Source organism: Acomys russatus, chromosome 19, assembly GCF_903995435.1.
Source record: "Acomys russatus chromosome 19, mAcoRus1.1, whole genome shotgun sequence".
Taxonomy (NCBI): domain Eukaryota; kingdom Metazoa; phylum Chordata; class Mammalia; order Rodentia; family Muridae; genus Acomys; species Acomys russatus.
In genome coordinates, this window is record NC_067155.1 from 55,384,598 (window position 1) to 55,612,494 (window position 227,897).

The 227,897-nt window shown below is 49.7% G+C and overlaps 6 protein-coding genes across 6 annotated transcripts; 4 read left to right on the forward strand and 2 right to left on the reverse strand.

Moving 5' to 3' along the window:
- The first annotated feature begins 32,702 nt into the window (after positions 1 to 32,702).
- Rph3a (rabphilin 3A) lies at positions 32,703 to 104,018 on the forward strand. Its single transcript, XM_051161588.1, has 22 exons — positions 32,703 to 33,251; positions 33,387 to 33,496; positions 57,835 to 57,911; positions 63,911 to 63,922; positions 71,228 to 71,374; positions 81,365 to 81,494; positions 82,260 to 82,346; positions 84,463 to 84,628; positions 86,217 to 86,255; positions 86,339 to 86,491; positions 88,178 to 88,267; positions 88,683 to 88,742; positions 89,507 to 89,698; positions 92,721 to 92,800; positions 94,843 to 94,917; positions 96,376 to 96,485; positions 97,507 to 97,633; positions 98,285 to 98,341; positions 98,972 to 99,126; positions 100,050 to 100,131; positions 103,040 to 103,136; positions 103,882 to 104,018. Exons 3-22 carry the CDS (start codon positions 57,853 to 57,855, stop codon positions 104,010 to 104,012), a joined length of 2,049 nt encoding a protein of 682 aa, XP_051017545.1. The 5' UTR covers positions 32,703 to 33,251; positions 33,387 to 33,496; positions 57,835 to 57,852; the 3' UTR covers positions 104,013 to 104,018.
- Positions 104,019 to 111,092: 7,074 nt separating this feature from the next.
- Positions 111,093 to 121,105, forward strand: LOC127203385 (2'-5'-oligoadenylate synthase 1A-like). Its single transcript, XM_051162152.1, has 7 exons — positions 111,093 to 111,286; positions 112,816 to 113,104; positions 115,518 to 115,702; positions 118,623 to 118,855; positions 119,540 to 119,748; positions 120,552 to 120,565; positions 120,938 to 121,105. Exons 1-7 carry the CDS (start codon positions 111,101 to 111,103, stop codon positions 121,103 to 121,105), a joined length of 1,284 nt encoding a protein of 427 aa, XP_051018109.1. The 5' UTR covers positions 111,093 to 111,100.
- An 11,152-nt stretch (positions 121,106 to 132,257) lies between these two features.
- Positions 132,258 to 139,311, reverse strand: LOC127202799 (2'-5'-oligoadenylate synthase 1A-like). The gene is made up of 5 exons (XM_051161584.1): positions 139,073 to 139,311; positions 137,033 to 137,321; positions 133,996 to 134,180; positions 133,264 to 133,496; positions 132,258 to 132,621 (listed from the first exon to the last, which is right to left on the reverse strand). Exons 1-5 carry the CDS (start codon positions 139,253 to 139,255, stop codon positions 132,273 to 132,275), a joined length of 1,239 nt encoding a protein of 412 aa, XP_051017541.1. The 5' UTR covers positions 139,256 to 139,311; the 3' UTR covers positions 132,258 to 132,272.
- Positions 139,312 to 143,411: 4,100 nt separating this feature from the next.
- LOC127202806 (2'-5'-oligoadenylate synthase 1A-like) lies at positions 143,412 to 154,986 on the reverse strand. The gene is made up of 5 exons (XM_051161591.1): positions 154,782 to 154,986; positions 153,176 to 153,464; positions 148,949 to 149,133; positions 145,825 to 146,057; positions 143,412 to 143,990 (listed from the first exon to the last, which is right to left on the reverse strand). The coding sequence occupies exons 1-5, from the start codon at positions 154,962 to 154,964 to the stop codon at positions 143,825 to 143,827; spliced, it is 1,056 nt and encodes a 351-aa protein (XP_051017548.1). The 5' UTR covers positions 154,965 to 154,986; the 3' UTR covers positions 143,412 to 143,824.
- Positions 154,987 to 163,039: 8,053 nt separating this feature from the next.
- Positions 163,040 to 184,928, forward strand: Oas3 (2'-5'-oligoadenylate synthetase 3). Its single transcript, XM_051162153.1, has 18 exons — positions 163,040 to 163,299; positions 165,542 to 165,824; positions 166,595 to 166,770; positions 168,527 to 168,535; positions 168,660 to 168,889; positions 170,323 to 170,476; positions 170,833 to 171,216; positions 172,960 to 173,242; positions 174,343 to 174,518; positions 175,808 to 176,058; positions 176,373 to 176,517; positions 178,163 to 178,336; positions 179,085 to 179,370; positions 180,534 to 180,709; positions 181,330 to 181,568; positions 183,526 to 183,673; positions 184,572 to 184,643; positions 184,776 to 184,928. Exons 1-18 carry the CDS (start codon positions 163,126 to 163,128, stop codon positions 184,926 to 184,928), a joined length of 3,513 nt encoding a protein of 1,170 aa, XP_051018110.1. The 5' UTR covers positions 163,040 to 163,125.
- Positions 184,929 to 187,857: 2,929 nt separating this feature from the next.
- Oas2 (2'-5'-oligoadenylate synthetase 2) lies at positions 187,858 to 210,997 on the forward strand. The gene is made up of 12 exons (XM_051161590.1): positions 187,858 to 188,076; positions 188,188 to 188,354; positions 189,159 to 189,408; positions 192,292 to 192,470; positions 195,115 to 195,353; positions 200,864 to 201,008; positions 202,558 to 202,734; positions 202,827 to 203,109; positions 206,367 to 206,554; positions 207,016 to 207,254; positions 208,639 to 208,813; positions 210,745 to 210,997. Exons 1-12 carry the CDS (start codon positions 187,941 to 187,943, stop codon positions 210,811 to 210,813), a joined length of 2,247 nt encoding a protein of 748 aa, XP_051017547.1. The 5' UTR covers positions 187,858 to 187,940; the 3' UTR covers positions 210,814 to 210,997.
- The last annotated feature ends 16,900 nt before the right edge of the window (positions 210,998 to 227,897 follow it).

Here is a 227,897-nt window from a genome sequence, read left to right on the forward strand (position 1 = left end):
GGTGAAAAAAACCGAGGCTCAGAAAATCAAGTGACTTGTCCAAGGCCACACAACCAGCTGGTTGCAGAGGTGGGATCTGAACACAGGTCCTAAATCACAGGGACCAAATCTCACCCTCTGCTGTTGGAATCTTCTTTCCAGTTGGTCAGGCTTTTCTTACACTGTGCAAGTGTGAAGACCCGAGTTCGAACCCCAGCACCCATTTAAAAAGAGATGGGCATAGGTGAGCACACGTAATGTAATCCTGGTGCCTGGGAGGTGGAGACAGGGGGTTAGCTGAATTGGTAGCCCCAGAGTGAGTGGGAGACTGTACCTCCCCCAACCAAAAAGAAGGGCGGAGGAGGTCAAGGAAGATACCTGACGCTGACCTCTGTCTCCCTACTCCCACCACAACCAAACTTGGTATTTGTGTCCCTAAGTTGGTGGGGGGCATCTTCTGTTTTAGCCACAGTTCAGTTTTCAAAGGGAATCTGACATCTCTATTGCATTAACCACATAATCCTCAGCTCACTTTGACATTTTGTCTCCTGTCCGGGTAATCTCCTGCTAATCCTCACCCAGAATCCACTCTGGGACAATACGACACATTTCACTGAGGTGTCATCTCCCTTTCTTCTTTGTGTCTTTAACCCATCTTGCAGAATGTCTCCTCAACTCAGGCTTTCCAGAACTTACCCAACATGGTACATTTAGGGCAGGAGTAACCCAGCTGTGACTCTGCTCTCTCTCCTGCCTCATGTCCCCAGGTACCTACTGGTGGCCTGCCATAGTCCTGGTGTGGCTGACACTCTACCATCCTCCACTGTGAAGTTAGCATGCTTTCCCACTTTGTAAAGAAGAGGGGATATGTGCGAGATGCTTTGAGACTAGTTAATGCTGCGTTATCCAGTACACTCCCGCCCATTGGTTTTAGCATCCAAGAAGATTCTATGCCACTCCCTCTACCCCGTGACAGTTTCTCACATAATATATCGTGATGACATTCACCCTTACCATGTGCTGGTACCCTCTCCCTCCTCTTCTCCTCACCTATCCCTCAGTCGCTACACCACGAGAGAAAAAGACAGCATACCCCACATCTCCAGTACCATTTACAGCCATTAGCTCATCAGGAAGGGAGGCATCCCAGGGGTGCCTCCTCCATCTGTGGTAGGAACTTGAATGCCCACCCGGTCTTGTGTAGCTGTCTGTGGCTGCTGTGTGTTTGTCCTTGCAAGCCATGCCACAGCGTTTTATGTGACTGTTGCTGTCTTCCAGCTCTTAAACTTTTATGTTCCTTCTGCAATGGTCCCTGGACCTTTGGGGTGTCTCTTTGTGTGCCTCCCCTCCCTCTCTTCCTCCTTCCCTCCCACTTTAAAAAAATGAAATAAAATAAATGCCCTGAACTCTTAGTCACGTCTAAACAGACATAGCTGGCCCTCAGGATCCTCAGTCACAAACACGCATTTAAACATCATCACACTTAAGCACAGGGTCACTTTTGGATCAGCTCTAGGACACAGTGTCTGAGGGGGAAGGCAGGTGATCATATTACAATTGAAGACACGCAGACCTCTGGTCACCAGCAGAGCAGAGCCAGGGAGGGTCTGGCGCCTCCAGTGCCTAGCCTGAGCCCCAGGGGTTGATGGGGGAAAAAAATCTGGATACCAGCTCTGTGAGTCAAGCACCAGGCTGGGTGCTTGGGACCTGGAGGCAAGAAAATATTTACCCTTGGTGCCCACTACCACACGGGGTGGAGTGGAGGCTTTGTCTCTGTATAGTCTCTGTCACACTGTCTCCAGGGACCTTTCCATTCTGCTCCCTGGCTCTCTGTCTGTCTCTACTGCACGAGGAGTTTTGAGTCTTCACAGCTTGCCACGGTCTGAAGTATTTGGGTCCCCTCCCTAGGCAGAAATCGTGATCCCCAAGAGGCAGTACTGAGAAGTGGGGTTTGTGGGGCAGGGTGGGGTGGGGAGGGAGAAATGGATCTCAGAGACAGAATGCTGGCCGGTGGGATCATTACCATTAGAAGGATGCCTGTGTCAGTTAGCTTGGCCCTGAGGTGACAAACGCCATCCGAGAGTAATAGGAACTTAAAACGGGGTGAGGTTTTTTTCTGGCCCAGGCCACAGAAAGCTCGGTCCCTGGTCAGGAGGATTTCCAATGCTTGAGGCCTGTGATGAGAAGAGCATTGGATCTGGGAGAGGGCATGGTGGAGCAGGGCTACTCAGCTCATGTGCCCAGGGGGCAGAGGGAAGGAGGGAGGAACGGAGGGATGGAGGGAGGAACAGAGGGACGGAGGGAGGGAGGGAGGGAAGGAGGGAAGGAGGGTGATTTCTCCTTAAGACTTCTGAGCATCCTGAACGGCCTTGTGTTGTTCATAGGAAGCTGTCCAGCTTATAGAATTTTGTTACAGCAGCAGGAATCGACTTGAGATACTTACCGTTGTATCCCCTAAGCCTTTGTTTGTTTGTTTGTGTTTGTTCCTTTTGAGACAGGCTCTCATGTAGCCCAGGCTGACCTCAAACTTGCTATGTAGCCAAGGATGACTTTGAATTCCTCCCTATCCTCTGTCGCTTGAGTGCTGGGATTAGAGGTATATACCATGGTGCCTGGATTATGTGGGGGCTTCCTGCAAGCAGATAATAAACTATCCTTACTGAATTAATTACTTTTTAGAAAAGCATCCAGTACCGAGTGAGTGCTCAGCAAGCATCTGTTGACTAAAAGACTTAGTTTCACAGGAGCCTGGTTTTGATTCCCACTACTCTATGTCTATGCACCGATAGCTGGTCCTGCTGTACTGCTGTTGTCCTAACCTGCATCAACCTACCCAGTGTGCTAGTCATACTAGCTGCAAGGGAGGCTGGGAAATGTAGTTCTGAGTATGCCTTGGCAGATACAGAGAACAGATATTGTGGGCAGTTGGTAGCCTGGTACCTCTGGTTCCCTGCTTGGATCCCAGTGAGAGCCAGGAGCCGGGACACATCTGCCCAGCCATCTGCACGCAGTGTGGCTCACTGCAGCAGTGGCTCCCAAACTTGGCTGCACCCCGTGATTAGTTAGGGATGTCTCGAGAATCCTGATGCCCAGCATACTTGGGCATTCTGTGTCATTGCTGCAGTGTGGGGCCTGGACGCTGGGATTTTTAAGGCTCATTACCATATTCTAATGGGATAGTTGACCCTAAGTATATGAATGCACGCATTCTTGAATGGACATGATCTGCCTGCCGCCAGAAGCCTATACTCTGCTGCACAAATTATAGAGTGATATTTTGGGAAAAGAATTTGTGTGTGTGTGTGTGTGTGTGTGTGTGTGTGTATACGTATATATCTTAATATATTATATATAATGCCCAAGGGATATGGATACATATACATACATACACACACATATGTGTATATATAGTTTGGGTTGGAGGAGAGCTAGATGTTTGTGGTATATGTGTGTGTATATGTGTATGCGTATCTCTGTGTGCATGGATGTGTGTCTCTCTGTGTGTATGTGTGTGTGCTTTTTAACTGCATTGGTTTCATGGGCAGAGAAGGCAGCTCAGTGGGTAAGAGCACTTACTACACAACTGTGAGGTCCTGAGTCCATGTTCTATGTAATAAAATCCATGTAATAAAAAGCCAGGCATGACCATGCATGCCTGTAAACCCAGCATTGGTGGGGTGGGAGGGAGACAGACAGATCCCAGGAGTTCACTGGCCAGATAACCTAGCTAAACATGTGAGCTTTGGGCTAGTGAGAGATCTTGTCTCGAAAGAATAAGGAAGCAGCAGTGCAGAGGCATGGTGCCCTCTAGACAGGTATGGGCACGCATACCTGACTTCCACACATGTATACCTCTCCATCTGTGCACACATGCACACACACAACCTGTCCTGATAGTCAGGATTTAAGCACAGGAAGATCAACCATACTGGCGTTCTGGTTCGGGCTTCTTGCACTTGATCCTGTGTATCGCAATCCCCAACCCTCCCTTAGGCTCACAAGTGTTTGTCTTTGGTTCTCTCAATCTAAGTGATCTGCTGTACAGGATCTCAAGAGCTGCCCTTTCCCCAGGTACCAGGAAGGAAAGGAGGAAGGGAGGGAAGAAGTGAGGGAGGGAGGGAAGGAGGGAGCTATTGATCCCAGGGTCACTTTAACCTGGCATTGTCCTCGCCTCTGCCTTCAGTCTATCAGGCCTTACAACCCAGCCCTTTTAAAACAAAACAAAAAAACCCAGAGTTCTTCTCCACTGGAAAAGCCATTTCAAGGTAGCTGGATGCTTAGCGGATGGCTGGGCCCTGAAATGAAAACTGCTCACATGTCTCTCCCTAATAGAAACCAGCTCTCACCGATGTTGCATCCCACTGGGCTTGAGCTGTGTGACGGTTAATTACACCAGCAAATAGAGATTGCTGTACAAACCCCATTAGCGGGCACAGGAGAGATCGTATCTGTAGAGGGGAGCTCAAGAATGTGCGTTGTCATCTTCTGAGCAAGGGTTTGGCTCGGGCCCTCAGCCTGATGAATGTTTCCTGCTGGCTCCTCCAGAAGGACACATATCTGAGAATCCTGATTCGCAGCGCCCAGCTGACCTTTCGCGTTCCCATTGGCTCATTTTTCCTGAGTGAATGTCGCCAAGCAGTCCTGATGTCGGAATGCGCAGGATGGCCTTGTGGTGGTGGGGGGAGGGGGTCTGAATAATGCGCTCAGGTCTGGGCCCTGGAGGGATAGCTGGACCTGCAAAATGGCTTTCTGAGGAGGTGGGATAGAGGGGAAAGAGATTTTGGGGAGGCATGTGTTACCTTGTGTCTTAGGATTTCTACTGCTGCAATGAAACACCGTAACCAAAAAAGCAATTTTTGGGGGGGGGGGTGGAAATGGTTTATTCAGCTCACACTTCCACATCATAGTCCATCACTGAAAGAAGTCAGGACAGGAACTCAAGCAGGGCAGGAACCTGGAGGCAGGAGCTGATGCAGAGGCCATGGAGGGGTGCTGCTTACTGGCTTGCTCAGCCTATTTTTTTTTTTAATAGAACCCAGGACCACTAGCCTAGGAATGGGTACCCTCCCCCATTGGACACTAGCTGAGAGATCGCAGCTGGATCTCATGGAGGCATTTCCTCAACTGAGGCTCCTTCCTCTCTGACAACTCTGGTTTGTGTCAAGTTGACACACAAATCCAGCCTGTACAGGAGCAAGCATTGTCACATCGCATGAGCATCATCGGGGCTGGAGGTGTAGCTCAACCAATACCCTGCATAAAACAGATGTGGTGGCACATGCCCGTAACCCCAGCATTTGAGAGGTGGAGGTAGGAAAGTCTGAAGTTCAAGGTCATTCTTAGCAACATAAACAAATTTAAGGCTAGCCTGGGCAACATGAGGCCCTGCTTCAAAACCAAACCAACCAACCAAATATATATATATACACACACACATACACACCTCTCCACCTGAACATCTGCCCCCCCCCCTGCCTCACATATACAATCTGTCACCAGCCCTTTAACATTGTCAATTTATGTGTAGGGTGTGTCCATGTCAGATCAAAGCCAACGTCAGTGAGAGAGTGGCTTTGCAGTTGGTCAGTGTCTTAATGTGCGTTCCTTAAAAGGGGTACCCCATGTTAGAAACTCAGCTGTAAGAACTTCCTGTGTGATGTGGTCCCTGGGAACTCTGGAAGGGAAGGAAGCGAGGACATGGGAAGGAAACAAAAATCTGGTGGTGCCCATGTCTGTAATCCCAGCACTCAGGGGACTGAAAATGGGCATTGAGAGTTGAAGGCTAGCCTGGGCTACATAGGTCAAAACAAATAAAACATAAAATATGAACATAAATACATAAAGAAGGATGAAACATGATCTGAGAACAGAGAGTCAGCAGGCTCAGCAGGCAAGGATTAGGGATGGCAATGATGATTAGAGAGGCAGTGCCGAGGGCGGCTGTGGGGGCCTCAGCTGTTCTGTGGAAGGACTGAGGGAATCAGAGTGTAAATCATATTTATCTGTGTAGGCTCTGCAATGGTCATCTGCTGAGTGTTCCATGGCAGTAAGTCCCTCCAAGAATTGGAATATGGTGTCCCCCTCAGTGGCCAGGCCCTGTCTCCCCTGGTGTGCTGCTGGCTTTCTGTCTACCCTGTTGAGGTCAAGCCTGTCCCTGTTAGGCATGTAGGAGTGAGTGGAAGCACTCTGGCTCACAGTGAGTATCAGGTCGGACCAATCACACAGGCTTAATGAGAACCGGGTGAGGTGGGGCCAGTGGGAGGCTGGGGTGCTGAGGATGACCTTATTCTCCTGGGGACTTGCAAGGCCACTCATTCCTTCCTCTGTCTAGACTTGGGAGGATCTGAAGCCCATCCTTAGCTCATGAAGGGGAGTTGGGGGGAATGGTGAAACCAGACCCACAGCAGTCAGAAGAGCAGCCAAGCTGGGGACAGCCATGTCCATGGCCCCTCTTAGCTGGGAGGCATCCGTGTCCATGGCCTTTTTAATTGGGGGCAGCCTTGCCCATGGCCCTTCCTTGGGGCTTCTGGTTAGTTGAGGCAACACAGCACTGAGTCATTCATTTCAACTTCAGTTCTCTGTGCTGACCGGCAAGGGCAGACCCTATACCCCATTGCAACAGGGACAATCAGTTTGGGCAAGGTTGGGGACACTGGCTCCTCTGTGATAGGTGGCCAGACACGATGACTGTTCTGGAAACTTCACAAAGGGCACACAGCACGGTACTGACCATGAAGCAGAAAGGCTGGGTGCTTCTGCCAGGGGTCAGCTGTGTGCCACTGATTGGTCATAGGCCTCTCTGAACCCCGGTTTGCCCAGCTACAAAATAATAAAATTAGCTGCCCTGTAGGATTGCTCCAAAGATAAAAGAAGGCACACAAAGCCCGCCTCAGATTCCTCACTGGATGCTGATGCCGAGGACGATCCTGCTGGAGAGAGAGAAGATCCTCGGAGGGCACAGACTCTCGGACTCTGAGCAGGGAGCTTCTGGGAATTTATCCTATTGAAAGTTAGATTTTAAAAATGCTTACAGATGCATGTCTGGGGAGAAAGGAGAAAGAAAAGGCATAATTCCTTGACCAACCATGGCCCAGGTATAGATGTGAGTTAGTGAGTGTGATGCTGTGTATTTTAACGTTAGTGGCATACAAAGCCATCATTTATATGTATTAAATAGACACAGTTAGGACTTAAAGCCACATATGAAGATGAGCATTGCTTTTCTGTTTGTTTTGAGATAAGGTCTTATGATGCAGCCCTGACTAGCCTGGAGCTTGCTATGTATACCAGGCTGGCCTTGAACTTAGCTGCCTCTGTTTCCTAACACCAAGATTGAAAGAATAAGTCACCTTACCCAGCCTGGGTGATGTTTTTGTATAAAGGGCCCTGTACCTCAACCTTCTTGTTGGCTATGGAAGACAGGTGTGTGTGTGTGTGTGTGTGTGTGTGTGTGTGTGTATTAGGCTTACCTGTGTAGGTGTGTGTAGAGGTCAGATCTTCACATTAGGTGTCATCTTCCGTCATTTCTCCATGCTATATTTTGAGACAGGGTCTCACCAAATCCAGAACTTGCTCTTGGCTTAGAATGATTGACCCTAATGAGCCTCCTGCCTCCACCTCCCCAATGTTAGGGTCACAGGCACACACCATCATGCTTGGCTTGTTAACCTGGGTTCTGGAGTTCCAAATCCAGGCCCTCACACTTGCGCAGGAAGGAATTTACCAACTGAATTGTTTCCCTGGCCCACAATGTACTCTTAAGGAGAAATTTCAAGTCTACTTCCCACATTATTTGAGTATTTGATTATTATACAATGACCATACTAGACTTTGACAACTAGAACACAATACATTCTTTCTATTTTAAAAGCACAAATGCAACCTGGTTCTCCCAAGGGCTTGTATTGTCAAGAGCCTCTCATTTTTATGACTATAAAATTTTTTATGAATATAAAAATGAGTTTTCACTCTCCCACAAAAGCTCTGACTCATATAAATGAGTTTTGGAACCTTTTTATTTGTGTCCTGCTATGAGAGTAAAAAAAAATTCAATTACAAAAATCTACACCTGCTCCACTCCCTGGTTATTTCACTCCTAAAACCCAAAATGCATTTATTTCTAGCTCTTCGATGCATGAACTTATTTCTGCGCTTACTTTCCATGTGTTTGATAAGTAGGGTCTTCTATTCAAAGTCCCCCCTTGGAATTATGGACAATCAGCAGAGCAGCACAGCCTTCTGTGAGAGGGGAGTCTTTACCTCAAATGGGGACACAAAAATGAAACTCGCTGTTAAGACCAAAGAATCCAAATGGATGTTAATATTGTACATTGGGTGCATGTGTGTGTGTGTGTGCGTGTGTGTGTGCATGTGTGTGTATGTGTGTGTGTGCGTGTGCGTGTGCGTGTGTGTGTATGTGTGTGTGCGTGTGCGTGTGCGTGTGTGTGTATGTGTGTGTGTGCGTGTGTGCGTGTGCGTGCGTGTGCGTGCGTGTGTGCGTGTGTGTATGTGTGTGTGTGCGCGTGTGTGTGTGTATGTGTGTGTGCGTGTGCGTGTGCGTGTGCGTGTGTGTGTGTTGCCCATGGAGACCAGAAACAGGCACCAGATTCCCTGGAGCTGTAGTTACAGATGGTTGTGAGTTGCCTGGTAGGTGCTGGGAATTGAACTTGGGTCTTCTGTAAAAGTAGTAAGAATTCTTAACCACTGAGCCATCTCTCAGCCTCTATTTTCCTTTGTAAAAGACATAGACCCTATGGAGAATCATTTGACAAGTTTATGTATTTATTTACTTAGACAGGAGAGTATATTTTATATATATTAGTTATATATATTAAGCTCCCTGCCCTCTCACTTCCTTTCATCTAGTAATGTGTCTTGGGCACCCTTCTCCATGTAAATGTTCTTTTAACAGTCGGGTAGCAGTTCACTATGGTGCTTATCTCTCTAGCCCCCACCCTTCTTTTCTAAAATAGTCACTTCTTCCAACATTCTATAAGTTTTTACTTCACTATCTTATTTTGAAACAGATTCTCAAAATTGAACTTGTGCCTCCTACCTCAGCACCCTGACCCCTGCAACCCCTAGTACTGGGCTGGATCTCTGTTGCCATTCCCTAATGGAAGTCTTGCTTTGAGTCCTAGAGAATAAAATGTACTCTCTGGTCCTTTAACTTTGGGCCAACGGGAGGTTGGAATGTGAAGGCTTATCTAGCAGCCAGGAGCTCTGTGACCTACTGCGGGAGGAACATGTGTGACTCAGAGCCCTGGCCCAAGCTTGCCTTTTGAATGAGCCCTTCTCCCTGCTGAGTGCCGCCTCACTACCCTGTTCATGAGGGCGAAAGGCTCCATTTCAGAGAGATGTGTTGGGCAACGCTGTTTTGGAAACAGTGTGTCCTCTGTGCCTTGCTATTAACTAGTATACAGGGAGTTTTTCCTATCAGTGATGTATGTTGCCTGAGACAGAGTGTTGACCTGAAGATACCTGTCTCCCCTTCAGAGACATCTCGGGGAGATGGGGAGATGGCTCAGCAGGTAAACACTTGCTGTGAAAGTTTGAGGACCAGAGATCAGATCCCTAGAACCCCAGTAAATGGCAGGCTGGTGTGGAGGCTGCCTGCAATCCCAGCACTGGGGAGGTGCAGACTGGGGATCCCTGGGGTGGGCTGGCTAGCTAGACTGGTTGAATCAGTAAGCCCTGGGTTCGAGAGAGACCCTGCCTCAGTGTGTAAGGTGTTGTCTCAGAGTTTCTATTGCTGCGATAAAACACCATGACCAAAACCCACTTGGGCAGGAAAGGGTTTATTTCAGCTTGCACTTCTGCATTATAGTCAGTTCATCACTGAGAGAAGTCAGGACAGAAACCAGGAAGCAGGAACTGAGGCAGAGACCTCGGAGCAACCCTGCTTACTGGCTTGCGCCTCAGGGCTTTCTCACCTTGCTTTCTTCTAACATCCAGGACCATTTTCCCAGGGGTGTAATGTCCACGGTAAGCTGGACCTCTTACATCAATCATCAATCAAGAAAGTATGTAACAGGCTTACCCACATGCCAATCTGGTGGAGGGGCATTTTCTCAATTGGGGTTCATTCTTCCAAAATGACTCTAGCTTGTGTCAAGGTAACATAGAACCAGCCAGCAGGTGGAAAGAGATTGAGGAAGACATTGGATGTCGACTTCAGGTTTCTACTGCATATGTGCCCACACAGAATGCACCCACATTCACACACACATATATGTACATGTGGGCACCACACATAGCGGCATGGCTATTTCTCAATTTCACATTCTAGTTCTGCAGTAACCAACCCTGTGTGCATGTCATCTTAATCATTTGGCACAGGCTTGAGCATTCCGTGGGATGTGTCCCCAGGGAAGTCATCTTGACACATGTGGCCTGGCTTGAGACAGAGCCACGGAACCACAGAACCACGGGACCACAGAGCCACAGAGCCACTGTTTTATAAAAATATACCAGGAATAGCACTCACCTTTCAGATAAGTGACAGGGCTGTGCTTCAGTAGTCAGCTTCCTACCGATGGGTGAACCTCACAGGTGAACCTCACTGGTGAAGTAACTGTGGGAAGTGGGGGGCTTCCAGACACCCATTGTGGCCACCAGAAATAGATTTGATGGTCCCTGCCTGGCTCCAGTGATCTTCCTGTGACCTCACCTTGTTCTGCATGGAACTGGAATGTGCTCCTGTGATTTTCAGCATGGCCTTGGACATCACTTTGGAAACATGCAACATAGAAGATGCAAACCAGCCTAGATGGCCCTGTGGTGACCAACAAGAGGGTACAGTCTCTGTCTATAGAGGAGTCATTTTTTAATACTGATGATCCAGGATGACCCAGCATGTATATTTCAGAGTCACTGAGAAAGGAGCATTCAAATGTTTTTACCACAAGAAACACTAATTATTGACTCTAGAGACTGATGCAGGAAGACCACAAATCCTGGGCTAGCCTGGGCTAGCATCCTGTCTGGATCTGGGTGCAGCTTACTGTGAAGTTCTTGGTCACCAACAACTACATCAAATCAGTCAGTCATCCAATTAATGTCAAAAACAAGTGAGGCGGTACATGCCTGTCATCCCCCAAATGACTCAGGAAGCGGAGGCAGAAGGTCTACAAATCTGAGACCAGCCTGGGTATCCCAACATGAACCTGCCTTAAAACATTTTGAAAAGGATGTGAGTGGGAGGAAACTCAGTCAGGAAATGGCTCGACACCTAAGAATGGGCACTGGAGTTTTACTCCTAGCACTGGCACCTCCATAAAAAGGCAGTGTGGTGGCACATGGCTGAGATCCCAGCACTGCAGGTAGGGTGAGGTGTGGAATGTGGAGACAAGAGGGTCCCTGGGGCTGCTGGCTAGTTGGTCTAGCTGCCTCAGCAAGCTCCAGGTTTATTGAGGAAACCCTGTCTCAAAAAATGAGGAGGGGGGAGCTGGAGAGATGGCTCAGAGGTTAAGAACACTGCCTGCTCTTCTAGAGGTCATGAGTTCAATTCCCAGCAACCACATGGTGGCTCAAGACCATCTATAATGTGATCTGATGCTCTCTTCTGGCCTGCAGGTGTACATGCAGACAACACTATACATAATAATAAATAAATAAATATTTTTTTAAAATGAGGAGGGGAAGGATGGAGGAAGATGCTCCATGGTGGCTTTTGACCTTTGACTCGTGTAGAGGGCTGTGGTCAAAGCTTAAGTTCAGCAGTGGAACAAGACCGAGCCCCATCCATGGTGCCACCAAACAAATGGACTGATCTCACAACTCAAATTCTCCATCAGTGTGTCTATGTGTGTCTGTGTCTCCGTGTCTGTCCCTTTGTAGTTGTCCTTTGCCTATACATGGCTATTCAGGATGCCACTTCAATTCTGAAGGTGGCAGCCACATTCCTGGCTACCTCCTGCTCTGGGTTCCATCCAGCCCATTGTCCAGTGGCCCCCCCTTTGTCTTCAGTCCTTGATGTAGATGGACTGCCCAACACCTGTGGACGCAGCGCCATCCCGTTGAACGTTTGCCACTAGAGTGGATTGTTGGATGAGAGGAGAGGAACATGAAGGACCTGTCCTTAGGTGGGTGGGGCGATACTGTCTCAAGCTGGAGGGGCCTTGAGCCCTAAGTGCATGGTCCTAAGTCCCAGGAGGGCAGCTTAGAAGGGTTGGGGGTGGGGGCGGGGCAAATGGGAAGCGTGTCAGAGGCTGGGAGGGCAGTGGTTACGCAACACCCGTCCTAATGCTCCCTACTGTCTTTCCGGAGCAGCCCTCAGCAAACCCCAAGATACCAAGCTCAGCTCCCCTTCTCCACCACAGGTAAGTTGTTGCTCAATCAGCTGAGAGCACAAGCTGTTTAAAGAGCCACGTGATTCCAGAGCTGAGTCCCACTTAGCTGGACCCAAGGCTGGGCAGTACAGAAGCTCACACGAGCACTGTACTGTGGGCAGTCACTGCCGCCTGCCTCGGACCTCAGCGAACCAGCCCGGAGATGCTCTACAGTGTTTAATTAGATGAGATGGGACCCTGATGTTATCACTGCCACCTTATTACAGTGGTCATCAATCAGCCAGCCATCACGGGACTTACATGAAATCGCAGCCCTGCTGCCCTGTGACCTTGCAGGGAGCTGAATGGCCTGTGCGAGCTTTAGTGCCCTCGTTTGTAAAATGGGGTTAAATAGCTTACATTGTCCAGGATGGGAGGAGGTAAATATGGCCATGTGTGGGGAGTTTATGTCACAGTCCCGGGCATGTAGCCAGCCAGCCAACAACACATAGAAACTTGAATTAAAGTGAGTGAGTGAGTGAGTGAGTGAGTGAGTGAGTGAGTAAAGGGTGTGGAGCCCTGTGGAATACATTTTCCAGCTTCCTAGCCCCTACCTGGGACAGCCAATGGGAATGCTTGAGGGCAGGATGGATAGCCTGGGTATGATTCTGGGTCGCCTGACTCTCTCCCTTCCAACCTTCCTCTGCTGTGACCTCCTCTTGCTAGCTCTTGTTTTGCCTTGTGACCTGATGCTGAGTATTTTCTTCTCTCTTTCTAAATCCTTAGGAACAGTTGTGTGTGTGTGTGTGTGTGTGTGTGTGTGTGTGTGTGTGTAAGTCAAAGACCATCCTCCAGTTTCATGCTTCAGGCGCTACTCACCTTATGTTTGGAGACAGGCTTTCTTTCTTTCTTTGTTTCTTTCTTTTTGAGACAAGGTTTCTCTGTGTAGCGCTGGCTGTCCTGGAGTCACTTTGTAGACCAGGCTGGCCTCCAACTCACAGCGATCTGCCTGCCTCTGCCTCCCAAGTGCTGGGATTAAAGGAGTGTGCAAACACGCCTGGCTGAGATAGGCTTTCTTGCTGAGATCCAGGGCTCACCCCTTGGGCTCACCCCTTGCTTGCTGGCAAGCAAGCCCAGAGATGTTCCTGTCTCCTCAGGGCAGTGCTGGCATCACAAGCGTGCAACACCAGGTAGCCTTTTGGTGTTCAAATTAATGTCCCCACAATTGGGCAGCAAACACTTTACCTCATGGAGTACCCAGTCCCCATGTGTGGCTTCATGTTGTGGTTGGCTGCACCCTCCTCTCTTGGTCTTTTCTGTCCCCAATTTCCAGTATTAAATCTCATGTGTTTGGAAGCCTAGAGTGGAGTCTGTCTCCATGTTTGGTGTTCCACCGAATGCCTTCCTGAGAGTATTGCCTGGGTATCTTTAGACTCTGAGCTACAAGCTGTCTTTGCCAAGTTGTCTGAGCCTGGAAGGGTTCTTTTCAGTCTTTGGCTTGAGGGAAAGAAGTCACCTTCTTCTGGACTCTGTATTCATTAAGTATTTTCCATCCATCAAATACCCTGCTGCTTGTCTGCCTGGTCCCAGCTGCTCTGAGAAGAATGAGTCTGTGGGGAGTCCAAAGACACTCACTGTGCAAGTGGCAGGAGGCGATGCTTCTGTGCGGTGTGTGTGATCTCAGTGAGGTTCCTCTCTCATGTCCACATTTTGAGTTTTATATCAGAAGGTCAGGCGAATTTTGGCCCTAAGATATTTGGAAAACTTTCAGCTGGTTTTTACTTTTGCCCAAGAAGGGTGGGATCCAGTAAGCAAAGACTCCACAGGCAGGACCAACTCTTACTCCCTTCAGGAGTTTGTTCAAAGGCTGTCTGTCTCTTCCACTTATTTAAAATGAAAGTGTTTGACCTGGCACTCACTACCCACCCACCCAGGTGACTGTTCCCTGCCATGGTCAGTACTTAATTGTGTGTGAGTATGTGTGTGTATGTGTGTGTGTGCAAGTGTGTGCATATGTTTCTGTATATGTGTGTCTGGAAGTATGTGTGTGTGCATGTGTGTCTGGATGTGTTTGCATGTATACATGTTCATGTGTGTGTGTGTGTGTGTGTGTGTGTGTGTGTGCGTATGCGTATGAATCTGTGCACATGTACATCCAGGGTTGCATGCATGTGGAGACCACAGGTAGCACCTGGTCTTCCTTGATTACTTTCTGCCTTCTTTTCTGAGACAAATCTCTCAGCGAACCTGCAGCACATCCATTTGGGGAATCTGGCCAACAAGCTCCAGGGACCTGCCCATCTCTGCCCCCCCGGCATAGGGCTTATGAACGTGTGCTGGCAAAGTGCCATGTCAGTTCTTCACTGGGCTTCAGGGAGCTGACTCACGTGCTCGTGTATGGCGGGCTCTTTACTGACTGAGCTGTCTCCCCAGCCCAGGGTCTAGCCTGTTCTGACTGAACAAACACCTGCTTTTGTGATAACACACCTATTTAACATTGCTGTTTTCCATGGGCATCTCTGGCAGGCTTTAACCTGCCGCCTCTCTGAGGATTCTCCCTTCCTCCTGGATCAACCCCCCAGGGGCAGGGTGAGCATTGTCCTTGCAGTCTAACTAGGAAGCCGAAATAGAAAGCACTACCATCTCGCTTTGAAGCAAACTTTGCTTTCTCTAAAGGACATCAGAACCCCTACTGAATTCTGCACTGCGACAAAATTAGTTTTCCAAAGCAGATGTGGAAGCTAATTTGTGTATTGCTGTCAGTGGGAAGCTTTGAAATTAATTGTCTTTGCCAACCTCTCGGAGATCTAACACGGTGTGTTTAATGCACAAACCCACACTCCTTCCCCACTAGAGTCCGGGGACAGAGGGACCTGTTCTTCTCCCTCAAGAAGGACGGGAGGGGGGTCCGCAGGCAGGGGGGGGGTTTGGTGTTGACTTCAAAATTAAGATGGAGAAGAAACTGGCAGCGGAAAGAACTGTCAGAGTGAGGGGGGTGGGTTGTAGAACTTGGATTCTGATGATGTCTGCAGGTAGGGAGCTTTCTGTGTATTTAGGCAGTGGTGTGCATGCTCACACGGGTGTAGGTGTATGGAAGGCAGAGGCAGACATCAAATGTCTCAGTCACTTTCCACCCCAGGTACTAAAGCAGGGTCCTTCACTGAACCCAGAGCTGACTATGCAGCTGGTCTAGCCTGCCCTAGAAACACCTTGCCTTCACCTCCCAAACCCTGGGGTCATGGGTGATCTCCTATAGCCTCTGACTTTTATGGGGGTGCTGGGGACCTGAACCTGTGTTCTCATGCTTGCATGGCCAGCCCTGTACCCACCGAGGCACCTTCTTAGCCCTGGGAGCAATATATTCTGGAAAAAAATTTTTAGTCACATAACACTTAAAAATAATTTTATGCTGGGCGTGGTGGCACATGCCTTTAATCCCAGCACTCTGGAGGCAGAGGCAGGTGGATTGCTGTGAGCTCGAGGCCAGCCTGGTCTATAAAGTGAGTCCAGGACAGCCAAGGCTACACAGAGAAACCCTGTCTTGAAAACAAAACAAAACAAAGCAAAACAAACCCCAAAAACAAACAAAAAATTTATAAAGAAAAATTTAAATGTATAAACAAGGTTGGCATACCATTTGACCAGATTCCTCCAAGTGTCTGATGTCACTTTGGTAGACTCCATAGTTTCAGGTGACAGTTCTTAGGCATGTGTACATTAATACAATCACTTGTCACTTAACGTCAGAGTTACATTCTGAGAAATGTGCCTTTCAGGTAATTTCATGCAATGTGCTGACATTAAAATGGTTGCAGTGTTGCCAGGCAATGAGATGGCTGCGTCGTCATCAGGCATAGGCTCTTAAGGAGCCATGTGGCCCATTGTGGACTGTGTTTTCTACAAAGGTGCAGTGCTCCTGTTTGAATGTGAAATGTCTCCAACAGACCCGTGAGTTTAAATCTTTGCTTCCTCCAGTGGCTTGTGCTGTTTGGGGGGAGACTGTGGGGTCTCTGGGGGCAAGAGGCAGGGCTGACAGAGGTCCATTGGGAATGTGTCACAGTGGCTAGTGTATTGTGTGAGCTAGCATCTCCTGTGGCTCTGGTGGCCCTAGCCATCATCCCTTCCCTACGGTAAAGCTTACTCCTCAGCTGGGCTGTGGTGGCGCATGTCTTTAATCCCAGCACTCGGGAGGCAGAAGCAGGTGGATCACTGTGAGTTGGAGGCCAGGCTGCTCTACAGAGAGCCAGAGCTATTACACAGAGAAATCCTGTCTGGGGGGGGGGGGGTGGGGAATTGGGGCTGGGGGAGCAAGAAAACAATTTCCTCCTCCTTTACTTAGCTTCTGGCAGGCTCTTACCTCAGCAATGGAAAAGTAGCTAATTCAGACAGTGATACAATGTGGCTGCCATGTTGGTCCTCCCCAACTCCGGGTCCCATTGCTTGGTAGCTGTACAAAAGCACTTCCTGTATTTCTGAATTCCTTCGTGGTCCTTTGAGTCACCATCACACCAGGACCCCTTAGCCATCTCCCCCTACTGTTGAACATTGGTGCTTTTTTCAGTTTTCCCTTGTTCTACACCCTGCTATGCACCCTTGCTCCTCTGGCTTCCTCTCTCATGGTCATTCGTCCCATCTTAATGCCGTCTTATATCTGATCCTGGCTCAAATGAGGTCCTAGGTGGCCTCAGCATTACCATTCAAAGACACAACCAGTAGATAGAAACAATGTAATTGAGCTATGTTCCGTTTTTTCACTCAGTTCCTTGGGCAGTCCGTGAAGGCAATATGGGGTTAGCAGGAGTACATTATTTATTTATTTATTTATTGGTTTATCGAGACAGGATTTCTCTGTGTAGCCTTGGCTGTCCTGGACTTGCTTTGTAGACCAGGCTGGCCTCGAACTCACAGAGGTCCACCTGCCTCTGCCTCCCGAGTGCTGGGATTAAAGGCGTGCGCCACCACCGCTCAGCAGGAGTACGCTATTTTCAGCAAATTGGCTTCTTATTGTTCAGGGGAGCATCACAATTCTGTTTACTTCACATGGATTTATGTGTCTACTTGTTGAGCAAAACAAGGTGAGATAGGAATTGGTGGCTCCTCTAGCAGGAGGCAGATTCTGTTATAGTGTCTGGGAGAGAGAGAGAGAGAGAGAGAGAGAGAGAGAGAGAGAGAGAGAGAGAGAGAGAGAGAGAGAGAGAGAGAGAGAGAGAGAGAGCATGCTCTGAGGCTCAGTGGCCATGTGTGGCCTGCATGGGCAGTGTGTGACGTCATGCCATTCCACACTGACGGCTGGAGTCACATTGCACTACCTAGCTGCACACAGGTAACAGTAGCAGAGAAAAGGTTCCCTGTCCCTCCCTGCTGCACTGTTCCCAAGCTGCCTTTTGGTTTTCTTACGAAGGCTCCTTCATATCTTCTTGCTCCTGTCTTTGGAAGCCAACCTGTTGACATTGGCCAAGGAGGCTTATATGCATAAGCTTAGCACTTGGACAGGTAAGGTAGGAAGGTTATATACACTATGGCCAACCTGAGCTACGAAGTGAGACCCTGCCAGAAATAAATTAAAGAAAAAAGAAAGGGGGCCGTGGGGGAGAGGGAAGGGGCATGGAGAAAGGAAAGGAATAAATCTGCTAAACATAATTGGTGGCTTTAATTATTTTATTTTGCCTTTATGATTTTTAATTATAGAAAAAAACCCCTCAAATCTATAAGGAATGAATGGAGAAAACAGAGCATCCACGCTCTCTGGGTTTTCATCCATCTCCAATACTTATCCACTGATTTTTTTTTTCTGTTGCTATAACCAATATCTGAATGGCAACATAGGCTGTGGAGAGCTGTGCCACCTCCAGACATCAGACTTCTTGTCATCAACAACAGCACCCACTACACAGGGCTGTGTGAGCACCAGGTGGGTCAACCCAGGGTTGTCAGGGTTTAGTCAGCAGATCTCCCACAGGCTCCTGTGCTTGGGGCTTGGTCTCTGCTCAGGGGGCTCTTTCTCCTAGGTTTGCGTAGAATCTAAAACAGGAGAAAATGGCTAAGAAATACCACCAAGGATGGCATTTGGGGACAGAAAAGGAAGCAAAATTTAATAACCCTGAGCTCAGTTCCCTGATGCAAAAACAGCTCTCTCTTTTCTTGCCCACCATGAGGTCTTAGCCAGCTTTGAACTTGAGATTTCTGGTCTAAATTGAGTTTGTGTATTTTCTCTCACTTTCAGTGCTGTCATCTTTTTTTCCCCCTTAAAAAAGAATCATCCTCATTTACAGGCTGGTGGAAGGGAAAAGGAAATGTGTGGGGTTTTTCCCCCCTCCCTACTTTTCAATGTCCTAGTGCTTTGAAGAGAAAGATTAAAGCTCTTTAGAGAAAGCAGGGTGCATTTTCTCAAACGATGTTTGTGTTTGCTGTTTCACAGTCTCTTCCTGATAATCCCACCAGATGAGAGTAAAGACCACTCATTACCCGAATTCTTGGGTAAAATTCAGCAGGCTTTATTTTCTTTCAGATAAGGCTATCTATCTCCCTAAATCGGGGGTTTGAGAAAATAGCATCTAACACAGGAGGAGGTGGGGCTTATATTAGTCCCTAAACTGCAAGGCTGGAGGGTTTTCAAGGGTTGGGGGATTTTCAGAGGAATTTTGGTTACGTAGGAGCTTGGCTGAACATTTAAAAATTATTTGGCAGAATATCTTATCAGGGTGGAGGTCAGGGTATAGGGTGTAGAACATGTCAAATTCCATAAAATGTGTCAAGACCTGGTCAGGCCCAAGTTCTACAGAAAACAGGAATGAACTCATTTTGACCTTGTAACAAGACGGCTTTTAATCTTAAGATGGAGTCAACCGGGTCAATCACTTCCTTCATGTCCTTGTGAGAGGATAGGGTCACACAGTCTCCCTCCACCACCACACCACACACACACACACACACACACACACACACACACACACACACACACACACACACACACACCCCACTGGGAGAGGGGTGGGGCAGGCAGTGGCTGCTGGGAAAGGAAAAAGCCAGTAAGGATTCCATGGGCATGCTCAGACAAAGAAACGAGTAACGTCATGAAAGAAAAAAAAAAAAAATGGATGGATGGGGGGCTGGAGAGATGGCTCAGCGGTTAACTGCTCTTCCAGAGGTCATGAGTTCAATTCCCAGCAACCACATGGTGGCTCACAACCATCTATAATGTGATCTGATATCCTCCTCTGGCCTGCAGGGGTACATGCAGGCAGAGCTCTGTATACATAATAAATAAATAAATAAATAAAATCTTTTTAAAAATGGATGGATGGATAACTCCTGCTTCGGATTAGTCCCCACACCCCTGCCGTTTTCATGCATGTGTTGTACATGTATGTCTGTGCATTCGGAGGCCTGAGGTCCATGTCAAAAATCACCCTTGATCACTTTTCTACCTTGTTCATGGAGGCAGGCTCCCTCGACCAAACCCAGAGTTTGCCAATATGGCTGTTCTCACTGGCCAACTTGCTCTGAGGATCCCCTATGTCCGTCTTCTGAGGCTGGGCTTACGGGCAGGCTGCCACACACGCCTGGCATTTACGGGGCTCTAGGGATCTGAATCACAGCTGCCTTTCTACCATTGAGCTAGCTTTCAATGTTAGCAAAGGAGTTGGGATAAGCACATTTTTTTTTTCATCAGTGGGAAATTCTCAGACTGTCACTGGCCTATGGAAGGGTAGGCCACCTGGGTGTGGATCGTAACATTTACTGAATGAGACCATCAATCTATGCCCAGCTGCCAGTGTCCTGTGAATGACCCAGAGCACTGAGCAGTGAATGCAGACAAGTGGGATGAGCCCTGGGAGTTTCCCTCTGGGTGGTGGTGCTCCAAAGAGACTAAGCTTCTCAGCCTCGTGTCCTTGCTGTAGCATCTCAACTGCTTAGCTTGAAAGGTTTGGTTTGATAAGGCTGAAAACAGTTGACAAAAAAAAAATCCATTGTTCATTAAGAACAAAGAATGATGGTGCACACTTTCAACGTCAGCGCTTGGGGGGCTGAGGCAAGAAGTTTTCAAGTCTTAGGTCAGCCTGGACTGTGTATATAGATCTTTCCTCTAAAAGGAGAATGTGTTTGAAGTATAACAATAAGCTAAGAGTTTTATTTTATTTTTTGTTTTTTGTTTTTTCTTTTTTTCTTTTTCTTTCTTTCTTTTCTTTTTTCTTTTTTCTTTTTTCTTTTTTTTTGACATTTTTGACTTAGTTTGTAGACTAGGCTGACCTCGAATTCACAGAGGTCCACTTGCCTCTGCCTCCTGAGTCCTGGGAATACAGGCATGTGCCATCTGGTTTATGCTAATAGTTTTAAATCCAGTAAGTACCAAGCCCTCTGTTAGGCCATGAGGACACAGGATTAGCTGCTCTGTAGGGAGTCAAGAGAAGCAGGAATAGAAGAGACATTTAATTTGCCTCAGATGGGGGTAGGGAAATTGATTGATTTTTAGATTATGACACATGAGCTAAAAAATAAAAAATAACCACAAAATAAAAATTTTAAGTTCAATTTCTAAGTTCATGGTGAAATATGTAAAAGGCAGAAAAAGGCTGAGGAGAGACAACCCAAAATATAATAGCAGAAAGAAATTCAAATGGAGTCACAGTGACAATAAATATAAATGGCTTAAACTTATCAGTTAAAAGATAGGGACCAAAGCTGGGACGTGGTGGTGTGGAATTTAGCTGTATCATTTTCTTAGTTTTTATTTTAATTACTTTTTACCTATGTATAATGGTTGTTTGTCACATTAATCATTCATTAGTATTAGAGAAAGAACAAGAGAGAAGTTTTCAGGAATGGATTATATTTGTCTCAAACATCTTTTCTCACTGCTTAACACCTTTCCCTTTGCTGAGGGACTTTATAATATAGCAGGAACTGAGCTAAATTAACAGACTAAGAATGAAGGGTGGGAGAGAAAAGAAAGGGAAGGTGTTTATTAAATTAGATGCTGGGTGCTCTTTTTAAAAGTCTATTACATTTATTGTATTTATTGTGTGTACACATATGTGATATAACACCAGTGGAGGTCAGAGGACAACATGTGGGATCTTCCACCATGTGGATGCCAATGATCAAATTCAGACTGTCATGCTTGGTGGAAACCCCTTTTATCTGCTGAGCCATCTTGCCAGCCCCTGGTGGGTTTCAACAATAGAAAGTGGCTTAAGGCACAAAAGGTATATTCTGGTATAGCTTATTGAATCAAACACACTGTGGTGACAGACAGATAGGGTGTAGTTAACTCTTATTGCATACCTTCTGTGGAATAGGCTATTATATCAGCAAATCACTTCCTCATTGTATCAGTTACCAACTGTTACCACAGTTCTGTGTAAAAAACAACAACACAACCCCAGGGTCTCTGCAGATACACATGTGGTATTTCTCCATAGTCTATAGGTGTCTGTGTTGATTTGTGTAGGGCAGTAATTGCCAACACACCCTTTGGGGGTGTGGAACACCTTTTTCACAGGTGTCCTATGTCAGATATTTACATTACAATACAAAATTACAGCTATGAAGCAGCAGTGAAATAATTTTATGGTTGGGGGGTCATCATACCATGGGGAAATGTATTAAAGGATTACATCATCGGGAAGGTTGAGAGGCACTGGTGGAGGGCTTGGCTAATCTTGCTGGATCGGCTGTGACTCTGGGCACTGGATGGTCTGAGATGGCCTTGGCTTGCCTTCTCTGGACCATGGGAGAGACAGGGATTAAAGACAGAAAGGGGAGGTGTTAAGATGCTGAGAGGCCTTGAACAGTCCGGGGCGTTTTCTAGCTAGAGAAAGGTACAGGCCAAACTGGATTCAAGGGCTGGGGAAACTGACTCCACCTCCACAGGCACATCTGCAAAGTCACACAGCAAGGGGCACACACAGGAAAAGAAAGCTTTGGGGGCCGACCGACCTATCACGCTCCTGTAGTTCTGCGAGGCTGCTAGAAGCTCCTTCAATGGGGTGACACAGTGCACACAGCAGTAACTTGGAGCCAGATCTGCAGGAGTCTCTCAAAAAACGCAAGCACTGTCAGGGCTGTGTCCCTGTTACAAGGGTCACTGGCCTGCACTGTCCTGTCCCTGGGATCTGGGGTTGAGGGTTCAGGTCCCCACGCTGGCTTCACTGCAGTCTGTTGCTCTTCTTTTACACAGAGGAGAAAGGCAGTCTGCAAAGCTTTCTTGCTGTCGCTGTATGTTAGTGTTCTTTAGCCATTAGCTGTCCAGATAGCTAGGGCAGCAATCTATTTAAAGAACATTTAGGTGCCTTGTCCCTCAGCTACCAAAGCTGTGCCAGGGACAGAGACATATCTGAAACAGGGACACAAAGGCCCTGGCTTACGACAGACCCACCTCACCTAGATAGGGAGAGGAGTTCCTGGGATACGTGCTTCCCTCCTGTTCATATGGACCATGAATGAGTTATTTATTTCCAAAGGAGAGAGATTGAGTCCGGAGCAGGCTACAGTTGGACAAAATGTCCCTGTCCTGCGTAGGACACGTTGTTGTATTTTCTCTTCATGAACTCTCTTTTCGCTGAAGCAGGAAAAAGGCCTAGTCCAGGCTTGGCTGTGTCAGCCTTTGTTTATTCCCAGGCCCACGTCACCAGGCTCCCCCTCCGCCACACAGGATGAACCTAAAATGCAACTGATTTTATAGGCCTGACGTCAGTTTCCCTTCCATATGGAGGCACTTGCATTTCCCTGGAGAGCCCAAAGTCAGGGAGACGTGCCGAACAAATGTATCAATAGAGCCCCCACCTGCTTACCCCCCAAACCCCACTGCATGCAGCTCTCAGCATTTTAAGGAGGAAACCCCCTTTCTTCAGAAATGCCAGAGAGCAAATGTGTTACTGAGTCATCAGAAAACAGACAGATTCCCGTCTGTCTTATTTTTAGAAGCTGCTGTCTAGGTACTGGGTGCAGTCGAGAGGGGGAGATTATATTTGGAAGTCCTAATTTGGTAGAGGCTGGCTTTAAAAAGCCAGTGGGCTCCCGTGGAAGCTGCTTGACGTCTTCCCTCCTCCCTGTCATAGTGAAGCCCCGTAAGGAGATCGCGTGCACAATCAAACGGAGGAGCTATCTTGCCCGCCCCTTGATGTTTGTTTGCCTCTGTAGTTTCTCTCCCGAAGCCACAGTCTCAACTTCTGGCTGTCATCAGAAAGATGTTTTTAAAACATTTAGAATGTCTGACTTAAAGAAACTAAAGCATTGGATGAGGAGGAGGAGGAGGAGGAGGAGGAAGAAGAAGAAAAGAAAAGGAAGAGCAAGAAGATTAAGAAGAATTGATTCGTATTATGGGAAAATATAGGAGCTTCAGGCATGGCTGGATCCAGGTGCTCAGACATTAACATCAGGACTCAGGATATAGTCTCAGGCCACAAGATACAAAGCCTCCAGCCACCCCAGGCTTACATTCTAGCCACTTAGTGACTGCAATAAAAAGACGGTTCTTGAGATCCACATGGCAATGCCCTCCTTTAGTTCCAGAGCTCAGAAGGCAGAGGCAGCCAGATCTCTGTGAATTCAAGGCCAGCCTGGCCTATGTAGTGAGATCGTCTCAAAAACCAAAAACCAAAACAAGATGAGCCTCTCCCCTCTCCCCACTTCCCCTTCCCCGCTTTGCTTCAAGACAGGATGACGTGGCATGCTATGTTCTATGTAGCCCAGGAGTGCCTTGAACTTTTGTCCTGTCTCAGCCTCCCTACTCTTTGGCTTACAGGCATGTAGCACCATGTCTGGCTGACCCCCATCCCACCCTACTACTGAGGATGGAAGTCAGGGTGCTGAGCCCCACCCCAACCAACAACATAACCTCTTTCCCTGAGAAATCACCAGAGATTTTAGATCAGAATCCCATTAGTTTGCTGAGGCTCTCTTGACCCCTTTCCTTACCAATTGTTGGGCCCATGGGGTAAAGTACATGAATGGGTCAGGCTTGGCCTGGATCTGGTCCTTGAATGAGAGGGGGGGGGCAGGGGAGGGACTGGCTGTAAGGGAGGTGCCAACTACTGGAAGGACAGGGCCACTGGGACCTGGGAGGGCTCTTAGCAGGCAAAAGTGTGGCCTCAGGGACAAGGTGCTGGTCTGGGTCCTCGTGGAGGTGTCACAGAGAAGAGCCAGGGTGCCAGCATCCTACTAGAGGAAGGCCTGTGGGGACAACCTGCGGGGAGGGAGGGAAGGCTTCAGAGCCTGGGCAGAGGGGAGAGGGAAGGAAGGCTGGCTGGCCTGGGGTATCTTGAATTTCCTCTGGGCTAAAGATGGTTCAGAAGATGGCGCAGAAGAAGCCCTCCAGCCCCATCCTTGTCAGAGTCTTCCCCACACGCTCCAGGAAGAGGCCTGCTTTAGTGTCCCTGCTGCAGGCAGCCATCAGCCGGAAGCTGCCCACAGAGGCATGGCCTCATTCGCACCGATGGGTTTGAGAGCTGGGCAGCTGGAGCCCGGTGTTCACCAGGCTCCCTGTGTTGGGTATCTGGAAGGTGTTTTTGTATGGCTGCCATAGATAATAATCTGTAAAATGTCTCTTGGATCCAGAGCAGTATATAGCTGTTAGCTCAGCTTTTGTGGGATGAGGAAACTGAGGCAAGAGAGACTGCAATTTCCTCACACTCTTTACACCCCCCCGCCAGTGATGGCTGTCTACCCTCTTTGTGATGGAACAAATAGTGTGTCTCACAGCCCCCCCAAACCCAAGTCGACATGGAACCTTTGGGTATGACTTTGATTTGGGAATAGGGTCTCTGTGGATGTAATTCCATGGGCTAAGATGAACTCATCTTGGATCGGGGTGGACTCTTACCTCAGAATGATTAGTGCCTTTTCATGAAGAAGAGAGATATTCCTAGGCATAGACAGAGGGCATGGGACAATGGAGACAGGAGAGAGTGGGACCAGTGACTCCAAGAAGGCACCACCTGAAGCCAGGACACAGGCATGGAGTGGTGTCTTTCAATCCAATCAAGTTGGCAGTCACAACTGACTGTCGTGGCCTGGTGAGATGGCTCAGTGGGCACAAGCATTGGGTCCCGGGTTTGACCCCCAATACCTACATAAAAGTCAGGTGTGGGCACATGGACTCACAATTGCATTGCTGGGGAGGTGGGGACAGGAGGATCCCTGGGGCTCAGTGGCCAGTGGCCTGGCTTACATGGGGGAGTTTATTAAGCAGAGTCAAAACAGAACACTGTTGTGGAACTGTCTTTGTAACACGGGGATTAAATCATCTTTGGGGTTAGAGAAAGGGCAAGATGTCATGGTCCTGCATGACCTCCCCATGGATGAGTAGGATGATTTTTTTACTGTCAGATATCCAGGCTATTTCCACTTTGCTGTTTTTACAGGTAATGTTGTGATGACTTTTTCTTGGATGGACAGCTGGTTATTTCCTTAGGTTAAATCCTTGGGAAGGCTCTAAGGGTCACAGGCAGGTGTGCACGGCTGTCAAGGTTCTGACCACAGCCCTCCACTGCCTTCCAAGAAGCTGCACCAATGCGCCTTGCTACCCCCAGGTTAGTGCATTCTGCCTGCAGGACCGTCTCACTTTCTCTGTGATGCTCTGGCCAGACCCCGCCCCTCCCCTGCTTGGCCAAGTCTTGTCTCTGCCTTTCCCAGACTTACTGCTCATCTGTCATGCCCTGCTGAGATTATATAATCGTGGTGCTGCTCAGAGAGCTCCTGGGAGGGGAGCCGCTCCCCAGATGTGCAGAGAAAGCTGGGGTAGGGAGGGGAAAACACTCCTGGTGGTGAGGAGCTGGTCATGTGCCTTCCCTACTCCCTGCCCTGCTTCCTTAGTCTCTGAGGATGCAACCTTATTCAGTATCTTCCTCCCTAACCTGATAGAAATAAGCCTCCCACAGCTCTCTGTGGGCTCCCTCACGCTGCGCTGTGCTGTGATCTGGGGACTCTTGAAATCTCTTCTGAGGCCTGTCGCTCAAAGAAGCGGAGCCTCCCTCATCTGTTATCTGTGGTTTCTACACTAAGATAACAGTTTTAAGATAAAGGCTAGGGAGCTGGCTGCATGAGCCTGAGGACCTGAGTTCAAATCCCCAGGATCCATGTAAAACCTGGGCATGGCAGTGGAACGTGTCTCCACTCCAGTGCCCATGGAGGTAGAGGCAGTGGTTCCTGGGGACCTGCTGGTCAGCTGGCCTTGATAAAATGGCTCCATTTGCAGTGAGAGGTACTGTCTCAAAAATAGGGGGGGAGGGAGCTGAGGAAGATAGAAAGTTGATCTCTGATCTCTACACAGTATGTACAGGTACACACACACACACACACACACACACACACACACACACACACACACACTAACTATAATAAAAAACATGTAAACACAAGAAGAAGGGCCAGAGAGATGGCTGAGCAGTTAAGAGCACTGGCTGTTCTTTTAGAGGACCCAGGTTCCTTCCTGTACATGGTGGTTCATTAACCCCACCCCCCATAACTCCAGTTCCAGGGGATCCAACACGCTCTTCTGACCCCTGTAGGCATGAGGCATGTACATGGTGCAAAGGCATTCATGCAGGCAGAACACCCATCCACATAAAATAAAATAAAAAAATCCTTTTTTTTTTTCTTTTTAAGTTTGAGGGAGAAATTGGAATTTTCCAGCAAATGTCAGCCCATCCATCCTCCATGCTTTGGTGGGCGTGGGGACAGCTGAGCTCATCTCTCCAGTTGCTGGCCCTGTGCGTTCTTTTTCCGCTTTCTGTCCAACCCATCTCTGGCCTCACTCCTCTCAAGGGACCTAGCCCCTCTCCGGCCTCTCTGCCTGCCTTGGTGTTTCAACTCTGAGCAGCATTGACTCAAGGTAGCAGCACCTTAAAGACTTGGGTTTCCAGGCAATGACCTCCCCTGCCCCCCTGGTGGGTCCCAATCTTGGGGCCTAGGCTGTATCCCTCAGAGCAGTTTGGTGTAATCGGGTCTTTGCGGGTCCCGAGTGGGTGTTTGAGTCCCCGCTTCCAGGAAACACGGAAGACCCCAGCAGCAGACAGACAGGGGCCTTGCCTTGGGTCCTGGGCCGAGCTGAGTTAGTGGAAGGCTCAGGGAAGAAGCATGCAGAGGCCATGCTCTGTGGAGGGGCCCAGTGAGGCTCAGCCTTCAGCCGCCATAACTGGTTATTTATAAGCCAGAAAGAGGCAGGTGAGGATTGTGGTGGCTCCTTCATCCTCTTGTCCTAGATCTTCCTTCAGGCTTGACAGGCTTAGGTGTGTGTGTGTGTGTGTGTGTGTGTGTGTGTGTCTGTGTGTGTTCCATCGATAAGTGGGGGCAAATATTAAGATAAGCCTAGCACATCTTGAGTTCCAAGGCAAGCAACAGTGCTGGAGATAAAAAGGACGTGTGACCTGGTGCATGACTATACCACAAGGAGCTGTTATTCAGTCTACAAACCGGGAGTATAGCAGAGAGAGGTTTAGTGATTTTACCAAGGTCACACAGCTCTTATGAGGGATTTGAAACTCAGCAACTTTTACTCTGAAATTTGGCCCCCTATTTCGTTATTCTTATGGTCCCTGCTACAAAAGCGTGCCTTTTCTTGCCCGCCACTGATTTGTTGCTGGCTGCTTAGCTACGGCCGTTGGGGATAAAGGAAGCACACAGTAGGGTGCTTCATAATGACATGAAGGTTGCTTTTTGCTGAGCAAGGCCCCACACTCACAGCGATTAGCTCAGTGATACACCCCAGCACGATGGAGGCAGACAGGGTAAGTGGCCCACCCCCATTTCCTGAGAAACCGAGGCTTGGAGTATGTCAGCTCAATCATGAGACCAAGGAGATGAGCTAAGAATTCAACTGTCAAGTCCAAGTCCCCAGCATTGCACAGCACCTTGCCTGATAACGCCAAACTGTTTTTTATTTGAAGATGTATTTATTTATTATATATACAGTGCTCTGTCTGCATATACACTCACAGGCCAAAAGAGGGCACGAGACCACATTATAAATGGTTGTGAGGCACCATGTGGTTGCCGGGAATTGAACTCAGGACCTCTGGAAGAGCAGTCAGTGTCCACTGAGTCATCTCTCCAGCCAGTAATACTGGCTCATCTGCCTCTGTGGGGCTGGATGCAGAGCCTCTGTAACTACCTGGCTGTTTCCTGAGATGGGGTTGGGGGAGAGCAGTGAGCGCCCAGGAGGAGCCCTTTTTTTTTTTCTGTGAGCAGAATCTGTTTGGCCATGCAGGCTGACTCCAGGAGTCCCTGCGGCCCATCTGCCCTTCTTTCTCTTGTCCCTTCTCCTCCTGTACTTGTGTCTTTGTTTCTCTTTCTTGTTCTCTGTTTCTTGTGTCTCTGATCCTTCACGGGAAACTGGTGGCTGCCGCTTCCTTCTCTCTCTGTGCTGTGTTCAGTCTTTGGCCTGCTGAAAGTGGTCTCTCTGGAGTGGGGAGGTGGAGGGAGAGTGAACACAGCCCTGCAGGAGGGAGGCCTTTCTGGTGTAGGGCCTGTAGCCTGCGTCTCCTCATGCGTCTAGGCTGTATGCTTCAGAGCAGTTTGGTGTCATCTGGTCCTTGCGTCCTTTGACAGAGAGGGCACCCAATCTTAATTCTCCAGGCCAGTTCAGGTCTCCAGCACTCTCACTGCACAGCTTGTGGCTGCTGTGAAAAATGATCACGTGCTTGGTGATGTAAGATGCCCCAGATGTGAGAGCTTGCAGTTCCGGGTCAGGGGTCATCCAGTGAAGATACCCACTTGGCTTCATTCCCTCGCACCCTTGCCAATCCAGCTTCCTAGGGGTGAGGGGGGCTGGGGAGACGGCTCAATGGGTAAAAATCACTTCCTACACAAGCATAAGCTCCTGAGTTTAGGTCCCCAGCACTCACGTAAAGAGCTTGTAACCACAGCGCATCGAGGGAGGAGACAAGAGGCTCATGGGAGCTTGCTGGCTACAATCCCAACTCCAGGTTCAGTGAGAGACCAGTGCCAAAAGAATATGGTGGAGAGTGACAGAGCAGGACACCGACCGTTGTCCTTGGGCCTCTAGTGTGGAGGAGCGTAAACATACACACCGTGCATACACTGACCTGTGCGAACCTGGAATCACCTGAGAGAGTAATTGTCTTTATCGGACTGGCTTGTGGGCACATCTGTGAGGCATTTTCTTGATTGTTAATTGACGCAGTAGGGGCCAACCCACCACGGGTGGCGCCATTCTCTAGGCAGGTGGGCCGGGTTGTCTAAGGAAAGCAGTTGAGAGGAGCCTGTCAGTGAGCTGGCAAACAGCACTCTCCAGGGTCTCCGCTTCAAGTTCTGGCTTGAGTTCCTGCTCTGACTTCCTCAATGATGGACTGACTGTAAGATGACTGTTGCTTTCTTTAAAAAAAAAAAAAAAAAAAGGATTTAATTTTATGCATGTGTGTGAAGCGCCTGCAACATATGTCTGTGTACTTCTTGAGTGCCTGGTACCAAAGAGGCATTGGATCCCACAGAGCAAGGGTTACGTAGAGTTGTGAGCTTCTGGGTGAATGCTAGGAGTCAAACCCTGGTCCTCTGCCTGAGCCGGTGAGCACTCTTAACTGCTGAGCTGTCTCTCCAGCCTCTCCACCCTTAAATTGATTTGGGTCCGAGTGTTTAATCAAGGCAGCAGAGCTGAAACTAGAAAACATATGCACAAGCGTGTGGATTGCTAGAGAGCTCACTTGTGTAGCCATCATGGTCTATCTTGGTGGGGCTGAGCATCCTAAACTGGTTGTTCAGCAGAACAAAGGACAGGACAAGGCAGCTGGTTGCTGCACCCAGCCCCTTGGGATGCTCTTTGCAAGCTCTGGCCTGAATGAAGCCTCAGGGAGCGGCCTCAAGGAATCTGGTTTCAAAGGCGGTTCCCCCACTGCAGTGGCTGGCAGAACTCATAGCAGCTGCTGGCTCCCAATGGCTTCTCTGCGCACTTGGGGCAGAGGAGGGAGCTGGGAAGGTGGGTGAGTCCCCCTGAGAAGGAGATGCCCGTTCCTAGAGGGCAGACACCCGGGAGGGGGCTGAGCTGAGGTTTAACCGGAAGACTTTATAAGTTCTGTGACAGAACCGTGTTTCAATGAAGACTCTGGGCAGGAGCCCAGCATGCAAAAGCAGCTAGAAGCATCCAGTTAAAAGCAGGCTCTTCAAGGGTATGCGTGTGGAGGGTTATCAGTCTAGGGGTCCTTTACTCTTGCCTGGCAGGTTTAGAGGACCTGATTGGAGAGAAGGGTGATAAAGACACAGATGTTGCAAGCAGACAGATTTCCTCTCTGGTCAGCTGCTCCCTGGCTATGTGACTTTGGGAGCTGTCCCTCACTGGGCTCCTCATCTGAAGCTGGACAGCTTAACCTACCCCATGCCATTACGAAGACACAAGACAGCAGCTGTGGCTGGGCTGGGTACACAGTAGGTGTCGTGGCATTTGGTGGTTCTGTTTCTTCCAGGACTTGGCATGATCCTTATGGCCAAGGAAGCCATAGTGGGGTAGGAACTCCCCAGGATCCAGGGACCAAGATTCCTGGGAGATGCATCATTAGCACTCAGTGTGACTTTTGTCACTCTGTGAGTTTCTTGAGTGTTTGTTCAAATGCCTGTTGAGGGCTCACTGTGTGTGGGCTTGGGTAGGTTTGTGGACCCAGGCTCTGGCATCCAAATGCCCTCAGTTCTGTCCTCCGTTCTGTTCCCCAGGTCTTTGACTAGAAAGACCCGCCCCCGTACCCTCTGGGTACCAAGCATCTCCATCTGTCAAGTGACAGGAATGAATTCGTGCCATAGTCTCATCTAAGAAAATACTCAGTGAGGTCTTGCCCCCTAGATTGAAAGATGCTATTGAGTGGTCCTGCAGGACAGACATCCTAGTGGGCATGCTCTGGAATCACAACCCTGGGTGTGATTCCTGTGACTTGTCACTCACTGTGTAGCCTTGAACAAGGAATTGAATTCCTTGGGTCTTTCCTTCCTTGTTTATGTAACGAGAATGATAGCAGGTAGAGAGAGGGCACAGCGAACCCCAGAGGACATAGGAAGAGCTCCTGGAAGGATGTCTGAAACATAACAGGTTCTGTTTTTTAATTAATTTATTCATATTACTCTCAATTGTTATCCCATCCCTTGTATCTCCCATTCCTCCCTCCTTCCCGCTTTCCCCCCTATTCCCCTCCCCTATGACTGTGACTGAGGCGAACCCCCCTCCCCCTGTATATGCTCATAGGATATCAAGTCTCTTCTTGGTAGCCTGCTATCCTTCCTCTGAGTGCCACCGGGCCTCCCCATCCAGGGGACGTGGTCAAATATGGGGCACCAGAGTTCATGTGAAAGTCAGTCTCCACTGTCCCCACTCTCCACTCAACTGTGGAGAATGTCCTGACCATTGGCTAGATCTGGGTAGGGGTTGGAAGTTTACTGCACCTATTGTCCTACATATCAGGTTCTTAATCGCTGACGTCACCATGACCATCACATTCAACATTGTAGTCGTTATCAACACCACAACGCTATCACCACAGTTACCACCACCACCACTACAATCATCCCCAACGTCACCATCATCTTCATGCCATCACTTTCACCCAGATCACCATCATCACCAACACCACCATAAAGATCATCTATAGAGCCAAGCTCCAAAAATTCCTCTCAGATCCTGACAGTCTGAATCCTAGGACTCAAAGGGAGAATTTAGTCACAAATGTAGTGACTCACTCTGGGCCATTGATGGGGAACTTTGCACTTGTGTCTCCAATGGAAAGAAGGACCTCCCTTCACTTTGCTGGGGGAGGTTCCAAGTGGCTCTCAGCTTTCCAGTTCTTTCTCTAGCATGAGCACTTTCTCATAGTTGGCAGGACCATAACCCTTGGGATCTGGGCTGCTGGTGCCATGGGAACACATGCCCATTGTGTTGCCCCCCCCACCCTCACCCCCTGCCGCTCCATGATTTATTTCCCATGGGTAGTGACTTTACCTCAGCAAGCTGGTCTGTTTTGGGGAGATGGGTCTTTGGCAGAGGATCATGTCTGCTCTGAAATCCCTAAAATTCTCAGCTTCATCCCACTCAAACCACATGCTGCAGGCTGGCACGTGCCACCCTGGTTGGCTGTCAACTCCCTTGTCTCCGTCAAAACATTTGAATCATAAGGTGGGTTATAGATCATGGAATCGTAGCAGCCCCTAGTGTGGGCATTCTTATTGCTGCCTTAGCCTCGCTCTTCTTGTCTTCAGGCAAATGAGGTGGTCATCTGTCGTTCCGGTTTGCAGACGGGACATGGAAACATTAAGTGTCGTTCCCAAGGTTGCGTGGGGCTGGCCCAGGCTCCCTGAAACCTGTCAGATGTGGTTGTTTAACCAAAACCACCCTCCCTTCAGGCACTTCTGCTTTCCAGCTTTATTTTTCCTGCTTCCTGAGGTGCAGACTTCACCAGCAATGTGGATGATCTTGGAAGCTACAGGAAGACGCACTGAGACCAGCAAAGCCCAGGGGCGGTTGAGGGGAGAGGGGCTGTGAAGTTATAGCTCATTTGACAATATTAGCATAAGTGTGCAGTGAGGTGGCCCCGTATGCAGTCTGATAGAACCCTTCCCATTCCTCCACTCTGGCCTCCCTTTCCTCAGCTCCAGCCATCCAATAAGTTCCCCTCTTCTGACTGGGGCTGGTGGCCGCCCTTCCCCTCAGCGTGCGTCCTGGTGCTGTCCGTGGTGCTGACTGCCAATCCGGATCGTTCTGGGGCGCCCAGCCTCCCCTCCTGGCCTCCCACCTCTCCTCCCCGCAGGCAACGCGGCACAATGCATCGCGGTGGGAGGCAGGCTAGGCTCCCCAGCGCCAGGAAGCGGCTGCCCCTCCCTCTGGATCACACAGGGTTTTTTGCAGTAGTGGTGACAGCCGGATTGGGGCACCCGGGAAGCAATTGATTCGTCTACTGCCCGCAGCCCAGAGTTGCCTACGCTGCCCAGAGAGGGGGAGAGAGACTTACAAAACCTTTCATCCATGTGGAGTAGCCTGAGCGAATCACTGCCCACCATCTGCAGACTCCAACTGTACTTAGTTTTTTGCCTCTGACAGGGGTATTTCTTTTCGTCTTGGTTTTGCATGGCTTAGGGGCATGTGAGTGTGCTCGTGTCTTGGTTTATTTTGGGAAGACTGGGAGAGTCAAATGCACAATTTTCTTTCAGGCATATCCGCTGGTCTTTCAAGCCAAGTCCCTAGGACTTAACATCTCCCCACGGCAGGGAGTTGGCAAGAATTTGGCTCGCCCATTCTGCTGCAACCCTCCACTGTCCTGGTGAGTGACATTCTTCCTGGTCATGTGAATGGACTAGGAGATCTCAGGACCCTAACTGATATGTGGGTACATGGGCTGGAGGAAGGGGTAGCGGGGGGGTGGGGGGGGGAAGGTAAGGCTATTGAGAAATGGCCATAGTTCTTTGCCTGCGTTCTGCAGGCTTTGTATCAGTAGCGCGGCACTCTAGAGGCAAATGAGATTTTAGTTCAGTGCCCAGGGAGGGGGCGAGTGTGTGCCTGCTCAGGCAACGTGAGCAAGAGTGGCTTCTGCCCAGCTTGCCCTCTTTGCTGCAGAAGCCTCAGAAAGTGATTGGCAGCTCCCGAAGGAGTTAACCCTTCACGGCCAGTCAGGCACAGGGCAGGTAGGGTGGGGTGGGGGTGGGGGCTTTGGGTGTTCTGATTTGGTGGGTGGGCACCTTAGTCTTGGTTGGGAGCCAGTCACCTGAGCCTGGAAAGTTAACCCTTGCCAGGGCACCCTGGGCCAGCATTTGTTTAGGATGGGGCTCAGGCTGGGCTTTCTGCCAAGGCTGGCCTAGTAATTGAATTGTGGTGGGTTCTGCAAACTCAGCTGTCCTGAGATGGAAGAGTGCAGATCCATAGAAGCGCCACCTTTTCTCTTGGCATGAATGGTCCAGTAGCCAGCTGCCTGCAGAAATGTGGGTGCTCTATTTTTACAGGTGGTGTCACCTGTAAGAGACTGGATAGGGGTATGTGTGTGGCTTTGGCAGAGGGACTCTTGTCACCAAGCCCATCTCATTGTTGAGAAGTGGGACATGACATTCCAATCCCAGGCCCTCAGTTCCAGGACAAGCTGTACCCCATATCAGTTTCTTTCTCTGACATCCCAATGGAAGTAGCCCCACCCCAACCTGTTAGCCACTGGGAAGCAGACGCCCCTCACCACTCAATCCCAAAGCTCATGTTTAATTTTAAAACGCCTTTGCCAGTAATCTGTGATTTATGGGAGGAGGGATCTGCACTGCTTTCTTCTTTAATTACTTCCTACCTTTCTTGGGGAGAAATGAAAGTTCTTATTTTTAGCACCATGATCCACTCAGAGGCCACTTGAGCTGTCTCTATCTATCTACTGGAATTTCTTCCAGGAAGTTGAACTTGGAAGTTAGGAAGAAGACAAGGTTAGCCCCAGGGACTGGCAAGCTGGAAATGTCAAGAGGGTCACCCAGCTCCAGAGTCAAGAGGGGCTGAGGAGCTCAGGGCATGAGCCTATGTGGACAGGACACAGGAAGAGAGGGTAGGTAGCCTGGTGGTTAGTGCTAAGGAGAGGGTCCTCTGAATCCTGGCTTCCAATCTGGGTGACCTTGAGGACTCTATCTGCCTCCCTAGGAAGCTGTACATATAAGCAGAAAGTGAAGAAATCTTGCTAGAATGAAATCGTAGGGTTGCCCATGGGCGATACTTCAAATACTGGACTTTCACATTTTTTTGGTCGGAATGGACTGTGGGTGGACATTGGATTAGGGGGGGCATTGAGGTTCATGGCTACACTTGAGTGTGAACCCTTCAGCTACTGGGCTCTGGGGCTTAGGAGATTGTCAAGGGAGCCCCAAGGGCCTTAGGGGATGTCACAGCTACTGTGGGACATTGTCTTAGTCAACTTGTAGTTTTCAGCCCCACAGCACAGGACAGCCCCTTGGACCAGACCAGGCCTGGGGTGTCCAGACACAAGGGCTTCCTGGCCATGTTTCTCTGCCTCATCACCTCCCTCGGGGTGGCTGACAGCCAGGAGCCTGCCTCCTTCCTGTCACATCTGAAGTGGTGCATTGGGGTGCACCAGTGAGAGAAACAGAGAGAACCTTCTGGAAAGATTCTTGGACTTGGATCAGGGTGCTTAAGTCTTGGCGCTCTCTTCCCCTTTCTGGGCCTCAGTTTCCCCATCTATGCAATGAGTCAGCTGCTCTGGGTGACTAAGCCTCCTTTCAGGTCCTCAGGTCTTCAGATCCTGGCCGCTGCTGCTGCAGCGGGGGGTGACCATACTTTTAGGGAGCGTTAGTATTGTTCTCTCTAACACCAACTTTCAGGAGGCCCAGAGAGGGAAAGCACCTTGTCTAAAACCACACAGCAAGTCATGGCATAGCCCTCTTGGAATCCACCTTCACAGAGCTCAAGATCCTTCACTCTCCACATCCCACCCCTAGTCTGGGTGTGGAAGGGTTGAAGGGTTCCCGTGGCTCTCCAAGCCTGTTACTGGGTTGGGAAGCTGAGCCTCAGAGACAGAGATGAATAAGGGGGCTTCTACTATCCCGCCACGTTAAAGGAGAGTGGGTCCCAGCAGCTCCTGATGCTCTGTTAACTCAGACACTCTGTCTGATGTTTTGAGGGTGGGTGGCTGTCGGGGGTGGTGGTGGCGGTGGGGGGGGAGTGGTTTGTAGGACATAGCTTATATAGGACACCAGAGTCTTTATTAACCCTTTCACTTCTCTGTATCCCACACAGACAGTGGCTTTCTGTCAATCCTTCCACCCACCTGCCCACCCAGCCAACATATGGTCCTATCTTTTTCCTCCAAGGGCCTGGGTGGGGGGCAGGGTGGTCCTATAGGCAGACATGCTGGAGTTGAGGTAGTGGGGTTTATTTCTGTTAAGAGCTATGGCTGAACTTGGATAAAAATAAACCCTGGGACCCAGCAGTGGTGGGCTGGAGCCGAAGCATCTGAATTATTCAGCTGCCACCCAGGATGGAGAGGCTTATGTGCTCAGAGGAGGAGGGGACAGCGCTGCAGATACAGTCCTTCCTGTCACCCGGCTTGCCTGTGAGGAGTCTAGGAACTGCAGTGTGCAGGCACTGGCGCTGTGTGACTTCAGGCAGGTCCTTAACCTCTCTGAGCCTCAGCATTCTCTATCAGGTGTGAAATGGTATTGTAGTTAAGACCCCAGGCTAGACCACAGGCCCTGGAGATGGGATTTCCTGAGGCTAACACTTTCTAGACATATAGTTGCAGGTCCCAGGACTTCACTTACCTCATCTGTCAGACCCCCTCATGGGGGTGGTGATGGTATCAGGGACAGTTAAGAGTTAACGCATGCTAGATGCTTATTTCTAAGGCTGGGGAGGAATAATGACCCCCTGTCTGGGATGGGGTGGGGAGGAGGTGTGTGGTATTGGCAGCACCACTCACACTGAGGCAAGGCTGGGTGAGGGGGAGCCTAGAAGAACCCCTGCATCCACGACACAGCTGTGAGAGCCAGGAGGGAGTAGACAGGCTTACTGCGGGGAATCGGAGGCCTCAGTTTCCCCATCTGTAAAGTGGACACAGTAACCTTCTTTCTCCAGGCTCGGGACATAACAAGCAAGTCCCAGGTCATCGTTCAGGCTGGGCCCGGGGAGGGTTAGAGAAAATCTGCTGCCACAAGGTCTAAATCTCCGGTGGCTCCAGGTCCCTCGGAGATTTTGCTGAGTCATCCGGTCTTACAAGCTCAGGGTGTGGGCATTCAGTTTTCTTCCCCCTAGGAGTCCTTTTACCTGGCCTGGCGTTCCTTCCTCGGGGACCTAACATGCTACATGATGAGGTCCTTAAGGGCTAAGGTGTTTCAGGGGTCACGGTGAACACAGCAGGTGCTCATCACCCACTGAGCGAATGAATGAGTGAGTGAATGAAAGAATGAATCAGTGAAATGTTAGTCTAATGGATGGGTCAGTCTGAGAGTTGCCTTTAGTCTGTGCTCTAGTCAGAGGCATGTATGCAGTAGGTGCTCCATTAGTGTTTGTTGATTGCGATGAGTCGTTGATGGGGTTGGGGGATTTTGCTCTCACCTCAGGGCAGTTGCAGGCAAATCCCTCTTCTCTTGCAGGGGAAACTCACTGCTGCTGATTCATGTGTTGAGTACGGATGGTGTACCCTGGCACCAGGTTTAGCACTGGGACAGAGTTCCATTTCCTTTGGGGTCTTGAGTAAGGTACACTTTTGGGGGGGTGAGGCTGCAGAAGGGGTCTCTGCCCCTGACACTTTGAAGCACAAGTGCATGGAGACTTGAAATTTTCTGCTGAAGTTTAGCCCTTTGTCCTCAAGCATTGACTAAGGGGCAGATGTTTCTGGGGCGGGTGGATGTATGTAGTCATTTACATTATAGTACAAAGCCTTTCTGCCTGTGAGGCTGGCTTGGGTTTTGCAGCAGAAAAGGAGTTTGTGTCAATCAGGGCATTTGGGGGGGGAGGGGCTGAGAAAAGTCAAAGGTGCTGGCTCTGTCCAGTTGGGTAGGGGTGGGAGGGTGGAAAGGCTGGTGGGTGCTAAACTTCCCTCTCCTACACCTGAGGGGCTGCGGATCCTCGATTGATGGTTGGTTCGCTCTGTGAATTATAAAGTCCCCTAGTAACTTGTTATCAAGTGTTTCTTGATCCCCAAACTCTCGAGTGTGGGCACTTGTGTGTTCACACCAGGCTCACCCCCACACCATTTGTTTCCTGCTCACCTTGGGGGGACCCTGGGTTCTAACATGGCACCGAGCCGCTGTCTGCAGTGTCACTGTGGTTTCCTTGAAGACTCTGTCCTGCTGTCATTCGCTTTAATGCTATAATACAGGCTGAAATCTCATTGCGTTGGAGCCATGGCTGACTCTGAACCTCGGTGAACCAGCCAGAGAGCAGGAGACCAGGCCCCAGGAAGCTGGGGTGTGCCCATCCCCCTCTCCCATGGTTAACTACCAACAGGGCTCCTCTCGTGGCACCAAGCCATGTCTGGTTTGTGAAGAGAGACAGAAGGAGGGACTCTCTTCCGCCTCAGCTCCCGCCTGGAGCTTCCAGCTGCCCCGTTCTTTCCTTTTTCCCCTTCACTGGGTCTCCACAGTGACAGGCAGGGACTTGTGAATGAAGCCAGCTTTCGGCAGCACGCACCTTACATAAGTGGCTTTTCTGTGCCAGCCATTGATGGCAGGTGGCGGGGGCTTGGGGGCTGTTTGGAGTGGAGATGGGCTGAAGCTAGCTAGAAGACAATTCAGGCCGCAGGAAGTACCTGGGTGGTGGCTGGTCCTGGTCATGTCCAGCATCTCCCACCCCCCACTTCCACCTGTCTGTCCTCCTTGTACCACGGCAGTATGGTTTGGGTGTCTGCCTCTGTCTGTCTGTCTGCTTGTCTGCCCTTCACCCCCATCTCCTCTCTCTTTCTTTAAAACTCTCTCCTCCCTTTTCTTCATAGGCTCATTCCCCCCCCCCCCCACTTTCTAAGTCTTTTCATCTTTCTCCTGTCCCCTCCCTTATCTCTTTTCCCTAGCTCCCTTCCCTGACCCATGGCCTGTTTCCAATGTCTTCTGTTGTAGCCACACAACAAGGGGCACGAAGGGACCACGCGTGAGGTCCTGGCGCTCAACTAACCTGGCTTGCCTGGGGCTTTCTATGCTCAAGTCAGCACCCAGACCAGCCTGCACCCTCCTACTGGGGGGGGGGGCACACTAGCTTCTGAAGTCCTCACTGGCCCTGGCATTCTGCTACCTAGGTGGGTAGAGCACAGTGGCCCATCCAGGGGTGAGTGTGAGCCGACTCTCTCCACCATCCTGCCATTCATCCACTTTTCCAGTTTTCAAGTCACCTGTCATCAGGTGGAAACAAGGGCACTACTGCAGATGCCACACCAGGCGCTCTGTGTGGGATTCCCCTACAGGACTCTCAAACAGTTTGGGGATCTGTGAGGCTAGCATGGGGTTCAGAGTCCTGTCTGGCATGCTCACACGTGGCGCCGAGGTCACTGACCCAGGGCCCACACTTAGAGGTCAGTGTCGTTTACAGAGTTGTCTCTCTTCCCACACCCTCAAGTAGGGGTATCCCCTGGGTTAAGACCTAGTGCCATTAAGGCACTAGGGACCCCAGCAGTGGGTGAAGCACAGTAACCTCCCCCAATGCCCTAGCAGCACATCTATGAAACAGTGACAAGGGACAGATGCCTATGAAGGATCCAGATAGATCCAGATCAGTGTTGGGGAGGAGGCAGGTGGGAGGGTTCAGAGTTGGCTGCAAGGGCCTTCATAGAGGGCTGCTTAGGTATAGGGATTTCCCCATCCCGTCCTCCTCCTGCCCCTGTACACAGCCCCATTGAAGAATGACAGGTAGGTGACTGCTTTGCTGAGGGAGGGTGGCAATGATGACAGGACTTTAAGCAGTAGGATCTTGACCCCCCCACACCCCCCGACTTGTGATATTAGCAGTGATTGCTGTTCTGGTCACTCTGTGGCGATGGACAGTGAGACATAAAGTGGAAGCCAGGGGGCATGAGCAAAGCCACAATGGGGCTGGGCTAGGTGGAGGCAGGGGAGTCAGATGTGGGTAGATCTTTCAGATGTGTGGACAGTAGGTGATCAGGGCCTATTCCAGGGATAAAGACTGTCTCTGGTGGATGTCCAGTGGCTGTGGTCTTGGAGACTTTGGCTCTGGTGGAGAGTGGCCTCGTTGTGTGCAGGGGCCAGTGAGGGTGTAGCAAGACCATCAGAAAGGGCCCACTATATGTGGTAAAGGCATGGTCCCCTCATTACAGAAGATGCAGTGGCTGGGAGTGGCCCATCAGTCACCTGACGCAGGGCAGGACAGCTCAGCAGATGTACTGAGGCTCCTGCAGGTGGCCGCTGCCCTCGTGAGGCCTGGCGTGTCTTGTCAAGTCCTCTCAAAAGTCTGGAGGTGAGCACTCATGGCGCAGACATGGGGACACCCCCCCAGTTCACTCTGGGCCTGCCTATGGCTCCCAGAACCAGCTAGAGCAGTTCTCAAGGGAACTGGAAATGAAGCCAAAAGCAAGACCAGGAAATATCCAGGAGACAAACCAGCAGGTCCTGCATCAAACTTGCCTGTCTGAGAGAACAATTGCTGTTTGCTTTTATCCAACTGTATGGTGTGTGTGTGTGTGTGTGTGTAAGAATGGCTTACAGGCTGTAGTCCAGCTAGTCCAACAATGGCTACCTACCAACTAAAGGTCCAAGAATCCAGTATTGATTCAGTCCACGAGGCTGGATGTCTCAGCTGGTGTTCAGTAGACACCAGAATCCTAAAGAAGATGGCTCTAAAGACAACATGAAGGAATGGACTTGCCAATGAAAGCAACCTGGTAAAGAGAACAAGTTTCTTTCTTTCATGTCCTTAGATAGGCTGGCATCAGAAGGTGTGGCCCAGATTAAAGGTGGATCTTCCTGCCTCAAAGATTCGGATTAGAAGTGGGTCTTTCTGCTTCTAATGATTTACTTAAGGAAAACAAAAACAAACAAACAAAAAACCAAAACCCACAGGTGTGCCCAACCATTTGGGTTTTAGTTAACTCCAGATGTAGTCAAGTTGACAACCAGGAATAGCCATCTCAGTGTCCACCCGTTGAGGATGCCTGGACTTTGTCTTCATGTTGGGCTAATAGCTGTTCAGGGGTCTGGGAAAAATAAATAGTAGGGGAGGGTGGAAATGGGAGTGGAGATTCATTTTTGGTGACCATGATGGGGGAGCGGGCCTTGTCCACACCTCTCAATTATGTGTGGAACATGCTGGTGCTTTGTAAATTTGCAGGATTTTGTTGCTTTGTTTTAATTTTTTTTTTTTTATTATTTTTTGAGTCAGGATTCTGTGTAGCCCAGGCTAGCCTCAAACTCACTATATAGCTGAGGATGACCTTGAACTTCTGAACCTCCAGCCTCTACTTCTCACGTGCCAGGCTTACAGCTGCCACGTCTGCCAGCTGAGGCCCGAAGGCTTTTCATTTGGTGGGAGGCACGCAGTGTCCAGTCACTACTCTTCCTGAGACCCGACCCACCTTCAACCCGAGTGAATATCCTTCCCCAGTGAACCTCCTTCCTGGAGGTGTTTCATCAATTATTCTGTTTTATCCATGGACGCCACTCTCCTCCCTCTCCCCTCCCCTCCCTCTGTAGGCAACGCTGTTCTGTGCTGTTACGGTTAATGATCTCCCTGTCTATGGCAGATGGACGTTTCGAACACGCCCTCAAACTTATAACCAGTGTTGTGCTGGATAGCCTGTGGCTTTTCACTTCCCCTATCATCCTCTGCTTCTATTCTATTGTGGGGGTCCAGGGTGAGCCTCCCAGTTACTAGTGTGCTTAATTATGTGTTTGCACATGCGTGGATTGTACCCTACCTCTCTGTGTATAGCTATGCCCCAGCTCCCATTCTCCTCAAGCCCATAATATTCCTGAGATTTTTTTTCACACTTGCTGACTGTAATTTCTTCAGGATACAGAGGTCACAACTTGATTTTTGTTATTTTGCTCGGCAAACTCTGGGTGCCAACTTATGGTGCCAGGCCCAGGGTGTGTAGAAGAGGCAGAGGATTGCCTGGGGCCTGGAGCTGGCTTTGAATCCCAGCCCTGCTACCCAAGGGCTGTGTGACGTTCAGTGGAGTGAGTTTCTCTGAGCCTCAATTTCTTCTGCAACACAGGACAAAGATGATAAGATTCATTTTATAAAACTGTGTGACACTCGTTGGGTTAGACAGGCAGATGTTGATAGTCTGTGTTAGCCTCTTTCCCGTTACTGTAATAAAATACCCAAGACAATCAACTTAAAAGAAGAAAGGTTGGTTGTAGCTCACAGTTCTGGAGGTTTCAGCCCTTGGCTGGTTGGCCTCCTTGCTTTTTGGGCACAGCACAATCGGAAGCACACGGGATGGTGTGCTTCTGAAGATAAAGGAACTGTCCAATTCTTAGTCTGTAGCTCCTTCAGGCCCAGGTGGAGGCAAAGCATAAATGACATTGCAGTTAGACCATTGACCAGTAGAGGGCAGCATGACTAGTGGCTGTGCTGTGCTCACTGTTGGATAGGGACTAGCGGGGGCTCAGTCTTCAAGGGACTACCAACATCCAAACTCAAAAGTCCCAAAGCATGGCAGGGACACCAAGTCACTGGCACACACAGCAGGCTGCAAAAGAGTGGGCAGGCACTTGGTGGCCTCAAGATCATTCCTAGTAGGCTCCAGGTGGGCTCTGAGGACTTCCAGGAGAGGTATTACAGGTAGATGTCACAGTTACTCCATGCCACTGAGCACAAGGCCCCCCAGCAGCTTGCTCTCTTCAGAGAATCCAGAGACTGTCCCCATGTCTAAGCCTTGTCTCCTGCACACACCACCAGCAGGCTCTGGGATGGTGCTGCACAAAAGCACCACATGGCCCAGGGTCCCATCTGCTTTGGTCAAAACCAGCTTTTTCCAGCCGTGGTGGCGCACACCTTTAATTCCATCACCAGGTAAGCAGAGGCAGGTGGCTCTCTTGAGTTGAGGCCAGCCTGATCTACAGAGCAAGTTCCAGGACAAGCCAGGGCTGCACGGAGAAACCCTGGCTTGAAAAAACCATCCCCCTCCAAAAACAAAAACAAAAACAAAAACAAAAACCAGCTTTTGCTGTTCTCACCTGGACAGTGCCCCAGTGCCTCAGTTTTTCCCACTGTAGAATACGGATTCTGTCCATAAAGGGTGGGCCTCAGAAGTTCCTATAGAAAACAAATAGGTTCCTATGAGAAGAACCCTCGAGACACTTAAGTCATCACTATCAGTATCATCACCACAGCTATCACCACCACCATCATCTCATCAACCCCACACACCACCACTATTATCACCAGCACCGTATCATCACCATTATCAGAGCATCACCATCATCACCATCAACATCAGCAGCAGCAGCAGCAGCAGCAGCAGCAGCAGCAGCAGCAGCAGCACCAGCATGGCTATATTTCCTAGCAACCATCACAGACTTGCAGGTCCTTGGATTCCCCCTAATCCAAGAACCCACTGGAAGTTATCATGTGTTGATGGTTTTCAAGCTTGGATCAGCCTGTGATTTTTCTGCTGGTCCTGGTGAGGTGGTGAAGCAAATGAGGGATTTATAGATGCGGCCGACTCCATTTCCCTCAAAGGAGTTTCCTCTAACCCGCCGCTGTCATTTCTTTTTTCCCTCAGTACTGAAATGTAGCTTTAAAAACGAAGCTGTGGCCGTGGCTGATTGCAACTTCTTGTACAAAAGCTGTTTTTAAAAGCGTTCTCTGAAAGTAAGTCCAGCTACAGGGGCAGACAAGGGAGGGAGCTGTACTTGTCTCAGGAAGCCAGTGTCCAGGAGCTAAGCTTACCCCAGCCGCTGACATCATGGCTTTAAGATTAGTGTGTGAAAGAGCCTCTCCCGCTTCCTGGCAGGTCCTCAAGGCCCTTCCCTAGAAATTCCGACCTCAGCTTTCCAGAGGTGCTGGGAAGCTGCACATTAGTTTCCTGAGTGATCTGGTTGCAGTTGGTCTGTGGGGCATTCTGGGAGTGGAGCTGTACTTCCTGTCCACATGCCTCCTGTCTCAGATGGAGAGCCAGTGCCCACAGAGCTGCCTTGTGCCTGGTTGTCCAGTCCTGATGAGCTGGGTTGGCGTTTTCTCCTCCTGAGTGTGTGTGTGTGTGTGTGTGTGTGTGTGTGTGTGTGAGAGAGAGAGAGAGAGAGTGTGTTCATCATACATCTGTGGTCACACCTGTGTGCATATGCTCATATAGGTGGAGGTCAGAGGTCAACCTTGGGTGTCACCCTCAGAAACACCATCTACCTCCTTTGAGACTGGGTCTCTCATTGGCTTGGAGCTCACTGATTGGGCTTTACTGGCAGTTAATGAGCCCCAGGTATGCATCTGCTGCCCTTCCCCGGCACTGGGCTACAAGAGTCATCAGCTGGGCCGTGGTGGCACAGGCCTTTAATCTCAGCACTTGGGAGGCAGAGGTAGGTGGATTACTGTGAGTTCGATGCCAGCCTGGTCTGCAGAGTGAGTTCAGGACAGCCAAGGCTACACGGAGAAACCCTGTCTTGAAAAAAACCAAAACCAAAACCAAAAAAAAAAAAAAAAGAGTGAGTCATCAGGGCCCCTGATGTTTTGATGTGGGTTTCAGGGCATCAACCTCAGGTGCTTGTGCTTGCCTTGTCAGTTACTAAACCTCCCTGCTCACCTCCGTTTCCTTCTCCAGGAAATGGGGTGACAGTATGGACCTCATTGACCTGTCTGGGAACTTAGCCACCACATGTTTTTGGCTTGGTGTGGGTCTTAGGCAAACCTTAATTATATTTTTGTGCTAATGAGGATGATGTAAGCTCTGGGCAAGGGGTGGGGGGGGAGGGGGGGTGTCTCGAAGGGAAGCTGTTACCCTTCCCACCTCTGATCCCTCCCACCACCTCCCCAGCAAGTCCTTTTCTGACTGCTTTATTAAAACCAGCATCCTCCTCTTGAGGACTCTTTCCTCTCCACCTCTACTTCTCCCCATAGAACCTGGCACCACGATATGTTTTGTCATTGCTGTTTCTAACCACCACCCGACTAGGATGGGATGATTTGACTGAGGTTTTCCCTTCCACGTCCCTCATGGGCTGTGCCCCGCAGTGCTCAGCATGCAGTAGGCGCCCAATATTTGTTGGCTAAATGGACACTGACACTGTCAGTGTAAAGCTTCTGGCTCTAATTGGAAACCTTTCTCCATTTCCCGGCTGCTCAAACTCACTTGACAGGTCATTACACAGAACAGAAGCAAAGAATAGAAATAAAAATCCCAGCTGAGCCTCCGCTGGACTGGAGGCTGGGCAGGGGAAAGTGAGGACACGGGGCAGGGAGTGACGGGGGAGAAATCAAAGTGTTTCATGAAACTGGCTCCTCAGCTAGATTGCAAGAGGCTAATAAACCACACTGAGCCTTTGTCAATATCCACACTCGCTCCACCGTCCACTGCAGCTGAAGGGGCGGCAGATCTAGCCCGCATTTAAAGAGACCTGCATTGCAGGCTGAGGACTGGGGCCTCTCCTGTGAGAGTATGTAGCCAGCCTCCGATGCTCACATAATCCTGGAAGTGGTAGATTACTGTTTAAAAGGAGAGGCACAAAAGAAGGAAAATAAAAAAAGCTATGAGCAAGCCCTGGATTTCCACAGAGTCTGCTTCTCAGCCTGGGCTGCACAAGCTAAGCACCTCTAGAGTCGTTCTTTAATTAGGGATTGTTTGTGGTGGGGGTGCCAGTAGCTCAGGCTGGCCTCGAACTTGATGTATAACCGAGAATGACCTTGAGGCCTGCTTTTACCTCCCAGTGCTGGGATTTCGGGCATGTGCCACTGTGCCCCATCTACGCAGTCCTGGGGGTGGAGCCCAGACATGATTGCACGCTCGGCGAGCCCTCTGTTAACTGAGCTATGCTCCCAGTGATAGGCAGGCTTGTATGTTATGGGGGCTTGGCCTTGACAGTTTAAAGTTCACCAGGCGATTTTAGGGTGACACTCTCTTTGCCACCTGTGTGGCTTTAGGGGAGTCCACAAAATGGACCCCAAAACTTTTATGTTTGTGTGGTAATTAGGACAAGTATGACAAACATCATTGTGAGCTGTCTGCGGTGCCCAGATGGCAATGGGGAAGTGGAAGACGCTTTCTCGAGGCACAGTAGCTTTTGGGTTATTTCTTGACACCTGCCTAAGGTGCCTGTTCATACCCCTTTGGGGAGCTAGGACCACAAGGATGCTCTCAGAAGAGCCTTCTGAGTACCTGAATGTGCTGATGACCATCCCGGGAGGGGAAAGGCTACCGTGACATAGTGACAGCCAAAGAAGGAGATGGGTACCAATCGCATCCTTCCAGGCTGGGCCTGGCACTGAGACTCCATTGCTAGAGCGACTGCTCTTCTCAGGAGAGAGAAGGCAGAGAGTGAGTGGTTCTGATGGGCTGGCACAGCGGTTGCTAGGTCCTCTGCTCCTCTCCTTCCATCCCATTCCAACTTCAGCTCGGGGAAGCTGTTCAGTTACCGCCCCCCCCCCCCCCCCCGTGCTTTCAGACAAGGAAAGTGAGGCATAGGGGCTCGAGGGGGCTGCCCAAGGTCCCAGGCTAGGAAGAGACCTGAACTGAGACTGGTTCCATGCAGCATCTAGTGGTGGATACTTCCTGCCAAACCAGTACCTGGTCTGCACTCTCTGGGCTTCCTGGGAAATGCAGTAACTGAGGAGAGCTGCTATGGATGTCCCAAGAGGGCCAGGAAGGGTGACCTGGGAGGCACGTCCATCCTCAGCCCCTTCTCTTCCTTCCATGTTCTGTATTGCAAGTGTTCCTTTTGGTGTGTTCCTCCAGATGAGCAAGCACCGTGTGAGGAAGGAAGACTTGCTGGGGCCACTTGCATTTTCCTGTCTTGTTTTTTGTGGCAGTGCACCCACATGAGTGCAGAGCAGAGCTCAGAATTAGCCTTGGGAGCTTAAGTGACTCCCAAGGTCCACTTTATTAAGGAAGAGATAAAGTTAGCACCGAAGGGATTGGATCTTCACTGTCCTCAGCCCTGAAATATGGGGGCTTCCACATGTTCCCACCCGTTTTGTCCTAGAAACTGAGCCAGCCGCTTGGCTTGGCGGGGCTGGGGGACCTCTTGCAGCTCCCCCGACACACCCTCAGCTCCCAGCAAGCTGTTTGCTCCTGAGTATATCTGCGGATACTGGAAACTGGAAATGCACATATGGGCCCATCTACAGGCAAGCTCAGGCATTATCTTGGCCAGGCCCCAGGCTGGCTGTGTGCTAGGTGACTTTTGTAAGTCCTGAGTCCCTGGTGGATCTCCAAGCTGACAGAGTGACTTCAGTGAACTTCCCTTCTCCTGCCTCCACTGGGATGAGGCAAGAACCTTCACCTTCAGGTTTCTGTAGGACAGTTGTTTTCAACCTGTGGGCTGCCATCCCTATGGGGGTCACATATAAGATAGCCTGCATATCAGATATTTACATTATAATTTATAACAGGAGCAAAAACTATGGTGGTGAAGTAGCAATGAAGTCATTTTATGGTTGGGGGACACCACAACATGAGGAACTGTATTAGAGTGTCACAACATTAGGAAGGTTGAGGTACGCTGTAGGAAGATGGCGGCCAGGAAATAGCCCCCAGGGACAGGAATCCTCCCTTGCCCCCTGGCTTGACAATCATCTCATCAACCCATCGCCTCTGTCATACCCAGAAAATAAGACATAAAACAGACCTGCCCTACTTGTGTCCCTCCCTGAGAGTGAAGAGCACTCGCTGAGCATTCTTGTTATATTTAATATGTTACAAATCAGCCTGTGAGATGAACCTGCACCTAAAAGCCCAAGTTTGATCACAGGGACCCATGTGGGGGAAGGAGAGAACTGATTACCACAAGTCGTCCACGGATTTCCACACCCATGCATGCATCTCCCCAACAATTTTATGAATTAACTAAAAATTAACTATATCAAATAACAATAATATTCACATTATATCACAATATAGTTGTATTTCATTAACATTTAAATAGTATGTCATTAAATATCACTTATAAATACATCATTGTTTATAAGTATATCATAGACATTTTATTACGTATATAATGTGTTATATATTTTAAAAGATGTATTGATTTTTATTTTATGTATATGTTTTCCTGCATGTATGCAGGTGCACTACATGCACACAGTGCCTGAAGAGGCCAGAGGAGGGAATTCAGATCCTCTGGAACTGGAGGTATAAATGGTAGTGGGTCACCATGTAGGTTCTGTGATCTGAACCCAGGTCCTCTGCAAGAGCCGCCAGTACTGTTAACTGCTGAGCCATCTTTCCAGGCCCTCGTAATTTTGCGTTTCACTTAATATACTTTACCAACTTGTTGAATTTGTAGCACTGCACCCTGTGCCTGAACATGGTTTATCTAACACCTTATTTTTTGTAAGGCACTTCACAGTCTCAGTTCACACAGGAGCCAATTTGCAAACAGCAGAACCGCCAGTAAAAAGCACAGAAATGCAAGAACTGTGCTATTAATTGGATCTTCGACAGGGGACTTTCCGGCAGAGTTGGGGGAGGAACAACAAGAAGGCAGGGTACAGACTCATGTGAGGTCAGGTGAGAATGTGTGGATTGCGCTCTCTCTCTCTCTCTCTCTCTCTCTCTCTCTCTCTCTGTGTGCGCGCGCGCATGCGGGCGCACATGCGCGAGTGTGTGTGTGTGTGTGTGTGTGTGTGTGTGAACCAGGATCTCACAAATGGCTAGCTGAATGCAGATTTGTTTAGGTAGCATAAAAGGATTGCTGGCTGAGATGATTCACAGTCCCATAGTGCAGAGATGTGTGGGTCCTTGAGGCTCAGCTGCAGCATTGGAATGGACTTACCTGCATTTCTCAGTTTTTCCTTCCTCCTAGGAATCTAGAAAAGGCTTCAGTTGTAGAATTCATTGAGTTTTGACTCAATGACACATAGTTGGAAGAAAGGACTATGGTGATTGGCCCTCCCAGGGTCATGTGACCACCCTTGTGGCTCGGAGTGAAGTCAGACCCAGCAGTGCTTCCCCCGCGTGCCCCTGGCCCCCCCGCCCCCCCGCCGGCATTTTCCTTAGAAGCTGAAGTTAGTAGCAGGAGAAAGACAGCAGATGTCCACTGTCTACATCTGCCTGAGATGCAGTTTGTGGAGGATGGAGGCTGCGTCCTGAGGTTCTGACACAAAGCTAGGAGAAAACCAGAAGGGCAGAGAAGGACATTGTGTGACAGGTTTGAGCCAAACTGGGAGCTGAGGGGTTAAGCAGAGGTCTAAGAGAGTTGCAGGAGGAAAAAAAAAAAAAAACTCTAAAGACTTTTGCACCACCCTGCTGATGCCACCCTGGTGGCTACAGGGGGAGAAGCCAAGCCATCACATTAGGGGGTGGTTGGAATCAATTTCCCCCTCCCCCTCCCTCTCTCCCTTCATGCCCCCCTCCTCGCCCTCATTCCCTTTTCATTGCCCCTCTTCCTTAAACCCAGGCACTAGATGCTGCCTCGGTGTGTTGTGTTTGTTCTGTCTTGTTGTGTTTTTGACACAAGGTGTCTCTATGTAGTCCTGGTTGGCCAGAACTCGATATGTAGACCAGGCTGGCCTTGAACTAACAAGAGTGCTAGGACCCAAAGGCGTGCAGTGCCACACCCAATTTATGTTTGTTTTCTATTTTCATGGAAAGCACATGCTACTGATACTGGTCACATGAGTCAGGGTCCCAGCAGAATACAGATAACTCCAATTGGGTGATTTGAGAGTGAGTTTTGCAAAGAAACCAAAGTATAAATGACGTTAGGGGAAAACATCCAGAAGTGTGACGCACCCGGGGATGATAATTAGTCCCTCACCAGAAGTTTCATGGCCAGAACCAGGCAGCAAGAGAGGACACAGGACTCAAGCTATGACCATTAAGATGGCTCCTGGCAACTCACCCATTCTTGCCCCTATGGTTCTCATTGACTGAACCCAATAAAAGCCAGAGGGCACAGAATCATGTGAGGCCACGCGTACAGGTCAACTCCTAGGGATGAGAGTAGAGAAGTAGGCCTAAGAGGTGTACATGGGCAGACAGAAGACATGGTGCACTGCTTGTAGCAGTCAGCGACGCTGCATAACAACTACCATGAAAGTTAGTAGCCATTGTTTTTTATTGTAAAATGTTCCCCATAGCTTTGTGCACTTGAGCACTTGGTCTGCTGCTCGTTATGCTATTTAAGAAGCTTACAGAGCCTTTCAGGAGGTTGGAGCCTTGTTGGAATTAGGTCATAGGAAACTAGCATTGAGGTGGTATATCCCAACCCCACCGCCTGTCCACTCTCCCCTTCCTGACTGCAGACACGACATGACCTCTCCACCACAGTAGACTGTATCCCATCAGACTGCAAGCCAAAATAAAGGCCTTCCTCCTCAAGTAACAAATACTCAGTCACAGCAACAAGCAACCGACACAATGGCTGTGCCTGAGAACCTTTCATATTGACTCGTTCTTCTGAAGCCAGTTGGTTGGTGTGTCTGGTCCTGGACGGTCACTTTAAGGGACCATAGTGTCCGGCATCGAAGATCCATAGCTGTGTAGCACAAGATGGTCTCCTGTGCCTGAGGTTAGCTAGAATTCTTGGCTGGGCCTTAGTTCTCCATGTGGCCTCTTGGGAGGGCGTAGGGCAGACTGGATTTCTGACATGCTGGGGGGGGGGGGGCGACAAGTTCCAGAGGGTGAGCACGTGTGCGCTTCTGTTGGTCACATTTACCAACTCCTCATTGCCTAGAGAGGTATCTGTAAAGGCCACAGTCACTGTGAGGAGAGCAACAGATGCAGCAGACATGTTGACTAAATGACTGGGGTCCCTCAGCTGGACAGTCAACCTGCTGCCCTGCTAAGAGACTCTTGACCCATATACTCAAGATGGGTCAATATGGGTCTCAAGATGGCTCTGAACCAGATATGTAGCTCAGAGTGACCTTGACCTTGACTTTCTAATCCTCCTGCTTCCACATCCCCAGGGCTAGGATGACAGCTGTGCATCCCCGTACTTGGTTTATGTGATTCTGGGGATGGAGCCTGGAGCTTCATGTCTGCAAACCCCAGCCACTTTTCCACACGCATGCACGGAGGCATAGCCATACACATACATGAAGGGATATCTCAGAAAAGCACTCCACCCTGGTCACCACCCGACAACAAGCTTTGCATCTTGTGCTTGGTTGCCTCCCATGACTGGGGAACTCATTACTTCTCTGAGCCACTACTGTCTCTATTGCTCCCTTACTGCCTGCCATCATCGTGCCAAGGCTTGGTGAAGGGCATGCTGTAAGAGATGGTGTCACAGGGGAGGGCCATGTGGGTTTAGAACCTCTCGTCTCTAAGATCCTTTCTATTGCCAATCCAGTGCCCAGCAGGGAGACCCCAGGGGACACCCTAGCCTCTTCCTCCTCCTACTCTCCCTCCTCTCAGCCTCTTGTTGGAACCCAGCCAGAAACCAAAGTCAAGGGTGCAGTGGATGCAGCCACCAGGGTGGCCTCTGAGCCCCCAGCAGGGTGGATGGTGACATTCCAGTGGGCAGAACAGAGCATGCCCAGCAAGCTGCACTTCTAAAGGTCCACTCACCATGCTGCTGCTAGGCAGCTATTTCTGCTTCCTAAGAACAGCAAGTTAATAGGTGAATCCATTATTTTATTATTTCCCTAAACAGAAAATAGAGCTTTAGGGTGGGGGGGGGTCGTTGATAGAGAGAGCTGATGTTGACCAAGTGCTCTTTCTGGGAAGGACAAGGACTGCTGGTGGGTGTAAGGCAACAGATGCTCCTCTCCGCTACACTTGGTCTATACCAAGAAAGAGAAGGTAAGGGCAGGGAATTTGTGGTCTCCCATAATGCACTGCTGTTAGGGCTTCAGGCGAGCCAGCGCCTACCTGCCCAGTTCTTTCAGAGCAGGACAGAAGTTGTTAAGCTTAAATGATTTGTTCTGACACACAGACCCATCTAATCATGTTTGTGAGCACATGCGTAAGCGCAGCACTCAACCCTGAGTTTTGCCTGGGGGCGGGGGAGGGTGAATCCTGCCTGTCTGAGTAACCTGGAAGTGGTTGCACTGTCAGGGCAGCTGAAGTGTGTGAAATGGTGTTTCTTGTACCTGCTGTGTTCAGGTGTGTAGCCTCCAGGCTTGGAGGGACTCTGGGATCCAGGAAGGGTTGGACAGAGCAGAGGTTCTCTTAGCTTCTTCCTGGGACCTTCTGCCCTGCCATCAGTGAGCCATGCACATGGGAGTGTGGTCTCATTTGTGAGAGGTGCTGGCTGTGCGTCTTGGGACAAGTGACTATACCTGCCTGGGTTTCGGTTTCCCAGTCCATTAAAAAGCAGGGCATGGTGGCACATGCTGGTACTTAGCACTAGGGAGGAGGAACCAAGCAGATCCTTGGCATGCCGGGCATCTTAATCTCCTTGCGGAGCTCAAGGCCAGTGAGAGATACTTTTTTTTTTTTTTTTTTTTTTTTTTTGAGACAGGGCTTCTCTGTGTAGCCTTGGCTGTCCTGGACTCCCTTTGTAGACCAAGTTGGCCTTGAACTCAGAGAGATCTGCCTGCCTCTGCCTCCTGAGTGCTGGGATTAAAGGCATGCGCCACCATGCCCGTCCTGAGAGATACTTCCTTAAAAAGATAAGGGCCAGGGAGGGGACTCAGTGAGTAAAGAGCCATGCAAGTATGAGAACCTGATATCATATCCCAGAACCCACATCAGAGTGGGCAGATATGGTGGCTGCCTGCATCCCCAGGGCAAGCTGGCTAATGAAGCTATCCAGAATCAGCAAGCTCTGGGTTCAATACCAGACCCTGCTTCAATAATTAGAGTGTCGGGTGATCAGGGCAAGACACCTGCTGTCAATCTTGGGATTCCTTAGTTAGGCATAAGTGCACACCCACTCACACAGATGTGCCCACACACATTCAAACACACATACCTGCAAATGCATACCACATACACACACAGGGGAAAAAAAATTAAGACGGGTGGCATTCATGAACTACAACAGCCAGCATCATCTACTGGCCTCTGTTGGGCGTCCAGCCTTGATCTCGTGTATATTATCTCATTTGACTCTCATGGGTCCATGTTGAGAAGAGCCCTACTTTTGTTCCTAGCCTTCCTGTGAGGAAATAGAGGCACAGGAGGCGAGGAATGTGCCCAAGGTGCTCTCACTCAGAGATGGTAGAACAGCCTTTGACCCTGCCTTCTTCCCACCCCAGGATCCATATTACCAAACCTCCCATTGCACAACATCCCCACCCCTGTGATGCTGAGCTTTTGTGGCCTCATTCTTCCTTTCCTTCCTCCTTTACAACTTGCAAACTCCGGCTCCCCAAGTCCAAGCTTTCCCCTTTTGGGGAGATCCTCCCCAACTCTTACCCCTCACTCATGGGTGAGACTCCTAGCATGTCCGCCCCTATGTCATTTAGTATGTCAACACAATTTGAACCTTTTCTAGAAACACACACACACACACACGTTTTAAAAGGGAAAGACATTTGTCTTTGGTTTTAATTAATGCCAGCTCGCTTATCCTGACTTTTAAAACTGCCACCTCATTTGTCTTATTAAGTACTTAGTTTTGCTTTTAATTAGTGTTGTTTATTGTCACTGAATTTTAATTGCCAGTGCAGGGCCCCAGAAGGCTCTAGGGAGGATGCATCTGACAGCAGAGCCTAGGGACCAGGGAGAGGACTTTCTGTGGTCCAGGTGGGGACTAGTGTGTAATTTCCCAGGTCCCACCAGCTCTGGTTGCTTTTGGGATCACTGTTTGCTCCCCAGGACCCTGAGGACATAAATACAGGAGTGTTGCTGTGGCAGAAATTCAATTCAGTTTTGGCTTCATTGGCTTATGATAACCAAACGACAAATTAGTTTAGGCATGGCTGGACCTAGCACCCCTCACCTCACCTGTCCACCACGAGGCATTTCTCCATTAACCCCGCCGCACGTTTTCCCTGTAAGGTGGATTCTGTCCTACCAGCTCAGCACCTGAGACAGAAGGAAAATCACCATCTGCAGAATTCCAGGAGAGCTTCCATTGGCTCAGATCAGGTCATGTGTTTATTCTGAGCCAATCACAGAAGACCGAGGGCACTGATTGACCAGAAGTGGGCTACAGGCCCGCCTCTAAGGATAGAACTTTGTGAATGAACCCACCCGAGCCTCAGTAGTGGATACAGAGAAAGGAGCTATCAGGAAGGAAAGCTAGGGTGCTTTTACCCCTCAAAATGCTAAATGAGAAATGGACTGTATGGACCGTACTGGAAAGATGAGTCAGTGAAGTGCTTGCCACATAAGCATAAAGAACTGTGTTCGGGGCTGGAGAGATGGCTCAGATGTTAAGAGCACTGATTGCTCTTCCTGAGGTCCCGAGTTCAATTCCCAGCAACTACATGGGAGCTCATAACCATCTATAGTGTGACCTGATGCCCTCTTCTGGCCTGCAAGTGTATAGTGTATATGCCGGCAGAGCACTGCATACAAACTAAATAAATACATCTTAAACAAAACAAAACAAAACAAAACAAAACAAAACAAAAAAACTGTGTTCAATCTCCAGAACCCTAGGCTCGATGGCACCTGCAGTAACACCGGCAGTAGAGAGAGGGCAGCAGGCAGATCTCTGGGGCTCTCTAGCCAGCCAGCCTAGCTGAATTGGCAAGCTTCCTGCCAATGAAAGACAGGTGGATAGCTCCGAGAAATAACACTTAAAGTTGACCTCTTACCAGTGACTTCCGTCAGTCAGTCTGTGCTGCGTAACAAACCATCCTGCTAGCAAGTGGCTCAGAACAACCACTGTTTTGTATTTCTAGTCTCCAGGTCAGCCATCTTGCTGGATTCAGCTGGTCTAGGCCAGACTTGGCTTACTTAGCTGGGTGACTCTTCCAGTGGGCTAGCCTGGGCTCCTCATATACAGCAAGAAGGCAGGTCTAGAACATTTGCATCTTCAAGCTCCTGATTGGACAGGCATACTACATCTCATTGGCCTTAGGACCCAGTTTCATAGTCAATCAGATTTCAGAGGGTGAAGATGCCAGATTCGTCTGTGGATGGGCACTGTTTCTCTGATACCCACCGGTTCCTCTTTATCTTCCCTGCTGTTTCTCTGACTTACTAGGTATTTGCCCACCCCAAGATCTTTGTCCTCTGTCAGAGACATTCTGCTCCAGTTGTTCACCCAGAGCAGTCCCCTGCTTCAGGTCAAATATCATGGCTCAGTGAGACCCTCCTGACACCCATGTAAAACCATGTATCCAACCCTGTTTCCTCACAACACCCCCTCACTCCCCCCAACCCCCTCACCCCCCACACACCCGCCTCCACTTCTTCCTTTTGTCAGCAGCTGGCACGCTTGATACTTAGCCTGCATGTTTTCTGTCTTCCCCACCTGGGGCCAGGCTCTGTGAAGACCCTCATTTCTGCTTCTAGTTTGTGTTTTAATACTGTATCTCAAGATCTGGACCAGTGTTAGGACACTTAGTGGTTATGGGTGCTCTGGGGGGCAGAGGAGAAGTGTATAGGTCAGGGGACAACATTGTGAGCTATCCACTTTGTTTTTGGAGACAGGGTTTCTCTCTGGAATCTGGAACCCTCCAAATAGGCCAGAGCAGTGGTTCTCAACCTTTATAAAACCTTGTGACTCTTTGAGACAGTAGTGGACCCCCAACCACAAAATCATGTTCGTTGCTAGTTCATAACTATAATTTTTGCTACTGTTATGAACTGTAATGTAAATATATTTTGGGGATAGAAGTTTGCCAAAGGAGTTGCAACCCACAGGTTGAAAACCACTGGTCTAGAACATCTGGTCAGTAAGCCCAAGGAATTCCCCTGTCTCTGCCTCATCAGAGGTGGGGCTCAGACTCCCTACCACCACACCTACTTTTGTCACACGGGTCCTGTGGATCAAACACAGACCCTTGTGCTTTCAGGCAAGCATGCTACTGACTGAGCTGCCCCCAGCCCCCTTTCTCTCTCTCTCTCTCTCTCTCTCTCTCTCTCTCTCTCTCTCTCTCTCTCTCTGTGTGTGTGTGTGTGTGTGTGTGTTTAATTCCAGTTTTTGAAAGAAACTCCTGTTATAAATGCCTCCTCACTTCTGGCTTAATTACAAATTAAAAGAAAAATGCCATGTGGGCCGAACATAGTATACTTCCAGTTTGGATGTCTTTTGTTCATGTGCTTTCCCCTCCTTGGTCTCACCTCCCACCCTCCAGTAGCCTGAGCAGGTGTGTATAGAAGCCTGAATGGGCAGTGATGAGCTGGAGGGAGTCAGGGAAGGGAGCTGGGTGAGGACAGAGATGGAGTCAGAAGTGTCCGGATGCAGGATCCCCATGAGCTACCTGATTTAATGCAGGGCTGTGGGGCACAGAGCCTGGGGATAGTTTTGGATACCCCCTCCACATCCACAGGTAACACAGATCCCTGCAGCTCTCTAACGTACTGTGTGATGCCTCTGCCAGCACAGCACAGTACCACTGGGTCACATCAGTTACTGCCTGTGGCTCTTAACTTATATGAGCTTTGAACTTTTGTTCCCATTTACCATCAAGTAGCAGAAGACCAAGAATATCATGGAGTGTGGGGCTCACTAGTTTTTAGCAACAGATGCTGATGGGGAGAGTATGGGGCTCACTGGTCCTTAGCAACAGATGCTGATGGGGAGAAGTAAGGATAAGATGTAAAAGGGAGGGGTTTCCATGGTGGGTCTCTCTGGGGTTTGGACAGTGGCTTTTGTGGCAGTCCAAGATGCAGAGTGGTCTAGGGATCCACAAGGCTATGGCAGCAGACTGGCTCAGATGTTTCACACATCTGTGTGCTCACCAGCCTCTTAAATCTATATGAGCACTTAGTGAGCGCCAACAATATACTGCACATAGAGCTGATTGCAAAGTAAAAAGTTCTGGATCCCTCACTCAAAACTTATTTAAAGAATCCCAGGAAATGAGCGCAGAGACTTGAGCTTAGGGGCCTGTGTCACCTACAGATGTCCATGTGAAGTCACAGGATCCTTCCCTGAACAGGCTAGCCAGCTACTCAGCTCATAGGTCCACGAAGCTGGCCCCTTGTGCACTGAAGAGCTGCAGTTGGATAAATCCAGTCCAGAGCTGGGAACTCCTGGCTTTTGCTGACTAGGTGGAGAGATAGATGCAGGTAGCAAAAAGACAAGTCACATGTCACGCTGAACTGTACAACAAGGATGAACAGGACTAGGAGAGGGACAGTGTAGCCAGTGGAAGTTTCTTGGAAGAGGTGGCATTTGAGCAGAGACTGGCAGAAGTGAAGGGTTGGAGGGTGTCTTTTTTTTTTTTTTTTTTTTTCTTTCTTCCTACAGTTGCACAGTTACACAGTGCACTTAAGGGCCACAGGATGAGCAAGCATATCTGGACATTTCTCAGGCCAAACCCCTGCCAGTGGGGTGGTGAGCTTAGGGGTCACTTCCTCTCTGTGCTGTTACAAACATTAGATTCCTGAGGAGAAGGGAGTTTTCACCGTTCCTGTGAGATGCCAATGGTGGCCCTGTGTCTGACTGGGGAGGCGTTTAACAAACCATGATATGTGTTTTTCAAGTTCTTCTTGACTGATGTGTGGAGGGCAAACTGATCCTGGCCAGGGCAGATACAAAGAGGCTGAGTCACTGTAGCAAAAATCCTATCGTGGGCCATGCGTGAAGTAAAGAAAAGGCTAATTTGTGTTCATGAGTCTGGATGGTGACCCCATCGCTGTGCTCTTTGGCATGGCTGGCACACCCTAACATTGGAGCAAACCACTGACACCACAGCCAAGAAACAGATCGGTCGCAGAACCAAGGTTCCTCGTGCTTCTTCAAGGACAAGTTCTCACTGACCCCAACACCTCCAACAGCACCACTGTGGGGACATGTATCAGCATGCTGCCCTATCTCTCGCCACTAGGTGGCTGTGATTCCCAGGTGACACTGCTCCTCAGGTGTGTATAAGGCTCTCTGCCTAGACAGTGAAGATGCTGGGTCAAGCTCTTTCTTTTACTGTGTCCCCACAAGTGTGACTTAGGGTGGGTGCTCATGACATAAGAGTGGCCAGACAATTGGGTAACCATCTTGGGTGGGTGTTTTCCAGGTGTGCCAGCCTTCCACCATGACTGACACTGTGGTGAACCGATGGATGTATCCTGGTGACGGCCCACTGCAGTCAAAGTAAGTCAGGGAGTACCTCTTTTGCATTGGGTATTCCTACGTATCCACACCTGAAAGCAGGAGATGAGCATTGGGTTGGTTTCCTTCCGTGTGTGTGTATGTGTGTGTGTGTGTTCACACATGTATGTATATATGGGTATATATACATATGTGGGTACACATGTATATGCATGCATGTGAGTCTCAAAGTTGACATTGGCTATCTTCCTTGATTACTCCCAACTCCGACTGAGGCAAGACCTCTCACTGAACTCAGTGCTCACTGGTTCTTGCTAGTCTGCCTAGGCAGCTTGCCTGGGAAGCCCATCTCTGGCTCCCAAGGGCTGAGACTGCAGGTGCCTCCCTATGCCTGGCTAGCTTTTGGAGAATCTGAGCTGCAGTCCTCACACTTGTGTGGCATGTACTTAACGTGCAGGGCCAGCTCCCTGGCTTCCCAGGGCCATGGTGGGTTCTGTTGTGGTATAAGCTTCTCAATTCCCCATACTCCCTACCTTTCCCTATTGCATCTCTAATAGAGAACCTAACATGGGTGCCTGTATTACCCACCCAGTCCTGTGGGCACAGGCTCTCTGTCCTCTTTGCCCCTGTGTGCTAGGTCTGTGGGGCAGAATTTTAAAGACGCCATGAGGTTGACATTCCTAGTTGGGAATGTGCTTATTTTAATGACACAGAACATTTGTTAATGGGGTGGGGGGTAGGGAGCTGTCTGCTGGTGGCTACTGCTCCCCCCACCCACCAAATGCAGAAGGGTTTTCTGTAGTGGTTTCCACCTGTTGTAGAGAGAAGTTGCCTTGAAGAGGGGTGAGAACTACTCTTAACTGTGGGTACAGGACAAATGTTTCTAGAATGTTCCTCAGGACTAGGCTGGCTTATTAAATCAGTGGCTATAGATTCTCTTTCAATCACCGGGACTCTACCAGCACTGACTAGTTGGCTAGGTTTCCAGTTCCAGGCATATTTGCCCCACACTGAGCAGGTCTTTGAGGCCTCGTGGGCTTTCCTCACATCCAGTTTGGCATGTTCGTTGGTGTCAACCTTGTTCAGCTCATGTTTAGGCAGTCACATTGGTGAGACTTAATGGGTGTGGCTTGTGACGTCACTGGGAGACACAGTCTCACAGAAAACTCCCTGATCCTCTGGCTCTTACAGTCCTTCTGCCCCCTCTCCTGCAATGTTTCCTGAGCCTGAGGTGTGGGAGTGTTTTATAGACATATCCATGGGAACTGGGCTTCCCAATGCTGTACTTTGATTGTTGTGTTTTGAACATGCCAAACTAGACAGGGAAAAGCCCACGAGGCCTCAACCCTACACAAAGAACTGTAGGCAACCGGGGAAAGCCAGGGATGGGAGAGGTGGTCCTCCCCAGGGAAGAGGACAGCAATTGGTTTTCCAGTGCTAATGATCATCCCTGAAAACTTATACACAAATAATGTTATATGGGCTGATCTCTCTCTCTCTCTCTCTCCCTCCCTCCCCCCTCTCTTTCTTTCCATGTACACACATGTGTACATGTATGTGCACACGCATGAAATAACATTTTAAAGAGGGGTCAGAAATTTAAAGCAAAGTGTGAGAGGGTATATGGGAGGGTTTTGAGGGATGAAAGGTAAGGGAGAGATGTAATTAAAATATAATCTCAGAAATAACTACAAAAAGAACTCCCCCAAAAAGGATTTTTTAAAACACAGAAGAGATTTTCAATTAAGGTCCCTTTTTATTGGGCAGAAGAGACCTAAGATCATCTTTGGTTATATGGCCGTATCTTCACAATTTCCTCCTTATCTATGCAATGCTCCCATTGCTTTTTTTTTTTTTTTTAACTTCATTCACTTATAATCTACCCATTTCTATTAGAGAAGAAATTGTCTTTCACAAGAAGATGCAAGCCGCTATTACACACTTTCCAGGAAAACAAGAAGTATAAAATAAATAATATTTAAGAATCCTTTTTGAAACAGTGTCATTGTCATCTCCCTTATACTGTAGCAAAAATGGGGGGGGGGGTTGAAAGAGACTGTTTTCAAAAGAAACTGTTACATCTGGCTATAGGCTCCAGTAAAAATAGAAAACTAAAAGAAACACTGTTGGGAGACCTACTCTAGATTGTAGCAAAAACAGATAATTAAAAGAAACAGTGTTGAATGTAGAAGGAGACTCTAGCAAAAATAGAGGAGTCAACGAAACAATGTGTGTCTCCTCCATGTCCCAGCCTCCATAAGATTCCCAGCTTGAGATAGTTTAAGGCACACAGCTTTTTTCACTAAACAACTCTATTATATTTTTAGAATTTTAAGTTATTTTATTTCTGGTGATTTCTTTTCATGATTTTTAGTATTTTCCTGGCCCTTTAAGTCTCCTGCTCTTAGATCAGTCAGTTTGTTTGTTTTGTGTTTTTGTTTGAGACAGGATCTCACTACACAGCCCAGGGTGGCCTTCACAATCTTCCTGCCTCAGTTCCCTAAGTGCTGTTGATATAGATGTGTTACGAATGTGGCCCGGGTCTTTGATGAGCTTTGAGTCTACATTTCATGTCTTTGACCACACGGTAACTTTGCCCACGAATGATCACTTCTGACTCGTGATGTGCTGATCTCCCACAGGACATCTTCACAATCGATGTGCAAATTTCAGGACGTTTGCTAGCCAGTTACTGCCCATGGCCATAACTGAAAATTAATTGATAGAAATTTACAACCGCACTTTATTACACACAAGATGATGAGTACTTGAAATTAATCACATTTAAATGACCATATGACAGTTTGATACTCTCTGCTATTGACTTATTATCCCTGAGTTCTGTGAACACTTTACAGAGGGATGGCTTAGCATATCCCCAGCTCTGAATGTGGCTCGTGTTGGCACTCTAGTCAGTTAGGATTACTAAGAGTATTGCTAAACATTGGCCACACACCACTGCCTGAAGTCCTTAACCATCCAAATCTGCCGTTTACTGTCCCACAGATTGTTCCCTAAAATGATGACATCATCATATCATCATCATTATCATCATCAAAATTTGTGATTGTTTTTATTCTTAGACAAGGCCCTGGTTGAACTGTGTGTGTCTGTGTAGGTGCAGTACCCATGAAGATCAAAAGAGGGCACCAGAGCTCCTGGAGCTGGACTTAGAGGTGGTTATGAGTCACCATGTGGGTGCTGGGAACTGAATCCAGGGCACTTGCTCTTGAGCACCGCAGTGCTCCCAACCATGGCTCCCTCTCTGCAGCCGCATCTTGGTGTTTTTAAGAGCAGGTCACTTATCTTCTTTTCATTAAACTTGTTATTCAGGTTAAATTCCTTTGTTACAGATCTTTATAACTTCCCCCATTCTGTGGCTTAGGTTTCTTTTTTTTTTTTCCAGGACAAACTCTTCAGGAGGGAAAACATTTTATGTTTTGTTGAAATGTTTTGTCTGTTTGTTTTTGAAAGGAAACAGTTGAAGAAGAATTCCTTTCTTTCTAACAATCCCTGAGGAGCAGGAAGCCCTGTGTGCAGGGCTATAATTCCTATTAGTCCAACACTTGGGAGGTGGAGGCAGGAGACTCACAAACTCAGTTCATCAGTTCATTCAGCTGCCTGTGGAGTCTGGAGCCAGCTAGGCTACCTGAGGCCTTATCTTTTAAAAATGGCTTTAGTTAATTTGCTTAGGACAGAGCTAAATACTGGGAAAGACTTTTGGGTTTTGTTTTTGTTTTTTGTGTTTTTTTTTTTTTCCCCATCCATATGCTCCAAAACAAAATTCCTCCATCTGAGACCTGTCCTGGGTTCAATTCACAGCACTCAAATGGTGGCTCACAACCATCTGTAATTCTAGTTCCAAGGGCTCCAGTACCCTCTTCTGGCTGCCTCGTACACGAGGCATTTGTGTGATACACAGACAGACAGACAGATAGACAGACACACAGACACACACACACACAAAAAAAAAAAAAAATGAAAGAAATAATAAAGAAATTCAAAGCCCTGTATCTGTTCCCCAGGTCTGCATACAGGCCTCTTTTGCTGAGTTGAATCCTCTCGTTGGCACCACAGAACTCTAGGTGGTCCTCTCGGCAGGGCGCTTTCTCAAACATTCCCCTCAACATCATCTTGGATAAACTTACTTTATAGATAATATTCCACTCACCAAAACGTGCGTCTCTGTGAAAGAAATAGTTGCCCAGAGGGTGGACAGGGTAAAATATTTTATTTTATTTAAGAAGCACCAGTTAATTAAAATCCCATCCATCAGAATTTACTCTCGTGGATAGGAAGCCAAACAATTTGCCTGGCAATTAAATCAGAATTATTCTAGCAGTCTAGACGCGGCTTCATTAACCACCCGTGCTCCCATGGTGCACCTCGGCACTCGGAGCATACCTGCTGCTTTGCTCGCTGCTCAGTTTCCTCCAGATACTAAATAATGGCTGAATTGCAGCCATCACACACACCGTCGAGCCTGGCACTACAGCTCAGCACAGGAGGAACACCATGTTCGCATCTTCCTCCGGGTGAGGAAGAATTGAACTTCATCAACTGCTGCCTCACGAAAGAGACTGCCTGCTTTTGCAATTTTCAGAAACCCTTCTAGTTCAGCATCCTGGGACCTACTAATAGGTCTGTAGGCACCAATGGATGGTGGAAATGAGTACATGCATCTGTTCCTGCCCAAGATGGCACAGAGTGAGGATGCTCAGAGAGATGCTGGTGTCTCCAGAAAGCAGGCCTGCTAGCAGACAGTGCCAGGGGTGTGAGGTGGGACACCGAGGTACAAAGACAGGGTGCCACCTGCCCGTGGTTGCAAGATGCTGGTCCCCTTACTAAAATAGACAGGCTTGCACCTCCACACAGGGAAGTACATATCCTGATGTTCAGGAGCCGTGAACAGGATCCCCACTGCTAGAAATAATACAGCCCAAGATGAGGAAAGCCAGACTCTCATTGAATTTCTTCCCTTCGTGTTACATAAAAACATTATTTAAATATGTAAAAGGGGCCAGAGGTGTGGCTCAGTTGGTAGAGTGCTTGCCTACCAGGCACAGGGCCCTGGGCTCAATCCTCTGAGCTGTATAAACATGGTGTATGCACACCTGTGATGCCAGAATTGAGTAGGTAGAGGCAGAAATATCAAGGGTTGAAAGCATCCTTGACTTTATTCTATATAGTAAAGGCGAACCTGAGCCACATAGACCTGTCTCAACCTAGGAAACAAGGAATGTTGGGAAGAAAAAGAGGACTGCTCAGTATAGTTTATTAGGGAATTTACTTGATTGGTCTCTACTTACAGATGTGATTTTGTAGCCCTACCCAGAGGCAGCTATGATTTAAGTGTGGCATTAAGTAAATCCAGTGTACAGAGGAACATGTGTGCTGTAATCCCAACACCTGGGAAGCTGAGGACATCTGAGCTACATTTGAGACCTTGCCTCAAGGCAAACAAATGAAAGATAACACACACACACACACACACACACACACACACACACACACGGGAGAAAAAACTGTAAATGGGCCATCAGAATTCAAACTATGACACTGTATCTGAATGATGTGCATGTGACTGAAAATTTTTGAAAGATTTATTTAAAAGGTGTGGTAGCATACACCTTTAATCCCAGTACTCGGGAGGCAGAGGTAGGTGAATCTCTGTGAGTTCGAGACCAGCCTGGTCTACAAAGTAAGTCCAGGACAGTCAAGGCTACACAGAGAAACCCTGTCTTGAAAAACCAAAAAAAAAAAAAAAAGTTTCATTTTATTTTTAATTATGTGTATATGTTTATGTCTCTGTATGTGTACACATGTGTGAATGTAGTACCCATGGAGGCCAGAAGAGGGCAGCAGTTTTCCTGGAGCTGGAGCTATAGGCTGCTGTGAGCTGACTGACAGGGATGCTGGGAACTGAACTTAGGTTCCCTTTAAGAACAAGTACACACTTTTAACTGCCACCTTGGGGCCCTGAGAATTCTTAGCTAACCTCTCTCATTTCCTTTTTCTCTCCTTGCTTGGCATGCCTGTAGTGACAAGGAACAGTAAGTATTTCACACCATTTTCATTTTCCTACAAACTGAGTTTTGATGCTTTTCCTGATTCATGTGATGAGCTGGTAACGAAGGGTATGAACCAATTTTACATATGTATGTATGTATGTATGTATGTATGTATGTATGTATGTATGTATGTAAAACAATGTGTGCATTTCCAGGAAGGAAGGCCCATCTTGGTAGAAGATGGGATATGTTCCTGAGGTGGGCCCATAGTCAATTCTGGGTAGTGTTTGGGACCTTGGGTGACAAATGTGTGTGTGTCCATCCCTGCAGAATTTTGCTAGAACCATCACTCTGGTCAGTGCTATTCTGACCGAAGCTGTAAAGATTAGAGCAGTGCTGATGAGCAGTCCAGGCCACACCTCCCGGCTGTCTGATTTTGGAGGTCACCCTGAGTCCAGTGTCTGGCTTTGCGTTTATGTTTTGATTTAGATTCATGTACTAACTATGCATGACAAATTGGATGTCGGGCCCAACAAAGGGGCTGGCAGGAAGCTCCATCCTCAGTGACAAACATAGCATGTAGCATGTCATTGTCACCCTCAAATGGTGGGATGTTCAGACTTGCCATCACAGCCGGGTATGGTAGCGCACGCCTGTAATCCCAGCAGTTGGGAGGCAGAGGCAGATGGATCGCTGTGAGTTCGAGGCCAGCGTGGTCTACAAAGTAAGTCTAGGATAGTCAAGGCTACACAGAGAAACCCTGTCTCAGAAAAACAACAACAACAACAAAAAGACTCACCATCACTGTGGCCTCACGTATCACACCCACTTCCTGTCTGTAATGTGGGTTTGACAAGCTGCCCCTCCCTATCGGTGAGTGGTGGAGCCTTCAGACGTAAACTGTAAAGCAACAGCACTTAGAGGTTTGAATCACCACCTAGTCTTCTCATTGGTGTTTGTGGTTCAATGTTGGGTTCAGCTTTCTGGATCCACATAATTTTACCCTCTGGGTCCTCTGAAAAATTTCTGGGCCCAGATAACATCTACTCAGGTGACCCCAGCCTTCTCTCTCTGCTCTGGGCCCCACTTTCCCCATATGCCCAATGGGAGCATGTGGACACTCAGTGGCCTCTGTAGTTGGCTGGTGGGACCCTGGTCAGGTGAGCTTTGCTTTTTATAAAACCATAAAATTGTTACTCAGGCGTGTCGGCGATGGGTGCTTAGGAGCGGTCAGATTAATGGCGTGTGAGATTTCTGGGCTCGAGGGGACCAATGCTGCGTGCCGCCTCTCACATGTGGCATCTGGACTGAAGTGTGTATGCCTGTGTGCCATGAAGTGGAAAGGGAACCACGGAAGGGAGGAAGAGTGCTCGGGGATGGGCAGGGGAGGAAGGGAGCCTGGTAGGGGACGCAGACCGTGCTGGTGAAGGGAGGACTCTTTGGCAAGAAAGGGTCAATAGGAGGGAGGAGTAGGTGGTCACATGAAAACGCCACAGGGAAGCCCACTACTTTGTATGCTAATTTAAACAATTTAATATTTATTTATTGTCTGTCTGGACACCCTGTGCATGTAGGAGCACATGGAGGTCAGGGGAGAGGGCGCTGGATGCCCTGAAACGTTGCTGGGAACCGAACCTCGGTCCTCTGCAAGAGCAGCCAGTGCTCTCCACTGCTGAGCCATCTCTGCAGCCCCTTAAACAGTTAAAGAAAACAACATGAATAGGACATCACAGGGCCATGACTTCACAACATCTCAGGGCTCATAGAGGCTTCCTGGTGCTGAAGGCTAGACTGGAGTTTGTTCTCTGTCCTCACCCTGCCATTCCTCGCCTCCCTCCCTCCCTCCCTCCCTCCCTCTGTCCCTCTCTCCTTCCCTCCTCCCTCTCTCCCTCCCTCCCCTCTTTCTTTTTTCCTTCCCCTTTTATTCCTTCCTTCTTCCCTTCTTGTATTAAAGAATTTTGTCAGGCGATGGTGACGCACGCCTTTAATCCCAGCACTCAGGAGGCAGAGGCAAGCAGATCTCTGAGTTTGAAGCCAGCCTGGTCTACAGAGTGAGTTCTGGGATGGTCAGGGCTATGTAGTAAGACCTGTCTCAAGAAAAAATTTTTACCAAGTACCTACTATATACTGCCTGCCATGTTAAGCACCAGAGACACATGAATAGCCCAAGTATGAGTGATGTCTACAAGCAAACAACCCATAATCAGCAAATGTGCTCTCCCATATAGGATCATACAGCTGTTGGGACCCTGAAGAATATTATGTAGCCCAGACTTAGGGACCATGATAGGAGAGTTTTCCAGAGGAAGAGGGATGTAAGGGCGGCCAGGTAAGGACTGGGCACCCTATAAGAGAGACCGGTCCAGGTGGGAAGTGTCTGTAGACAAACTCTGCATGTGAGAGAGCACGGGATTTCAGAGGTGCTGAGGGGGCAGGTGGCTTGCATTTGACGGCAGTGGCAACCACAGCATCCCTCTGCATCCCCTTTGACGTCACCAGGGTGAAGTCCATACAGAGGGTCCTTGCAGATCATCGGTGAAAATGTCTCTCAGCACAGCCTTCCTGGGTCCTTCATTAAAATTTCCCCTCTGAGCTGCAAAGATGGCTCCTGACATCTGTAGTGTAGCTATCCCAGAGAAGAGAGGGAGGGATGGAAGGACACAGAAGGGCTCATCTTGGCTGCTGTGGAGAAAGCTTTAGAGCCTCCGGTACCCCCATCATCCCATGCCCTCCGGTACCCAGACAGTACTTTGGTCATCCCATGCCTCCAGGGAGTCGTTGCGTATTAATAGAGACATCTGGCAGCCATGTGATGATGGTGTGTGTGGGAAGTGAGTGCAGGTGGGTGGTGGGAAGGTTTCCTCTGCATGTTTCAAGGACAGACATGAGGGTGGCGCTTCCTGGAGGGTCACCCATCTCCTCTTATCTAGAGTCCCCTGACTCGGGGCTTTGGTGACATCAACCTTCCACTTTCCTTAGGTGCAAGGACAGATGTGGTGGGGGATGTTTCTGTGGGTTCCTGGCCATGCTGTGTCTAGCCTACATCATCGGTCCCTTCTCCCCAGTGTCCAACATCCAGGAAATGAATGTTCAATAGTAGTGATCTTTGAGGGGTATTTTATTCAAATATTCAAGAGATGGGTAAAGACCTTCCATGGCCAAGAGTGCTCACAGAGAGCTTTAAGCAACTGGGATGTAAAAATAACACTAGTCTGTAAAGTGAGCGGAGGGAGGCTAGCAGCTCCCTGGCTGTTTTGTCTCTTTGCTGTGGTGTGTATCAGCTAGCTTCTGCTGTGTCACACAGCATCCTACAGCATTTTACTCAGTGACCCCTATGTACAGATACCCCTGTTATCTCTAAGCTGTAAGTAACACAAATGATCTCTAAGGTGTCTTGCCACCTAATCCCAGGCTGGGTTACATGGAAACCTTATTTTCTCAGAGGATTGAGCTGGCAGGTGCGGGGTGGGTGGACCCATCCTGGGCCCCTCCTGGATGGGACACGATCCTCTGTGTAACTTGTCTCACAGATGACAGTGCTTCTGTCTCCAGCGTTGGCTTTTTAGCAAGATCATTGGTAAAGTACTTGCCTGACATGCATGAGGCCCTGGGTTGGAACCCCCTAGCCCCCGCCAGCGTCTCATACGCTGTGCATGAGATGGTCCACGCGGTGATCCTGGCACTCAGGAGGTAGAGGCAGGAGGACCAGGAATTCAAGGACATCCTCGGCTACATAGGAAGTTCCAGACCAGCCTGGGATGTCTGAGACGCTGTCCAAAAAGTAAGCAACCAAAACTGTAACCCTCAGACTGAGATCTTAACATTGGGCTCTGGTCTTAAGGACACATAACTGACATCCTGTATGCAGAAGCCCCACCTGTCTGGTCCTAAGCCCCCCATGCCCACAAAGCTTCCCAACCTACCGGGTCCCCTTCTGCTCCCCAGAGAGTAAAGGGTTTTGATTGAAAAACCTGTCTCATTCCCCACTGTTTGCTTTGGGAATGAAAACATGTAATCCATGGGGTGCCTGTGGGCTCCCACTGAGACCCATGGGGGGGGGGATGTTTCCAAACAGCAGCTGAGCTGTGCGCCAACTGCACACTGTAGAGCGGGGGGATAGGATTCAGAGGGAGCAGCGATTTCCGGCACCTTCTTCTCTCTGCAGTTTACAGAGGACCCGGGGACACATCCACCCTGCTCATTTGTGTCTCTGAAGCCACACTTGAGCAGCAGTTCAAGTGCCTGGTTTGTGCAGAGCCCAGCAAGTTGTGGTGGTGGGTGGGAGGGAGGCACTGGCTGAACTGTAGAACATGTCCTTGGGGGTCTGCACTGGGCCCCAAGTCAGGAATGTTCCTTGAGGTCAGAGTGGAATTGCTATGTAAAAGCAGGAAGGGGGGTGGGGACCATGGTGACACATATCCATAGTTAACTTGGCAACAAGATCTAAGATCATCCAGAAGACCTTCTGAGCATTCCTGTGGAGAAATCTGAGATTAGGTCAATTGACCTGGGAAGACCTATCCCAAATGTGGGCAGGATCAACCCATGGGCTGGACTCCTGGACTGCATAAAAAAAGGAGACCATGAGCTGAGCACCAGCATTCATCTCTCTCCGTCTCCCCCCCCAACCCCCCCCTCTCTGCTTCCTAGCTATGGGTACCATGTGACCCCCCGCCTCATGCCTTCCTTGGCGTGAGGGATCACACCCTCACATTGTGAGTTGAAACGAACCCTTTCTTAAGATGTTCCTTGTCAACTATCCCAGCAGTAAGAAAAGCAACTAAAACCAGGACCCAAGGAGCAATAAAAAAAAAAAGGGAGATAGTTGAAAAAAAAAGGAAGAATTGGGCAGGTGGAGATGGTCAAAACCACAGAAAACCACAGGCCTGGGAGATGGCCGGGCACTGTGGGGAGGGTCAGGAGCCACTGTGTTCTTCTCAAGAAGGAGGAAGAAATCTCTGGCTGGCCTCTTTTCCAGCATTCCTTTACTCCTTCTCCCCCATCCCCACCCCACCCCTTACTTCCCTCCCCTCCCCCCCATCTCTCCCCGCTCCCCTCTCTCAGCTCACATCTGTGGACTTGGCGTAGCCTGGAGGGACCCAAAGTGTTCTGAATTGAAGAATCCTTCCTCCAGAGGTTAGAGACCAGCCTCTGATGTTTGCAGAAATTCCTGAGGAATTTGGCCACTATCAGGACACCCCCAGAGTCTGAAATGGGGCTAGGTTGAACATAGATTCTGAAGTCCCAGTGTCCGCAGGATCCTAGGAGCCTTTCACCTTCTGGGCCAGCTCTCTGTGGTGCCTAGACTCGGGGTGGGGCGCACCGTGCTTCCATCCCGCGGTGGACCACCAATAGAAGACTTTAACATTCCTGTTGTTCTCAAGAGACAGGGTTTTAGTCAAAGCCTTTGTGTGCCTGTAGTCTCAGATACTGATCTGAGTGCCAGGCCACACTAGTGATTAGGTCTCCTGCACCTGGGTGGGGCATGGGAATGAACAGATACAGAGAGCATTATTTAAGGGCAAATGTCCTGAGGCAGAAACAAGTTGAGCAAAGAGACCAGTGTGGCTGTAACCCAGTGGTCGGGGAGCAGGTGGTGTCAGTGGTAGGGACATAACAAAGTGGGGAAACATATTGGGCTTTTTATTATCATGGTAAAATTCACGGATGTTGACATTAAGCATTCTTAAAGAGCCGAATTTGGCAACGTCCGGTACATTCACAAAGTGTGTGACTGTCACTTCTGTCTAGGCCTGGGCTTCACTGTTAGTTTGGTACCTCTGTTGGGTCCCAGCCATGATGGTACTGGATCACCCAAGGCACCTACTCCAAGCCACACCCGTGTTTTCGCTGGATAGTTCCAGACCATGTTTCCTTCTCTTCCTCACAAGATCGCCCAAGGCATCTGCTTCCCTTCCCTCCAACTCCTCCTCAGCTCTACAGAACTAACCTGCTAAGATGGGGGAACTGGAGGAGAGCGAGAAACGGGAGGAGGAAGGAAGGATAAAGAGGAAGAGGAGGCAGAAAACTAGGTTTTAATTTCCAAGTGCCAAGTCAAAAAGCAAGTGCATGGCCGCCATGCCATCAGAGCTAAAGTGACCTCAAGTGAGTGGCTCATATGTCCTGGACTCAAGGGGTTTTCCCCAATCTTGAGTTTTTGAGATAACCAGAGAAGTTTAAGAGCTGCCCAGCTGGCATTTAACTCGGGGGGAGGCGGGGATCTCAGACCTGTGACTTGGAGCACACAGTGAGAGGACAGGCAGTCTTCCAAACACAGCACTAAGTGCTCCCAGTAGGCCTCCCTCCACACCACCCCAGCCTCCCACCAGGAAAGGGAGACAAGGGCAGGGATGCTGTGATGCCTGGCATTAGTGACTTGGACATGTCTAGTGTCTGTAATTGTTTTTTTTTAAGGGCAGAGAAGGAGGCTGGGACCATAGCTCAGCTGAGGGAGTGCTTGCCCAGCGTGTGTGAAGCCCTGGGTTTGATCCCTGGCACCACATAAACTTGGTGGGGGTAGTGTACATCCGTAATCTTGGCATTTGGGTGGTGGAGACAGGCAAATCTGGAGTTCAAAGTCAGCGTCTGCTACACAGCTAATTGAAGGCCAATTTGGCCATATGAGACCCTGTCTCAAAAGGGGCAGGGCAGGAGAAAAAGTGCAGAGTGGAGCCCCAAGTGTTACCAGAGCCAAGTGTTACAATGGCTAGAAACCTAGTTATTCATCCTTATAGACCTGGGCTTAGAACTCTCTTTAACAACTGGTTTAAATTTAAAAAGAACTTCCTGCCCCAGGAATGGCAACATATACCGCTCACCCACGCGCTCCAAGTGAAGGGAGGAGAATTGGGTTCAAAGTCCTATTCAGCTATATAGGGAGCTTGTGGCCAATTTGAGCTACATGAGACCATGTCTATAAATAAATAAACAAGCATGCATCCCAAACAAAATGTCTTTGGGCCAGGCCATCCCTGGGGCCCACCTGGATTGACTGTGTCCCCTGTAACTGTGTGTGGGGTGGTAGTGGTGTCTGGTTTAGGGTCTTTCTGAAAGGGTCATCATTTCTAACTTTTCTTCATGCATGTGGTCCACGGCACTTTCTGAAATAAAAGCATCAGAGTAGAATGAAGGGATAGTATGTGTGCATCGCTCGGGTAGGCAAGCTGGGGCCCAGAGGTACCATTCTGCCCACAGTCTACAGCCAGTGAGGCTCCCTGCAAAAGCTTCAACCCTGTTTTTTTGTTTTTTGTTTTTTTTTAATATATCCCCAGGTTCCTGTCCTGACCACTGAGATCCCCTGACCTGCCTCATACCTGCCTCATACCATCCTTCCCTTTTGCCTTGCAGGATGCAGGCAGGATGGTCTGTCCATCCTGGAGCTCAGACGGACAGACAGAGGAAGCAGGAAGAACTGACAGACGAGGAGAAGGAGATCATCAACCGAGTGATCGCTCGGGCAGAGAAGATGGAGGCGATGGAACAGGAGCGCATTGGGTAGGGCTGGCTTTGCCTCTCCCCTGAGGCTGCGTGGAGATGCTGGGGTGGGAGCGCTTGGTCATTTTTTGTGACTGGGAATCCTTGTTGCATGATGTGTCAATCTTTTCCAGAAGATAAAGAGGGTGGAGAGAGGACAGAATGGGCTGGGTCAGGCATGTCCAAGTCAGGTGTGCATGGAAGGAGGGACAGAGCAGAGGGAGACTGATCATGGAAGCTGTGCTGTGGGTGTGAACACTGGGCGTCTTAGCTGATGAGAGCTGCATGGAAAGTTCTGAAAACATTGAATGCCCCACTGAGGGCAGAGTTATGGGAGACAGTGAGCGGAAGAGACTGAATTTAACATTACAAGCAAAGGCACAAGGGCAGGGCAGGGCAGGGCACGGGGAGGAGAAACTGGGGACATTTGGTACCCGAGAGTGCAGGCCAGTGGCAGTGGCTGACAATGAACTGAGTATTTTAAAACAGCTGACAAAGAGCTGGGTGTTCCCAATGATGAGATGGACATGCCAAGGATGCCCACTTGGTCACAACAGGTTATAAATATGTATTAAAGCAGTACTGTGCATCCTATCAATACGTTAAAGAGAGTATACAAGAACACACTTTAGAGTAAGCTGTTCAGCATGAATTCTCAACCTTCCTAGAGCTGCTCCTCATGTTGTGGAGAGCCCCCCAGCCCCCCAAAATTATTTTCAGTGCTACTTCATAACTGTATAATTTTGCTATCGTTAGACATTGTAATGTAAATACAACCCCAATTGTTTTGGGTGACCTCTGTGGCCTCCCCCCAAAAGAAGGCATGAGCCATAGATTGAGAACTGCTGCTATAGAGTTACGCTGGCAGCAGGCATATGGCAGGCAGGCATCATGTGGGTGGCAGCTGAGGTGGACCCCAGTGTAGGGACTCATACTCTGGGCTCGGAGAACCTGGAGTCTGTGGTGGAACTGGAACACAAGGAGTCACCTCCATGAACCCTGTCCGATGATGGGCAGCAGGGCGTAATGACATCACAGGGTTCTAGAGGAGATGGGCTGAAGATGATGGGCATGCCCTGGTTGTAAGTGTGTTTAGTGGATGAGACGAAGGGGGAGGGGGGATGTGGGTCTCAGAGAGCAGGGATAATGGCTTGTGGGAGGGAGGCAGGGCTTGCTGGAAGCAGATGTGGGAGCGAACAGAGTGAGTGCATGCTGGGAAGGGGGGTGTAGTTATATGGGTGGAGAGTAGGAAAATGGTTGGGGGTCGTCAGGGTTGGGTGTCTGAGAAAAGGAAAGACTTAGGTACTGCTACAGAAAGTCCAACAAGTAGTCCCTTACACCCCAGTCCCTGATGGAAACTGGGGAGCACTTGAGAAGTCACCTCACTTCTTATCCTCAGGAAATCTCTCTTATAGTCCCCATGCAAAGTGAGACAGATATGTCCTGCGTGTGTGTGTGTGTGTGTGTGTGTGTGTGTGTGTGTGTGTGTAGAGGCCAGATGTAGATTCCAGGTGTCATTGAGAAAAGACTCTCACCCCCAGCACATCCATTCAGGTAGGTTGGCTGGCCAATGGTCCAGGGATCCTCCTTTCTCTCACCAGGAAGTGCTGGGGTCACAGTCACTTACATGCCTGACTTTTCACATGGCTGCTAGGATCACAGCAGGCACGTTACCCACTGAGTACTCTCCCCAGCTCTGCAGATGTGTGTGCTACCTTCCATTCCACGGGCTGAGTTCCTGCCTTAGTATAAAAGAAAATGGCTGTGTCTTTGCTCCTTGAAGAGAGTCTGACTGGCAGCACTTTCATCCACTCCCTTCATTTCCTAAGCTTTAAAGGCACTCCCTCCTGCTTCTAGCACAGGGTCAGCGGGTCCCTCTCTGGTCCTCTGTGGCCTGTCGCTAACTTGATAGCATGAGGCAGAGCATCGTGGTTGAGCTGGGAACCCAAAATCAAGGATGCCTGGGTTCAAATCCTGGTTCTGCTATTCATTTTCTCTGTGACCTTATGGTAGTAGCCACTTTGCTCTCGTGCCTTGGTTTCCTCATGTGCAAAATAGAGTTGACACTCCTTGGTGAGTAAATATGCAAATGAGGATGATGGTGTGGTGAGGAGCACAGTCAGTAAATGGTAGCTATCCAACAGACAGTTTCGTTTTTGAAGCAAGAGGCTTTTTTTTTTTTTTTTAACTTGCTGAGGCTTTTGGTCTGCACCTGTGCTGGGATGCTCTAGTTTGGCAAGCTCTAGAGTCCCATCGGCCCCTGGTTTCCCCGGAAGGGAGATTTGAGAGGCTTCCAGGAATCCTGGGCCAAATCTGGGCTGGCAGAATATACCTTTGCTGAGCTGGTGTATTTTCTCCCTGGCTTCCCGGAGTGGGGAAGGCAGCCCCGGAGGTCTAGGCAGGCTGTGTCTCCTCCATCCCTCGCTGGCAGCATTGCCAGAGGCAAGCCCGATGCTATTTGTGTCCTCTAAGCTCCACACCATGCCGTGCCTCCATTCCTGTGCCTCCTACACCTCCCTGGAAGAGAATCAGATGAAAGGCGGGGAGTGACACCACAGAAGGGGTTCTGCTATCTGGGGCTCTCACTGCAGAACCAGAAGTTCTCAGGGATCGAGGGTTCTGCCTCGGTTTCCCCAGCTGACCCTCAGGAGCCTTCCTGCTCACTCAGCTGCTATAGAGATTGGGTGTGTCTGCTAAGGACCTCACCCTGCATTGTTTGTTGGCTATGTCTCTGAGGAAAGGGGCTTTTTTTTTTTTTTTTTTTTTTTTTTTTTTTTTTTAAACAACTGGGTTAGGGTTTCAGGTCCTCCTGTCCCTGTCTGATCCTGATGTTTAGTTTTCTTTTGTGTTACCTGAGTGAGACCATCCAGGACAGTATGGGGTCACTTTGAGTCATATGGGCATCACTTACTCTGCATCCACTATGTGCAAAGTCCCAGGGGATGTGTGTGTGTGTGTGTGTTGTGTGTGTGTGTGTGTGCATGTTTCATTTTATTTCTTTACGTCCATTTGTATGTGCCATGGCATATGTATGGAGATCAGGAGACAATTCTTAGGGGGGTCAGTTTTCTCCTTTCACTGTGTGGTTCTGGGGATTGAACTCAGGTCATCAGTTTTGGTGGCAAGCTCCTTTGCCCGTTGAGCCATCTTGCCAGCCCCAAAGCCAAAGTTCCATCTAAGAGTTCAAGTTTAGCAGGTGGCCTCTCGGGCAGCCTCCTTTCTGTCTTGTTAATCTGCCCCCTGCACCATCAGTGTCACTGTTGGACTCTGAGTTCTGGGGGAGAAAGGTATTGGGCCTCCTAGGAAGCTTTGCTTTCTCTCTGGGACAGTTTTGCTGTAACTAAGAGCCCAGAGAGTCCTGGGCTGTGCAGAGAGTCCCAAGCTGTCTTCCTGCAGCTCCATCACACGGCCTAAATGCTTACGTGCCCTCCACCCACATGCCTCAGCTCTGCTCTGTTCAGGATGGGGGGGATGGAAAGATGATAGCCGGAAAAGGACCTCATCCAACTGCCTTGTTTGCCCACATTCCCTCTTCAGGCACAAGGTGGAGGCTTCTGGTTTGTTCTCCAGGATTAGGTGAAGCAGACTTGCATGTGTTAGGAAACTCCTAACTTTAACCAGGTTCTCCAGCTATCCAGTGCTATGCAACAAAAATGCAAAATGCAAAATACAAACTGTAAAGAAAGGGAAGGGGCAGTGCTTAAAGCCACAATGATATACTTTTGGTTGTTGTTCGAGATTCAAGGAGTCAAGAATTCAGGCATGGCTTTGCTGGGTTGTTTTCTGTCCTGTAGGGCATCGCCTGGGATGCTCACTTTGGTGTGTTCAGCTGGCAGTAGGATTATACTACACTGGGGTGTCCATCATGTGTCTTCTTGGCCCCCCACCCTTACCCCTCACATCATTCTTTGTTTAGTAGCCCACCCTGCCCGGCTCCTTTCCAGCAAGGAGTGCAAAGGTGGAGATCACTAAATGTCTCTATAGCCATGTCTGAACCTAACACCTTGGTCTACTGTGGGCAAGTGGGTGGGGAGATGGGGGTGGGGTGGGGCTGAGACTGGCTGCCATCTTTGGAGACCCCTGAATTGTACACACAGGGGAACCTAATGGGAGGCTACAGGGCTGTCCGATAGGATCTGAGATCAGGAACACAGCAACCTCAGGAAAAACTGCTCACCCCATGTGCTGGCAGACACAGCCATGAGTATGCAGCTCCTGGGGGCTTTCTCTAGTGGGAGAGGGCTCCAGCTGAGTTTGAAAGACACACTGGTCATCACTAAGCTTTCAGAATGAGCTAAGTCCAGAATGAAGCATGTGCCTAGTATTTGTCTGCGTCTCCACCCTCTCTACGTGACACAGTCTCCGTCCATTAGGCTGTCCTTCTGTGTCTCTACTGTACTTCCTTCTGTCTGGATCCCTTCCAATGCATTTGCACGTTTCCTGCCTGCAAAGAGGCAGCAGCTGGGTGCCTGTGTCCAGGGTCAGCTTCCTGAAGCAGACGGACTCCAAAAAAGTAATTAGGGATTGTCATTAACCTTGGCATTCCAACTCCGGTGGAGGAAGAATCCAGAGAGATGAAGAAAGACCTGTCATTGCGGAGTCCGTTGTGTCCTTGCCCCTTCCCTGCTGGGGCTCACTACCCTCCCCCACCTGTTTGGCACAGAATTTTTCCACAATGTATCACCTTGGCAGGTGTCATTGTCATGGCTGGACAAGGACACAGACAGTGAGGTCAGTCTCTCCCCTTCTACACCAGCCCTTTATCCTTTAGTCCAGAGCCCTGGGCTTCCATGGGTGTGAGTCAGGGTTGGGGATACCCAGTATTCCAGACACATTTATACACTTGTTCATTTTTAATGCCCACAGATTTCATCGGGTTTAACCTCCCAGTGTTGAGAACAGCTGAGTAGTGCCTCAGTTTCCCCAAGTGTCACACAGGTGCTTTCCAGTATATATTCAGCCTTAGTCATGTTTAGTGGTGCATGCCAATAATCCCAGGATACAGGATGCTAAGGCAGAAGGATCTCAAGTTCAAGGTCAGCCTGGGCTCAAGTGAGATATGTCTCTTAAAAAAAAAAAAAAGGAAACAAAACTTAAAGCTCGACAGCTGGCTCAGTTAGTAAAGTACCTTCCTTGCAAGTGTTAAGGCCTGAGCTCGGATCCACAGCCCTCATGAAAAAGCCAGCGGGAGCTGGGGGACCTGGGGATGGTGAATAGGGACAGACTGATCCCAAGATCTCATTGGCCAGCCGGCCAAGAAGAACCAGTGAGCACCAGCAAGGTTCAAACAGAGTCTGCGTCTCAAAAATTAAGGTGGAAAGCAAGGAAGAAAAACACTGACCTCTGACCTCCACACATAACTGCAGGTATGCACCCACGCACCCACGCATTGTCCTTGAAGCTTTGTGGAATCTGTTGTTGATACCAAAGCAAATGACAGTTTTCCTGAATTCCCTAGTTGTCCCAGCATCTGCCATCAAGAGAATGTAAATCAATGCACTGTGTGAATGGTACCTACACTGAGTCTCTTTAACCTTGAGGCATCCCATACCCCATCTGTCCAGTCCGGTAGCTCCCAAGGCCCTCTCTTTTCAAGGCCCTACTTTTGAACCTCAATATCCATCTGTATGTGAGCCTGGGAAATTCTTCATATTGAGGGCTGTGTGTCACATGATGTTTAAACAGCATCTCTGGTCTTTACCTACCAGATGCCTGTAGGTAACCCCACCAGGCATAACAATCAAAACTATCTCCAGACACTGATCAGTTTCCCCTGGGGGCAAAGCCCTCCTCGGCTGAACCCATTTCCTGTGTCCCCTTTGCTTCTGGTTCATGAACAGATGACATGGGCTGAGGAGTCTGCTGTAGTCACAGTCAGCTTTTAGGGGGAATGATAGAACACCGAAATAAATCAAATGTCCGCCGCATGCTTCCAGCTCTGAGCAGGCGCTCGCGATCTCGGCAGTGGCCCCGAGCTGTAGAACTCGGCTTTGCATCACCGTTTTCCGGATGAGAGAACTGAAGCACAGAGAGGTTAAGCAACCTGCCCAGAGCTGCACAGTTAACAGGCGATAGAACCGGGATCAGGAGGCCAGGCTAGCTCACTGTTGTAGCCCTAGGCAGCTATCCCACAGAGAAGCATTTTGTGCACTTTGTGCATTTTGTGCGCCCTGTGGCAGGAACTCTCCTTTCACCCGTGTAACGTCCTCAGGGAGATAAAGGCTCATCACTGCCTAACAGCTGAGGAATCTGAAGCCGCTTCCCCGAGGAGCACACAGCCTTCTTGTGGCTACATGAGGCTTCGAATTTAAGCATCTTTCACACCCTTCTGCCTCTGGGGACTGCAAATGGAGAGGGCAGTTGACAGATGGTGGAGGGACACAGACAGGCGTCTCACAGGCGTCTCCGATGGCTGTTGGATTGATTGCTTTGGCACCGTCTCTCAGTTCCACTTACCACAAAAGAAACGGTGGAGGGAAGACAGTAGACAGAGCCACAACCCTAAGCACTGAATGACATAAAACTTTCCCCATCCACCGTCCAGGCAATTAGAACAGCCAGGGCCACTTGCAAGTGAATGCCCTCTGCATGCCTCGGTGTCCCCATCCGTAAAGCAGGGGTGAGTAATGGAACCAATCTCACAGGTGCTCACGGCTCAAAGAAAACATGGCGGGGAGTACTTAGCACAGCACCTGGCACACTCAGTACCCCAAGGTGAGATGGCAACTGTTGGGAGAATTGGTGGGCCTGCCAGGCACAGGCCCTGAATGTCAGCTGTGCATAGGAGCTACTTGGTCATTTAAGGGAAGGGTCTGAAAGCCCTGCCTGGGAGCCTGGGGCCAGTTTCTACCAGAGCAGCCATCTCCTGCTCATGCCAGATGGGCCATCTCCATTACTGACAACATTACAGCCCCAAAGCTTTATACATTCCACGCTAATATCCCCAGTGTTTGCCACTCACAGGGAGGCAAAGAATGAGCAGAGGGATTCAAGAATTGCCCGGGGTGGGGAGAGAGGAGGTGGGAAACAGACAACGCAGCACCCACTTGTGAGGTGATGCAGCAGCTGCTCTGGCCCCGCCCACTTGTCGGGAGGTCCCCATAGTTCAGGCATTCCCATGGCTGGTTCAGGGACTTGTGCGTACAACCACAGCACACAGGTAAGCTGCAGCAAGCAAGGAGGCTTCCGTCATGCTGGGACCCCTGCAGCAGAAAGCCATTTGTCTCCTCCTCATCTCAGGATCTGCAGCCATGCTAACTGGCAGCCCAGATAGTGGCCAGGGTAGTGTGTGTGTGTGTGTGTGTGTGTGTGTGTGTGTGTGTGTGTGAGAGAGAGAGAGAGAGAGAGAGAGAGAGAGAGAGAGAGAGAGAGAGAGAGAGAGAGAGAGAGGAGAGAGAGAGAGCTTGGACTTTTCACAAGAGTTTGAGATTCACAAACATACAGCTACTTGTCTCATCAGGGAAGGCTGGGGTGGATTCTCATCAGAGCCCAGAGCCATGCTCATGTGTGCAAAGACATTTTTGCATATAGATTCTGATCCTCCCAGTGCTGGGGTGTAGGTCGTCCTATGGACCTGTGGCTCCTGGCCCCTTTGGAAAACCTCTTTTCTCCAAAAATGTTTTCATTACGATTCATATCGGTGTCAAAATTACAGTTATGAAGTAGGCAGGACAATGATTTTACAGTTGGTGGGTCACCACCACATGAGGAACTGTAATAAAGGGTCACAGCATTGGGGAGGTTGAGAACCACTGTCCTGTGGATGTGTGTTTAGAGCAGGCTTTGATCCCTGTAGTCACTTCCACCTCTTACCCAGTAGAAGGGTGGGTTTGCAAGCCGACTACAGCACCCTGGTCACAGAGGCACATGGGAGAACTGGAGAGTACCAAATGTACAGAAGTCAGCTTTCCAGGCATCATGAAGTTAACTGGGCATGTTAACACCTGGCTAGAGAGTGACAGCTTCTTACGGTGGCCAGCTAATTGGGTGTCTGAGCAGAGGATGAGTAAAAAAGGAGACAGCCATAAAATCGGGCTGCCTCGGGGACCATCTCAGCACCAAGGACCAGAAGGGACATCTGGGTGTTTGGGCTCTAGGACCTAACATCTCTGAGTGCTTACCCACATTAGGAGGTTGGGGGATGGCTTACATGATCCCCCTCCCTTATAGCAGAAGCTAAGCAGTGGGTACCAGGAGAGCCAAGGTCATCCAAGGTCACCGGGCTGGTTAGGGTTTTGGTTTTGTTTGTTTGCTTGCTTGACTTCTGTCAACTTGACACAAGCTAGAGCCACCTGGCAAGAGGAAATCTCAGAAAATGCCTCCATCAGATTGGCTTTTAGGTAAGTCTATGGGGGCATTTTTCGATGGATGATTGATACGGGAGGCCCCAGCCTACTTTGGGCAGTATCATTCCCTGGGCAGGCAGTCCTGGGGATGTAAGCCCAAGGGGCAGTTTTCCTCTATGGCCGGCTTCCGTTCCCATCTCCAGGTTCCTGCCTCAGTGACGGGCTGTAAGCTGCAAGCCAAGCAAACCCTTTCTTCTCCACAGTTGCTTCTGTTCATGGTCTCTATCACAGTAACAGAGAGTTATCTCGGACAGAAATTGGTACCAGAGAGTAGGCTGCTGCTGGGACAAAGCTGACCATGTTGTGTTGGGTAGGATCACGGAAGGATTTTGGACCTGGGAGCTGGCAAAGCTCCTGGCTGTTCAGAGCTTAACGAGCCATTGCAGGAGCTTGGGCATAGTGACGCTGAAAGAGACACAGACGATGGGGCGGCCTCGCTTGGAAGATTTCACAGGGGGAGTTTGCAAGCCCCTTGAAGGCTCTAAGGGGCTGTTCATGCAAGTGGTTTTGTTTTGTTTTGGTTTTTTTTTTGTTTTTTGAATGAAGGATCTGTGATTTCAGCTCAGCTCCAGCCAAGTAACCAGCTGCAATTAAGAAAATGCCAGACAGTCGTGGATTCACTCTCAGACCCTTTAGCCTTCCACCTGAATAGCTGGAGCATGGGAAATGTCCCTTTCTTGTCTAATGAAGGGTGACACGTGTCCCCCATGAGCAGTTAAAGTGGGGAGAAGTGATGCTTCCTGGCGGGGGGTGGGGGAGGACAGGGGCAAAGGTTGCTGCCAGTGTTTTGGTTTTCGCGTTTGCTTTCTCTTTGGTGCACACAACAAAGGCATTCAGACAACGCCTTCAACCTCATATTCACAGCCAGGCTGATTCTGCATCAGCACCTGGGGCTCTGTTCCCACACAAGGTTCTCCTTCACCTCTTCCTATCTGGCAGGAGGTAGAGCTGGGGGGAGTGGAACTTCAAAGCAATCCTCCTGCCTCCACTTCCCATGTGCTGGGATTATACATACGAGCCACCTCACCCAGTTGGACCAGTAAGTCTTTGTAGAGGAAAAGGGCTTGGGGAGAACTTGAAATTAGTAGATGACATGTCTGAAAATCCAAATGCTAAAGACCATGCAGGGCGCCCGCAGGCTTGATGTTCACACCTATTGCATTACTGTCCAGCAGGAGGAGGAGCCTGGGCCAGCAGCATTAAGCAGCTTCAGAGCATTCTAGAAAGTTCCACCCCAGACCCGTGTTTTGGAATCTGCATTTTGGCAGGCACCGGCAATGTGCTTAGTCTGAAAGCATTTGTTACAGATGCCGGCAACAACGCACACCCCCCCCCCCCCACCAGCGCATGCATGTGTATCACAATTAGCTAGCCGACTCAAAGCTCGGAAGGCAAGTCCCTGGAGGAAGCCGCTCCCCGGAGGAAGCCGAGTGAGTTAGCAAAGGCCTGCACCTGAAGCCGTTAGCACAGATGGCTGTGAGAGGCCTGGACTTGGAGTGGGCTCAGCTGTTCTGAAAGTACTGGCACCTAGAAGCCTTTTCCCAGGACAGGCTCCACAGCCACTGTCAGAGTCTCAAGAACATAGATTCAGAGGTGGAGGACCTCACTCTGCTTGGGACACCCTGTGGGGCACCTGGGGGTCCTTACTGCCCTGTCTCTGCTCCAGGCGCCTGGTGGACCGTCTGGAGACCATGAGGAAGAATGTGGCGGGGGATGGTGTAAACCGCTGCATCCTGTGCGGGGAGCAGCTGGGTATGCTGGGCTCTGCCTGTGTCGTGTGTGAAGACTGTAAGAAGGTACCTACAGGCAGCATCCCACTCCCACCCCCCACTTCCTGTTGGACATCTGCATGGGGAAGAGGGATGGGCGTGGCTCTGGGGCCTGGGGGAGGGATTTTGACTCTTGAAGGGCAGGTGCAGGTGTGAATTCTGAAGGATGTTCACTCTCCCAAGGTCACCTTGGTCCTGGTACCTCCCCTGGAGGGTCTTTATGTCCCCTTAGAGCTGAGCTCTATGCAAGATGAACTCAGGAGTCTGGAGCGTGAGATCCTGGCTATGGGTTAGTTAGCAAGATAGGTGTGTGATCTAAAGAGCATGCTGTGTGTGTGTGTGTGTGTGCACATGTGTGTGTGTGTACATGGACACATGCATACGTGAGCTCACACGTGTATATGTGTTCTCTTAACATTCGTCACAGTAAAAAAGACTTAGCAAAAGCAGGCAAGATGGCTCGGCAAGTAAAGGCATCTGCTGTGCAAACCTAGTGACCTGAGTTCAATCCTGGGGCCCAGGCCAAGTGGAAGAAGAGAACTCCACAGAGTTCTCCTTTGGCACACACGCTCTGAAACTGAGCTCTTGTCTAGCCCCACCCACCACCGTGAACTGTCTGTACCCAACCCTTCCAGAACAGAGACATGGCTGACTGTCTTCGGTCCACCTGATCCCATGCAAGGGAGTTCAGTGACCCACCCAGCTCAAGATGCCCATCATGCCCATCCCTAGTCCCCCAACAGCCCAAAGCACGCCTCACCGGTGTGTGCTCCGGCTGTGTTTTATCCACAGAATGTCTGCACCAAGTGTGGGGTGGAGACCTCCAACAACCGCCCGCATCCAGTATGGCTCTGTAAGATCTGCCTTGAGCAGAGAGAGGTGAGTGGCCAGGCCTGTGTCTGGAGGCAGGGGGCACAGGCTCTCACTTGGAGCCTGGAGGCTTGGCCTGGCTCTTGTATTAAGGGTTTGGTAGCAAACGAACAAGCCCAGGGCTTGGGATATGACTCAGTGAGTAGAGTGCCGAATACATGAAAGACTCCGGACTCAGTCTCCACTGTGGCTCAAACAGGGCGTGGTGGTACACACCAGTTATCTTAGCACTGGGGAGGTGGAGCCAGGAGGATCAGGAGTTCAAGGTTATCCTCAAGTGCATAGTGGATCTGAGGCCAGCCTGGGTCCATGAGACCCTGTCTAGAAACAAAAGGAATGAGGTTGGCTAGTGAAGCCGCAGAGTGTGCATCTCTCTTCCTGTGTTTACGATGGCCTTTTGCCTTCTCCTCGCCTCTCTTTTCCCGCTTTATCACCAGCTCTGATTTCCCCATCCTTGCCCCCCACTTTCTGAGTCTTCTTTCCCTGAGTCCCTCCCTCCCTTCCTCCCTCCCTTCTTCATCCGCTCTCTGTAGCATAAGTGTATGCACATGTGTGTGCTGGTGTGCTTGCCCAGCTGTGAACCTGTGGAAACCAGAGGTCAGCATCAGGTGTCTGTCTTTTTTGTCCCTGCCCTGCTTTTTGAGTCAGGGTTTCTCATTGAGCCTGGAGCTCACGCGTTTAGCTAGGCACCCCCAGGATCCTCCTGCTTCTATCCCCCAGCACTGGAGTGAGACACACACTGCCCAGATTTTATGTGGGTGCTGGAGATCTGAGGTCGGGTACCCATGCTTGCCCTCACCCACTGAGTCATCTCTTCAGAACTCCCTGCATCTTTTCTCCCTCCTGGGCCCATTGTCTTCTCCCTGTTTTCTGCTCCTCCTCATCTCCCTTCCTGTGTGCTATCTTTTTTTTATTATTATTAATTTATTCTTGTTACATCTCAATGGTTATCCCATCCCTTGTATCCTCCCATTTCCCGCCCCCCCCCATTTTCCCATTATTCCCCTCCCCTATGACTGTTCCTGAGGGGGATTACCTCCCCCTGTATATGCTCATAGGGTATCAAGTCTCTTCTTGGCAATCTGCTGTCCTTCCTCTGAGTGCCACCAGGTCTCCCCCTCTTATCTCTTTGCTCTTGCTTCCCTCTCTTCCTCCTCTCACCCAGACCTGCTTTGTGCTACTGACTTTACCCACAATCAGCCCAGTTCCTTTACCACTCACACCCCTTGCTGCAGATGATTGCCTCAGTGGCTACCGTCTCTCTCCTCAGCCTCGGCACAGCGGGGCACCAGGGGAAGGTTTGATGAAGGTTGTATTCATGGCACAGTGGAGGACACCAACAGTGGAGGGGGGACCTCCTCCAAGATGAGTGACAGCATGGCTCTGATTGCACTCCATAGTCTGAGTATAAAGAGGAAGGAGGGCACAGTAGCTTGAAAGATAGGTGGAGGGACCTATCACCACCATCTAGCAGTAGAGAGAGAGCCAAGGGGATAGACACTATGACTTTCCTCTCTTCACATACGCAAACTCCTCTGGTGTTCTGGACCACACAAGCCAGAGGACCTAAGTTGTGGTCCTCTGTTGTTATGTTATTAAAGCCGGGTACTATGTACCATACTGGAAATCCTATGGGGAATGTGGGAAGATGGGAAGATGGGGTCTACCAGATGTCCCCATACCAGCTTGTCTAGCCTGAAGTCATGATAAAGGCCTGAGGTCTGGAAGGAGTTGTTGGGAAGTAGGTCACCTGTTTTGTTTTGTCTCTCTGAGGCAAGGTCTCATGTAGCCCTGGCTGGCTTCAAACTTACATACCTAATCCTCCTGCCTCCACCTTCTAAGTGTTGGGGCTTTACAGGCACATCCCACCTTCCTTACATCAGGTGAAAGGCCACACTTACAAGATGAGACAATTGTCACTTAGCCTTTGTTTTTTCCTCTCTCTGGCTATAGCTATTTGATTATCATTCAACTTTCTCTGTCAATAACATGGCCATCAGATTTCTGAGGCTGATGTGCGGGACAGGTGTACGTGCCCACTGTCATGGCCATGAGCTATGGGAGCAAAGATAAAAACTAGCAGTTGGCTGCCATGTCTCCCACACCTGCCTCCATCCCTTCCCAGGTCTGGAAGCGCTCAGGAGCATGGTTCTTCAAGGGTTTTCCCAAACAGGTCCTTCCACAGCCCATGCCTATAAAGAAGACCAAACCCCAACAGCCTGCTGGTGAGCCTGCCGCCCCGGAGCAGCCTACACCTGAGTCCAGGCACACAGCCCGGGCTCCAGCTCGAGGTAGGACAAAGCCAACCTTTTTCAGCACCTTGGACAGGGCCTGGTCTACTGGTCTACCTGGAGGCATCCTAGCAAAATTTCCTTGCTGTTCAATTTCTGCCTGCTTGTCAAGGATTTCTTAGCTCTTTCACAGGTCACAGTGAACCTTGTTTGGGAGGGAGTCATAATGACCTTTCTAGAAAATTTAGCTTGCCAGATGGATTTTCTGTCTTCCTTAGTGGGAAATTGAGAAGTACCAAAGAAGAAGAAATTAGAAATTGGGAGAGGCCCCTGCCCGTTTGAATATACTCTGGGACCTTAGGGACTTGGGTCTGCTAAAGAAGCTTTCCTGTTTTTCTTGTGTTTCCTCCTCCTCCCTCCCTCCCCTTCCTCTTCATTTTCCTCTTCCCTCTTCCTTTTCCTTCTCTCTCTTTTCCTCTTCTTCCTCCCTTCCTCCTCTCTCTTTCTCCTCTTTCTCTTTCTCTTCCTTCTCCTTTTTCTTTTTCTTCTTCTTGGGCAGAGTATTATGTAGCCCAGGCTACTCTGGAACTCAGTTTGTATCTGAAGACTTGGTGACCTTAAACCTGACCTCCTGCCTCTGCCTCCCAAGTGCTGGGGTTACCGGTGTGTTATACCATGCCTGATTTTCACTTGTGTTTCTTCTATTGACTATAAACAATTCTGAAACTGGACTAATTAAAAGTGAAAGATGAACAGAAATTAAATTAGCAAAAGAAAATTATCAGCACTATTAATATCATGGCTGTTATCTGAGTGTGGTCATTAATAATTAAAGTGATCATTAAAAGAGAGAGAGGCAAGCAGGAAGAAAAATGAGTCCATAAAATCACACTTTCATTGGACAGCACCACTTGGACTGGCCAGATAAAGCCCTTGTAATAATCTCAATTAACACTGGATGCTAAGATCCAACTGGGGCAGCAAAGCTCAGGCATCATTTTCCAGAAGGCAGCTAGAGACTCAGGGCTCCAATAAAAGCATATGACCAGATCTCTCATAGGATGATTTCTCAGGGTACCTTGCATGGAGGATGGTGCCAAAAGCTTTTCTTCATGGGTTACATAAGCCTCTCTACTTCTTGTAGAATCACCAAGTTGTCCATGGTCACTGTGTCCCTGAGGAGTGTGCAATCCCACTTACCACCTTTCTTCCCAATCACCCTTTCCTCCCTCTGCCAGGAGTGCCCAACCCACAGCCCACAGGCCACATGTAGCCTGGGGAGCTATGGATGTATCCCAAAACAAAACTGTAAATGTATTCAGAACATAAGAAGAATTTGGGATGGGTGGGTGAGGAGTAACACGACTGTGTGGTACCTGATGGTGAGTTCACAAGCAACGGCGCCATGATGTGATGTTAAAGGCTGGACACACCTGCCAATCTAGGCAGAAGAGACGGTCTTTTTTGTCATTCTGTGCTCCTGTCTTCATATGCAATAAGAGAAGGAGACACTGGACCTAATTGTTCAAAAACAGTTCTTGGGAAGAACGGGTGAGCCCCCTGTTGAGCTCTGAAGAACTCAAGAGGACTCCAAAGAACCAGCACTCTCACAGGATTTCTCTCCTCACCCCCTTTCCCCCCACCCCAGGTGACATGGAAGAGAGGAGGGCCCCAGGTCAGAAGCCAGGTGGGTTCTGCCAACTGTCTCGCACTCTGGGACCCCACCCCACCACCTCCCTCTCTATGTGAAAGCCATGCCTTTCCTTGCAGGCCCTGACCTCACCTCTGCTCCTGGGCGAGGAAGCCATGGGCCTCCCATGCGCAGGGCCTCTGAGGCGCGAATGAGTGCTACCACCCGGGATTCTGAGAGCTGGGACCATAGCCACAGTGGTGGTGCTGGAGACAGCAGCCGGAGTCCAGCAGGTGAGCGAGGTAGGCATGTGCTGCCTTTATTAAGCACCTACTGCACACCTGTTTTGTTCCCACATTCCCATCATCTATTCTGGCCTATAGTCAAGGAAACATACAATTCTAGCTCAGACATCATAACTGTGGCCATGCCTCTTCTTGCCCCAACATGGCGTATGAAAACCACATAGGGTTTGCTTTGCTTGACACCCCCACCCCCAAATCAGAGGAAAGGCCATTTGGCTTTGAGCAAAGTGAGCATCCATCTAATTGCTTTTCCCTGTGGCCTCTCTTGTCAGTGTCAATGGTGAGACAATGTGGCCAGGACAGAACTAGATGACAGGTGCCACTATCAGGGCTCAGTTCCTTGGGACCACTAGCAGTAGATTATACTATAAAGAGTCTTGGCTGCTTGACTTTGAAGACAAAGGCTGATAGATTGGGGATATATTTCTTGTAAATCTGTGTTGGAGCTTTGGGAGAGCATTCCTGTTTTCATAGTGAGGGGCTGGGTCTCAATGTGGTGTCTGAGTGTTCAGGACCCACATTGATCTCTGGTATCTACTCCCCAACACACACACACACACACACACACACACACACACAGAGAGAGAGAGAGGGGGGGGGATTGACAGACAGACACAGGCAGACAGACAGGCAGACAGACACAGAGAGAGAGACAGACAGACAGACAGACACACACAGAGAGACAGACAGACAGACATACACACACAGAGAGAGAGAGAGAGACAGACAGACAGACAGACAGAGTACTCTCACTATGAGTCCAATATGGCTTTGAACTCATGATTCTCCTGCCTCAGCCCCAGCCCCAAGCACTGGGACTACACATACGCACCTTCCCTCCCTCTTGGCTCAGTGTTCACATCCTAAATTACATATAGTTCCCTCATCAGTGTGACAGGATGAAGGACATAACCTAAAAGGAGGACAGATGACATTAGCTCACAGTGAGGCTCCACCTCCTAAAGCTTCCACCACCTCCCAGAGTAGTGCCACCAGCAGGTGGGGACATTTCAGCCTAACAGCTTAGCGAGCCCTTCAGTTCCCTTCTTCCCGACAACACTATCTGCTGCCCACACCTGCTGGTGAAGCCGGGGCTCAGACAGACAGAGCACAGACACCTGGGTCTCACTCTTAGAGTACATTTATGGAGCACCTACTGAGTATCAAACACTTCACAGAGCTCGTCTCACAGAACTTCTTAATGACTCCTTGTTACAGCCCCAACCCACAAATCTGTGAGACTTTCATCATCCCAACTCTACAGAGGGAATTAGAAAGGTGACAATTCTGCTGAGTCTTACTACATAGCTGACAGTGAGTGAAAAATAAGAATTAAGCCCGTATTTATTGAATCCTGAACTCTAAGTCTCTTTTCTCTTCCAGGGGTGAAGTTTATATTAGCTATGCTTTTTGATTTTGTAAAACACACAATCCATATTTATTACATATAATTTATTATATTATATATAATATGATTATATTATTCACATTCAGCTTGGTGGCATCAGGCACACTCATGGTGTCATGTAACCATCACCATCATCCACCTCCAGAATGTTCCCTCATCTCAAACTGAGATTTTTGTATCCATCAAAACTTCCAGTGGAGCCTCAAGCGCGTGTGTGCGTGCGTGCGTGCGTGCGTGTGTATTATGCTGTCTCCCTCCTCCTGCAGGTTTGAGGCGCGCTAACTCAGTTCAGGCCTCCCGCCCCACCCCGGCCTCAGTGCCAAGCCAGGCACCTCCCCAGCCTGCCACGCAGCCAGGTACCCACCATGTAACCACCACATGCTGTCGCATCTCCCAGCAGTTGACCCCAAGTCCCATCACTCTACTGGGCTGATATGGGCAGAACCCTGATCTCTCCTTAGACCCTGGGGTGGAGGAGACCCTGTGTGGCGGAGGGGTGAGCCGAACACCCTGTCCACTGTGAAGGGACAGGGCTCCTTGGCGGTACCTCCTCTGCATCTTAGAGGAGGAAGAGGGGGCTCTGGGGAAGATGTCCATGCTGAGGTTGAACGTGAGCTTCTCTGATGCCAGCACCCCTCACGCACCCTCACAGAGGGACAGTTCCTGACATTCCAGGAACCTCTGCACACCATGTCTGCCTCCTGTCTAGCCTGTGAAGAGAGGGACGAATATAAATATTTCCTCATCACCCACTTTTCTCTTCCCTCACAGCGCCCCCTGCAGGCAGCAGAGCTGCTCCTGGACCAGGACGCTTTCCAGAACAGAGTGCAGGCAAGTGTGAACTGTCTCAGCCTCTCCAAGAACACGTTTCCTCAGCCTGTACCCCAACACCTGTCTGAAGGGGCCTAAGCAGCCTGCTTTCTAAAGCCCTTAACTGTCCACACTGACAAGCCCGTTCCTGTGGCTCAGGGCACAGAAAGCCTGGCACCACCCCTGTTCCTTCACTTCCTGCTGTGTGACTCCTGGCAAGTGACTAAACCACTCTGGGCTTCAGTTTTGTTCTATAAAGTAGGAGTCAGGTTAAGATTTCCCTCATAGTTTTGTTGGGAAGATTAAAACATTTTTAAAAATTAGTTAAAATAAAAACAAAACACTTTCTTGTAGAGCCTGAAGTGTGAGTGGCCCACAATACAACAGTGATTACTCCATGACCTACATGCAGGCCTCAGGTGCCTGGTTGTCATGGTTACGAGGCAGCCATTGTTTTTCATGGTCCCTCATTGTTTAATGCAACTAATATTGACTGCCATAGAAACACCTTTGGATTTGGTAACTCCCGTTCTACAAATAAGGACACTAAGGCTCAGAGATGTGTAAGTAACTGGCCCTGGGTCACACAGCTGAGGCTGAGGTTCACAATGTCTGGTTGAGTCCACACCACTGTGGGGTCTGAGGTCTGTCTCGCTCTTACCCGAATCAGCCATGCTCTTGGCCGTCAGGTGCGGAGGGCAGCCTGGGAGCCTACATTCTGGAAGCTTCCTCTAGCCAGTATTGCTATGACAGACTCAACACTGCCTCTCTCTTCCTCCCCACAGAGGCTACTCCAAGTGACCCTGGCTACCCAGGGGCTGTTGCCCAAGCCCGGGAGGAGAGGACAGGACCCACCACGGGCTTCCAGGCAGCACCCCACACTGCAGGCCCCTATTCCCAGGCGGCTCCTGCCCGCCAGCCGCCACCTTCGGAGGAGGAAGAGGAAGAAGCCAATAGCTATGACTCTGATGAAGCAAGTAGGTGGTTCTGGGGGGGTGGCGTGTTGGGAATGGTCACCCAGAAACCGAATCCAGTGGGGCAGGAATGGGACTCTAGGGTCAGTAGACATCCCTAACCACGAACACGTGGACTCTCATATTTCCGTGGTTCTGGGGATCAAGGCGGGGCGGGGGGGGCGGCGCACGGGGGCCGGGGCAGGGTGCTTGTGTGCTGGGAAAGGGCTCTACCATTGAGCTACACCCATTAGGTCCCCAAGGCTGGGATGGCTGGTGAGCGCCACCGTGTGGTCACTGTCAGTATTACACATTTTATGGGGTTAAACCTCATGGGTGGAGCATCTTTGAGATATTTAAAGCCTGTGGTGGGGTTTCTTGAGATTCACCCACGCCAGTCATCTGCCAAACAGAATCACCTGGTGGCCCAAAGCCCCACATAGCCATGGTCTCTGCAGCCCTATGTGCGTCTTCTATCTGCGGTCACTTTTTCCCCTTGACCAGAAGCCCTGCTAGGTCATCCACTCATTTGTTAAGTATTACTATGTAGCTCTTGGACTCAGACCCAGAGGCTCAGGGACACACTCCAACATGTACATGTACATGCACACACACATGCGTGCTCTCTCTCTCTCTCTCTCTCTCTCTCTCTCTCTCTCTCTCTCTCTCTCTCTCTCTCTCTCTCTCTCTCTCTCTCTCTCTCTTTCACACACACACACACACACACACACACACACACACACACACACACACACACACCTTTTTCTTCTCCTGCTATGGCTAAAGCAGCCAAGAAAGAGGGACCTTTGGGTACTACTGGGAGGTGGAATGATTTCTTTGGATCGCCCCAGTCCATATTGCTTCTTGTATAGGCTGATGGGTGGGTAAACTGAGGCACTGGAGGGGACGTGCTTGGTAAACTGGACACTACCATGACCCTGCTATGCTGAGCATATACCAGGAATGGCAGCCATGTTATTCAGATAGCGGAGGCCGGGAGAGTGGACCCTGGTTGGTAGAGCTGAGCTCTGGGTGGGCCTCCCTTCCCACCAGGGTCACCCACACTCCTTACTTCTGTCCTTAGCTAGTGGGGAAGGTACCTTCTTTCTCCTCATTCTGCATATAGTCTTGGAAAGGCTCCCTTGCGACTCAGAAATGGCCAGTGTCTTAGTTAGATTTCTGTTGCTGTGATAAATACCACAACTAAAAGCAACTCAAGGAAGAAAGGGTTGATTTACTTTATGAATCCATCATGAAAGGAAGTCAAGGCAGGGACCTGGAGGCGGGAGCTGACACAGAGGCCATGGAGGGGTGCTGCTTACTGGTTTGCCTAGCCTGGTTTCCTTTTCTTTCTTTCTTTCATTTTTGTTTTGTTTTGTTTTTTTGAGTCAAGTTTTCTGTGTAGCCTTGGCTGTTCTGGACTCACTTTGTAGACTAGGCTGGCCTCGAACTCACAGAGATCCACTTACCTCTGCCTCCTAAGTGCTGGGATTACAGGCATGCGCCACTGAGCCCGGCTTTTCAGTGATCTGGGTCCTCTCCCATCAACCAAGAAAATGTCCCCTAGACCAGTCTGGTGAGGCATTTTCTCAACTGAGATTCCCTTCTCCCCAATGACTCTAGCCTGTGTCAAGGTGACAGAAACTAGCCAGCACAGCCAGTGAGTGGCTGGCATCCCATCACAGGGATCCAGTCACTTGAGGGCCATACTGTGTGACATAGCAGCTATCTACAGTGTCACTGGTGCTCTCCAGAGTCACGGGTCTGTGGTCTTAGGGAAAGGAGAGGGGAGCCCACCTGCTTTGTCAGCTTCAACAGCACTCCGTAGCGCTCTCCTCCATCTTTGTCCTGGATGCTCTTCTTTCTTTCCTTCCTTCCTTCCACCCTTCCTTTCCTTCCACCCTTCCTTTCCTTCCACCCTTCCTTTCCTTCCATCCATCCACCCTTCCTTCCATCCACCCTTCCTTCCATCCATCCTTTCTTTCCTTCCATCCATTCTTCCTTCCTTCCATCTATTTATACTTCCATCCATCTTTCCTTTTCTTCCATGCATCCTTCCATCCATCCATCCTTTCCTTCCATGTATCCATCCTTCTTTTCCTTCCTTCCATCCTTCCTTTGCTTCCATCCATCCTTCCTTCCTTCCATCATTCCTTCCTTCCTTCATCCATCTTTCCTTCCATCCATCCTTCCTTCCATCCATCCTTCCTTCCTTTCCTTCCATCCATCCTTCCTTCCATCCCCAAGTGTCACCTCTCCCAGCCTCCAAGCTGCCCTGGCATATAAGCTCAGTTGAAGGGTGGGTTACAACAAGCCTGGCTTCTCTCTGTTCCTCATTCGCTCACCTTTGTCACTGACAACAATTTATTGACCTCACACACACCAGGTGCCTCAAACTGCTCCAGGCACTAGGACATTGTGACAAAAGGCAGCAGGGGACAAAGAGTCCCACTATGAATGAATGCAGTGCACACTGAGTGATTCCCTGCAGTGGCTGCTTTGAGGGTGTGATCAAGGAGGGCTTCTCTAGGAAGTGACGAGAGTGTGTGAGCCGTGTGAGTGTGAAGGGGGAGAGCATTCCCAGCCAGGGGAACAGCAAGTCCTGACATCCACTCATTCCTTCAGCACTCACAGGAGTACCTACTATGTGCCCTGCACACAGTAGGGACATGGTTGTCAATCAGCAATCCCAGACCTTGTCTTCAGTGGGCCCTGAATCTGGTAGCAGAGGAAGTCATGCCTGGGCCTATCCAGGCAGGTCTCCAGCCAACTCTACAGGAAGGACCTGTTCTGCACATGCGTGTTGCCAGGCAGGCCTTGTTCCTGCTACAATGCAGGTCTGTTCCTACCACAACTAAATACATGTACACATGATTGCAGAAGGCTCCTGTAGCAGAAGGAGTCTACCAGGATGGAGTGTCAGAGCAGTGCTTGCTCTCCCTCTCCTCTGTGGTCCCAATGCCTAGCTGAGGTAAGTCATCAGGAAACGTTTGTGGGTTCATATTTAGTCAATGTTTTTCTTGGCTCCTGCCTCTGTTGTCTGCAGCCACACTGGGTGCCCTGGAATTCAGCCTTCTCTATGACCAGGAAAACAGCAACCTTCAGTGCACCATCATCAGGGCGAAGGTATGTGGTGGGGGGGGGGGGAACCCCTGCGAGTGCTCCGGTTTTCCTAAGAGACTCAGGTGGGCATGGGTCCCAGGCCTGACTGGCTCCTGCTGTCACTGACCTGTGGTAATGACAGAGATGTGAATGGGGTTGTCATCTGTCATGACAGACTTCCTTAGTGGGGGGACTTCCTGTAGGGATGGCCCTGTGGCTGCTTCCTTGGAGTGGAGGCACCTTGGCTGTGAGCCTCATCCAGGCCACCCACAGCATGCCAGAGGGGACACTGCAGGTGCCAGCGAGATGTAATGGCAGCCTGCTTGGTGATTCTGGTTTTTTGTTTTTTTTTTTTTTTCATCTCTCCTGAGGATGTCTTTGTCTGCCAGGGGCAACATTAAGGTGGGTTTCGGGGGGGGGGGGCATTGCAGAAGACTTCAGAGAATGTAAGCTGAATGATTCCTGACTCTGGGGAGACCCTCGAGATGAACTTAAGTTTAGGACGCCAGGAAAACCCAGCAAGATCTGGACCAGACTCCCCCAGAGTGGACGCTGGCTCAAGCCACCTCACAGTGCTACTCGGGGGAGTGACTAGCCCTCTCTGGCTCATTGGGGGGCGACAGTGCTGTCTTTCCCCCAAGGTTGGCTGGGAAAACCGAATGCAAAGTGGCCGGCCACCTGTGGGTATCTAGGAAAGCCCTCTCCCTGTGTCTGCTGGGCTGTGGTAGAAGTGACAAGGCCCCCTTTTCACTCCTCAAACACCCCAGTTTGGAGGACAAACAAGAGAACATGCTTAAGGCAACTCCTGTGTCAACCCACTTTCCCACCCACGCCATTTCTTTGGCGTGCACTTACTGAGCCCCTACTGTATACTTGTAGGGCGAGGGCTCATATGCGTATTACTCCCTTGTCCTCTGTTTTGGTGACCAAACAAGGGTGGCATTTTTATTAGCTCCATTAGTCAGGTGAGGAAACCGAGGCCAGAAAGCTAGTGCCAGCGGCTACACCCCTGGAGAGATGAGGCTGGTCTTTAAAGACAAGATCTCACTCATGACTCCGTGAACCCCACAGAGCTGTGGACACTGTTGGCCTCATCAATCAGATGAGCAAGGTGAGGTCACGGGCGGGACTCTTGCCTCGGCCTTTCTAGGGTGGACTGTGTGTTGCGCAAACGTGATGGTTGCTCTGGTGAATGAGGGCAGCTCAGCTCAGCTCAGAAAATGATGATAAAATAAAAAACCACCTTCTCTGGGCCTGGAGGAAAGACAGAGAAGATGAACCTTGTTCCCGACCTGCGGGTTCAGTTATTCGTGGAGTGGCGAGGAGGGTCGCGACCTGTGAATAAAAAATAGGCGAAAGAGAGGCACGAGCCCAGGAAAACGTTGCTCATCGAGGGCCGTTTATTGTAAGGGGGTATCCAGATTTATAGTAAGCTTCTGAAAGGGCGGGGTGAGAAGGAATGCAGTGGAAAGTTACAAAATCTTCTGGGCCAGGCCCAAGGACAGCAGGTGTGGAGCGGGGCGACTATACAGAAGTCTCGATACACCGAACGTTCTCTTTCTCAAGGTCAGGCTGGATCTTCTGTGGTTGCCAGGCAGAATAATTATCTCAAGTATGCAGACAGCTGTGGCTTTCAGCCAGCAGGGCCTCTCAGCCACTGCAGCAGGTCAGGCAAGGTCCTGTGGCTCCTGACAGAACCTCACCCTCCAAGTGGGGAAACTGAGGCATCGAAATAAGGCAGAGGTCAGGCCCCGGATTCAGGAGTGTCTCTGTCCCCAGCCACTCCTCTCTGCCAACTATGCGGCAATGTCCTTTTCTGTTCTCCAAGATACTTACAACTCACCCAGGGGCAACCACACTAAAACCACCCGCTCAGCAGTGTGGAACGGGTTCAGAGAGCCACAAAAAGCTGCCTGAGGCCCCACAGCTAGGGAGTGGCATGTTGTTAAACCCTGCGCCTGAGGCCAAGTTATCCATACAGCGCCCCTCCATTCTGTCCCCATTGGGTGAGACAGATGCATCACCTGCCATGGCTGGTCGTCTCACACCTCTTCCTCCTCTTGCAGGGACTGAAACCCATGGACTCCAATGGCTTGGCAGATCCCTATGTGAAACTGCACCTGCTGCCTGGAGCCAGCAAGGTACACAGTGGCCACGGGTCTCAGCCCAGAGTCTGAGGCCCCACCCTTTCCTCATGATGGGCAAAAGCCCTCACAGTGGGGCAAGGGGCAGCATTCCCAGAACAAAACCCTGGAGCCCAGCAGCGACCAAAAGCCAGGAAGGAAACAGTCACACACATGCAGATACCTTCGAGGGCCCCAGTGCTGGCACAGTCTGCCTGCCCCCAGCTAATCACAGCCAGTGCACACACACAGAGCAACAACAGCAGCAGCTTTTCCAGGGTTTAGGACTAAGTCCCTTAGATACTGCTGTATCACTGAAGGGATGTGGGCCCTGGCCTTTCCCTGCTCCCCTATGTGCTTTTTTCTTAGCTCCAGGACTAATTTCCCTCTCTGGTGGACCCACTCAGAGCATGGCTGGTAGTGGGAGCTGCCTCTCTGGTGTTCATTTTTTGCTTTTCTGTGTTCATGGTGAAGCAAGTGTCTTAGGGATAAGGGGGCAGCACTCGGCTTCATAATCCTGAGACAATGCCTTTTACACACAGCTGAGTTTCAAATACCTAATAGGGTAAGAGAGGGCACATACCTGCATATATACACACATACAAACATGTTTAAACACACACACATATATAATGCATGTATGTATGCATTCGTGCACACATATACATGCACACAAGCATACATACATGTGTATGTATACATACACACATGCATATGCACACACAATACACACATTCCTGCATACACAATACATTCATAGATGCACATACATACACACATATATGTACTGTCATGTCCCATCATTGTCTTTGAGTCAAGGATGTGCCCACCCCTGTCTGTGACTGACTAATGGTCCCTTCTCCGCCATCAACCCACTGGTGACTTTTGCTGCCCACAAAAAACCCACTTAATTCCAGTCATTCATATACACATTAGTGTTGATTAGGACCATCCAGCTTCCTCTTGTGTTTGTAGTTGTATTTCTAGTCTCCTCTCCTGAAGTAAAATGGAGAGGAAAATGTACTATTTTTTGTTTAAAGCCTGGGCCTAATGGCACAGGTTTATAACCCCAGTTACTGAGGAGGCTGAGGCAGGAGGATCACAAACTCAAGGCTGGCCTGAGCAACTTAGTGAGGGTGGGGGATGTTCTTCAGGGGAAAAGTACCTGCCTACTGTGTTCAAGGCCCTCTGGGGAGTTCCATCCTCAGTGCTGTGGGAGGGAGAGAGGGAGGCTGGCTGTCCCCTCTGAGGACTTTCAGGCTTGGAGAACACTGCCCAAGGACTCAGGAAATATCCCCATACCCCTGCCTCAGAACACATGGCATCAGCTCTACTATAAGCTATGTCTGTCTCCAAGAAAGACAGCCAAGCTTCCTCACTTAAGGGAATGTTCAAGGAGGGTCTCCAGGTCGGCTCTGCTGACAGGTACCTGTCTGTCTGTCTGTCTGTCTGTCTGTCTGTTTCCTGGGGCTCTAGTCCAACAAGCTTCGTACAAAGACGCTACGCAACACTCGGAACCCGGTGTGGAACGAGACGCTACAGTACCATGGCATCACAGAGGAGGACATGCAGAGAAAGACACTCAGGTGCCTGCGGACAGCCGTGGAGGGTGGGGCCAGCCCTTGAGAAACAGCGTGGACTCCAGAAGGAACTGCAAAGGCAGGGGCCTTCCGTATCTAGGTGCTCAGGGCTGTCAGCCTGTATTGTCCAGGCAGCTGTGAGAGACATCTGCACATGCTCAATACAGATGGAGGCTTTTGTTTTGTGTCCCTGGTTGGCTGAATGTGTTTAGATTTAGAACCAACAGCTGAGGCAGGCATGGTGGTACACACCTTTAAGCCGGGGACTCAGGGAGGCAGAGGCAGGCGGATCTCTGTGAGTTTGAGGCCTTCCTGGACAACCAGGGCTACACAAAGAAACCCTGTCTCAAAAAAAAAAAAAAAAAAAAAAAAAAAAAAAAAAAAAAAAGAAAGAAAGAAAGAAAAGAAAAAGAAAAAAAAAAAAAAAAAAAAAAAAAAAAAAAAAAAAAAAAGAGAACCTGCTAAGATTCAGATGCATAGTGTCCCAAAAAAAAAAAAAAAAAAAAGCCAACAGGGGAGGGTAGATATGCGGGCAGAGTTGTACATGCCTGTCATCCTAGCACTTGGAAGGCTGAGGCAGGAAGATCAGGCAATCTGGGCTAGCCTGGAGTACATAGTAAGCTTCAATCTAGCCTGGGCTACAGTGCAAGTCCTTGTCTCAAGAAAAGATGGTGGGTGCTGTGTGATCTTGTTTGCACAGGATCTAGTGCAGGGATATGGCCCCTTGCAGGCAAAAGTGGGTCTCTTGGGGTCAGAGGGTGTTTAGGGAAGGACTCTGAGGGCCTCTGGGCACTGGAATGTTCTAGCTCTTTTTGTGGGTAGTGATTATAATGCACAGACCCCTCAGGTTGTGAACTGAGTCACTTGCCCAACTGCAGGTAAACTGTGGCCTCTTTCCTGGCCACACTCAGTGCCCCTCACGTAGGTGCATAGTGGGGCTCAGTGTCTGTTGCTTTCCTCCTCCCTCTCCCCCTCCCCCTTTCCTCCTGACCCTCTCTCCTCTCCCCTGCCCCCTCATCCATGGCAGGATCTCTGTGTGTGATGAGGACAAGTTTGGCCACAATGAGTTCATTGGTGAGACCAGGTTCTCCCTCAAGAAGCTGAAGGCTAACCAGAGGAAAAACTTCAACATCTGCCTGGAGCGGGTGATCCCGGTGAGCCAGGGGTTGCCACCTTCCTGCTGTGCTATGTGGTCATCTGGCAGGGGCTGCAGCAGTGCAGAGCACCAGGCAGAGGTGGGGTGACTTAGGGTCAAGGGCAAATGGCCAGGGTCACCCCAAGAAGCAGAAGTTAGCTTTCCACAGTAAAGTCTTGTTGATGGGAGGTGCACCTGTGGCCTTTTTGTGCCAGATGGCCAGGAAAGGATGTGTTGCTAGGCAGTAGGCTACACTTCTATTGCCACTTAGGATTATGGGTCACACAGAGTAAGTCATGAAAGCCTGCCCTGGGCATGAGGTGTCTCCATGGAACTCTGTCTTGTGGCAGCTGGCTCTTCAGACTTCCTTCTGGTAGGCTAGACCCCAAGAGTCATGAGCCACTCAGCCCAAGTGAATGAATACTTGCAGTTTATGTGTGGACTCTCCAACACTCGGACAGTCCCATGGCTCTCTCTGGCCTTTGGTGTCATCTTCAATAAATTGGGGCTTGCAATAGAACTCACACCAGCAGCTGCTGCTCTGATCTTGATAGTTAGCACTGTGTGAACATTGGTGAAAGACAGGGTGTCGGGGTGAGTGGTTCCCGGCCTTGCTTGGGCAAAGAAATGAGCCTCCAAGGCTACCTTCCCATCCTGTCTCCTCCCACAGATGAAGCGCGCAGGGACCACCGGGTCAGCCCGCGGCATGGCACTCTATGAGGAGGAGGTGAGCTGGCTGTGGGTGGGATGCAACAGAGGGTCTGCAGAGGCCACCAGGGGCCACTTTTCTGTCGTCCTCCCAAGTCCTCCTCTTTCTTTATCCCATAATCAATGACTTAGTGGCTTATGGGGCAAGTGGGGAATGTCCCTCATTTCCAAGGTCAGACCGTGGGAAGAGGGGGCTGTCCCTATTCTTGCACACCCATGTTTGTGGGCCTACTTCATGCACATGGCTTCTGGAGCTGGCTCTACAGATGAGAGCAGTGGCATGCACGTCCCTTTATGGGGACATGAGGCCCGTCAAGGTAGTGACCAGGATGGAGCCCACTATAATGAATGCTCTGACTCGGGACTCTACCCCTGTCTGCTCAAGCTTAGCTGGGGCCCAGTGTGCTTGAACCTAGCCCAAGGCACTCACCTGTACCTGTAGGGGTGGCGGTGGGGAGGGGCGGGTGGCTGCTGTACACGGTGCTGATGCCCTTAGCTGGCTCTTGATCTTCTGCTGGCCACAGCAGCCCCCCCCGCCCCGCCACCCCACCCCTATAGCACTCACGACCCCCCTCCCCTGACCCCATAGCACTCACATCTCCCACTTCTCTGAGCATCATGCTGCCATACTGCCTTTTGCAACATGCAGCAGGTGGAGCGAATCGGCGACATAGAGGAACGTGGCAAGATCCTGGTGTCCCTCATGTATAGCACACAGCAGGGCGGCCTCATTGTGGGCATTATCCGATGTGTGCACCTGGCCGCCATGGACGCCAATGGCTACTCAGACCCCTTCGTCAAGCTGTGAGTTGGGGTCCTGGGAGCGGAGAGGGGAGATGGGGACCAGAGACTCCCCTAGACCATTAACCATCGAGACCCAGAGACAGAAGGAGTCTGCCCAAGACCACACAGCTAAAATATAACCGAAACAGACTGAGGGTGAGACTGGAGTGTCAGGAAGCCAGCCAGTGTGAAGCCTGCCACACGGGAACCCTTGTCCCTTCCCGGAGTGATTGGCATAGTGATCCCAGTTACAAGCTCTCAGGAGTAGGCTACACATGTTCCTGTTAGCTTAGCTTTCTGCCACCAAAGAAGCAACCTGGATGTATCCAAATTGACCTTAGAAACACTCAAAAGACCCCAGACCTAATGTTATTTCAGGAACCTCATCAAAGCTGCTCTGCCCGTGACAACTGGAGTCAGATGTCCCCGCCCTGAGACGGTTTTAGCTCTTTTTGCTCACTCACCTGGAAAATATCATTAAGCACATAAGCAGACTCAATTGGTAGCATGTTCTTCAGCCATTCTGATTTTTAGTGTCCACCAAACCCCCGTTATCAAAAAATGCTTGTTTTCACCCAGAAGATACTGATTGAGCTCCTACTGTGTGCTAGGCACTGTGCTTTTTTTTTTTTTTTTTTTTTTGAGAAAAAGCTTCCTGGTTAGAGGAAACAGTATTGTGTGCACAAGGGTCCTGGGGTGGAGAGGAGGATGAGGGGAGGGGTAGTGAAGATTGTGATGGGAGAGAAAGTGGAGGATGGAGCTGGGACCCAAACACATGGACACTGGGGGCCACGTGAGGATTTTAAACTCTCCCCTGGGGTCACAGGAAGCCAACAGATAGCTTTCGGCAACAGAATGACACGAGGTGCTCAGAGCAGGACCCGTACCATCTAAGGCGTCACTAGTGATGGGTCACTTTCTGATGTATGGGTGTCTTCTCCCAGCTGGCTGAAACCGGACATGGGGAAGAAAGCCAAGCACAAGACCCAGATTAAAAAGAAGACGCTGAATCCTGAGTTTAACGAGGTAAGGCTGCCCTGTTCTTTTGTGGAGACTTCCTGCCTGCGAGAGGAACAAACTCCTTCCAAGATATTCCTAACCACCAAAAAAGGAGCATTTTGTTGTCAGTAGTCTTGAATTAAATCAAAAGGAAAGGGGACAGACTCCTGGTCATAGACAAAGCCAGCAGCAGCTTGAGAGTGCTGCAGAAAGCTGTCTTCAGACACTGAACTAAGTCACCCTCAGCATCTTTCCTGGGCAAAAGCACCCTCAGCCACCTCCACACCCTCCCATCAAGTCCCACTGAGCACTGGGTCCTCAAATATGCTCCCTACCCCATGTTTCCAAGATCCCCACCTCAGCTCAGACCTTGGAGTGTCACACGTGGACCATTGCAGTGAAGACTCCCTGCTCCTTCCCTCAAGGCCTGACTCCATATAAGTGCAGAAAACCCAAATCTGGATGTGTCATCCTTGCTTATGTGCTACCCCGCGTCTCTTTTCCTCACTGACAAACTCCTATCTTTGCCTCAAAACACAGAATAAGTGTGTCCGCCCACACACAAGCTTATCCTGTGTTTCCAGGGCCTCCCGTCTCTCTATCACGCTGAACCCCTGCTTCTCCATTACCTGTTGATAAGCCAGCCAGGTGGGAGAGGTTGCAAGTGTCTGTCCTATGAAGGACTAAATAAAAGAGTATGAAGGAGGTGAGTTCTGCACTAACTCACCCAGACAGCCTCCATCTCAAACCCAAAACAAAGAGAAAAATACACTCTCTAGATGCCAGGAGACCTGGGCTGAGCTGGAACCCGAGCCTGGAGTCCCACCCCTGCCCTGGGCTGTCCCATCCCTGTACTCTCTCCTCTAGCATTGCCTCTGAGTTGGTCAGAGCCTGCTAATACTAGACTCCACCACAGTTTTGTAAATGACAGAGGGATGTGTGATAGGGTTCATTTATGATGGGTTTTTAAAAGGATTTATGTATTATGTATACAGTGCTCTGCCTGCATGTACACCTGCAGGCCAGAAGAGGGCACCAGATCTCATTATAGATGGTTGTGAGCCACTATGTGGTTGCTGGGAATCGAACTCAGGACCTTTGGAAGAGCAGGTGGTGCCCTTAACCTCTGAGCCATCTCTCCAGCCCCTTTATGATGGTTAAAAAAAAAAAAAAAAAAAAAAACACCCAGCAACCAAGTACTCGCTAAGGAGATCCACACTGTAGTGTGCCCTACCTTCTCTCAGAATCTGGACAAGTCACAAATAAGAAATCCAAATGACCACGATGGGGCAGACCTGAGAGGTTGAGGCAGGAGGTTCAGAAGTTCAAGGCCATCCCGGGCTATCTAGTGAGACCCCCCTCCCCACCAAGACATTGTCTCAAAACAAAGCAACCACGACAGGAAGTATCCAGTCAAATCCACTCATCCTCCAGCCTCAGAAGTGACTTCCTCTCTGAAGCAATGACAGTATGAAGCAATGACAGTATGCAGGTCTGAGGGTTAGGAAAGAGCAGCCAGCTTGCACAGTTCACCTGGCACCACCATGTACAGCACAACTGTCCTAAATAAACCATCAAGGGTGGACGGAGTGATCTCAGCCCTTGAATGCCACTGGTTCAGTCAAGTAATGACTGAAAATTAGAGGCAGCTGCAGCCTGCACGCGCAACTGTGGTGGGACCGGGTTACAGGCCAACAGCCATTAAATGTCACCATGAAAATGATGATGCAGGCCCAGCGAGATGGCTCAGTGAATAGTGGCGCTTGCGGCCAAGCGTGATGAGCCAAGTTTGCTCTCTGAGACCTACAAGGTGGGAGACTCCCACCAGTTGCTCTCTGACCTCTATGCAAGGACACATAAGTAATGTGCTTTTTCAAATGGTGACATTAAAACACTTCTGTCCATCTGGGTTTTTGGACAAGGTCTCTCTTGGTAGCCCTGGTTGGCCTGGAACTTACTCTGTGTCTGAGGCCAGCCTTGAACTTGTGGTAGTTCTCCTGCCTCAGCTTCCCAACTGGGATTAGAGATATGAACCATAACATCCATATGAAATATTTTTGGAAAGCGTGCCAAGTTGATTTTTTTTTTAAACATAATGTTACGACGAAGCAGAAAGGAGAAACTTTAAAGCTGTAGATTTAGGATTAACTTGGGTTTTTAAGATCACACGTCAGTGTAGATGCACGTGGGCAAATCCTGGCAGTAGCTGTTCTTGAGTCTGGCTGTGGATAATGTGTCATGGCTTCCTTCCTTGTCTCTCTCAATAATGAACATGACTGACTTTTACAAGTAGGCAGAAAAGCTGCTCTTTAAAAATTGGATTGCTAAAAAAATAAATAAAAATTGGATTCCTGGTCAGGCGGTGGTGGTGCAGGCCTTTAATCCCAGCACCTGGGAGGCAGAGGCAGGTGGATTGCTGTGAGTTTGAGGCCAGCCTGGTCTACAAAAGTGAGTCCAGGAAGGTCAAGGCTACACAGAGAAACCCTGTCTCAAAAAACAAAAACAAAAAACAAACAAACAAATTGGATTGCTAAGCCCTGTGGTGGCTGAGGTTAAGGCAGGAGGCTGAGGCTCATCCCTGAGTTTGAGGCTAGCCTGGGCTACACAACTAAGCTCCAGGCCAGACAGGGCTAAATGAGACCTCTCTTGTCTGGGTCACAGAAAATCCCTAAATGCCAAGAGGGACACCCTCTCATGAAGACCAAGCTCTCCATCACTGAGCCAGTGACCACCCCAGTATCAAACAGAGGCCACTGCCAAAGGATCACTGAGATTCGTGTCCTAAGAAGTGCTGTTGAAAAGGAATGACAGACCTGCAGTAGGAGTTCTTTGCTCCCAGAATGCCATGCTCCAGGGACTCCTTAGGCTCTGTCCCTAGCTGCTGGCACTGGAAGCTCAGGGGATTGTTGCTTACCTCTTCCTCTGCTGTCTACAGGAGTTTTTTTATGATATCAAACACAGCGACCTGGCCAAAAAGTCCCTGGATATCTCCGTGTGGGACTATGACATCGGCAAATCCAATGATTACATCGGTGAGTGCCGGGCTCTGGGGACAGCCCCGTATTTGGCCTCCCCAGGAGAGGACACCTTGCAAGGGCTAGGCAGGGGCCACATTCATACACCTCCATCTTCCAGAAGTTCTGTAGGCTCAGGGCTAATCTGGGACTCAGGGTTCTGACTTTGACCCCATCCGGATGAGCCTTTACATGAAAGGGGGTATACACCACAGCAGGACAACTGAACCCCAGAGGATAGAGAGAGTGTCCTCTGCAGGAAGCAGGCACAAGGGGTGCCCCCTTATTCCCCTTGCAAGTTCCAGATGAAGGGTTTAACTTCACCAGCTCTCCCAAATTGTGAGGATAGAAAGTCACAAACATGGCACAGGGAGAGACTCCAGGCAGGGGATGAGAAGGAAACTGACCCTTTAAGAAGGCAGCGGATGCCCAGTATGGGAGCTAAATGTAGAAAACCAGAGAAGCTGGGTGAGGATTTGTAGGAAGTCCTAAAAACAAACAATGGAGTTATGGCTTGGTGCTGCAGTAGGGAGCCTGAGCAGGTTCTTGAGGCTCGGAGGGCAGGTGATGATGGTCACATAGCAACGGGCCTCTCTCAGAGGATGGGCAGGGCTGAGGCTGTCACTGCTTGGTAGCAATCTCTCTCTCCCAGTTATACTCTTGGGTCTAGAGACATGAGTGGCCACCGTGTCCCTCTCCACTGACCTGCCATCCTCTGCCCCCCCGCCCCCCCCCCCCGTGCCCCGCTGCCTTCACCCCACAGGAGGCTGCCAGCTGGGGATCTCGGCTAAAGGTGAGCGCTTGAAACACTGGTATGAGTGTCTGAAGAACAAAGACAAGAAGATTGAACGCTGGCACCAACTGCAAAACGAGAACCATGTGTCGAGTGACTAGGACCTGGCGCCCCCCCCCCCATGTCCCCGTCTCCGCCCCAGCTGCTCTCCCCTCTCAGAGCCTCCGTTGCCACCCTTGAGCCTTTGATGTCTCCCCGACTTTAGATCTTGGTCTCTGGGCTGCAGGGTCCGAATGCAAATCCTCTCTGGTCCCTGGGATGGGATAGTGGGAGTGGGGAGGTGTTTACAAAGAGACTCACTCTGACCTTGAACATACAAGGTCATTCCTTGTGTCCCCTTGGGCATTGATAGACCCTCTGGTTGTAAGGACCTGAGTGGGGGTGGGGGTGCAGAAATTGTACATTGAGGCTACCTGTCCCTCCAAAACACTCCAGAAAAACTAGACCCCCCAACTCTAAATATATCTAGAAATAGACACAGAATACACAGAGGACCTGCACTCCACTACCAGGAAGCTGCCCATCTGCTTCCTAGTACCTCTCTCTCTCTCTCTCCCTCTCTCCCTCCCTCCCTCCCTTCCTCTGCACCCCCTCTTCCTCGTTCATCTTCCATCCTATCAATACCCCCTTACCCACCCTCGTGCTCCTCCACTGTACTTCCACCTCCACAATGGGGGATGCAAAGCAGAGCCTCACCCCTATGCCACTTGCCAACCTGACCAGCAACCTCACAAGCTGGATAAAGCAGGGCCCCACACCTCTGAAGTCATCACATCTCTAGTTGGCATGACTGGCTGTCCTTGAGCCTGGGGCCTGCAGTGGGCACAGCCTGGGTGCATGGCAGCCCTATAGACATCCTGAGGCCCAGGGACTTTTCTCTCTCTCATCCCTGACTCCCCAGATGGGCACAGGTGGCACAGAGCTCTGGATATGAGGGGACCTCCTCCCAGACCCTATGCTCCTCCCTCCTTTGGCAATGAACAAAGGAAACCCCTCCCCAACTCCCACTCAGAGCCACCCCTGTTCTCTGTCTACTCTCTTCCCTATAGTTCCTGGGGGCAATCAAATAACAATATTAAGAGCTTTAATCAGGGCAAAGCCCTCTTGGTCCATCACAAACCAAGAGGATTGTGCCTCTGAGGCTGCAGTCAGGCCATCTTCCATGCATGAGAAGCAAGTCTGTTTTTTCCCATTTTGATAGTCTCTACCCTCTTGCCCCGCCCCCCCGGCCGCCAGCATCCCCAAACACCACCACTCCCCAAAGAGACAGTCAGGCCAAGACTCAAATGTCTCGTTCCAACTCCCGCAGTCTTGCTTGTACCTTCCAATGTCCCTTGGGATGCCCAGCTCAGTGATTCCCAATTTCCCAAAGGGACTCTTGTGTTGCCCTGAAATGATGCTCTTCTGGAATCAGGTTCTGCCTGCCCCAAGGTGGCTGACTGCCCTCCTATGTCCATCTTCCCCCCTTGCTTTGTCTTTCCAATTTAACCCCCTTAGGTCCTGTGCTCTGTCCACTTCCCTGTCATGGTTGCCTTTAGGAGAAAGCATGCTGCCTGTGTCGCCCAAGCCTGATGCTGGTTTTGGCTTTGGACTCAGAATGCAGCCTGCTCGTAGCGCCCCGATGCCCTCCCACACACACACACACACACACACACACACGCACCCATCCTCCATGTAGAACACGCGCCCCCAGGTGCATGCACTGTGCCCGCTGCCTTTCTTTGCACTGATGTAGCCAAAAAAATAAAGTAGGAATATCCAAGGAAGCTGATGGCCTGCTTATCTTTCTTGCTGGTTTCTAGATGTTTCTTCTGCCTTCCTACCAAGACATGTATAGGCTTGGGGACTACACAAGCAATTTATCAGGGTACAGTGCGGGAATTCAACAGCGGTGCTGTCTGGCCGATTTCATCCTGAGCATCAGCAGATGGGCTCAACAAACCCAGGGGACCCCCCCATCTTCATAGAAGCCAATTTGTGGGAGCCCACCAACCAGAGGCATATGCTCATCCTCTCATTCTCCTTCCCATCTTTGGAAAAGTGTCCAACAACTGTGGAACCAAGTATACTGAGATCCTGGGGGGCTGGAGAGACAGCTCAATCAGTAAAGAACCTGCATGGTAACGTAAGGACCTGAGTTAAGATTTCCCAGAACCCACGTGAAGAGCCAGTTGTGGGCTAGCAAGACCGCTTGGTGAAAAAGGCTCTCTCTTGTCACCTAAGCCCAGAGACCTGGTTTCAATCCTTAGAACACACACAAATGTGCAAAGGGAGAGTTCCTTGGCCTCCACATGCATGTCATGTCATGATGCTCCACCTACATGCACACACACACACACACACACACACACGATGCTCCACCCACATGCACACACACACACACACACACACACACACACACACTAAAGCTGGGTATGGGACTATAATTCTAGCACTGGGGTGGCCAGGGCAGGAGGAAGAGGAGGAGCCCTGGTGCTCACTGAGCAGCTGGTCATGCCCCATCAGTGAGCGCCAGGCTTACTGAGAGACTATGTCTCAAAAAAATAAGTGGGGTGAGGCCGGGCGTGGTGGCACACTCAGGAGGCAGAGGCAGGTGCATCGCTGTGAGTTCAAGGCCAGCCTGGTCTATAAAGGGGGTCCAGGACAGCCAAGGCTACACAGAAAAATCCTGTCTCAAAAAACACACAAGAAGAAGAAGAAGAAGAAGAAGAAGAAGAAGAAGAAGAAGAAGAAGAAGAAGAAGAAGAAGAAGAAGAAGAAAAAAAAGAAGAAGAAAGAAAGAGAAGAAGAAGAAGAAGAAGAAGAAGAAGAAGAAGAAGAAGAAGAAGAAGAAGAAGAAGAAGAAAAAAAAAAGTGGGGTGCAATAGGGAAAGACCAGTTGGCCTTTGGCCACCACCTACACACATATGCACACATGTGAACATGAACACATAACATACCCCCCCACAAGAAACTAGATTTGAGGGGGGGCCTGTCCAATATATTCATTTATCAAACAGATGAGGAAATAAAGACCCAAGAAGGCTAGGAATACGAGGGGGCTGGGCCCTTAGACTTCCAGCGTAGTGCTTAGCACAGTGACAGCAATTAAGAATCCCATAGAACATCCAATACCATCACTGTGCTTTAAGTACTTCGCAACTCACAAGGATCCTGAAAGCCAGATAAATGAATCTCTGGGGTGGGTGGGGGGGGGAACCTCACTCCTCTCCACAGGGTCTCATATAGTCCAGGATGGCCTTGAACTCCAAGTGTAGCCTGGGCTGCCTTTGATGTCCTGATCCCTCCACCCACACCACACCACACCACACACACACACATGCACACTCTTTCTCTCTTTCACACACACACAGACCTTTAGAAGGCTGGGATTGGTTGAGATATGCATGGCCACCCTTGGGTCCTCAAGAAGATTTTTAATCCCACTGAATTGTGTCAGCCCCCCCCCCAAAAAAAGACACAAGCAATTTATTGGGAAGGCTAGCCCACTTCTTGCTGAATGAGTCAGTTTCACTCAAGGCCAAGCTCTTCTAGGACAATTTCTAAAGTTCCTGGAGTCGCCTGCGAATCCTGGGAATTTTCTTTTCAAATTGCCCTGCTCTCCTCACCATCCTAAAGACTCTGCTGTCCCCCTGGGAACAGCATAGATTTGAAACTATTTCCCCTTTGGTGGCAAATTCTCACCTCCGTAAAGACTTTAGACGGCTGCCTTCAGGTCAACCCATTTACAAAAGTCCAGCTACCAGGTGACCACAGGGGCAAATGGGAGTCACACAAAGAGTGACTGTGGTCGCTGGCAGGTTACCCGCATCCCAGTGGGTGGCCTCACACCCGTGAGAATATGAGAAACACCAGCTGGATTCAGTCACTTACTGAAAGAGTGACATGAAATATGGAGCGGGCTTGGGGGAGCCATGACTGGGAAGGCAAGGAAGGGTGAATTTGATTGAAACACATTGAATGTATATTATGAAAATTTCAAAGAATATTCTACAAAATGGCCAGGAGGATTCTTAATTCACTATGTTTTGCCCTGCAGGAGGCACAAACCACTCCTGCAGAGCTGGTCAGTTCCTCTCAGGTGTCTCCTAAGGATAGTGTGCCTTCAGCAGCAGTTGGGCATGTGACTAAGAGGATCTTACTCCTTGTGACCTGAACACTCCCTGTCTCAGTCAGACTTGCCAGGGGTGCTGGCCTCACTGGGATTAGTGACACTTGTTTAGACACACAGGGGGCCACGGAAGTGGGAGGGATGAGTTGGGCACAGAGGCACACTTTTAATCCCAGGACTCAGGGAGCTGAGCCCAGAGGATTGCTCTAAATTAAAGGATATCCTAGCCTATGTGACTGAAACCCTGCCTCAAAAACAACAAAAAAGTGTCAGTGAGATGGCTCAGAGGGTTCAGGTGTTTGTCACTGAACCTGATGGCCCGAGTTGGATCCCTGAGTCCCATATGGTAGAAGGAGAGAAAGCTAACTCCTACAAGTTGTTCTCTAGCTTTCCACGTTCACCTATACATGAAATAAATGTAGTAGAATTCTTCGTTTTGGTTTTTCAAGACAGGGTGTCTCTGTGTAGCCTTGGCTGTCCTGGACTTACTTTGTAGACCAGGCTGGCCTCGAACTCAGACATACACATGCCTCTGCCTCCTTGAGTGCTGGGATTACAGGAGTGCACCACCACACCAGGTTGTAATAGAATCTTTTAGGTATAATAACTTGGCCATTGCCCAGACCTCTCAGGCCCCTCAGCTGGCCTCTTGTCCTCCCATCCCATCCTTTCTGCACAGGGCCTACAGCACCGCAGTTCCCTCAGGATTCACCAAGGATACCAATGAGGATGAGATCATTGTACCTGGGGGCTTCGGGGACAGCTCAGTGGTTAAGAGCACTGGATGCTCTAGCAGAAGATGTGAGTTCAGTTCCCGGAATCTATATGGTGACTTACAAAAAACAACAGCAAATGTGTTGTTGGTTTGTTTGTTTTTCAAGACAGTGTCTCCTCACTACTGAGCTCTGGCTATCACGGAACTCACTTGTAGACCAGGCTAGCCTCAAAACTGCAGAGGTCCTACTTCCTCTGCCCCTGAGGGCTGGGATTAAAAAAAAAAATTAAAGACAGGGACACTTTTTGCTGAGGGCTGACCCCTGACCTAGAACAACACAGCCATGATCAGTGTGCTCCCAGCCATAGCCTTGGGCAGGACCAGCCTCCAGTTATCTATCCTCCTGCCTCAGCCTCTGTGTGCTGCACTCCTGGGACCACCGCGCTGCTGGCTTTCTTTTTTGGTCATCTGTACATGAAGGGTTAACCCAGAAGCCTCAGATGCTCTGAAGAGAGATCTTGGCACAGTTAATTTTGGATCAGGGAAGCCAATGTGGTAAGGATTTCAGCCAAATTCACCAGCTTGGGGAAGCAGAAAATAGGTCTGCAGATGAAATCTTCCCCGCAAAGAGGGAGATTTCTACCCTACAAAACCTGGAGCCCCTTGTGCCCTAGTACACAGTCTCCACTAGCAACTGCTCCCCTCACTGATCTAAACACAGGACAATTCTGCTCCTGCAAGAGGCCAATCTCTTACTTCCACATTACCCAGTCAATCCTGATTAATGTGTGTGTGTGTGTATATATACAGGTGTGCATGTGTGTGCACACCTGCCTGTATGCAGTTGTGTGCATGCAATGTGCGCTTATGTGTGTATGTGAGTGTGTGTGTGTGTGTGTGTGTGTGTGTGTGTGTGTGTGTGTGTGTGTGGTTGGGAGCTGTCATGTGGATTCTGGGAATTGAACTAGGCTTCCCTAGAAGCACAGCCAGACCTCTTAAACACTGAGCCATCCCTCCAGACCTCTTCCCTTGAGACAAAGTCTGACTATACAGCCCCGGCTAGCCCAGAATTTGCTGTATAGACCAGGCTGGCCTCCAATTACAGATGTCCACCAGCTTCAGCCTCTTAAGAGCTGGGACACTAAGTGTGCACCAGCATACACTTAGTGTTCTTTTTTATTATTTTGTCTGTGTACATGGTGTGTCCCTGAACATAAATCTGTGCACCACGTCTGTGCAGCGTCCCCGTTTTCTTATTGCGGAGTCTCTAGCCCCACGGTGTTGATTTTTTTTTTTTTTTAAGATTTATTTATTTATTACATACACAGTGTTCTGCTTGCATGTGTGCCTGAGGACCAGAAGAGGGCACCAGATCTCATTATGATGGCTGTGAGCCACCAGGTGGTTGCTGGAAATTGAACTCAGGACCTCTGGAAGAGCAGATAGTGCTCTTAACCTCTGAGCCATCTCTCCAACCCCAGGGTTGATTTTCTAAGGGATACTTCTGTCACCTTCTCATGGGTCTTTATCTGTATATTTACAGAAACATGCACACGATACATGTACAGTCTTGCTGAACAATGAGAGTTTAGCGTGGTGACAGGCTCAGCAGCCCTTGTAGCTACATTTTGCCTTAGGTGAAAATTAACATACATCACAGAAGAAGCAAATAAGCTAGTTAGAAAGAATATAAATAAAATTTATAACATACAGATAAATAATATAAATAAAAAAAAATTTAAAGTGAGGCTCCTCAGTGGTACAGCCTGTGCTTTGCCCTTGGGAATGAATGCCGTGGGTCGCCTCCCCAGCGCCACAGGAAAAAAGGGTAGGCTATGAATAGGAGAGGGGGCTTCTGGGAACTCTGAGAGTTCTGTTAGAATTTTCAATAATCCTAGAACTGTAGGTCGAGAGTTAAAGGAAGAACAAAACCAGTTAAAGTGCTGTTCTTAAAAGAGAAAAGAGCATGCAGTTCTTTCTAAACGTTTTCAAGAGCTGGAAGTTGAGCTCAGGACCCACCGCCACCTTCTTTAGTTTCCTGACTCAGTTTCCCGTCTTCTCCAACATGTTTAGAGTGCGCTTAAAGCCTGCCGTATAATAGCTTTTTCCACAAGAAGAAACTGAAAAAAACAGATCTGTTTTCCTAGGAGTTCTTCCCTGGGTGGGACCCTAAGAAAAATCCTGGCTCTTGGTGCATGGCTGTGGTGCTGGGAGACGCCCCCAAGCCATTGGCTGCCTGGGCCTGATGATTTGCATATCCCCGCCCTTCCCGGGAAATCGAAACTGAAAATTCCTGCACTAGCTTAGCCAACCTAGGAGACTCAGGACCCACAGCTGCAGAGGCAAAGACTCCTTGCACAGTCATGGGGCAGGGGGGACTCAGCGGCATCCAGGCCTCAGACCTGGACAAGTACATAGAGGACAATCTCCTCCTTGACACCACCTTCCGCACTGAGGTCAGAAAAGCCGTCCACATCGTGTGTGCTTTCCTGAAGGAGAGATGCTTCCAAGGTGCGACCCACCCTGTGAGGGTCTCCAAGGTGGTGAAGGTGAGCCCCCACTCAGCCTGAGCGGATGGGATGGGGGTGGGAAAGGACTCTCAGAAGCCAGGCTGCTGCCCTGATCCCGCCTCCTCACCGCTGATCACAGCTGTGCAGTGGGTTCTGCCCCTCACGGCCACCTCTGCGTTAGAAAAGGGACTTCAGCTACATCCATTTCAGAGTCAGGGAAACTGAGGCCCAGCTCAGGGAGGCAGTTTGCTGGAGAGTGGCAGGTCAGGGGTCCCATCCTTTGCACTGCTGTGTGACCTCAGGTAAGTTAACTATATGCTCCGTGGCCATGTTCTGTGCACACATCCCGTGACGGCACAGGACACGTAGACTAAGTCAAATGTGACACACAGGACAGACCAAGGACCCCACCTACCGCGTGACTGGATTGATGAACTGGCCTTAGGTCTGGGTCTGTCAAATCGGAGCTCATGACAACAGCACCTAACTCTCAAGCTCTGTGAAGGCTGAAGAAATGAAATTGATTTGTTTTCTCCTTTTTAAAAAAATTGTTGATTTATATATTACATTTTTAAAAATTTTATATTTGTGGCTTTGTGGATGGAGGCTGTGTACATGTCAATACAGGTGCCCTCAGAATTGAAGACTGAGTGGCAGCTTCCTAAGATCTACAATTACATAGGTGGCTGTGAGCTGGCCTGCTTGGGTGCTGGGACCTGAACTCAGACCATCTGCAAGAACAGCAGGTACTTTTAGCTACCCAGCTCCTCTCCATCCCTGGATAGGACATTTTGTAATGGCCACTCTCAACATCTGCTGGTGCTCATGTGTGTTAGTGATCATTCTCAGCACTTTATTTAGGGAGGCTCTTCATGGCATGAGTCCTTTTTAAAAAAAAAAATTAAAAATGTTTTACAGATGTGTATTTTTAAAAAAAATTTTTTTAGTTGCTGTATGATTTTATATGTTATTCTATATTATATAAGATAATTTTCTTAGAAGTAAATGATGCCATTTGAGCGTATTTTGCCCCAACTAACAATGCCAGCAATGAGATCATAGCAACATTTTCATATACCTGTATTAATTTACTCAAGTCCCATTCCAACCACTACCATCCTTTACCCCCCGCCATAACCTCCTCCAGAGAGTCCCTCTTTGATTGCATGTCACATGTATGCACTTAGATCTAGACTCCACATGACAGAAAACGTGCTATTTTGTCTCCCACTACCCTCCCTTGCTCATTTCCTTTATCCCCCACTTTCCTTACACAGCCCCCCTTCTAACACACACACACACACACACTTAAATCTAGACTCCACAGATAACATGGATGTTTGTCATCCTGAGCCTGGCTTATCTCCTGTATCAAGAAGAGATCCAGAGCCATCTATTTTCCTATGTAGATCCTGATTTCACTCTTCATGGCTGACTAGTATTCCACCACACAGGGGTCAGCTCTCTCCATCCATCTGTCACCCTGCGGTGGGTGGGTGGTGGCGTGGACTCCTAGGCTGTTCAGCATCTGGGCTACCAGATATTTTGCTTGTCATTTTCCCTTTCAGGGCGGCTCCTCGGGCAAAGGCACCGCGCTCAAGGGCAGGTCGGATGCAGACCTGGTGGTGTTCCTGAACAATCTCACCAGCTTTGAGGATCAGCTAAAACGACGGGGAGAGTTCATCGAGGAGATTAAGAAACAGCTGTACCAGTTGCAGCGTGAGGGAGGTTTTGGTGTGAAGTTTGAGGTCCAGAGTTCATGGTGGCCCAACTCCAGGGCTCTGAGCTTCAAGCTGAGCTCCCCCCAGCTCCAGCAAGAAGTGGAGTTTGATGTGTTGCCAGCCTATGATGTCCTAGGTAAGCCAGGCACAGAGCTTGCCTGTCCTGCCTGTCCCCTTCCCACCTCTCTCTCTCTCCCCCCCCTCCCCGTGTGTGTGTCCCATGTGGGTTCACTTGTGTGGAGATGTGATCCTAAACTGTGGCTAACATATCTCAGAAGCCATCCATATTTTTTTTTAAAGACCTTGTCTATCTCGGGTTCAGAATTCAACAACAAAGCTTGGCTGGCTGGGCAGAGCCCTCTGGGACCCTCTAGTCTACACCTCCCCAGCGCTGGGATTACGACCCTACCCCACCACTCACAGCTTTTCCCCTGAGTCCAGAGGTTCCGACATGGGTCCTTACACTTGTGAGGCAAGCACGTTTCTGACTGAGCCATCTGCCCAGCCCACACCTTCTATTCCTGAACTGAAAACCCTTAACAGTTGAGAAATTCACCCAGAGTCTCTCTTTAAAGCTGAGCTGGGGAGGAAGGATTATTAGAAATGTGGTAGGGAGCGGGAATCCATCACAAAAGGACATTAAATAGCTAGTTGGCTCAGTTAGGGCGTGGAGCCCCTCCCCTTAGCATACCCGCGCTATTTGTGGCTGGCTGTGGATTTGGTCTAGAACTCCCTGAGAATGAATGATTGAAGCAAGGTGCCCAAAGAATGGGAACCTCAGACCTATGCGGAAGCCTGGGTGTCTGCAGGAGGGTTTGTACCGGGATGCAGGACATCTCAGAGGAGCTCTGTCCCCCTTGGGAAAACTGCAAGCCCAGCCACCAGCATCTCAGCCCTCAACATGCACACAGATGTTATAGCATTACACTTTAATGATCCTCTGGTTAACGATCTCACACTAGGCCTGGCACACAGTGTGTCTCCAAAATGACAAGTTGCCCAACTCTGCCCAAAGACAACCAGGAACACTGCCCTGAAAGTGAGGATTTCCGGAGTTTAGAGAATACTTGAGGGTTTACATCTGGGGGAACACAGCTCCCCCTGTTGGCCACTGTGTGAATTGCTGCTATTAACTTAGAGACAAGGCCACTAGCCCTTGGCTTAGGGGAGCGATGGAAACAGTACAGAGTCTCAGACAGCAGGGGATGAGAGGGCTGGCCTGTGACCAGGACCGGGCAGCATGCTGTGGGAAGCTACAAGAGGCTTAGAACCGTACTCAGTGGAGGGGCCCAGAAGGGGTGACCTAGAAGTGAGCTGGGAGGGCAGTTCCCTCACAAGCCTGTCTTGGTCATGGACTTCCTCAGCCTGAGGCATGGCACACGCAAAGAGAAGACCGCAACCGTAACCCTACCCAAGACAGCTCAGCCCAGAGCCTTATTGTATTCTGGGCCTTGAAACTGAAAATAAGCATATGAGTGGGAGACCTCTCTGGGTCACTGAGTGACTGGTTGTGTCCCAAACTCCAGCACTGAGTCATTTTGCCCTGCCTGATGCCCACAGCCACCCCCCTGCATACACCTAAGGCACAGCCTGCTGCCCGCCTAGTCTACTCAAATGTGTACACACACACTCACACACAGGCACTCCCACATCTACTACATGGCTTGCTACCCATCTGTGCATATCTCTCTCTCTCTCTCTCTCTCTCTCTCTCTCTCTCTCTCTCTCTCTCTCTCCACCATATCATGTAGCTCTCAGGAACTGGACAAACAAAGCCACATGACAGTAACTTAGACACTACAGAAAATCATGCTCTACATAGTGGCTGGGGAGACAATCAGTGGATAAGGACAATTGCTACCCAAGCAAGAGGACCTGAGTTCAAATCCCCAACACCCACCTACACTTAGGAAGTGCCACACATTGGCCTGTCATGCCAGCACTCTGGGGGACAGAGACAGGAGAATCTCTGTGGCCTGTTGGATGCCTGCCAAACTCCCCACTTAAACAGAGAGTCCCTGCCACAAAGAAATAAGGTGACAAACTATAAAGGAGTAAGCCCTGTGTCCTCTTGTGACTCTGAACCTATGGGAATACCACCTCATGAACACACACAATCCATACACAAGATAGGGGCAGAGGCTATGTAAACATGACACACATGGTGTGCAACAGACTGCTGCACAAGAAAGTTTTACACATGCAGCAATGAGCACAGATGGCAAGAACCTTGCAGAAGATACTGGAACAAGAATGTCAATGGCCGTTATCGGATGACCATGCAGCTCCCTCCTATGTCCACTGCCTCCACTGTCTCCATGCCTCTAGGAGTGGCACTGCACTGGGACCAGTTGGGGGCCGGGACTTTCCAGAGCCACATCGTGTGTGCAGTCCTGAGGTGTGGTGGGGCACGTGGCTACATGGGCAGTGATGCACGCAGCAGCAAAACCCTGCCCTGTTCACTGAGCCCCATAGCCAGTGACTGTCACCTTCCAGAAGGGCCCCAGAGAAGGGCTGAGAAGTTAAAATGAATGAAATCTCCTTTGCAGGAAATGTCAGCACGTACAGCAAGCCTGATCCTCAAATTTATGCCACCCTCATCAGGAAGGGCACCTACCTGGGGAAGGAGGGGGAGTTCTCCACCTGCTTCACCGAGCTCCAGAGAAACTTCCTGAAGCGGCGTCCACCAAAGCTGAAGAGTCTCGTCCGCCTAGTCAAACACTGGTACCAGATGGTAAGGCATTGGGCCCAGCCACTGTGGGCGTGTCTTGCAGGGAGTGGCCACAGCCAGAGCAAAGAAGGTGTCGTATAGTTTGCTTTCTTTTGACGTGATATCTTTATCACATGACCAAAAGTCGCTTGAGAAGGAAAGGTCTTATCCAAGTCACTGCCCTTCATTGAGGGACGTCAGGGCGGTAACTGATGCAGAGGTCTTTCTTACTAATCCCTAAGACCTCGTGTCAAGTCTGTTGTGGTGGCGCACATCTTTAATCCCAGCACTTGGGAGGCAGAGGCCGGCGGATGGCTGTGAGTTCAAGGCCAGCCTGGTCTACAAAGCAAGTCTAGGACAGCCAAGACTACACAGAGAAACCCTGTCGAAAAACCAAGATTGGGGGGAGGGAGATCTCGTGTCAATATCACATCATAAACCACAATGTAGCTTTAAAAGTCCCAAAATTAAAAACAAAAACGTCAATACAAGACTAGTCTCTTAATCGTGGGCTCATATAAGATTAAAATACTTTCTTACCTTAAGAGGGAAGAATCAGGGCACAGTCACAATCTGATCAAAACATGATCAGAGTCCAACAGAGCAAAAAGCTCAGCATCTGACATCTGAGACTCACAGCTCTCTGAGCTTCAAAGGGCCTGGTCAGCCGTGCTTCTCGGGCTCTGCATCCACAGCACACACAGCTGCTCACACAGGCTCAGGCCAGCTCTACTCCCACATTGTGCTGTTCTCTGTGGTGGTCTCATGCTCAGGGGCGAGTCCAGTGTCTTGGGGTCTCCACTGCGACTGGGCTGCACTTTCACCAATGGCCTCTCCTGGCTTCTCTCGGTGCCGGCCCTCAGCTGCTCTTCCATGATGCCTTCAACTCTACAGCTACGAAAGCAGTACCACCTGGGAGGCCTCCCCCACATTACCAGGTCTGGCTGCCTTTTGAAGATGCAAACTTGGTCCCTGGAGCACAGCTTCTATAGCTGACCAGAAGGCAACTTTTTTCCCCAGAAGACTTGGCCTCCATGTGCCGATCTCTTCTTAATTGGAGCTGATTTTTCAACTCCAATTGGTGAGAAACAACAGATTCTTAATCCAAAGATCTCCACACACGAACAGTCCAGGTAGAGTCTTTGCTTTTCCCTGAAACTTGACACACCAGTCTCCATCATCCCTGCCTGCCTCTCGGCATTGCTACCTTCCATGTTTCCACAAACAGCCCATTAGGCAGGTGCTAAGCACTCAACAGCCAACCAAAAGTTCCAAAATCCCTTCACAGTCCTCCCAAAGAGCAGCAGGAGACCCCTCTCTGGGAACAATTTCTGTCCAGTTTGATCTTATTGCTGTGGTAACAACAAAAGCAGATTGGAAGGAAAAGGGCTGTCTGCCTCACACCCCCACATCACACTCCATCATTGAGGGAAGTAGAGGCAGGAACCGGAGGCAGGAACTGAAACACAGGCTATAGAGGAACTCTGCTTCCTGTCCGATACACTTGGCTGCTCAGCCTGCTTTAAAAAAAACAAAACCCACACAACTCAGGGCCACGTGCCCAGGTGTGACGCAGCCCACAGTGGGCTGGGCCCTCTCACATCAATCAGTGATCAAGAAAATATCCTACAGGCTTGCCCACAGGCCAGACTGATAGAGGCATTTTCTCATTTGTGGGTCTGTCTTCTCAAAATGACTCTATTTGTGTCACTTTGACAAAAGAGGAAAAAATATTGGCACAATCCGGTGAGGGGGGAAAAAAAAAACAACAGAAAAGGAAAAGTGGTGCTAAGGAAGCAGAGCAGAAGGGACAAGAGAGAAACAAGGGTGAGTGGAGGCGGTGAGGTAACGTGGTGCTATGGGAGGAAGAAGGAAGTGGAAGGAGAGGTGGGGGGAGAGAGGAGGACTTCCATGGTTGTTCTTTTTGTTTGTTTGTTTGTTTGTTTTTGTTTTTCAAAACAGGGTCTTTCTGTGTAGCCCTGGCTTGTCCTGAACTCACTTTGTAGACCAGGCTGGCCTCGAACTCACAGAGTTCCACCTGCCTCTGCCTCCCAAGTGCTGGGATTAAAGGCTCTCATGGTTGATGTAATTGATTTCTTTTGGTCCACTTTCTAATCAGGTAACTCTCCGTTCAGCCATGTCCAATCCACTGATCCCCGACTGCTGCTTCATTTGTGCCTCTGGATTTTTCTCCCATCTTTGGCAAAATCCTTCATGTCACTTTTTAACCCTTTTTCACGTCACTTTTTAATCCTTTGGTTTTTCCTGACTTGTTAAGCTATGTATCTTCTGAGCATTACACCTGTTTGTGGAGCACACGTGCATTGGTGTGTATGTGTGTCCATTAGCATTTGAGGGCCCTCAGTCAGTCTCTACCTTTATAATAAGCACCCGGGGTCTCACACATGAACACACGGTGTGCTGACTCTGCAGGTCTTGACAGTCACACAGCCCCAGGAAGCCCATCTCCACCCCCTCTTATGTCAGAATTATGAGTTGGCTTCTTTGAGCGCCTGTATACATGTGGGGGATCTGACCTCCAGTTTGTACCCTTGCTCCCAGAGGGGGGCATCTTACTCACTGAGCCATCGCCCTAGCCCCTTACCAGTTACTTCAGAGCCCACAATAAAACCTTCAGTGGTGAGCATTGATTACTATCCCGCCCCCACCCTCACTCCCTAGCTGTCACTCACGGTGTCAGGATTCCTCCTGTGCCTGCTACTGAATGTCCAGTCTTTGTGGACCACACAGGCTCCATCTCAACCAGTCAGATCTTGGCTATAGCACAGGAGGGGTCCATAGACTGACTCTAAAGCAACGGGAGTGGCTGGGTGACAATCAACCTGTAATGACAACATCAGGTGGCAGCTGAATTAAGCCCATGAGAAGTGGCCCCCACAACAACTGAGAGCCCCATTTTTCCTCATTGCCTTTCTCTTTTCAGTGTAAGGAGAAGCTGGGGAAGCCACTGCCCCCGCAGTATGCCCTGGAGCTGCTCACAGTCTATGCCTGGGAACGTGGGAGTGGGTCCACTGAGTTCAACACAGCCGAGGGCTTCCGGACAGTTTTGAAACTGGTCACCGAGTACAGGCAGCTTCGAATCTACTGGACAGTGAATTATGACTTTGAACACGAGGAAGTCTCCAAGTACCTGCACGGAAAGCTCAGAAGCACCAGGTAGCCTGTCCCCACTTGGCTCAGTTCCCACCATTGTGAGCCAGGCTGCACTTGTGTGGAAAGGGGGAGGTGGGAGCCCTGTGTCAACGGAGCATCTCCTGTTCTGTCACTGTGCTGGGCACTGTCCTGTAGTCACCTGATTGACATGAGATCCTACAGGCCTGGAAGGCAGGCATGGGCTCTCCTGTGCGCAGATGAGGAGACCAAGGCTCTGATATCGTCCAGACCCAAACAACCAAGGAAGGGGAAGGCATGGAGCAGGAACTGGGATATTCCAGCAGTAACAGTATCACAAGGGCAGTGAGGCACCAAAGGCCAGCGGGTGGACCAATGACCTGTAAATTACACCATTGACTTGTCATTGGAGATAGTGACATGTCTTGATCCTGTATTGTGTTGTTTTCACACCTCAGCCTTTCAGACTGCTGGTCCAACTCTCCCCATGTCACAGATCAGAGCAGCTGAGGGATGTTCCCCAGGACACACAGCTACTAAAGGGGAGAGGATTTGAAGCCAGGCAGGTCATGGGCTAGGATCCCTCCAGGCTTGCTGTATGCTGTGGAGCAGGGATTCAGGAGAAACTTTGGATAGGGGTGCCCTACTGGGCGCCTCCCCTGCCCCTGTGCAGTGGCACCTGGGGCACTGGCCAGTGGTTCATTTCCCACTCTGAATTTTGCTCTGCAGGCCTGTGATCCTGGACCCGGCTGACCCAACAGGGAACGTGGCTGGTTCAAACTCAGAGGGCTGGGGTCGGCTGGCAGGAGAGGCTGTGGCCTGGCAGCGATACCCATGCTTTAAGAACAAGGATGGTTCCACAGTGCGCGCCTGGGATGTGCCAGTGAGAATTTGCCTTTATCCTGTCCCCTTCCACACAGCCCCGTTCTCCTCATCCAGTTGGAGAATATTCCCACAGAGATATGGTCTTCACACTCCCGTGCAGGCCGGCTGCTTCCTTTGTGTTACAGCCATTTTAGCACCATTCCAAGATTTCATGGGCTGGCAGGATGGCTCAGTGGGTGAAGCACTTGCTGCCAACACTGAAGACCTGAGTTTTATCCCTGGAACCCATATGGTAGAAGGAGACAAAAGCTCCCCCTAAATTTTCCTCTGACCTTCACCTCTATGCTGTTACACGCGTGGACGTGTATACACATACTCACTCTCTCTCTCTCTCTCTCTCTCTCTCTCTCTCTCTCTCTCTCTCTCATACACACATATATACACACACACACGCACACACACACACACACACACACAGAGACAGAGACAGAGACAGAGAGTCAGAGATCTGAAGCCACTGGCTGAGGGATGCTCAGTCAAGCAGCGGCAGGGCTGAATCCCGAGGACTCTGAAGTCAGTGTCAGGTTCATGAAGCAGCCTGTCTTCCCCGTCTCATTGTCTTGTGACCAATGAGACTCAGCAGGGCTGTGTCACAGCCAAACAAGCAGAGAGGGACCTGCACTTGGACCTTTCTGCTCCTGGGGCAGGACCATTCTGACCCTAGGGAACCGATGATGTCACGTGTGGCCTCAGGATGGAGCTTCACATGGGTGCAGGGATGTTAGAATCAAACCCCAGGTCAGGAAGGAACTGAGAGGGCACATGGGAGTGGGGATAGCGGGGCAGGTGAGGCTGCAGTGGCCTTTAGGGCTGTCCCAAAGCAGACACCAGCTAAGCCTACTCTCTCATTTGACAGGTCTGTCACTGAATGTGAGGCCTTCGATGGCAGGCTTCCAGGGAAGGGGCCTTACCCCTGTTTTGCCCACTGTTTACCTTTCCAGCAGCCCCCCTAAGGGTCCCAGGTGGGTTGTCATAGTGCCCACCTTCAGACCTCACTTGCACATCTTCCCAGTAGGAATGTGGGCTCCTGACATGATTGTGTATTTTCTATTACAGATGGAGGTGGAGGTTCCACACCAAGAGGATCACTTTTTTCATAACCTCTGTAAAATTGTTTTGGTTTTGTGTCTTTTCAGTTTTTGGAGGGCTTTGGCTGTGTAGGCCAGGCTGGCTGGCTCTTGCCATCCTCCTGCCTTAGTGCTGGGATGACTGCATGAGGCCTGATGTGCCCTTCATCCTCAGGTGGACAAGAACTGGACACAGGTCCTCCTGGGAGCACAGCAGCCCTGCCCAGGAGGCTCTGCGGTCAGCGGCATGCGCTTCTCTGCTGCTGTCCTTGACCCAGGCAGAATGCTGCCCAAGGCCCCAGAGCAGGAGAGTCCAACCTGGGATCAGACTCCAGGCTTGTGACCTCTGCCCACCCACCCTTGCATCCTATCCCATCACAGACAACCTTCCTTACAGCCTGCCCTGTCCACCTCATTATCCTCTGACAGTGGTCTCTGGGGGACAAGTGTTTCAGAGTGGGGGGAGGGAAGAACTCAAGCTTGACACCCATCTGTCCACTTGTTAGGAGCATCTGTACAACAATGTCTCATCAACAACAATAAACCCCAGCAGATGCCATGAGGGTGTGTGGACTCTGAGGGACAGGGCCATAAAAAGGTTTTGTGTGTGTGTGTGTACGCCTCTCTGTGTATGTCTGTGCGTGTGTGTGTCTCTGTGTGTGAGGTGTATGTGCATGTATGTGTGTATATAGAATGTGTGTAATGTATGTGTGTGTCTGTGTGTGAGGTGTGCATGTGTGTGTGGTATGAATGTGTGTCTGTGTTGTGTATGTGTCTGTCTATATCTGTGATATGCATGTGAATGTGTGTGTGTGTGTGTGTGTGGTATGCATGTGTGTGTGTCTGGTGTGTATATGGATGTGTTGTGTACGAGTGTATATGTGTATGTCTGTGTATATGTGTGTGGTATGTCTGTGTGGCATGCATGTGCATGTGTGTGTGGTGTGCAAGTGTGTGTGTCTGTGGTATGTATACGTGTGTGGTGTGTATGTGTCTGTGTCTCTGTGTTCATGGTCAAGTAACTGCACTTACTGAGCACATATCGCATGCTCCTCATGGGTCCAGGTACCAAGCAGTCAACAGTGACAGAGCATTTGATGTTGGATGACTTGGGATCCTTCCAGGTCTTTTATGAACACAAGCCTGAGACAGGACTTCTCAGTTCCTTCTGTCAGTGTTCCCAAACACCAGTAATTTCTACTGGGAACAGTCCTCTTTGTGGCTGTTTTAAGCCCCATAGTGTCTTATCCTGAGCTGTTCTGTTTTACTCCCTTTCTGTCCTAGAGTCAGATGGCCTTTTGACCTAGGACAGAGATTTGAGGAAACTAAACAAGTGTGCTTGGGCTGGCAGAGGAGGATCCTAATACAACCCCAGAGCCAGCTTTATAATAAAGTAGAACAGTATAAAGGCATGGTTCCATATTATTCATACCCAAAAGACGTATCATCCAAGTCCTTGCAAAACAGAATCGAGGGACCAGGGGGAGGTACCAGAACAAACAGAGAGCAAAGAAAACTGAAAGATATGAGGCTTTGCAGGACTTAAACATCAGGCTCCATGGAACCAATGAGAGGGACGCAACTGAGCAAAGCTCCTGGGTGGAGCTAGGAGACAGGACTCCTCCCAGTGAGGAGGCAGCTGCACTTGGTCCCATTCCCATATCTGCAACAAGACATGTACACACAGACACAAGACAAGGCGACTACCATTCCCAGGGATTCCAGACTGGCCAGCTAAGCAGTGGCCACCCACCAGGCTCTACCCCAACAGAGCAGACTCACAACCAAGGGTATCCCAGGGTGAAGAGTCACCTTACCTGAATGCTAACAGGGCATCCCCTGATATCCTGGGCTTGAGACTGTGTTCAATAACCCAAAAGGGAGCACTCACCAGATTTTAGAAGACCAGACAGTATGGAAGATTTGCAGTGTCAAATTAGGATATCCTTCTTGGGGAGAGACTAGATCCCAGATGAGCCCCCAGATGAGGTTGGGCTGTTTTCACCCAAGAGAAGATCAGGACAAGCTCTTTATGAGCCTGAAGTTTTTTCTTTAGCCACGTAGAGGCAGCCAGGGGCATACCTGTTGTAACCACGAGTCTAGAGAGACACCCCTGACCTGAGTGAGCAGGGAGTTTATAAAGTATGCCACTTCCTATTGGCACAGCTGTGGTGATCGTCAGTACTCATGGCAGGATTGCAGACACAGATGTCTCACCATGGTATTTCTATTTGATCAGGGAGCAGAAAGCCCTGCAGTTGCAGAAGGAGAGCGACGTTAACAAGAATTCCCATGACTGCCATACATACCTGAGCATTTTAGCCTGAGGTGGGGTCAGAACTTACTGCTCCATTGACGTTTTAGTGTCTTCTGCAACATCTGTTAACTTATTATACCTAAGGCAAAATGCTACCACAAGGGCTGAGCCTGTCACAACACTAAACTCTCATTATTCAGACTACATGTTTATTATGTATGTGGTTCTATAAATATAGAGACACAGACCAATGAGAGGGTAAAGAAAGGGTTCTTTTGAAAGTCAACACCATGGGGCTGGAGAGCGGGCACAGCGCTAAGAGCACTGGGGGCACGGCACAGATGTGCTGCACAGATTTATGCTCAGGAACACAAATAAAAATAAAAATTACACTGGGTTTCTGATGCATGCCTTTAACCCCAGCAGTCAAGAGGCAGATGCAGGTGGGTCCTTATGATTGGAGGCCAGCCTGGTAGATACAGTACCCTCTCAACCTCATCATGACACTGTCTCAGTGGAGAGGGTTTGGAGAAACGGCTTAGAGTTTAAGAGCTCTAGCTGCTCTTCCAGAGAAGCCTGGCTCCATTCCCAAGCACCCACAGAGCAGCTCCCAGCCATCTGTAACTCCACTTCTGGGGACTCTGATGTCCCCTTCTGGCCTGTAAGGACAATGTACACACGTGGTGCTCAGACATACATGCAAAAAAAAAAAAAAAAAAAAAAAAAAAAAAAACCTCTCACATACATAAAGTAAAAATAAATAATTTTTAAAACCTCCAAATCAACCAAAGAAACAACAAAACTAAACATATGCATGTGCAAGTGAACACACACACACACACACACACACACACACACACACACGTTAATCGTATTGACTGAAGTGATGTGAAAATAAGAGAGCGGCCTCTTGCAGGAGCAAAATTGGCCTTTAATCAGAACACTATAGGAAGCAGTCCCTCTTGGGCGTGGAGACTGTGCACTGGGGCACAGGGAGATTGTGCTTTTTATAGGACAGAAACAGAAACTTTGGGGTGGGTAGACTTTCATCTGCAGGCCTATTTTAGCCTTTCCAACACAGGTGGATTTCGGTGGAGGTCCTTATGTTGGCACCCTGACCATGAGTTCTCCTGGCACGACAACCCCTTGTTACTACTAACTGTCCACTAAGAAGTGTCAACTCTTTCTGCCAGGAGTCTCTTAGGCTACCTGAGGCTTCTGGCTATCAATTAATTAGTTAACTAATTGCCTGCATTCCAGACCATGAGGACAACAGATGAAGGGAAGGAGACCAACATGTTCCCTCATTTGGCTACTTCTTCCAGGAGCCGGATGATGGGGGAGGGGAGGACTAGGTGCTGTCCTTAGGACCAAGGGGGCCTAAGTCGGGTTGACTTCATGTCTGGGGCCGGGGTGTGGGGGGGGGGGAGGAGAGGAGGAGTTTTAACTTGATGAGCTGTGGCAGGCCATGTGATTGCCATCCTGCGCAATCAGAGACAGGGCCTCTGGTTAGTGAGATGAGACTGAAGATATGAGGCCCCACTGGGAGACCTGTCCCCATCTGTCCACCATCCTAATGTGGACTTAGTGATGGCCCTGACCTGATCCAGGAGGAACTTCTGGAAAACATTTAAAAGATGACGAAAAAACATGAGTATGAGATTAATCGTGAGGCCGGGAGAGGTCAAGGGGAGGAGCCTCGGTGATGGGGGCAGAACCAAAAGCCCGTCATCCATAGGGGGAGGCTTCTCACTGAAGGTTTTTTTCCTTGTTTCTACATCTTTGGGTCCTCCCATCTCGAACCAGTTTGATTTGTTGGTGTGGAAGTTGCGACGTTCCTGAAGGAAGGCACAGAACCCATCCTTACCGATGGTCAGGGCATCTAGTTCTGTTGAATTTTGGAGTACCACAGCAGCCAGAGAACCGAGCTGGTCCCAGAGGATGTTAAGCTGATCTGAAAGTTCCTTAAGGTTTTCTGAGAGCTGGTGAGTCAGAGACGTTAACTGACGCAAAGATGTCTTTAGTTCAGCTGTTTCATTCCTGACTCCTGAAAACAACAACAACAACAGCAACAACAAACCCACCTAGAGCGGCACAAAGAGGAATGAATTGAATGCCCATTAGCCACTTCTCGGAGGTCTCCTGAGCTGCTGTCTGGGGCTTGGGGGCCACAGATCTGCTTTGAACTGACAAAGGGGGGATGTATAAGGGGCAGCAGGCAGAGCACCTCAAAGGAGGCTTGACCTAAGGGGCTACAACCAAACTTAATAATGGAAAAGAAAAGATCCAGAAGACAAGGCAGCCATGTGAGGACTGTCTGCAGCCTTGGAGTGTGTGCTGTGAGGGAGGTTACATATGTGACACTCAAAAGAGCAGCTGCAGCATTACTGTAGTTCCTACTGAGAGTGTAGGTAGGAAAATATGTAAATACACATACATACATACATACATATGTGAATATACATGTATGTATATCTTACACATAATCTGATAAATATATACACACATACACACAAATATCAAGAAGAGATTCCTTAGTGAGAAACAGTTGTCTAGCATTTCACACAGTTAAGTATGTCTGAGGGCTTCAGTCCCTTGCTCTGTTAAAGAAACATACTGAGTATTTTTATTTTAATCACACTTTTGGGTGTTTGAAGATCACGGGGGGTAGCCAACAGTAATCTTTGCTTACTTCCTGGCTGAGGATCCATCTGGCCCTCCGGGGTCACTTGGGCTTGCGAGACTCTCAGGCTCCTCGAGCCTTTCCTTACCAGTTGTCCATCTGTGCGAGGATAAGTGAAGCCTCACTCGGCCTGGCTGTGGCTTTCCCGGAACCCTGAGGAAATCCTTGCCGTGTGTTGACCCTCCTCTTGGCAGACTGGACACTGGTTAAGAATCCATGGCGTGTGGTCCACATGGCCTCCCCTGAACAAAAGACCAGGTGACTTTGTTTTCATAGCTGCAGGACATTCCTAGCGATGGCCCAAGTGCCCTGGGACCTCATTGACCTTGGAGGGTAAGGTGGAAAACATTCTTTTAGTAGTGTCTCTGACCACATTAGAAAAGCATCTAAGAACAGCAGTTCCACAGCCAGAAAGTCCGTTACACCAGTCTGGTACTTTTAACGACTGTATAATATTTCAATGGCCAGGCACTTCAAAGTAGACCTTGGTTAGGTATGTGTTCTACCAAGTTCTTGTCACTGCTGACATTAGACCACAGCAGCTTGATACCATTTGTAATATTGCTAAGACTCATCTTTTACATACTTTAAATAGCCGACTCGGCCCTTCATCATGCCCACAAGCTTTCTAGCTTCCTTTTCCAGTCTGGAAGCTTCCATCCACCCTAATTTTCTACGAACGTCCTCCTTTACTAAAAGGTTAAAATTGTTTAACCATCATATCCCTTTATCACTAATAAATGTGGATACCATGAGACATAAGAGCATTAACAGATGGATTTCCTTACTATCTGTTGTGAGAATCCCTCCTCCGGAGAGGGGACACTGAGCAGTGTCTATCTTCTCTTCATAAGGTCCCAGTGACAACCCAAAGTTCAATTTCAGAGTTCACCCAGGGAACCAATGACTTTATCAGGCTAACTTACAGAGAATTGTAGGGTGTTAGAGATGAGTGTGTGGGTGACCCCAAACCGTCATACGGAAAGTCTCCTCTCAGTATGTGTGAGGACATTTTATGGTCACATAAATAGATCTCTGTGTTTGAGTTTTTTGTTGTTGTTCTCTGTTTGTTTGTTTATATAAAATTGTGGGAGATGGACTTTATATCAAACTGGCTGAGGAGGCCAGTCCGTCTCCCCCTTTTGTGAAGGAATACAATATTAAAGCGTCTCACAGAGATCGTTTCAGGCAGTCACAGCTGGAGGAGTGAAGGTGGCAGGTGTTCAGAAGCCCCTGTGTTGGAGCTTGAAAAACACATTTGTTCTTTATTTCTTTATAAAGTGGCTGGGGTGGTTCCCAGCACTGGGGAGGCAGAGGCAGGTGGATCTCTGTAAGTTCGAGGCCAGCCTGGTCTACAAAGTGATTCCAGGACAGCCACAGGTACACAGAGGACCCTGTCTCAGAAAAACAAGAACAAAAAACCAAACAAAAATCGTCAAAAATCTGCTCATTTCCATAGAAAGCACATAAGTCACTTACCTAAAGAAAAGGCAATCGTCCAATAGGAGAAAAGCACCGTCGGTCAGGAGCAATCATCTCACAAGGTAGCAATCATGTCATAGGGACTGTGCTGTAGAACCAGGATTGGAATAAGGATTGATGAGATGACATTCTGATCAGACTTGTGTGGTTATATAGATCTTGTCCCTAAAGGCAGTTTAAACTTTTTTTAAAAATTTAAACACTCATGTTAATTGTCCCCAAGAAAGATTCAGGACCATTAGCTGCCTCTATTTATCATCATTATTTTTTTAATTTCTAGCTTTTATAATGAACAAAATGGAGTTGGGCCAAGTTACCAATTTACTTTGCATAAACATTTGCTTAGAAGTGAATTTGGTACTGAGTCCTTGACATTTAAAAAAAATATTGCATAATAGTCTCTCTCTCTCATATATATATATACATACATACACACACACATATATATAATTAGATATAAGATATATTTAGTAAACTGAGATTTTGGACATTATTACTTGTTCAGATTTTTTTTTAATCATCTTCATTGTGAAAGGGACTCTAGTGTTAGAATGGGAAGAAACGGAAGCACACCCATGTAGAACAAAGGAGTATGGGGCGGAACGTTTACCTCAGTTAGAAGGAAATGGGCCTGGAAACACCGGGCAGGAACAGCAGCCTGGAGAGTCTCAAAGCTCTGCTGAAGCTGATCCCGTGTAGCAGCCACTGTCATTTATCCAGTGAGACTCTCTTGGGACCTGGGACTCTGAGGGGGCTCTGAAGCGTTGGAGGTGAGTGCCTGGAAAACCTTTCCACCTTCCTTGGGAGCCAGTTAAGTGTCTTATGTAAAAACCTGGTCAATGATTCTGATGTTACCTCCTTAGTCTGATATACCAGGGTGTGGTTGACCCCATTGAGGGCTCAGTGGGACCTGGGGGTGTTTGGGGAGTCTCTAGTTTGGATGAGGACAGTTCCATGGTAAAGAGGAAAGACAAACTTGAAGTGGTAAAGCTGATGCTACAAAGGGTTTGCTGGTAAACTTGCTTAGGGAACGTTAAGTTGCGCAAAACAGAGTTTGGCTAAGGGAGCCTTGCCTCCACCCTCCTGGGGATCAGCAGTACACTAACCAGGCTCGTTAGAAACCTCAAAAAAGAAAATGTGCGCCCTAATTGAAGTTTAGGGATGCCGAGAAAGTTTCTGCTAAGGCTTATTCACCAAAATTGACCTCTAATCAGGCGCCATTTCCACAACAAAAGGAGACAAGCCTAATTTGCCACCGGCCATTTTGGCTCTATCTCCATATCAAAGACCATGCCTCCGAGGGGCAGCCCAAGGGGTCAGCACAGGGTCACGGCCACTGGGATGCCATTAAGTCCCTGTGCTCTTACAGGAGAAGCACAATTCTGTCGGGTGGGCAAGCTGACCCAGGGTAGCAGCTATTTGGAAAGAACAACACTATTGTACTTCAATTGATTCTGGCAATGTTGTTGTTGTGTGACTCTCCCATCTGTCCAAGTGGCCAGACTTGCAGTCTCATGTCCCTGCTTAAATTTTGTTCTGTTTTGTTTGTTTTGTTTTTTCCAGACAGGGTTTCTCTGTGTAGCCTTGGCTGTCCTGGACTCACTTTATAGACCAGGCTGGCCTCGAACTCACAGCGATCCACCTGCCTCTGCCTCCCAAGTGCTGGGATTAAAGGCATGCACCACCATGCCTGGATGGGATTTTTTTTCTTTCTTTCTTTCTTTCTTAATTTGAAGTAGAAGAATTACACTTCAATTTCAAGTCTACAGGTGGGAAGATATGTGACTTTAATCTAGGCCTGGAGGAAGAAAGACACCTTTAACGTGAAGAAGGAAGCCTTTGCTCTTTGCTTGCTCTTGTCAGCACGTCCTTTCTCTCATTGGCATCAAAGCTTTCTTCTTTGGGATACCAGCATATACTGAAGGCTAGCTGAGATATCCAGCCTCCAGAACTGAGCAACTTGTAGATTCTTGGACCTCCCATACATAGCCAGCCCATGTTAGATTAGTCGGAGCACAGCCTGTAAGTCTATATACAGCAACCCTCCTTTCTGTTTATATAAATAGGTTCAGTCTATAAGTTCTTCTACTGTAGCCAACCCTCACTTATACAAGAGAGTACCTGACCTTGGCCAGCTCAAAGTTGAAGACAGGGCTTGGAAACCCAAAGTGTCTGTCATCAAGCCCTGCCACTTGCCTGGCCAGGATGGATGGTTAAGTCAGAACCTACATGGCATCCCACAGGAAGAGCAGGGATGACCACCACGCTTGGACCAAAGCGCTCTTGCACAGGTCCAGTCTGGAGCAAGCATCATACACTGTGGTATGAAAGTGTCAACTGTGGACATCCTTCTCCCTCTGAGAGACGATCCTGCATCACCGTTGTCATGGGAACCTGAGCCTGCTACCATGTGGCCCCTCCCTTAGGCTGCTCATGGCTCATTCCTGTACCCTGCTGTTGACTTCCATGTTTGTCTACCATTGGGAAGGCTCTCAAAGGTCCACACAAGAGGTCACTCCATCGTGGAGAAATGGGATGTGGCCATTACACATCACCTGTGGACTTGCTTTATAGCATGGGGTACATGAGAGCTGACACAGTGGGTCCACTCAGCTTGGCAGGAGTCAGTGGGGACCCCTGGGCATTGTTTAGTAAAACCCTCTCCATGTATCTGAGGGTGTTTCAGAAGGGGCAAGCCTAGGATCACAGGCCAGCATCACTGGGTCCCCCCAAGGGCTCAGACAAAGAACAAGGCGGAGTGGGATGTGTCCCCGTGGTCGAGGGGACATTGCTTCTCCTCACACCCCAGGACACTGAGAACTTCTGGTTCTCAGGGCTGCTAGAGTGAGAACTGAATAAGTGAGGGTCAGGAACACCCCTCCCCCATCACAATGATGAAGAGAGTAGGCACTGGGGACTGGAGCAGGCTTTGGGAGCTAGTGGCCCTGAGAAATGCCCTGAACTCTTAGTGAGCAGGAGTCCAAGAGGTAAGAACACACGTGGGTCCTTTGTGGTTACAGGGTCTTTTGTATTTATGGGGCTGGCAAATGAGCCCCTGTTTCAGGACACTGAACTAGGGCAACCATTTAGTTCTTTGTGTGGAAGGTGGTGGTGGTGGTGGTGGTGGTGGTGGTAGTTGAAGAGTGTGTGTGCGTGTGTGTGTGCATGTGTGTGCGTGTGTGTGTGTGTTTGTGGTGTCAGAGGTTAACCTCAAGTGTGATTCCTGAGCCAGGTCTTCAGCCTGATCTTTAACCAGGGGACACCAACCCATGCCAAGGTAGAGCTGGCTCATAGGTTGTTTGTAGTGCAAACCACCAGGTAAGTTCGCATCTTCTAGCAGCCACTTTAAAGTCTTTTGTGAGATGTTGTGAAGATATGGCTCAGCAGTTCGAGCACTTGGCTGCTCTTCCAGAGGGCCAGGTTTGATTTCCAGCATCTACATAGTGGTGGTGATGGTGGCTCACAAGAGTGTAACAGCCAGTCCAGGGAATCTTGCGCCCTCTTCTGGCCACCATGGGCACTGCATGCATGCAGTGCAGACATACGTTCAGATGCAACTTTCACACCCATGAAGTAATTTTTTAATGATAAGGACAGGTGCTCATATTTGTAATTCCAGAACTTGGGAAGCTGAGACAGGAGGACTACTGTGAGTTCTAAAGCAGCAAGGTCTGTGCAGTAGAAGCCCGCAAAGAATTGTACAGAAATAGAAACAGAAAAAAATATCGAGATTACAAAAATTGATTCTCCTGCATTGGAACCTCCACCTCCGTCTGTAATAGAAAACACAGTCATGTCATGAGCCCACATTCTTACTGGAAAGAAATGCAAATGAGCCCTGGGGGTGGGTGCCGTGACAAGCCATCTGGGCTCCTTGGAGGGGCTGCTGGGAAGGTGGCCAGTAGGCCAACTTCAGGGCTCAAACACTTGAGGGTGTATAGAAGCTTCCCAGAAGCCACGACTCCACCCAAAGTGCTCACATTTAGTTCAGTCAAATGGGAGAGAGCGGCTGGACACTCACCTGCCTGCTGCAGGACAGTACTAAAGGCCACTGCAGCCCAAGATGCCTACCCTATCTGTTTCCATCCACCCCTCTCATGTCATCTCTCACTTCCTTCCTGACCTTTCTGAGGTTTGGCTCCAAGCTCTAGGCACCCATGCTAAGATCCATCATGAAGCCATGCATGGCAGCATTGGCTCGCTAATATCAGAAAGACCCATGCCCTGGCAGGGGAAAGAACAGGTCCCTCCGTCCCTCTTTGGCTGTGACACACCCCCATTGAGTCCCATTGGTCACATGACAATAAGATATGGAAAACAGGCTGCTAATACTTACTGGCTTCAGAGTCCACAGGATCCCAGCCCTGCCACTCACTAGCTGAGTGTCCCTGAGCCAGTGGTTTCAGATGTGAGGCTCCTTTTCACTCTCTCTTTCTCTGTCTGTGTGTATCAGTATGTGGGTGCACCTGTGTGTGTGAGAGTGAGAGTGCGTGTGTGGGGGTGGGTGGGTGAGTGTGTGCCTGTGTGAATGTATGCATGGGAGTGTGTCGTGTGTGCATGTGTGAGTGTGTATGCACATGTGTGCATGCCTGTGCATGCAAGTATGTGTGTGTTTGTGACTGTGTGTATGTGTGTGCAAGTACCTGAGTGGGTGAATGCATGGGTGGGTGCCTGCATATGTGAATGTGTGTATGAGAGTGTGTAGTGTGTGCATGTGCATATATGCACATGTGTGCATGCCTGTGCGTGCAAGTATGTGTGTGTGTGTTTGTGAGTGTGTGTGCATGCAAGAATGTGAGTGAGTGGGTGGGTGAATGCATGGGTGGGTGTGTGTCTGCATATGTGAATGTGTGTATGAGAGTGTGTAGTGTGTGCATGTGTGTATGCACATGTGTGCATGCCCGTGTGTACGAGTGTGTGTGTGTGTGTGTGTGAGTGTCTGTGTGTGAGTATGAGTGTGTTTTTTCATGTCCATGTATGTTGCAGCACAGAAGTGAAGATCGGAGAAAAACTTCTGCAAGTTACTCCCTCCTTCTAGGGCTCTTCCGGGGATCAAACCCAGGACACCTGTGTTGGCAGCAAGCGCCTTTACGCACTGAGCCATCTTGTGAGCCTGCGAAATCTCTGAATGGTGCTAAAGTGTCTGTAAAACAAAGGATGCAGCTGGCCTGCACTGGGGTGTGGACACCTTATCAAAAGACCACATGTCTGTGAGAATATTCTCCAAATAGCTGGCACGACAGAAACTGGGTGGGAGGAGAAAAGATGAGGACAGGGACTCACCAGCACATCCCAGGAGCGCACTGTGGAACAGTCCCAGTGCCGAAAGCAACGGTACTGCCGCCAGGCCTTGGCTTCTCTTGCCAGCTCATACCAGCCCTCTGGATTCCCATCAGCCACGTTCCCTGTTGGGTCAGCCGGGTCCAGGATCACAGGCCTGCAGAGCAAAATTCAGAGAAGGAATTGATCAGCTGGCCAGTGCCCCAGGTATCACTGCACAGGGGTAGGGGAGGAGGAGCCACAAAGTTTGTCCTGAATCCCTGCTCCACAGCATACAGCAAGCCTGGAGGGATCCTCTCCCCTTTAGTAGCTGTGTGTCCTGGGGAACATCCCTCAGCTGCTCTGATCTGTGACATGGGGAGAGTTGGACCAGCCAGTCTGAAAGGATGAGGTGTGAAAACAACACAATACAGGATCAAGACATGTCACTATCTCCAATGACAAGTCAATGGTGTAATTTACAGGTCATTGGTCCACCCGCTGGCCTTTGGTGCCTCACTGCCCTTGTGATACTGTTACTGCTGGAATATCCCAGTTCCTGCTCCATGCCTTCCCCTTCCTTGGTTGTTTGGGTCTGGACCATATCAGAGCCTTGGTCTCCTCATCTGCACACAGGAGAGCCCATGCCTGCCTCCCGGGCCTGTAGGACCTCATGTCAATCAGGTGACTACAGGACAGCGCCCAGCACAGTGACAGGACAGGAGATGCTCCGTTGACACAGGGCTCCCACCTCACCCTTTCCACACAAGTGCAGCCTGGCTCACACTGGTGGGAACTGAGCCAAGTGGGGACAGGCTACCTGGCTCTTCTGAGCTGTCTGTGCAGGTACTTGGAGACCTCCTGGTGTTCAAAGTCATAATTCACTGTCCAGTAGATTCGAAGCTGCCTGTACTCGGTGACCAGTTTCAAGACTGTCCGGAAGCCCTCGGCTATGTTGAACTCAGTGGACCCACTCCCACGTTCCCAGGCATAGACTGTGAGCAGCTCCAGGGCATACTGCGGGGGCAGTGGCTTCTCCAGCTTCTCCTTACACTGAAAAGAGAAAGGCAATGAGGAAAAATGGGGCTCTTAGCTGTTGAGGGGGCCACTTCTCATGGGCTCAATTCAGCAGCCACCTGATGATGTCATTACAGGTTGATTGTCACCCAGTCTATGGACCCCTCCTGCACTATAGCCAAGAGCTGGGGGCTGTCTGTGGGGACATGTTCCTGATCAATGATGGATGTGGCTAGTGCCATGCCTGGGCAGGTAGTCCTGGGTGGTATGATAAAGCAAGTTGATTTATCCATGAAGGGCAGGGTAGTGAGCCCATCTCCCCTATGGTCTTTGTTAAGCTACTGCCCTGACTTCCCTCAATGGTGGGCTGTGACTGGGGTGTGTAACTAAATAAGATCTTTGCTTTGCAAGCGACTTTTGGTCATGTGAAACAGACATCGCATCAATAGCAAGCAATAGACTGCATCTTCTTCGCTCTGGCTGTGTCCACCCCCCCGCAAGACTGGCCCACAGCGGCTGGGCCCGATGGTCTTACCAGCTGGTACCAGTGCTTCACCAGGCGGATGAGACTCTTCAGCTTGGGTGGACGCTGCTTCAGGAAGTTTCCCTGGAGCTCCGTGAAGCAGGCGGAGAACTTACCCTCCAGCCCCAGGGAGGTGCACTCACTGATGAGGCTGGCATAGATGTGGGGGTCAGGTTTGTTGTAGAAGTAGACATTACCTGTTAAGGGGGTTTCATTCCGTTAACACCTCAACTTTTCTCTGAGGTTCTTTGGTCTCTCTGGGGGTGACAATCACTGGCTATGGGGTTCAGTGAACAGGGCAGGGTTTTACTGCTCTGTGCATCACTTCCCGCACAGCCATGTGCCCCACCACACCTCAGGACTGCCCGCACGATGTATCTCTGGAACATTCCTGCCACCAACTGGTCTGAGTGCAGTGCCTTTCCCACAGGCCTGGAGACAGTGGTGTGAGGGAACGGCTCACTGTGATCACACGGAGAGGGCTGCGTGGTCATCTTATATCAGCCAACTGCATTCTGGTTCCAGTATCTTCCACATGGTGCATTGTCATGTGCACACACTCCTGGTCAGTGTTTACTGTAGAGCAGAGTCTGCTGTGTTTCTATATCACATCTCATGCTTACAGAGTCTCTGCCATGTTTTGTTTTTGGAGTGTGTGTGTGTGTGTATGTGTGTGTGTGCATGCATGTGTGTGTATGTGTACATGCGTGTGTGTGTGTATGTGTGTGTGTAGTTATACATGTATGTTCGGAGTCAGAAAAGGATATATACAGTGTACTCCTTTATAGTTTTTCATCTTATTTCTTTGTGATGGGGTCTCTCTGTAAATGTGGAGCTTGCCTGGCATTAAGCAGGCCACAGAGATTCTGTCTCTGTGCCCGGTAGTGCTGGCGTGACAGGCCAATGTGTGGTACTTCCTAAGTGTAGGTGGGTGTTGGGGATTTGAACTCAGGCCCTCCTGCTTGTGCAGCAATTGCCCTTATCCACTGATTGTCTCCCCAGCCACCATGTGTCTGTAGAGCATGATTTTCTTTTCTTTTCTTTTTCTTTTTTGGTTTTTCAAGACGGGGTCTCTCTATGTAGCCGTGGCTGCCCTGGACTCGCTTTGTAGGCCAGGCTGGCCTCAAACTCACAGTGATCCACCTGTCTCTGCCTCCCAAGTGCTGGGATTAAAGGTGTGCGCCACCACACCCAGCTCTAGAGCATGATTTTCTGTAGTGTCTAAGTTAATATTGTATGGGTTTGATTTTTCAGGTCCTGAGAGCTATAGGATATGGTGTTGGTGTGTTGGTGTGTGTGTGTGTGTGTGTGTGTGTGTGTGTGTGTGTCCTGTGCGCTTGTAGAGTGGATGAGCTATAGCTATGGAATAGATGTGTATGTGCGTGTGTGCACACCTGTGTGTGTGTGTGCACATTTGAGTAGATTAGGCAGGCACCAGGCTATGTGCAGGTGTGTGCAGGGGTGTGGTTGCGGCTGCAGCAGCCATGCCATCAGGCTATAATGCTGGCACAAGGCAAAATGACTCAGTGATGGAGGTTGGGACACACCCACTCACTCAGTGACCAGGGCAAGTGTCTCTCCCTTGTGCTTATTTTCAATTACAGTACCCAGCACGCAATAGGGCTCATCTACTCAGTCATCTTGTGAAGGGTTGAGGCTGAGGTCCTTTCCTTGGCTGTTGCCCACATCACCATTTTTAAGGTGGTCCTTCTGTGGTGGAGCCCTTCCCCAGTGGAAAGCTGCCCAAGGCTCGGGAAGTCCATAACCAAGACAGGCTTCTGCAGGAACCACACTCCCAGGTCATTTCTGGGTGGCTCCACTGAGCACTAAGCCTCTTGCAGCTTCCCACAGCATGCTGCCCTGGTCCTGCTCACAGGCCGGCCCTCTCCTTCCCTGCTGTCTGAGACTCTGTACTGTTTCCATTATATCCTTAAGCCAAGGGATAGTGGCCTTGTCTCTTAAGTTAATAGCAGCAATTCACACAGTGGCCAACAGGGGGTGCTGTGTTCCCCCAGATGTAAAGCCTCAAGTATTCTCTCAACTCCTGAAATCCTCACTTTCAGGGTAGTTCCTGGTTGTCTTTGGGCAGAGTTGGGCAACTTGTCATTTTGGAGGCACACTGTGCGCCAGGCCTACTGTGAGACCTTTACACAGAGGATCATTAAAGTGTAATGATATAACATCTGTGTGCATGTTGGGGGCTGAGATGGTGGTAGGGGGGCTTGGAGATTTCCTAAGGGGGGGTGGTGAGGAGGACAGAGCTCCTCTAAGAATTAATTCCCCATTCTGCACAAACCCTCCTGCAGACATCCAGGCTTCTGTACAGGACTGAGGTTCCCATTCTTTGGGAGAAATGAGAAATCAGTTATTAATTTTCAGGGAGTTCTATGCTGCCTCATGTTTAGAAAGACAAAATCCACGGCCAGCCACAAATAGCGCTGGTATGCTAAGGGGTGTCTAAGATGCCTTCAACCCCTAACTGAGGCATTTAATGTCCTTTTGTGATGGCTCCTCACTCCCCACTACCACATTTCTAAAACCCTTCCTCCCCAGCTCAGCTTTAAAGAGAGACTCTGGGTGAATTTCTCAACTGTTAAGGGTTTTCAGTTCAGGAATAGAAGGTGTGGGCTGGGCAGATGGCTCAGTCAGAAACGTGCTTGCCTCACAAGTGTAAGGACCCATGTCGGAACCCCAGGACTCAGGGGAAAAGCTGTGAGTGGTGGGGTAAGATTGTAATCCCAGCGCTGGGGAGGTGTAGACTAGAGGGTCCCAGAGGGCTCTGCCCAGCCAGCCAAGCTTTGTTGTTGAATTCTGAACCCGAGATAGACAAGGTCTTTAAAAAAAAATATGGATGGCTTCTGAGATATGTTAGCCACAGTTTAGGATCACATCTACACACAAGTGAACCCACATGGGACGGACACACACACACGGGGGGGGGGGGGGTGAGAGAGAGAGAGAGAGAGAGAGAGAGAGAGAGAGAGAGAGAGAGAGAAATAAAAGAGACGTATGGAAGGGCAAGCTGAGGCTCCGAGGTGGGCTGGCTTACCCAGGACATCACGGGCTGGCAGAACAATAAAGTTCACCTCTTCCTCGAGCTGGGAGGAGCTCAGCTTCACAATGAGCTCAGGAGAGTTGTTCCGGCATGATCTCAGGAAGTCAAGCTTCACTGATAACCTCTTCTCATACCGAAACTGGCACAGCTGTTTCTCGATTTCCTTGATAAACTCTCTCCGTCCCTTTAGCTGGTCCTCAAAGCTGGTGAGATTGCTCAGGAGCACCACCAGGTCTGCTTCCAACTTGCCCTTGAGGGCGGCGCCTTTGCCCGAGGAGCCGCCCTGAAAGACAAAAATGAGGTTGGCAAATGGCATGGTGTGCTGGGCAGTCCGGACCCCGGACATCCTAGGAGTCCATCGCCCAGGGTGACGGATGGATGGAGAGCGCTGGCACATGTGCAGTGGAGTAAGTCAGCCCTGAAGAGTGAAATCAGGATCCGTGTAGGAAAACAGATGGTTCTGATCTCAAGGTATAGGGAAATTAGCCAGACTCAGAATGATAAGCATAGGGCGGGTCCTTTTCTTGTGTGGAATCTAGGTTTATGTGTGTGTGAGAGAGAGAACTATGTGGGGGAGATGGAGAAGTGTGTAAAAGAAGTAAGGAGAAAGGAAGGGTCATAGGAGGTGACAAAATGGCACATTTTCTCTCATGTGGAGTCTAGATCTAGCTGTATACACAGATGTGAAATTGGAGGCAGGCTCTCTGGTGGTGGTCAGGGTTGGGTCCAAGGGAGGGGTAAGATAGTGGGTGGGAGGAGACTGAGTAAATTAATACAGAAGTGTGAAAGTGTTGCCATGAACTCCTTTGTTAGCATTGTTAGTTGTGGGGGGGAGGGAGATATGCTCAAATGACATCATATACTTGTAAGAAAATGGCCTTATATAATATAGAATAACATAAAAAGTGTCATAGAAGCACAAAAAAACTAAGATGGGCCCACACCTGTAAAACAAAACAAAAAAATTTAAAGAAGAACCATACGCTGAGAAGAGCCTTCCTAAATAAAATGCTGAGAATAATCACTAACACACATGAGTACCAGCAAATGTTGAAAGTGGCCATTACAAAATGTCCTATCCGGGGATGGAGAGGGGCTGGGTAGTTAAACATGCCTGCTCTTCTTGCAGACGGCCTGAGTTCATCAGGTCCCAGCACCCAAGCAGGCCAGCTCACAGCCACCTATGTAACGGCAGCTCCAAGGCATCTGACATCTACTCTTCAATTCTGAGGGCACCTGTACTGACATGTACATAGCCCCCATCCACAAAACTAAAAACATAAAAATAAAACAAACTTGGGCTGGAGAGATGACTCAGAGGTTAAGAGCACTGGCTGCTCTTCCAAAGGTCCAGAGTTCAATTCCCAGCAACCACATGGTGATTCACAACCATCTGTAATGTGATCTGATGCCCTCTTCTGGCCTGCAGGTGTACATGCAGGCAGGACACTGTATACATAATAATAAATAAACAAATCTTAAAAAAAATAAGTAAAAGTAAAACCAACTTTAAAAAGAAGAAAACAAAATAATTTCATTTCTTCAGCCTTCACAGAGCCTGAGAGTTAGGTGCTGTTGTCATGAGCTCCGATTTGACAGACCCAGACCCAAGGCCAGTTCATGAATCCAGTCACGCGGTAGGTGGGGTCCTTGGTCTGTCCTGTGTGTCACATTTGACTTAGTCTACGTGTCCTGTGCTGTCACGGGATGTGTGCACAGAACATGGCCACGGAGCATATAGTTAACTTACCTGAGGTCACACAGCAGTGCAAAGGTTGGGTCCCCTGACCTGCCACTCTCCAGCAAACTGCCTCCCTGAGCTGGGCCTCAGTTTCCCTGACTCTGAAATGGATGTAGCCTGGGAGGATAAAGCTGTAGCTGAAGTCCCTTTTCTAACGCAGAGGTGGCCGTGAGGGGCAGAACCCACTGCACAGCTGTGATCAGCGGTGAGGAGGCGGGATCAGGGCAGCAGCCTGGCTTCTGAGAGTCCTTTCCCACCCCCATCCCATCCGCTCAGGCTGAGTGGGGGCTCACCTTCACCACCTTGGAGACCCTCACAGGGTGAGTCGCATCTTGGAAACATCTCTCCTTCAGGAAAGCACACACAATGTCAACGGCTGCTGTGACCTCAGTGCGGAAGGTGGTGTCGAGAAGGAGATTGTCCTTTATGTACTTGTCCAGGTCTGAGGCCTGGATGCTGCTCAGCCCCTGCCCCATGCTTGTGCAGGGAGTGTTTGCCTCTGCAGCTGTGGGGTCTCCTGACTCCCAGGCTGGCTGCTGAGCAGAATACAGGAATATTCAGTTTCGATTTCTAGGAAAGGGTGGGTCTGCCAATGTTTCCAAGTCTGGGCTTTTTTTTTTTTTTTTTTTTTTTTTTTTTTTTTTTTAAGCATCCTGTAGAAACACAGTCAAAAGAATGCCCCATGGTGAACAAAGTCTTGGGGAACTTTGAGAGAGGCCGCACGAAAAAAGGTAGAGGGCATTCTACCTCAGGTGCATTTTTGTCCCCTGAATGGTTATTGGACGTGATTTTGTGCCTCCTGTGACAAACATTTACATTCTTCTTGCTGGATGTCAGAACATAGCTATCGAACCCAATCTGGTCAGTGTACCCCGAGCCTGTATACAGCCCTTCATGCTCTCCCAGATACAGTCTATAGCATGCGCCAGACAATTGTGTTTCAGTTGGTCTGTCCTGAGAAAGTTCTGGGAGAGGGGTGCTCTGTTAATATTCAGTATTACTTAATGGTGTTTATTTGTATGTTTTTCTGAACTCATACAACCTTCCTTGGATCGATGCTTTGTTAATTTGTGTATAAAAGCACACTGAAACTGAAGTCAGGTTGCCGACAGCATCCAGACTGTAGTGTTCCCTGTTCTTTTAGGTCTTCAGATCTCAGGTCCAGCAAATAAGATCTTTACAGGTTGGTGAAAGTCAACAGGATCCTACCTAGAAATGTTGTTTTGTTGTTTTTCTAGTCCACAGGCAAAAGAACTCATAACTAAACACATTTGGTTTTTTTTTTTCAGGGTTCCTTCTTGTTGAGAAAGCTGTTATACAACAGATTAAGAGCAATCTGTACATGTTGGGAAATGGGAAACCAAGTCAGAAAACTACAGAAGGTGGTTTCCAGCTCCTGCAAATGTTTTTGGGAGAACTGCATGTTCTTTTGTTCTTTTCCCCTCCCCCTCCCCCTCCCCCTCCCCCTCCCCCTCCCCCTCCCCCTCCTCCTCCTCCTCTTCCTCTTCCTCTTCTTCTTCTTCTTCTTCTTCTTCTTCTTCTTCTTCTTCTTCTTCTTCTTCTTCTTCTTCATTTCTTGACAGGGTTTTTCTGTGTAGCCATGGCTGTCTTTGAACTTGCTCTGTAGATCAGGCTGGCCTCAAACTCAGATATCTGCCTGCCTCTGCCTCCTCTACTGGGATTAAAGGGGTGTGCCATGTTCTTTTCTATTTAAGACTGGACTTTAGCTTGACTCTGAATGAAAAAAAATAGGTAAATAAAAATGAAAGTACATGACTACTCCTAGGTATGGTGGAGGAGAAGGTTTACGGTAGATATGAAGGGCAACAGAGCCAGAGAGGGGGACATCTGGGAGAGTCCAGAGTGGACATGACCCTGAGCCATGTGAGGAAAGGGTTCAGCGAAGAAGAGCAAAAGAGGAGCCACCGACCAATAGACTGGCATAGCCAGAATGTCTGAGTAATATTGGGGCCAGAGGAGCTGGGAGGAGAGAAGCCCAGCCCAACACCTAGGCTGGAGAGTTAAAGGTAGGGGGTGGGGTGTGCCAGCCAGGGGAACCCTGTAACAAGTAGAGCCTCAGGAGTGCTGGGAGAACCTGGCTGCCAGGTCCACTTTGATATGTTATTGGGCACCTCAGCCATTTGTCCTGGCTTTGAGACCTAACAGTCTTGGTGATGGCACACACTCCTAGTCCCAGCATTCAGGGGGCAGAGACAGGAGGGGAATCTCTTAGTTTAAGGCCAACCTGGTCGAGAGAGCTGTTTCTAGGGCATTTAGGGCTACATAGAAAAACTCTGTCCTGAAAAAATAAAAAGCTACAATGAGATAAAATGAATAAAAACTGGCACCTTGACTGGCTTTATTTTCCTTTTAATGGTAGACTTGCAGTTTTAGGACTAAAGAAAATCTAAACAGGAAGTTCCCAGAAGCCCCCTCTCCAATTCATATTGTGACAGGCAGCTCTAACTGGTGATACTGTGTCATTACTTATGCAAGAAGAACTCACTCTATCCCAGGCATTAAGACACAGGGAAACATATTTTTTAAGCCCATGTCATGTGCTGGGGTCTTCAGGAATGGTCCAAACAAAATGCCCCAGGCGTATGCTTAAGACCTGTACAGAGGCCTGGGTGTCTGAAACAGGGTTTGTACAGGATGTAGAAATTCTCAGAAGTGCTATGTCCCCCTCAGGAAAATTGCAAAGCCAGCTACCAGAGGACGCAAGCATGGGTGGGCAGGGGTCACAAGCCTGGAGTCTGATCCCAGGTTGGACTCTCCTGCCCTAGGGCCTTGGGCAGCATTCTGCCTGGGTCAAGGGCAGCAGCAGAGAAGCGCATGCCGCTGACTGCAGAACCTCCTGGGCAGGGGCTGCTGTGCTCCCAGGAGGACCTGTGTCCAGTTCTTGTCCACCTGAGGATGAAGGGCACATCAGGCCTCATGCAGTCATCCCAGCACTAAGGCAGGAGGATGGCAAGAGCCAGGCCAGCCTGGCCTACACAGCCAAAGCCCTCCAAAAACTGAAAAGACACAAAACCAAAACAATTTTACAGAGGTTATGAAAAAAGTGATCCTCTTGGTGTGGAACCTCCACCTCCATCTGTAATAGAAAATACACAATCATGTCAGGAGCCCACATTCCTACTGGGAAGATGTGCAAGTGAGGTCTGAAGGTGGGCACTATGACAACCCACCTGGGACCCTTAGGGGGGCTGCTGGAAAGGTAAACAGTGGGCAAAACAGGGGTAAGGCCCCTTCCCTGGAAGCCTGCCATCGAAGGCCTCACATTCAGTGACAGACCTGTCAAATGAGAGAGTAGGCTTAGCTGGTGTCTGCTTTGGGACAGCCCTAAAGGCCACTGCAGCCTCACCTGCCCCGCTATCCCCACTCCCATGTGCCCTCTCAGTTCCTTCCTGACCTGGGGTTTGGTCTAACAACCCTGCACCCATGTGAAGCTCCATCCTGAGGCCACACGTGACATCATCGGTTCCCTAGCGTCAGAATGACCCCTGCCCCAGGAGCAGAAAGGTCCAAGTGCAGGTCCCTCTCTGCTTGTTTGGCTGTGACACAGCCCTGCTGAGTCTCATTGGTCACAAGACAATGAGACGGGGAAGACAGGCTGCTTCATGGATCTGACACTGGCTTCAGAGTCCTTGGAATTCAGCCCTGCCACTGCTTGGCTGAGCATCCCTTGGCCAGTGGCTTCAGATCTCTGACTCTCTCTATCTCTATCTCTGTGTGTGTGTGTGTGTGTGTGTGTGTGTGTGTGTGTGTGTGTGTATGTTTGTATGAGAGAGGGAGAGAGAGAGCTCTGTCTCTGTGTGTGTGTGTGTATGTGTGTGTGTATGTGTGTGTGTATGTGTGTATGAGAGAGGGAGAGAGAGAGAGAGAGAAGGTGGGGAGACAGTCTGCATGTCTGTATGTGGCTGCACCTATAAGTGTATGTGTTTCTGTGTAAATGTGTATATATTTGCATGGGTATCTATGTTTGTGTCTGTGTGTGGTTACATCTGTGTGTGTGTTTCTGTGTACATGTGCGCATTTGCATGGGTATATGTGTGTGTCTGTGGGTCTGTGTACGTGTGTGTGTGTGTGTGTGTGTGTGTGTGTGTGTGTGTGTGTGTGTGTGTGTCCAGCCAACAAAGAATACTATCTTCAAGTGCTTCCCACCTTGGCATTTTCAGTTGCACTGGATTGGAACTCACCAGGTAGTCTATGCTCAGAGAAGCGCATGTCTTCTTGTCTGGCTTTTGTATGTGGTTTTTGGGGATGGTGTTTGGCTCCTTAAACTTATTTGCATGGCAAATGCCTTATGGACTGAGCCTCCTTTCCTATTGGGAAGACAGGGGAGTCAGGAAGCACACCCACAAGAGCCCTAGTGAGGATCCAGTGAGTTTCTGTATGATAAAGAGCCCAGGATGGAGCCTAAGCAAAGCAGACACTAAGAGCAGAGGCTGCAGTTTCTGAGGAGGCTGAGGGACAAGAACTCTGTGGGAGGGGTTGAGAATCTGTGATTATTGCTGGAATAAATGTAAAGCAAGCAGTGTGGCAGGACACAGCACCTCTAGAAAGATCACATATTTATGAGAATATTCTTTAAGTGGATGGAATAACTGGAGCTGTGTACAAGGGACCAGGAGGATGACAAGGTCTTGTTGTGGGGTATCCACCAGAGAAGACCGCTCTGACATGGGGTCAAGCCTATAGCAAGTCTTTAATATCTGGCTGGTGACTACACTGTGTGTTGGGGACCCCAGTACAGTCCTGATCCTTTCTCAGGGTGAGCTTGTGAGCACAAAACCCACATCCTGAGTTGACACACCTCAGTTAGCTAGAACAGTTAGCCAGAAGCAGAACTACAGAAGCCAAAAAGCAAAGTTAGTACATTTAGAGACTTCCTCAGAGTTATGGGCTTTGATGGATTGGGCCTTTGTTTTAATTTTGGCAGGCGGTGCTGTCTACATGCTGAGTTTTATGGCCTGAATGGTACTTCCATCATGGAGTCAGTTGTGCTAAGGTCTGGGATCCTACCAAGGTCTGGGTACCTGTTAGGGGCTCTCTGGCACATTCCAGGAGCACACTGGGGTACCATCCCAGTTCTTAAAGCATTGGTACTGTAGCCAGGTCTCCGCTTCTCTTGCCAGCCGACACCAGCCCTCCAGATTCCCACCAGCCACATTCCCTGTTGGGTCAGCCGGGTCCAGGATCACAGGCCTGCAGAGCAACATTCAGAGAGGGAATTGATGAGCTGGCCAGTGGCCCAGGTGCCACTGCACAGGGGCAGGGGAGGAGTCCAACAGAACACCCCCTACCCAAAGTTTGTCCTGAATCTCTGACCTGCAATATACAGCAAGCCTGGAGGGATCCTAGCCCATGACCTGGAAGACTTGAGTTCAAATCCTCTATCCTTTAGTAGCTGTGTGTCCTGGGCCAGGTCCCTCAGCCTCTCTGATCTATGAGATGAGGAGAGTTGGACCAGCTGGTCTGAAAGCACAAGGTGTGAAAACTGAACACAGCACAGGATCAAGCCATGTCACTACCTCAAGTGACAAATCCACTGTGTTATTTACAGGTAATTGGTCCACCCATTGGCCTTTGGTGCCTCGCTGCCCTTATGACACTGTTACTGCTCCATGTCCTCTCCTCTGTAGAGGAATTTTAATTCAGAGCATGGCTGCTCTGGCAAGAGATCACATCCAAAGACCTTCTAGGTCTGTGTGACCCAGCTGGAATGCAAACACACCTTTAATCCAGGAGACAGAAGAAAGCAGAACTGAGCTCAAGGCCAGCCTGATATAGAAAAAGGTTCAGGTAAAGAAAAGCTTAGGTCCAGGCATGGTGGTGCATGTTTTTAATCTCAAGCAATGAAAGTAAAGGTTAGTTTGTAGAACTAAGCACCCATGATTAAAAGTGATGTTTAGGGCTGAAGATGGCTCAGGGGTTAAGAGCCCTGTCTGCTCTTCCAGAGGTCCTGAGTTCAGCTCCCAGTAACCACATGGTGGCTCATAACCATCTATAATGCGAAATGATACCCTCTTCTGGCATGCAGGTATACATGCAGATGGAGCACTCATATACATAAAATAAACCTTTTTTTAAGGAAGAAAGAAAGAAAGAAAGAAAGAAAGCACTGGCTGCAAGAGCTAGGACTGATGGTGCAAACCTTTAATCCCAGCACTTTGGGAGGCAGAGACAAGAGGATCTATGTGAGTTCGAAGCCAACCTGGTCTACAAAGTGAGCCCAGGACAGCCAAGGCTGCACAGAGAAACTCTGTCTCAAAACAAAACAAAACAAAGTGATGTTTAATTGAGTGGCAGAAAAAGTGATGAATCAGAGAAAGATCTGATAGGGTAAGATCTGCCCAAGTCTCAGGAGAAGAGAAGACACTACTTCAGGGAGCAGCACAGAGAATGAGAGAAAGGAGGCGGTTTTGCCCAGAGAGTTTTGCAGAGAGAGGTTCAATGAAAGAACAAGCTAGACACAGGCCAAGGCAGGATGAGCTGAAGAATGAGGAGGAGCCAGAACATTAGAAAAGATGGCTGGAGTTAGTCTGAAGACAAGCAGAGCAATTCAGAGACTGACAGAAAACCCAGACTGAGTAAGTCAGCTGGGAGAGGAGTTTGAGCCAGAACTGCTAGGTGAGCTTATTCAGCAGTAAGTCTCAGAGGGTGAAAACATTCTAGGCCTAGGTTAGATTGTATAGAGTCTAGAAGCTTCCAGAACTAGGCCTAGGTTAGCAGACAGAGGCAATAAGCCTTCGAGACAACAACTGAAACAGGGGAATAAAAGTTCCTTTAACACTTCTTCCTTTAGTGTTTGGGTCTAGACCATATCAGAGCCTTGGTCTCCTCATCTGCACACAGGAGAGCCCATGCCTGCCTCCCAGGCCTGTAGGATCTCATGTCAATCAGGTGACTACAGGACAGTGCCCAGCACAGTGACAGGACAGGAGATGCTCCGTTGACACAGGGCTCCCACCTCCCCCTTTCCACACAAGTGCAGCCTGGCTCACACTAGTGGGAACTGAGCCAAGTGGGGACAGGCTACCTGGCTCTTCTGAGCTGTCCGTGCAGGTACTTGGAGACTTCCTCGTGTTCAAAGTCATAATTCACTGTCCAGTAGATTTGAAGCTGCCTGTACTCGGTGACCAGTTTCAAAACTGTCCGGAAGCCCTCGGCTGTGTTGAACTCAGTGGACCCACTCCCACGTTCCCAGGCATAGACTGTGAGCAGCTCCAGGGCATACTGCGGGGGCAGTGGCTTCCCCAGCTTCTCCTTACACTGAAAAGAGAAAGGCAATGAGGAAAAACGAGGCTCTCAGCTGTTGTGGGGGCCACTTCTCATGGGCTCAATTCAGCTGCCACCTGATGTTGTCATTACAGGTTGATTGTCACCCAGCCACTCCCATTGCTTTAGAGTCAGTCTATGGACCCTCCTGTGCTATAGCCAAGATCTGACTGATTGAGATGGAGCCTGTGTGGTCCACAAAGACTGGACATTCAGTAGCAGGCACAGGAGGAATCCTGACACCGTGAGTGACAGCTAGGGATTGAAGGTGGGGGCGGGATAGTAATCAATGCTCACCACTGAAGGTTTTATTGTGGGCTCTGAAGTACCTGGGAGGGGGCTAGGGAGACGGCTCAGTGGGGAAGGTGCCTCCCTCCTTGTGCAAGAGTGGGAACAGGAGGCCACATCCCCAGCAGACACATGAATGTCAGTCTAGTGAGGAAGCCGCCTCATAAACCCAGCTTCAGGAGATCAGGGTCCCCAGCACTATATGACTGCCCAGACCTGCCAACTCAGCACACTGTGTGTTCAAGTGTGACACCCTCCCTGGAGACATAAGGTGGAGAGTGACTGAGGACCTGGCCTCATCCTCTGACATCCACACGTTTATGCGCACACACACACACACACACACACACACACACACACACACACACACACACACACACACAAATACGCTCCCATGAACAGGTATACACACACCAACACCAGATTTATGTCACACATCTATAAATATTCCAGAATACAGCAATAAATAAATGTTAAAAAACAAACAAACAAACAATAACTTGACAGGTCAAGAAATTTAAAGCATTAGAAAGTGGCAGGACATTTTGGAAAAGAAAGTCAACTAGAAATTTAAGGATCAAGCTGGGTGTGGTGGCACACACCTTTAGTGCCAGCACTCAGTAGGAAGAGTCAGGCAGATCTCTGTGAGTTTGAGGCTAGCCTGGTCTACCTCAGAATACCCAGAGCTATATAGTGAGACCCTGTCTCAAAAAAAAAAAAAAAAAAAAAAAAAACGGAAGAGAAAAAGAAAGAGGGATCCAAAGATCAAAAATGACACATGAACAGTGAATTAGATGCAGCTGAAAAATGAGCTAGTTGACTGGAAATTGGACTAGAAAAAAGAATCATTCACGACAAACATGAAAAGCCCTGCTTTGGTGGTGCCAGGTGCCCTGAAGGCACTGTTTGACAAAGTTCCAGCACTTGGATGACCTGGGCTGACCCTTCACTGCCCCTAGGTGGAAACTTGCTACACACCTCTTGCTTGTATTTTATACTCCTTACTATTAAAGGCCTCTCACCGAAAGCTAGAGCTGGGGTAATGTAACAAAAGCTGGCGTTGATGCAAATGAAACTAATGGAATTCCCTGGAGACTACAGCTCTGCAGAAAACCGAGTCTTTCATAGAACTTATTACTTAGACACACATGTAGATTATTAATAAGTGATATTAGTTAGCATAAGACAGAGGATCTGAGGAAATTAGTAAAGAAGAAAAACTCAGGGAGATTCTAGGAGCTAACAAACTGTAACTGAATCCCGAGGTTTTCTTGCCCAGCTTCAGAAACAAGGAACTAGTGTGGACAGGAAGGTATTTTGATCGTACAATTCATGGCTGACCTTGGTACCTTCCTGAGGGCAAAGCAAGCAGTTTTAGGAATCCTGATGTTCTTCTATCCTTTGCAACATTGTAATAAAGATCTGAGTCATCTGAAACAAGGGCTCATGCGAGAGAGACAGAGGGAAACACTTTGGGCTCAGCGAATGAGCTGCCTGCTTTCCTGAACAGACTCATTAGACCAGGGCTTTTCTGATATTGTAGAAAAACAAAAATCAGACCACCTTTTGGTTCGGTAAGGGGCCACACAGTATTTTAAGAATCAATGGATGGTGGGCTTATGTCAAATATAAAAGAAAAATAAAGGGAGGAAAGGAAGAATTGAACAAGGATCAGTGAGATTGACTTCCATAGAAAGATAAGTTTGACGTAACAGGTAGAAGGAAGTAACTTCTGATCTATTAATTCTGGGACAAACTAGAACAGAATCAAGCTCAAACAGAGTCATCCTGTCTAGCATTTCTGTAACTGCAAGGCGTTACCACGCCAATCTCAAGAAAAAGACACTGAGTTAAAAGAAAACTTATTTTAGTGCTAATTTTTTTTTTAGTTCTCATGAGATTTGCTGTTTGCTCGCTTTGTTTCTTTTAGTTCAATATACTTATGCAGTCAAGAAAGACTTTAGAAAAATGTCCTTTAAAAGTCTGTGTAATCGGGGACTGGAGAGATGGCTCAGAGGTTAAGAGCACTGTTTTCTCTTCCAGAGGTCCTGAGTTCAATTCCCAGCACCCACATGGTGGCTCACAACCATCTATAATGAGATCTGGTTCTCTCTTCTGGCATGCAGGCATACACGCAGGCAAAACACTGTATACCTAATAAATAAATCTTAAAAAAGAAAGAAAGAAAGAGAAGTCTGTGTAATCAATAATTAAAGTTTTTGAGGAAATGATTCTGTGTATAAATAAAGCCTGTGAGAGACCCAGGCTGTCAGAGTTAAATCAAGCCGTACTCAAATGTGTTTCCTTTCTCTGTCCTGTCTCTCGCGAAATGAAACCAAGCGATATTTCACTCTTGGACCCACCTGCTTCAAGCCCTGCCCTCACCTGTGGCTGGACCCTGGCACCTCTTTCTCCCAGGGCCTCTCTCCCCTCCTCTTCCCTTCTTCAGCACCTGCCTCCCTTGACTTTCTCCTTCACCTCCCAATTCTCTCTCCTTCCCTTCCCCTTTGCTCCTCACCTTTCCTTCTCTTCATCACCACCTCCGTTCTCTACCCTCCTGCAAGGCTGGGCCACAGCGCTGAGCCCGATGGTCTTACCAGCTGGTACCAGTGCTTCACCAGGCGGACGAGACTCTTCAGCTTGGCTGGACGCTGCTTCAGGAAGTTTCGCTGGAGCTCCGTGAAGCAGGTGGAGAACTCCCCCTCCAGACCCTTAGAGGTGCACTCACGGATGAGCTTTTTGTAGATCTCGGGGTCAGGCTTTCTGGAGATGTTGACATGACCTGTAAAGGAGGCTTCATTCATTTTAGCACCTTACCCTTTCTCTGAGGTTCTTGGGTCTGTATGGGAGAGGAGTGGGACAAGTTCACTGGTTATGGGGTTCAGTGAAATCAGGCAGTTTTACCACAGCAAACATCACTCCCCATACAGCCATGTGCCCTGCCACACCTCAGGACATCATGCATGATGTGTGTCCCTTTAAAGTTCCTGCCCCAATTGTCCCGAGTACAGTGCCTTTCTGATGTGTCCTGAGGCTGAAAATCAAGATCAAGTAAGCCTTTTCCCTCCTGCTCTACAAGAGATCTCTGTGCTCCCCATGTTACTGTTCCTCAGATGTCAGAAAGATCCTTGAGGCTTCTGCCTTTCCTAAGCTCACCTCAAAGAGTATTTGTGTTTTCCCAAGCCTCTTCTGTGCTGTATGTCCACTGCCTTTTCCTACACATGTCTAACAATGTGTTTCACTACAGATTTCAAACAATGATGATGCTAACGTGCCTCAAATTTATCTCCCTTTATAAATTTCAAAGGATTCTTATAAGCTGCAGGAAATCCACCCCTCAGGTCAAACAGAATCCACATAAGTACTGCCAATCAACAGCCTAAGTTTCTCACCTATCGCCTACTTCAGAGGGTGGGATTCCTCCCCTTTTCACTGGTTTTGGGACTCTCCTCCCTAACTATCCAATTGCCACCTCTCTGCACCCCACACCAACACCGGCTGATTAAGTAAACTCCCCCTTCCTGGTTGGCATAAACACTTCCCAATATCTCTCAGGAAACCTCTCTGGTTCACAGGAGCGGAGGTACCTAGTCAGTCTGCATGACTGTAGATGTTCCATCCTTTTGTTTTGTTTTTGTTTTTTTGTTTGTTTGTTTTTTGGTTTTGGTTTTTCGAGACAGGATATTCCACCTTTTGGGGCGGGGGGTTGATTTTGGTTTTTTGAGACAGGATGTTCCTTCTTGATAACCTACAACTACAACTTTTCCCACCAGGTGAGGACCACCAACACAGCTCTGTTCTGATGCTGCCGCCCACCACCCACCACCCACCACCGACTGCTGCCGCCATAAATCCTAGTACTGGGTGGGCTGTGTCCCCAGGCCAGCTCATCAGCCGAGCTGCACTCTTTTGGCTACTGAGCAGTCTGTACCTGTCTTTTGAGTCACAAACCATTTCTGCAGATGCCCTAACAGGTTACTGACTTCAGCTCCCCATGAGAAACAGTCCATTTGCCACCTCTCCAGGCTCCTCTGGGATGCCTGCTAGAGAATTTCAACTCCCTACGCCCACATTAAGGGCTGCCAAGCTTACACCTGCAACCAAACTTGGACAGATCCAAAACAAGACCTTTTTAATTATTGCCAACAATCGGGTAAAGCAGAAGGAAGTTCCTTATATCTAAACCTTTTCTTTGTTCCCCCAAAATTTTCAAGCATTGTCTCTTTCCTTATTTTCAAGCCCTTTCTCTTTGTTCTCCCAAAAATTTCAAATGTACCCCTAAAGAGAATTTTCTCCCTAACCTATTAACGTTGTCTTCTGCCCACATATATGTTCCACTATCCTGCCAGACTTCTTACCTCCAGGACATCGTCAAAATAGCTACCCACAGGTGCTCCCGTCCAACCTCACAGATGGTGTCAGCTGGACCTGCATTGTCCTTCCCAGCCACAGATGTTCTCAGACCCTGGACAGTGAATGCAACAGCCTGTTCTTCCGGAACCTGGCCAACATTTCAGCCTTTTAACACCCGCCTACCCAACACCATCCCACTGTCAGCAAGAAGCTGTCAAAGACTGACTACTTCACCCCTTATCCATTGACGAAGGCTGAAATGGTGTGCCCCAACCCCGGGACAGACAGCTCCAGGTTCCCCCAGCACTCCTCAGTCCCTATCTGCTGCAGGCCGTGGCTGGCACAGCCTGCCCTCTACCTCAACTTTCAGGGCAGCTTTCCCTTCCCCTTCACCACATCATGTGGACATTTTGTTGCTATTGCTTCTCTCTCTCTCTCTCTCTCTCTCTCTCTCTCTCTCTCTCTCTCTCTCTCTCTCTCTCTCTCTCTCCCTCTTACCTACATTTATATACTTTAACTTACCTTATATGAAAAATAATCCAGGGTGCTGAAGAGATGGCTCAGGGGTTAGGAGCATTGACTGCTCTTCCAAAGGTCCTGAGTTCGATTCCCAGCAACCACATAGTGGCTCACAGCCATATATAATGAGATCTGGTACCCTTTCTGGCATGCAGGTGTACATGCAGGCAGAACATTGTATAAATAATAAATAAATCTCTTTAAAAAAAAAAAAAAAGAAAAATAATCCAACATCCTCACTTTTTTTAATTATAAGAAAAGAGAGAAATGTTAGGATTCTGCCCCAGTCTGCCTACCTATGATGTCATTGCTCACTTGCCATGGGGCGTGGCCCTACCCAGGGCTATATAAAAAGACAGATCTGGGCGTGGTGATGCATGCCTTTAATCCCAGCACTTGGGAGGCAGAGGCAGGCGGATCTCTGTGAGTTCAAGGCCAGCCTGGTCTACAAAGTGAGTCCAGGACAGCCAAGAATACACAGAGAAACACTGTTTCAAAAAACAAAAAACAAAACAAAACAAAAACCCACTGTGTGTCAAGCCTGATGTGAGATCTTTACATAGAGGATCATTAATGTGTAATGATATAACATGCCTGTGCATGGGGGGGGGGGGGCGCTGGGATGGTGGTGGCTGGGTTCCAGTCCCTCTGAGGGGACAGCTCTCCTCTGAGAAGTCTCCATTCTGCATAAACCCTCCTGTAGACACCCAGCCCTCTGCACAGGTCTGAGCTTTCTCATTCTTCAATAGAAGATACAACAGGTTTAATTTTTAGCTCCATCTCCCTGTCCCACTTTTAGAGACACGCTACGAAGAGAGAGGCTCACTGTATAGGTGTTATGTAGGATCCCTGGGGCTGGAGAGATGGCTCTGTGGGTAAAGGGCTCCTTAGGTGAGTGTAAAACCCCATATCAGATTACCAGCATCCACGTAAAAAACTGGGATGGGGGAGGGAGTGTCCACACCTGACATCCCAGTGCCAGGAAGTAGAAACAGGAGGATCCATCAGGCTCACTGTCTGACCAGTTAGGTGGGTCAGCCAGCTTCATTTCAACTTATCTCCAAACAAACAACAAACCTACCTGGCTTGGAGAGGAAGGCTGAGGTCCTGAATTTGTCTGAGTATACTTGTTTAAGCCCAAGACTCCTTCTACAGAGACTTCCTGGGAGACTAGGCAACCCCTCTCCCTACCCCTAATAAACATGCTGAGGCTTCAGGTGCCAGAGGTTGTGGGTTCAGCTCCATCAGAGCACACAGCTCCACCTGACCCCCACTACATGCTGCAAGAGCCACAAAGGTGGGGCAGCAAACTCAAGGTCAACCTTTTATATTTAAAAATTAAAGCAGTAAGATATAAGGTAATTAAGGTAGTAAGGTATAATAAGGTACCAGTCAGCAGATATTATGCTGTAGAGGCATTTATTAAATGAACATGGTGGGGGGGGAGAAGGAGTACCCCAGAGAGAGAGAAAGAGAGACAGACAGACAGAGGAAGAGAGGGGAGAGAGAGGAAGAGTAAGAGAGAGAGAAAGTGAGAGGAGAAGGGGGCAGAGGAAGGAGTGGAGTGGAGAGAAAGAGAGAGAGAATGAGAGAGAGAGAGAGAGAGAGAGAGAGAGAGAGAGAGAGAGAGAGAGAGAGAGAGATGCACCACGTGGAGGGTGTGTCCTTTTATATGGCCCTGGGCAGGGTCACACCCCCGTGGCAGGTAAGCAATGACATCATAGGCAGGCCGACTGAAGAACTCTAACACAACCTCTCAACAAAAATAGGCTCCTAAGTAACCGGCATCCAAGGGTGGCTTCTTACTTTTACCCACACGTGCAAACAAGTGCTTAGATGTCTGCACGCATGTGAAGCCCACCCGCCCCTGACACACGCACACAGAAAGAAATAGATGAGAGAATGAAGGCCTAAGGAAGGGCAGGTTGAGGCTCTGCAGCTGGCTGGCTTACCTAGGACATCATAGGCTGGCAACACATCAAACTCCACCTCCTGTTGGAACTGGGGGGAGCTCAGCTTGAAGCTCAGAGCCCTGGAGTTGGGCCACCGTGAACTCTGGACCTCAAACTTAACACCAAAACCTCCCTCACGCTGCAACTGGTACAGCTGTTTCTTAATCTCCTCGATGAACTCTCCCCGTCGTTTTAACTGATCCTCAAAGCTGGTAAGATTGTTCAGGAACACCACCAGGTCTGCATCCGACCTGCCCTTGAGTGTGGTGCCTTTGCCGGAGGAGCCGCCCTGAAAGACAGTGATAAGAATGACAAGGGGTGGTGAGAGAGCCAGGCTGGGCAGTACAGATGCCAAACAGCCTAGGAGTCCACCACCCAGGGAAATGGATGGATAGAGAAGGCCGGCACATGTGCAGTGGAATACTAGTCAGCCCTGAAAAGTGAAATCAAGATCTATATAGGAAAATAGATGGCTCTGGAGCTCTTCTTGATACCAGAGATAAGCCATATTCAGAATGACAAACATCCTTGTTTTCTCTCTAGAGTCTAGATTTAAGTGTGTGTGTGTGTGTGTGTGTGTGTGTGTGTGTGTGTGTGTGTGTGTGATATGGAAGGGGTACTCTCTCGGGGAGGTCAGCTTGGAGTGCAAGAAATTGGGATAGTTAGATGGGCGGTGGTGGTGCATGCCTTTAATCCCAGCACTTGGGAGGCAGAGGCAGGTGGATTGCTGTGAGTTTGAGGCTAGCCTGGTCTACAAAGCGAGTACAGGATAGCCAGGGCTACACAGAGAAACCCTGTCTTAAAAAAAAAAAAGAAGAAGAAGAAGAAGAAGAAAGAAGAAAAAGAAAAGAAATCGGGATAGTTGTGAGTGGGAGGAGACTGTGAGTAAATTAACACAGACAGATGAAACTTTTGTCATGATCCCCGTTGTTAGCAGAGTATTAAACAGAATACACTAAAAGTACACCATGCTTGCATGAAGATAGTCTGTAACAGTACTTAAAAGTCATAGAATGAATTTTAAAATTAAGAAAATTGAATTCACAAAGAGAAAAAAAATTTTTTTTTTTGTTTTTCAAGACAGGGTTTCCCTGTGTAGCCTTGCCTGTCCTGAACTCACTTTGTAGACCAGGCTGGCCTTGAACTCACAGCGATCCACCTGCCTCTGCCTCCCTAGTGCTGAGATTAAAGGGCATGTGCCACCACCGCCCAGTGAGAAAATTTTTGAGAAAATAATTAACAAATGAGACTGCGGAGATCCTCCCTAAATAAAATGCTGAGCACAATCACTAACACACTTGCACACCTGACATAGATGAACGGGCATTACAAATTCTGCAGCCTTCACAGTGACTGTGAGTTAGGTACTGTTGTCATGGAGTCCCATTTCACAGAAGGTAAATATGAACGATGAGCTTGCATCAGTCCCATCATCAGCAGGTGGGGTCTCTGCTCTGTTCTCTGCCCTGTGCCATAGCTGGGGTATACATGAAGACACTGGGACACAGAGAAAGTGAGTAACTCGCTCCCCACTCAGGGCAGCAGCCTGGCTTCTGGGAGTCCTCCCCAACCCTATCCCAGTCATCTCGGGCTGAAGAGGGCTCACCTTCACCACCTTAGAGACCCTCACACGGTGGTCAGTGCCTTGGAAGCATCTCTTCTTCAGGAAATCGCATATGATGTTGATGGCTTCTCTGACCTCATCACGGAACCTGGTGTTAGGGAGGAGATGGTCCTCTATGAACTTGTCCAGCCCCCTGGCTGGGGTTCTGCTGAGCTCCTTCTCCATGCTAGGGACAGGAGTGTTTGCCGGTTGCCTCTTATATGCAGGGCTGGTTTCTCTTTCCCAGGAAGGGCGAGGCCCCTTATAGCCATAGTTGGTTTCTTTTTCCCAAGAAGGGCGGGGCTATGCAAATCAGACTTCTGCATCTGCCATCCCTGGCTGCCCTGCTCCCTGACACTCCGGTGTTCGGCATTACTTTGGATTCTCAAACCCTCATCCCAGCAGGCTGCAGACCAGGAGGCATGAAGTATTTTAAACAGGCTGTTGCTGTTCTTTCTTTCTTGGTCTTCTGTTGTCACTGAAAGAAAAAAAAAAATGGTTGTAGAGTCTCCTAGACTATAAAATGCACAGGTCGATAAAGCAGGAAGAGCAAGTGAGAGAAATCCACAAGATGGTTGGTGTCCAGTTTCTCCATGACTGTAGTGGGTCCGTGACAGGTGACTGGTCCAAACCGGGTATTGTAATGAGCTGTCTGCAAGGCCATGGCTAACGTGAAGCTCAGCGTTCGGGTCTTGTAGTTCTCCAGGTTCTCAGATGCAGGCCCATGTAGTAGCCACCATCCAAGGCATCATCCAAAACAGTCTCACTGCCCTCTACCTCCACCTCCAACTACCCATCCATAAAGGATGAAGGTTTCGTAGCTTTCTTTAACATAGGATCTCACTACTTTGCTGAGGATGGATGTGAACTTGGGGATCTGTCTCAAGTGCTCCCAAGTGCTGAGGTCACATGGATGGGACACTCTGCCCAGCTGTAACCACCTGGATGATCAGTCAGTTGCCACTCTTCACTTCCGTAACAAAGTGTTAACTTACGCCCAGGACATATCATCACAAGGGCGAGCCTGTCTCCATGACAACCTCTCCCTGCCCAGCAGGAGTGGATGTTCATCTTGGCAGGGCGGTCCATACCTGTAATCCCCAGTCCTGGGAGGCTGGCAGAGAAGGTGAAGAGTTCAAGGCCAGTTTGGGCTACCTGATGAGGCTCTGTCTCATAAAACAGAAAACACAAGCACACACAGGTATCCGAACACACACACACACACACACACACACACACACACACACACACACACACACACACCACACTCCTAAATTACTGTTGGAATAACTTCAGAGAGCAAGGAACGGACGACTGAGAAAATAATCTGAACATTAGTTGTGTCCATGGTGACCTTAAGGAATTTTCCTTGTGAAGAAGCAGATGCTGCGGCTGTGTCATTTAGGTGAGAGGCTGCCTCTTAGCAAAAAGGAGTCTTCATGGCCTCGTTGATAGCAGAGGCTCTTTGTTGGAACCTGACTACACCCAAACTGCAATACTAAAGGTTTCCCCCCCCACAACCCCACAAGTGATGGAAAGAGAGGACAAGAGGCCAGTTGGGAGTCCTGAGCAGATCTGGGTGAGAGCCAAGCTAATCATGCTTTAAAATATTCTATTTATTTCACGTGTGTGTGAACATGCAGAGGACAACTTGTAGGAGTCAGCTTTCTCTCCATCCACCATTTGGGTCCCAGGGATCAAACTCGGGTCATCAGGCTTGGTGATAAACACCTGTACTCTCTGAGTCATCTCATTGACCCTTTTAAAAAAATTTTTTTTGGTTGTTTTTGAGACAGGGTCTCATAGTCACATAGGTAGGCCAGCTTTCAACTTACAGCAATCCTCCTGCATCAGCCTCAAGTGCTGGGATTAAAGTGTGCCTCTGTGCCCAACTCATCTCTACCATTTCTGTGCCCGTCTCTGTGTCTAAACAAGTGTCACTAATCCCAATAAGGCCAGAGCCTCTATCAAGTGTCACTGAGACAGGGAATGTCCAGGTTACAAGAAGTAAGACCCCAAATCACCCTCTTAGTCACATGTCCAGCTGGTGCTGGGGACATACTATCCTCAGGAGGCACGTGGGAGGAACAGACCATCTCTGCAGAAGTGGTTTGTGCCTCTTGCAGGGAAAAACAGAGTGAATTAAGAACCCTCCTGGTGGGCCGGGCGTGGTGGTGCATGCCTTTAAACCCCAGCACTTGGGAGGCAGAGGCAGGCATAAGATCGAGGCCAGCCTGGTCTACAAAGCGAGTCCAGGACAGCCAAGGCTATACAGAGAGACCCTGTCTCAGTAAACAAACAAACAAACAAAAAAAGAAGTCTCCTGGCCCTTTTGTAGAATATTCTTTGAAATTTTCATAATATACATTCAAAGTGTTTTGTTCAAATTCACCCTTCCTTGCCTTCCCAGTCATGACTTCCCCATGTAGGCTCAATTTTCTTACCCAATATATTTTATTAACAACTTAGTCACAGAGCATATGTCACTTATAACCCGACTAACCAAAACAATAGGAAATGAGGATAAATGGACACAGTAACAAAACCGTAAGGATATCAACTCCGAGGCGATTCTCCTGGCACAATCAGCAGGATTTCTTCTGCTGGAACCTAGAGTAACCAGAACCATGAACCTCAGCAGGAGCCGGAGACCCAAAGCCTTCCCTCGAGTGGTTCTCTCTAGGAGCGTCTCGAAGTGCAGCGATGAACAGCCAAAACTATCCCAAGTCTCCAAAAAGCCCCGCCTCTAGTTCTGAGCTCATTTATATATCTCCTCCCAGAGTCTGTTCACGGGATCTTTTCAGCTGGCAATAATCAAGCTCCTGCACGAGGTGGTCGATCTTCTAGTGGATTAACCTCACCTGTTCTCTCGCGAGACCATTCCAATCCCGCACTTGGATCCTAAAAAACAGGTTTATCTCTCCTTCAGTCCCAAGCCCCCTCCATATTTCATGTCACTCTTTCAGTAAGTGAGTGTCTGAATCCAGTTAGTGTTTCTCATATTCACATGGGTGTGAGGCCACCCACTGGGATGTGGGCAACCTGCCAGCGACCACAGCCCTAAGGAAAACCCACTCCGTGCTGAGCGATTTTCATGCCAACTTGAAGCCAGCTAGAGTCGTCTGAGAAGCAGGAACTTCAGTTGAGAAAATGCCTCCATAACCATCCCACTGTAGGCTAGCCAGTAAGCAGCTCCCTCCATGGCCTCTGCCTCTGCTCTGGACTCCAGGTTGCTGCCGTCTTTGAGTTCCTGCCCTGACTGCTTTTGATGATGAACAGTGATGTGGAAGTGTGAGCTAAATTAACCCTTTTCTGCCCAAGCTGATGCTGGTCACTGTGATTCATCACAGCCATAGAGACCCTAAGACGCGCTCCCTGCACAAACACCCATCAGCTAGTGGTGGGGCTGGTGAGCGCCTCTCCCATCCAGGCTAGAATGTCAACAGGCTCGGGCTTGTACAGACCACATCTGCTGTGAGTTTGTGATTCCAGCTGTGCTGCTGTATCCAGGAGACACCGATTTGCCCCAGTCTTATCCTACCTTACAATTTTCCATCCCCAGAGCCGGGAGTGGTGGCGCACACCTTTAATCCCAGCACTCGGGAGGCAGAGGCAGGCGGATCGCTGTGAGTTAGAGACCAGCCTGGCCTACAAAGAGAGTCCATGACAGCTAAGAGTACAGAGAGACCCTGTCTCAAAACAAACAAACAAACAAAAAAATCTTCCATCCCCTCTTCCTCTATGTCCCCTAAGCCTTGGGAGGAGGGAGGTATACTACAGATGCCCCATTTATGCTGAATACTCTTACAGGTACTGTTCTGCGCTTTGGCTGTGGCTCTGTATTAACCACCATCGACTGCGTGGACATCCTCTCTGCTGAGGCCACGGAGCTGCACCTGTCCATGGGTATACAGATGTACACTGTGTCCGTTTATCAGCATAGCTGGAGGAGGTTCGCCAGGGGGCGGGGGGCAGTGAGCTCCCAGACATGGGTTCTTGACCAGATGTGCAGCACCAGGTGGGAGTTTTCTCCATGGCATGGGCCTCAAATCCAGTCAGGGTATGGCTGGTGAGCCCATATCATCCATGCCACTGCTGCACCCGTGAATGTATCTTGCCAGGGCGGGCCTTATCGGCAGGGTTCACAGACGGGTAAGACTGTTGAAGACTTTGAGTGGTTGAGAGAATCATCTGGAATGCTGTGGCTAGAAGATGATGGTGATGCCGTGACGACATACAGGTAACCAAAGCAGACTCCTTTCAAGGTGGAGCAGAGACGGACTCATTAACCTGGAAGTGCTTGCTCTGTGGTTCGTAACGGAATCCTGGTTTTTCTGGAAGAACGTGTTTCTTCTGCATTAATTCCCTTTCAGTAGAATTTGGTCCTGTCTGGTTGGCATGGTTGTGTGTGTGTGTGGGGGGGTCACATTGTTTATTTATGGGGCATCACTAGCTGGAATTCAAGACTTTTTCAGTAGCTTCTGTAGGTTTCTTGAGTTCTGCTTTGAAAGTGACACTGCTTACTGTCACCACAGTCTCAGGAAATGGTCACCTTTCCCCATCAGATGCATGAGATTGCAACAGTCAAAGGGGACATGGGCTTTTACAAGCAGAAAGTAAAATTGTCCCACAAAATCCATCACTGTGCTTCTCTTTTCCTTTCAAGAAATGTAAGTAAAGAATGTATACACACACACACACACACACACACACACACACACACACACACGCACTCTCATGTAAGCTGGGAGTGGCTAAAGGTACCTGTGTCCCAGGCACTAGGGAAGACAGAGATAGGAAGGGTCTGCGGGGTACCTAGTCACAGCTAACCACTGTGCTCCAGATTCAGTGAGAGACCCTCACTCAAAACAAAAGAGGGAAAATGGTAGAAGATTGACCTCTAATCTCAACAAGTGAACACATAGGGTGGGAGGGAGGTGCAGAGAGACAGGTACACACCCGCACAGATGTGGAGACAGACAGACATGTGCAGGTACAGAGATAGACAGACACATACAGAGATACTCAGACACACTCAATGATTTTCACAGGCCTGCTCCACTCGGCACTGAGGAGACAAAAGGTGAGTGAGAGCCCAGGGCCTATGTGCTTGGGAGACAGGCGCCATCCAGCGAGGCTGCCACACTTGTAACCATCAAGTGACACTAGCGGTTTATCAGAGGCCTAAGTATGAGGAGATAAAAGGGCCCGTACAAAACACAGTGCTCACCCTGAGGGGAATGAGAGATTGGCCAGAGCCAAATGTGAGTGACACAGCCTGGGGCACTGATCTGGCTTTTCTCCTGAAAAGGTGTCTGACCTGGAAGTAATTATAGAACAAAGAAAGTCATAAACAGGACATTTACTAATTATACTGGTGGGAAATTGCATAGGCCAAGGAAAAACTGGCCTCTTGCTCTCAGATACTGTCTTAGCTTCTGGAATTGGAAGCTGAAGTTCTGCTAGAACACATCCCACAGGTTTTTTTTGTTTTTTTGTTTTTTGTTTTTTTTCTCATAGAATGTTAGGCCAGACACAATGGTGAGCAATGACTGACTGTTAAAAGTACTAAAGAGGAGTGGGAGAGATGGCTCAGGGGTTAAAAGCACTGGCAGTTCTTCCAGAGGACCCGAGTTCAAATCCCATAGCCTACATGGCAGCTCACAACTGTCTGTAACTGAAGTTCCAGAGGATCTGACACCTTCAGACAGACAGACAGACAGGCAAAATGCTTATGCATACAAAGTTAAATAAATAAATAAATAAATAAATCGGCTTGTTTTTGTTTTTTTTTTTAAGGTGCTAAAGAGTGACCACGATAATTCAGCTCTGGTTCTGCAACATTTCAATTCTCCCTCATTAAGTTCTATTTGGTTATTTAGCCTTGTACAGTCCTCAACCCTGGTGGCTTTCTGTCTATCTTTCTTCCTCCCCCTTTTCCCCAGGAACGTCAGTTTACAAGATCCTGTGGGAGGATGGCAGGGCAGCTGACTCTGCCTGGGGCCCTGGAAAGTGCTCCTGAGTTGCTCCTTGAGGCAGGGACCTCTTAGCCAAGGACAGAACACAGGCCTCCAGCCAAGTGCAGAAGTGGAACAGCATGGAGGGTGCTGGGAACAGCCTCTGCAAAGACCCAGAGGTGAGAATAAAAAACCAGAACACACACAGCAAAGGAGCAGAGTGGGAGGCAGGAAGGACAGACTGACAGACCCAGAGCCTGTGAGAAGGCAAGGGGACGGATGGGTTCCTTCCCTCTAGGACAGCAGGGACAAACTGTGTAAATATGACTGTGGCAAAGTGACAGTTGGAGTTCAAAGAGCAGCGTGGCTCTGGGTTAGAAACCCAAAGTCTGAACATCAGCAGCCTGGTCTCTTCCAGTGCTGAAGGCAAGACTCTACCTTCTGCTGGGTCCCACTCTCCATTCTCTGCCTCTACCCTCACACCACAGCCCTGTCCACTGTCTCCATCACATGAGGATATCGGCTGCCTCAGGCCAGGACCCATCTAATGGGCATCATTTAGCACAGTCCATTTCCTGATAAGATTTCACTTGGAGGTCCTGAAGCTACAGCCTCGATGTCTTCTCTTAGAGAAAAGCCCAGGCACGGCAGCCCAGCTCCTTGGTCCTTTCTGGACCTGTGCAGGTCGGTAACCCTGGATCCAGGAGATCCTACAGGAAGCAGGGTGCTAGGGGTTGGAGAGCAGGGCAGCAGCCCAGGGCCTCCCAGGCCCAGGGTGCACCCAAGACACTTGCTTCCCCCACATCTTTCACCCCCTAATCCTGGTGCACAGCTCTGAACCCCCTTACTTCCTTCCCCAGCTAAAGTGTCCATAGCAGACCAAGGTTACCTTTGTCTCTTGTCAGTCCCCAGGACCACGGCCTCTTCCAGAACCAGGCTGTGTGATGCCTGAGGCAGGAGGCAGGTGCGGACATCCATGCCAGTCAAACTGTCTCCTAAAACTACATGCTATCCTGGAGTGCCCAAAATTATGCCCCCCAAAAACAGCATGCTGGTCTAGGGGTGCCCACACTACCTTGCTGAGACCCATACTAAGCCTCCCTCCTTAACTTCCTTCTCTCTCTCTCTCTCTCTCTCTCTCTCTCTCTCTCTCTCTCCCAGCTGTGATCAGCACTTGACGAAACCAAGTTCCCAACATAAACAAGAGCCCAATATCAGACCAAGATGATTGTCTGTCCCAGTATCTTGGCTGGCCCACGCACACACACTGACCCATACACACGTGCACGCGCGTGCACACACACACAGCACAACCATCGTTTCCTTACTTTAGGCCTCCACTCATCAGTCCAGCCTTACCCTTGATTCCACTCAGCATCTCATCCCACAGATAGGGCGCTAACCACAGCAACTCCCATTTCTTATCCTAGGCCCATGTGTGGCACCAGCTAAGGCCCTCTCACTCATCAACCCAATGCTTCCTCCTGGAGCAACCTTGTGCCTCAGCAGAGCAAGGAGCAAACTGTCAGAATGCCTGGGGAGTGGAAGACCTGGGTTCAAATTCTCGCTCTGAGAGTCTTGCTGTGTGACAGCAGGTGGCTTTTGTCTACCTCTGTCATTCCGCCACCCTGTCTCTACAACAAAGACAGCTGACCTCCTCGCCTTGCAAGATTTTCAGAGGACTGAGTGAGGTGACATTTATATTCAGACCACGAGCAGGCATTCAATGGTGGCTCATAAACATAACCCCATCTCACAGATGGAAAAACTGAGGCCCAGAGAGGTTAACACAGGAGCAGCACAGCACAGCAGCACAGCAAAACAATTGATGAGAAGTGGGGTGGGGGAGGGGGAAATTCTGTGGTTTTCTTTCTTTCTTTTATTTTTTTTATTTTGGTTTTTCGAGACAGGGTTTCTCTGTGTAGCCTTGGCTGTCATGGACTCACTTTGTAGACCAGGCTGGCCTCGAACTCACAGAGATCCGCCTGCCTCTGCCTCCCAAGTGCTGGGATTAAAGGCGTGTGCCACCACCGCCTGGCTAATTCTGTGTTTTTCTTGCCTGGTTCTGAGGTTCTTCTCTGTGTGCAGCCTATCCTGGGCCCCCAAGTAGGATATCAGGAAGCCTCAACTGACCCAAAGGACCAGTTAGCCCGGTCCCTAGTGTTACCAGGCTGCCCGGGGGCAGAAATCACACAGCAGAGCCAGGAACAGATAATTTCAACAACACCCTGAGCTGCTGAGGAGAGAAGAAACGAGGAAGGAGGAGAAAATGAAAGTGAGAGAGCAAAGCTAGGAGGAGGTGATTCAGCCGGGCACACCCTGCCTGTCGGTTCAGGGAGCACCTTGAGAAGCCTAGAGAGAAACGAAACTCTGCTGGGGCACAGGTCAGCATGGACCTGTACCACACACCAGCCGAAGCTCTGGACAAGCTGGTGGCCCACAGCCTGCACCCACTCCCTGAGTTCACAGCGGCTGTGAGAGGTGCTCTGCAGGCCCTGGACATCGCCCTACGGGAGCGGGGAGCTCTAGGGTCACAGAGACCACGGGTGCTAAGGATTGCCAAGGTGAGAAGGTGGGGCACCCCAAGACAAGCACCCGCAGGGTCTTCTTGAGGGATGGCTTGGGTGTTACCTTAAGCAGTGTCTCTGGGTGGAAACTGAGGCATCAAGAGGCCAAGTTACACATCCAGGGTAAGGGTCCAGCCAGGAGCACATTGGGCCACCTGATGGCTTCCTATGCTCTCTTAAAGGCTGTCTTGTTCACTCACTCACTCACTCACTCACTCACTCACTCACTCAGACTCTAGACCTCACACTGCCTGAGCGTCACTGATCTGAGGCTGGAGGATGATACACGCACACCCACTGTGCTCCAATCTTTGAGAAAATGCTAAGTAGCAATAAACATGACCTGGTTCAACCCGCACTGACTCCCTCAGTCCTCACTGTCCCTGAGGTAGGGATTACTGCCAGCTTTATGAAGGGGGAAACTGAGGCAGAATGCAGACCAGCTGTTACTCCAAGCCACATTGTGTCATATGAGCATTGTGCCAAGCTACCCTTTATAACACTTGGCTGCTCAGAGAGCTGGGGAGATACACTGTGAGCTGCCTTAATCCTGGGAAAGCCTGGCGATGCGGGGGCATCATGGGGTCCTAAGAGGGGTTCCAGGGGCCTAGAGATTATCCTGGGTAGGTCTCAGGCCACCTGCCAGCTCCTGAGGCTGCATCTGAGCTGGAGATGTGGAAGGGGGCTGGTGGCCTGGGAGATGCAGAATTGCCTCTGCATCTCAGGGTATGGCTCAATTCCTTCTGGGGAGTTGGGTGGAGGGGGCCTGTGAGCAACATCTACCCTCCTCCTAGGGCCCACGGATGGATGAACAGAGAAACAATCCACCAAAGGTCACTCTGGGGAGCCAAGGACTTCACTGGGCTTCCTTACTGAGCCTAAGGAAGGGGGTGCTTACCTTAAAAGGCCTCACTGGAAAAGTCTTCCCTAGCAAGGACAAGGCCCCTCTGGAAGCTGCACAGATTTCTCCCTCCTCCCCAGCCTATATACCCCAGGCCAGGAGCAATTAGGGCAGAATTGCACACAGCAGGTGCTAGGGAGCAGCTGTGCACTCAGGTGAGCGATGTAAACAGCCAACATCAGACCTTACTTGGCCCCTGTGTGGCTGGGGTTATGGGTACTGGCTGGAAATTCTCCTTTCAATCTCCCAAACAGGACAGGGCCAGGGTGGAAGGAACAGGGTCCGTGGGTCCAGACCTTTAACTTCCTCATGGCATGGGTTTGAAAACCATAAATGAGACAGAACCGTATAAGAGAGAAAGACCCTCTCACGGCATCACTGAGGGATCAGCGGAGGCCTCACTCTTCTCTTTTGGCTTCAGGAAGGAGAGATGAAATGGCCCCTCCCTGTTCTTCCATTTTTTTCCTTTGGAAGGTGAGGGTACAGTAGTACCTTCCTCCCAGCATTCTTAGGGAGGGTAGGGTGCTCGCATGTGAGACCGGAAGCTGCCCAGTGGCCATTTCCTCTGTTATTTCCTATCCCTCCACACACAACTCAAGGATCAGCAGCAAGAGGGCCTGGCAAAGAGCCCCAGACTGCGTGGGACCTGTGCCTCAACCTGACTCTTGCGGTCCTGTGTTCAGGCTCACGTGCCAGGATCTGCTACCATATGTGGCCACAGCAGGGTGGCTGTGTGCTGGGAGCAGATAACAGGAGACAGATGCAGGGCACAGGGCACAGGCCATGGAAGTGTCCATCCTGAATCCTCAGGGTGGAAACTTTGAGACCAAAAACCATGAGAAAGGTCTAGGCCTGTCATGGCATAAGTCTGTGCTCGCTGCCACAAAGGGCGTGAACTTCCCGAGCACCCTTGGTTTTAAAGGTCTAAGAGTGGAGGCTGAAGGGGAATCTCAGTGGTTAGGGCCTCTGCCACACAAGCATGAGTTCTGGAGCTCAAATACCCAGAACCCACAAAAATGCCAGGTGGACATGGTAGCTGCCTGTGGTCCCTCCCAGCCTTGGAAGGCCTTCCTCAGAGCAGGCTGGCCAGGGAGAGCAGCCATATTGGAGAGCTCTAGGGATCCTGCCTCAGTGAGTAAAATGGAAGAGTGATCCGGGATAAGTCCTGACATCACCCTTGGGCCTCCACACACGCACGCAAGCGCACACACACACACACACACACACACACACACACACACACACACACACACACACACACACACACACGTCCATCGGGATCCCCCATGGGGAGTAGAACTGGAGTGTGCAGTCCCCAGCTGTCTTTTTTCTTCACAGGGAGGAGCCCATGGCCGGGGCACAGCTCTCAGGGGTGGCTGTGATGTCGAACTTGTCATCTTTCTCAACTCCTTCAGAAGCTATGAGGACCAGAGGACCTGCCCCACAGAGACCCTGGGTGCCATGCGGGCATTGCTGGAGTCCTGGGGACGTCACCCTGGGCCTGGCCTGACTTTTCAGTTTTCTGAGCCAAAAGCATCCGGGGACTTGCAGTTTCGTCTGGCATCAGCAGACCAGGAAAACTGGGTGGATGTCGTCCTGGTGCCTGCCTTTGATGTCCTGGGTGAGGGGTCCCTGGCCTGATCCAGAGCTGGAGGCACCATCGTTAGGAGAAGGATTGGTCATTGCCTTTTGACCTTTTACCCACTTTGCTGTGTGACTGGGGAGAGCCCCTAGGCCTCTCTGGACCTTCGTTTCTTGCCTACCTGTATTAAGTTTAGACACCTAGGGGGCTGGAGAGATGGCTCAGTGGTTAAGAGTGCCACCTGCTCTTCCAGAGGTCCTGAGTTCAGTTCCCAGCAACCACATGGTGGCTCACAACCATCTATAATATAATCTGATACCCTCTTCTGCAGATAAAGCACTCATATGCAATAAATAAAATAAATAAATCTTAAAAAAAAAGTTTAGACACCTAGGAGCCAGGAAGGCCTAGTACCCTGGGTCTGTGGTCCTGGGGTGGGTGCCTGGCCCTCACAGGGACGCTCTGGCTCCCTTCAGCCCTGAAAGCAAAGGCTTTTGGGTGGAAACGGGGCTGGTGAAAGTGCTCTCTTGATGCCTGAGAAATCTGAATTATCTAAGATGCTCTAGCTATAATACGCTAGACTTATTCCAAAATATGCCTCCATCTGCATCCGAGAATAAGGACAAGGTGCAGGGCCGTTGGTCACCTGTCCCTCACTCTGACCAATTCCTGACCACAACAACCAGGCCCCTTGAAATCCGCTCTTCCTCTCTCCAAAGCCCCTCCCCCAAAGTCAGCTGCCCTCCCAGAGACAGGCTGAGTTCAGCACACACAGTGTCCTTCCTAATCCACTGCTTGGATGCCCCCAGGACCACCCTGCTCTGGAGTCAAGCCCACACCCCAGGTGTACTCCTCTCTCCTCAGCAGTGGCTGCCAGGCTGGGGAGCACGCAGCCTGTTTCACGGAGCTCCGAAAGAACTTCGTGAACATTCGCCCAGCCAAGCTTAAGAACTTAATCCTGCTGGTTAAACATTGGTACCGCCAGGTGAGGCCGCTTGAGTGACTCCTTCCTGCAGCCAAAGACTGGTTGGTCCATCTTTCTTAGTGGCCATTTTATCCTCTTTCTAAGGAGCACCTGCTGTGTTCTTTGTCTATGGTTTTTGCTTGGGAGCTGCCTTCTTGTTGATTCATTGGTGCTCTTTACATACTGTGGATGTTGGTTCCTATTTACTTGGTAACTCGAATGTATTCTCCCAGTCCATGGATTGTCCTTCTGCTGTCCTTAAGAGCCATTTGTCACTGGAAATAGTTGGATTTCAATGTTGGCAGGTATACTAATTTCTCCGCCAAATGATTAGTTTGTGAAGATCTTCAGATGTCTTTCTCTGTCCTCACTTTCTAACATGAATCTCCCATGAATCCGTGCACGAAGCTTTCTTGTTGGGTTTGTGGTGATGAGCTCTGACCCTCCCCAGCCTCAGAATGGCTTCCTGATCCATTTATTCTTGTTTAGCAGCTCTGATGCAATGGCGGGTTGCGGGGTGCCCTGCTTCTGCCTGAAGATGAGAGAATGAGCTCCCCGCAAATCCTGGGACACATACCTTGGCTCCAGTAAGCCACTCATTGTAGCCAGGTCTGGGTGTGAGAAGATTCTGATCTCCATTTGCTTTTTTTTTTTTTTTTTTAGATTTATTTATTTATTACATATACATGTATGTCTGCACACCAGAAGAGGGCCCCAGATCTCATTATAGATGGTTGTGAGCCACTATGTGGTTGCTGGGAATTGAACTCAGGACCTCTGGAAGAGCAGACAGTGCTCTTACCCACTGAGCCATCTCTCCAGTCCCTTAATTTGCTTTTTGACCTTGGGCAAATTCCCAGACTCCTCTGGGCTTCTCTCTTTGCCACTTGCCCATACAGGAACACACAAGTCTTGGGGTTCTCCTCCCACGTAAGTAGGAGTCTCTATGGACAGATGCATGTCTCTGAACCCAAACTTGGGAAGAAGCCAGGGGAGGGAGGTATTGGACATTTGAAGCCAGTGTGGGCCACATAGCACGACTCTTAAAACAGACAAACAAACAAGCCAAGAGGTTCAGGTGTGGTGGCATACACCTGGCATCCCTTGGAGACCTTGAGTTCAAGATCACTCACCACCGCATAGTAAAGTTCAGGCCACCAACTTGGGCTACACGGGACCCTCTTTCAAAATGGAAGGGAGCAGGTGAAAGGGAAGAGGAAATCAGAGCAAACTATGGAGCCAGGCTTCCTGAGTTCTAGGAGGTCCTTCCAATACCTGAGTGGTAGGCACCCATGTGCCCAGACTTATTTATGTGCCATGCACCCAGAAAATGAACAGAATAGGGGTTGGGGGGAGGCAGGGCTGCTGAGCACCTCTAGCCAGACAAGTCACTTTTGGAGAGCCAGTGTGTCTCATTTAGGGGTGTGGGCCCCTCCCTCCCTAGCGTGTGGCGTCCCTAGGATGCGATACAGATTCAGAAGTCATGTGTCCAGAGGACAAGAGACAGGGCCCTGAGGAATGTGCAGAGCATGACCACCCCATATACCCTGTGCCATAGGAAAGCGCATGACTCCATGGTGCCTTTTTTTTCCATCTTCTCCAATCTGATGGTGCCCCTAGACCTGCCTCTTTTTATTTGGGGGAAAGTGACCAAAGTCAGGCTCCCTGCTGGCTCCTCTCTGGCTACCCTCTCTTCTCTGGCTTGATTCTCATTCCTTCCTATCCCCCCATCCCCATGTCAGTCAGGCAGATAAGAAAGACTGGGTCTGGGAGACAGGTGTGCTGGGTGCTGGGGGAAACTGAGGAAGCAGCGTACTGCCCCAGTCTCAGGCTGTGGGCTACTGTGAGCCCCAGCTCCATCCCTCCTCACTGAGTCAAACCCTTCCTTCGGCTCACAGGTACAGACGCAGGAGGCCACCTCAAGGGTCACGTTGCCCCCCAGCTATGCCTTAGAGCTGCTCACCATCTTTGCCTGGGAGCAGGGATGTAGGAAGGACACCTTCAGCCTGGCCCAAGGGCTCCGGACTGTCCTGGCTTTGATCCATCAGAACAAGCACCTCTGCATTTTCTGGACAGAAAACTATGGTTTGGAGGACCCTGTCATTGGGGAGTTCTTACGAAGGCAGCTTGAAAGACCCAGGTATTTCCTTGGCTCCCACCGCCTGCTCTCCTATCCCACACTCTAGGGGAATTAGTTAGTCCTGGTTAATTAAACACTTGGGGGAGTTTGGAACCATGCCCAGGGCTCGTGTTGTTGTGCCTGTTTAATTGACATGCGACGTTCATACACTGATGACAGCCGTGAGGCCAGAACTCAGGCCACAGAACACGTCCAGCATGCCAGTGGGCCCCTCCCAGGCAGCAGCACTGTACAGGCAGCCCTGTTCTGGTTTTTATCATCAGACTCTTGCCTGGTATTAAATCCTGATGGATGGAATCTGTTCTGTCTGGCTTCTCTTCCTTCATATTAAGTGTTTGCGGCCCACCCCTATAGCTGTGGCTCACTCTTTCTTTGCTGATGTGAAGTATTTCTTTGTGTGAACTTATCACGCTATGAATTCCATTCAGCTCTTTAGCTGGGACTTGTTTGGGGAGGGATCATGAACTGTTATGAGCAGTTTTGTGTGCATCGGTTTATATGAACCAAATGAATATGTACACCCAGAACAGGGTGTGATTTAGAGTTCCTGGGGGGTGGATGCTGTTTACTCTCATGTACCTCTGCTGTGCAGCTGTATGCCTTAGGTTTTTTTTCCCCTATTGCTATGAAGAAACACCATGATCAAGGCAGCTTATAAAGCAAAGCATAGAATTGGGGCTCACAGTTCCAGAGGGTGAAACCATCGTGGCGGGAAGGAAGCATGGCAACAGGCCAGTGGGCATGGGGCTGGAGCAGTAGCTGAGAGCTCACATCCTGACCCACAGGCAGGAGGCAGAGAGAGAGAAAGAGAGAGAGAGAGAGAGAGAGAGAGAGAGAGAGAGAGAGAGAGAGAGAGGACAGAGACAGAGACACAGAGAGAGACAGACAGAGAGAGAGACAGAGACAGACAGACAGACACAGAGAGAGAGAGACAAACAGAAAGGGAGACAGAGAGAGACAGAAACAGACAGACAGACAGACAGACAGAGACAGAAACAGACAGACAGACAGACAGACAGACAGAGACAGAAACAGACAGACAGACAGACAGACAGAGACAGAGAGAGAGAGTAGAGAGAATAAAGAGGGAATAGAGAGAGAATAGAGAGGAAAGAGTCTTTTGAAACCTCAAAGCCCACCCCTACCCCCAGTGACACCCCTCCTCCAACAAGGCCACACCTCCTTATCCTTCCCAAATAGTTCCACCAACTGGGAAACAAGAATTTAAATGTGTGCGCCTATGGGGAACTGTTCTCATTCAAACCTGGACCGGGCTCCACCAGAGCAGATTATGTCATCCTATGCAAATGAGGAAACTTGAGCTGGAACAATCTGCCCCACTAGCTGGAAAGGGCAAATCTGGGGTGAGCTCCAGGTCTGCCCTAACTCTGACCCTTTCACTGCCCTGAGCCTTCTTGCCTCTGGAATTACAGGCCTGTGATCCTGGATCCAGCTGACCCGACTTGGGACCTGGGAAACGGGACAGCCTGGCGCTGGGATGTGCTGGCCAAGGAGGCTGAGTCCTGCTTTAATCAGCGGTGCCTCCTGCAGGTGTCAGGAGTCCCTGTGCAGCCTTGGGAGGGGCTGGTGAGTGAGGAAACACCAGGGACCTCAGGCTTTGCCCTGATGTGCCAAGGGTTGTGGGGTACGACAGTGGGGGAGGGAGGGCAGAGTGTCACACTGTCACCCACCTCAGAGAAGAGCACCTGGGGCTGCCTGGGGTGTCTCCCATCCTCTGGGTATGCCCATCCACCTAGAATTTCTCATAGCTATTACCCCAGCAGGGCATCTGGCCTGCTGTACACCAAGGCCCACATCTCCCATGACTCCCTCCCTTCCCCAAGCCTCATTCACCTCAGTTATGGTAGGAGGGGCTTAGAGAAAGGCTGGGTGATGAGAGACACCTCTGCCCTGGCTGACAAGGCTGGCTTATCACTTTCTAGGGCCTTCCACGTCCTGGGATCTTGGGTCTGGGCCACCCCATCCGACAAGGACCTAGCCAGGCCTTTGAAGACAACAAAGGCCATGGAGTTGTGCCACCAAGGACAAGGAGCCTGCAACCTTCAAATCCAGCTCCAAGACTCCCAAAAGCAAACACCAAGGTCCCATCTGTGCCAAAGCCAGCAGCCAGTAAAGCCACCATCTACACTGCTGAGTCAGGAATGGGCCCAGATCTGTCCCAAATCCCCAGCAAGGAGCTAGACTCCTTCATCCACGACCACCTGAAGCCAAGTCCCCATTTCCAGAAGCAAGTAAGGCAGGCCATCGACGCCATCCTCCGCTGCCTCCGGGAGAAGTGCGTATACAAAGCCTCCAGGGTCAGCAAGGTGAGTCCTAAGGTGAAGGTGCCACTGGGATGCCTCTGGGGCACCACGGTGTGCAAGGAGGGTCCGAAACAGAGCAAAGATAAGACAAGGGAACTGGGTGTCCTAGGAGATGTGGACTGCTGGCTGGGTGTAGACAAACAGACGCTCCTCGGCTTAAAACAGAATCATATCCTAATTTGACCTGGAAATAATGTAACTCAAAACTACATTTATAATATAGGCCTCAGCATCTCTACATGTCCTATGTCATAGCTAGCCTGGCTTGTCCTCTAGTGTTCTCATGTTTGTAGGATCCTATACTGGGCATGTTCATCTGGCACAGTGGCCATGCTGCTGTGTCATCGAGAGCCAGGCCAGTTAAGCTGAGGACAGTTTGCAGATTTTGGTGACTTGTTTTTGCTTTTGCTTTGCTTTCTTCTTATTTATTCTATTTATTATTTAAATATTTATGTTTGGAACTCTTTTTTTTTTTCAAGATAGGGGCTCACATGTAGTGAAAGCTGGCCAGGAGCTCACTATGTAGCCCAGTCTAGCCTCAAATTCTAGGCAATCCTCCTGCCTCAGTGTAACTAAGAACTGGGATTGCAAGGCATGAGCCTACCACATCTGGCTTATCCTGCTTTCAACCATACAGTTTTCTTATTCTTTTGGTCTGACTTGATTTTGGGTTTTTGGGGGGTTTTTTGTTGTTGTTATTGTTTTGTTTTTTGTTTTTTGTTTTTGTTTTTTTGACTGATGCCTGGGTCTTGCTACTCGAGGCAATTACTCTACCACTGAGCTACACCCCCATAAGGTGTCTGGAATTTTGCTGTTGTTGTTGCTTCAAAAATCATTGTAAAAACAATCAGATCACTTCTGTCTTGAGCTCAAAAATCTTCCGTTTCCCCTGAGGGCTATGAGGCCAGTTCTGGTGGCTTCCCGGCCTCCTGTTGACCATTTCACCAGCTCCAGGCTCATTAGAGGGAGGGCTCATCACTAGGTCTCCTGGAACATGTTCTCCCTCCTGTCCCACCTTCCCGGGCCTCAGCTCTCTCACACCCCTCCCCTCTGCTAAGACCTGTCCAATGCCTAACCACAGTATCCTAAAAATCAATCAATCAATCAATCTCACCAAGCCTGGTGGTAGGTACACGCCTGTCATCCCAACACTTGAAGGGCAGAAGCAGGGGGTTCTTGGGTTCAAAGTCAGCCTGGCCTACATAGATGGAGACCTCCCCAACACACACACACACACACACACACACACACACACACACACACACACACACAGAAGAGGCAGTGTATCAAGTCTGAGACTCTAGTCCCCAGCACCCCTCCCTTCCCTGGAAAGCACTAAGGAAAGTCAAAAGCCAAGGACTGTCTGTTTACCAACTGTAGTGAATTAAATTCCTGGGTAAATGTGTGGGTGAAAGCTGAGTGGTTGACTGGGCCAGGCCCACAGAGTGCACACAGCCTCACTGGTCTCAAGGACCCAGACATCCATTTTCTGGTGCTGAGATTACAGATGGGGACAATGAGGGTCACTGCCTGAACTCCTTCCCAGGTTATCAGCCATACACTGGTCTGACGCAGTGGGCCTAGAGGCAGGCCCCACAGATAGAACTCAGCTCTTGAGGCTCCTGAGAATTGGGCCTTGGGACTCGGTTGAGGTTCAGACCCAACATCGGCAAAATTCACATGTCAGGTCACCACAACTTCCAGGTTGCTGAGGCATCCAGTGTCTGAACTTACTTTGCTCAACAGGGTGGCTCTTTCGGCCGTGGCACGGACCTCAGGGGCAGCTGCAATGTGGAGCTTGTCATCTTTTATAAAGCTCTCCGGGACTTCAAGGGCCAGAGGTCTCATCAAGCAGAGATCCTGTGTGACATACAAACCCAGCTGCAGTCCTGGTGTCAGGACCCAGTGCCTGGACTGAGCCTTCAGTTTGCTGAACAGACCAGGCCCAACGCCCTGCAGCTCCAGCTGGTGTCCACAGACCTCAGCGGCTGGGTAGACATCAGTGTGCTGCCCGCTTTTGATGCTGTGGGTAAGACAGTTGGGGGACCCCAGGGGACCAGGAACCATGGGGTGAGGGGGTTGAGGGCACCTATCATACTCCCTAGGATTCACCAAGCACTGAAAACCGCTCTAGGAAATCTTAAAGCAATCATCAAGCCTTCCCCAAAACTAACCACCTGTGCAGCTGTTTGAATATCGCCTCTCTGTTTTCTCTCTTCTCTGCCTTCAGGTCTTTTGCCCTGTCTCTGCTGTTCTCTTCATTTCTGCCACTTACTTTACTTTAAACTGGGTCTTGATATGCAACCCAGGTGCCATCCTCCTGCCTCAGCCTCCCAAGTCTTTTGAGATCATAGATGTGTGAATCTAGGTCCAGTTTCAAATTGTAGGGTGCTTTCCCTCCCCCCCTTCTTTCTTAATTTTTATCTTGTGTGTGTGTGTTTGCTTGCTAGTATGCTACGTGCATGCAGTACCCGCAGGAGCCACAAGAAGGTGCCAGATCCCCCAGGACTGGAGTTACACAAGATTGTAAACCCTCTTGAGGGTATCAAGAATTGAGCCCAAGTCCTCTGCAAGAACAAGTGTTTTTGACCACTGAGCCATCTCTCTGGGCCCCCAGTTTCAAGTTATTGAAGTAGTAAATCTCCCATCCTTGAGACACGCCCCTTTGTGGTGCTGGACCACAATCCTCATTTGTGTCTTGTTGCTGGGAGCTCCTCGGGTGGGTGGGACATTCCCTCTCCTCCACTGAGCCACCTCTCCAGCCTCGTGAGCTCCTTTTACACATGAGAAAACTGAGACCCAGAGGCAGTCCACACAGCTTGGATCTAAACCCAGGCCTGCCTTGCTCCAAAACTTAATGTAGAGTTGGGGGCAGGTTTGTGAAAACAATGAACCGATGGCACATGCCTATAATCCCAGCACTTGGAAAGCTGAGGCAGGAGGATTGCTGTAAGTTCCAGGCCAGCCTGGGTTACATCTTACATCGAAGCTAAGACAGATTATTAGTTCTGACATTGATTTTTTAGCTCACGGCTGGCAGCTGAGTTGAGTCATTAATGCTGAGCTTAATTACGCCAATAAGCGTGCACAGATGAGCTGGTGGCACACGCCTACTCTGTGCTTCTGCAGGGCCACTGAATCCTGGCGCCGCACCTCAGCCCCAGGTGTACTCCTCCCTCCTCAGCAGCGGCTGCCAGGCTGGGGAGCATGCGGCCTGCTTCGCAGAGCTCCGAAGGAACTTCGTGAACATTCGTCCAGTCAAGCTTAAGAGCCTCATGCTAGTGGTCAAACACTGGTATCGCCAGGTGAGTACCCTCACTCACCTCTACCAGGAAGCCGCCACTGTCACGGTCTTTACCTCCAAGTGCTGACAATGGTCCCATCGCCACCTCTTCTCATTGTACTGTATCCTGGGCAGCTTCTAGAATGTTCTTTCTTGCAAGCCCTTCTCTCAAGGCCAGCTCACACTCATGCCATTGACAAAAACAAAACCCGGCTCACCCCTTAAAGGGATAAAAGCTAGTTTAACCTGGACTGGAATACAAACAGCCAGATTTAAGTCACCAAATTCCATGTTCTGTGAGGAGTTTCCTGACATTTCATGGTAGCAGAATAAAATAAGCCTATGCCACAGGTGGTGGTACATGCCTTTAATCCCATCATTTGGGAGGCAGAAGCAGGTAGATTTCAGTGAGTTCTAGGACAGCCAGGGCTACATAGAGAGACCCTGTCTCAAAAGTATTACAAAAAAAAAGAAAGAAAGAAAGAAAGAAAAAGTCTTAAATCAGCCAGGCGTGGTGACACTCGGGGAGGCAGAGGCAGGCAGCTTTCTGTGAGTTTAAGAACAGCCTGGTCTACAAAGTGAGTCCAGGATAGCCAAGTTTACACACAGAGAAGCCCTGTCTTGACACCCCCCACCCAAAATTCTTAAATCAAAACAATTCTCAAATACAATGGTGACTAACAGCAAACAGGGAAAACTCTACTATAGTCTCACAGGCTATTGGTAACAGTTTTAGCCTTTGGGTTGGTGGAAGCTAGCTGTTAAATCAACACATCCCAAAAGTCACAAGGATGCTAAGTCAGACCCAGAGCTGGGCAATGAATGGCTATCAAGGATGCTGAAGATGAACCCAAGTTCTGGACCTGCAACATTCTTAGTTCACCCTCACTGTGTATTCTACAAGCACCAGCCAACACCCACGTTTGCCACCTGCTGGGAAAGGTGCCGGGCTACCATGATGGACACGTTGCAGCTCCTATTCCTGTACAGCTAGCTCCTGGCACTCCTTAAGAGAAATACCACCCAAATATGAGCTACAGTCTGTCTATGGTCTGACCTGGGACAAGTCACAACCCTCCTCCAGACCCTCAGTTTCCCCATCTATAAAACACAAAACATCATCCAGGTAGTCTCTGGGATCTGGTGTTTCTGAGGTTCTGTTTTAACACACACACACACACACACACACACACACACATACACACACACACACACACACACACACACACACACACACACACACACTTCCTAAATCCTAAGGGCTAGCCTAGAGTAGGTGCCCACATTGACTGATCTCTGGTTGGGTGACAGGTTGCCACTCGAAATAAAGGAGGAGAGGCAGCGGGTGCCCCTCTGCCCCCAGCCTACGCCCTGGAGCTCCTGACAGTCTTTGCCTGGGAGCAAGGCTATAAGAAGCAGAAGTTCAGCACGGCTGAAGGCCTGCGGACTGTCCTGAGGCTGGTCCAGCAGCATCAGTCGCTCTGTGTCTACTGGACAGTCAACTACAGTGTGCAGGACCCGGCCCTCAGGGCACACCTTCTCGGCCAGCTTCGGAAAGCTAGGTACATACACCCCAGCCCCCGCCTCAGCCCCCTCTTCCCGCTCTCTCCTGGAGTTCATGTACCCAGGAGGGGGCCATGGTAGCCTTTGGTCCACCCATCCCATCCTCCTTTTTGACTCTGGATTCCAATGAGGAAGCCCAAGAGGACCCCAGAGCCTATTTGATTAGCACAATTAAACACCATTAGCGTTAAGGGCCCCAAGAGCTGGCTTAGGCTCCATCTAACATTCCTTCCGGTCCCCGAATCCCATTCCAGCCCCTCCCTGATGCTCATAAGTGACTGTCCTTCCCTGCCACCACCTGCTCTGTCCCCAGGCCTCTAGTCCTGGACCCTGGGGATCCCACCTGGAACGTGGCCCAGGGCAGCTGGGAGCTGTTAGCCCAGGAGGCAGCGGCCCTGGAGTCACAAGTCTGCCTTCAGAGTGGGGATGGAACTCTGGTGCCACCCTGGGATGTGATGGTAAGAGACAGGGCTCTGGTCCAGATGGTAAAGTGCCTGCCCGCAAGCCTGACAACCTGAGTTCAGTTCTCTGAACCTACATGAAGGGGGAAGGAGGGAACTGACCCTACCGAATTATCCTCTGACCTCCACAGATGATCTGTGGTGCATGCTTGCATACACACACACACACCATATGCCACATAATAAATGTATGTTTTTATATTTTTAAAGAGACAGGACACTGGGGTGGTGGGCACTGTTAGATCCCCCTCCAGGTCTCTTTATTGCCAGGAAATACCCCTCCAGTCGCTAGGAGTGCTGATGGTGACAGCTGCCACCCCCATTCACTCTCTTCTGCCTCCATGTTCTAATTTGCTTTTTGTTGCTGTGATAAACACAACAACCCAAAGCAGCTAGTTTATTTGGCTTACACTCACACACCACAGCCCATCACCGAGGGAAGTCAAGGCAGGAAACTGAAGCAAAGGCCATAGTGGAATTCTGCTTACTAGCTTGCTCCTCATGGCTTGCTCAGAACACCTAGGACCACCTGCCCAGGGCATGCCAACACCCACCGTGAGCTGGGCCCTCCCACTTCAATCATTACTGAAGAAAATGGCCCACGGGCTTGCCTATGGATCACTATGATAGAGGTGTTTTTTTCTCAGTCAAGGTTCCCTCTTCCCAGATGATCCCTAGTTCCTTTTTTTTTTTTTTTTTTTTTTGGTTTGGTTTTGGTTTTGGTTTTTGGTTTTTCGAGACCGGGTTTCTCTGTGTAGCCTTGGCCATCTTGGACTCACTTTGTAGACCAGGCTGGCCTCGAACTCACAGCGATCTGCCTGCCTCTGCCTCCCGAGCGCTGGGATTAAAGGCGTGCGCCACCACTCCTGGCTCCATCCCTAGTTCTTGTCAAGTTGACAAAAATTAAACTACACAAGTCAGCACACTCCTTATCTCTAAGTAAGGCCCCAGTCAAATATTCAGGCTATGTATTTGGAGAGAAAAAAACCCAAGACATAAGCCACCTGCAGCCCCCAAAGACCTACTGTCTTCATCCACTTCTGTGACTATAACAAAATACCTGAAGCCGGGAAACTTTATAGAGAAGGTGGCTCAAGGTTATGGTACTGGTGTGAATTAGGCTGTGTTGAGGATGCCATGATGAACGGTGTCACAGCTGGGAGAATGTGTATTGAATGAACTCATCATGCTCCAAGAAAAGATGCTACTGGGATACTTAGGGCCAGGCTGGCTCTTGTCACATTTTCCTGTCAGCAGTCACTCAGGGTTCCCTGAGGACCACCTTAACCCCATCCTAAGGCACATTCCACGAGGCTTCACTTCTTAAAGGTCCCCCCACTCCCCATTGAGGACCCAGAAAGGCAAATCCTATCTGGACCACAATCAATACCATTTTAACTTGCTTAGCACGCAAGATACACTAAGATGGGTAAGAATGGCCATATCCATTTAAAGGCGGGGAAACCCAGGCTTTGCGTCAGTATTAGAAACAAATCTGGAACTCAAGACCCTCCCTCCCATGTTACTTGGGGAAGGACAGTGCAGGAGATGGTGAAAGCATCATCGTTTGTGGATGTCGAAGGACAGCTCTCGGGTATCCCTGGAATCCTGCTCCAGCCAGCCCTGCCCATTCTATCCACAGCCGGCCCTCCTTCACCAGACCCCTGCTGAGGACCTGGACAAGTTCATCAGTGAATTCCTCCAGCCCGACCGCCATTTCCTGACGCAGGTGAAGAGAGCGGTAGACACCATATGTTCCTTCCTGAAGGAAAACTGCTTCCGGAACTCTACCATCAAGGTGCTCAAGGTGGTCAAGGTGAGACCCAGGGAGCTTCAGGGGAGGAGGCTCCTGTGGGATGGGACCCCCCCTCTCCAGTCACCTGGTGGGCTCTTGTGAGGTCCATGTCCACAACTAAGGCGGCTGATACACCTGGACGCTGGGGAGTAGATCCATGCAGGCACAGTGCGATGCAGAGGCATCTGCGGGGTACAGCAATGGCTGGTCTTTCTGGCTTTCAGATCTCTTTCTTTCTTAGCTAAAAACACAAGAAATTTATCAACAGCCCTAATGACAATCAACTGATTTCCCTAAAGATCTGCAAAACGGGCTGGACTTTGTATGTCTTGCTTTGTGGCAGCCCTTGGGAGTGCTAAGCCTCCAGAGAGGAGGATTCTCTTTTCTGAGAGGGATTGTTACTTAGTTGGTAGAAAGCTTACAAAGTATACAGGAAACCATGTGCTGCATCCTCAGAGCTGCATAAACTGGGTGTGGTAGAGCATGTTGGAGTACCCTAACTCCAGAGGAAGAGAGAGGAAGACCCTTGGGATTGCTGGCCAGTCATTACAGCTGGATTGGTTAGCTCCAGGTTCAGTGAGAGACTGTGTCTTAAAATAATAATAATAATAATAATAATAATAATAATAATAATAATAATAATAATAATAATAAAGATTGATGGAGACATCGTTGTCCAATCTCTGATCTCCACATGCATGCACATATACAGGTTGTGGGACACCAAAGGGTACTTCAGGGCTCAAGCCACATTCCATGTCCTCCCCAGGGCGGATCTTCTGCCAAAGGCACGGCTCTACAGGGGCGCTCGGATGCTGACCTGGTGGTATTCCTCAGCTGCTTCCGCCAGTTCTCCGAACAAGGCAGCCACCGGGCAGAGATCATCTCGGAGATCCAGGCTCAGCTGGAGGCGTGCCGGCAAAAACAGAGGTTCGAGGTCAGGTTTGAGATCTCCACGAGAAAGAATCCTCGAGTCCTCAGCTTCTCGCTGACATCCAAGACCCTGCTAGACCAGAGCGTGAGCTTTGATGTGCTGCCAGCCTTTGATGCCCTTGGTGAGGTTCCCAGACATAGGCCAGAGGAGGGAAAGGAACACAGAGTGGTTCCTGGCAGTTATAGAGACCTATGCCCTGTGCAACCAGGCCACATCTATTCACATCACAGGCAAGGGAGATGTGTAGACTTCTCACAACTTTCCTGTCGTGCGTGGCAAGACCCCGTTTTTTTTATTTCCACAAAGCAAAGGACTTGTCTTAGCTACTGTTTTTGCACTGTGAAGACACACTATGACCAAGCCAACACTTATAAAAGAAAGCATTGTTTTGAGGGCTTGCTTACAGCTTCAGAGGATTAGTCCATTGTTATAGCAAAAAGCGTGATGGCAGGAAGGCGTTGGAGAAGTAGCTAAAAGCTATATCCTGATCCCCAGGCAGAGAGAGAAAAGGAGAAAGGGGGAGACGGAGAGGGAAAGGAGAAGGAGAAAGAAAGGGAGGAGGAAGTGGAGGGAGGGGGCAAAGAGAGAGAGAGAGAGGAGACTGGGCTTGGTGTGGGGATTTAAAACCTCAAAGCTCACCCCCAGTGACACACCTACAAGGCCACACCTCCTAATCCTTCCCAAACCATCCCACCATCTCCTGAGTAAGCATTTAAATATATGACCCTATTGGGGGTGGGGCATTCTCCATCAAACCACCACAGGACCCAAGTTCACTTCCCAGCACCCACATACTGAATGAGACAGGCCGCCGTTTGACGCTACGTAGACTGTTTCTTCTTCCACAAGCTGATCTGGTCTGCTTCTCTTTAAGTCCTCAGAGCCAGCAATCGTGGTATCAAGGCCCTGCCCCCCTGGAGCCCTGTTATCTGAAGAAGGCTTTTTGTCTAATGACTCCCAGAGCCCCCTCTCTCCCTGGTAGGGCTGAGCAGGCATCAGAGGGGGGTTAAAAGACACCACATCTCAGGCTCTCAGTCAAGACTTTCTCCAAGACGGCCAGAGAGGCGGCTGAGGAGGAGCCAGGCAGAGAATCCTACTCTCATGAGGGATTTAAGCTAGGCTGTGCCGCATCTATGCCCCGCCCCTAAAAAACAACTGTTGACCTCCCAGCGAGTCTCAGATCACCCTTAGATACGGGAACAGGACACTAAGGGTCTCTCAGACCAGCTTCTAAGCTCGCCCACCTGGGAGACAGAGTGACTCTAACCTTCTCCTTCTGTCCAGGCCAGCTGAGGTCCGGCTCTCGGCCTGATCCCCAGGTCTACAGAGACCTCATCCACAGCTACAGCAATGCGGATGAATTTTCAACCTGCTTCACGGAGCTGCAGCGGGACTTCGTTAGCTCCCGTCCCACCAAACTCAAGAGCCTGATTCGGCTGGTGAAGCACTGGTACCAGCAGGTTAGTCCCAAGGACCATCAGTCACCCTCAATCCACAACCCGACACACACAGCCATGCTGGGTCCCAGGTGCTGTGTCCAGAGTACTTTCCTTGAAAGGGACAGGGGTCTGTTTGGCCACAGCATAGCATGGGAGGTCAGTCACGTTCTACCTGGAGGACCTTGGTTTTCCTGTCCATAAAGTGGGGTCAAGCCAGATCTGATGAAGACTTGTCATCTCAAGTTACTTAGTAGACTAATGCAGGAAGATTGAAACATCAAGGCTGGTCTGGGCTACAGAGCAAGCTCAAGGCTACTCTGGCCAACTCAAAAGAAAACCTGTCTCACAATAAGAAGTGGCAAGGTGGGGTGCAGTTCTTGGAGGGGTGCTGGTAACAGTGCTTGCTTTAGAATGTTTGAGGCCATGAGCTTTACCCACCAACCCACAGCCCCTCCACCCCCAAAAAGTAAAGCTCACAAATTATGTCCATGTGCCAGTCATCTGACACACACGGATGCTCAGTTAAGCTTTAGGGGTCCATCTGTCAATTCCAGGGGTCTCTCTTACACCTGTGTGAGGCATTAGCTATTGTGTTGCCAACATAGACTGACAGACACATCTCCTTTCTCCTGCTTCCCCAGTGTACCAAGATGGTCAAGGGGAAGGGTTCCTTGCCCCCTCAGCATGGCCTGGAGCTCCTGACTGTATACGCCTGGGAGCAGGGCAGCCAGAACCTCCAGTTCAACATGGCAGAGGGATTCCGCACCGTTCTGGAGCTGGTCGGCCAGTACCGTCAGCTCTGCATCTACTGGACCATCAATTACAGTGCAGAGGACAAGAGCATTGGTGACTTCCTGAAGATGCAGCTTCAGAAGCCCAGGTTTGGTCACCCCCTCCCCAGACTCCTGTACCTCAGACCCATGGTACCCACTTCTTCCTGTGTCATAGAAAGCAGAGGACAGAAGGGCAGGGCCCACTCTCTGGAACTGGGTGGCTTCCCGGAGTGGTACTTTTAGTCCCTGAGGAGATTGGTCAGTTTCCTGGTCACCTGTGAATGTGGTTGCCAGGTGAAATAAACACAAGATTCCAAGGTCAGCTCAAGTGCATACAAACAATGAATAGTGTGTTAGTCTGAGTCACTTGCATGCAAGATCAGAACATTCATATGCTTTTTATATTTAATGTGAGAGCTGGGTATGCCTCAGTTCATAGAGGGTTGCCCAGAGGGTTGCACAAAGCCCTGGGTCCCATCTCCATCACTCGTAAGCTGGATGTGGTGGTGCATGACTGTGGTGCAAACACTCATAAGGAGGTGACAGGAGGATCAGAAGTTGAAAGTCATCCTCAGCTACAAAACAAGTTCAAGGCCAGCCTGGGCTATGTGAGACCATGTCCAAAAAAAAAAAAAAAAAAAAAAGCATTCCAGAATCACATCTAATCACAACATTTAAGAGACTGAGGTAGAAGGAATGGGAAGCAGTTAACACCACTGGCTGCTCTCGCAGAGACCTAGGCTGTGTTCCTAGCACCCACATGGTGGCTCACTACCATCCGTAATTCCAGTTCCTGGGGCCCAATGACCTCATTTGGTTTCTATGGCACCAGGCATGTATGTGCATAGACGTGCATGCAGACAAAACACTTATATACATAAAAGAATTAAAGGAAATCAAGAGGCTGAGGTCGGATGGTTTCTAGTTCAAAGCCAGCCTGGGCTATCTCATGAGATTACTGCCTCAAAACTTAGGTGCGTTCCTGAGTCCTCAGAAACTCCAGTGTAACTAGGCATCTGGTATCTGCATGCATTAAATCTGGCAGCTTTACATTGGCAGCCTCCAGGTTATATGAGCATGTGCCATTCTTCACCGTCTTGCCCACCTCTGCAATGAGGATGGGGAAAAGCAAGATTGTCCCCTAAACTCATGTTACATTGACAGTTTGTGGGTAATGGCAGTATATACTAAGAAATAGTGTAATGTATGATTAGCTTGGTAATGTTATCTGCCATGGATGCTGGGATGGAGGGTGGTAGAACCAGTGCTGCAGTTGATTAGCAATGCCTGTTTCATCTGTAGATGGGAGAACCACAGCACTGTGAGTGATTAGTAATGTCTGCCTGGACACAGCATGAAAAAGTGGTGCATACACAATTGCTTTTCCCTCCTTCCTTCTTTCCTTCCTTCCTTTCTTTTTAAATATTTTTTTTTAATTTTATGTGTGTAGTGTTTTGCCTGATTTTATATATATATGCCCTGCATATGAGCCCATGGAAAGTGGAAGAAAGCACCAGATCCCCTGGAACTGTAGTTACAGAAGGTTGTGAGCTGTCATGTGGGTTCTGAGAACTGAACTCAGGTCCTCTGGAAGAGCACTCGGTGTTTTTGTTTTTGGTTTGGTTTGGTTTTGGGGGGGTTTTCGAGACAGAGTTTCTCTGTAACAGCCCTGGCCGTCCTGGAACTCTCTTTGGAGAACAGGCTGGCCTTGAACTCACAGAGATCCACTTGCCTCTGCCTCCCAAGTGCAGGGATTAAAGGTGTGCACCACCACACCCTGCTGCGCTCAGTGCACTTAACTTCTGAGCAATCTCTCCAGTCTCCCACCCCCACCCCTTTTGAATAGACTATGTAGCCCAGGCTACTCCAAACACACAATCATCCTGCCTCTGCCACTGTATCCCACTCCCATCCCATCTTCTTTTCTACCCCTGCCTTATAGTGGGCACCTGGGGCACTGAGGAGTCCCTGGGGTCCTGGCCCATAGTGTTAGGTGAGAGTGGAAAGCCCAGCCAGTGTCACAAGTGGACTCGGGGGATAAGACTGACCCTGGTACAATTGCAGACCTGTCATCCTGGATCCAGCTGACCCAACAGGCAACCTGGGCCACAATGCCCGCTGGGACCTGCTTGCCAACGAGGCCAAAGCATTTACATCTGCCCTGTGCTGCATGGACAAGGACGGCACCCCCGTCAAGCCATGGCCGGTAAAGGTGAGGGCCTGTGAGGCAGACAGGAGCATCCTTTGGGAGAGGACATGGGCATGTGGTTCTGTGGACCCGGTGCCGCCTCTTCCTGTGTGATGTGTGGCCTCAAATCTGCAGAAAGGCTGAGGAAACCACCATGTCTCTTCCTTCCCACAGGCCACTATGTGAAGTCCAGAAAGATCCATGGTCACACCAGCTGACAGGAAGCGACACCAGCCCTCAGCACGGATAGTCAGAGTATCTGACCAGATGCGTGTGCACGTGCATGCATGCGTGTGTGTGTGTGTGTGTGTGTGTCTGTGTGTGTCTGTGTCTCTGTGTGTATGTGTCTATGTGTCTGTGTATGTCTGTTTCTCTGTGTGTATATGTCTGTGTGTATATGTCAGTGAGTGCTGTGTGTATGCACGTGTGTGTATGCATGTTTGTATGTGTATATCTGTGTGTGTATGTATGTATCTATGTGTCTGTGTGTATCTGTTCCTCCGTGTGTGTATGTATGTATGTCAGTATATGCTGTGCATATGTACATGTGTATGTATGTGTGTATGTATGGATATGTGTATATGTATGTGTGTGTGTGTGTGTGTGTGTGTGTGTGTGCTCCCTCACACCACTTCCCTTCTGATTACCTGCCCACCCCCATCCCTCCCACTCTTCCCACTGTTTACTCTCCTAGTCAAGCTTCATTGACCTCTACTGTGGCCATCCCAGCACCCCTGACTCCCATGCTAGACACCCCAGGATCCAGACATCTCTGAAACTACCAGTCTGCTGTTCATCTACCCTGGGATCCACCCTTACCCCCCACAGCCACCCCCAGCAGCGCCTCAGCCCTGCTAAGAAGCCACACTCTTCCTCAGCATCCCTCGGCCCTTCAAACACCCTTATATCTCCCCACCTGCAGAGAGCCAGCTGTGGTGCAGCTGTGCTCCCCATGTACTGTGAGCGTGGCCATCATGAGGCAGAGGCTGTGATGGTGACTACAGAATACCTGGGCCCACGGCCACAGCACTGGAATAGGCAAAACGAATGGTAACTGGGCCTTAGGAATGCAGAAGACACAGGAAGGGCCCCTGGGCCTCACCTGTGGTCCCATCCGCTCCCTCAGGAGAAGTCCATGGGGTATAGCTTTCCTGAGTCATCACCAGTGGAAACTCAAGGCTTTTTGATAATGCAGTACTTAGGGGTCACCCATACCCCTGCCACCCCGACCCATGCTCTGTTGAGTAACCCCAATAAACCCGTTGGCTCACCCACTTAGGCTCTAGTGTAATCTTTGTACCCTGTCTGGGATGAATAGACATTTGTTCACGTCTTCCCAGGAAAGGTCGTGCCACACCATCTCGCCTCCTGATGTCTGCCGTTCCCAAATGCACTGGGAACAAGGGTCCAGGGAGAATGAGAAGGAATGAGTTTGCAAATCCGCAAACCGTTAGCCTGTTTTCCAGCAAGAGTCTTAGCCTCCACCACACTGTGGACGGTGTTTATCCTTCGTCCCCTGATCCCCACCAGGACCAGAGTGATGCCAGGATGTCCTCAGGACAAATGTCTACCAGTCTGTCTTATGTGGGAAAATGCCTTCAATCCCTTAGTGTCTGACTGACAGTGAGGGGCCACAGGGCAGAGGGCAGGGAGACAGCCTATGAATATCCCAGCCCTGCAGCACAGGAAGCAAGTGGTAATGTTGGGGGCAGTGTGGCCACAGCAGGGTCCTCCAGAGGGACCACCTGAGGGGTAGGCATGGCAGTGATCCGCTCCCAGGAGAGAAACAGGAATCAGAGAAAGGAATCTGGACAAGCCCATCTCCCACTAGAAGTGTCTCAGACAGTCTGGCTCTGCCTGGACCACTACCAGAGAGAGACCAACAAGGATGCAGGATGGCCGGGAGGACAGATCCTTCCTAGAACCTCCATCCTTGCAGTCCATTCTGGCCTCTTCAGCTTAGGCCACAGGGGTCAGCCTGAGGGGTCAAAGTTTCCCCAGATCCCCTCTGCTATTTACCACCTATGTCTCCTGCTCTTGGTTGCAGGCAACACCAAGGCCTCACCGGGGTTGGTACCAACCTCACCTCACCTAACCAACTCACTGAGGATACGAACCAGACCCCAAGTGATCTCTCCTGACGGCTGCTTTCACATCATTCTCAGAGCTCTAGACCAGTGATTCTGGACCTTTCTAATGGCACAACCCGTTAGTACACTTCCGGGTACTCGCAGGTGGGCATGTCTGCATGTGGACACACCCACTTGGAGACAGAGAAAAGAGCAGTGTCTCAGTTCCTAAGACCATCGGAAAAAAATGTGTTTTCTGGTCATCTTAGGCAACCGCTGTGAATGGGTTACTCGACTCCAGAGGGGTTGTGACCCACAGGTTGAGAAGGGCTGCTCTAGACAGATGTGACCAGTGGAGACCTATTTCCATGGAACCTAGCAGCAGACTGGGTGGGCACCATCCTAGCATCCCTGTGTTAGACCAAAACAGTAGCTGCATTGTTATACATTGTTACTAAGTCTCCATACCTTAAGAGAAGTTTGTTTCCTAAACCTACTGTATCCTGCAAACCATGTTTTTCAACCTGTGATGAACTTGCAACCCCAGCCTTTTGCCTTGCTAAACTCCGGAACACCTGTAACGGCTCCCCTTCTACCCAACATAGTCTTGCATTTAATCTACCTCACAGGCAGCTTTGAGCCCTGAGTCCCCCACTCTTGTGTCCCGGGGCTAACAGCCAACTATATCCACAGCTGCTTTCTATCAACCCTAACCTTTCCCCCATAAAAGGAACCTCAAAAACCAGTGAGGGTCTGTGCTCTAAAACCCTGGCTTGGGGGTGGGGGGTGGGGACAGTCATCTGGCCAGTCCCTTGTGCACTTCTACACTCAGCTTGCTTTAATCATACAATCGTGGAAATGCCGCCGCCCCCTAACCCTCAGGTCTAGCACCAGCCCTTGTCCCCACCACATAGACGCTGGGCTCCCTTGTCAAAATGGCTCCAGAATTGGGGTGACTATAAGCTGGAGTGAAGAGTGAGGTGATGGTCATCTAAGCAGTAGAGAGAGGCCTTGCCGACCCAAGCCCCTCAGCCTCTGACAATGGCCACCACAGTGGTAGCCAAATAATACTGATGAGCAGGGGGTGGGGGTGGCTAGGGCTAGGTGAGGTGATCCACATATGTAACCCCAGCACTCAGGAAGCTGAGGCAGGGTCCCTGAGAGCCGTTAGTGTCCCCTGCAGCCATTTTTCTGTCTGTGGCCTCATTTAGAGGAGGAACTCCAAGAGCCCTGCTGCTTTCATGGCCCCTGTACTGAAGCTAATACTTAGCTATGACATGACGGTGCAGGCACTCAGTTGGCTCTGAGGACACTTCCCAACAGAAACTCACTGTACCTTTCCCTGTGAGCATCCCAGGCAGTGGCAGGAAGCCATCTGCCACATAGGACAACAACGTGCAATATGCCATCCTACCTTGGAGGAAGACGCCATGCATAATAGTTTATGAGAAGCTGAGGCAGGGGACTACCAGTTCAAGGCCACTTTGGGCTACACAGCAAGGCTCTGTCTCGAAGCTAACACAAAAAAATTGTGTTGAGTTGGCAAAATTTCTTTTTGTTTTTCCTTTTTAGATATTTACTTTTTGTAATTGGGTGTGTGTGTGTGTGTGTGTGTGTGTGTGTGTGTGTGTGTGTGTGTGTGTAAGCTACTCTTGACTCTTCAGGGCCCTGTGTTCACCCAAAGGCAGAAACAAAGCCTCCATCTGCCAGCGCACCTGCCTTGCTGTGTGTCTTTGAGCAAGTCAGTACCTTCTCTGGGCTCATTCTGCACTGCCCTGCCTGGCGAGGAGCGCTCCAGCCCATGGAAACAGGAAGGAGGGATAGTATGTAGACGGACAGACTCCACCCTCAATAAAACCAAATCACCTTAGTATTTAGCGAGCACTGGGCTAGCACTCTGCCAAAGGTCTTGTTATTTTTGAGTCAGGCTCCTCTTATCTGCGGGTGGAGGAGATTGGGGCAGCAGGAAGGCAGCCCTGCTCTAAAGGACACACACAAGTCTGGCCTCCCCCTGAGGCTCTGGAGGCTTCAGCTTTAAGCTGGGGTATCCTTGGGCGTGGCCAGCATTTGGGTTTCGGTTTCCTAGTCTTGGCTGTGACGGGGCGGGGCAGCAGTTGTAGACTTGATTTCCTCTTTCTAGAAACTCCTGGAGCAGGGCAGACGCCTCCAGGACAGTGCTGTGTTCCTGCCATTCACGGCCTCCCTAAGGTCAGCAAGCAAATATGGGAAACTGGCTGACTGGCTGGTCATCTGATGGATCACCTGGCAGGTCACCTGGCTGGTCATCTGGCGGGTCACCTGGCTGGTCATCTGGCGGGTCACCTGGCTGGTCATCTGGCGGGTCACCTGGCTGGTCATCTGGTGGGTCACCTGGCTGGTCATCTGGTGGGTCACCTGACGGGTCACCTGGCTGGTCACCTGGCGGCTCACCTGGATGGTCATCTGGCGGCTCACCTGGATGGTCATCTGGCTGCTGGTCATCTGGCATGCCCTCGGTGCCAGCACACAAGCTAGAAGAGTATATCCAGGCAAACCTCAAGCCCAACATAGAATGTCTGAAGAAGATAGACCAGGCCGTGGACGCCATCTCTGACATCCTTCGGAACAGTGAGATCCCTGTGGAGAGAGTGGCTAAGGTGAGGCCTGGGGTTGGGGTAAGGGCTCTGGACCCCGGGGGAGAGTTCATTGTCCTACCAGGTGGTGGTGCTGAGTGCAGCTCCACACCACTACCTCTCCTACCCCCACCCCAGAAACTGCACTTTATAAGTCTTTTCTCTCTCTGAGGACAGACAGGGCCCAAGCTGCAGCCAGGCCTTCCCCTGCTGGGCTGCATGACTCTGGCAGGCTGTTTCGCCAGTCTGTGCCTCAGTGTCTGGCTCTGCACAGTGAGGTCAGCCTAGACCCCACTTCAGAGTGTCGCAATGGTGAGGTACACAGTGTTCTTAGCATAAGGACTGCTGTAATTGGTGCCCGGTAAATTAGCAGCAACTGGCGCTTTGCTCTATGGTATCTTTAGACTCTACACTTTTGAGATTTTTGTTCATGTAACCGTTTTCATTTTTGAATAGTACTCCACTTTTGTATAGAATTCCTCATTTTTTTGTTTGTTTGTTTTTCAAGACAGGGTTTCTCTGTTACACAGAGCCCTGGCTATCCTGTACTCTTTGTAGACCAGGCTAGCCTCGAATTCACATCAATCCACCTGCCTCTGCCTCCTGAGGGCTGGGATTAAAGGCGTGTCGCCACCATGTCTGGCTATTTGTTCGTATTATTGCAGTTTGGAGCTAGCATACAAAACACCAACATGGACACAAATTAGTGCTGGCAACCTGATTTTCAAAATGATGGTGACGTTTTGGGGATTTCACTTGACCTGAGAAATGTCACTGCCAGACCCACAGAGAGTCCAGACCTCACAGCCTTTGCTCTATTCCCTGCAGGGTGGCTCCTATGGCCGGAAAACAGTCCTAAGAGGCTTCTCTGACGGTACCCTTGTTCTCTTCATGGGTCATTTCCACCGGTTCCAGGATCAGACCAACCAACAAATGCTCCTCAACATGATCGAACGATGCCTGAAAAACCATGAGAAATACAAGAATTCAGTAAACCGTGGGGACACCCTTCAAGTTTCAGTGTCCATACAAGGCCAGAGCATACTTTTGGATTTGCATTTGGCCTTTGATCCTCTGCGTGAGTGACCCTGGGCCTAGGGGCGAGGTCTGAACTTCCTAGGAGCGGTGGGGCACTACTTAGGTCCCTTAGGCTGAGGCTGTGACAGACAAAAACCGGTTATTTCCCAAATGGGCCTTGTAAATCCCTGTCTTAGTCACTGGCCTGTTGCTGCGAAGAGACGGCATGACCAAGACAAGCCTTATGAAAGGAATTTAACCGGGGGCTTGCTTGCGGTTTCAGACGGTTAGTCCCTTCTCATCATGGTGGGAAGCAGACAGGCTTGGGGCTGTAGCAGTAGCTTGAACCACAGGCAGCGAGCAGAAAGAGAGAGCCACTGGGCCTGGCATGGGCTTTTGAAACCTCAAAGCCCCACCCCAGCCCCCCAGCAACACACCTCCCACAAGGACACACCTCCTAACCCTTCCCAAACAAGTCATTAGCTGACGACTCAGCGTGCAAATATATGAGCCTCTGGGGCCCATTCTTATTAAAACCACAACACACACATACACACACACACACACACACACACACACACACACACACACACACACACACACACACACACACACCCTCCAGGAGAGAAGGACTCCTACACCAGGCATCCTCTGTCTTGAACTGCATTCTCATCTCATTCACTCTAGATATAATGTGCCAGACTCTTGAATCTGAAGTGAAGCTTTTATAGATGAGTGGGTGCATAAATGATGGATGGATGGATAGATGTGTGTGAGGATGCTATGGATGGATATGTGGACAGATGGAAAAATGGATGGATGTGTGGCTGTATTGATGGACATGTGGACAAATGGAAAAGTGGATGGATACGTGTGTGGATGGATGGATGGATGGATGGATGGATGGATGGATGGATGGATAGGTGGATGGATGGGAGGGTGTGTGCACAGATGGAAAATGGATGGCTATAGAGATGGACTGATAGATGGGAAAACAGAAAAATAAACAGGGATGTATCATGGCCATGCTGCCAATGGTGTGCTCAACTAGACCGACAGTCCGAGACTTCTGAGCTGGAGTCCAACGTGCCTTCATTGGCCACAGTTCTGAGAAAGTTCAGGGTTAGGGGGCCCTTGAATAGCCACCTGCTGACCCTTTTCTGATGGGATGGAGATGACCACCCACACTCACGTGATGGCATTCCCAGAAAGATGGTGTGGATCAGAGAACAGTGCAAGGTGGTGGCCCTGGGTCTTTCTCATCTGTTAGGGTTTGAAGGTGAAATTCCCCCAACAGGTTCATGTGTTTGAACACTTGCTCCCCAGCTGGTGGTACTCATTTGGGAGGGTATGGAAGAGGCAGTGGGTGGCTTGAAAGTGAGCCTTGAGGGTGGTAATCCCACTCTCCTTCCAACACCACTTCTAGTCTCTCTGCATTTGCTTCGTGGCCCAAGACTGGAGTCTGCAGGGTCACCTCCTGCAGCCATGTCGTCCCCACCACAATGGCCATACCCTCTAACAGTGAGGCAACTAGCTTTTAGGTCCGTTAAGTTGTAATGGTGTGCCTGCCTTGAGAGAGAAAGAAATTAGGGGTGAGAGACATGAGGCTCCATTGTCGCTGAAAATTTTGGGTTCTCTCTTCTGATGTGCAAAGTCTGGTGGTAGGAGGCCAGGCCAGCCTCGCCCTTGACCCAAGTCAAGGAAGGTGCTGGGAGAAATAACTATCCACATGTAGTACCAGGATGCTGCCACCAGGTGGCGATAGATTTGCATCTTCCAAAATAAGACAATTACAAGGAAGCAGCGTTGCTGAGAAAATAACCGCATTTTAAATTATCCTGTCTTATAAATATACCAATAGGTTTATTCTTCATCTCCATTTGACACTTATTAGTTTATTTTTCTAATGGAAACAATATTTTAGATGTAGACTTGCTCAGTCATATGTAATATATGTAAACAGTAGCAATATAATGTAAAGCATTGTTAAATTTGAATACAGCAACATGTAACAAGGTTATGCATGAGAAAATCAAATCACTGCTCAATTTTGTTTTGTTTTGTTTTTAAAGAGACCCTACAAGGAGACTCAAGAATTGCTTCCATTACTAAATAAAAGGCCAATTAGCCTGGTCTATTGTCTCTACCAAGTCAGATACGCTGCTGTTGCCATGGCTTCTTTCCTTGACCAAAAACTGGCTCCAGTTTATTTGACTTTAGGGTGTCTCTCCTGTAATTAACTGTGTTAGTCGGACCCCTTAAGAGGATTAGAAGACTTACGGAAACTAATTCATTCAGTGCACCTCTGCCCTTCCCCACTCCTGCCACCCCGAGGTGCCCTGAGTCTCTGTAAGGAGGGATTGGTAGAGGTCGTTGTGTGTCACAAACCTATGCACATGTGCAGACACTTGTCTTTGCTGTTAATCTAGGGCCTTTCTTTCTCATGTTTTGTGTGGCTCTGCTGGTCAGGTCTTGGGGAGAGAGAGGGAGAGAGAGAGAGAGAGGGAGGGGGAGGGAGAGGGAGAGAGGGACGGAGGGAGGGAGGGAGAGAGGGGAGGGAGGGGGGGGGAGGGAGAGAGGGATGGAGGGAAGGAAGGAGGAAGGGAGGGAGGGAGAGAGGGAGAGAGAGAGGGAGAGAGGGACGGAAGGAGGGAGGGAGGGAGGGAGAGAGAGGAGGGAGAGAGGGAGGGAGGGGAGGGAGAGAGACGGAGGGGGGAACGGGGAGGGAGGGAGAGAGGAGATGGAGAGGAGAGGGGGAGAGAGGAGGAGGGGAGGGGGAGAGATGGAGGAGGAGAGAGGAGGAGGGAGAGAGAGAGAGAGAGAGAGAGAGGGAGAGGGAGAGAGATTTGTCTTAGACTTCCTGAAAAGCCAGCTGTCCCCTTGCAGATCAGGCAATAACCAATCTTCCCAACACCAGCTGAGCTTCCCTCCCCGCTCCCATCAGGTTTCAGTGTGAGTCCCAGCTCCTGGGTCTATCGGGATCTCAAAAAATCCATGGATCAAGTCCGAGCATCACCAGGGGAGTTCGCGGTCTGCTTCACCACACTGCAGGAGCAGTTCTTCAAGAAATATCCCAGCAAACTGAAGGATTTGATCCTTCTGGTCAAGCACTGGTATCAGGAGGTAATTTATGTTGTAGCCTTGTTTTAAAGAGGGTCTCAAAGCCGGGCGTGGTGACGGCACGCCTTTAACCCCAGCACTGGAGAGGCAAAGGCAGAGGCAGGTGGATCTCTGTGAGCTCAAGGCCAGCCTGATCTACAAATTGAGTCCAGGGCAGCCAAGGCTACACAGGGAAATCCCGCCTTCAAAAACAACAAAGTAAAGTAATACAGTAGGATGTGGTGGCACGCTAGCTTTGGTTCCAGCACTTGGGAGGCAGAAGCAGGTGGACCTCTGTGAGATTGAGGCTAGCCTTGAACTCACAGAGATCCTCCTGCCTCTGCCTCCCTGAGTGCTGGGATTAAAAGCGGCTACCATATTACCTTTTTATTGAGATCATTCATAGGAAAGAAATTTCAACAATATTAACTATATACCTCAACCTGATTTGATCTCCTCTTTAGCCACAAACCAGAATATTTTCTCAACCAAAGTCGTTGCATGACTGTAGCCCCAGCACTCGACAACAGAAGACAAGAGGCTCTAAGAGTTCAAGACTTACCTCAACTTAAAAAAAAAAAAAATCCCAAAGCTAAGGAGATGGTTCCGAGGTTAAGAGCACATATTGCTCTCCCAGAGGACCTGAGTGGGATGCCCAGCACCCACATCATGTGTCACAACCAGCTGTGACTTTAACTCCAGGGGACCTAACACCTCTAGCCTATGCAGCCACCTGAACTCACACACACAGACACATAATTAAAGACATTAAGGGGTTAGAGAGATAGCTCTGTGGCTAAGAGCCCTAGCTACTCTTCCAGGGGACCTGAATTCAATTCCCAGCACCCACATGACAGCTCACAACTGTCCTAGGGGATCCAATGCCCTCCTCTGGGCTCTGAAGGCACCAAGCATGTATTTGGTACACAGACACATATGGAGACCAAACAACCATACACATAAAATAAAAAATTAAATATATTAAAAACAAATTTTAAATTCCAATATCAGTCACCACTAATGAATTTCATTTATAGAATGGTGTGTGTGTCTGTGTGTGTGTGTGTGTGTGTGTGTGTGTGTGTGTGTGTGTGTGTGTGTGTGTGCCATAGAATATGTGCAAAAATCAGAGGACAATTTACAGGAGTGAGTTTTCTCTTCACTCTGTGGGTCCTGGGGTGGAACTCATTTCGCCAGGTTTGCGACCAGCACCTTTCCTCGCTGATGGCCCCCGTTGATGGCCCTCCCTTATTTTCAAACACTGCAAATGGATCATATTGCACACGGTTGGTAGCGCCCTCATTTCACTCCCCTTCTACCTGAGAAATCCAGCCACATCATTACATAGCAATAGCTTTTTATTTCCATTGTAGTAACGTGCCCTCGTCTTTCTTCCTCGCTGTCTTGGGCCCTTGGTCATTTCCAAGTTGCAGCCTCTATGCATTGGGTTGTTGTGGGTGTTGTGAACGTAAGCACACAGTTTCCTTGGGTAAACATGCAGTAGAGTTGCTGGGTTCTAATGTTCTCAGACAGAACGCAGGCAGTATGTATGTACATGTCTGTCTTTTCATAAGTGGACTCTTTCTGGAACATAGTGGAGATTATTTCTTTAGCTTTAATAAAGAGTGCTGAAGCCGGGCGTGGTGGCGCACGCCTTTAAGCCCAGCACTCGGGAGGCAGAGGCAGGCGGATCGCTGTGAGTTCGAGGCCAGCCTGGTCTACAAAGCGAGTCCAGGACAGCCAAGGCTACACAGAGAAATCCTGTCTCGAAAAAAAAAAAAAAAAAAAAAAAAAAAGAGTGCAGAACAGATTTTTAAATCCGCTGTACGAGGGGCTGGAGAGAAGGCTCAGTGAGAAAAGTATGTGCTATGCAAGCTCAAGGATCCAAGTGAGGACCCGCACAGGCAGGGTGAAGGCAGGAGCTGTAGTCTGAGTCAGAAACTCAGCGGTAGACACAGGCAGATCCTCTGGGTGCCCTGGCTCGCTGGGCAGCCACCAGAGCCAATCAGTGCACTCCAGGTCCTGGTCCAGGTGGAGATACCTGCCCTTGACCTCTGTCCTACACACACACACACACACACACACACACACACACATATACCCAAACACAACACACTTTTTTTTTTTTTTAAGATTTATTTATTATGTTTGTATTCAGTGCTCTGCCTGCATATATGCCTGCAGGCCAGAAGAGGGCAGCAGATGTCATTACAGATGGTTGTGAGCTATCACGTGGTTGCTGGGAATTGAACCCAGGACCTCTGGAAGTACAGCCAGTGCTCTTACTCACTAAGCCATCTTTCCAGCCCAACACACACACTTCACACTCATATATTCACTGCTGCTCATGCATATCCATACACCCACAGGTCAAACACGTAGTCGCACACTCGTGAACACACAGACACGCACATTTTACAATCACACATACTCACATACGCTCACAGTGTCACACATTCAGACACACTCTCTCTCACACACACACACACATATTCAGAGACAGTCAGTCACATATTCACACACACTCCCGTGAGCAGTGTGAACATTCCAGATGTTCCTTTTGTGCCTTCAACGGTATCTGATGGTACTGACGCCTTGACGTCCAGGTGTGGGGGGTGTTGACATCTTCTAGACTCTGGCTTTCTGATGGTCTTGTCTTGGCTCACAGTGCCAGAAGAAGTGGATAGCATCCCTGCCTCCATCACTGCTGTATGCACTGGAACTACTCACTGTGTACGCCTGGGAACAAGGCTGCCAAGCTGAAGACTTTGACATCGCAGAAGGCGTCAGGACCGTGCTGCAGCTCATCAGGCAGCCGACAAAGCTGTGTGTCTACTGGATGGTCTATTACAGCTTTGAGGATGAGACGGTCCGGAACACCATCCTGCACCAGCTCAAGTCCCAGAGGTACCCAGCTTCTGGATCTCCCCAGATGCAGACCCGGAGCCCCCCTGAGAGCAAGTTCTGAACCCTTGCAGATAGCCAGGGGAAACCTGACGGTCTGTCTAGAAAGGAGACCCATGGTCAGGTTTTATCCCCAATGAGTGGCAGGAGGAAGAAGCTGAGGGAGAGGTAGGAGGTCACAGCAAGGAATGGCGGGAGCTAACATCTCTGAAAAGCAGAGGATGAGGAGTGAGTGGGCCTGGGTACCCACAGAGTCCTTAGCAGCTTAGGGAAGCCACAGCCTTCAGAGTCTGGGCTAACCAGCTTCCTCTGACCCTTACTGCGTGGTTGGGGAGGGAAGTGGGGGGGGCAGAGAGGGGGAGGGAGAGAGAGAGAGAGAGAGAGAGAGAGAGAGAGAGAGAGAGAGAGGGAAAGAGAGAGAGAGAGAGAGAGAGAGAGAGAGAGAGAGAGAGAGAGCATGCATTTGTATACACAGATGCATATAGAGATCAGAAGTCAGCATCAGGTATCTAACTCTCTGGTTTCCTACAAAGAGAGAGAGGGAGAGAGGGACGGAAGGAGGGAGGGAGGGAGGGAGAGAGGGAGGGAGAGAGGGAGGGAGGGGGAGGGAGAGAGACGGAGGGGGGAACGGAGGGAGGGAGGGAGAGAGAGAGAGAGAGAGAGAGAGAGAGAGAGAGAGAGAGAGAGAGAGAGGAGAGGGAGAGAGATTTGTCTTAGACTTCCTGAAAAGCCAGCTGTCCCCTTGCAGATCAGGCAATAACCAATCTTCCCAACACCAGCTGAGTTCCCTCCCCGCTCCATCAGGTTTAAGTGTGAGTCCCAGCTCCTGGGTCTATCGGGATCTCAAAAATCCATGGATCAAGTCCGAGCATCACCAGGGGAGTTCGCGGTCGCTTACCACATGCAGGAGCAGTTCTTCAAGAAATATCCCAGCAAACTGAAGGATTTGATCCTTCTGGTCAAGCACTGGTATCAGGAGGTTAATTTATGTTGTAGCCTTGTTTAAAGAGGGTCTCAAAGCCGGGCGTGGTGACGGCACGCCTTTAACCCCAGCACTGGAGAGGCAAAGGAGAGGCAGGTGGATCTCTGTGAGCTCAAGGCCAGCCTGATCTACACAATTGAGTCCAGGGCAGCCAAGGCTACACAGGAAATCCCGCCTTCAAAAACAACAAAGTAAGTAATACAGTAGGATGTTGTGGCAGCTAGCTTTGGTTCCAGCACTTGGGAGGCAGAAAGCAGGTGGACCCTCTGTGAGATTGAGGCTAGCCTTGAACTCACAGAGATCCTCCTGCCTCTGCCTCCCTGAGTGCTGGATTAAAAGCGGCTACCATATTACCTTTTTATTGAGATCATTCATAGGAAAGAAATTTCAACAATATTAACTATATACCTCAACCTGATTTGATCTCCTCTTTAGCCACAAACCAGAATATTTTCTCAACCAAAGTCGTTGCATGACTGTAGCCCCAGCACTCGACAACAGAAGACAAGAGGCTCTAAGAGTTCAAGACTTACCTCAACTTAAAAAAAAAAAAAATCCCAAAGCTAAGGAGATGGTTCCGAGGTTAAGAGCACATATTGCTCTCCCAGAGGACCTGAGTGGGATGCCCAGCACCCACATCATGTGTCACAACCAGCTGTGACTTTAACTCCAGGGGACCCTAACACCTCTAGCCTATGCAGCACCTGAACTCACACACACAGACACATAATTAAAGACCATTAAGGGGTTAGAGAGATAGCTCTGTGGCTAAGAGCCCTAGCTACTCTTCCAGGGGACCTGAATCAATTCCCAGCACCACATGACAGCTCACAACTGTCCTAGGGGATCCAATGCCCTCCTCTGGCTCTGAAGGCACCAAGCATGTATTTGGTACACAGACACATATGGAGACCAAACAACCATACACATAAAATAAAAAATTAAATATATTAAAAACAAATTTTAAATTCCAATATCAGTCACCACTAATGAATTTCATTTATAGAATGGTGTGTGTGTCTGTGTGTGTGTGTGTGTGTGTGTGTGTGTGTGTGTGTGTGTGTGTGTGTGTGCCATAGAATATGTGCAAAAATCAGAGGACAATTTACAGGGAGTGAGTTTTCTCTTCACTCTGTGGGTCCTGGGTGGAACTCATTTCGCCAGGTTTGCGACCAGCACCTTTCCTCGCTGATGGCCCCCGTTGATGGCCCTCCCTTATTTTCAAACACTGCAAATGGATCATATTGCACACGGTTGGTAGCGCCCTCATTTCACTCCCCTTCTACCTGAGAAATCCAGCCACATCATTACATAGCAATAGCTTTTTATTCCATTGTAGTAACTTGCCCTCGTCTTTCTTCCTCGCTGTCTTGGGCCCTTGGTCATTTCCAAGTTGCAGCCTCTATGCATTGGGTTGTTGTGGGTGTTGTGAACGTAAGCACACAGTTTCCTTGGTGAAACATGCAGTAGAGTTGCTGGGTTCTAATGTTCTCAGACAGAACGCAGGCAGTATGTATGTACATGTCTGTCTTTTCATAAGTGGACTCTTTCTGGAACATAGTGGAGATTATTTCTTTAGCTTTAATAAAGAGTGCTGAAGCCGGGCGTGGTGGCGCACGCCTTTAAGCCCAGCACTCGGGAGGCAGAGGCAGGCGGATCGCTGTGAGTTCGAGGCCAGCCTGGTCTACAAAGCGAGTCCAGGACAGCCAAGGCTACACAGAGAAATCCTGTCTCGAAAAACCAAAAAAAAAAAAAAAAAAAAGAGTGCAGAACAGATTTTAAATCCGCTGTACGAGGGGCTGGAGAGAAGGCTCAGTGAGAAAAGTATGTGCTATGCAAGCTCAAGGATCCAAGTGAGGACCCGCACAGGCAGGGTGAAGGCAGGAGCTGTAGTCTGAGTCAGAAACTCAGCGGTAGACACAGGCAGATCCTCTGGGTGCCCTGGCTCGCTGGGCAGCCACCAGAGCCAATCAGTGCACTCCAGGTCCTGGTCCAGGTGGAGATACCTGCCCTTGACCTCTGTCCTACACACACACACACACACACACACACACACACACATATACCCAAACACAACACACTTTTTTTTTTTTTAAGATTTATTTATTATGTTTGTATTCAGTGCTCTGCCTGCATATATGCCTGCAGGCCAGAAGAGGGCAGCAGATGTCATTACAGATGGTTGTGAACTATCACGTGGTTGCTGGGAATTGAACCCAGGACCTCTGGAAGTACAGCCAGTGCTCTTACTCACTAAGCCATCTTTCCAGCCCAACACACACACTTTCACACTCATATATTCACTGCTGCTCATGCATATCCATACACCCACAGTCAAACACGTAGTCGCACACTCGTGAACACACAGACACGCACATTTTACAATCACACATACTCACATACGCTCACAGTGTCACACATTCAGACACACTCTCTCTCACACACACACACACATATTCAGAGACAGTCAGTCACATATTCACACACACTCCCGTGAGCAGTGTGAACATTCCAGATGTTCCTTTGTGCCTTCAACGGTATCTGATGGTACTGACGCCTTGACGTCCAGGTGTGGGGGGTGTTGACATCTTCTAGACTCTGGCTTTCTGATGGTCTTGTCTTGGCTCACAGTGCCAGAAGAAGTGGATAGCATCCCTGCCTCCATCACTGCTGTATGCACTGGAACTACTCACTGTGTACGCCTGGGAACAAGGCTGCCAAGCTGAAGACTTTGACATCGCAGAAGGCGTCAGGACCGTGCTGCAGCTCATCAGGCAGCCGACAAAGCTGTGTGTCTACTGGATGGTCTATTACAGCTTTGAGGATGAGACGGTCCGGAACACCATCCTGCACCAGCTCAAGTCCCAGAGGTACCCAGCTTCTGGATCTCCCCAGATGCAGACCCGGAGCCCCCCTGAGAGCAAGTTCTGAACCCTTGCAGATAGCCAGGGGAAACCTGACGGTCTGTCTAGAAAGGAGACCCATGGTCAGGTTTTATCCCCAATGAGTGGCAGGAGGAAGAAGCTGAGGGAGAGGTAGGAGGTCACAGCAAGGAATGGCGGGAGCTAACATCTCTGAAAAGCAGAGGATGAGGAGTGAGTGGGCCTGGGTACCACAGAGTCCTTAGCAGCTTAGGGAAGCCACAGCCTTCAGAGTCTGGGCTACCAGCTTCCTCTGACCCTTACTGCGTGGTTGGGGAGGGAAGTGGGGGGGGCAGAGAGGGGGAGGGAGAGAGAGAGAGAGAGAGAGAGAGAGAGAGAGAGAGAGAGCGAGAGGAGAGAGAGAGAGAGAGAGAGAGAGAGAGAGAGAGAGAGAGAGAGAGAGAGAGAGAGAGAGAGAGAGCATGCATTTGTATACACAGATGCATATAGAGATCAGAAGTCAGCATCAAGGTATCTAAACTCTCCACTTTATTTTTATTTTTTATTTTTTTATTTTTTGAGACAGTGCTTCTCTGTGTATCCTTGGGTGTCCTGGACTCACCTTGTAGACCAGGCAAGCCTCAAACTCAGAGAGCCACCTGCCTCTGTCTCCCGAGTGCTGGCATAAAAAGCATGCGCCACCACACCCAGCCTTTCCACTTTATTTTTAAAGACTTATTTATGTTTGGGAGCTTTCCCTCTGCGTAGGTCTCTGAACCACATGCATGCAGTGCCTATGAAGGCCAGAAGAGGGGGCAAGACCCTCTGGAACTGTAGTTTACAGGTGGTTTTGAGTCACTATTTGGGTGCTCGTAACTGAACCCAGGTCTTCTACAAGAGCAGCCAGTGCTCTTAACAGCTTATGGGTCTCTCCAGATCTTCTACCTTGTTGAGTCAGGGTCTTTCTCTGATGTTGACAAACAGGCTAGACTGGCCGGCCAGCGAGCCCCAGGGACCCTCCTGCCTCTGCCCTCTCAGGGCTGGGATTACAAATTCATACCTGTGTCTGGCTTTTTATGTACGTCTTGGGGACCCTCAAGTCAGGGCCCGTTTGTGAGACAGGCACTTCGCCATCTGACCCGTTCCCCAGCCCGACTTCTTTTTAAGACTTGTGTGTCTGTGTGAGTTCATATGTGTGCATATATCTGTATGGTATGCACCACTTTGCACGTAGAGACCAGAAGAACATATCGGGTGTTCTCCATCTATTCCTCCGAGTCAGGGTTTCTCTCTTCCTCAACCTAGGCTCCTGTTTTCTCAACTAGGCTGGAAGTCAGCAAGCCCTAGATATCCTTCTGTCTCTACCCCATCAGAGCCCGGGTTAAAGCCCGTGTTCAGGACACTCATGTTATTACCTAGGTGTTGGGTCCCAAACTCTGGTCCTTAGATTTGAACTCCAAGCACTCTTAGTTGCCAAGCCATCTTCCCAGTCCCTGATTTCTTTTCCTGTGGGGGTGGCGGGAAGGATGAGATAGAGTCTTACTATGTAGACCAGGCTGGCCTTGAACTCACAGAGACCCACCTCCTTTTGCCTCCCAAGTACTGGGATTAAAGGAGTGCTACTAAGGCCAGCCCTGATTTTGTTTTTTAAATCTGATAAAAATTCCTAGGCCAGTCATCTTGGATCCAACTGACCCAACCAATAATGTGGGTAAAGATGCCGAGTTCTGGGAGCTACTGAGAGAGGAGGCTGGTGCCTGGCTGTACTCTCCCAGCCTGAATGAGGTGTCACCTGCACCGTGTTGGAATGTTCTGGTAAGAAGGTTTCCATGCTGGAGGGAGCATCCCCCTGACACTGATCTGAGAGGGTGTGTCTTGGCTTCCTGTGTACGACTACTACAAAATAGTCACACATTCACCATAGCTTTTTCTTCCCCTTTGGCTTTTTGAGACAGGGTTTCGCTATATAGCCCTGGCTGGCCTGGAACTCGCTTCGTAGACCAGGCTGACATCAAACTCATAGAGATCCTCCTGCCCCTGCCCCTGCCCCACCTCCCTACCACCCAAGAGTGCCACCCCACCTAGCTTCAGAATAGCTTAAAGTGACAGAAATTCATTTCCCCTACTGTTCTGGATCCTGGAGATTCAAAGACAAGGAGTAGGGAGGAGAGGGCTCTCCCAGAAGGTTCAAGGGGGCAGCACTGATCCCTGGCTCGTGACGTCATCACCTGACCTTTCCCTCCATCACATGTCACGAGTCTACCCTGTCTGTGTGCTTTTTCCTCCATGTGGGTATAAGAACAATGGCCATATTGAATTGGGGACCACTCTAGTTACTGTGGCTTCTTCAACAGCCCCATTTTCAAGTAGGTCACAGTCATGAGTACTATAGGTCCAAACCCCAACATATTTTAGGGGGACACAACTCAATCAATTCTTAGAGGCTACAAAGATGACTGAGGTGGAAAAGGGGAAACAGAGAGAAAGCAGGTGCCCCCACAGGAAAGACATGAATTTTCACGTACACCCTCGCATGTGTGTGCACTCCCGTGTATACACTCACATATGATACACGCTCACACATACACATGGCATATGTACACTCGTTCATGCATGCCCACCCTATACACCATCTGAACTGTGGGAGAGGAAGGGTTGATGCTGCTGCTGCCAAGGGTCACAACATCTAGGGGCACCAAGATCAGCTGAGACTGCGGAGCTGGGCACCCTCCCGTCCTCATGGCAGCTGTACCGCTCTCTGTCAATGCTCTCCTGGAAACTTACCTGCTTAGATCTCTCTTTCTCTCCCCTCCCATTTAAAACCGTGTACCCTAAATTCACAATCTTTCCGTTCCAGCGGTGGCCAATCCAAACACAATCTCGCAGTGCTAGAATGGAGACACTCTAGGCCTCCTTCCATATTTAAGCTTCTCCAGGCTGACCTGGTGCCCTGGCTCCTTTGTCCATCTTTAAAGCCATTAGCCCAACCTCCTCTGGCCCCCCTCCTCTGTGCTTCTGTGCTCACATCTCCTTGTTCAAATTTGACCCTCCCACCTGCCTCTTGGAAAGTCCTGGGGAATCTCATGCTGGTCCAGGGTACCTCCCATGTCTGTACCCCCTTACAAGCCCCTCAGAAAGATCTAGATCTCCCCCCAAGTAGCCCATGGGAGTCTCTGCTGGGGGGAATGAGGGGGAAATACTAGGTTTTTATCTGGCATCTCAAGAGCATTCTCTGGGTACAAGTGCAAGCTCCAGAGACAGGAAGGTCTCTCTGCCTATGGTTGGAAGGAGGCTGGCAGCAGGAGAGAGGTGAGTTTTATCGTGGCTTCTGAGCAGAGCCCACCCTAGGTTCTCTCCTCCCCAGCCTGTGTCACTCTTCGTCACCCCAAGCCACTTCTTGGACAAGTTCATCAAAGAATTCCTCCAGCCTAACAAAGACTTCCTAGATCAGATCAAAGGAGCCGTTGACGTCATCTGTTCGTTCCTTAAAGAAAACTGCTTCCGACACTTAAACACCATAAAGGTCTTAAAGGCTGTCAAGGTGAGTGCTGGTCCTTTCGGGTTCCAGCTCTTGGAAGCCCGGGAGACCGAGGGTGAGGGGAGGCAGCATCACATCTTCCCTTTCCTCTCTAGGGAGGATCCACTGCCAAAGGCACAGCTCTGAAGAACGGCTCGGATGCTGACATCGTCCTGTTCCTCAGCTCGCTTGACAGTTATGCCTCCCAAAAAACCAAGCGCTCCCTGTACGTCCAGGAGATCCAGAAGCAGTTAGACGCCTGCCAGCAGGCCCATGAGTGGGAGGTGAAGTTTGAATCCTCAAAGTGGGAGGCCCCCAGGGTGCTGAGTTTTACTTTGAAATCCAAGAAACTCAATGAAAGTGTCGAATTTGATGTCCTTCCTGCCTATGATGCACTAGGTAAGAATGCTCAGACCCTCGCTCCAGAGAAGTCTCTGGAAGGAGTGGAGGGAAAAGCAGGGGGGGGGGGGGGCTGGGCAATGGGCTGTAATTATCTCTCAGTTCTGGCCCAGGCCTCCAGCAGGTGCGTGGCCACCATACACCTACGTGCAATTCTCTTCTCATGTAAGCACCCTTGGGCAGCCTCCAGGAGCTGTTGGCTCCAAATTCCGTGGTATGTCAGGGATGACACATAGAGTTATATGCATACATAATGTGTCATATGTAATGTCCCTTCGTTTCCTCTGCGGAGAAGGGAATAAAACACAAAATGGAACAACAAGGCTTTGTGAGACAAGAAACAGGAAATCGGATGTAGGCATAACTCCTCCACAGAAATCCCATTCACAGGTGAGGACTACAGAGCGATAGACGAATGAAAAGCCTCGATGTAGGCTGGGGAGATGGCTCCGTGCTAAGAGTGCTTGCCATGGAGTCGTGGGGGCCCGAGTTTCGTCCCCCTAGTACTTACATAAAAAGCCAGGCTCTACTTCAGGCACACCTGGAACCCCAGTGCTGTCTGGGGAAGGGGTGCGGGTAGAGTGGAGGTGGGCGGAGACAAGGATGGTCTAGCTGAATGAAAGCTCCCAGTTTGGTGAGAGAACCTGTCTCAATGGAATAGATGAAGGATGGTACGGCGGGACACTCGGCCACCTCCTCTGGCCTCTGTGTCGCAAAGTAACTTAGAAGGAAAAAGGGTTTGTTTGGCTTACAATTCCAGATCTCAGTCCATCAGGGAGGAAAATCAAGGCAGAAACTTGAAGCAGAAAGCAAGGTGGGGGTGGGGAGGGGGCAGGAGGCACAACACTGCTTAGCTGCCTTACTCAGAGGCTTATGCTTAGCTTTCTTATTCAGCCCAGGACCACATGTCAAGGGAATGGTGCCGCTCACAGTGGGCTGCCCCCTCCTGCAACAACTTCTCAGATGACCCTAGGCTGTTTCATGTTCTCATTCTCTCTCTCTCTCTCTCTCTCTCTCTCTCTCTCTCTCTCTCTCTCTCTCTCTCTCTTTCTCTCTCTCACACACACACACACACACACACATGCATGCACAGAAGATACATATGTACACATGTTATATCAGAATTATGACATCTCTAGTATCTTCTACCTGATTGGTTCTTAGGAATGGGGTGTAATCAGGGATAAAGCCTTTGCTTAGTGTGTGCAAGACCCTGTGCTCAATGCCACCACCAACAAAGTAAAACAAAACTCATACCCATTGTTTGGGCAGTACTTGCCGACATGCTCAGGACCCTAGGCTTGATGCCTGCCCCCGACTCCGCTGCAAACACCACCAGCTGTCTTGATTTCTGTCAGAAAAAAAAAAAAACATATATAGAATGGGGGTCAGTGCACTTTTGTCTGCCTGTCTGTCTGTCTGTCTGTCTGACTGTGTGCTTTTGAAAGAGCAGCTGTCCTAGTCTGGCTTCGGTTGCTGTGATAAAACACTTAACCAAATCAGCTTGGGGAGGAAAGGGTTTAGTTCATCTTACTTGTGTTCTCTCTTGGAGGGAAGTCAGGGCAGGAAGCTGGAGGCAGGAACTGAAGCAGACGCCATGGAGGACGCTGCTTACTGCTTTGTTCTCTCTAGATTGCTCAACCTGCTTTCTTATACAGCTCAGGACCACGTGCTCAGGGCTGGCACCACCCACATGAATGGTATGGGCCCTTCCACATCATCCATCAATCAAGAAAATGCCCCACAGATCCTCTCTTCCCGGGTCTGTGTCAGGTTGACAGAAAACTCGCCAATGCAGCAGCATAGTGAATTATTTTTATCCTTGAAGACCAGAGTTTTCCCAACTATTCGACATTGGCATTTCAATGTGAAAACAGCCATACACGATAGATTCCCAACCCGGGGCAAGTCTGTCCCAATAAAGCTTTATTTAAAAACAAACAAAAGGGCTGGAGTGATGGCTCAGTGGTTAAGAGCACTGGCTGCTCCTCCAGAGGTCCCGAGTTCAATTCCCAGCAACCACATGGTGGCTCACAACCATCTATAGTGAGATCTGATGTCCTCCTCTGGCCTGCAGATGTACATGCAGGCAGAGCACTGTCTACATACTAAAAACCAACCAAACAAACAAAACAAGAGGTGAGCTAAATATACCTCAGAGACAAAAGTGTGCAAGCTCAAGCTCAGAATTGACCAGGTCTTTTCTCCAACAGTGAGGAACACCTAGGTCCACTGAGAACTTGCAATGTGGCTGAAGCCACCAAACAGCTGACTTTTCATCTCATTTCCTTTTAATTCAATTCATTCCTTTAATCTCAAATGTAATCAGCCACAGTGGCCGGTGGCCGCTCTAGTGGCTATCACAGGTGTGTGTGCACTACTGTAAATACACCACACCCTCCAGACCATGCAGTCACTACTGTCTGCATCCTGGATGCCCATCAGTAGTTCAAATATATGTACATGGTTCCAAGGAAATTCCCCCATCGAATTGAATACCCCAAGTAAAATTACATTTGTCAAAAAACATAGGACGAAGCCTGGCAGTGGTGGCGCACGCCTTTAGTCCTGCCACTCAGGAGGCAGAGGCAGGCGGATCTCTGTGAGTTTGAGGCCAGCCTGGTCTACAAAGTGAGTCCAGGATAGTCAAGGCTACACAGAGAAACTCTGTCTTAAAAAACCAAAACCAACAACAACAAAAAACGCAGGATGGGTTCAGTGGCTAAGGGGGGCTTGCTGTTCTTTCAGAGGACCAAATTTGGTTCCCAGCACTAGAGTCCAGTGGTTCATACCCGTAACTCTAGCTCTAGGGTACCTGGTGCACACTTCCAGCCCTCACAGTCACTTGCATTTAGACGTGTGGGTGCACACAGGACACATGCGTACACCTGCATACACACACAAGTAAAAATAAAGTTTTTTGAAAAAACCACCGTTTTTGAGTGCTGTGGCCATAGATTCATTGGTAGGGTTTCTCCAAATGCCCGAGGCCTGGTTTCCGTCCCTTGCACTGCATAAACTGGGCATGGTAGTGCACATCTGTAACGTCTGCTGTCTCAGCACTTGGAGGGGACTGCAGGAAGATCAGAAACTCAAAGTCTTCTTTGGCTATGCAGCAAGTTCAGTGTCAACTTGGGCTAAATGAAATCCTGTCTCAAAAAAAAAAAAAAAAACCTTTTTTATTTTTATTATTTTATTTTTATTCTGTTGTTTACCACACACAATTCGACCTAACAGACATTCTGTTCCCATGTCAGGTCAGCTTTATTCTGGCTTCACCTCCAGGCCCAAAGCCTACAAGGAGCTCATTGAGCTGTGTGCGTCACCAGACTTCCACGGAGGAGAGTTTTCAACCTGTTTTACAGAGCTACAGCGGAAATTCATTGAAACCCGGCCCATCAAACTAAAGAGTCTGATCCGCCTGGTCAAGCACTGGTACAAACAGGTCAGCTACCCCTGTGCTGGCAAATCTAGTTGTTGGTTTTTGCCAGTAAGATAAGACACAGGCTTTGGCAAGTGTCCCTCCCAACCCCCCATCACCTCCCATAGCTGAAAGCTAGGGCGTTGGGGGTGGGGAACCTCTGGCTTAACTCTCAGCAAGTCATGTGACTTCCTCAAACCCCCTGTCTTCCTCTGATATGGTGACCCACGCTGCAGAGCCCAGAATTAGCATGCAGAGAGAGGGTCCTGTCAACCATCGGTTATGTTGTTGTCCAAATACAGGATGCTATGTCTGCCACTCTGCTTGCTGCTGAGTCTAGCAAGCCTACCTAGAATTCAGGGGTTCTCTCTCTTTCAAGTTCTATGTCATAACCCAGTTGCCCGGCTACCACACAAGTAGTCTGTGAGACACACTAGGCTCCTCTGCCTCGAAAGGTCATCTGACATCCCTTCTCTCCTCACCAGTGTGAAAGGAAACTGAAGCCAAAAGCATCTTTGCCCCCAAAGTATGCCCTGGAGCTGCTCACCGTGTACGCCTGGGAGCAGGGCAGCGGCATGGATGACTTCGACACCGCCGAAGGCTTCCGGACCGTCCTGGACCTGGTCATAAAATACCAGCAGCTCTGCATCTTCTGGACAGTCAACTACAACTTTGAGGAGGAGCCGATTAGGACGTTCCTACTGACCCAGATCCAAAAAAAGAGGTGCCTACATCCCAGCCCCTCCCCCCACACACACCGTTCTATATTAACCCGATTCCCTTCCATGGTATTTCTCCCGTGACCTGGATTCATCTCCCCAGGGTCTTGTTCATTTCCAGCAGGAAACTGAGGGAGTGATGTGATGTTTTGGAGAGAAAACCCAACCTTGGGAGTGGGAGGGATTTGCCAGCCAGGAGGGATGCAGAAGCAGGGGGCAGGCAGTAGGTGCCCTCACTGCTCCCCTTGTCCTGTCACATGAAGAGTGTGTGTGTGTGTGTGTGTGTGTGTGTGTGTGTGCGCACACACACACTAGCTGATCTGAGCAGGGCATGAGGAGGCAGTATATCCCTGAGAAGCAGCACTGCCCAGCCCCAGCTACTCCCCCAGCGCCCCCCCCCCCCCACACAACAGCGTCATGCAGGTCAAAGGACAACTTTCCAGAATCAGCTCCTCCTCCCAGCACATGAGTCCAAGAGGATCAAACTGAGGGCCTCAGACTCCAGCCCCTGTCTTTAGCATCTTATCAGATCTGGTTTTATTTTTCAGAGCTCAAATAATAATAATAAAGAAGCCAGGTAGGGTGGGACCTGCCACAGTCCCAGCATTCTGGAGGCTGAAAACTAGAAGATTTTTAGGGTCTCATTTTGTCCCTGCTGTTGTTGTTGTTTTGAGACAGGGCAGAGCCTGGCCGCCTGGAACTTGCTCTATAGACCAGGACAATCTCCAACTCAGAGATCCACTTGCCTCTGCCTCCCAAGTGCTGGAATAAAAGGCATGCACCACCACACCTAGACAGGAGAATCTTAAATTAAAGGATAGGCTTGTCTACATAGCAAGCTCTTACCTCAAAAAAAAGAAAAGAAAAAAAAAATTACATGAGGGGGCATCCTCAGAGTGTACACTCAATACCATGAGCAGGGAACAAAGATGGTGGGAGAAAGAGAAAAGAGGGAGAACAAAATAAAAGAGCAAAGGGAAGAAACAGGAGCATTAAGAACAGGAACTATAGGCTTGCCCAGGTGCGCACATGCGCATGAGTGCGTACACGCACATTGCCCACCCCACCCCACCCCCACTTCCCAGCCCCATCTTCCCACCCAGAACTGACCTATTTAGCAACATTTCACTGTGTGACACCTTCTAGTTGGGTGATAGTCTCTTGTGCACAGTAAATAAAAGCTTTTGGGGCGGGGTTGGTCCTCAAATATAACAATCCTAGGAAGTTACTTGGACTAGGATTTTAACTAGGAATTTGCTTTAAGTACATTCCAATTGCTTAACCTAGGCTGTCAGGGTACATTGTGTCATCAATGCAAACAGGACCAGGCCCAGATGCTGAGGCGAGAGCTCCTGACACCCTTTCACACCTTCTAACCCTCTCCTTCAGGCCTGTGATCCTGGATCCAGCAGATCCCACAGGTGACGTGGGAGGAGGTGACCGCTGGTGTTGGAATTGTCTAGCCAAAGAAGCGAAGAAGTGGCTGGCTTCCCTCTGTTTCGAACTGCCAAGCAGAGACTTTGGAGTCGGGCAAAGAGGCCTTGTACAGCCGTGGAAAGTGCCAGTAAGAATGCTCTAAAGAGAGTGGGTGGCCCCGTCCCATAGTCCATTCAAAGAGCTTTCTTGGCTGGGAGGTGGTGGCACATACCTTTAATCCCAGCGCTTGGGAGGAAGAGCCAGGTGGATCGCTGTGAGTTCGAGGCCAGCTTGGTCTACAAAGCGAGTCCAGGACGGCCAAAGGCTACACAGAGAAACCCTGTCTCGACAAACAAACAAATAAAGAGCTTTCTTGCTGTAGTAATTTGGAATTGCTGAGTCCCCAAAGAACTGAAAACTGGACTCTAGGAGTTCAGACAATCATCCTCCCCTGCCTGTCCCAGGAACCTAGAGACCCCGAGACATGCGCCATGGTGGGATCTGGCCTCTCCAGGAGAGAGCTTGAGGCAGTGCCAAGGCTTTTGTCTTTTGTCTAGGCTCCTCATCTGTGCCTCCTCGGCAGCACCACCCATGTCCCCAATCAAAATGCCAGCAGACACTGTCAGTTATCCCCCGGAAGTCAGGGCACCACTCTTTCTGGTTCTTATCTTTTAGCATTGTCCTCTTTGGTTCATTTTAGCACAAACGGCCCTGAACCCTGTGGGGTATCTGCACATTGCAGCTTTACCAAGCAGGAGGATGGTGAAAGATAACTGAGAATTGGGATCCTGAGGCAGGGTAGAATGGGGGCAGGGTGTGGGAGAATGGTTCCGCAGAGTCCAGATGCCCAGAACCCACATAAATGCAGGGTGGGTGGGCAGCATGCCTGTGATTCCAGCTTGGAAGGCTGAGTCAGTGGAATCCCCAGAGCAAACTGGCTACATTCAGTTAGTACTGTATTTGGTTTTGGGGTTTTTTTTTTTAGGGGGGGAGTTCTCGAGACAGGGTTTCTCTGTATAGCCTTGGCTGTCCTAGACTCACTTTGTAGATGAGGCTGGCCTCAAACTCACAGTGATCCTCCTGCCTCTGCCTCCCAAGTGCTGGGATTAAAGGCGTGTGCCACAACACCCGGCCCTTCGTGCTGGGTTTGATTGAAAGACCCTGCCTCAATAAATAAGGTGGAATAGTGCCTGATGATTCCTGGCAGCACCCTGGGGCCTTGCTCTGTGGACATGTGCATGTACACACATGCAAACATGCATACAAATTCATTCAACATACATACACATGCAAACATACGTACAAATTCACACAATACACACAGACACATGCAAACATGAATACAAATTCATGCAACACACAACGACACACATGCAAACATGCATACAAATTATTGCAACAGAGAGGAAAATCAAATAGAGAAAGAAGAAAAGGGATGGGAACAGAAGATTAGATTAGAAGCTTCATTGTCACATTTTCACACCTGGCCACTCACAACTTTGACAGTGGCTAAAGTTGTGTAAAGTTGTGTCTTCTTAAGTTAGAGCTCCTTCTCCCACCCAAGACACAGGCCACCGCTCCCCAGGCCACCCTCCCACAGGCAGGCACACTCTGCTCCTTCTCTATCCTGCCCCTCCTCGGCACTGTTGCCATCTGGGGACATGTTCAGTGGGCTATGCTGTCCACCGTAGGATGCTGAACACTGTCCCAGTCTCTTTTAGATGTTTCAGGGAGGCGGGAGGAGACACACAACATGACACCCGAGACAATGTGTTGTGTCTTCTGCTGAGAGAAAGTTGGCCCCAGGGGAGAGCCAAACCTCAGGGGCATTTCCTTGTCTTTACCTCAAGGCTACAGTCAGTTTGGTTTGTGTTTGTCTTGGGTCACAGTTTCCCAATTATGTATTCTAGATTCTTCTCTGGAGACCGGGTCTTACTGTGTAGCCTTAGATGTCCTGGAACTACCTATGTAGACCAGGCTGGCCTTGAACTCACAGAGACCCACCTGCCTCTGCTGGAATTAAAGGCATGCACCACAACACCCATCTTTAGCACCCCCCAACCCTCCCTCTCTTTCCAGGTAGTGCAGACCCCAAGAAGCTGTGGAGCTCAGATCTACCCCACTGTGGGTGGGGTGTACTCAGCTTGAATCCATCCAGCTCTGGAATGAAAATGCTAGAAGCTTCTACAGTTGTCTGGCAAAGACATGTCGGTCCTTGTTATGAAAGGAAACCTGAGTCCAGTCCTCCCTGCCTGGCTCCCACCTCTCTGTCCTGCACTCCCAGGCTCTGTTTGAAATCAAGACATCCGATCCCCCACCCCCACCCCCATCTGGGGGTCTCACATCATGGCTGCTGCTCTGTACAAGTGACCTTACCAGAGACACTTGTCCCCATGCAGCGTGCTATGTTCTGGCTCCCTGTGTGTGTGTTTTTCTGCCTCCTGCTCTGCATGTCTCCAGTCAGCTCCAAACTCACCTGGTGTCACCAAGGTTAAGCCCCGCCCCCTTCATTTCCATCAGTCTTCCACTACATATGTGCCCATCTCTTCTTTCCGTCCACGTGCCTTCCCTGTCCCTGTGGACACAGAGGTGTCCCACCCAGCACCCAGCCAACACCCCCGTCCCTCCACCTCTGCTGTTACAATCTCTTCTCTTGGGGCAATGTAAATAAAACCTACCCCCCCCCCCCCCGCTTAAGGTCCCAGGACAAACCCAGTTGTGCTTCGACCATAGGCCTCCCACCCACCCCCCACTCCCCGTGCACCTCTTCCCCCACCCCCCGAAGAACCAAAGAGTTCATTGGGCTTACCTGCAGAGCACGGGCCAGGGGTTGCAGTCAGGGGCATGGGGTAACTTTTAAGCTGCCACACTGGAAATGGCTTCCCCCAGGGCTACACAGAGGGAAACCCTCCCCTCATCTTTCCCCCTATATCCTCAAGCCCCTCCCAGAGACCACGAGACCACATGCAATTAGGACAGAATAGCATCCAGCTGGCTGGGACCAGCTGCTGGATACTCAGGTGAGGGTCCCATATCCATCTCCTCCCCCCCCCCCAGCCCTGTCCACGAAGGAAGATTAACAAACAGGCCCAGGTGTGACGTGCTTTGATGAGCATGCTCAGGTGGACTCCTGACGGTGGTGGTGGTTGTGTGGCTCAGCAGATAGTCCTGCTCAACACTTCGCACATGCCAAAGACTGGTTAACATCTCCTGTCTCAGCCTGGGCTTTAACTACACCGATGCATAAGGCCTAAGCCCCATGCATCCCTAAGTATGGTTGAGCCTTTCTGCCTGTGCTTGCTCTGATGCACTGAGGACCATGCCTGGCGCCTGTGCCGCTTCTGAGCTTAGAACTGCAACACCCCCCAGAGAGTTGCCATCTATGCAAACTCCTTCCTCCAGCTGTAATGTAAGCTGCTGAGGTGACTCAGGGTGGGCTCGCCCAGGCAGAAATCCCAAGCAAGTGATTAGAGGACCAGAACCCTTCTGCAGGGAAGAGATGGGGCTAAAGATGGAGTTCGAACCTCATGGCCAGTGAGGGAGCCAGTCACCCTTAAGAGCTGAGACATCAGCAAAGTCTCTGGGTGGATAAGGTGGCTCCAGGAGGCTCCCCACTGATAAACATCCCAACACATCAAGAAGATAAAATCAGAAGCCAGACATGCACGCCTTTAATCCCAGCACTCGGGAGGCAGAGGTAAGTGGATCGCTGTGAGTTCGAGGCCAGCCAGGTCTACAAAGCAAGTCTAGGACAGGCAAGATAACACAGAGAAACCCTGTCTCGAAAAACAAAAAATAGATAAAATCAGACCTCTATGGGGACAGATGCTCCCAGGTCAGTCCCCTCCCTGGACGTCCACACTACATTAGGTTGTTCATGTATATGCTTCATAATAAATGGTGGCTCTGGGCACATCTTTTCTTCACTCCGTCAGCCATTCTGATAAGTTATGAATCCTGAAGGGGGTCATGTGTGCAACCCACACAAATACAGACATACAGAGAGCACAGTGAAAAGACTCAAAGGGGACAAAGGGACACCTCGTCCTTTCTCATCAATGTCCTTTCAGCATCCTGTGGGTAAGTCAAAGTCGTGCGGAGCAGAAATAAGAGAGGGCCCACAGTGACCTGGGAACATGGCGTCATTGGTTACTGATGGAAGCAACTAGGACACCGGGACTTTTCTCAGAAAATTGGTGATTAATGCTTATGAGCAAGAAATAATTAAACCCAGGATCACCTGTGCAATCATGCCAAGATAAGTAAGTGGTCATAACTAATGAGAAAAGTATTATTTTTATTTTATTTTTTTATTTTATTATTATTATTATTATTTTTTTTTTTTTTTTTGCAGAAAATTTTGATTCGGTCAGTGCTGGAGGGAGTGCAAGATTAGAAGCATCACCTTTTTGCAGTGTCTGGTGATGTATCGGTCTAGGAGTAACTGTCCCTGGATGGTGCCATGTGATACAATGCTGAAAGGGACACTATAACCTGGGTCGAGAATGTCACCTCCCCAACCCACAGCTAAAACATATTAATGAGAGGGAGACTGGGCAGCCGGAGGTGTGTCCTCGGTTCCATCACACTCAAACAATAAAAGGTAAAAAACTAGGAAACCGGCAGTCAGGCCTGGCACGTAGCCCGCAGCACAATCCGCGTGTTCTTGCCAATTTGACAAAAATTGTTTTGTCAGTTTGACATGAGCTTTAGCTACAAGGAACGAGAGAAGGGGTGTGGAGTCGGCTTAGTATGTTAAGGCAAGCTACACAAACACAAGAGCCAGGGTTCAGATCCCAACACTCACGTAAAAGCCAGGCATGGTGGCATGCCTATAACCCAGAGCCAAAGGGAGGAGACACAAGGCTCCCTGGAGCTCTCTGGACAGCCAAGCCAACCAAAATAGGCCCCGTATTCAACAAGACATCTTGTCTCAGAAAATAAGGCAGGGGCCGGGCGGGGGGTGTCTTAGCCTAAAAAGGGGGGCTTTCCACCGAGCCTGATGGCCTGAGTTTGATCCCAAGAGCTTAACACGGTGGAAGAAGAGATCTGATTCCCTCAAGTTGCCCTCTGACTTCCACACCCGCACAGGCTGCCTGAGTGCCCATGGCCTGATTAAGCTTACCTGCTTGGTGAGCATCTGTAAGCATCGGTCCCATTGCTCCTCTATAGGCTGCAGTCCCTACAACCTACAGGCAGGACCACCCAAATCAGCGTTTAAGGGTGGCAGGTCCGCCTATCTGATCGGTGTTTGCAGAAGAAAGATCAGCATACCGGGGACAGGGCAGCGGGGAGCAAGGGAGAATGAACATGGCCTGTCCCTTTCCTGTAAGATTTTGGCAAGCTGAAGGTGTCCCAGGAAGGTGGCCATGACTATTCTCTCGTGGTAGCAGAGTCCCAGGAACATTGCATTCCCCAGGAGCTGGCTGGGCTGTGGGTTCAGGACTCTGGGCACAGGTCAGGAGCTGAATGCTTTCTCCCTCTGGCTCTCTGGGACACTGAGGGAGGGAGAAAGAAGGACTTGATTCCTTTACTTTGTGTGTGCATGTCGTGGGGTGTGTGTGTGTCTTTGTGTGTGTGTGTGTGTTTGTGTGTATATATGCATGTTCATGTGTGGGTACATATTCATGCATGATGTGTGTGCATGTTCATGTGTGTGCATATTCATACGTGGGTTTGTGCATGTTCATGTGTGTATGCATTTTCATGGGTGGGTGTGCTACATGTTCATGTGTGTGCGTGCATGTTCATGAGTGTGCATGTTCATGTGTGTGTTTGTGCATGTTCGTGTGTGGTGTGTGTGCACGTTTGTATGTGTGCATGTTTGTGTGTGTGCATGCCCATGTGTGTGTGCATGTTTGTGTGGTGTGTATGCATGTTCATGTGGTGTATGTGCACACAAACAAGCCCAGGTCAGGTTGGGTCCTAGCATTGAAGCCCTGGACCATAGATCCCAGACAAGCCCTCTGGCCACAGGCTTGCCTTGTGGGCACCTATTTGCTTACACTCATCCTGAGCCATCAGCCATTCATGTGGCCTGGCTCTGGCCATGGCTTCCTTATTGCTGGGGGTAGGCACCTGGTTGCTAGGGTAACTGGGCACAGATACAAGTTTTAGTGTACATGTGTTCTTGGGTCTCTTTCTTTAGTGAGTCTGAAAATCCATCCATCCACACTCAGGGTCCTGGTTTCTCCTTTGTCAGCTTGGCTATGTGTGTTCTGGTGGGAGGGGGGCGTCAGAGAACAATTTCTAGGTTGTCACCTCCCACCTTCATGAAGCAGGGTCTCACAGTTTCTGCTGATATGCTGTGACTTCCAGGCCAGCTGGCTTGGCAGCTTCTGGCTGACTCTCCCTGTCTCTACAGATGCATGCTGCTGCATCCTGCCTCGTACCTACTTGAAACAGTCATTCACGGGATTGTCCCTCTCACTCCTGTTTCTCCCTCTGTTTGACTCAAAGCCCTCGTGTGGTTCTTTTCAGAGTCTCGGTGGAGACAAGGACAGGACACTGAGGGGGTCTGGGTTTCCAGGCTACCCTGAAATAAGTAAGGGGTGGGCAGTCTAAGACCCCTGGGGCATTGCAATGGAGCTCTGTGGCAGCCCCCCTGCCCCTGCCAAGAAGTACACCAGCAGGGCGGGCACCCAAAGATAAGACCATAAACAAGAGCCTCCAGCTGGAACAAAGAGGCAACTGTGGATTCGGGAGGTGGAGGGTAGATAGCCGAGGACCTCCTAGAGCAACACAGTTCCTTCTTTGCATTATAGAGGATCCCATAAGTGGGGCAGAAGCACACCCCTAAACTAGAACCCAAACAAAACTATCCCAGTTAAAATAAAACAAAAGTATCCCTTGCTCATCACACACGAGAACACCCATGTTGCATCCTGGGAGACAACACCACCCACCCTAGAACGCTCCATCCTGTTCCGAATCCCTCTGCAGCTCCCTTGCCCCACCCACCTTTAACTGTCCCATTCCGGGAAACCAAGACTTCCAGAAGGATTGATGAATAATGAGCCATTTGATTGAACCTTCACTGGACAGAAGAGTAGACTGAGGCCTGGAGAGGTGAGGCCCAAGGTCAAGGTCAATCGTGAAGAGACATGGCTAGGCTGGGACTTGAACCCCAGCCACCCATCACATCAGCACCAGGGCTTACCATCCATCTCCATAGCAACCTTCAGCTATGACCCAGCAGATTTTGTTGGTCCAAGACACCATTGTGACAAACAGCTGTCTGAGGGGCCCTCTTGTAGGCACTAGGTAACACTCTGTGTGAAATTCTCCTGATGAAAATCCAAAGGGTTGTCTTAGATTAGGGTATTGCAACTGTGAGAGGGATGCAGAGGGAAGTGAGGGGTCCCTCAGTGCCTGGGCTTTTTTTGTTTTTGTTTTTTTGATACAGGGTTTCTCTGTATAGCCTTGACTGTCCTGGACTCACTTTGTAGATCAGGCTGGCCTCGAACTCACAGCAATCCACCTGCCTCTGCCTCCCAAGTGCTGGGATTAAAGGCGAGTGCCTAGGCTTTTGGTCTTACTGAACAGGCTCCCTGTCAGCCACTTGCTCAGAGTCCCACCTGTGGCCAGCGTCGGAGGCCCACCAAGGGCACGTACACTGTTTCCCACGGAGCTGTGGCCTGCCCACACCACATTCCTCTCTCCCATCCCTCCTGTTCTAGCCTCCCTGACCCCTGGATCTCCTCCTTCCTTCCCTGAGGCGCCTTTGGCTCTCACCGTGGCTGTGCTTTCTGCCACCTTGTGTTGTTAAGGAGAATTACATTTGCCCAAGCAAGGAGTAATGTGTTCAAAGATGCTTAGGTGCTAGGAGAAGCCACTGGAAAGGGAGTGGGGTGCAGAGGGCCATTTTGAGTGGCAGTCTCCGAACCACGGCATCTTTCAGCAGCCAGCAGGGTCCACACATTATAGTAGAGGGGAGGGGGACAGGTTGGAGCATAGAAATACTTTTTATTCTCTTCCTCGGCTCTCTACATGCCCAAAAGACACTGAACAGATGCCGGAATTATTACTCTTCTTCTTCTTCTTCTTCTTCTTCTTCTTCTTCTTCTTCTTCTTCTTCTTCTTCTTCTTCTTCTTCTTCTTCTTCTTTGTTTGTTTGGTTTATTTTTGTTTTTCAAGATGGGGTTTCTCTGTGTGTTCCTGGCTATCCTGGAACTTACTCTGTAGACCAAGCTGGCCTCAAACTCAGAGATCCAACTGCCTCTCCCTCCTGAATTAAAGCTGTGTGACAACACTGGCCAGCCAAACCCTTCTTTCTTGAGTTGCTTCCTATGAGGTAATTTGTCACAGGATTAGGAAAGCTGTAGATGCTGAAGGGTTCCAACAGAGACCAATGCTGCTCATGGATAGAAGACTCCATCTTGCTAAAATGACACTTCGGCACACAGATCGAGGCCCTCTCAAAATCCCAGTGACAGTTCTTGCAGAAGTGAACAAAAGTATCCTAAAATTCATATGGAGTGTCAAGAGGTTTCCCAAAAAGCCAAAACAATATTTAAAAGGAGGAAGGGAAGAAATGAGACGTCTATATGACCCCTCCAAGGCTCAGGCAACATCATGAGGGAAGGTGCACAAGGCATTTAAGAGCTGGAGATAGCGGGGGCAGGGAAAGCTAACTTCAGGACCTAACGTGGCAGGTGCACCCAGCAGCCGTGGTTACCCATACAAGACCCGCACACGGTTGAGTCCATTGACGTCCTGTTGTGGAGGTGGGTAGGGCTCATGAGGCCACATACTTTAGTAAAGATTTACATGCAGCTAATGGTTTGGGGAGGAGGAGAAAGATTTCCTTCAGTGATGTAGACTCTGGTAAGGTGTCCATGCTCCTGTAAACAACCCTAATGAAACACATGACAGAGACAGACAGACAGACAGGGGCAGAGAGGGGGTGGAGAGAGAGAGAGACAGAGACAGAGAGAGCGAGGTGGGAAGGGCCGCTAAACTGAGCCCACGGAAGGGAAATGGCATTGTAAGTGGGAGTGAGAAGATGGGTTACTTGAAAATAAGCTCATTTTATATGACATTTAACTTATTTTACAATATGATCCAATTAGCATATTTTACATTGCGTTCCAATTAGCATATTTTACATTATGTTCCAATTAATTACCAGCCCTTCAACAAGATTAAATCAAGCATTCATTTTCTCCTCACTAAAATTATATCCTTCACTCGAGACACTCCCCACATCCCTTAGGGCAGAAGAGATATTCAAATAGAGTCTCATCACAATGGTCAGGTCTCTGGGGACACCTTTTGCTGCATCTTGTGGCCTTTAGCTCCCTGAAGATGCCATATGGAACACTGGGGACCCCCCTAGACTCACAGGGGCATCATGCCAGGCTCTATGCTCTGTGGGATCCCTAACAGTGTCAAGACATCACCCAGAGCATCAGGGCATGCTGCATCCAACCCATGAGTCACCGTGTGGCTGCCCAGGTCTCACATCCAAGAAGCTGGCCCTGGCAGAGGCAAGGAGCCAGCAACTGCTAAGTACATGGAAGTGTCTAGAGACGAGATAGAAGAAATAAGAGTCAGGTAAATGGCTCCAGGTCACCAACAGAGTTCATGCAACTGAGCCATGGGGGTTTCACATGTCCACTGCCATTCCCAAGGCCTCCATGCCCATGGTCACTCACATTCCGTCCAGCCTCCTCTGCAGCCAGCCTGGCTCTGCACTGGGACTCAGCGCTGAGCAGTGGGATCATGTGTGGGGAGGGCTCTACTGGAGGAAGTCAGGTGTTTTCTTAAGGAAGGGGCAACCTCGGCTGAGCCACCCCGATCCTTCTTGCTTAGCCGTGAACATGTATATGAAGGCGGAGCTGTGACAGCTCACTTAGCAAAGATGAGGAAACAAACATGACACCTAAAAACCAGGACATGGACTAAGTGCAGCAAGCCGATAACCCAAACACTGGTCCACCATGGCACTGTGAGTGGTGGGTATGACTGGGCATGGGCTGGTACCCACCTACCTCCAAGCCCTAGGTACGTGAGGACGCATACTCCTTCCTGGATATCTAAGGTGGAAAGTGACTGGTACCCCAACTGTCAGGCCTCCACGTGCCTATGCACACACACATACATTTATACTCCCATGAACAGGTACGCACACACACACACACACACACACTTTTTAAAATATAAAATAACTAGGAATCACATGTTTAAAGAGGTAATAGCTTGAACTGTTAGAAAATAGAAGCCATAGGAGTGATGTGGAGGGTTTGCCAAAGAAGAGAGCAGAAATCTGAAGCCAGCGGTCAGGGAACAGTGAATTGACACAGTCGAAGAGGGGGTTGCTGACTGGAAAGGGGACTAGAAGAAATCAACTAAAACAAACACGGAAAGCTCTCCTTTTTCTCAGGCCTCCTTCCCCCCTTCTCTCTCCCTCCAACAGCACCACCTTTCCTTGCTGTCTCCCCTCGCCCTTTGCTTCTCTCAATCTTGCCCTCTCTTCCTCCCTCCCCCCCCCTTTTTTTCCCCTCCATTTTCGATTTTCTCACCTGATTTATTTTTTTCCTCTGTGTCAACCTGACACAAGCTGAAGTCATCTTGAGATGATGAGCCCACAAATGAGAAAATGCCTCCATCTGACTGGCCTGTGGGGAAAATTTTTTTTGATCAGTGATTGACATTGGAGGGTCTAGCCCATTGTGAGTGATGTCACATACGATCAGGAGGTCCTGGGTTCTATAACAAAGCAGGCTGAGCAAGCCATGGGGAGCAAGCCGGTAAGCAGCACCCCTCCATGGCCTCTGCATCAGCTCCCACCTCAAGGTCCCTGCCTTGACTTACCTTCGTGATGGGTTCATAAAGTAAATCAACCCTTTCTTCCTTGAGCTGCTTTTAGTCATGGTATTTATCACAGCAATAGAAACCCGAAATAAGGCAACCCCAGATGAAGAAACCCAACCCCTCACATTCTCACCAAATTACCTAGTCCTGCTTCCATCCACCTTGTCTAACTTTAGCTCAGCATCATGTCCTGCCAGTTTTGACTCTGGGCTACCTCCAGAACCATCCCTTCTCATGTTGGGCCAGTGTGCATTGTCTTCCCAAAGCCTTCTCAGGCTCAGACAAGTAAAGCAACTTGTCAAAAGTCATACCGCAACTAAGTTTGAAGCCTGCTGTTTGGGGCACAACAGTTGCCTCTTCATCCCTCCCCAGGGATTATTCTCTGACCCCCAGCTCAGCACACACCATCCCACGCTGGCCTCCATGGCCCAATTCCAACCCAAGACTCACTTCTAAACGGAGGCCATTGGGGGCTGGTGCAGAGAAGACACCACCCCTCCCCTCCCCCTACACACTGAAGAACTCCAGGAGGCTGTGAGGGAGGAGCTTGCCAATCTCCTTGGTCCTGAGGCAGGCAGGAAGCCAGCTGTGTTGCAAATGGTCTTCAAGGTTGGTCTGTTCCCAAGAGAATCCTTTTGTTCCATCTCATTGTCTGTTAAGGCCACTGCCTTAAACACTCTGGAACATCCGGACCCCAAAGTTCAGGGCCAGAAAGGAGCAATGCAACTTGGAGGATGGCAAATGACAGAATGTTCTCTCTTCTATAATGAAGTGTCTTCTCAAAGGTGGCTAACATTTACCAAGGTTATTGGCGACTAGGTAATGTTCTAAGAACTAGATGTTGATGAAAATGACTTAGTCCTCACATCCTGTGCCTATGAAGAAATGTCAATATCATTGTGTGTTACAAACAAGAAAACGGGCTCAAAGAAGTAAAGCAACTTGCCCAAAGTCATACAGCAACTAAGTTAAAAGCCTTATTTAACTTGGACAGCTGGACCCCAAGGCCCACAGGCTCATCTCTTGCCTGGCAGTGGCATGTTCATCACTTTCTTGCACAGTGGCCAAATGCCTGAGGGAAACAATGTGCAGGGAGGGGGTGGGCTCCACTTCTGGCTCACAGTCTGAAAGGGCACAGTCCATCATCATGGCTGACTTCACGGTGGTGGGAACAGGAAGCTGAGAGTCCTCACCTCTACACAGAGAACCCAGGCTGGAAGTTGGGACCAGGTTGCAGCCCTCAGAGGTCTACCCCCAGGGCTGTGCAGAGGATGGGTCGGTTCACAAAGTGCTTGCCTTGCAAGAGTGAGGGCCTGAGCTTGATTCCCAGAACTCACATTAAGAACAAAATACACAAATATCAGGCCCAGAGGCACACACCTGTAATCCCAGTGCTGAGCTGGTGGAGACGGGAGGATGCCTGGTACTGCTCAGCCAGCCTAACCTACTTAGGGAGCCTCGTCTCAAAAAGCAAGGTGGAAAGTTTCAGAGGGACAATACCTGAGGTGACCTCTGAACCCCACACTCATGCACATCCATGTGCGCACACCACGAAGGCCCACCCATAATGGCCTACTCAAAAGCACACCCTCCCACTCTATTGTTTCCCCAACCTCCCAAAATAGTGCCACCCACTGAAGACCGACTATACAAACACAGGAGCCTGGACACGGTTAAAAAAAAAAAGAGGTGGCTGAGAAGATGGCTCAGTGGTTAAGAGCACTGGCTCTCTTATAAGAGACCCAGGTTCAATTCCCAGTGCCCATATGCCAGCTCACAACTGTCTGTAACCTCACCTCCAAGGGATCTGGTGCCCTCTTCTGGCCTCTGCAGGCACTGCATGTGTGTGGCGCACATACATCTATGCAGACAAACACTCATACACATAAAAATTAAGTAACCTTTTTTTTTTTTTTAAACTACGGTAAGCATGGGGCTCTCTGAAATGCTCCCAGTGGAGGCAGGCAAGGCCCAAAGGGCCTCGCTTTCTGCACCCACGTGAAGCAGGCAATGGGAAGAGCAGAGACCAGCATTGGAGAAGCTCATCAGCTGGGCAACTGGACCTGGACAAATGTCCCAGCTGCATGCCAATCCCACTGTATAATTATCCTCATTCCTTCATGGAGGACAGAGGACTTTAATTTGGGCATGACATGTATAGAACATGCAAGGCTACCTGGGATTTTCTAGATGGCCCAAGGTCATCATGGGGATGTGACACAGACACAGAGATGGAAGATTGTGACAGCTTTGATCCTGAAGGAAAGGGCCCTAAGAGCTGGGGCAGAGAAAATGGTTCCCCTGGGAGCCTCTAGGGGGCGCAGCTGCCTGTGCCTGGATTTGGAGCTGTACTAAGTTCCCCCACCTTTACCACCCCTCAGTGTGTGCTCACTTGTCACAGCAGCAAGAAGGGCCTAGAACAAGATGGCGGTCTGGTCTAGAAGAGGAGTGTCCTCTGCTTGCTTGGCCTGTGAGGTGCCCTCACATGACAGTGGCGAGAAGCGTGGACAGGGTCCAGGGGCATCCTGATCCTCAGTCAAGGTAGATGGTTCCAGAGGAATGCTACCTGAGGCGACATCTGGCTTCGGTGTCATGCACACACGTTCACCTGCACAAATGCACACACAAGTTTATACGTGCCCACGCACACATGCACACACAAGCATATACATGCATACAGAAGCATACACACATGTACATACACACACACACACACACACACACACACACACTAATACCCACCATCAACGGCCCACTCAGAACCACACTTTGCACTCCAAAGCTTCCACAACCACCCAACACCTCCCAAGCTTCCATCTGGCCCCACCTCTCTCCCTCCGCCCTCCTCCATGCCTCGGGAATCTCCCTTCGGCAGCCTCCTACCCAGTGGCCTCCCCAGGCTGACTCAGTTTTTAGCTGACAGCAGGCGGCTGGCCCAGGTGTCAGCACTTGGCTGGAGCCCAGACAGACAGGCTGTGGGACAAGAGCAGATTATCCATACTGGTGGGGGAGAGGGAGAGGGTGGCGGTGACAATGGACACACACTGCTGGTGATGGCCACTTCAACGGCAGCTGGGTTGCCCCACCCACCTGGCCAAGAGAAGTTCCAGGTGGCCTGGGCCAGCCATCCGGAAGTTCATGCTGTAAGAGAGCCTAGCCCTTTCTATACTCGACCTTCCTACTTCCTGCTTCCTGCTTCCTGCTTCCTGCTTCCTCTGTGGGGTTGTCTGCTCCATGCTCCATCTGCCGTTGCTTCCCTCACAGAATATTTACCAGTACCAGTCATGTCCCACTCTCACTCTCCTTTCTCCTCTCTTACAACTCTCCAAACTCCCCCGGCATCCACAGGCTAGGTCTCCCCTATGATGAGGCCACCTTAACACCTCATGTCCCTGCCAGTCCACCCACTGGAGGGCATGTGACCCAGTGCTGGCTGGTAGAAACAGGGATTTTCTTCCTCATATGAAAGAGAAGGACCAGTTAAAGATCTGTGATGACAATATAACTTTTGCAGGAAATCAGAAGAATGATGATGGCTGGTATGGTTAGTTTTAGGTGTCAACTTGGCTAGGCAGTGGTACCCAGATGTTGATCAAACACCCAGCCGTCTGCATGTTGCTGGGATGGTGTTGTTAAGACTTGGGTAAGTAGGCGCTGAGTCAGGTTTAACACTCCATGAGGTGGCCCTCATCCAATCTTGGATGATCTCAAGAGGAAAAAGACTGAGGTCCCCAGAGGAAGAAAGAATTCTGTCACCAAATAGCTATCAGTTCTTCCCTGCCCTGCTCCTGCCTGCCCTGCAGTCCTTAGCCTGGCCCCTTTCTGTGGTCATAAGAATCCATTGGGAGGGAGGGAGGGAGGGAGGGCATTACACAGTTTTCTTTCTTTGTAGCATCATTAAAGCCAAGATGCTGCTGACTTTCCTAAGGCTCCCCACTAAAAATAAGAGTCCTGGGCCAGAGAGTGGCAGTGATTGTCACCTAGCCTAAAGACCTGACTTCAACTTCTGGAACCTACATGGTAGAAAGAGAGAACCGACTCCCATGAGTTGCTCTTTGACCTAAACACACATGTGGGATACCCATAGCTCCCACACAAATAAGATTTAATTTTTAAAATTTATATCCCAAAGCTTCCAAGTAATGCACCTGTTTTATCAATTCTAACTGCATGGGGGGGAGGATCCCTACCAGGAACAACTATCTCCCATAATCCCGTGCGCCAGCTGGGCCTCCCTCAGCCGGCGTGAGATGGGTGCCCTGGCTGGCCCAATGCCCACATGACCTGGGAAGTTTTTCTTCTTCAGCTGTGTCTGGATGCTCTTCTGGGCCCCTTTGGCCAACTGCGAATGAAGCTGAAGTGAGTTGACACGGGGCCACATGTGTTGCTGCGGTTAGCGGTGGCTCCCTCATGGTAGAACATAGGGGCCAAAGTGTTTCTGGTTAAGTAGATCTCCTGTGTGGATCTGATCTCAGATGTTTCCTGAAAACAAATTATGTAGCTTGGAGACAGAGACAGAGAGAGACAGAGACACGGAAAGACAGAGGTTTCATCACTCCTCTCCCCCTATTGCATTTTCGTGTTTAAACTGGGTGCCCTGCCTTCCTCCCGCCCCATGCATATTGAGGGATAAACCTCAGCTTATGAATTTGGGGAGAGCATGGCTTAGTCTCTAAGTGTTAGTTCATTTTTCTCATCCCCGGGATGAGATGAAACACTGGACAGAGGGAGGCAGGTGCCTGGTTCCAGAAGCTTCCCTCCATTGTGAGGACAAAGTGGAACAGAGCAGAGTCGCTGAAATCATGGGAAGACCAGGAAAGGACAAATCCAGCACTTTCCTCTTTCCCCTTATCCTGTCCCGGTCACCAGCACACAGGACGGTGTGATCCACATGCAAGCAGGTCTCTTACTTGGTTTAATCCTTTCTGGGAACTTCCTTGGGACACAAGCCCTGAGCCCAAGCCCCGCCATTTGGCAGGTAATTCTAGATCCTACTGTGTTGACAATGGAAACAGCCAACGGAATTGAAAGCAACGTCTCAAAGAGACACTTTATACCCTGTGCCCATAGTCAATGTTCTGAAGGTCCCACAGTAAGGGATGGATGGATAAGTGAGTGGGGACCGTGGAAGGCGCCACTCAGCGCCGCCACCACCACCCCTCCCCTGGAACTGAGCCTCACGTTTGCAGATTGAAGCCTCTGGGTGATCATTTGCACAAAGAAACCTACTTGGTGCTGATGAACTGATGTGACTTAGATGGGGAATCTTATGTCCCCCGCCTTTGCCACAATAAGAAACGCTTAAAATAAATTACCTAAAACGGCGTCCAGCAGGAGAGGGAATAAACTCCGACCACCAGGGGGCACTCTTCACCTGCTCCTATTTCATTCCACGCTCTGGCAGGCACTCTCCCCCAGGGAGAAAAAGCCTAGGTCTTGCAGGCAGACAGAGCTTTATCCTCCTCTTGGCAGGCCTCCCTCTTCCACAGATGGACCAACTCCTTCAGCTCCAGGGGTGCCGAACTTCAGGAACATCTGGGTCACGTTAACTGTCTTGCTTCCTTCTGTGGGTCCTTTTCCTCTGCAAGGGAGACAGGAGCCCAGATCAAGGGCATACTTGGATTCAAAGGGAGAGATGTTCATCCAGATACCATGATGGAGTACAGAGACTAGGATCCGTGAAGAAGGGGGGACACCCATCAAAAAACAAACAAACAAACAAACAAACAAACAAAATATGTATCTATGTACCTGTGTCCCCAGATGCATGGCCTGACAACAAAGTCATGGAGTGTGTGAAGTCTGTTGCAATGCCTGCTGGGAAGTTGGAACCCCAAAAGAACCTACCGAGTCCCTGGTTCATAGAATGTACTTGAAATGTCCCGTGTCTGCTTGCTTCCCTGCCCAGCGCTGAATTGATGGAACTGGGTCCTGCCTCACACAAATCCAGGAGGAACTGAGGAAGCCGACACTGGGTCCAGACCTCTCAGGGGACCCAGGAGTGTTCTCTCTCTCTCTCTCTCTCTCTCTCTCTCTCTCTCTCTCTCTTTTCTTCCTCTTCCTCCTCTCACTTCCCACTAGCCTGCTCCATTCTTTCCCTCTGCTCCATCATCTTCAGGACAGAAGTCGAAGCTCCCTCTCAGGCTCTCTGATCTACCTGCCATTTCAAATGGCCCCAGGGATTGACTTCAGGTCATCACAGCCTTGGCGGCAAGTGCCTTTCCCCCATTGAGAGGTATCTCACCAGCCTCAGTATAAATGTTTTTTCACCCTTGTACTCCTGCCATCTTTGAGAACTCTTGGGGCAGGGGAGGGGGGGCTCAGGTGCACACAAGTGAGTGAGGCCAGCCCTCACAGGTGGACGCTGCACTGGGCGTGAACTTCAGGATAGGTAGGGGCTCTTGTCATCTTGGTGCTCCTGCCTCTTGAGGGGAAAACACTGATCTGGACCGCAGTTTAGCCACGTGACCACCAACACGTAACAAGATGCCTGCTTGTCATCAGGGTGGGTCCTTCTCACCCCCTTCTGGGGTCTCTCTGAATCACCTTTACAAAAAGGAGCCCTATGACCTCAGGAAGTCCCCGGACCTCCCATCACCCCTCCAAGAAATAAAATCTGTCTGCACTCTGCTTCCTGTCTCTACTTAACGTTTTTGCAATTGCAGAAGGACAGGACACAGCTGGCCCCAGCTCTAGGCAGACAAAGAGGGGCTGGGAAGAGCCCAGAAGCCTGCATCCACTGGACAGGGACAGGAGTGACGAATACATGCTCCTGGGGACTGCACCCTGAGACACATCCCCTTCTGGGTCTGCAGCCACAGGTGGCTATTTACAGCTTTTATCCCGTCTTCCCAGACGCCCTCCAGGAAATGCCTCACTGTGCGTGCTAGACCCAGCCAGGTCTCGTTCATCAGTCCCTCAACAAATATCATGGCAGCATACTGGCTTGGAAAGGGCAAAGGCTTTAGGGAGTCAACTCCCAGCTCTGCTCATTCTTGCGGGAGTTTGGACAAATCGTGTAACTTCCGTGAGCTTCTGGAGATCGTGTTTCCTGCCTGTAAAATGAGACCATAGTCTTACTCCCAGGAGCTGTATGTCTCCGTAAACAAAAGCCATCGTGCAGTGATCTCCGGGTCACAGAGGTGAACACCGTGATGGTGGCCCTTAGGCACCTCTTGAGCAGGAACCCATTTCATCTAAGCGGTTAAGTAGCTGACATAAGGAGTCATGGAATAAAAAACGGATGAGTCAAGGAAGGCGGCCTGGAGGTATGGTGTTTTCTCAGGCCTTAAACAATACAAAGCAAAAAACACTAGACTGGACTCAGAATGGACTCATCTCTTTTTGTTGTTGTTGTTTTGTTTTTTTGCTTTTCGTGACAGGGCCTCTCTGTGTAGCCCTGGCTGTCCTGGACTCATTTTGTAGACCAGGCTGGCCTCAAACTCACAGCAATCTGTCTGCCTCTGCCTTCGGAGTGCTGGGATTAAAGGCGTGCCCAGCGTCATCTTTTGTTTCAGCTACTAAATCCCTGTGTGACTTTGAGCCCAGGTCTTTTTCACCCTGAGGACCTCAGGTCCCACCTCTATCACAAGGTGGTCATTAGGCAGAGACTATAAATAGTTATGAATGGCTCCCACCCCACCCCCAAAAAATAAACACACAAGTCTACCTCTTTGGTGCAGGTTGATTTTTATGCCCACCCACCCAGGAAGTCATTTGGAGACACTGGGCTGCAATTTTAATGCTTCCCCATCTTGTAGGAGGCTGTTGTGCAGACCTGAGGGCTGCTCTCTGAGAAGCCACTGAGCTTCAGCTGGAAAAGCCCAGGAGCTGGGAGCTGGCCCTGCAGGACCGAGGGGAGCCTGGGCAGGGGAGGGACTCCAGATGACCCAGTCTGGTTCTGGGAATGCACCCCACCCCCACCCCACCCCGCCCTGTAGCCTGCCCTTGACCCTGCCCTCACTGGCACCCCCAGGGAGACAGAGGAGCAAGCATAGCCCCCCCCCCAGCTGGCTCCCAAACAGCCCGGTTAACCCTGGGCCACAGCCCCAGGCAGCCTCAGCTTCAGCATCTTCCCCAATCTAAACATCACAGGCCCCAGGGGCCTCCTCCATGTGTGTCCAGCTTGCCAGAGGACAAAGGGCTCATCACAGTTAACACTTGAACTGCCATCCCAAGTGCTCACTTTGTATTTATGGAAACCTACTATTTACAGTAGCTGCATGGAACTTGGTGTGAGGTCTTCCCTACTTCCCTCCCTCCCTTCCTCTCTCCCTCCCTCCTTCCAAAATGTCACCCCCTAGCCTGGTCCCTTTCCCCAGTGACAGACAGATGCCATCCTCATCCCTCTGGCCTGGAAGAGCTGGTGCCTGTCAGGGAATGTGCTGTAGTTTAGCTAACTGGGTCCAGCAGCCAAA

What these genes read in the sequence shown, in the direction of transcription:
- Rph3a (XM_051161588.1), top strand. Translation starts at nt 57,853, where the DNA reads ATGACTGACACTGTGGTGAACCGATGGATGTATCCTGGTGACGGCCCA. An exon ending in GCCTGGAGCGGGTGATCCCG is followed by an intron (nt 97,634 to 98,284) that starts GTGAGCCAGGGG and finishes CTCCTCCCACAG; the next exon opens with ATGAAGCGCGCAGGGACCAC. An exon ending in TGGCACTCTATGAGGAGGAG is followed by an intron (nt 98,342 to 98,971) that starts GTGAGCTGGCTG and finishes TGCAACATGCAG; the next exon opens with CAGGTGGAGCGAATCGGCGA.
- LOC127203385 (XM_051162152.1), top strand. Translation starts at nt 111,101, where the DNA reads ATGGGGCAGGGGGGACTCAGCGGCATCCAGGCCTCAGACCTGGACAAG. An exon ending in GGGTCTCCAAGGTGGTGAAG is followed by an intron (nt 111,287 to 112,815) that starts GTGAGCCCCCAC and finishes TTTCCCTTTCAG; the next exon opens with GGCGGCTCCTCGGGCAAAGG. An exon ending in GCCAGCCTATGATGTCCTAG is followed by an intron (nt 113,105 to 115,517) that starts GTAAGCCAGGCA and finishes TCTCCTTTGCAG; the next exon opens with GAAATGTCAGCACGTACAGC.
- LOC127202799 (XM_051161584.1), bottom strand. Translation starts at nt 139,255, where the DNA reads ATGGGGCAGGGGCTGAGCAGCATCCAGGCCTCAGACCTGGACAAGTAC. An exon ending in GGGTCTCCAAGGTGGTGAAG is followed by an intron (nt 137,322 to 139,072) that starts GTGAGCCCCCAC and finishes TTTGTCTTTCAG; the next exon opens with GGCGGCTCCTCGGGCAAAGG. An exon ending in AGACAGCTCAGAAGAGCCAG is followed by an intron (nt 132,622 to 133,263) that starts GTAGCCTGTCCC and finishes TTTGCTCTGCAG; the next exon opens with GCCTGTGATCCTGGACCCGG.
- LOC127202806 (XM_051161591.1), bottom strand. Translation starts at nt 154,964, where the DNA reads ATGGAGAAGGAGCTCAGCAGAACCCCAGCCAGGGGGCTGGACAAGTTC. An exon ending in GGGTCTCTAAGGTGGTGAAG is followed by an intron (nt 153,465 to 154,781) that starts GTGAGCCCTCTT and finishes ACTGTCTTTCAG; the next exon opens with GGCGGCTCCTCCGGCAAAGG. An exon ending in GCCAGCCTATGATGTCCTAG is followed by an intron (nt 149,134 to 153,175) that starts GTAAGCCAGCCA and finishes CCTCCTTTACAG; the next exon opens with GTCATGTCAACATCTCCAGA.
- Oas3 (XM_051162153.1), top strand. Translation starts at nt 163,126, where the DNA reads ATGGACCTGTACCACACACCAGCCGAAGCTCTGGACAAGCTGGTGGCC. An exon ending in GGGTGCTAAGGATTGCCAAG is followed by an intron (nt 163,300 to 165,541) that starts GTGAGAAGGTGG and finishes TTTTCTTCACAG; the next exon opens with GGAGGAGCCCATGGCCGGGG. An exon ending in TGCCACCCTGGGATGTGATG is followed by an intron (nt 176,518 to 178,162) that starts GTAAGAGACAGG and finishes TTCTATCCACAG; the next exon opens with CCGGCCCTCCTTCACCAGAC.
- Oas2 (XM_051161590.1), top strand. Translation starts at nt 187,941, where the DNA reads ATGGGAAACTGGCTGACTGGCTGGTCATCTGATGGATCACCTGGCAGG. An exon ending in CTGTGGAGAGAGTGGCTAAG is followed by an intron (nt 188,355 to 189,158) that starts GTGAGGCCTGGG and finishes TATTCCCTGCAG; the next exon opens with GGTGGCTCCTATGGCCGGAA. An exon ending in ACCCAGATCCAAAAAAAGAG is followed by an intron (nt 207,255 to 208,638) that starts GTGCCTACATCC and finishes CCTCTCCTTCAG; the next exon opens with GCCTGTGATCCTGGATCCAG.